The sequence below is a fragment of the Lynx canadensis genome, chromosome A1 (genome assembly GCF_007474595.2).
Source record: "Lynx canadensis isolate LIC74 chromosome A1, mLynCan4.pri.v2, whole genome shotgun sequence".
NCBI lineage: Eukaryota > Metazoa > Chordata > Mammalia > Carnivora > Felidae > Lynx > Lynx canadensis.
The window spans coordinates 10,436,098-10,724,455 of NC_044303.2; positions in this window are offsets into that span (position 1 = coordinate 10,436,098).

Sequence of the window (288,358 nt, forward strand, 5' to 3'; positions counted from 1 at the left end):
GCTCTCTCTTTAAAATAAAAAAAATTGATTTTAATTGAAAAACATAAGTGTCAATTTTAGAAAGGTGAAAATGGGGAGAGAGGAGAAGGAGAAAAGGAAAGATGGGAGGGAGGAAGAAAGGGAAGGATGGAAGGAAGAAGGAAGGGGAAAATAGCTTTAGTGTTTTAGGCTGTAATTACATTTCTTTATAAATCTTATTCTGGTACTGTTTTGAAGATATCCAAGGAAAATTTTCATAAGGTGAAGAGAGGGAAACAGGAGATGTTCTTCTGAAGGACAGAAAGCAAAGGGATATATCTAGAGTCCCACTCCTCTAGTAATTTCATAAATTTCATAAATTTCATAAATAGCAATTTAAGTCTCTTGTCCTCTCTTTTGTTTCACTCCAGTTTTTCTTGAATAATGGAAAAATAGGTACATAGAATAACTTTTTAATATCTTCTCAGATCTAACACAAAAGAAGTTTTTATTAATGCATTCAACTGAGTTCTAACTGAATAATTCAAACTCCATTTATCTCAGCAAACATTTACTAACTGGTGATACGGTTGCCTTGCAGGCAGAAACACCTAGACCAAAAAATTAGGTTCTGCAGTTTTTAAAAATAGGAGATTTGTACTCTAAGAATTGTGTGTCTGTGTGTGCTACAGTCAAAAGAGATGTGCCCTTGAATGGACTGTATGTGTGCTTCAATACAGTAGGCATAAAGAAAAAAAACTCACAAAACCCCCCAAATTTGGGGAAGACTGTAGATCCAAGAGTCATGGCCAAGCTGCTGGCAGCCAAAAGTGAATTAAGTAAATATAACAGATGAACTTCTTCTTTAGAGGCTATTTTCAGCAGCACCCTGTTTTATCTTAAATGAATCAGGCATGGAAAAAATGTAGAATAAATATTTCAACCCCAGAGGGTGAATGTGTTCTAGCTTCACAGCTTTTAGGGTGAGCAACACTGGACAGGATACATGCATTTCTGAGCCCCAGTTTCTGTGTTTGTTTAAAAAACAAAGCATGACTTCTTTATGAACATGAGTTTTGAAGTCAGACATATTCAGTCTGGTTCTGCCGTACACTAATGCTTTAAATATGGATACGTTACTTAACCTAAGCATTTTTATTTTTTAAATATTTATTTATTTATTTATTAATAATTTATTGTCAAAGTAGCTAGCATACAGTCTATATACAGTGTGCTCTTGGCTTCGGGAGTAGATTTCCATGATTCATCACTTACATACAACACCCAGTGTTCATCCAAACAAGTGCCCTTCTCAATGCCCATCACCCATCTTCCCTGCTGCCCAATGCCCCACCCCCATCAACCCTCAGTTTGTTCTCTGTATTTAAGAGTCTCTTATGATTTGCCTTCCTCTATGTTTGTAACTTCTTTTTCCTTCCCTTCCCCCATGGTCTTCTGTTAAGTTTCTCAAATTCCACATATGAGTGAAAACATACGACATCTGTCTTTCTGTGACTGACTTGTTTCACTTGGCATAATACTCTCCAGTTCCATCCATGTTGTTGCAAATGGCAGGATTTCATTCTTTTTCATCACCAAGTAGTATTCTATTGTATGTATTGTCTTGTATATATACATACACCACCTCTTTATCCATTCATCAGTTGATGGACATTTGGGCTCTTCCCGTAATTTGGCTATTGTTGATAGTTCTGCTATAAACATTGGGGTACATGTGCCCCTATGAATCAGCACTCCTGTATCCTTTGGGTAAATTCCTAGTAGTGCTACTGCTGGGTTGTAGAGGAAACAACAGATGTTGGTGAGGATGTGGAGAAATGGGAACCCTCTTGCACTGTTGGTGGGAATGCAAACTGGTGCAGCCGCTCTGGAAAACGGTGTGGAGGTTCCTCAGAAAATTAAAAATATTTGTGTGTTCTTTAACCCAAGCATTTGTAAATGTTTGGTTACGTTTTTGTTCCCAGCTGTGAAAAGAGAATTCCAAAAACACATACCTCATAGAGTTGTGAGACTGGAATACTTTAGTCCATTTAAAGCACTTAGGTTTAATGCCTGGACAAAGTGCCCCTAAGTGTTATGGTTATTATTACTTCAATTAAGCTTTTAGTGTATTGTCATAATGTCTAAAGATTGACTGTTGTTGTTGATGATGATGATGGTAATCACTCATCAAAGGTAACTGATGAAAAGAACCTGGGTAATTATTATCGAGGCTATTTTCCCCTACTCATTTATAAACTGTTGAAATCAAAGTGTCTTAACCAAGTATTCTCAAGGCTGTATATGCTGATGCACTTAAAGAAAAGAGGCAATTTATAGTGGGCCTCACTAGTGCTAGTTCTAGAAAACCTTGTTTTTATTTCTTTTCTTTTTTTTTAATTTTTTTAATGTGCTAGTTCTAGAAAACCTTGTTTTTATTTCTTTTCTTTTTTTTTTTAATTTTTTTAATGTTTATTTATTTTTGAGACAGGGAGAGACAGAGCATGAACGGGAGAGGGGCAAAGAGAGAGGGAGACACAGAATCTGAAACAGGATCCAGGCTCTGAGCCGTCAGCCCAGAGCCCGACGCGGGGCTCGAACTCACGGACCGTGAGATCATGACCTGAGCTGAAGTCAGATGCTTAACTGACTGAGCCACCTGGGTACCCCTTGTTTTTATTTCTTGAACACACAGAAGACTTAATCCCTAGCTACCTTGCTGTCAAGGGCGGGGGGGGGGGGTCATGTGACTTGTTCTATCCAATGACAAGTAAGTAGAAATGGGAAGTCACTACGGTTAGAGGTAGTGAAAAGCTCCTAGAGGTTTTCTGAGTCTCTCTTCCTCACATTGAGAGGGTAGAACCAGAGGGTTGCATGACTGAATCACTAGCGGTACAATAGCTGATCCAGGGAGTCAGCCAAATCCACGGTGGATTTTGTAGGAGAGAAAAATGTGTTTTGTGAAAGGCACTGAGATAATGGGATTGTTTGTTACAACTGCACAGCCTAAGCGATCCTCCTTATACACTGTTATAAAGCCTGAAGTTCCTCTTCATGCTGCAGACCTTAAATTCAGAATTAAGTAGTTATATAAGATGGAGAACACTCGATTAGTGGCACAGCTTGGACTAATCCTGTTTCCAGATTTCCTCCTAGGATATTGTTCTACTGATATTCTAAACTCTACACCTAATTTGCAGGACTACTGTAAAGAATAGATACAAGGTAAGGAAACTGCCTAGCACATGCCCTATCCCATATTGGGTAATTAAAACAATAACTAATGTTTAGATTCTTTATTTTTTTGAAACCAATTACTGTTGCTGTATACATCTGCTTGTGCCAAACTTGCTGATTAATGGCCTTTAATTCTGAATCGCTATTAAACTAGGAATTGATAATGTATCTCAATTTGGGCGCAATTACATTTCTACAGCTTAAACTGCTGGCACAGAATCTACACTTCACTCTATTTTCATCCATTTAATAAAAATGCCTATCCATTTTTCAAACAACGACAGGAAAGTCATTCACATTTTCTGCATCTGGAAACTTTGAGAATTTATAAAAGCTGAAGCCAAACTCCTGGGAATTATTTTGTCATCATCCTTTCTTGGTCCCAATTCCTCTATCCTGGCATCATCTCTAATCTTCCTTATCCTTACCTGTGTCCTCTATGTTGTTCCTCTTGTCTTTTGAAAGAAGTATTATCATAACATTGCAAAATTCTTTTTGGCAGACCTAAGATAACATTTGGCTCCAGTATAATTCAAGGACACCAGGAGGCATTTCAACTAGTAATACAAATACAGCGCCTTCAGTTTTTAGGGCCTTAGAACTCATCCAATTCAGAGAGTACTAGATTATCATCCAAACAAATGCCTTAAAATTGCCTGAGGTGCTTCTTGGGGCACCAGGGTGGCTCAGTTGGTTAAGTGTCCGACTTCAGCTCAGTTCATGATCTCACAGTTGGTGAGTCTGAGCCCCATGTCGGGTTCTGTGCTGACAGCATGGAGCCTGGAGCCTGCTTCAAGTTCTGTGCCTCCTTCTCTCTGCGCGCCACCCCCCTTCTCTCTCTCTCTTAAAAATAAACAAACGTTACAAAAACTTAAAAAATGGCCTGAGGTGCTTCTTAAACATGTTGATTCTTAACTGCGTCCTTAACCTACTGAATTGTAATTTCCAGTGGGGAAATTACAGGGGGTATAGTAAATTGTAATTTTTTTAAAGCATTATTTTCCTTACATCCTTCTATCTCTCCCACGTTATTTATCCAACCAGGTTATTCCAACCCCTGCAGTCCAATTGGGGAACTACTGATAAAGTTTCAGTTCCTATATGGCTCTGCAATCACCTTTACAAACCCCTCTGGCAGAATTTGCCCCTACTATTATACATATTGTCCCCAATTTGATACTATTACCCACTATATTAGCTATCTGCTTCTCTAGCCACAGCTTCATATTATCTCTAGAGATAATAAATGAGTGCTTTGTTTTTTGTTCCTAAAATGTTGAACTGGGAAGGGACACAATCTCTGACAGGATTGAGAATGAATGAATGAAAACACACACACACACACACACCATAGAGATCTCTTCAGGTTGTCATTATTAATGCTTACTGAGTAAATAATACTTTTTCTATAAACATATTTTTCATTTTTAATGGGCACTAAGTACTATTTTTGAAATTGACGGTAGTAGTGTTTTAAAATCAATGGTCAATGCTAAGGCATTTTGAATATTTTTATTCCATTTTTAAGACTGCAAGATCCCCCCAGAGCTGAATTATAGGCAGCTATTCCTTAGAAACTCAGCAGAAGCAAGGAGGCTAATGTGAAAATATGTCTTGGAGCCTTATTCATGCCTGCCCCAAACTGGAAACACACCAAATGTCATCAACAGAAGAATGAATACATAAATCGTGGTATATTCAAATACTGGAATATTACCAAGCCACGAAAAGGAACAAACTAATGATATGTGCAATGACATGAATGATTCTCAAATGAATTATGTTGAGGGACAGAGCCTGATTCCATTTTTATAACTTTAAGAAGCAGAATAATTTCTGGTGATAGAAGTCAATGGTTTTTTAGCAGGAGAAAGACTGATTACGTGGAATGATGGAAAAGTTCTGTGTGTTGATTGTGGGTGATACTTCCATGAGTATAAATATTTCTTAACACTCACTGAAATGAACATGAAAGATCTATGCACTGCATGCAAACTATACTTCAACAACAGCAACAACTACCGTGGAACATGCAAATTTGGAAAAACGTGCCTCAGAGATAGAAATGAAAAATAACATCATGGACATATGGAACTTTTGTCCCAATATACAATTTGAATGAGACAATATATAGGTTATAAAGACCTCACGTACCATCCTCTTGTCCTAGAAAGAAAGTGTAGGGTGGAGTGGAGGTACTGGTAGGCCTCCACTGATACTTGGCTACCACTAGAAATATTGGTAAGAACAGACTATGGAGCCTTCATAAATTTAACATTTACTTTGCTAAGTTAAGCAGCCCTAAGTGTACCAGAGTTCAATTCATGTACGGATATCATACTGAGAAGACATTCAGGAAACTGAGTCATGGGGAGGCAAGGTAGATGGAAGACAAAATATCTCAACTATAGCTATCTATACCTCCTTACCCACAGAAACTGGTTAGGCCTCAAGTCTCTTCTTGAGACTTGCATGGGTCTCAATTAATCCCTTACTGACTTTAGCTCAACATCTACATAAATATGAGGCAATATTTAGTATACTGATTATGCTGATAGTCTCAAATAATAATCTTCCTATATGTACACTCTTGTCCTGTAACTCTGTAGTCCTTTTCCACTCTGATATTGAGTTTAGCCATCTGATTCGCTTTCACTAACGAGTAGAAAACTTGATGCAAGCTGAGATTTGATAAGGTGTTTTCTTGTTTCTTCTTCCCTCTTGGACCCCTTATACTGCCATGAGACAAACTCAGGTGAAATTGTTGGAAAATGAGAGGTCATTTGAGGATAGCTGAGGTATCCTAGATAATAGTCAGTCAACTTCCAGGATCAGAGCCACCAAGCTGACCTGAAGTTGCCTGTAGATGCATAAGGGAGATGACTACAAACCAGAGGAAAGAAAGAAAGAAAGAAAGAAAGAAAGAAAGAAAGAAAGAAAGAACGAAAGAAAGAAAGAAAGAAAGAAAGAAAGAAGGAAAGAAAACCATCCAGTAGGGTCCAACCTAAATTGTTATTCCATAGAATGATAAACTAAATATGATTACTGTTTTAATTCAATATGTTTGAAGTCTCTTGTTATACAGTAATCACTAGCTGATACACAATACCAAAAAAAGCATTCACCTCTCTAAGGAAAAGAAGAGAAAAATCATGGTGTCACTAAAGAGATGCTGTGGTTCAAAGGAATTGCAAGGGATACCTCATTTTGAGATATAATTAACAAAAGGAAGGCAAAAATCTTAGAAAACATTTGAGTTATATTTTTCAGCATGATTTGAGAGAATTTTTCATCAATGAAGTTGAAACAATCATCCATAATTAAAGGATAATCCACAATTTAATAGGATATGGGAAATACAATTAACAAATGGAAAACTGATTTAGAACATGAATAATAGATTTGATACTGAAACGATTAAGCTTTTGAAAGAGAAATATCCTCCCAGAAACAAAATAAAGAAATATAAAAAAAGGCCTATTTTAAGATATCCAAACTACAGGATATAAGCATTCTAGAAGATGAAATGCAAGACAGAAATAATCATCAAATAAATAGAGGCAAGCTTTACAGATCTAAATAAATAAAATCTTCATCTAAAAATTGAGATTATACTTCCTGTTATGAGAAAAGCAACGATAAAAAGACATTTTGGTGGAATTTTCAAGGATTAAAGATCCTAAAAGCAATTAGGAAAACACGTTAAGATTACTTACAAAAAAAAAGCAAGTCAAGCTGGCCTCAGAGTGCTCCTCAAAAACAATAAATTCTGGAAACAATAGGGCAACACCCAGTTTCCAACAGAAGAAGATTGTATCCAAAGCCTACCAGTGAGGACCACAGAACACTGTCCTTGAATGTTCTGTGGCAGAAATTACAAGTTTAAAGAACCATTTAAAGAGCATGAAAATGAAAAAACAAAAGTGGCTGGAAAGGATTAGCGGGAAAATTTGAACTCGGTTGAAGATGTATAAGTAGGTGTAGCACTGGTTTTATTTTTTGTATACCCTTCCAGTTTTGTTTAGATAGAATTGACATATATCATTTTGTAAGTTTCTGACATACAAAGTAATAATTCAATATACACATACATCACAAAATGATGACCACAATAGGTTAGTGGAAACATCTGTCACCTCATACAGTTACCTTTTCTTTTTGTGCATGGTGAGAACTTTTAAGACTTATTCTCAGCAACTTTCAAGTAGGTAATACTGTACAGTTAACTTTATTTACCACGCTGTACATTACATCCCCAGAACTCATTCATCTTACAACTGGACATTTATCACCCTTGACTACTTTTCCCCATTTCTCCTGTCTCTACCCACCTCCCCACCAATTTACTATTTCTATGAATTCAGTCTCTTTAGGACCACATTTAAGTGAAATCGTGAAGTATTTGTCTCTCCCTGTCTGGCTTATTTCACTTAGCATAGCGCTCTCAAAGTTCATTCGTGTTGTAGTAAATGGCAGGATTTTCTTGTTCTTCATGACTGGATGTTCAGTCATGAACGTTATGCAGTATATAATATATATTTCACATTGTCTTCATCCATTCAACTGTCAGTCTTAGGTGTTTTTCACATCTTGGTTAATATAAATATGCTGTCATAAACATAGGGGTGAAGATAAATATCTAGAAGTGGAATTGCTGGATCATACAGTAGTTCGATTTTTAATTTATTGAGGAAATTCCGTATCGTTTTCCAGAGCAGCTGCACCAATTTACATTTCTACTGACAGTGATTAAGGGTTCCCTTTTCTCCATGTTGTCACCAACGTTTGCTATTTGATAATAGCCATTCTAACAGGTGTGAAGGGATATTTCACTGTGATTTTGATTTGCATTTATCTGATGATCAGTCGTGTTGAACACCTTTTCATGTACCTGTTGGCCATCTGTATGAAAATGTCTATTCAGTTCCTCTTCCCATTTTTAACTGGATTATTTGCCTTTTTTTTTTTTTTTTTTTTTTGGCTATTGAGTTGTAGGCATTATTTGTATATTTTGGGTATTTATCAGATATGTGGTTTGTGAATATTTTCTCCCATTTTATAGGCTGCTCTTTCAGCTTATTGTTTCCTTTTCTGTGAAAAAGCTCTTTAGCTTGACATAGTACCACTTGTTTATTTTACCTTTTGTTAACTGAGCTCTTGGTGTTTTATCCAGGAAATCATTGTCGAGACTAATGTGAAGGATCTTTTTATTTTTTCTGTTTTCTTCTAGTTTTATAGTGTCAGGTCTGCATTTAAGTCTTTAAACCATTTTGAGTTAATTTTTGTGAGTGGTGTAAGATAGGGGTCCAGTTTCATTCTTTTACATACGGATATCCAGGTTACCAACACCATTTACTGAAAAGCCTATCCTTTCTTGATTCCGTAGCACGTTTGTCAAAAATGAGTTGACTCTATATGTTGGGGTTTATGTGTGGGCTTTCTATTCTGTTCCATTGGTCTATGTGCCTGTTTTGTGTCAGTATTATACTGTTTTATTACCATAGCTTTATAATATAGTTTGAATAAGGAGTGTGATACCTTCAGCTTTGTTTCTCTTTCTCAAGACTGCTTTGGCTATTCAGGGTCTTTTGCAGTTCTATACAGATTTTAGGATACTTTTTTTTCTATTTATGTGAGAAATGTCACTGGAACTTTGATAGTGATTGCACTGAATCTGTAGGTCCATTTGGGTAGTATAAACATTTTTACAATATTAATTCTTCCAATCCGAGACCACAAGATATCTTTCTATTTACTTGTGTCTTTCATGAAGGTCTCAGTTTTCAGTATATAAGTCTTTCACTACCTTGTTTCAATCTCTTTCTAAATATTTTATTGTTTGGAAACAACCATAAATGGGATTACTTTCCTAATTTCTCTTTCAAATAGTTCATTGTTAGTGTATAGAAAGACATTAGCAATTGATTCACATGATTATGGAAGCTGAGCAGTGTCAAGACCTGCAATTAGCAAACTAGAGACTCAGGACAGTTGATGATATAATTCCAGCCCAGGCCTGAGAACCAAGAGAGCCAACAGGGTAAGTTCCAGCCAGAGTCTAAAGGCAAGAGGACCTGTGTGCCAGTATGAAGACAGTAAGGCAGAATGAGCAACTTCTCTCTTACCCAGCCTGTTGGTTCTTTTTTTTTTTTTTTTAAGTTTATTTACTTATTTTGAGAGGCGGGGGGAGGGAGGAAGGGAGAGAGAAACAGAGAAAGAATCCCAAGCAGGCTCCATGCTGTCAGTGCAGAGCCTGACCTGGAGCTGGATCACACAAACCAAGAGATTATGACCTGAGCTGAGACCAAGAGCCAGATGCTTAACCAACTGAGCCACCCAGGTGCCCGTTGGTCTGTTGGTTCTATCCAACCCTTTAAGAGATTGGATGAGGCCCACCTACACTGGGTAAAGCAATCTGCTTTGCTCTATCAATTCAATGTTAATCTCATCCAGAAACACCCATACAGATACATCCAGAATAACAGTAAACCAAAAACTGGGTGCCTCTTAGCCCAATAAAATTGACATGAAAAATGAACCATCACATGATTTTTCTCTTTAAGCTTGAAATCTAGTTCAGTATATGAATAACTGTCTTGATAACATTTACACTTAATGATAAGAAACTTAAAAGCAAGATGCCCATGTTCCAAATGCATGTCAAAAATAATCTTAAGCAGGGGCGCCTGGGTGGCGCAGTCGGTTAAGCGTCCGACTTCAGCCAGGTCACGATCTCGCGGTCCGTGAGTTCGAGCCCCGCGTCGGGCTCTGGGCTGATGGCTCGGAGCCTGGAGCCTGTTTCCGATTCTGTGTCTCCCTCTCTCTCTGCCCCTCCCCTGTTCATGCTCTGTCTCTCTCTGTCCCGAAAATAAATAAACGTTGGAAAAAAAAAAAAAAATTAAAAAAAAAAAATAATAATCTTAAGCAAAACATTCTACATAGCAAATCTGGAAAAGAAAAGAAGTATCAAATCAAGGAAAAAGAATCATAGCTAATAAGGGTATAGTTGTATATGTACATATAAGTAACCTCAAATCAATAGCTATTCAACTAGCAACTAATTAAGAGCTACATTGAAAAAGAGGTCATTTTCACAAAACAACCCCCGAACACTAAATTTCTAATACTAACTTAACAAGAACTCAATGGGCCTTAATGTTACTGAAAGATACTTAAGAAGACATACCATATTCTTGAGTGAGGAATTCTAATCACAAACCTAATAAAATCTGACATCTTAATTCCACAGTCCAAGAGGAAGGATAAACAAAGAAAAGTTATGAAATTTTGAAAGAGTAAAAGGACATTTATCCTAAAAGATATCAAACCTAGTATAAAGCTACATGCAACATATGCTATATGTTGGCTTACTCATTGCTAATTCAATTGTTTTTGTCATGTCTACTTTTACTTATAGAGGCTATAAAAGCAAACCAAGTGAACAAAAACTAAAACAAATCATAAAACTTTCTAGACTTTCTTGCAGCTAAAGATGACCCCAAAGCATAATTATTTCCTCATTCTTTTTTTTCCTTCTTCATGCAACTGAGTAGGGGCTAGAGTTGTAGTCGGTAGCCATTGTTAAGCTTGTTGAAACAAGAAGAGAGAACAATTCAGAGTTCCTTATGGTATCATAAGCAGCCAAATCATTCATGGGCTACCAATCCTTTGAGTTCTTATTGAATGAGAAAAAGAATTATTAAGCAGTGATTTTCATTACCATTGAATACTGTCAAAACTGATATGCTACAATAATTAAAATCATCTACTACTGACATAAGAAAAGACATAGAGATCTGTTGGGCAGAATTAAAATCTAGAAACATACCTTTTTATATATAATTAGGTTTTATAACCTAATATAATAATAAGTGAAATATCAAATTGCTCAGAGGGGGATGATGTACAAGAATAATTTCCTTTCAGTAAAAATAAATCTTTGTATAATATACATCATGTTACAGCTAGATCAAAGAAATCCACATAAACTAAAAAACTATTACAAAAATACATTTTTAAAACAAATACATTTTAAAAACAAAATATATTAAATTTTTTTTATCTGATCTTAGAGAAAGAACTTCCCAAATATAAAATTGGTGAAAGAATCCTAGCAAAAAAATGGATTTATTGTACATTTTGTATGCACACACATATGTAAGTTTAAAAGTCAAACAAGATATTAAGAAAACATATGCCTTGAATGTGATAAGCAAATGCTACTTTCCTTAATATATAAGGTTTACACATATAAAAAATACAAAATGTTTACACAGTAAGAAAAAATGAACAGAGGGCATTCCAGGACAATTCACAGAAGTAGAAATGCAAATGACCAATAAGCCTAAAGCTTGTTCAGTTTCACTAATCATCGAAGACATTCGAGATAAAACAAAATAATAAAGTACTCTGGGTTTAGATGATCAAAAAAATGCACCTAAAATAATCAGAAATCAGAATAAAAAATTACGAACAGATATGTTCATCTGATTGCCACCTCAGTTGGGTGATCTTTATTGGAGTAGTAGAAGTCGTATCTTGAACATAAATTTGAATTGCAAATTACTGCTTTTAATGCCTTAAAATTATTCTAGGTACATACTTCAAAACCAAAAGTTTTTTTTGTATGCAGAAGATTGCCTGTCATGCGCTTGGCTGGTCACACACCAGGCAGTGGCATTAAAGACTACAGACATTGATCTTGGTCTTAAAATTTTCAAAGCTAAGAGTGGTGGCATCACTAATTCAAGCGTGGTGAAGAGCTTTTACTCAGGCCTGAATATCTACATGTCAAAAGCTCTGGCTGAAAACCAAGAGGAACTATGTATTCCAGCTAAAGAATGGAAAACCAGGACTCCCTTTACAAAACCAAACAGGAAATATAGAAAGGTCCTGATATTTTTCAACATATCTCAAAGTTATATTTTCAGTTCTATAAGGGATAAAGAAGAAACGGTCACAGGCATGGATTGTGTATGAGAAGCAGCGTGTCACTATACTGCCCAGTGATAGCTATTGATGGCTCAAAGCAACTTATAACCATACTTAGACTAAAAGGCTTGGAAGAACGCATCATGTATTACTTAAAAAAACAATCTAGTTCAAATCTTGTGCACTTTTAAATGTGTACATTATTGTTCTCCCAGGAAAAATCTTATTAAACCAGTAACTTGTCTTAAAGGTGTCCAAGACCAAGGAGATAGGATACACACATTCAGAGATGGGTTCTTAGGAGGACATACAATAACATGTTAAATATAATTCTCTGAATTATGGAATAATGTCTACCTTATGCTTCCTTTTTTCCACTTTCTTCTCCTTCCCAATGTTTCATAATGTAAATTTTTCTTCTTATAAAACCAGGGTAAAGAAAAATATTTTTAAAGTAATTAAAGTCATCCTCAAACCATTTAACTTAGTCTAAGTACAGGAAAACTCCCAACTGACCTTTAATGCAGTTAGTACTTTGCTTTTATTTATTTTTCAACAATGAGTCTTTATCTCTGGTTTCTGTTTGTTGCTTTATAAATAGTAACTTCCCAACTCAAATCAAGTGCTTTACCTCTTTGCAATTTCTATAAATATTCCTTCACTGTAATCTCTTTATGTTGCCATTGATCATTTCTACTTTAGTCAAACTACCTTTTATCTTCTTTAAATCATAACCCCAAGCTACCAGTTTTTTTCATCAGTGTTTCCCTCGTTAGTAACATCCCTTCTTTAATTTACTTCTCCCTTCTTCATTTACACCAATGGGGATGATAGAGATAGTGATAGATACATGATAAGTTATGTATATGCATACAATGTCACCATGTATCACAATGTGGGGACTCAATTCTCATTACCTAACTTGGTGGGTCTGAGTTTAATTTAATTGGTATGGAATGGAACCTGGGCATCAGTGAAGGATTTTAGGTGATTCTGTTGTATCTAGAGATGAGAACCACTGAACTGATTAATCTCTATAAGAGTAACCTCCCTATCTTACAGCTATCCTCATCACCTTTCAGTCTATGTAGAAATCACTGGAGATGTCAAAATGCAGATTCTGACTCGTCAAGCTGGGGTCAGGCCTGAGATTCTGCATGTCTAACAATATTCCCGGTGATGCTGATGATGCTGGTACACAGACGTTTTGCAAGGATATAGAACATTCTATGGAAATGTAAAAAAAATGATATGAGAACAAGTGTGAACGGCCTGTAAAAGTTTTGGACAATGTAGAAATTATTCTACAACATGGAACTATTATTTATTCGTGGCAAATATTGTTGGATAATAGCTTATTTAGTCATTGGTTGGGTCAATCAAAAATATTGATTGAGAATCTACCTTGTGGTAGACACTGCCATCTCACATCTAATGTAATTATTTGGAAGATCTAAGCATTTAAAGTTTAAAGCATATCGATAATGCGCTCTAAAATTCAATTATGAATTATGACATGCATTGATTTGCCTATTATCTGTCTTTACTTATGTTTACTAAAGGCTTCTCTCATTGGCTTTTAATGGAGTTTAACGTAAGAGTGATTAGGAGTATTTCATGTTAATCCATTATCAGAAGTTAGTAGGCTTATCCATCCCAGAGTTGTCATCAATGTGCCTCAGCTCGATGCTTAAGCTTTCTAATTAGAAATTTACCTCTTTGGGGTGCCTGGGTGGCTCAGTCGGTTAAGTGTTGGACTTCAGCTCAGGTCATGATCTCATGGTTCGTGGGGGTAGAGCCGTGTGTCAGGCTCTGTGCTGGCAGCTTAGAGCCTGGAGCCTGCTTAGGATTCTGTGTCTCCCTCTCTCTCTCTCTCTCTGCCACTCCCTGGCTCACACTCTGTCTCTGTCTTTCAAAAATAAATAAAAATGTTAACAAAAAAAAATTTTTTTAAAGAAATTTACCTCCTTGTGTCTTAGTTCAGTTCTCTCAGAGGAGAATGTGGCTGATCCCACTATTTTTATTTTTATTTTTCTTTGAGCCAGGCTGCACCTGTTGTAGATGCTGGCCAGCCCATAGACATACCCTTGGGTCAGATTTCTAGCTCTTCCAAAAGTCAATCAGCTATGGTCATGGAGAGTGGGTCCAACCTGCTTACTCAGTGGGCCCATGGGTGGAGTACAAAAGGGTGGTAAGATTGCCAAAATAGTTGTAAAGTTTAAAAATTGTGTAGTTTCACAAAGATGTGCTGCTTCAACTACTTTCAGCTAGATACAAAGGGGACAAAACCAGAATCACCAAGGTTTTACTTATAAAACCTTGCACCAAAAAGTTTTGTATTAAAAAAGTGGTGATTCAAAAGCATTCCTTTTCTTTCTTTCTTAAGAGATTTTTCAAAAACTTTAGAACTAAGTAAGCGATTGCCCAAAGCCTTCAGGAATTCCAAAGTTTCTACTATTAGTCACATTCTATTTAATTATTTTAATTGATTCCAAAGTTTTGAGTAAAAATTAAATACAATAGTATAAATATACCCAATCAGAAAGTCTCCAACATATGAACCTGCTTAAATATAAACAAGACTAAGAGAAGGCATATTCTTAATTGAGAAATGCTCCTGAACTCAGTTTTATGACACAATTGAGAAAAGACCAACTTAAATATTTTCTTCTTAATAAGAAGATTTTATAAAGACTCATGCTGTAAACATTTGGAAAAGGAATTAAAGCAATTTTAAATTCAGTTTGGAAGCCCTTCTAACTCGGGAAGATCTACTTCTTAGACCAAAGTACCGAGCAACAGATCTTAAGGAACTTGGAAAAAGTCAGGAACAAGGAAATTAAAGGGAGATATATGGAAATGTAAAAAGATGTGTCCTTAGAATCATGGGATAATAGAATCTCAGTTTTGGGGAGAGATCTACTGTCTGTTTTTCCTTTACAACATCTTTGCCTGCCTCTCTCCCTCCCTTCCTAGGTTTCTTTTTCTTTTCTTCTTTCCTTCCTTCTCTTCTTTCTTTTTAAAACTATTGAGGATCACTTATTGTACTCTATAGAATCATAAAGTTGCATTGTACAGGTATAACAAGCATAAGATTCTGGGTTTTCCTCCCAAAATGGTTCTAAGAAATCAAAACTCAAACATGAAATAGGTTTTCACCTTGGCCATATATTTATCCATTGTGCCCTTTGTTTTGATTATTTTTTAAAAAAAAAAATTTTTAACGTTTATTTTTGAGACAGAGAGAGACAGAGCATGAACGGGGGAGGGTCAGAGAGAGAGGGAGACACAGAATCTGAACAGGCTCCAGGCTCTGAGCAGTCAGCACAGTGCCCAACATGGGGCTTGGACTCACGGACCGCGAGATCGTGACCTGGGCTGAAGTCGGCCGCTTAACCGACTGAGCGAGCCACCCAGGCGCCCCTTGATTGTTTACTTTAAAATGCAGTATGTAGGGGTGCCAGGGTGGCTCAGTCAGGTAAGCGTCCACTTCAGCTCAGGTCATGATCTCGCGGTTTTTGAGTTTGAGCCTGGCGTTGGACTCAGTGCTGACAGCTCAGAGCCTGGAACCTACTTCAGATTCTGGGTTTCCCTCTCTCTGCCCCTTCCCTGATCACACACTGTTTCTCTTTCTCAAAAATAAATGGACATTAAAGAAATTTAAAATTATAAAATAAAGTAAAATGCAGAAAGAGTTGAATCACTAAATTCTACACCTGAAACTAATATTATTCTGTATAACAAACTAGAATTTAAATAAAAACTTGAAAAAAAATGCAGTATGATTAGACATGAACAAGCTATATTTTGATAAATATTTGGAATGAGCATTTCCTTCCCTTTCAAAGTAGAAAGTACAATTGCAATGACTAAAAAATAAACATTCTTGTGTGGATTATTTATTGTTTGATTATCAATATGTGAGACCCACAGATTAGGTAGTGATTGCCATTCATGCCCTCCAAACTGCATATAGTTATTTTATTTGGCTTCTGAAGAAAATGAGGGGTTTTTTTTTTGTATAAATTATAGTCACAAAGTTAATAACAAAGTTATCTTCTAGAACTTCCTCAGATAGTGATCTTTACAAAACCCACTCCCACAGTATGCGAAACCTGTAAACTAAGAATCAGAAGTCACGTGTTGGAACACATTTATCTTAACTCCAGCTCTTTGGCGTCTACCATAATCTAATTCTCAACACCAAAGTCTCAGGTACAAAGGACGGATTTCTTAGAAATGGTAACTCTTCCAATTGTTGGAACTGTGAAGCTCCCACACATGTAAGTTTCTGTTTACTCTGCCTGATAATTGGTGGGTGCAGCGAGGTGGTATATTTCATACAGTCTTTGGTTTCCACATTGTATTGAGTCTGGTAGGAGAGATGATGGTATAGCTGATATGAGGCCACCCTAACTCTGTTGAATCTAAAGGCAGTGCTTTCTCTCCCCTCTCTCTCTGAAGAGAACTACTTAGGATGGAAATTATTAAAGAAAATTTGACAGAGCTTTCTCTTAAGGGCCTCAGGAATACAGGAAAACCACTTTGGCAGTAGAGGATGAATTGCGTTGGAATGTGGAAAGGACAGAGGTGGTTAGGAGTTGAAGGAATTCACTGTAGCAGGCAGGCATCAAGCTAGGGTGGGAGCTGGGCAATGAGATGAAAGAAAGGAAAGAGAAGTACATATGGCAGACAAGAAAAAGTGAAAAATAACTGAGTTTGGCAACTGCCTGCAGCTAGAGTTTCCAGAGAAGGGCTGATTCTGAATTTACCACGTGAATGATTGGGAGACAAAAATAGCTTTATCTTGGCTGTTTCTGGTTGGAGGAATAACAGGTTATTTTCACAATATGCTGGGTCTGAGCTGGTGAGGCATCCAAGTGATAATGCCTACTGGTTGTTTTTCTATTTTCAATTCCAAGACCATTGGTTTTCTTCTGCACTCATAAGTATGACTCATGAAGTCCTTATTTTTAGAAAGGGAGAAAGTTTAAGTGGTCATTTATAGGATTTAACAATCTAACATTATATGCTCAGAAATGACAGAAAAATAACCAAAAATATCTTTGAAAGGAAGAAAAATAAATCAGAGTCAATAACTTCACTTAAACATCCTTTATTTCTCGAGTCAAGGGTTTAATCAGAATTGATTTGATGTGCTTCGGTGGCTCAAAGCAACTATCTACCTACTATTAGCAAATACACAGAGGCACAAATTTTATTGATGGTGAGTTAACAGGTGTCATCTCCACAGGTAAAAAAGCAAATACGAATATAGGTAAATATGGTTTTGTTGTGGCTAAAGAGCCTGCAAAAATAAATTATTTACATAAAATTAAGTTAAAGCTTTAAAAAAATAACCTTTAAAATTTAAGCTGAGAATTCTTAATTCTTAGAGGTATAACTGAATAACTTTTATTTCAAAATGAATTGCAGTTTACAAGGCAAATTTAGTATCTGTTTTCTGATGCAAACTGCATCTCAAGTCTGTGAAGGAGGATTATCATATCCTCATGAGGGTTTCAGAACTAGTTGACAAGTCTAAAGTTGACCAAAAAACGGGATCTTCTATTTAGAGTTTCTGATTTCTAAATTCAATGTTCTTTTCATTAAAACTTACTGCATGGCAATAGTTTTAAACATATATTTGTGGGAGATGATATATCTTTCCTAACTTCTTAAAAAAATTTTTTTTAATGTTTGTTTATTTTTGAGAGAGAGAGAGACAGACAGACAGACAGAGACAGAGTGTGAGAGGGGCAGGGGCAGGGAGAGAGGGAGACGCAAAATCCAAAGCAGGCTCCAGGCTCTGAGCTGTCAGCACAGAGAGGGACGCTGGCCTCACAAACTGTGAGATCATGACCTGAGCCAAAGTTGGACACTTAACTGTCTGAGTCACCCAAGCGCCTTTCCTAACTTCTTTTAAACATTAAGAAAAGTCTGTCTGTTGAATGACTTAAACTTTTTGATTCACAATTTTAATGCTTTACCTATTAAAGTCCGCTGAGGAAAACAGAAACTGTATATGTTATTTTAACAAAGATAATTTAATATAGGGGAGTTGAGAGCAAAAAGTAATATAGAAATAACTGTGGGAAGCAACTACTATCCTGGGGCTAGGGGAATAAAGGGAAGTTGGAAGTTGGGGGGGGCATGCATGGAAATGGTAAATGGCTACTGAAGACTGAATTGTGTCGCCCCTCCCAACCCCTCCTAATTCATATGTTGAAGGCCTAATCCCCAATGCGATGGTTTGGAGGCCTTTGGAAATAATTAGAGTTGGATGGTTATGAGGGTGGAGTCCTTATGATGAGATTAGCATCCTTATAATAAAGGCACCAGATAGCTCTCTCTCTTTTTTTCTTGAAGTATAACTGACGTACAGTGTCCTGTCAGTTTCAGATGTACAATAGTTTCAACGATTCTATACATTACTATACTCAGTGCTCATTATAGTAAGTGTACTCCTAATTCCTTTTGTATATTTCATTCATCCCTCCACCCACAGAAAACTCTCTTTTTCTCTGCCTTGTGGGGATATGGCAAGAAGGTGGCTGTCTGCAAGCCAGGAAGAGAGCTCTGTCCAGAACCAGGAATGCTGGCACCCTGATCGTGGGCTTCCAGCCTCCGGAGCTGTGAGAATAAATTTCTGTTTTTTAAGCAACCCAATCTATGCTACTCTGGTATGGCAATCGGAATTCTAAGACAATGAGTAAGGGGACATTGACATGATATTGGCAATGTCGACTGAAGGTATTTGCAGAGAATAATTCTTTAGTTTAGATTAGTTTGTTTTATCCGATGCCACAAAAAGTCAACTTCATCTTTTGAGGGGTTTGAGATATTCTGAAAAACCGTTGTGCAGAATCCAGTGATATTAAGATAAGTCAGTGGTATACAAAGGGTGGGCTACTGGGATAGTAGCTCCCTGGCATAGGCAGTAAAGAGATAATTGATCCTAGATAACTAAAAACCAACAATAAAACTGATGAAAAGTCTGTCTGCTTTTATTATCACAACGCACTGGCAATTCTAAACACTGTCCGTGGTAAAATATTCTTCCTTCATGAGCCAGCCACTTTCTCTCCCCCACCCCATTCCCTGTTTGTGCCGCTAGAATAAACTGTTATACGTTCTAGGAAAATATATTTAGAGGACAAATTGTTTTAAAAGTCACTTTTCCCCACTGCTTTGGATTCTGCAAATGAATGAATGAATGGCTGCACCTAAATATATTAAATCACTTACCCAGGTAGCCCTTATATCAAATGTAGCCATACTGAAGAAAACTATTATGGTTACATGCCCGTGATCTTTCAGCATGAGCAGAGAGTCAGAGCTGAACGAACAAGAGAACAGTTTCTACAACTTCTGAGATAATAACCAGCTCTTGTGCCGGGTGAAGCCCCTACCTACTCTATTGTTGGAGAGAAATGGGTACGCAAATGCCAGTTAATTATAATTAATCAGTTGTAATTATCCACTAATGCCCTTCAAAATCCTTGTTATTGGGGTGACTGTACCACATGGTCATTCAGAGACCCAGGTTATTATTCAGGGCTTCCATTTTATTGCTTCACAACCTCCAAGGGTATTGAATTTATCAGTCTGGGAGAATTAGGGCACCGCCTTGTTTCTGTCTTAGCCCCTGGGATGTGGAAGGCAAGTGATGTGTGTTTTGAAAGCAAGTAACATGGATGAAGCATATACCATGTTCCTTCATATTCCACAACTTAAAACGTTCTCTAGGGGAACTGACCATAGTATAGTATCACAACACTAGTTTAAAAGAGCCTACACACCTATTCTGGGATCTGGCAAGTAAAAGACACAAATGTCATTTCCATTAAGCCCTGTCTACTCTTTATATCCTAATTGCCAAGGCTGAAAAAACTACCTGCTTAAACAATTTATCACTGAGAAACCAGCCCTACAGAACTTACTCACTTGCTACATCTAGCAGCAAGGGAAGCTGGGAAATGGAGTCTATACACAGATGATCACAGGCCCAGTTTAAATTAATTGAATTGCTATGGGAAAAAATTCTGGGGAACTGTTAGCAGTGTGCCATAAACAATATGCATTATCTCTCAGCTAAAAAGTTAAAAACAACTCAGTTCATAGTCCAGATTGCAGGTTTTAGTCCCAGCTTCCAGAGATGAAATTGACAGATTAGTAAACATGCATTCTCGCAGACATAATGATGTCAAAATGTTCTGATGAAATCAGTATCCATAGTTGCATTTTATTTCAGAACAACCTTTTTCTTGCTAGATAGGGAAAAGCTTATTTATGCTTCTCCGTGTAAGAACAAGGCCAGCAATTAAAATATAGCAACTTGCTTAACACTTAGAAAACCTTTATCTAAACAATATAAACTTAATTCATTTCAACCCTTACATTTTTTTGGAGGCATTTAACCCAAGGTCTACACAGATTAAAAAAAAATTTTGTTTTTTAGATGGAACAACACTGTATAAAAAACCAGGGACAAATGTTACTTAGTCCAATGTACAATGATCCACAGAATTACTGGGAAGCCACCATCTATCGTGATAGCCAGTATTTCCTTCATTAAGGTCAAATCAGTAATCAGTAACTCAACCTCAGCTTGCCTACTTTATCTTATAACTAGGAACACAGTAGTTCACTACTAGCCATGATACTGAATATATTGTAAGATTCAAGTTGTCAAAATTTTCTGCGGGGTAATTCTTAGTATTTTGGCATCACTCTGTTTTTCACTATATTACTGCCCAGCAGTGAAGCTGGTATTACAATTGTCTGCATAGGCTAGTTCATGGAAGAATAAAGAACTCATTTTTTCTTGGTAAGAGATGATTTAAACAATAGGATTACAACATTTACTTCTCCTTGAAAATGTTGATACAACATTTGCATAAAATGTAACAAAAACACACACTTTGAGTCTTATTACAAGATCTCTTACTACTATGCAGGGGTCCAGTTGACTGCTGTATAAAGAGTGATCAGTATGTTAAAGCATGGGTAGAAGAAATGCAGTCTGTGTATTATGTAACATTTGGAAGTAAAATAATTTATTTTGCATAAATGTCAAAACCTGATTTTTCTCATTAAAATACAGCTGCTTCCAGGATAAAAATTCATGTGTACATCTTGGACTTACAGAATCATAACGGTTAGAGGAAATCTTAGAGGGCATCCAGTTAAACATTTCCCTAAGGCATATGGTACTTCTTTATCATTCCTGACTAATTATCCTTCATTTATTTCTATTTGAATGCTTCTGGTGAGGCATATCCAGTTCCATCTCATCATTCCATTGATGGGCCGCTCTAAACTGTCTTTTAAAATATCTTTCTTATTCTCAACGGCCTTCTCTGAAACAGCAGAGCATAAATCTCTTCCCACTTCTATGTGATTATATATTAAATATTTAGGTGTTATTATGCTTGTACTGAGGCTTTTCTAGGCTAAATATTATCAAATGTTTCAGTAATCCTTGATTGAAATGGTTTCCTGTCCCATTACTATGCTGATGAACTTCCTCTGGACACACTTCTGCTTTTCAATGTCCTTCAGAAAATGGATACAAATGTGTTATGACTATTCCAGAGAACATAGTCCAGTAAATAACCTTGAATGAACTGGATATTATGCATTTGCTGATGAAAGGAATAGGACATTAGCTGTGTCACATGAAATTATCTTGTTTAATGGCCTAGGGAAGGCTTCTCAAACCCAAACATGGCTTTTCAAAGGGTCTATATTTCAATCACTAAAGACTTTATTTATTCTTTTGACCAAGAAAGATTTTTATTTATGTTAAAATGTTTAATCTTTTTCCTTCAAGACATTTATAGAGTCCTCTAGTAAAATATAAGTCAATTGGTATGGGTAATATCTTAAAATTTTTCAGCTGACACTTATTAATTTACAACTGGATTGAGACAAAGAGAGAAGAAAAGGGAGTAAGATAGCTCATAAAAATAAGAGATATCAATAATACCATTTCCATGAAGACACTAAGAAGGAACTGGGAAGATACCAAAGAATAAATTTGCCCACCACACAACGTTCATGGCTTTTAATGCATTGTTTTGTATTTTCTGACCCTTAGGTAATGTATGCACTTGTAAGTTACTTTATATCTCAAACTCAGAAGAAAACTACAAAGGGTCTAAAAAAGATAGCTGGAAAGAGCAAGATATAGTGAAAGCTACATAATCTGTGGCATCACATCTGAAATATAGACCTGCCTCTGCTACCATACATTTCCCCCTTTTTATTTTTTAAAGTGCCACACTTAGAGACGAGATGGCAGCCCAAGATAGTGGCATGGGAAGATCCTGAACTCATCTACGTCCACAGAAAAACTGAATCTACAGCTACATATGGAACGATTCCCTCTAGAGCAGACCTGAAAACTAGCTTAAACGCTAATGCTAACAGGGCCAGATCAAGATGGATAGGAGAGGCAAAGACAAGTTCTTGCCCAAAAACCGCTGGCATGACAACTACAATTGGGAGAGCTGACACAAATCTGGAACTCCTCCATAAACAGCAAGGGGTTTGTGCTTCACATCAGGCACCATAACCCTGTGACCTACACTGGAGAGATACACTGAAATGTCTGGCTTTAGAAACCAATGGGACTTATGTCCAAGAGATACACGAGGCTGTGGGGAACACAGATACTGCTCTTTTTTTTTTTTTAATTTTTTTTTTCAACGTTTATTTATTTTTGGGACAGAGAGAGACAGAGCATGAACGGGGGAGGGGCAGAGAGAGGGGAGACACAGAATCGGAAACAGGCTCCAGGCTCTGAGCCATCAGCCCAGAGCCCGACGCGGGGCTCGAACTCACGGACCGCGAGATCGTGACCTGGCTGAAGTCGGACGCTTAACCGACTGCACCACCCAGGCGCCCCCACAGATACTGCTCTTAAATGGCTCATGTACAGATTCGCTCACCCTGGGGGCCAGCACAAAAGCATCAGTGACAAATGCCTAGACTCTACGTGAAGTGGATTCATGTTTTAATCTGAAAGCATCTGCTGGAGAGATAGGGGACTGTTGGGACGCTCTTTGGGGATGAAGGTACAGGTGGGTGTCACTTTTGTGTCACTGCTGATACTGAGAGGTCTGTACAGTCCGCTCTCCTGCCACCTCACGAGAGCCAGTGGGTATGCCCTGGCCCAGTGCTCTTTCTCTCTCCCTTGCTAACACTGGCAGGTACACCCCGGTCTGACACTCCCCCACTGCTCCACTAAACCCAGCAGGCATGTCTTGGCCCTGTTCTCTCTCTCTGCCCTACTAAAACTGGCAGGTATGTCTTAGCCCTGCACTCTCTCGTGTCTTGCTGAAGCCAGGGGGTGTGCCCTAGCGCTGTGATCTCTGGGTGTCTTGCTAAAGCCAGCAGGTACATGAAGTCCACACAGGGATGCTCCTTGATTGTTTGGCTCTGGTGATCAAGGGGCATGCATTCCTGGGTCTCCTGGGACTGTAAGAACCAGAGAGAAAGCTCTCGCCAGGCTACCATCCCTGGGGCACTGCACAGACAGCAGACTCCCAGTCTTTCCACAAAAAAGGCCTATTTACCTGTCCTGAAGCTTCAACAGGCTTTAGGGGTACCACACATCTAGACGCTATGGAGGTATCCTCAAAAAACACAGGCCAGGGGTGACATGTTCGTGCTCAACCTCAGACTTACTACAGCGCAGCAGTACCTCCCAGAAAGGAGCTTATAAACTTGACTGAAGTCCCAGTTTTTACAAGTGTTGCCCAAGGTTCATCTCCAGACCACCTATTTGGAGATGTGCAGCATTTACAATTACAGTCCCATACAAATATAGTTATTTGCAAACTTTAAGGCCTGCTGCCTGAGGGACTGGCTTCCAATAAATGTGAAACAAGGGGCTGAATAAGATGCCTCCATTTGGAACACTGGCAGGTCTTGGCACACCCTCAACAACTAGAATCTATAAAGAAGAAATCAGGCTTCATAGACAATTACAAAGATTTTGGAGACAACAAAGAGTAAGGACAAGCTTAAATGATAAATTTTATCTCCTGTACATGGCTATTCCCTCAAGAACAGGAGGGGTAACTATTTTACCTACTACATAGAAGAAAACACAGAGAGTCAAGAAAAATAAGGAAACAGAGGAATATGTTTCAAAAATGTGAAGATAAAACATCAGAAAAAAAATCTTAATGAAATAGAGTAAATAATTTACCTGACAGAGATAAAATTAATGGTCATAAAGATGCTCCCTGAACTTTGGAGAAGAATGGATGAACACAGTGAGAATTCAACAAAGAAAATATTAGAAAGTACCAAACAGAAATCACAGAGATGAAGAATATAATAACTTAACTGAAAAATATACTAGAAGGGTTCATCAGCAGACTAGATGAAGCAAAACAAACGATCACCAAGCTAGACACAGGGCAATAGAACTTACTCGCCGAGTGGAGCAGCAAAAAGAAAAAAGAATTTTTAAAAAATGAAGATAGCTTAAAGCACCTATGGGAAAACATCAATGAATTAACATTTGCAAGATCTGTCATTAGGGTCCCAGAAAGAGAATAGAGAAAAAACGGGACAGAAAACTTATTTAAAGAAATAATAGCTAAAACATTCCCTAAGTTGGGGAAGGAAACAGACATCCAGATCCAAGAAGCCCAGAGAATTCAAAGTAAGATAAACTCCAAGTGATCTACACAAAGAGACATAATTAAAAAGTTATGGGGTGCCTGGGTAGCTCAGTCGGTTGAGTGTCTGACTTCAGCTCAGGTCATGATCTCATGGTTCGTGGGTTCAAGCCCCACATCAGTCTCTGTGCTGACTGCTCAGAGCCTGGTGCCTGCTTTGGATTCTGTCTCTCTCTCTCTGCCCCTCCCCTGCTCATGCTCTGTCTCTCAAAAATAAATAAACGTTAAAATTTTTTTCAAAAGTTAAGGGGTACCTGGGTGGTACAGTTGGTTAAGTGTCCAACTCTTGATCTCAGCTCAGGTCATGACATCACAGTTCATGAGTTTGACCCCTCATTGGGTTCTGCACTGATGGAGTGGAGTCAGCTTGGGATTTTCTCTCTCCCTCTTTCTCTGCCTCTCCCCTGCTTGTGGTCTCTCTCTCTCTGTCTCTCTGTGTCTCTCTCAAAATAAATAAGTAAACTTAAAAAAATTTAAGTTAAAAGTTAAATATGAAAAGCTTAAAAGCAGTAAGAGAAAAACAACTTGTTACATACAAGGAAACCTCCATAAGACTATCAGGTGATTTTTCAGTAGAAACTTATCAGGCCATATGGGAGTAGCATGATACACAGTGTTTAAAGGAAAAGCTCCCAACCAAGAATAGTCTACTCAGCAAGGTTATCATTCATAATTGAAGGAGAGTTAAAGAGTTTTCTGAAGAAGCAAAAGCTAAAGGAATTTATCACCACTAAACCCAGCCTTATAGGAAATGTTAAAGAGACTTCTTTATGCTCTAAAAAATGGGCACTAATTAGTAATAAGAAAACATATGAAAGTATAATTCTCACTGGTAAAGGTAAATATGTAGTAAAGGCAGTGGACTAACCATTTATAAAACTAGGATGACAGTTAAAAGGCAGAAGTATTAAAATAACTATACAATAATTAGTTAAGGGACATATAAAATAAAAAGATGTAAAATAGGGCACAAAATATAAAACATGGTGGGAAGAGTAAAAATGTAGTATTTTAGAATGCGCTCAAATTAAGTTGCTATCAACTTAAAATACACTATTATATATATACAGGTTCTTATATGTGACCCTCATAGTAACTACAGTGCAACAACCAATAGTAGACAAAGAAAAGATAATGAAAAAGAAATCTAAGCATAATACAAACGAGTGTCATCAAACCACAAGAGAAGAGAGCAAGAGAAGAAGGAACAGAAAGGAACTACAAAACAGCCAGAACACAATAGACAAAATAGCAGAAGTACTAACCTATGTAGAATTACTTTAAATGTAAATGAAATAATTCTTTAATCAAAAGACATAAAGCGGCTGAATGGATTTTAACAAGACCTATCAATATGCTGCCTACAAGAGACTCACTTCAGATGTAAAGATACACATGAACTGAAGACGAAGGGATGGAAAAAGCTGTTTCGTGCAAATGGAAACCAAAAGAAAGCTGGGACAGCTCTACTTACGTCAGAGGAAATAGACTTTAAAACTAAGACTATAGTAAGAGACAAATATAGGTGTTACATACTGATAAAAGGGTCAATCCAACAAGAGGATAAAACATTTGTAAATATGCACCCAACACAGAAGCGCCTAACTATAGAAAGCAAATATTAATAGAACTAAAAGAAGAAATTTATAGTAATACAATAACAGTAGGGGACTCTAATGACACACTTACATCAATAGATAGATAATCTAGTCAGAAAATCAATAAGGAAACACTGGCCTTAAAGGACACATTAGACCAGGTGGACTTAGGATAGATCACGTTAGGTCAAAAACAAGTCACAATAAACTCAAGTAGAATGAAATTGTATCAAGCATCTTTTGTGACCACAATGATATGAAACTGGAAATTAATTATAAGAAGAATATTGGAAAAAACACAAACATACAGAGACTAAATAATATGCCACTAAATAATCAATAGGTCAACAAAGAAATAAAAAAGGAAATAAAAATAATATTTTGAGACAAATGAAAATAGAAACACAACTTTCCAAAATCTATAAGAGGTAGCAAAAGCAGTTATAAGATGTAAATTCATAGTGATACAGGCCTACCATAAGAAATAAGAAAAATCTCAAATAAACAATCTAATGGCACATCTATAGGAACTAGGAAAAGAAGAACAAACTAAGTCAAGTCAGTAGAAGAGAGAAAATAGTAAAGATCAAGCAGAAATAAATGAAAATGATTAATAAAACAACAGAAAAGATCAATAAAACCAGGAGCTGGTTTTTTGAAAAGATAAACAAAATTGGTAAACTTTTAGCCACACTTACATGGAAAAAAGAGAGGAGTCAAATAAATAACATCAGAAATGAAAGAGGAGTAGTAGCAATCAACACCACAGAAATACAAAGAATTATGATACTGCAAAAAACTATATGCCAACAAACTGGACAACCTAGGAGAAATAAATTCTTAGAAACATAAAATCTTCTGAAATTGAGTCAAGAAGAAGTAGACAATCTGAACAAGTCAATTACTAGTAATGAAATTGAATCAAAGACTTAATATCTATTCTTCTCAAACTCTTCCAAAAAATATAAGAGAAATGAAAACTTGCAAATTAATTCTATGTGTCCAGCATTATTCTGATACAAAACCAGGCAAAGACACTACAGAAAAAAACATTTTTAAAGGAAAAGAAAAAAAATAAAACCATAGGCCAACATTCCTGATGAACATAAATGTAAAAATCCTCAACAAAATATTAGCAAACTGAATTCAACAATAAAAATAAAAAGATGATTCACTATAATCAAATGGGTTTTATCCCAGGGATGCAAGGGTGGTCCAATATCCATAAATCAATGAATGCCATACATCACATTGACAAAATGAAGGTTAAAAACCATATGATCATCTCAATAAATGCAGAGAAAACATTTGACAAGTTCATCTGTTGATGATTAAAACTCTCAACAAAGAGGGTTTAAAGGGAGAAAAGCTCAACGTAATAAAGGTCATATATGGCAAAACCCACAACTAATATCATGCTCCATGGTGAAAAACTGAAAACTTTTTTTCTAATGTCAAGAATAAGACAAGAAACATAATAGTAGAAGTCTAGCTGTATCAATCAGACAAGAAAAAGAAGTAGTAGTCATCCAAATCAAAAGAAAAAATAAAAATGTCACTATTAGCAGATGACATAATATTATATATAGAAAACCTTGAAGACTCCACCAAAAAACTAATAGAACTAATAAATGATTTCAGTCAATATAGTAAAGTAATACATAGAAATGTGTTATATTTCTATATAGTAATAATGAAGTAGCAGAAACATTAGGAAAACAATACCGTTTACTATTAGATCAAAAAGAATAAAATACCTAGGAATATATTTAATCTAGGAGATGAGAGACCTATACTCTGAAAACTATAAGACATTGATGAAAGAAATTGGAGATGACACAAACAAATGGAAATATCTATCATGCTTTTGGACTAATATTGTTACAATGTCAATACAACTCAAAGCAATCTACAGATTCAATGCAATGCCTATAAAAATCAACAATAGTATTTTTAACACGATTGGAACAAATAATCCTATAATTGGTATGGAACCACAAAAGACGCCAAATAGCCCAAGTGGCCTTAAGAAAGTAGAAAAAAGCTGGAAGTATCACAATCCCACATTTCAGATATACTACAAAGCCATAGTAATAAAAAGTGTATAGTACAAGCACAACCGTGGACATATAGATCAACAGAACAGAGATCCCAGTCATAGATCCATATGTATATGGTCAACTAATCTACAACAAAAGAGGCAAGATTATACAATGGGGAAAAGACAGTGTCTTTAATTTTCTTGGAAATACTGGGCAGCTACAATCAAAATAATGAAACTGGACTACTATCTTATACCATATACAAAAATAAATTTCAAATGAATTAAAGACTTCAGTGTAAAACTTAAAACTACAAAATCTAGAAGAAAACACAGGTAGGTAGGTTCTCTGTTGATATTAGCATTATTTAAGGTGAACAGTCTCTTCAGGCAATGACAACAAAAGCTAAAATAAACAAATGGGATTACATTAAAGTAGAAAACTTTGTCGTAGTGAAGGAAACAATCAACAAAACAAAAAGGCAACCTACGCAATGGAAGAAAATACCTGCAAATTACATATCCGATAGTGGATTAATATATAAAATATATGAAGAATAAATACAACTCAAAAGAAGAAAAACAAACAATCTGATTTAAAAATGGGTAGGATATCTGAATAGACATTTTTCCAACAAAGACACTCAAGATGGTCAATAAGTACATGAAAAGGTGCTCATAATCACTAATCATCAGGGAAATAAAAACCAAGATTAAAGTGAGATAATACCTCACACCTGTTAGAATGGCTATTATCAGAAAGACAAAAAAAAGAAATAACGAGTCTTGTGGAGCATAGGGAATGCTTGTGCATGGTAGGTGGGATGTAAATTCAGGCAGCCGCTATGGAAAACAGTATGGAGGGTCCTCAAAAAATTAAAAATAGAAATACCATATAATATAGTAATTCCACTTCTGGGTATTTATCTGAAAAAAAGCAAAAACACTAAGTGGACAAAATAGATGCATTTCTATATTCACTGCAGGATTATTTACAATATTCAAGATATTGGAGCTGGAAACAAGTGTCCATTGATGGACAAATGATTAAAGAAGGTGTGGGATGTACACACACACACACACACACACAAAATGGAATAGTACTCAGTTTTTAAAAAAACCAAAATGCTGCCATTTTTGATAACATGGATTTTGAAAGTATGCTAAGTTAAATAAGTCGAAGACAAATGTCATATGATTACACTTATATGTGAAATCTAAAAAACAAAACAAAGAACAAACAAAATGAAAAAAAGCAATACTCAGATATATTGTACAGAATAGTATTTTCCAGAGTGGAGAAGGGTTGGGAAGGTGGGTAAAATGGGTGGAGCCAAGAGGTATAAACTTTCCATTATAAAATAATAATTCATGAGGAGAGGAGATGGCGGCAGTGGAGTAGGAGGACCCTAGGCTTACCTTGTCCCACAAATACAAATAGATAATTATCATATCATCCTAAAACCCCCAGAAATCGACCTGAAGACTGGCAACACAAACTCTACAACTAAAGGTTGAGAAGAGGCCACATTGAAGAAGGTAGGAAATGTGGAGGCAAGGTTTGGGAGAGAAACAGATTGTGGCCATTGAGGTGGGGAGGTAACCATGGGTGAGGAAAAGGGCAAGAAACAGACTACCATATAGGGGAGCACACAGGGAAGAGGAATCCCCACAGAAACTGGCTTGGAAAGCAAGAGGGCCCATATTTCATTAGTTCTTGCAACCGGTGGGACTTAAAGCCTGGCATTTTAAAGGTCAGCATGCTTAGCTCTAAGACAGCTCGGAGGACATTGGGACTGCTCTTGGAGAAAAGGGAGGGCAAACAGCCTACAGACATACAGCATAGAAACAGCAATCTGAAGAGTACCTGGGGCACAGAGTGGGGAGGTTAGTTGCTCATTTCAGAGTACATCCCAGAGAGGCAGTGTTCACAGAGAGACCTCTCCAGGAATAAAGAACTGGCAGATGTCATTTCCCTCCCTTGCCCCTCAGCATAAGCACAGGGCCTCCTGCAAGAAGTAGCACAGCGTCAACACTCACTACTTAACTTTTTTACATCAAGCCCCAACCTTGCACACTGGAAGCACCACCTTCCCAGTCATGCTTGCTTCAGTTCCTGTGAGTCATGCCTTCTCTCCCAGAAAATCAGCCCAAATCCCTGCCAATACTGAATCTCTTGACCAGGGAGTTTTGAGAAGCCTTGGTTCTGGGGGCAGCAGTGACAGGTCTCATTTCATAAGCAGACCATAGCACAATTAGTTAAAACTTGCCACATTCAAGACAGGGGCCCCACAATTCCCACAACTGGCAAAGAGAGCCTCTGCAGATGGCTGGCCTGAAGGATAAAATGGCCAGGACACAATAACAGAGTGCAAGCAGCACACACTGGACACTCCTGGAAGCACCAGGCCTTGGGGAGCATGGGACACTACACCGAGGGCACTACAGGACATCTTCTTCATAAAGCCATAGCCATCAAGAACAGAAGATGTAGCTGGCTTTCCTAGCATACAGGAACATGCACAGAGACTTAGACAAAATGAGAAGACAGAGGAGTTTGTCCAAATGACAGAACAGGACAAGGCCATGACAGTGGTCTAAGAAAAACAGGTATAAGTAACATACCTGAAGGAGAATTTAAAGAAGTGATCATAAGGATACTCATTGGACTTGAGAAAAGAATAGGGGACATCAGTAAGATCATTAACACAGAGATAAGGAATAACATAGCAGAGATAAAGGGCTCAATAAACAAAATGAGAAACGCCTTTGATGGAATGAACAGTAGGCTGGAAGAAGCAGAGGAATGAATTAATGACCTAGAAGACAGCAATGGAAAGTAGTCAGGGTGAACAAAAGATGGAAAAAAATAATTATGCAAAACAAGAATAGACTTAGGAAACTCAGTGGCTCCAAATGTAATAACATTCATATTATAGCAGTCCCAGAAGAAAAAGAAGAGAGAAAAGGGGGCAGATAATTTATTTGAAGAAATAATAGCTGAAAATTTCCTTAATATGTGATAGGAAACATATCCAGATCCAGGAGTCACAGAGAATCCCCAGGAAAATCAACAGAAGCAGTTCCACACCAAGACATATTGTAACTAAAATGGCAAGATACAGTGGCAGAGAAAAAATATTAAAAGCAGCAAGAGAAAAAGAAGACAGTTATATACAAAAGAAATTCCGTAAAGCTATCAGTGAATTTTCAGCAGAAACTTTCCAACCCAGAAGCAGTGGCAGGATATATTCAAAGTGCTAAATGGGAAAAATCTGCAGCCAAAAATACTCTATCCAGTGAGGTTATCCTTCAGAATAGAAGATAAGAGTTTCCCAGACAAACAAAAACTAAAGCACTTCATGACCACTAAACAAGTCCTGCAAGAAATATTATAGGGGAATTTGAATACCAAGAAAAGACCAAAAATGACAGTATGAAGGTAGGAAACGTAAAAGCAGTAAAAATTAATATTTCAGTAAAAAATCAGTCAAGGAACTCCCAACATACAAGGCTGTAAAATTTGACACCATATACCTAAAATGTGGGGAGGATAAGGGTAAAGAATGGGTTGCAATTTAAGTGAACATCAACTTAATAGAGACTGCTATATGCAGAAGATGTTCTATACAAACCTAATGTTAACCACAAATCAAAAAACACTAATATATATGCAAAGAATGAAGAGAAAGAAATCCAACTATATCACTAAAGAAAACCAGGAAACCATGAAAGAGCAAAACAAGAAAGGATCAGAGACAATCTTTAGAAACAATCACAAAACTAATAATAAAATGTGAATAAATGCATGCCTGTCAATAATTACTTTCATTGTAAATGGACTGAAACACCAACCAAAAGACATAGGGTGACAGAATGGATCAAAAACAAGACTCATCTATTTGCTGCTTACAAGAGACACTTTTTAGACCTAGACAACCTGCAGATTGAAAGGGAGGGTACAGAGAAACATTTATCACGCAAATGGATGTCAAAGGAAAATCAAAGTAGCAATACTTATATCAGACAAAATAGACTTTAAGACAAAGACTGTAACAAGAGACAAAGAAGGGCATTAAATAATAATAAAGGGGACAATCCAAAAAGAACATAAAACAATTATAAGCATTTATGTACCCAACATGAAAGCACCAAGACACATAAAACAGTTAATAACAAACATAAGGGAACTAACCGATAGCAATACAATAAAATTACAACAAAAAAACAATACAATAATAATACAATAAAAAGTGGGATTTTAACACCCCACTTATATCAAAAGACAGATCATCTAAACAGAATATCAATAAGGAAACAGTGGCTTTGAATGACACACTTGACTAGGTGGATTTAACAGATATATTCAGAACATTCCATCCTAAAACAGCAGAGTACACATTCTTTTCAAGTATACATGGAACATTCTACAGAAGAGATCATGTGTTATCCCTCAAAACAATCTTTAACAAATTAAAGAAGACTGAAATATTACACACCTTTTCTGACCACGGTGCAGTGAAACTAGAAGCCATACACAAGAAAAAATCTGGAAAGACTACAAATAAATGGGAGTTAAATGCCATGCTACTAAACAATGAATGGGTCAAAAGGATAAATAAAAAACTACATGGAAACAAATGAAAATGAAATTACAACAACCCAAAACATATGGGATGAAGCAAAAGTGGTTCTAAGAGGGAAGTTCATAGCAATACAGGTCTACTTCAAGAAGCAAGAAAAATCTCTAACAACCTAACTTATGCCTAAAGAAGCTAGAAAAAGAACAAACAAAACTTAAAACCAACAGAAGGAAGGAAATAATAAAGTTTAGAGAAGTAAATGATACAGAAACTAAAAAAAATAATAGATCAATGAAACCAGGAACTGCTTCTTTGAAAAAAATCAATAAAATTGACAGCATCTAGCCAGACTTCTCAAGAAAAAAGGAAAATGGACCCAAATAAATAAAATCACAAATGAGAAAGGAGAAATAACAACAAATACCACATGAATACAAACAATTATAAAATAATATTATGAAAAACTGCATGCCAACAAATTGGGAAGTTTGGAAGAAATGGATAAATTCCTGTAAACATACAACATACAACCTACCAAAACTGAAACAGGAAGAAATAGAAAGTTTGAACAGAAAAATTACCAGCAAAGAAACAGAATCAGTAATCAAAAAACTCCTAACAAACACAAGTTTAGGAACAGATGACCGCATAGATGAATTATACCAAACATTTAAAGAAGAGTTAAAACCTCTTCTTCTCAAACTATCCAAAAAAATAGAAAAGGAAGGAAAACTTATAATTCATTCTATGAGGCCAGAACTACCCTGATACCAAAACCAGATAAAGATACCAGACCAAAAAAAAAGAGAACTACAGACCAATATCTCTGATGAACTCAGATGCAAAAATCCTTAACAAAATACTAGCAAAACGAAGCTAACAATATATTTAAAAAAATCATTCACCACGACCAAGTGGGATTTATTCCTGAGCTGCAAGTATGGCTGTGGCTCAATATCCACAAATCAATCAACATGATACATCACATAAATAAGAGAAAGGAGAAGAAACATATGATCATTTCAAGAGACACAGAAAAGCATTTGACAAGTTAAAACATCCATTCATGACAAAAGCCTTCAAAAAGTAGATTTACAGGGGATATGCCTCAATACAATAAAGACCATATATGAAAAACCCACAGCTACCATCATCCTTAATAAGGAAAAACTGAGAGCCTTTCCCCTAAGGGCAGGAACAATACAAAGATACCCACTCTCACCACTTTTATTCAACATAATACTGGAAGCCCTAACCATGACACTCAAATAAAAAGAAATAAAAGACATCCAAATCAGTAAGGAAGAAGTAAAAGTTTTGCTACTTGCAGATGACATGATAATATATATAGAAAATCTGAAAGATTCCACCCAAAAAACTGTTAGATCTGTTAGATGAATTCAGTAAAGTTGCAGGGTACAAAGTCAATCTACAAAAATATGTTACATTTCTATGCATCAATAATGAAACGGCAGAAAGAGAAATGAAGAAAACCCCAATACAATTGTAAATAATAAGATACCTGGAAATAAACCTAACCAAAGAGGTTAATGACCTGTACTCTGGAAACTATAAAATACTGATGAAAGAAATTGAAGATGACACAAATAGAAAGATTCCATTGTCATGGATTGGAAGAACAAATATTATTAAAATTTCTATACTACCCAAAGAAATCTACATATTTAATGCAATCCTTACCAAAATACCAATATCATTTTTCACAGAACTAGAGCAAACAGTTTGTTTGGAACTGGAAAACAAAATTGTTTGGAAAAAAATTTGTTTGGAAACACAAAAGACTCTGAATAGCCAAAGCAATCTTGAAAAAGAAAAGCAAAGCTGAAAACATCACCATCCTAGACTTCAAGTTATATTACAAAGCTGTAGTAATCAAAACAGTATGGTATGGCAAAAAAAAGGGACACATAAACCAATGGAACAGAATAGAAAACTCAGAAATAAACCCACAATTAAATGGTTTATTAATCTTCAACAAAGCAGGAAAGAAGATCCAATGGCAAAAGACAGTCTCTTCAAAAACGGTGCTGGGAAAGTCCTAGTCTCAGCAATCAGACAACGAAAAGAAATCCAAATCAGCAAGGAGGAAGTCAAACTTTTACTCTTTGCAGATGACACGTACTCTATGTGAAAAACCTGAAAGACTCCATCAAAAAACTGCTAGAACTGATACATGAATTCAGCAAAGTCACAGGATATAAAATCAATTTACAGTGACATTTCTATACACAAATAATAAAGCAACAGAAAGAGAAATCAAGGAATTGATCCCATTTATCCTTGTACCAAAAACCATAAAATACCTAAGAATAAACCTTACCAAAGATGTAAAAGATCCGTGTGCTGAAAACAATAGAAAGCTTATAAAGAAACTGAAGAAGACAGAAAGAAATGGAAAAACATTCCATGCTCATGGATTGGAAGAATATTGTTAAAATTTCCATACTACTCAAAGCAATCTACACATCTAATGCAATCCCCTTCAAAATAATACCAGCATTCTTCACAGAATGAGAACAAACAATTCTAAAATTTGTATGGAAAGACCCCCAATAGCCAAAGCAATCCTGAAAAAGAATACCAAAACTGGAGGCATCACAATTCCAGATTTAAGCTGTATTACAAAGCTGTAATCATCAAGACAGTATAGTACGGGCACAAAAACAGACACATAGATCAATGAAACAGAATAGAGAACCCAGAAATGGTCCCAAAATGTATGGCCAACTAATCCTTGACAAATCAGAGAAGATTATCCAATGGAAAAAAAGACAGTCTGTTCAGCAAATGGTGTTACAAAAACTGGACAGAGATATGCAGAAGAAAGAAGCTGGACCATTCTCTTACACCATACACAAAAATAAACTCAAGATGGATGAAAGACTTAAATGTAAGACAGGAAACCATCAAAATCCTAGAGGAGAAAACAGGCAGCAACCCCTTTGACCTCAGCTGCAGGAACTTCTTACCAGACATGTCTCTGGAGGCAAGGGAAGCAAAAGCAAAAATGAACTATTGGAACCTCACCAAGATAAAAAGCTCCTGGGGCACCTGGGTGGCTCAGTTGGTTAAGCATCCGACTTCAGCTCAGGTCATGATCTCACAGCTTATGAGTTTCAGCACTGCGTCAGGCTCTGTGCCGATAGCTCAGAGCCTGGAGCCTGGTTTGGATCTGTGTTTCCCTCTCTCTCTGCCCCTCCCCTGCTCACACTCTGCCTCTCTCCCTCAAAAATAAACATTTTTTTTAATTAAGAAAAAAAGATAAAAAGCACAGTGAAGGAAACAATAATCAAAGCTAAAAGGCAGCCTACCAAATGGAAGAAGATATCTGCAAATGACATGTCAGATAAAAGGTTAGTATCCAAAATCTGTAAAGAAATCATCAAACTCAACACCCAAAAAACAAATTATCCAGTAAATAAATGGGCAGAGGACATGAACAGACAGTTTTCCAAAGGCATCCAGATGGCCAATCAGAGAAAGTCAGATGATTTCACTCATATGTGGAATTTAGGAAACAAAACAGATGGGGGTGCTGGGTGGCTCAGTCGGTCAAGCATCCCACTTCAGCTCAGGTCATGATCTCAAAGCTCCTGGGTTTGAAACCTATGTTTGGCTCTGCTGACAGCTCAGAGTTCAGAGCCTGGAGACTGCTTCTGATTCTGTGTCTGCCTCTCTCTCTGCCCCTCCCCTGCTCACACTCTGTCTTTCTCTCTCAAAAATGAATAAGCTTAAAAAAATAAAAGAAGAAACAAAACAGATGAACATAGGGGAAGGGAAGGAAAAATAAAATAAAAACAGCAAAGCAGGCAAACCATAAGAAACTCTTAGATACAGAGAACAGACTAAGGTGGGTAGGGGGATGGGCTAAATGAGTGATGGGTACTAAGGAGGTCACTTGTTCGGATGAGCACTGGGTGTTCTGTATAAGTGATGGATCACTAAATTCTACTCCCAAAACTAGTATTATATTATATGGTAACTAACTTTGATTTAAATAAAATTTAAAAAAAAGAACTGATCCAACTCAACAGCCAAAAATCAAATAATCCAGTTAAAAAACGGGCAGAAGACATGAACAGACATGTCTCCAAAGAGGACACACAGATGACCAACAGATACATGAAAAGATGCTCATTATCACTTATCATTAGGGAAATGCAAATTAAATTACAATGAGATATCACCTCACACCTGTCAGAATGGCTAAAATCAACAACACAAGAAACAACGGGTGTTGGTGAGGCTGTGGAGAAAAAGGAAACCTCTTGCACTGTTGGTGGGAAGGCAAACTACTGCAGCCACTGTTGAAAACATTATGGAGGTTCCTCAAAAAGTTTAAAATACAACCACCTTGGGGTGCCTGGGTGGCTCAGTCAGTTGAGCAACCAACTCTTGATTTCAACTCAGGTCATGAGCCCAGGGTTATGGCATCAAGCCCCACATCAGACTCTGTGCTGAGTGTGGAGCCTGCTTTGAATTCTCCCTCTCCCTCTGCCCTGCTTGTGTGCATGTGCTCATCGGCATGCTGTCTTTCTCTCATATAAATAAAAAAAATCTGAAAACAAAAACAGAACTACCTTACGATTCAGCAATTGCACTACTGGGTATTTACCCAAAAAGTACAGAAACACTAATTCAAAGGGATGCGTGTGCTCCTAAATTTACAGCAGCTATTTATAATAGCCAAGATAAGGAAGCACCCCAAGTGTCCACTGACTGATGAATGGATAAAGAAGATACAGTGTGTATACACAATGGAGTTTTATTTAGCCATAAAAATAATGGAATCTTGTCATTTACGATGACATGGATGGTGTCAGAGAGTATAATGTTAAGTGAGATAAGTCAGTCAGAGAAAAACAAATACCATATGATTTCACTCATATATGTAATTTAAGAAACAAAACAAATGAGTAAAGGAAAAGAAAGAGAGACAAACTAAGAAATGGATTCTTAATACAGAGAACAAACTGATGGTTACCAGAAGGGAAGTAGGTGGGGGGATTGGTGAAATAGGTGATGAGGGTTAAGGAGTACCCTGTTTGTGGGGAACACTGGCTGATTAAAATAAAAACTTAAAAAAAAATTCCTGGGATGCAATGTATTGACTATAGTCAATAATACTATAGTGCATATTTGAAAGTTGCCAAGAGATTAAATCTTAAATAGTCTTCTCATCAGAAAAAAATTTATAACTTTGCAAGGTGACGGATGGTAATAGACTTACTGTGATCATTTCACAGTGTATACTAATACCAAATCATTATGCCATACACCCTAACCTAATACTATATGCCAATTATACCTCAATAAAAATTGTAAATAAGTAAAACAAGAAATAAACCAATTAGATAAGTTAAAATGAAAACACACATACCAAAACTTAAGGGACAAGTGAAAGTGGGACTAGTGGGAAAACGTATTTATAAACACCTACATTAAAAAACAAGAACGTTTCAAATAACCTAATTTTACAACTTAAGGAACTAGGGGGGAAAAACAACCCAAAGCTAGCAGAAGGCAGGAAATAATAAAGATCAGAACAGATGGAAATAAATAATAAATAAAAAGAGTAGAAAAAAAATTAAAATTGGTTTAAGTACATCAACAAAATTGACTAGCCTTTACTTAGACTAATAAAAATGGACAAAAATTTCAAGTTACTAAAATTAGAAATGAAAGTTTAGACATTACTATTGATACTGTAGAAATAAATTGGATTATAAAAGATCACTGGGAATAATTACATGCCAATAAGTCAGATCACCAAGAAGAAATGGAGAAATTCCTGGAAACACAAAACCTACTACGACTGCACAAGGAAATAGAAAATGTGAATAGATCTACAACCAGGAAGCAAATTGAATCAATAATTAAAAATCTCCCAAGGAAAGCTGTACGTCTGATGACTTCACTGATGAATTCTACCAAACATTTAAAGAAGAATTAATATCAATTCTACTCAAACTTTTCCCCCAAAATTGAAGAGGGCACACTTCTTAATTCAATCAATGAGACTTGCATTACACTGATACCAAAGCCAGATGAAGACACTACAAAAAACAAACAAAACTACACACCAATATCCCTTATGGATATTTACAGAAAAATAGCTATACAACTAACTAACAAGCTGAATTCAGCAGCATATTAAGATGATTATACACCATGACCAAGTTGGGTTTATTCCTGGAATGCAAGTATGGTTCAATAAAAGTCAATCGATGTAAAATGCCACATTAACAGAATAAAGGGAAAAAAAACCCAATATGATCATCTTAATTGATGCTGGAAAAGCATTTGACAAAATTCAACACTTTTTCATAATAAAAACACAAAAAATGAGGCATAGAAAAAAACTATCTTAACATAATAAAAGATATATATGAAAAACTCACAGTGAGCAATATAACCAATGGTGAATGACTGAAATCTTTTCCTCTAAGATCAGGAACAAGACAAGTATGCCTTCTTTAACCATATTATTCCACATAGTACTGGAATCTCTACCCAGAGAAAGGAGGCAAGAATAATTTTCTAATTTCCAAATTGGAAAGGAAGAATTAAATTTATATCTGTCCACAGATATGACCTTATATGTAGAAAACTCTAAAGATTCCACACAAAAAAAAACTGTTAGCATTAGTAAATGAATTTAATGAAGTAGCAGGATATAAAGCCAAAAGACAAAAATAGTTGCATTTCTATACACTATCAATGAACAATTTGAGATGGAAATTACAAAAACAGTCCCAGTCACCATAATATCACAAGGAATAAAATACTTTGGAATTAACTAAGGAGGCGAAAGACTTGTACAATGAAAACTTGCAAACATTCCTGGAAGAAATTAAAGAAGACATAAATACATGGAAACACTCCATGTTAATGGATTAGAAAACTTAAAGTTGTTAAAATGTTAATATTACTCAAGTGATCTACATATTCAATGTAATCCCTATCAAAATCCCAATGACTTTTTCATATTTTTTTTCAGAAATGGAAAAATGCAGCCTATAAGCCATATGAAATCTTGGAGATTTTGAGTAAAATAATCTTAAAAATGAACAAAACTGGAAGATGCATACTTATTGATTTCAAAGCTGAGTACAAATGATAGCAATCAAACCAAAATGGTAGTGGCATAGAGACAACTATAGACCAATGGAATAGAATAGACAGCCCAGAACTAAACCCTCATCCTATAGTCAAATGATTTTTGATGAGGGTGCCAAGACTGTTCAATGGGGAAAGAATAGTCCTTTCAACAAATGGTTCTGGGAAAACTAGATATCCTTATACAAAAGAATGAAGTTGGACCCTTACCTGATACTGTGTAGAAAACTTAACTCAAAGTAGATAAAAGACCTAAATGTAAGACCCAAAACAATAAACTCCTAGAAGAAGAGGAACTCTTGGACAAAGACTTTACCACATTGGATGTGGCAAATATTTCTTGGATATGACACCATAGTCACAGGTAACAAAACATAAAAATTGGACTTTATAAAATTTTTAAAAAATTGTGCATCAAAGACACTGTAACAGAGTATAATTCACAGAACAGGAAAAATATTTACAAGCCTTATATCTGGTAACAAGGATTAATATCTAGAATATGTAGAGAACTCCTAAAACTCAACAACAAAAACCAGACAATCCAGTTAAAAATTGGATAAGTACTGGAGTAAATACTTTTCTAAAAAAGATATACAGATAGCCAATAAACACATGAAAAGATGCTCATTATCACTAATCATTTGGGAAATCCAAATCGAAACCACAGTTAGATACTTCTCAGATCCATTAAAATGGCTACTATCAAAAGAACAAAACAATAAGTGTTGACTAAGATATAGAGAAATTGGAACCCTTTTATTCTACTGATAAGAATGTAAGATGGTATTGTTGCTATGGAAAACAGTATGGTAGTTGTCCCCAAAATTAAAAACAGAATTACTAAGTAAATGATCCAACAGTTCCACTTCTGGACTGCCAAAGAATTAAAGGCAGGGTCTCAAGTAGATATTTGTACACCCATGTTCACAGCAGCATTATTTACAATAGCTAAAATGTAGAAGCAACCCAAGAGTCTATCAATTGATAAATGGATAAGCCAACTGCAATATATATATACAATGGAATATTATTCAGCCTTAAAAAGGAAGACAATTCTGCAATATGATGTGATATGGGTGACTCTTGAGGACATCACGCTAAGAGAAAGAAGCCAGTCACAAAAAGACAAATACTATATGATGCCACTTATAGGAAGTACTTAAAGTAGTCAATATTATAGAGGCAGAAAGTAGAACAGTGTTTGTCTGGAGATGGGGGAATGGGAAGTTATTGTTTAATAATACAACATTTGTTTTTACAAGATTAAATGATTTATGGAGATGGATGCTACTGATGGTTGTATTACACCATGAATGCATTTAATAACATTTTACTGTACACTTATAAATGGTTAAGATGGTCAGTTTTATGCATTTTACCACAATAAAAAACTTGAAGAAAGGTATGACTTTAAGCTGCCATATTTGCAATAATTTTTACACAGTAACAGAAAACAAATAAAATGGCTAACTTCATTTTATTAGATGAATGAATTCTTGCTTACAGAGTTTAAATAACTTGTTCAAGTTTATATGGCTGTAACAGAGATGGCATTTAGACCCAGGCAGTCGGAGGAAGAGTCCAAGATTTTAACCACCATTATATGCTGTCTTTCAAAATCTGCTTTCAGTAGGAAAAAGAGACTAATTAATTTTCAAAGTTTAAAAGGTCATTACATTCAATAACACATCACCAGTAGGACATGATACTGAATAGATTTTGTTCCACCTTTAAGGTTTTGTATGCTTTTATTATAAAGGATAGGCTATTCAAATTTTGTAATATGAAGGGTTTTTTGTTTATTTTGTTGTGGTAGGACATTATTCGTAATAAGATCCAAGACTAAAAAAGTGCATTTGTTACTTAAAAATACTAGCAAGATGATGAAGCAAAAGCTGGTCTCAGTTGTAAGTGCCTGATGTCATAGAATGAAGTACCATCAATCACATATGGAATAATGCTCCTGTGGTGTTTACACATTAAGGAAGCATTTCCTGAAAGCCTACAATGGATCGCTGTTGCACATAGAATAAAATACAATTCCCTAGTCAGCTGCAACATGCATTTTCAGCTTTAACTATTTGTCTTCATAAGCCTTTTAACTACAAAATGGCTCCAAAATGCCTGGTGCTTTTCTGTGTCTGAACCTACCTTCACCCTACATCTAAATGAAATGATCTTCCTCTCCATCTTTGCCTCTAAAATTTTAACACATTCTTTAAAGTGGAGCTCAAATTCTACCTTGTTGGTACATTTCACTAAAAACCCCTGCTGGAAGCCATTTTTCTCTCCTTTATCTCTGTTGGTATTTACTGTTTGCATGAATTCACCATATATTTTAATGAATTATTAGTATTCAATTCAACTTCTTAAATATTTGTGGGATTTCTAGGTGCTTTGCCAGACTCCAGAGAGAAAAGTCAATAAGACACAGCCCCTGCCTTCAAAAGTTCCTTCTCAGTTGATTAATAGCTATTTAAATGACAAATACCTAAGATTCCAAAGTAAATTTTAAAAAGCAAAGTTGGGCTTTCCTATAAAAAAAAAACCTTCATAACTTAATGGGAAAAATAAACATTTATTTTAAAAACAAATGCCAATGTAGCTGGCAACCCAGAAACACCAGTAAGTGCAGAAAAGAAAAGCCCTGTCTAACCAAGCCAAACAACAACACAAAAAACAAAAAAAACAAAAACAAAAACAAAAAACAGGAAAAGGGAAAGCCTAGTAAGACTAAAAACTATTAGATATTAATTTCTCTACTCTAGCCAACTCCCACAGAAAATATGGCAGAGACCCACTCATCCTTGCCCACAAAGGCAGAGTGAGAAACTCAGACCTCCATCCTCGCCATGCTGTAATAAAGTACCCCCAAGACACTCACCATGGTGTGTTATGAAAGAAAACTAAGTATAAAGATGGGATTTTCATCCCCAGGATATTATGAAGGCCCACTCAGCCCCATGGTGTCACTGGGGAGACTGGAATTCTATTTTCTCAGAGAAGTAATGAAGTTCCTCTTCGCCCACACACAGGGATAATGTTGGAGGAGGCCTAGTAGAGAATGAGAGTGATCCCCAAAACTTATATTCCCCTGTGATATAATTAGAGGCCATGGGGGGAGCAGAAATGAGACACTCTTAACCTTCTCAGCCAGAGTGTTACCTGAGGATACTGTTCAGAGAGTAGAAGCTCCCACCCCTTGACTCCAGTAACTAGAAGACTCTCATCCCCTTGTTTGTCAATAGAAGCCCAGTGGGAAACCTACACTTCTACTCCAGCAGGCAGTAATGCAGCAGGATCACCTTTCCCCTCTTCTCTTGCTAATGTAGTATAGAGGGAGCCGGCTAAAATAGAAGGTTTTAATCCTTCTATTAATAGATATTTAATCCTAAAATATCCAAAATATCATAATACAATATTAAAATATCCTGATTTCAATGAAAACATCATGAGCTTGTCATACAAAAATCAGGAAATTTAAACTTGAATTAAGAAAACCAAAACCAAAAACACTCAACCAATACATGCAAACAAGATGACAGTAATGTCAGAATTATCTTCCAAAGATTTCTAAAGCTGTTATTACAATAATGCTTCAATGAGCAATTATGAGCATTCTTGGAAAAAAATGGAAAAATATAGAAAGTCTTACCAAAGAAATAGAAGATACTAAATATAACCAAATAAAAATTTAAAACTAAGAAAATATAAGTAAAGTAAAACACATAGTGGATGGGCTCCAAGGCCGAATAAACAGAATGAAAGAATCAGTGAATATAAAAATACAACAATATTAGAAATATCAGAAACTACCCAATGTTAATGACACAAATAAAATACACTTAAAAAAAAAAGATGAACAGAGCTTCAGACCTGTGGGATTATAGTGCAAGATCAAATATTTTTTGCCATAGGAGTCTCAGATGGAGCGAGGAAGACGGTGAAATTCAAAAAGTACTCAAAGAAACACTGGATGAAAACTTCCCGAATTGGCAAAAGATATAAAACTACAGATGCACGAAGCTAAGCAAATCCCCAGTAGGATATACCCAAAGAATCAGACCAGACCAAAACACATCACAGTCAATCTTGGGACAAAAATGACTTCTACCTCTATGGAAAAACTATTTGAATGGCTCCAAGTTCTCACTAAACATCATGGGGAACAGAAGGCAGTGACACACTTCCCAGGGACTGTAAGAAGAAATTCTCTTCTTCCAGAAAGGAAATGAGAATAGAAGAGATTAAGTTTTGGGGTGATGGGTGTTCTTAGGGTCCAGGGCCATTGGCCAAGAAAGAATTCTTAAAGATGTCTTTGGGGCAAAAATGGTGATTTTATTAAAGCACAGGACAGGATACAAGGGCAGGAAGAGCTGCAGTGGGGTTGTAAATAGTGACTGGTTACATACAATGGAATGGAAGGAGGTAAAGACAAAAGGGAAGCCTCCAGAGGGACTTTGATATGCTAAAGAGGACTCCTAAGATACCCGAGGCCTTGCTATTATCAAGCTAAGGTTGTTTTTCCTCTAGTAAGGCATTAACATTAACATTAGGAGATTCCTGGAGAAATGTTATTATACTCTTTATTTGCCTCAAGTAGTTGCCAACGAGCTGTGGGTTATAAAGAAATTTAATTTTACCTGCCATTTCCTACTTGCCTTTGTTCCCCATATCCCTATGGAGGGGTGATGGTGGGGCTCCAGGAAACTGAGTCTACAGGTTTCTGTAGATTAGGCTATTAATAAGATTGGCTTTTTCTTATAATTTACCAAAACATTTGTAAACTGATGGAGACTCATGCCCTGCATGACTGTGATCTCTATCAGTTAATCATTTGTTGTCTTTTCTTTCTTTGTCCTTGGGCATCCAGGAGTCCCTGAGGAATATCACACATATCTCACACTGGGAGGGTGGGGGGGGGGTTGTTAGCTTGTGTTTTACCCTCAGCCTTCCCCTTGATCCCTCATCAGAAGCACTCTTGCCATATCAGGAAGGATGAAAAAATAGTAGAAAGACTAAATATATGGGTAATTTTCCTACTGAGTTTTCAAAATGATATCTGATGGTTAAATCCAAAATTACAGTAATGTCTGGGTAGTTTTAAATGTATGTAGAGGAAATAGTTGAGACACATTATATAAATGGGAGTGGTTAAGACATGTAAAAAGAGAGAGGGATTCTAACTGGTAAATGTCAATACTAGCAGACCGTTGTTTTAATACTACCCAGCGTTTGTTTTAATCAGACATGGCAAGACACGTAGACACAAACATGACTGTCATGAAAGAGTAAGTTTTTATACTTACAGACTCCTAGAAACAGGATGCTTGGCACATCATGCAGGGCCACATGGGAAGCACCATGGTTGGTCAGGAGGCAGGGAAAATGTGGGCAAGAGTCTTTACTGTAGTTTCTGTGGGAAAAACAAAGGAAAGCAGTATAAAAAGGCAGGTATTGGCTACTTTGAATAATTTCAGGGAGCTCTAGGGTACAGGGGCTGTCTTGAGGTCTCTGGTATCTTAGGTTGGTTAGGACAGCCGGACAGTAGTTTGGGGGATAGAGGTATAAGAGCTAGATACAGGAGGTGATGGGCAGGGGCGGTTGGCACTGGATTAATTGGCTTGCATATGAAAGGCACATTTACAGGTAAATCGTTTACTTTCTCTAGGAATTATCAGCCCTGGAGGGGGCAGTTCTCCAGGATCTGCAAGACCCTAAGATGCCAAAGGATAAAGCACAGAAACTAGAAAACTAAAAAATATAGGTACTACAACCTCGGTTGAACATGTGTGTGTGTGTATATGTATGAATATATAACACATATATTGTGCATTACACTTGTTATGTATATATTGACGAGGGAGCATAAGGCAAGCTGACAGGCCACAAACATCCCCCTTCCAACCAGGTGGGATATATGTGATATTTCTCGGACACTCTTGGCTGCCCAAGAACAAAGGAAAGGGGTAAAGAAATGGGTAACTGATAGAGATCATAGTCCTGCAGGACCTAAGTCTCCATCACCCCTCCATAGTGATGTGGGAATCAAAGGCTGAAGGAAGTGGCAGATAGAACTAAATTTCCTTATAACCTGCAGTCCATTGACAAATACTTGAGGCTGGCAGAGTAAAATGTTTCTATAGGAACTCTACTGTCTTAATGTTAATGTTTTGCTAGAGGGAAAAACAACCTTAGCTTGACAATAGCTAGGCCTCCAGTATCCTGAGTCTTCTTTAGCATATGAAAAGCTCACTGGAAACTTCCCTTGGACTTTACCTCCCCCAACTCAGTAGTATATAACCAGTTTCTCCTCATGGCCCCAGGGCAGCTCTTCCTGCCCATGGGTCCTGTCTCCATGCTTCAATAAAATCACCTTTCTGCACCAATGACGTCTTCAAGAATTCTTTCTTGGTTGTCGGCTCTGGACTCCATGAACCTCACTATCACCCTCCCCTCCCCCCCCCGAAAAAACCCCTCATCATATATAATTGAATAATTACAGCAAGAACTATAAAAAAGACTGGTACAGAAAGATTTTCTCAAAATCACTATAAGATATAAAAATGTAATTTTAAAGTATTTTCAAGTTACCAAATGGAAGACAGGGAAAAAAAAAACAAAACAGAGAAATAAAAAATGGAGAGAACAAAAAGGAAAACAATACAAATGGGAAGAAACTTCCCTTTTCAGCTTCCATATGCAGAGTGCTTGGAAGTCATCATTTCTAGGCTTACAAACAACCAAAAACAGTCAGCAAACCAAATATCAAAGAACTGAGGTCACAGGGAAAACTGACACCTTAAAATCTGGAGAGATAGGCCAATCCAGAGTCACAGATAGGATTAGCTCAATAGGAGGTAGGTCCTTACGGTAGCAGAGACAGTATACTTGATAGACATAGACTTTAAGGCAACTGTTTAAAATGTACTCAGAGAGCTAAAGGAAGCCACAAAGAGCTAGTGGAATCCAGGGGAGATATGTACAAGTAAATAGAACATATCAATAAAGAGACAGAAATTATAAATAGGAACCAAACAAAAATTCTTGAACTGAAAAGTACAATTACTGATACGAAAAACTCACTAGCGGGTTTCAATAGCAGCTTTGAGCAGGCAGAAAAAATGCATCACCAAACTTGAAGATAAGTGCTTTTTAGATCTCCCAGCCTAGGAGAGTTCTGGCCCAAGATGGCAACTCAGAGAGATCCTGAACTCACCTCCTCCACAGATACAGCAATTTACAGAGAAATTCCTCCTGAAGAACTGAGGGCTGACTGAACAGCTTCTGCACAGCCAAAAAAAACCCAAAAAACAAAAAAACAAAACAAAACAAAAAACCAAACAACAACAACAACAACAACAAAAAACAAAGAGGAAGGCAAGAAAAATGGACACAGAAATAAAGGAAACCCTCACCCCAGATGCCGTGAACTACAGTGGAAGGGACAGTACTGAGGAGCCACGAGCAGATTTGTCTGCCCTGGACCCCAGTGGGGAAAGATAAAAAGCCTCAGTTAAAGAGAGCAACTAGAATATAGAGGAACTAGATCTAAACAGTGGAGGAGCTGCTAGAACTCTCTCCTGGTCAGAAGGGCTGGTGAACGCCATGATTTTTGTTCCTCCTCCACCTTGATGGCTTGGACTTCAACAGAATCTTATCACGCTACCTGGCTTACTGCCTCAGTGAGTCCCAGGTCTCTAGATTACACCAGCCCCAGCCATCCTACCGAGGCGGTCCCAGGGTGGTGCACACTGAGAAACCCATGGTCAGCACTCACTACAGCTCCAGCTGCCATACCAAATTGACACAATCCCAAAGCACCCTGGAACACTCCAGGCCTGCACTACTTTGGCTCCGGATGGCTTGCTACGGCACCCCTGGTGAAGGGCGCTCCAGGAACTCCCAGCTGATGCCTGCTTCTGCTGCAGCCACCCCACCATGGTGTCCCCTGTACAGAGCACCATGGGAAATTCAGGCCCATGCCTTCCTTGGCTCCAGACCCCCACCAGGGGACCTCCTGTGCTGAGCATGGTGGGACATTCAACTTGCACCCACTTCAGCTTCAGCTGTCCTGTCCTTCTCCCCTGTGTGGAAAGCCTCAGAACATTCCAACTTGCATCCACTTCAGCTTTAGCTGTCCTTCCAGAGCAGCCTCCGTGGAAAAAGCCCTGGGATTGCCCAAGCTAATGCCCCCTTCAGCTACAGCTGTCCTGCCAGGGTGTCCCCGGCTCAGAGCATCCCAGGACTCCCCAATCTGTGCCCTACCTTGGCTCCAGCTACCCTGCAAGGACACCCTCTGGGCAAAGAGTCCCAGATAACCCAGCTTACACCTTCTTCAGCTTCAGAAGCAGCAGTCCTACCAGGGTACTGTCTCCATGTAGAGCCCTGAAACCTGCTCTGCCCGTGTGCACCCACTTTGGCTGTCCTGTCAAGACACCCTCTGAATGGAGAGCCACAGGAATGCCCTGGCCAATGCACACTTCAGCTCCAGCTATCCCACCAAAATAGCTCCAGCACAGAGTGCCCCACAACCCATGCCAGCCACAGGTTCAGCCAGCCAGAGAAAGTCACCAGACACACACAGCCCACACAAGGGATGACCATACACAAGACCACTCCTTCAAGTTTAGGAAAAATAATTGTTCCACCTAATTTATCGAAATGAACACAGAAAGTCAAGTAAAAATGGGGAAAAGAGGAATATGCTCCAAATGAAAGAACAAAACAAAACTTCAGGAAAAAGAAAGTAAAACATAAGTGAATGGAGATACGCAATAGGCCCGATAAAGAGTTTAAGCAATTATTGTTCAGATGCTCACCAGAATGAAGAGAAGGGTGAAAGAACATACTGAGAACTTCAACAAAGAGATAGAAAATATAAACAAGAACCAGTCAGAGTAGAAGAATACAATAACTGAAACAAAAGATACATTAGAGGGAATCAACAGATTAATGGATGCAGAAGGACAGATCAGTGATCTGGAAGACAGGGTAATGGAAACACTCAAGCTGAAAAGCAAGAAGAAAAAGGAATTTAAAAAATTAGGATAGGTTAAAGGACCACTTGGACAACATCAAGCAAACAAACATTTGCATTATAGGGGTCCCAGAAGGATAAAAGAGAAAGAGGCAGACATTTATTTGAAGAAATAATAGCAGAAAGTTTCCTTCACCTAGGGAAGGAAGTAGATATCCAGATTCAGAATATAGAGAAAGTTCCAAACAAGATAAACCCAGTGAGGTCCACATCACAACACACAGTAATTAAAATGTCAAAGATTAGAGGTGAAGAGAGAATTTTAAAAGTAGCAAGACAGAAGCAAGAATTTACATACAAGGAAAATCCCACCAGCTACCAACTAATTGTTCAGCAGAAATTTGGAGGCCAGAAGGGAGTGGCATGATATATTCAAAGTGCTGAAGGGAAAAAAAAAAAAAATCTATAAGCCATGATTACTTTACCAGGCAAGGTTATCATTCAGGACTAAAGGAGAGATAAAAAGTTTACCAAACAAACAAAAGTTAAAGGAGTTTATCACTACTAAGCCAGTCTTACAAGAAATGTTGAATGGACGTCTTTAAGTGGAAAGGAAAAAGTCATAATTAGACATACAAAATTAAGAATGAAAAGAAGTAAATTACAACAACGATACATAAAATGTGGAAGGGAAGGTAAAACAGAGAATGTCTTCAAACTAAAATGACCATCAACTTAATATAGACTGCTATAGTCAGGATGTTATATATGATCCTCATGATAACCCCAAATGTAAGACCTGTAACAGATACACACACACACACACACACACACACACACACACACACCAAAATAAAAAATAAGACAAAATAAAGAAAAAGCCAAACAATAATATAGAAACTCACCAATCACAGTGAAAGAGCAAGAGAAGAATAAAGGAACAGAGATGAACTACAAAAACAATCAGAAACAATTAACAAGATGGCGATAAATAATACCTATCTATAAATGATGCCTATAAATAAATAATACCTACCAAAAATTACTTTAAATATAAATTGTCTAAATGCCCCAATCTAAAGACATAGGATGACAGAATAGATTAAAAAAAAAAAAAGACCCATCAGTATGCTGCCTACAAGAGTCTCACTTCAGACCTAAAGACACATACAGACTGAAAATGAAAGGATGGAAAAAGATATTCCATGAAAATGGAAGTGAAAAAAATCCAGCATAGCAATACTTATATCAGAAAAAAAAGACTTTAAAACAAAGACTGTAACAAGAGACAAAGAAGGGTATTACATAATTATAATGGGACCAATCCAACAAAAGGATTATAAATATCTATGCATCCAACATCAGAGCAATTAAATACAAAAACAAATATTAACAAATATAAAGGAAGAAAATGACCATAATATAATACATCCCACTTATAGCAATAGATAATCTAGGCAGAAAATCAATGAGGAGTGTTTGAATGATACATTTCACAGATGGAGATAACAGATATATACAGAACATTTCATACAAAAAGGACAGAATACAAACCCTTTTCAAGGGCACATAAAACATTCCCATGGGTAGAGCACATGTTAGAACACAAACAAATCTCAATACATTTAAGAAAACTGAATTATCAAGTATCTTTTCCAATGACAACGGTGTGAAACTAGAAATGAGTCATAAGATAAAAACCCACAAGTATGTGAAGTTTGAATAACATGTTACTAAATAACCAATGAGTCAGCAAAGATCTCAAAAAAGAAATTTAAAAAATACATTGAAACAAATGAAAATGAAAATAACTCTAAAATATTTGGGATGCAGCAAAAGCAGGTCTAAAAGAGAAATTCAGAGCAATACTGGCCTACCTCAAGAAACAAGAAAACTGAAATTAACAATCTAAACTTACACCTAAATGAACCATAAAAAGAAGAAAAAACAAAGCCCAACATGAGTGCAAGGAAGGAATAATAAAGAAATAAATGAAATGAATGAAATAGAGACTAAAAACAATGGAAAAGATCAATGAAACTAAGAGCTTGTTCTTTGAAAAAATAAGGAAAATTAATAAATCCTTAGCCAGATTCATTAAGAAAAAAGAGAACCCAAATAAACAAAATCAGAAACAAAAAAGAATAATTGAAATTACAGAAATACAAAAGACTATAAAAGAATAGTATGAAATATTATATACCAACAAATTGGAAGGCCGAGGAAATGGATAAATTCCTACAAACATATAATCGTCCAAAACTGAATCCAGAAGAAATAGAAAATCTGAACAGATCAATCACTAGTAACAAAATTGAAATGGTAATCAAAAAACTTCCAACACACAAAAGTCCAGAACCAGATCTATTCACAGGTGAATTCTACCAAACATTTAAGAAAGAGTTAATACCTATTCTTCTCAGAGAAGATTTAATATCTATTATAAAAAAATAGAAGAAGAAGAAAAGCTTGTAAATACATTCTGTGAGACCAGCATTACCTTGAAACCAAAACCAGACAAAGATATTACAAGAAAAGAAAACTACTGACAAATATCCCTTATGAATATAGACGCAAAAATCCTCAACAAAATATTAGGAACCCACATTCAGCAAAACATTGAAAGGATCATTCATCATCATCAAGCAGGATTTATTCTGGGGAAGCAAGGATGGTTCAATATTTGCAAATAATATGACACATCACATTAACGAAACAAATAATAAAAATCATATGATCATCCCAATAGGTGCAGAAAAGTCATTCAACAATATTCAATTAATGTTTATAATAAAATCTCTCAACAAAGTGAGTTTAGAGGGAACACACTTCAACCTAATGAAGATCCATATATGAAAAACTAACAGCTAACGTCATATTTCTAAAAAACAGAGAGCTTCTCCTCTAAGATCAGGAACAAGACAAGTATGTCAATTCTTGCCACTTTTATTCAATATAGTACTGGAAGTTCTAGCCACAGCACTCAGACAAGAAAAAAAAATAAAAACCATCCAGACTGGTAAGGAAGAAGTTAAACTGTCACTATTTGCAGATGACATGATACTATACACAAAAAATCCTAAAGACTCCATCAAAAGACCAGCAGAAATAATAAGTTAATTCAGCAGAGCTTCAGGATGCAAAATTAATACAAAGAAATCAGTTATGTTTCTATATACTAACAACAAAGTAACAGAAGGAGAAATTAAAATACCATTACAATTATACCAAAAAGAATAAAATACCTAGGAATAAACTTAACCAAGGAGGTGAAAGATCTGCATTATTTTTTTTAAGTTGATTTATTTTTATTTGGGGGGGGGGGCAGAGAGACAGAGAGAGAGAGGGAGAATCCCAAGCAGACTCCATGTTGATAACATGTTATCAACATGGAGCCTGATGAGGGAGGGGCCCACTTCCATGAACCATGACATCATGACCTGAACTGAAATCAAGAGTTGGATGCTTAACTGACTGAATCACCCAGTGCCCCCAAAGATCTGCATTCTGAAAACTATAAAACACTGATGCAAGAAATTGAAGAAGACACAAACAAATGGAAAGGTATTCCTTGCTCAGGGATTGGAAGAATTAATATTGTTAAAATGTCCATACTACCCAAAGTAATCTATAGATTCAATGTAAACCATATCAAAATACCAAAAACACTTTTCACAGAAATATAAACAACAATATTAAAATTTGTATGAAACCACAAAAGACCCTGAACACTCACAGCAATCTTGAGAAAGAAGAAAAGAACTAGAAGTATTACAATTCCAGATTGCAAGATACACTACAGTGTGGTACTGGTACAAAATAAACACATAGATCAATGGGAAAAAAAATAGAGTGCTTAGAAATAAACCCATGCATATATGGGCAGTTAATCTATGACAAAAGAGGCAAGGATATAAAATGGGAAAAAGACAGTTTCTTCAATAAACGGTGTTGGGAAAACTGGACAACTACATTCAGAAAATGAAACTGGACCACTTTCTCAGACTATATACAAAAATAAACTCAAAATGGATTAAAGACCTAAATGTGAGACCTGAAACTGTAAGAATTCTAGAAGAAAACATAGGCAGTATTTTTTTTTATTGTCGACTGTAGAAATATTTTTCTAGATGTCTCCTCAGGCAAGGGAAACAGAAAAAAATATTGGGACTGTATCAAAATAAAAACTTTTGCACAGTGATGGAAAATATCAACAAAATGAACAAACAATCTACAGAATAGAAGAACATATTTGCAAATGTTGTATTTGATAAGGGGTTAATGCCCAAAATATAAGACCTTACAGAGCTCAACATTACAAACAAACAAAAAAATCCCCAAACAATCCAATGAAAAAATGAGCAGAGTACCTAAATAAACATCTTCCCAAAGAAGACTTACAGATGGCCAACAGATACATGAAAAGATGCTCAACATCACTAATCATCAGGGAAATGCAAATAAAAACCACAACGAGATATCACTTTACACCTAGCAGAATGGCTAAAATAAAAAAGACAAGAAATAACAAGTGTTGGCAAGCACGTGGAGAAAAGGAACCCTTCTGCACTGTTGGTGGGAACGTAAATTGATGCAGCCAATGCGGAAATAGTACGGTGTTGCCTCAAAAGACTTAAAAACACTATATTATCCAGTAATTCCACTGCTGGAATTTACCCAAAGAAAACAAAAAGACTAATTTGGAAAGATATATGCACCCCAATGTTTCTCGTGGCATTATTTACAATATCTAAGACATGGAAGCAACCTAAGTGTCCATCGAGATAGATGAAGGTCAAGAAGAGGTAGTATGTATACACAGTGGAATACTACTTGGACATAAAAAACAATGAGAGCTTGCCATTTGTAATGGTGTAGATGGACCTAGAGGGTATTAAGTTAAGTGAAATAAGTCAGACAGTCAAAGACAACTATTATATTTTTAAAAATATTAAATAATGTTAATTATAAATTAAAATTTAATTTATATTAAATGATATATATAATTTATATATTAAATTATATTAAATATAAATTAACATAAATTAAATAAATATTAAATAATATTAAATAAGTATTATATTTAAATAAATACTACATGTGAAGTCTAAAAAGTAAAACAAATTAATAAACAAAAACCAAACTTACTTATTTTAAGTTTTCATAACAAGACTTTTAGGCATCTGGAAAATCTAATTACATTGAACATATGGTAGAGAAGTAAGATACTATACAAATTATATTTTCTGTGGCATGAAAGGATGGTTTCCATAAACAGTACAAGGAACTGACAAATTTACCTGAATTTCTTCACCCACAAATGAGTATGTTGCTGAAAGCTTAAAAGAAAGTCCCAGTGTGAGGAGCAGAAAAAGAAAAAGAATGCAGAAAAATGAACAAAACCCAACAGACCTTTGAGACACCATCAATTATACCAACATAGACAAAATAGAAGCTTGGGAGAGAGAAAAGACAGGAAAGGGGCAGAAAGGACATTTGAAGAAACATGGATTAAAATCTTCACAAATGTGATAAAAATATATGAATCTACGTATTCAAGAACCTGGACAAATTACAGAAGGATGAATGCAAAGACCACCACACTTAGACACACTATAATCAAATTGTTGAAAGACAAAGACAGAAAGACACTATTCCCAAACCATAGGACAGACTTCTCATAGGCAGAGTCTGTAGTCCTACAAACGTGTCATCAGAAACCATGGAGGCCAGAAGAGAATAACACGACATTGTTGAAGGGCCGAAGAAAAAAACCCAAAAAACAAACAACAGCAATAACAACAAAAAACAACAAAACTAAGAATCCTCTGTCAGAACCGTCTTTTAAAAAAGAAGGAGAAAATGAAGACATTCTTGGATAAACGAAAGCGGAGCGAATTCACTGCTCTTGGACAGGCCCGGCAAGAAATGCTGAAGGAAATCCTTCAGTAAAAATGAAAAGAACCAGATATAACTTGGAGCCTTGCAAAGAAATAAAGGAATCGAGTAAAGGTAACTACATAATTAAATATAAAAGCTAGCCATCTTGAATTTTCATTTTGTAACTACTTTTCTTAGTTAACCATATGATTTTTTTTTTTTAATTTTGAGAGAGAGGGTGCCAGCGGGGGAGAGGGGCAGAGAGAGAGAGAGAGAGAGAGACAGAGAGACAGAGAGAGACAGAGAGAGAGAGAGAGAGAATCTTAAACAATCTCCACACTCAAGCATGGAGCCTGTTGTGGGACTTGATCTCATGACCCTGAGATCATGATCTGAGCTACAAACCAAGAGTCAGTTGCTTAATTGTCTGTCAGTCACTTAATTGACTGAGCCACCCAGGCACCCCTCCATATGATTTTAAAAATAGATGTAAAACCAATCATTATGAAAGTGGGGCCTGAGCATCTGCCTTTCTATCAAGTTCCCAGGGGATGCTGAGGCTGCTGGTCTAGGGACCACACTTTGTGAACAGCTACTCTATGGGATGCTTCTTTGGCAGAATGGAAGTGGGTTCTGGTTCAGATCAGTGATTTGCCTTCCGACTCCAGAACTTGGTATCTGTGTAATTATAATCATCCCAGACACCCACCCTAGATGCAAACCTGGCAAAAACAACAACAACAACAACAACCAAAAATCAAACAGAAAAACATCACATTTCACCTTCAGTTTAGGATTGGCCACCATATATCTCTTATTTTCTGTTCTCAAATATTATTGCTAATTAATAACGTATGACTTATTAATACTCATTAACTGCAGTGCAGTTTGCATTGCAGTGCAGCATTTTTGTTTTCACTGCAAACAGTTCTTTTGACCCCCTTTAAATCCTTGTAATGCTACTCCCACCCAGTATCTTTACCAACGCACCCCTAAAGTACAAGGACTCCTGCAGCATCTGCTGCAAAGGAAGGAAAGCTTTCCTGCTCTTGCGAAACTATCCCTTTCCTGTAAAGCCTGCGGCTTCTGTCCTCCTCAGTGGCATTGAGGCCTCACAAACAGCACAACTGGGGCCGCTGTGTTACTTTGTAATAATTTATTGCAGCTTTTCTGGTCACTACACTTTTGCTAACTCCCCCACTCACTCTTGACACTTCCTTCCACCCACTCTCGTTAGTTTTTCCTCTCTTTCCTGAGAAATGGTAAGTCGTCTCAAGAAGATTTATTGGCCTGAACTCTGCATGTTGCAAGACCTGCCTCTGGAAATCGCAGAGCTGTAGCTTGCCGAGTGTTTTATTCAAGGAGAATATTCCTTTTGTTTGGTGAATACTTGGCTTGTATTAGGAGCAGATTGACTACAAAGTGACTTCAGGGCTATCCATCTACACTTGTGCGTGGCCAATTTCTGCCTTTAAATCTAATGATGTCTGCTACATATTGCATGGTCTAGCAAACAGGTAATATATACCACATATTGGCTATGTGCAAGCATCTGTGCTGAGTGCCTTACAAAGCCTACATACTTAATCCTAATAATTACCCTACCAGGTGGGTACTAATATCGTGTCTATTTTACGTATGAAGAAATTAAGGTGTAGAAAGATGAAGTAACCAAGGTCACACAACTAAACAGTAGAGAGAGGTTTAAAACCCCATGCCAACTTAAATACATTTTCCTGCAGAATACTCAATTGCTTCCCATTTATTTGCTGGCCTGTTTGTCACCAAATTCACACAGTCACTAACCACACACCGACTCCAAAGCCCAGAGTATGTTCAAGCTGTCTTCTCTTTCCGTTTTTATTTCTATGCCTATGTTTAGGGAAAGGACTTTTACATCCACCCAGTTGTGGATGGGGAACACGATTCGACACATTTTGGCTCTCCTGGGACCATTAAAATTCTATCCCCCTCCTTTCCCCCTGATTCTCTCTGGAGGTTTCATTTGGCCATGACAACAGAATTGCCAGTTTCAATTTTTCTGCCTTCAAAATTTCTTCCAGTCTCCATGGGCCAATGGCCTTTGATTTTCTACTCTTGGAAGTTTCTGTCAGACAAGGCTGTTTGCTGTTGCCTTTCTATAGGGGGAGGAGAGGAAATCCATCCTGATTGTTCAGAAGGGACTTTAATGAGTTTCAAATCCAAGTTGAAGTTATTCGTTTTTCCTTGGCAAAATTCCATGTTAGTGGGAGGCAGGTATAGGAGGAAGCAACCCAGGCCTCCCATTTTTCTTGTTTGTTCTGTTTCCCAGAGATCCAGTTTCATGTTTTGAAAACTTTAGCAGTAAAATCAAATTTACCAGGAAAGACAACACCCTGAAAACAAAAGAGGTGGGGTAAGCAGATAGCTTTCTTTGTGATGGGGTTTTACCAACTTTTCTTGATTATGTTTGATTTCAACTTTTAAAAGCCCCCATGGATTGCTGTGTTTATTTTCCAAGTTTCCATTTCTAACATATGACCCTCATTTGGGGGAAAAATAAGAATCATTTCTTGCTCCTTGGAGCAAACTCCTTTCTACTACGACAGAAGTGAGGAAAAAAAGGCCTGTGGTCATGATCAAAACTGAGAACATGCATAAAATAATGCTATCTGGTATTAGATTGTATTCCCCAAATTTTAAAAACTCTTTATTGTAGTATAATACACATAGAAAAAGGTACAAAATATGAACTCGTGTCTTAATGAAACATCTGTGTGCTCACCAAGAAAGAGAACAGCCAATCATCCTTAGGTCCCTCCCACTTGCCATCCTTCCCCTTGTTCCCAAAGGTAATCACTGTCCTGACTCTGCTGATATAATTCAGTTTTGTTTTCGAACTATATATACACTGAATCTTACAATATGCGTTTTTTTGCTGTCTGATTTCTTTCACTCAATGGCATGTTTGTGAGATATATCCATGTTGTATGTTGCAGTAATTCCTTCATTTTCAGTCCCGCATACAATTTTGTTGATGATTATGCATACTTTACTTATCCAACCTAACGTTGAACGATATTAGGGTTGTTTCCTGTTCAGGGCTCATACTACAATATTCTTATACATGTTCTTGGTGCATACATATGTGCATTACTGCAGGATATATACCACAAGTGGACTGGCTAGGTTAGAGAGAATCTGTGCATACAACTTTATTAAATAATACACAACTTTTCCAAAATGGCCAGACCAATTTATACTCCCACCGGTAGCAAAGGTTCCTGTTATTCTACTGATTTGCCAACACTTAGTATTTTTGTTCCCAGATGTTTTAAGGGATCCTTCCCTTTAATGCCAAACTAACATTTATTGAGGCTCCATTTTGTATAACTATAGGAAAACCAGTGTTTTTATCAGTTCTCCCCAATAATTTCAGAAACTCTCCAGAGAATGCTTACATGTCTTATAGATCTCTTATGGTTGTCAACTTGACCAGCATATATCTTCTTTTAGACCATTCCTTCACTCCCTGCACTTCTTGCCATCATACGTCCTCAAGGCCCTCTTGAGGAAATATAGTGAAAGACACTATTCCAGTGGGGAACTTGGTGAGGACCTTACAAGAAAGAGGTTTACGGCATAAGAAATGAGTGATGGATTCTAAAAGCTGTGATACTCATCCATATTAAAAAGTAACTGGAGTACAGGTGAGTGGAACCAATTTTAGGTTAACACTAGAGGTGTAAGAATCTTCCAGTTGATTTACCTGGGACCTCTGCCTTACACCACGATGCTTAGTTCCTTTGACTCACCTAGGCTTTCCTAGTTCTCCTGGTTGATGGGCAATTCCTTTTGTCAATGTTGCCATTAAATTTGGTTAAGAGGGACCCCAGTCTTGGGCCTGGTACTCCTGTTCTTGACTTCTTCAGGCTGTACTTCATCCCATAAGGCAAGGAGTACTCAGAGTCAAGGAAACACAGACTCCTTCTGCAACATGCTTCAGGTACATAGCACCTCAGAATCTCCCGTCCAAACAGCCCAAAGCCCACTTTAAAAAAATGGGTGTGCTTCATAACTGGGCCTGTCTCTCTGAGGCAGACATTACCTGGATGTAAAACCATAGGTCCAGACAGCTGAGGAATGGGTGACTACAAGGTGGGTGGATGATGTGAGGATACGAGAGCTGGGTTGACCCCAGGCATGTGTACAAGTCTCTTCATCCTTCTGAATTGAGCTGGGGGTTAGGGGAGAGAGGGAACTATTGGGAAGCAAGAGCTGGACCAGCTCTCTCTCTGCGCCACCGTATGGTAGTGTAGAGCTCTGAGGAGTTTGAGAATTTTGAATTCAAATCTAGCCTTCCAAGTTGTTAGGAAGGCACATTTGTCAACGTAGGAGAATAAAACATCTTTCATTTAATAGTTTGTTCAAGGATTTATTACAACCTTTAAGTATTTAGACACATGTGAGGGCCTACATTTGTACCCTGGTTCTGGGCCCTACAAATGTTAGTGAGGTCTTGCTTTGTATTTCAACCTCTATACCTCAGTTGCCTGCTCCAGCTTGATTCTGGCTTCCAGCTCCGGAATCCTGCACTTAATGCCTAGTTGATATTAATTCTTGGTAATGTCCTCAAGCCCCTCTACCACTGATTTTGCTTCTTAACTCTTTCTTACATGTATGGCGGCTGAAATTGTCACCCGGCACCTCAAGTTCTATGTGTTCTGCCATATATCTTGATTAATACTGAAGAATATCGTTTCTTTTTTCCCCCCTCCACCTAATCACCAAGAAAGTTTTTATGGGCTTTCTAATTAGTCAAAGAAACATCTACGAGATGAAGCATTGTAAGATCAAGAGCTATCCATCTCTTTAATGACCTGGATGGGCCAAGAGAAAACAAACCCCGTTATCAAGAGTCTTTCCCAGATAACACATCACAACAAATACTTTAAAGTTAAGTTTTCATTACTTGGTGCATCTGAAAGTTGGAGAAAATCCCTGGGTTGATTTGCAGGGAGACTGAAGCTTAAGGGAAAATGCTGAACATTACATAAAAGAAATTTGGGCTCAACAATCTAATCTCACCGCAAATAACTAATTGCCCACTAGCTCTGGGCACCTGAAATAATAGAAAATACTGAAGAAAGAATCAGAAAAATGATTTAACATATATATTAATTTTCTCCTTTAAAAGTTTGAAGGATTATTAAGATTAAGCTATTTTCGTGCTAATGGCAGGATTCATGTTCATGAGAGAACAGTGTTAAACATCTTGATGACTTTCTCCACTGAGGAAGAAGAAAGTGGTCTGAATAGGTTAGGGAAAAAAGTGGAAAGGTGGGTGTGGGATTTTTGAAGTTCCAGAAGCAGTCTGGGAAGGAAGAAATGGAAGCCAAGCTGGGGGGCAGATCAAGGACTGAGGATGAGTAGCAGTCAGCAAGAAATCCCCTGAGGTGGGAAGGGAGAGAATATCAGCAGTGCTGAGAGGGATCGGAGACTAAGATTTAACTGCAAATTTTCTCCCATGCTTTGCAATATTATTCTCCTGTTCGTCCCTCTAGAAACTTTTGAATAAAATATTTCTACAGGAAACTGTTTGGTATAAGTAATCTTTGTGGGAATCAAGAGTGAGAAACCATGCATCTTTATAATATAAGGCGAGAAGCAAATATCAATCATAAGAGAGAAACACGGGGCACCTGGGTGGCTCAGTCATTTAAGCCCTTGATTTCAGCTCAGGTCACGATCTCAGAGTTGGTGGGATTGAGCCCCAAGTCTGTCTCTGTGCTGGCAGGGTGGAGCCTGCTTGGGATTCTCTCTTTCTCTCTCTCTGTCCCTCTCCTGCTTGTGCATTCTCTCTTTCTCAAAATAAATAAATAAACCAAGAGAGAGGGGAGGGGGGACCACAAATGAAATGGAAAATTCTACAGAGGCAAGAAATAAGGTCTGACTTAGAGAAACATAATCTCCTTGAGAATCCCTGGAAACACTGGTGGCAATGCTCTGTTTCCCATCATTTGTGGGACAAGTGCCAAGCTATCTAAGTATACCTGCTGCAGGGAAGATGATTCTGCAAGGCTGGAGGATTTGGGGACATCACATGATGGTACCTAGGCCATTCTTACAAGTTCAAGCTGTCTATAATCTGCAGATTTTTATGGAGGCAGTACATATAGAATTAATTAGAAATTATTAATTATTGAGTAACGGATATGATGTATTTATATGGGCATTAGTCAAAAGGTGTGGTACATTTTCTCTCTTCTCAGCATCACACCTGTGCCGTGAGAAACACAAGAGACATGCCAGAGACTGTTCCTGCTGCACAGGAGGTAAAAAAAAATCATTAAGTCACAGGAAGCATTAAGAGGACTGGGCGCTCAGTCATGGGCTGTAAAGGTCATGGGAATTCAAAGAAAGAAAAGATCAGCTGAGATGCAAACATCCAGAGAGGATGAGCTGTAGCCGAGGGAGGGCTAGGCCCAAACAGGGGTATGGGGGAGAGGTGTGACCTTCTGGGTTGAGGAAAGAGCGTACACACACACACACACACACACACACACACACGAGCACAGATGCAGGAATTCAGAATGGCAAGAGTACCATATGCACTACAAAGCAAATGAGTTGACTTGAGTAGATGGTTCTTCCCCACGGGGGCAGTTCTGAGATGCTGTTGCTTGTGGGGAAAGAGAAGATACCAGAGAACTTTGAAAGACCAGGCTGGGGACAATGTATATTATTGAGCCACGTGAAGGAAATTTAATAGGTGGTATTTTATTTTGAGTGAACGCTATGCCCAACATGGACTTGAACTTAAGACCCCGAGATCAAGAGTCACAGGCTCTTCAAACTGAGCCAGCCAGGTGCCCCAATAAATGGTATTTTAGAAATATTTGCCTAACAGCAGGCTGTAGAACGGCCATATAAATGAGAAACCAGAGGCAGGAAGGAAACAGTGGCCCCAGTTAGACACGAGCAACGTGTGACCAGACCGGATTGTGGGATCACAGTGTAGTCAAAGAGTTTTGAGATCTTGAGATTTTTTTCCCATTTTCAACCTAACTCTATTTTAAAGCCCTCCCCACATAAAAACACACCATTTAATAGATCCAGCGCTAGTTTAAGCTGCTTTCAGTCTGACAGAAGTCTCCATCCAACTTTGTAATAGAAACCCCTTTAAAGAAATCCACTTCCCATTTTTGATAACTTTCAGGCTTTCTCATAAGCCTTAACAAGACAACCTATTTCCTACAGGACTCATGTATTATATACATTTTATAGGAAAAGCGAAGATTAAAATTCATTATTATTTTATCTTTGTGGCTTCTACAGTCAGAGTATATGAGATGATGACAAGGTATGATGTCAGGTGTCCTGATGAAAACAGACTCGTGATGGTGGCCGGACTGGTGACAGCTGTGGTGGGTTTGTGTGTTATCAAAGATTTGATGAATGAAGACAAAATGTATAACTAGTATTGTTTAAGTGATTGTGACATAATTTATACTCCAACTGCAAAACTCAAATAAACCAATAAATCCAGGCCAATGGCAAGGAAATCCCAGATGTTGGACCATTCTGCAAACCAAGTACATGGGCGTCAATGAATTTATGATCTCTCTCTCTCTCTCTCTCTGACTCCTTTCTGCCATTTCGGAGATTAGTTCCTCTCTTTAATTCTATCCCACAAAATGTGTAAGCTAAAACTGCCTTACAAACCTTCTTCATCATCAATCCTCAGATTAATTTCAGCATTTGAAAATGCTAAGATGCCAGAACTTAAAAAAAATACGACTTCGCTGTCTGTTTTATTAATCACTAGTATCTTTGTCTCCACAGATAAGTGCAACATTAATCAGAGATTCAGGGAAGCCTTTTCCATGTTGATTTAAGTGGGTTTCTGGGGTCACTTACAAAAAAGCATAAACCATTCGCTCATTATTCTGTATACACGGAGTTGCTAAAAGGTTATTTCTCATTTTCTGATCTTATCATTCAAGCTATAGTTTTAGTCCTTAATTAAAGAGGGATTAGGAAACATAGCAGCTTCTCATTTATAGGAAAAATAGGCTTTACTTATATTTACATGAAATTGTTTTAAAAATGCAAATAGTACAAGGCAAAGGAAAATTTGAAAATGTATCAAGTGTACCCAAGTCTCACAGAATATCTAACAAATAAATGAAGAAAAATTTCATGGAGATATTAGCTACAGACTTCTGTTTTAGGTTTAACAAAGCTAAGTCTCAGGATGCTAGCTTCTTCTCTTTGGCTGTCAAATCTGTAACTTGGGTGTCGCTGATGAATTACCTAAAGCAGCCGGGTCTCCAGCAGACACAGTTGCTGGAGTAAAGATAATTTAATAAGTACAACTCCATGAAAATTGTTAAGTATAAGCATTCATCACCAACTACTAGTAGAATTTCTATCTCATTTCTAATGAAGAGTACAGAGGGAGGATTGTTTATCTCTAGGAATACGTTTAATTAAAAGTTAATGGAAATAGTTTTCGGTTCTGCCTAGAAAAACTTTGATGACTTTTCATTTTGTCCAACTTCAGTTCCGGCACTATCTTTCTCATGAGCCTCACTGAGTCCTCCCTGGGAGGCTGTTCTATCCTGTCTTATGGTCTATAAACCCAAGCAGCTCAGAGAGTTGCCCGGAATCAGAGATGAGTGCCTTCCCCATGGTTTTGTGCAAGACCCTGAGACATGGCTTCTGCAGACTTTAAATCATTGTTCAGATCAATTAGGATTTCACAGTGTCGCTATCAGAGATGGTTCCCACACGTTTGTGTTCCTGGAAATACCTATCACAACACCTGTAGTTGGTCCTGAACAAATGCTTAGGGGGCAGAGTGGTCAATGCAGGCTTTTATGTGTATGTGGCTTCTGGTCTTTGGGGTTTTTTTGTTTGTTTTTGTTTAGTTTTGCTTTTTGATTTTCTCTACACATAGGAGAAAGGGATTGCAATAAGTGATTAGAATAATTTGATACACAATGACACATAAAATTACCTACTGGGTAAGCCTTCAACACCAAGGTCATCTTTGGTTATAGGGCAGAATCGTCAGGGATTTTGAAGGACTTTTAATCTTTGCCAAAGGCTCAAGTGATTCACAATTAGATTCTTGCTCTCTCCGTGTGATTTTAATCTTGACTTATTTGCCTACTTATGGGAAAAGAAAAACAAGCCCGGAAGCCCGGAAGACTGATAATACTTCAATTCTATCTTGATTAGATATGGCTCTGCTGCATGACGCTGGGTAAATTACTTGACTTCCCCATGGCCTGAGTTTCTCATTTGAAAATGGGGATGATAATATTACTTAAAGCAGAGGATACTGTGAGGATTGAAGTAGGTATGACAATACCTAGACAGTGTAGGGTACATAATAAATTGTATATAAGTATCAGCCATTTGGTATCAAGCTTTTGTAAATGTTTGTTTATTTCTGAGAGAGAGAGCAGGAGAGAGGCAGAGAGAGAAGGAGAGAGAATCCCAAGCAAGCTACGTGATGTCAGCATAGGGCCCGATGCAGGGCTCCATCTCATGAGCCATGAGATCATGACCTGAGCTGAAATCAAGAGTCAGATGCTCAATCAACTGAGCCACCCTGAAGACTCTATTGGGCTTTACAGTACGATGGATGCCGGGGAGAATAATTCACTTACCAAGTTATCCAGGAGAGGTAAATTCCAATAACACTTGTAAAAGAAAAAAATTTTTTTACAAATCTATAATTATTGAACTATTCTAAAATTTAGGGGGATTGGTGGTATATTGAACTGGAGAAAAAAAATTCCAGATAGAGTCGCTGTCGACAATGCCTTAGAACAGTGATTTTCAACCTTGGTTCATGTGAGAATCCCTTGGGGGAGCCTGTTAGCTGCATAACGGGGGCCCAGGCTTCTGCGTTTTTGAGAAAATCCCTGCTTGAGTCTGATGTAAAATGAAGACAGAAAGACACAGAATGAAAGGGGAGCCAAGACCTGGGTGTGGGGTGAAAATGGGAGTCAGATAAACTGCTCAGGCATTTGGAATCAGTGAATTTCACTCAGCATTACCAAGCCACAAACTAGAATAATCCATTCAACTCAGATGAATCCATCAACTTGTACTGTATGTTTCTGTTTGGAGTTCACATTTAAAAGGTGTTTATTTTCAAATCTACTATAATCTTTTGCCACAGGGTGAGGGGTTTCTATAAAGGAAAGCCCTAGGCAGGAACTCTTTCCTCACAACGAGTGTTACTTTCAAGACTACTAACACATCCCATTTTCTTATGGTTAGATGCCATAGAGAAATACACACACACACACACACACACACACACACACACACGCATACATTCTGAGCCTTTTGGCAGTAGATGTTTCAAAATACTGGGGAAAAAAATCAAAATAAGCCTGAGATTTAGTCTATCCCCCGACCCCACCCTTCTCTTTTGTTCAACCACTTTGGTAGGATGAGGCAGAGACAAAACAAGAAAAATATTTAACTTGGTGAGTGAGTAAATTCAAACCTTCACAAAGTTTGAAAGCCTGGACCAGATTTCTGAACTTTTACAAGTGAAACTGTGAGATTAAAATAACTTGTCTCCTTTCTTGGGATCAGGCCCCAGCCCAAAGGCAAAGTGAGTTTTCCTGAAAACGTGATCAAAATCAGTTACTTCATAAGGCCAGCCTTTGAAAATTGTGGAGAAAACCTGACACCAGGCATATTCACTTTCTATTTATTTGAAAGAGCGGGTCAGAATACGGGAAGACTTGAAAGTGGGGATCTTGTTATCTTTTGAAATTTGGTCTTATCAAACTCCCAGAATGGAGCTACTTCCTAAGACTCTATGTTCTCTATTTTAGCTCAACTTATTCACGTCTCTAACCAAGTAAGCCAAGACAGCAGTCCCCCCTTATCCACAGGGGATGCATTTCAAGAACCCCCACCCCAGCCCATAGATGCCTGAAACCATGGATAGGACCAAACCCTACATATATTATGTTTTTTCCTATATATATATATATATATATATATATATATACACCTACGATAAAATTTAATTTATATATTAGGCACAGTAAGAGATGAACAATAATAACTAATAATAAAATGGAACAATTATACTGTCACAACAGTTATGTGAATATGGTCTCTCTCTCTCAAAGTATCGAACTGCACTGTCTCACCCTTGTTCTTGGGATGATATGGGATGATAAAATGCCTACGTGATGACAGGAAGTGAGATGCATGACAGAGGCACTGTGACTTAGTGTTAGGCTGCTACTGACCTTCTGAGGACATGTCAGGAATAGGATGATGCTTCTAGACTGTAAGTGACCACAGATGGGTAACTGAAACTACAGAAAGCAAAACCACAGATAAGGGAGGACTACTGTACCATATTTTTAACATGCTTTTATTTCCTCTCCAATTTGTGATAGGATTTTGAATTCTTATATCTATTAAGTTGCACTGGAAATTTAATTATTATTTTAAATTCATATGTGTTGGACTATTCCTGGACTACTTATTTTGTGACATTGATTTATATCCTTATTTTTGCATTAGTATCAAGCCTGGTAATTGTATTTCTAAGGTGTATTTTAGTATGTGACAAGATGACTTCCTAACCTCCCTCTTCCTTTTCAGAATATACTTGGCTATTTTACCTATTTCCTAACCTAGTATTACTTAAAATGATCAACAGTGTTTAAAAACTTGTTAAGACGCCTCCCACAAGAGACTTATAAATTATTTTAAGAACAATGAACGTTTTCATTATTACACCTGCCAATCAGAAAACAGGGTGCACTTCTGCAGTTTTTAGTTGCTTATACCTTCAGTAAGGTTTACTTTTCTTATTGTTTACATTTCTGGCTGTTTGGTGATTTTTGGTGCCATGGTAAAAGGCCTTTTCTAATTAGTTATTGTTGGCATAAATGCATTTCCTCTTTATGCAACTATATATTGTTTTAATGTTTATTTTTGAGAGAAAGAGAGAGTGAGAGCAGGGGAAGGGCAGCAGAGAGAGAGGGAGACACTGAATCGGAAGCAGGTTTCAGGCTCTGAGCTGTCAGCACAGAGCCCAATGTGGGGCTTGAACCCAGAAACTGGGAGATTGTGGCCTCAGCTGAAGTCAGATGCTTAATCCACTGAGCCATCCACGTGTCCCCAACCATATGGTTTGAGAATAACTGAAAAGTTTCTCTTTCAATAAATGTATCTCTTATTTCTGTTCTGCCTCTTGCATCACCTAAAACCTCTGGAACATGTTGGATAATAAGACTCTAGCATGCGTCTTGGTTTTATTCTGAGTTTCACTGGAACAACTTCTAGCATTTCAACTCTGATGTTGCCTATGGTTTTAAAGTAGATATTATTTATATTTTCTTGCATAAAACTATCTTGGACAGTCAGCCTCCAAGATTTCCCAAATGATTCTTGCCTACTGGTATTCACACCTCTGTGTAGTCTCCTCCCATTGTGAAGAAGACTGACACACATAACGAACAGGGATATGATGGAAATGGTGTTTTGGGACTTTGGGGTTCGTAAAAGGCACGGGACTTCTGCCTGGTTACTGGGGCTTCTTCCCTGAGGACTCACTCTGAGGGAAGCCAGCTGCCGTGCTGTGAGGATACCTATAGTGGTGAGAAGCTGAGGCCTCCTGTGAACAGGCAGCACTAACCTGCGAGGCATGTGAGTAAGCCACCATAGAAGCAGATACTCTGGCCCCAATCTAGCCTTCAGATGACAGCAGCCCTGGCTGATACCTGGAATGCAGCCTCATGAAAGACCCAGAGCCAGAATCCTCCAACTAAGTCACTCCTGAATTCCTGACCTGCAAAAACTTTGTGAGATAATAAGTGCTTATTGTTTTAAACTGCTAGTTTGGGGGTAACTTGTTATGTAGCAATAGATGGCTAACACACTTCCAAAATTAACTTTAGAAGAAGTGATGCCAGTAATGATAATAATTCTATTAAATGCCTTTTCAGTATCAACTGAGATGATTCATTTTTGTTTGATCTATCAAAGCGATGTTTTATTTCATTAGCTTGCCTAATATTAATCCATTCTTTTCTTTCTAGATAAGATCTTCTTAATTGTGGCAGATTATGTTAGTATACTCTCTAATTTCTTTTCTTTTTTTTAATTTTTATTTATTTTTGAGAGAGAGACAAAGCCTGAGCAGGGGAGGGGCAGAGAGAGGGGGGAGACACAGAATCTGAAGCAGGCTCTAGGCTCTGACCTGTGAGCACAGAGCCTGACGTGGGGCTCGAACCCACAAACAGTGAGATCATGGCCTGAGCCGAAGTCGGTCGCTTAACCTACTCAGCCACCCCGGCGCCCCTCTAATTTTATTTTCCAGTGGTTTATTTAGAATTTTCTGTATGAATTTTCTAAATGAGATTGGCCTATACCTTTCCTTCTACTAAAATAGAGGTTATCCTACTTTTTATGAAATCATTTGGTATTTTTTTTTCTATACCAAGTTATAATTTAAAGGGAATCATCTGTATTTTGAAAGGAAAACCTCACAGTCCAGGACCCTTGGTTGTGTTTTCTTTGATAACTTGTTCAAACCCCTTCTTAGTTATGGGTCTGTCAAGCTTTTCTACTTGAATCGACCTTTAAAGTTCAAGGGGCGCCTGGGTGGCGCAGTCGGTTAAGCGTCCGACTTCAGCCAGGTCACGATCTCATGGTCCGGGAGTTCGAGCCCCGCGTCAGGCTCTGGGCTGATGGCTCTGAGCCTGGAGCCTGTTTCCGATTCTGTGTCTCCCTCTCTCTCTGCCCCTCCCCCGTTCATGCTCTGTCTCTCTCTGTCCCAAAAATAAATAAACGTTGAAAAAAAAAAATTAAAGTTCAGGTGTTACAGAAAATATTAACTAACCCACTCTGGTTATTAGCCTATATATTTGCTGTTGGCATTAATTTCTTATGGTTTAAAAAAAATCTGCCTGAAATAAAAAAAAAAATGTAAAGAAACTGAACCCACGAGCAGAATTAAACACCCAATGGGAGGGTATGTCCTCTATAGTAGAAACTTCTTACAGTGTGTCCTCCATAGTAGAAACTAGCCTGGAGAATGATTTAACTCTTTTACCCAAGTGGAAATGTATCCAACATACAGGTGAAAGGTGCAGACGGAAGTGGATCAACAGAATCCAGGGAAAGCTGGGAAGCTCAATTAAGGAGAAAGCATGCTTATAAGTCCCGCATGCCACTCCCCAAAGGAACAAGGTTTTGCTATTGACAGTTGAAGTAACTTACAAGACACATTAGGCCACTGAGAGAAGTGCCTGAATAGGTAGCTAGCATACCTACCACTATGAGGTACCAAATTAGAAGTGGAAAATATTCTGGTTACATCCCCTTTCAGGAATAGCGATATTTACCCCATTCCTGTCCTGTCAGCATTCTGCTCACTGCTCAATCCTGGCTACAGCTTACATCATGTTCATTATTCTCCCTATCTTCGTTGAACGGAAATAAAGGTTTCACCCTCGCCTGTGAGTTTAGAGCTATTCCCTTTCTGAGTGGCTTGAATCGACTGAACTTTGCCACTTGCTCAGCACTTGGAGCTCTGTTGAGAAAGGTTTTTTGACAGCTAGCACAATTATCCTCTCTTTTATAACATCCTGACAATTCTATCAAAGGAAAAGCTCACTTCAAACATAAGTTCCCTGCCACATACACACACACACACACACACACACACACACACACAGGCTTGTTCAACAGGCACTTGGTGAAGACTTATGCTCCTTTGCTTTGTTTCATGTCATGTCAAATGAATTTACACACGGAATACACACTCCAGAAATATTCCAATCCTGTAGTTCCACTTATGTTGGCTTCTGCAACAACTCCTTCCCCACCAAAAAAAAAAAAAAAAAAAAAGACATCACCTTCCCCTGTGGCTTCAGTGGACTGGCTGGCCGTGACCACTGGTGATCGAAGCTTCTCTAGTCCTCAGCCGTGACAGCATTTGGACTCTTTTTGGTCTCGTCTTTGAAAGCTTTCTTGTTTCACTAGCTTGTCAGTGATACATCCTCCTATGCTTTGCTCACAGCTGCAGTGGAAATGTAACACTACTCTTCCCCTTGGCTAAGTGTTTTCCTAAGGGCACGGGCAATAAGGCTCTCCTTTGCTCCTAAGGCTCAATACCATCGAGAAGTCACTGTTTTACCTTTCAAGACCAAGGGATGGTTACAAAAATTAGAAACTTAGGGGTCTTGTGATAACCACAATAAATGCCTATTAGTTTCTTAAGCCTCCCACCATCCCCTAAGAACTTGAAATGCTGGCACTCAGCGCTAGATCTTTGCTATGGCTCTTTAAGAATTTCCTTAAAGATTCTGGGTCTGTTTCCTCACCATCTCTTATCACTCAGCTTGGTTGGAATTCTTTTTGAGGAACTACCCGTTTTAAACCGCCTGCTGCTGCAAACCCATATTAAATCGTCTCTCTGTAGAAATAACTTTTCTCCTCTTCCAGGTACAAATAATGTGCCTGAGTTTTGGCTATTATCATTCTTTAATGAAAACGTCCTTGTGATTGAGATTTTTAAAGTATTCTCCATGTAACAATGAAGCAAGTCCAGGAGGAATGTGGTATATCTGAAAGAACAAAGAACATGGACTTTGACCTCCTGACCAGGCAAGTGTCCTGGGGGAGTTTATATCCTCTCTCGAATCCTGCATTTCCAGGACCGTAAAATGGGATGATGATAATACCTACCTCATTAAAAAAAATACAAAATGGTTCACTCAAAAGTGTTTTATAAAATGTGAAACATCAGAGCTTGTTAATGACTTTTATGTAGCTTCTGTTCTTGCAGAGGAATATGGAAACATAACGTGTTTTGTTTGTTTGTTTGTTTTTTGCCACGTTCAGGGATTCTGCTCCTTGGAGAGAGACTAGGAAGGCTTATGTCAGGCTACCAGTCCACTGGTATAACAGATCAGCTTGTGTTATTACTTTTTCTTTAGCGTGAACCTATAGTCTTGCCCAGGGCATAGATAATTTAGCCACGGAATGTCTGCTTATTAATGCTTCATCATCTCTCCGTTCGTTATGTTCTCAAACTCATCTCTAACTCTGTTTGCTTTGTAACTGGGTTCTGCTATTTTTTTTATTAAGGTTGCTAGAAATTTAATTTAAAAGTATTAAAAAATAATCAGCTTTAGAGTCCATGTATTTTATTATTTTCAGTTTTCTAGTTTTTCAGCTTTAAATTTTAATTTATTTTCCTGGTTTTGTTTTGTTCGGTTTGGTTTGAATTTACATCCAAGTTAGTTAACATGTTGTGTAATAATGATTTCAGGAATAGAAGTTAGTGTTTTATCACCTACATACAACACCCATTGCTCATCCCAACAAGTGTCTTCCTTAATGCCCCTTGCCTATTTAGCCTGTCCCCCACCCAAACACCCTCCAGCAACTCTGTTTGTTTTCTGTATTTAAGAGTCTCTTAGGGTTTGTCTCCCTCCCTGTTTTTATATTATTTTTGCTTCCCTTCATTTATGTTGATATTTTGTATCTTAAATTCCACCTATGAGTGAAGTCATATGATATTTGTCTTTCTCTGACTGATTTCACTTAGCGTAATACGCTCCAGTTCCAGCCACGTTGTTGCACATGGCAAGATTTCATTCTTTTTCATCTCTGAGTAGTATTTCATTGTATATATGAACAACAACTTTATCCATTCATCAGTTGATGGACATTTCAGCTCCTTCCATATTTTGGCTATTGTTGATAGTCTTGCTATAAACATTGGGGTGCATGTGCCCCTTCAAAACAGCACTCTGGTATCCTTTGGATAAATACCTAGTAGTGCAATTGCTGGGTCGTAGGGTAGTTCTATTTTTAACTTTTTGAGGAAACTCCATACTGTTTACCAGAGTGGTTGCAACAGTTTGCATTCCAAACAGCAGTGCAAAAGGGTTCTTTTTTCTCCACATCCTTGCCAACATCTGCTGTTGCCTGAGTTGTTTATTTTAGCCATTCTGACGCGTGTGAGGTGGTATCTCATTGTGGTTTTAATTTGTATTTCCCTGATGATGAGTGATGGTGAGCATGTTTTCATGTGTCTGTTAGCCATCTGGATGTCTTTTTTGGAGAAGTGTCTATTCATGTCTTTTGCCCATTTCTTCACTGGATTATTTGTTTTTTTGGGTGTTGAGTTTGCTAAGTTCTTTATAGATTTTGGATACTAACCTTTTATCGGATAGGTCATTTGCAAATATATTCTCCCATTCTGTTGATTGCCTTTTAGTTTTGCTGATCGTTTCATTTGCCGTGCAGATTTTTATCTTGATGAGGTTCCAATAGCTTTTGTTTCCCTTACCTCTGGACGCATGTCAGTTAAGAGTTGCTGTGGCCAAGGTCAAAGAGGTTGTTGCCTGTTTTCTCCTCTAGGATTTTGATGGCCTCCTGTCTTATGTTTAGGTCTTTCAACCATTTTGAGTTTACTTTTGTGTATGGTATAAGAAAGTGGTCCAAGTTCACTCTTCTGCATGTCACTGTCCAGGTTTCCCAACAGCATCTGCTGAACACATTGTCTTTTTTTCCATTGGATATTCTTTCCTGCTTTGTCAAAAATTAGTTGGCCATACGTTTGTGGATCCATTTCTAGGTTCTCTATTCTGTTCCATTGATCTGTGTGTCTGTTTTTGTGCCAGTACCATCCTGTCTTAATGATTACAGCTTTGTAACACAGATTGAAGTCTGGAATTGTGATGCCTCCAGCTTTGGTTTTCTTTTTCAGGATTGTTTTGGCTATTCAGGGTCTTTTCTGGTGCCATACAAATTTTAGAATTGTTTGTTCTAGCTTTGTGAGGAATGCTGGTATTATTTTGATAGGAATTGCACTGACTATGTAGATTGCTTTGGGTAGTATCGACATTTTAAGAATATTTATTCTTCTAAACCATGAGCATGGAATGTTTTTCCATTTTTTTGTGTCTTCTTCAATTTCTTTCATAAGCTTTCTATAGTTTTTAGTGTATAGATTTTTCACCTCATTGGTTAGGTTTATTCCTAGGTACTTTGTGGTTTTTGGTGCAATTATAAATGGGAACAATTCCTTGATTTCTCTTTCTATTGCTTCATTACTGGGGTATAGAAATGCAACCAATTTCTGTACATTGATTTTATGTAACTTTAATTAATTCATGGATCAATTCTAGCAGTTTGTGTGTGTGTGTGTGTGTGTGTGTGTGTGTGTGTGTAATCTTTTGGGTTTTCCACATAGACTATCGTGTCATCTGCAGAGTGAAAGTTTGACTTCCTCCTTGTCGATTTGGATGCCTTTTATTTTTGTGTTGTCTAATTTCTGAGGCTAGCACTTCCAACACAATGTGGAAAATAGTGGTGAAAGTGGATATTCTTGTGTTCCTGACCTTAGGGAAAGCTCTCAGTTTTTCCCCACTGAGGATGATATTAGTGGTGGGTCTTTCATATATGACTTTTATGATCTTGAGGTGTGATCATTCTATCCCTACTTTCTTGAGGGTTTTTATCAAGAAAGAATCCTATATTTTGTCAAATGCTTTCTCTGTATCCATTAATCATGTGGTTCTTATCCTTTCTTTTATTAATGTGATGTATCACACTGATTGATTTATGGATAGTAAACCAGCCCTGCATCCCAAGAATAAATCCCACTTGATTGTGGTGAATAATTCTTTAATGTATTGTTGGAGCTTGTTTGCTAGTATCTTGTTGAGAATTTTTGCGTCCATATTCATCAGGGAACTTTGTAGTTATCCTTTTTAGTGGGGTCTTTGGCTTTGGAATCAAGGTAATGCTGGCCTCATAGAATGAGTTTGGAAGTTTTCCTTCCATTTTTATTTTTTATATCAGTTTCAAAATAACAGGTGTTAACTCTTCTTTAAATGTTTGGTAGAATTCCCCTGGAAAGCCATCTGGCCCCAAACTCTTATTTGTTGGGAGATTTTTGATTACCGATTCAATTTCTTTATGGTAATGGGGTCTCTTCAAATTTTCTATTTCTTCCCGTTTCAGTTTTGGTAGTTTGTATGTTTCTAGGAATTTGTCATTTCTTCCAGATTGCCCAATTTATTGGCATTTAATTGCTCATAATTGCTCATAATATTCTCTTATTATTGCTTGTATTTCTGCAGTGTTGGTTGTGATCTCTCCTCTTTTATTCTTGATTCTATTTATTTGGGTCTTTTCTTTTTTCTTTTTGATCTGGTTAAGGGTTTGTCAATTTTGTTAATTCTTTCAAAGAACCAGCTCCTGGTTTCATTGATCTGTTCTACTGGTTTTTGTTGTTGTTGTTGTTTGTTTGTTCTCATTTGGTACATTTAATACCCGCTCTAATCTTTATTATTTCCCATCTTCTGCTGTTTTGGGGCTTTCTTTGCTGTTCTTTTTCCAGCTCTTTAAGGTGTAAGATTAGGTTGTGTATTTGACACCTTTCTTCCTTCTTTAGGAAGGCCTAGATTGCTACATACTTCCCTCTTATGACCACCTTTGCTGCATCCCAGAGGTTTTGGGCTGTTGTGTTTTCATTTTCATTGGCTTCCATGTACTTTTTAATTTTCTCTTTAATTTCTGGTTAACCCATTCATTCTTTAGTGGGATGTTCTTTAATCTCGAAGTATTCATGGTCTTTCCAAATTTTTTCTTGTGGTTGATTTCGAGTTTCACAGCCTTGTGGTCTGAAAATATGAAAGGTCTGATCTTGATCTTTTTGTACTGGTTAAGGGCTGATTTGTGTCCCAGTATGTGATCTATACTGGAGAATGTTCCATGTGCACTTGAGAAGAATGTGTATTCTGCTGCTTTAGGATAAAATGTTCTGAATATATCTGTTAAATCCATCTGGTCTAGTATGTCATTCAAAGTCATTGTTTCTTTGCTGATTTTCTGCTTAGATGATCTGTACGTTGCTGTACATGGGGTGTTGAAGTCCCATACTTTTATGGTATTATTATCAATCAGTTTCTTTATGTTTGTGATCAATTTATATATTAATTATTAATTAATTTATTATATATGCTTCACATTGGGGGCATAAATATTTACAACTGTTAGATCTTCTTGGTGGATAGACCCCTTAATTATGATATAATTCCCTTCTTCATTTCTTGTTACAGTCTTTGTTTTAAAAGCTAGTGTGTCTGATAAAGTAGGGCTACACCAGCTTTCTTCATTAGCATGACAGATGGTTCTCCATCCCCTTACTTTCAATCTGTAGGTGTCTTTAGATCTAAAATGGGTCTCTTGTAAGCAGCATATAGATGGGTCTTGTTTTCTTATCCATTCTGATACCCTATGTCTTTTGATTGGAGAATTTAGTCCATTGACATTTAGAGTGAGTACTGAAAGATGTGAATTTTGTGCCATTGTGTTACCTGTAGAGTTGGAATTTCTGGGGATGTTCTCTGGTCCTTTCTCATCTTTGTTGCTTTTGGTCTTTTTTTGTTTTGTTTCAGCTTTTCTCCACTTAAAGAGTCCTCCTTAAAATTTCTTGCAGGGCTGGTTTAGTGGTCAAAACTCCTTCAGTTTTTGTTTGTCTGGGAACTATCTCTCCTATTTTGAATGACAGCATTGCTGGATAAAGAATGCTTGGCTGTACATTTTTCTGATTCAGGGCATTGAATATATCCTACCACTCCTTTCTGGCCTGCCAAGTGTCTGTGGATAGGTCTGCTGCATACCTGATCTGTATTCTCTCATAAGTTAAAACCTTTCTGCCCTTGCTGCTTTCACAATTCTCTCCCTGTCTGTGTATTTTGTGAATTTGACTATAATATGCCATGGTGATGTTCGGTTTTTATTGCATCTATTAACAACAAAGTTGTTCTCTGTGCTTCTTGGATTTGGGGATTTTGATATCTGTGTCCTTCCCCAGATTAGGAAAGTTTTCCACTAGAATTTTCTCACATAAACCTTTTTCTCTCTCTTCATCTTCTAAGACTCCTATGATTTGGATGTTATTCCTTTTTAATAAGTCAATGAGTTCTCTAAGTCTTCTGTCATGCTCTTTTGCCTTAGTTTCCCTCTCTTTTTCTGCATCATTTTTCTCCATAATTTTGTCTTCTATATCATCGATTTACTACGCTGCTTTGTCCATCCTTGCTGCCACAACATCCATTTGAGATTGCATCTCAGTTATAGCATTTTTAATTTCATCCTGACTAGATTTTACTTCTTTTATCTCCACAGAAATGGATTCTATGCTTTTTTTCAACCCCAGCTACTATTCTTATTATTGTGATTCTAAATTCTAGTTCAGACATCTTGCTTATATCTGTGTTAAGACCCTGGCTCTCATTGCTTCCTGTTCTTTCTTTTGGGGTGAATTCCTTCATTTTGTCATTTTGGAGGATGAAAAAATTAATAAACTAAAAATTAAAGTTAAAAAAATAAAAACACAAAAAAATCAAACAAAGGTAGCTGGACCCTAGGTGTGTTTGGCCTGCTTGTTGAAAGAAGCTTTATAGAATAGAGAAAAAAGGGAAAGAAAAGAGAGAAAAGAAAAAAAGAACTAAAAAATTAAAAAATTAAGAAATATGTATAGAATAGAATAAAATAAAGTGAAATAGAATAAAAATTTACAAAAAAATTTAAAAACAGTAAAAAGTTAAAAAAAATAAAAATAAAAATTTCTCTTTCTGTACGCAATACAAAGAAAAGAAAGGATGGGAAAAAAAGAAAAAACAATTTAAACAAAGACAGAAGCAAAAAAAAAAAAAAAGAATAAGTAAACCAGCACACAGAATGAAACCTGAATGAAGTTACATCCAGTTTCCCCTAGAATTCAAACTATGAAGCATTCAATAGTCCATACACTAAGTAGGCAGAGAGACTTGTACTGGTCTTCTAGGGGATGTGGTTGCAGGCGCAGTTGGGTGGGGCTTGGTGTAATGCCTCCATTCTCCACTAGGTGGCACTAGGTGGCCCTGCTTACTGGGGTGGATTGGTGTGGCACACGTGTGTGTGTCCATGTATGCATACTGCAGGAAAGGTGGAAAAGGCTTCACCCAGCTTCCTAATCTCTGGCACAGGAACTCTGTGCTCTCACTGACCCACAATCAAGCACCCCTCCTTTGTCTCAGGCTTCTGTCCAGTCCCGGCCTCTACCCTGTCCGTGTCCAAGCTGTCAACCAGCCAGGCGGCACCTCCCTCTGGAGTTTTATCTCAGATGGGGCTGTGTTTCAAAACCCCTCACTTCAGAGAACCCTGTGGCTTAGACCCATGCCAACTCCCTGGGGAAGGGTCTCACTGAGAAGTGGCTGGGTGCCGGCTTGCCCCAGAAAATGTTCACGCGATCATGCAGTGGCAGAGGTTCAGAAATTACAGCAAATCACAACACAGAGCCGGTGCCAGGTTTCACTGCACGCTGGCATCTTTGTCCCAATACCAGCAAATGTGGCTGCTCTCGGGGGTCTGCTTGCACCTTTGCCTGTGGGGAGGCCATATGACCTCTACCAAATGCTCTCCAAGCAGGGAATTGCTTCTCCCCATGTGGCACACGGACCCCTCATACCCCGCTGCCTGCTCCTGATTCACCCTTTTTCCTCACCAGAGCACCGCCACGCACTGAGCTCCAGCATTTCTGACTCTGTGCTCTACCGTTTATAGAATCCTGGAGGTATTGAAACCCTCTCCTTTCTTCCCATCAACGGATTTGGGAAACAGATTTCTTGTTCAGTTCCCTGTGAGTGTTTTCACTCTTTTTCTTTCTCTCCAGCTCCTTTCAGGGAGTGTTTTTCCTGCACTCTCCCAGTGCACCGTACCCCTTCTCCCTTTCTCTGTCCTCTCTCTGCAAAAACAGCTCCCTACCCTCCATGGCTTTTCTCTCTCCCGGTTCATCTCTCTGCACCATGTACCTGCTGAGTTCTGTGGCTCAAGTTATGCAGATTGTTGTGTTAATCCTCAGATCGATTTCCTGGCTGGGTGTGCAAAAATAGTTCGGGGCCGATCTAGCTGCATTTCAGGGACGAGACCAGCTGAGAACTTCGGTGCTGCTCTGCCATCTTGCCTAACCTCCTTTTGTTTTCGTCTTTTCCTTGAGCTGAATGTTTAATTCATTTTCCTGGAAACTCATATAGTCTTTCCCAAACTAATAATCTTAAATTCGCAATATACATAGGACATTTATATTTGCTAATAGTTGTTATTTCCTGATAGAGACATAAGACATTACACAACAAGTAACACCTCTATTGTCTTATGAGAAATTTACATCTACAATGATCTCCAGCAAGGTCATTCCCTGTGCCGTGCTTTTCTTAGTTTTTCTAGGAGAAAGGGAAAATAGAATATCTTGATAAACCACACCTCTCATCACTTTCCTTCTTTCTGTGTTAAGTTCATTTTTCACTGTTGAATTTCATTTGCTAGCTCATCAATGCCACTTAAAATGGCAAAGCAAGTTCAAATACACATTGCCATTAAAAAAGGAAAAAGGTGGTAATTCTCATTGCTTCTTAGAGGGAAAATGTGATGGCAGCCTGCTGTTAGTAAATTTGGGTTAAATTTACAATGACTTTTTTTATCTCCAGATGAAAATGTTAATTTACTTGGGTGAATTTGTACCAATACCTCTTAACTAAAAAGACGTGAAATATGCTTCCTTCTATCAACTATACCATCATAAAAAAGCTCTTCCCCTCCATTAATTCAAAAAGATGTATGCACCCTTATGTGTATTGTAGCATTTTTTACAAGAACCAAGATATGGAAGCAGTCCAAGTGTTCATCGATAGCTGAAGAGATAAAGAAGTAATATATATATATATATATATATATATATATATATACAATCGAATATTACTTAGTCATTAAAAGAATGAAATCTTGCCATTCACAACAACATAGATGTACCTAGAGGGCATTATGCTTAAGTGAAATAAGTCAGACAAAGATAAATACTTATGATTTCACTTATATGTGAAATCTAAAAACAACAAACCAAATGAACAAAAAACCCATAAAAAAGACTTACAAACACAGAGGACAAAACTGGGGGTTGCCAGAGAAGAAGGGGGTAAGGATGGGGGGAATAGGCAAAATAGGTGAAGGGGATTAAGAGGTACTAACTTCTAGTTATAAAATAAACGAGTAATGAGGATGAAAAATATAGTCAATTAAAAAGGATTAAAAAAAATACCTCTGCTCCTCAAGGCAACAGGAATTTGAATTTCTGGCTGTGTTGCTTTGCCATTAGCATGTCATTTAATGACATCACAACATGCCTTTAGTTGCAACACAAACAGAACTTGCCCCATGTCTTATACCCTTGATCCCTCTTGCTAAGACAGCTTCTAGATGTTAAGCTACACACAGAAACACAAAAGAAATGAGACAGCATTCTGCCCTAGTTTACCCAACATCCCACCACATGAGACACTCTGGGATAATTTTATGGCTAGTGCATTTTCTAATATTTTTAAAGTTGCCTCCCCTATCAGCTACTCTAGATTCTGAACCCACAAAGTATTGAGATGCAGAATTCAAAGATGCCTGGTTTGTAAAGGAGGGAAACCGCAAAGCAGAGGACCTCTCAATAAGTTCTTTCCATACTTACTGCTGACCTGCTGAGACACTGTTTGCATGCTCAAATAGCTGTTATTTTTAGAACTTGGACTACTATAAAAATTTTTGCCCTCTGGGCAGCATTCTGCATTTGCATGACGAGTGGTTGGTTCCTCTCCTCCAAGGAGAACTTTCTACAGCTTATTCCCCAGGAGCACTACTTCTGGGGTGACTTTTGAGGGCCCTAAACAGGCCCTCCAAACCTAAAATGTGTCTCCCACTGACCTGAAAATATGCCTGTGGGCTTGAACTGAACGAGGGACTTTTGGTAGCTGAAAACAGTAACAAATTAGTTAGCTAGAATTAGCTAGCTGGAATCGATTTATCACTCCTTGCTCCCTGGCAGAGGAAATGAGACCCAGAATAGAAATATTTCCAGGGCAGAAGATTGGAGCTGTCTGGAGCTGGGAGCAACTTGAGGTCAGGCCTGAAAGCTGATTAACTATTGAGTTACTAAGCAAGTGCTGCCCATCCATTGAGTGCCAGGCACTGGGCTGGGTGATGGTGTTACAAGGTGAAAGGCCATCAGGGGCCACCACGGTAGATTTGGGTGATGGAGGCAGATGACAGGGTCGGCCAGCCACTCTGAAAAGTGTGTGAATTGAGGAGGGTATCCTGTGTTTGTGTCTGTGGGTACACGGCCAGGCAGGCCTTGAACAATCACCTCTTCCAATCAGCACATGGTTTCTGGCTATTGAACCACCAGCACTCTCCCCAGCGGTCCCTCTCTGTACTTGGCTAGCTCACTCCCCCTTAACCAGAAATATCTACTGTGGCATATCTGAAATGTGGCATTTCTTCCATAGTTCTGGGTTATTGACAGGAATGTCAGCTTGAAACCAATCTCTCAGTTACGCTTTCTAGACAGCTCACCAGAGAACAGTACTCATTCTCCCCTAACCTTCAGAAAACAAAGCATTATGATTTCACCTCGTTTACAAGTAAATTCTAATGAAGCACCTGATGTAAATGCAAAGTACCTAAAATGTACTCCATGCTTTGAAATTAATTCCAAAGCAAACTGGCATTTATCTTTGATTTAGAAAGGGGGGAAGTCACTTTCCATTTTGTTCTTTAAAATTTATGTAATGATTACAGAGGAAAAATGAGAGGACACGAAGTACAGAAAACGAATTACCATCCAGTGCAGCACAGTTCCTTTTCCAGAAAGTCAAATGTCATTTGCCTTTGAGCTGATGAGCCTCCTTTGGGATCCTTATAAAGACTTGTTTCCCCTTTCTTCCTCTTGTATTGTCCAAATTAAATTTTCATCATTTAAGGAAATCTAGTTGTTTTCCTTTTATTCAGGCTATGCTGTAATAGTAATCAGAGTCTCTGAGAAATAAGTAGGTCACATGAATTTATTTCAAAGTAGGATTTGGTGCTCAGAGAGAATCATTATGGAAATTATCAGGGAAACACAATTCAGGCATTGATAATGGTGGTAAAAACCAGATACTGCCTAAAGCAGAACATGAGCCATTGGGTTTAGAAATTCGCAGGCCATTGATGACTTAGTCCTAATTGTAACACAAGTATTTATTTCTGAGCTTTCAGTAAACTTTACACCAATTTTAATTACCTTCTGATCGCAACTGGTATTTTAAAAAAATGGGTACAGAAGGGGCTTGGCTCATCGTATGCTAGGGCTGTGAGGGATAAGACTCACTGAAGTTCAGTGTCTGTCCTCATCTCATTTAAAATTCACTTTCTAGCCTGGCCTACAATATGCGATAATGGATAATATATGTCTCCCAAGACAGAGTTTTTATTTACCAGTGGCTAAGGTGTATCGTAGAGAAACAGGTCTGGACACTAGTTAAAGCTGGTAAAGACGGATTTTATTCAGTATTATTACCGTAAGGGAGAGAGGCTACCATAAAACTGAGCTCAACTCCAAACGCGGCAAAAACATCTGGGAATTTATAGCCAACTAGCAGAGTGAGAGGGGGCAGTAGGTAGAAAATTACTATGAGAGCCATCAAGAGTAAAGGGATTCCTGCTAAATGGATCTAACAGAATTCTTGCTAAAGGCAGGCCAAGGATTTAGACATCATGAGTGGGGATGAGGAATTTGATCAGATACCAAAAATGGAGGGACTCTCCCTAAACCAACCTTGCAAGATTCTTGCTAAAACCAGGCTTGGTAGGCCAAGAACAGAGCACAAGGATGAGGCCTAGTTGAAAAAAGGGCTCAGAGGAGCTTGTCTAAAGTTTGATCAAGGTGAGTCTTTGTTAGGCGGCAAATACATAGCATCCCATTAGCCCAATCTAACCAATCGATAGTGGTTGGCCCCACCTCTTTAGAAGCATGTTGACTTTTTCTCTGGGTTTGGAGTCAATTAGAGGTTCCCAGGCCTAGTGCAGCAGGGAGGATGCATCTCAAACACATCACGTGGCTGTGTTTCTGCTTCAGAAGAACACGAATCCCTTCATTCTGCTCAAAGGCTGGTTCTTCTAGTCCAGTGGCTCTCAAACTTGAGTGAATATCAGAATCACAGCCATCCATCTTTCTCAAAATACAACCACCCCAACACAGTAACTTCCAGATGACAGAAAGCAGATGTGTATGGGCACAGGCATTGTGAGGATGGGGTAAGTAACCGGTAAGAGCAGACTCTGCCAAGAAACCACCCACCCCCTTCACTGTACGGAAATCAATGAGTGAAGCAGGAAATCTCTATGGAGCTGAGTTGAGAACATGCACCACTTCTTCAAGTATCTTGGAGAAGCGAGGCAGACCTTTTAAAATTAGAAAATAAATAATACAATACGTGCCAGATCAAAGCAGATGTTTTTGTCACATGTTTCTTGCACGGAGTCAGTTGGCTCTACTGGCCTGTCCTCCAGAACATCAGTTCTCTTAAAAAGGAGAGGGGTTTAGGGCCAGAGCTCTGTGACTGCTCAAATGGGAATGTTCCTGACCTTTTCCCTTACATGCACCCTTCAAGACTAGTGACTTGAAATGCCAATTGTCAGTGACTAGTCACAGAAATAACATGAGGACAGATTCAAGCTGTCTCAGTCAATCCCTCTGCCACGTTTGAGGATTTAATTTTACTTGGTTTTTGATTTTTTTCTAAAGTTTATTAACTTATTTCGGGAGAGAGTGTGAGTGAGAGGGGGGTAGAAAGAGAGGGAGAGAGAAAATCCCAAGCAGGCTCTGTGCTGTCAGCACAGAGCCCAGTGAGGGGCTCAGTCCCATGAACGTGAGATCGTGACCGGAGCTGAAACCAAGAGTCAGATGCTCAGCTGACTGAGGCACCCAGGTGTCCCCATTTGTGAGATTTTACAGCTCATTTTGTTAAAACTTGTTGTATTTTCTATCTTAGGGTAGATATTGAACTTACTGGTCTTAGGTAAAAATGCTTGCATTCTTACCATTACATTTGATTATTAGGTATTCAAATTCTCATCCTAGAGCAATTTCTACTTTATTTAGTAACTAGATGTGAAGACTAGATTTCACTTCATAACCTAAATGTTCATTGATTCATCCAACAAATCGTTTTATGAACTCTCTATGTTCCTGGTGCAGGGGTTTAGTCTCAGGAAAGAAAAAGTCCCTGTGTTCACGGAAGACAGAATGACAGGAAGTGATAAATGTTGTAAAGAAGGAAGTGAGGTAAAGGCTGAAGAACAACAGAAGAGGTGATGTTTGAACAGATACCCGAACGATGTGAGAGAAAGATTCATGTGAAGAGTCCAGGCAGACACAAGCCACTTCCTTTGCTCCCTTTCCTTGCTTGAAGGTAAATTTTATCCAGTCTACATTCGATTCAGTCCCAAGCATTCAACGGTACCAGCCTAGAGTTTCTGACCCCACATCCCACTTCTCAATGCCTCACCTCTGTCTTCTGTCTTCCACAGAGGTGGCACATGGGAATTTCTTGGTAATGGGGTACAGCCCCCTCTTGGATGGCCAGGCTCCACTCAATTTACCATTCTAGTCTTTTTCTCACTTTGCATTTTAACAGATGCTTCCCTATTTTATCCAGAATTTCTAGATAATTTGTATAGTGAGTTCTTTAAACAGTCCATGATATGACTAGAAAAGGGATTCTGTCTTATTTAATCTTAACAACAGCCCTGTGGAACATATATGTTCTCCCTATTTTACAGATGAAGTAACTGAAGCTTGGAATTGAAGTAAGAGCTTGCTCAAGGTCGTACAGCTAGTAAGGGCTACAGTGAAACTACACCCAAATCAGAGAGACTCAGAAGACTGCCTTCATCCTCATCAAACTATATTACCTTTCTACATAACTACTAAATTTGGTCTCTTCACAAAGACAATTTCATGGGATTCTATGGGGATTTTACTTGCTTTGCACCACACTGTGATCCAGGAGTAGAGAAGGAGATTGTCTCGGCAGAATGAAAAGCAAAATCCTGGGAGTTACCCCTCTTTGATTTCCTCATCTTCTAAATGAAAAACACTCTTCATTGCATACTCGGAGTAAGAAAATCAACTAACCTAATTGTATATATTAAAACTTCACTCTAGAGCTCCATTAAGCCCAACACAGGCATTCATTACATTTGCCTAAGGACTTGAATTTATAAAAAGTTTTTAGTTTTCAGTACATGAAGCCAGAAATAAGTCTAGCAAAACTGGCATTCTCTAAGGAGTTAGAGCCTACCTGCTTTCTCTCGTCTGGCTCCTGGAACCTTGACTGCAATAGTTGAGATGACTCTACCTAGCCCAGGTATCGATCCACAAATACTTGCACGTTGTGGGGATTGGCTGAGGGGGTGCATGGGGAGAGTAATACCTTCATGGGATTTCCTGAAGACAACCAAAGGATTGATACTGAATGTGTCATACTATGGCATGAGAACTGTACAGTTTGCTCTCTAGTTAACCTGCACGTAGTTGTACTCTACAAAGCACACAGGATATAAGGTGGAGACCAGGAGCTGCACGATGAGGTGAAATGAACAGGGATTGGAGTTTATGGCCTAGATTTGGATTTGACCTTCACTTCTTACTAGCTCTGTGATCTTGAGCAAATCTCTGAAGTCCTCATAGCCTCAATTCATGTCTAAAATGAAGACAGTCTGGATTTCTTAAGAGAGAATTATGGCAAACCTTGCTTTTGTCTGCCATCTTCCTCCCTATAAAAGTTGTATGTATCAGGCTCTTTCTTCCTGACCAACTGTAATGTTTTCTGTAAGAAGGCTAAGCTCCGATGCATAATATATTTAGATAGTAACAGGATTAATGAGCAGTTGCAACTTGGGATCACACGTGAGTTTTTTTCCCAGCGATCTTTACCAACTGTGTTCTGTTGAAAATCCTCTCCCACTGATACACTGCCTCAAGGGCATCTCTTCCAGATTTGATGACTTTTCAGCACTACTCCTTTGTTCAAACAGTCTCATTCTGGATTCCATTGTGAGTTAGCTCTTTTCAAATTTTATTCTCACATGCTCTCAGGGTCAGCTTCACAGGCATGTGACCCCTGCACTCATACAGGGCCCTTCTCCTGTCGCTATCTTGAAATTCCTCATACTTTTGAACAAGGGGCCCAGTATTTTCATTTTGCATTGGGCCCAGAAATTATATCACCGGTCCTGCATGTTCTCTTCAAGCTCTATTCAAGCTATTCGAGTTCTATTCAAGTTCTATTCAAGCTCTTCTCTATTGAAGTTCTATTCAAGCTCTTCTCCTCCCCCTAGTGCTGGGTAGACTTGGGCCTCTGGGGGTCTTAAGATGGGGGACTCTGTGTGTCCTCTCTCACCATTCTCTCTCTCCCTTCTCTGCCCTTACTCCTCTGGTGTTGAACCACGGAGGAGAGTGAGGAGCACAACAATCTCCTCAAATGATTGTCTGTATCGAGGTTATGGTCCCCTCTCTTGTGAGAATCAACTTGAACTGCCCCTGTCTTCTTGATGTGGCTGAGGGGGGGGCGGGTGGAGGTGGCCCCTCCGGACAGTGTTGAGGAGCCTGGCTCAGTCCCATCTGTTCCCGAGGCCCACTGCCCTTCTGGCTCCCTTGGCCCTTGCCTGGCTCTCCTACGCAGCACTCTGATGCTCACACTTTGGGTGATGTGTGCAGTCTAATTCCTAGTATCTAGCTCCTCTGAATTGTACCCTATAGGGTTTAATGCCTTCCTTCCTAGTGCATCGGGATCTCAGCTAAAATTCTTGCACTAGCTCATAGCTTACTGCCAAACGAGTGACCACTGGGCTAGCAGAGACCACAGACCAAGTCGCTAAGTGTTCATGTGCTTTCTTTTCCTGCTCTCTGCTTCCCGCTGCCTGATGTCAGGCTTGATGGATGAGCAGACCCAGATCCCCTCTGAGGCAGCAGGGGCAGCCAGCCCAGCCCCCCTCACTGGCCTTAACTCCACACTCAAGGGCTAAATTGTGCTGTGGGTCCAAATGAGTTTAATTGCCTGATAACCTTGGTAGCTTTATGTTTTATTTATTTTTGAAAGACAAAGAAAGGCAGAAATGGGGGGGGGGGCGGCAGAGAGAAAGGGAGACACAGAATCTGAAGCAGGCTCCAGGCTCTGAGCTGTCAGCACAGAGCCCAATGCAGGGCTCGAACTCACGAGCCCAGAGATCATGATCTGAGCCAAAGTCGATGCCCAACAGACTAAGCCACCCAGGTGCCCCTAACCTTGGTAGCTTTAAATAAAAGTGAAAGCAACCCAGAATTCAAACCATCTTAGAGCACTCTGACCCTTGTACTGACATTACTTAGACAAAGTAAACTTGAGTCTGTGAAACCATTATGTACATTAGGTTATAGGTATTTATACCAAGTATTTATCAGGTATTTCATACCAAGCCCCTCTGTTTAAATTGCTGGGGAAACATTACAGCAAGAGTAACTGTAAGAAAAGCCTTGTTCTGGTCCAGAAGTTTGGTTTAAACTCCTCTGCTGCTTGGTTTCCCAGCCCTACTGACATTCCTGGTGCAACCTGCTCTTTCTGTCCTCTGGAGGCTGAGGCTTATACTGAGATCCTTACCATTATCTGATGAAAGGCTCATGCCTTTTCTAAGCACTTAAGCCAAAACTCACTGAAAGCACTGAGTCTGTCTCTCTCTCTCTCTTTCTTTTAAATATATGCAATTTTCTATTCATGCTTGCATGAAATAGACTTTCAAGGATACTATATGTTGTCATGTAAGGGGCCAGTTTCTAGCCTCAAATAAAATGTGGCACTTGGTCATTAGTACAGTAAGGGAACTGGGCTGGTTCCGCATCCATTCTTTCTCGTGAGCCCTTCTCCAGAGAACCAAGCACCACAGTAAATTTGGTGCGCATTCTTCTAGTACATGTGTGTGTTCAAGTATGGTATTGTTTTGTGTCCTTTCAAAACATGTATCAATATTATAAGACTTTACATATGAGTCTATCATTTCCTGTTTTCATTTATCATTTTGTTTTCCAGGTTTACCTGTGTTGACTCATATATTAAGTAAGGACTACATTATGATTTTGTGAACTCTATATGCCATGATTTTGATTTGCCTCCCTTCATTCTGTCTTTTGTTAGAGTATTTCATCTTTATTCTCTTTTTATTCGTCACTGACTTGGAAATAATACATTTTATTTCTACTATATTAGTGATTACCCTTTACGTTTAACACACATATTTTGCAAATGTCTGATGATGATCAACACCTCAACCCACATCCTGAACTGTAGAATATTTTAACTCCAATCCTCCCCATCTTCCAGGTTTTGTTTTTCACATGTATCTGGTTTTAACCTTCAAAATCATAGTAATTATTAGTATTGGGGTGCCTGAGTGGCTCAGTCGGTTAAGCATCTGACTCTTGGTTTCGGCTCAGGTCATGATATTGTGATTCGTGAGTTCGAGCCCCATGTCCGGCTCTTTGCTGTTAGCACAGAGCCTGCTAGGGATTCTCTTTCCCTCTCTCTGCCCCTCCCTGGCTTGCTCTCTCTCTCAAAATAAACAAACAAAACTTTAAAAAATTATTAGTATTATTAGTCAAAATTTACTTTGAATTATCAATAAATTTATCTTTTTTTCCAATACATTTTTTCTTCACGTCCTTGCTAATTCAGTATTCTTCTACATATAGGTCAAGCATTTTTAGTAAGCATCTGTGAGTAGTAAACTCTCTTAATCTTTTTATCTTCCAAAATACCTTTGTCTTTATTGTTGAATGATATTTAGTTGCTTATAGAATTTTGGGCAGTCATTTTTCACCAGCGTTGTGAAATATTATTTTACTTTTCTGATAACCATGTGCTACTTTTAACAAATTACTATTTGAAACATCAATTGATGCTTCTTGAAGTTGTTTTCTCTCTTTATAATTGCATTGGTGATTCTGTCTTTGTCTTTCATGTTTTATAGTTATTGACCTGACCAAGGCCTCTTTTTTTTTTTTTTTTCAGTTCAGGAAAAATTTCGTCCATTATCCTTCAAATATAACTTTATCCCGTTCTCTGCATTCTCCCCTCCCAAAAATCTTCCAAAATATATGCTAGAGCTTTTCATTTTTAGCGCCATGTGTTCTTAATTCACTTTCTTTTTATCCTCTATGCTGCCTTTTAGTTGCTATATTTATGCTGCACAAATTTACTATTTTTCACGCTCTACATCGATTTTTCTGTTCTTTGGGCTTTTGAGTTGCAACGGCTATATTAATTTCCAGATTATCTTTTTCGTTCTGCCAAAGGTTTGCTATTTTTTCACTGTCAATATCTTATATGTCATTCTTTCTTAAAACATTTCAGACATGCTTATTTCAAATTCTCTTTGGTATGGTTCTATCCTCTTCAGTTCTTGGGAAGGCACATCTCCCAGCAACGTCTACTCTCCCGATTCTTTGTTTTATCATGTAACTTTGAACATTTTTATTAGTATTATTTCTTACCGTGAGCACTTTTCATTGGATTGTTTTTCCTTGGAGCCTCCTGTTTCCTGGTTGCCGCCTCCTTACAGAGTGGTTGGTGTTCCCCCGTGCTGGGAGCCGAGGGGTTCCTCCTGTGCCGGGTCTCTTTCATGTTAAGTTCTTACTTGGTGTCTCTCCACCATGGAGGATCATGAACTTAGACTTCACACGTATGCATGGTGCAGGAGCAGGGTTCAGATGTCTCACGAACGGCTCTTTCTCTCCCATCCACCAGAGGGGCAGGCCAACTTCCTTTGGCTTTCTCACTGGAGGTGCCTTTCATGGATCCCGTCTTCAGGCACACACACTGGCGGCAAAACTAGGTCCCCACGTCTGGTCCCACACCCAGAACTAGTTCCTGGTAGCAATCTGGCCTCAGCTTTCCCTCACATTCCTGACCTGGACTTTTCTGCTCATTTCTTGGTTTTGAGCTGAAGTATATACTAAACACTTAGAAAAATTATATTCAGCATTTCTACATGCCAGAGGTTAAAGAGGTTTTTCTCTCTTCCGCAGTTTAGTCCACTTCACTGACCTCAAAGACAAGAAGTTCGTCATCAACATCATCCCTAATGAGGTTTGCTTCATTTAATTAATATAAGGTGGAAAACTCCTGCCAGTGGCTATAAGTAAGCTACACATGACTTTTCCTTCCATTTGATTGTCTCTGCTGCTTTCTCGCGTTTGCATTCTGCCCACATCACCTCAACGGAGGGCCTTTTCTTTCGGTGGGGAGAATGATTTTCATTTTCAACGTGGGCTGGAAAGGATTCCCCACGGGGTCAAATACATTATCTTCCCTATTTAATATGCACATCTTTTCTGGGGACAGCAGTGCAGAGTATTTAACCTTGAGTTCTTTCACATCTAGTATTGGGTAGATGACACTTTCACCTACATTATCTCATTTGACCCTCTTAAAATCCAGCATAGCTATTACTATCTTAATCATATATCTGGGAACACTGGGATTCAGGGGATAATTAACTTATCTAAGGTTAGTAACTAGTGAAGCTTCCCTTCCTCCATCGTGAAGGAACCCTACCAGGAAACATGGGCCACTTGGAGGCCCTTTCCTCTCCTACTATGGTATCTTTAGGGCTGCTCTCCATCCAAGAACCTATACTTACAAACCCACTCAAAGAATCCCCTGTCTGATCTTGCCTTCGGTTTTGTGTTTCAGAAGCAACGCCAGAATTCTTTGGAGATAATTATGATAATGGATACAAAAATGATTCTGAGAAATGCATTCATTGCTCTCTGAAAATATGTGTGCTGCAGTCCTAAGCTTCTTAAATTTATTATCTGAAATTTCGAATTTTGGCAGTCTGCTATAAAATTCTAGAAACTGGCTTCGTAGATTCAATATATTTACATGAAGATGTATCAGTTTGATAATTATGTATCATGAAATGTTACATATCTTAATCCCCAGACATTCAGTTGGTATACTGATGTAAAAGTCATAAAATTCTGAAACTTGCTTTGGCTCTAATCTTTATAATGAAAATTAAAAAAAAAAAAGCACTAATGTTCTGCACCTCAAGGCCCTCAGTTTGCCCTGTCATCTTTGTTCCTCCTACCCCTGCAGTAAATGATCCCCTCAAATCACCCAATGATATGTGCTTTCTCCCTATCTTATTTACCTTGTGGAGTTAATGACAAAGGAGATTTGGGCAGTTTGGAGGGGTCAACTCTCCATTTCCTTTTGGTGCCTTCAAGGTGCCTGGTGAGACTACGCCTCTGTTTTCTCCTGCCTTACCTTCTACACAGAAAAGCACATCACCCTCCCTGCATTTGTCCTGTGGCTTCAATATATGAAAACTGATCAAAAGTAGAAATCGCAGCTTTTCATAACATGTAGCAGCAGGGGTTTTATACTTAAAGGAGACAGAAGAAAAGAGAACAGAAACACACAAACTGACAGCTAAACCCACAGGGTCTAGAAAACTTCAAGGTTTCATCTCTAGAATCTTTTAAAAAGAGAAAGCCCACGCCCTGAAGGTTTTCACCTCTGGGTATTAACGTACAAAGATATTCCTGACACCGCAGACGGGTCTGATGTTTCACAGTTATGGGCAGGTTTCCTCAAGTCGTGTTTTGCCTAATACTCTGTTCGATATCATCCTTTACATCGGTGATTTCAGCCAGTGCTGCACTTTAACATCTTCCAGATCTTGAAATAACTCATTGCTATAACTGAATGCTTGTGTCCAAATTCACTTACGAATTTCTCCCATGTGATGGCATTTGGAGGTGGGGACCTTTGAGACATGATTGCGGTATGATGGTGAAGATCTCATGGATGGGATTAGTGCCCTTAAAAAAAGAAGCCCTGTAGAACTCCCTTGCCCCTTCCGAGAAAACACGGTGTCCATGAACCAGGAAGTAGGTTTTCACCAGTTCCTCAGTAGACACCAAAACCGCTGGCACCTTGATCAGGCCTTTCCCAGCCTCCAAAACTGGGAGAGAGAAATTTCTATCATTTATAAGCCACCCGGTCTATGGTATTTTTGTTATGGCAGCACGAATGGACTAAGACACTCATCCTGCTACTCTGGGGAATTCTAATCCTACCGCAGCTAAAACTTCACCTCACCTAAAACCACTGACTAGGTGGAGAAAGGAAATAGATGATGATCCTTAATTATTGCCTTGATACAGATGCTCAGTAACATCTACCCACTCAGTGTCCTGTAAAATGTTTTTAGGGTGGAAGGATATTTGAGAGCTATGTTTATTCTGGTTCATAAGGGTGAGTGTGTGTGTGTGTGTGTGTGTGTGTGTGTGTGTGTATTTTGCTGTACTTCCTAACACCTTCTGAAAACTCCTTTCATTTTGTCAGTTTCAGAATCTCTGCTCTCAAGAAAGGAAATTTGAGACACCTGATTTTTGTTCTGCACATATTGTCTTCCTGTTAATCTCTGGTGCCTCTTGCTCTAAGTACTTACTAAAAACATCATGTAACGTGTTTGGAAGAAGAATGTCAAAATCCGTACAGTGTTGCTGAGAGAATAAAAAAAAAAATTCTCCAGAGAAAACATCTGACATACACAAAAAATATCTTAAACCCCCATTCACAACAAGAAAAATAATCCCTTGAAAGAAAGCTAGGAAACCACTGAAAAATAAACAGTATTTTGGACGCTGCCCAAGACAAAGTGAATCATAGTGATTTACTGTAAAGGCATTTTATAGTTCTACATTCAAATGGAAGAAAGGACCAGGTGGGGAGTGTTTCTGATTTTTACAAATTAGCCAGGACATTCAGGAAGCAGTGGCTTATTCTGATTTTCTAGTTGCCTTTTTAAGTGTTTTTTAATGGATTCTCAATACTTTGCATGACTTCTGGCACTCCCATCCAGAGAGGATACACAGCATATAGGGGAGAATTCAAGCACCATATGGATAAATATCTGGCTTCAGGTCAGTGAGTCAGTGGCAGGGCCAGATCCTAAGTCTACAAACTTTAAATTATCATGGTTTGATTGATTTCCAACCAGAGAGTTGAGCTTTGCGATTTCCAGAGACAGACTATCGATGCGCTAACCAATACCTCAATAATTAATCATGAAATAATTATTAAGGGAGCACTTTTATTTTGCACTGTTTGGGAGCAAGTGGGAGTAACCTTGATCTGTCTTTGTATAGCTAGTGCTAATCTGATTGGGAAGATGCACTGTTGAGTATGTATTAGACACTAAGCAATAAGCAAGCTGTGAAAGTCAGTGTTATCAGCATAATTAATGTTTTACAGGTGTAACTTTCTTTCAGGTTCTCAGATGTGGAAGATCTGGGAAAACAAACTAGTTAGGAAGGCTTCCAGCACAAATGAGATTAAATGAGCCAGCGGGAAGTGCAGATGCCTTATTGGCAAAGAACAAGTAAGAGACGCTGTGGCAAGATTTATGGCATGTGGCAGCAAAACACAGGGAAGAAAGGCCTACTTAGGGGAAGCAAGATGGGTGGAGACGTGTACGGCCATCCTACACCTCCATCTTCACAGACCGCACAAATGTCCACACATCCTAAACTTCAGCCACTTTTGACCACATGCCATTAACTGTATCCATGTATTTATTTATCTTTTCATTGAGTCACCCAAGGAATGTTTATGGAATGCTCACCTTATGCTAATATTGTACCAGTGACTTGAGGGTCCAAGGGTGAGTAGGGGATCATTATAACACGTTGGTTACAAATATGGTTTTGTAGTCAAATAGACTTGGTTAAGGTCTGGCTCTGCTAACGATAACCTGAACAACTTATTTACCCTCTCAAAGAATTTGTTGTGTTGTCACCAAATAAGAATACCTCATGGGGTTGTTATAGTCAGTATGCTTCTGCCTAGCCTTCATTCTTTCTTATCAATTTCCTTTATAGACTCTGGACCAAGAAGCTGACATAGAAGCTTCTGAATTTCCCTCTTCCCCCAAATCTACTGAAATGTGCACCTAAGATGGAACAGTTCCCTCTGAGAGAAATCCAGAAAACAGTTGAGGGGTCCTTACACATCAGGCAAATGAAAAAATACCATATGAAACTAGTATGGCTGAGACACATCCTTGCCGTCAACTGTATCCGTGGCACAGCGCTACACAGTCGGAAGAGAAGTCTAAACCTCAGCTTCTCTCTGAGGCACAAAGGGTTTGTACTGCACATCAATTGCCCCAACTTTTAAGGCTCTCATCCAAGAGATGGACCCCCTGGACACCTAGCTCCAAAAGCCAATGGGGCTTGTGTTTAGGAGTCCCACAGGACTATAGCAAACAAGGAAGCAGTTCTTAATGAGTGCATGAGCACTCACTGTAGCTATCCTCCCAGAGCTTAGTACAGAGGAAAGAGGCAGAAAAGCCCATCTCCCCAGTCTTTTCCTAGAGGAGTTTTCACCCATTACAAGATACCACCCAAGGTTGATTTTCTAATCAGCACTCACGTGTCTGCTGGCTAACATCCTCCCTGGATCCCAACATTGCTGGTGGGTACCTCCCCCACCGTCTCCCTCTGGCTCACTCCAATAATATAACCAGATCACCAGCCACTCTCTAGAATGAGCTTGTCTACACATCTGATATGCCAGCTTTTGCAGATGCCACTGAGGGACAGGCCCCTGGAATGCCTAGCTCTCTGATAGCCAAATGGGGCATGCATTCATGAGTTCCCTAGGACTAGAGCAAACAAAGAAACAGTTATTAATGAGTGCACGTGCGAGCACTTGCCATAGCTATTTTCCCAGGACTCAGAGCAGAAAAAGTGGGCAAAAACACTTGCCTCCCTATTCCTTGCGGGAAGGAGTTTAATGGCATACCTTCCCAGCTGCTGCTTGAAGGTCTGGCTTCTAATCAGCCTGCATCTTGGTGCTGACCGTGATCCTCCATTTTGGGGTACTGGTAGGTCTTGGTACACCCTAGGAACTGGGAGCTGGTAAAACAGCAGCTTGGACAATCACAAAGACTTGAGAGGCAACAAAACTCAGGCTGGGCTGGTTGACAAGATTCATCTCCTATGCGAGACCTCTCTGTCAAGACTGAGAGGTGGCTGTTGTATTTAATGTATAAAAACCAATACAGAGATAAAGGAAAATAAAGAATGTTCCAAGCAAAAGAAAAAAGGAAGCCTCCAGAAATTGATCTTAACGAAAGGGAGGTAAGTGATTTACTCGATAGAGACTGTTCAAGAGAACAGTCATAAAGACGCTGATTGAGGTCAGAAGGACAACGCATGAACAAAGCAAGAAATTCAACAAAGAGATAAAAACATAAAAAAGTACAAAATAGAAACCATAGAGCAGAAGAATATAATGACTGAACTGAAAAATCCACTCAAGTGGTTCAAACACTGACTATCAGATCAAATGAAAGAAAGAATGCATCCAATTAGAGAAAAAAAAAAAGAATGAAAACAGGAAGACAGCTTAAGGGACTTATGGAACCATCAAGGAGACCAAAATACATATTATAGGGGTCCCAGAAGTAGAAGAGAGATATTATTATTATTCAAAATATTTTTTAAAAAAGTAACGTGTGAAAAATTCTCTAACCTGATGGAAAAAAAAATCCAGACCCAGAAAGTATGAAACAAGAGGAACCAAAAACACATACAGACACACATTATAATTAAATTGTCAAAAGTTAAAGATTAAGAGATAATCCTAAAAGAAGCAAGAGGAAAGCAATGTGGTATGTATAAAAGAACCTTATACTATCAGCAGATTTTTCAGAAGAAACTTTTTAGGCTGGAAGGAGTATCATGATATATTCAAAGTACTAAAAGAAAAAACTGCCAACCAGGATCCTCTATCTGGAAAACGTGCCCTTCAGAATTGAAGGAGACATAGAATTTCTCAAACAAAAGCTCAAGGATTTCATCACCACCAGATTGGTCTTATAAGAAATGTGAAAGAGAGTTCTTCAAGCTAAAAGAAAAGATGCTAATTAGTAACATGAGAACATATGAAAGTATTTAACTCACTGGTAAAGATAAATATTTAGTTAAAATCAAAATATTCTAACATTTTTATGGTGGTAGGAAAATCACTTATAACTCTAGTATAAAGGTTAAGAGACAAAAGTATTATAAATAAGTATAACTACAATAATCTGCTAATAGATACACAATATAAAAATATGTAAATTGTGGGGCCCCTGGGTGGCTCAGTTGGTTAAGCATCTGACTCTTGATTTTGGCTCAGGTCATGATCTTGCAGTTTGTGAGATCAAGCCCCCATCAGGCTCTGCTCTAACAGTGCAGAGCCTGTTTGGGATTCCTGCTTTTTCTCTCTCTCGACCCCTTCCCTGCTCACACACGCTCTCCTCCCACCATCTCTCTCAATATAAATTTTTAAAATGTGTAAACTGTAACATCAAAAAACAAAACATACAATGTGGAAGGTAATGTAAACATGAAGAACTTTGTATGTATTCAGAGTTGTCATTAGCTTAAAATAGATGGTTATAACTAGAAGGTGTTTTATGTAAACCTACTAGGAATCAAAAGTAAAAACTTACCGTAGACACACAAGAGATAAAAAGAAAGGAATCTATGCATACCAATACAGAAAACCACCAATGTTCTGTATTGAGAAGAGAATGAGAGAGGAAGAAAGGGACAAATGAATTACATAACAGTCAAAAAACATTTAACAAAGTAGCAATAGTAACTCCATATCTATAAATAATTACTCTAAATGTAAATATATTAAATTCTCCAAAGACAGTCATTATATAATGAAAAAGTTCATATATGTGTATGTATATATTTACAAATGTCATCTCTTGATATATATATCTTGACATATATCTTGATATATCTTGATATATCTTGATATATCTATATCTATATCTATATCTATATCTATATCTATATATATAAAAGAAGATGACATTTGTAAATAGTTACACATCCAAGAGTGAGGACCTAAAAATATAAAACAAATACTGGCAGACCTGAAGGGAGAAATAGACAGCAATACAATAAAAGTAGGGAAATTTATTTTATTTATTTTTTATATATATATGAAATTTATTGACAAATTGGTTTCCATACAACACCCAGTGCTCATCCCAAAAGGTGCCCTCCTCAATACCCATCACCCACCCTCCCCTCCCTCCCACCCCCCATCAACCCTCAGTTTGTTCTCAGTTTTTAACAGTCTCTTATGCTTTGGCTCTCTCCCACTCTAACCTCTTTTTTTTTTTTTTCCCTTCCCCTCCCCCATGGGTTCCTGTTAAGTTTCTCAGGATCCACATAAGAGTGAAACCATATGGTATCTGTCTTTCTCTGTATGGCTTATTTCACTTAGCATTACACTCTCCAGTTCCATCCACGTTGCTACAAAAGGCCATATTTCATTTTTTCTCATTGCCACGTAGTATTCCATTGTGTATATAAACCACAATTTCTTTATCCATTCATCAGTTGATGGACATTTAGGCTCTTTCCATAATTTGGCTATTGTTGAGAGTGCTGCTATGAACATTGGGGTACAAGTGCCCCTATGCATCAGTACTCCTGTATCCCTTGGATAAATTCCTAGCAGTGCTATTGCTGGTCTATTTTTAATTTTCTGAGGAACCTCCACACTGCTTTCCAGAGCGGCTGCACCAATTTGCATTCCCACCAACAGTGCAAGAGGGTTCAAAAGTAGGGAAATTTAATACCCCACTTTCATCATTGGATAGATCATCCAGATAGAAAGTCAGTAAGAAAACATTGGACCTAAACCACGTCTTAGACCATATGGACCTGACAGATATATATAGAAATATTCTACGTGGGGGAAAGCTTTAAAGCTTGCCTCCAATGAGTCAACGGTTACTTAATGAGCATCTACTATATTCCAGGTGTTGTACAATTAGATAGTGGCATATGTCATCCTCCTTCTCCGCCCCCTCACCTACCAACACTTAGTGAATAGATTCTGTGCATGACACACTTTTAAAATATTCCATTTTGGAGGATGATGGGACTGTTCTATATATTGATTGTGTTGGCTGTTATGGTTGACCAGACTGGGGTGGATAGAGAGAGGCTAGCCATGTAAGGCCTGTGCTGACCAGTGCCTCCAGTTTCCCTTGAATAAATGGAGGCATCCAGGAGCACACTCCTGTCATTTTCATCCTGATCACTTGGCCTTTGGAGCTTCTCCAGTGACTTACTTGAGTTGTTTGGAAATCATAACAGTCTCCTCTCATCTTCATGAAGACCCAAATTTGGAAACAACAGATAACTTAAAAATGTGTCCAAAAGAAGAAGAAGAAGTAGAAGAAGAAGAAGAAGAAGAAGAAGAAGATGATTCTGTGTAATAGCAACAGAATACACATTCTGTTCAAAGGTACATAGAACATTCTCTGGGAAAGATCATATGTTACATTATAAAACAAGTGTTAATGAATTAAAGAACACTACAATCATTTCAATAACCTTTTCTGCCCACAGTGGTATGAAAGTGGAAATAAGTAACAGGTGGAAAACTAGAAAATTCACAAGTATGTGGAGGTGAAACCACATGATTTTGAATAATTGAAGAGTCAAAAAGAAATTAAAATTTGAAATAAAAAATATCTTGAGCAAAGGAAAATGGAAACAGAGAATAATAAAATGTATAGAATGCAGCAAAAGCAATTCTAAGAGGAAAGTTTATAGCAATAAACACTTATGTTAGGGAAAAAAAAGAAATATCTCAAGTAAACAACCTAATATTATACCTCAAGTGATTAGAAAAAGAGGAACAAACTGTTACCAAGTTAGTAGAAATGAAAATGGTCACAGTGGAAATAAATGAACTGGAGACTAAAAAGGCAATAGAAAAGATAAACAAAACTAAAAGCTGGTTTTCCTAAAGATAAAAAGAAAGCTGACAAATTTTTAGCTAGACTAACAAAAAAGAGAAGACTCAAATATATAAAATCAGAAATAAAAGTAAGACATTATAACTGATAGCACAGAAATGCTAAGAATCATAAGAAACTATTAGGAACAACTCATATCAACAAATTAGATAGCCTAGAAGAAATGGATAAATTCCTAGAAACATATAACCTACTAATCATGAGGAAACAGGAGATCCAAACAGATTCATTACTAGTAAGGAGATTGAATCAGTAATCAAATATTTTCCAATAACTACAAAAAAGCCCAGTACCAGACGGCTTACTGGTATATCAAACATTTAAGGAATATTTAATACCAATTCTTCTCAAACTCTTCTAAAAGTTAGAAGAGGAGAGAATACTTACAGACTCATTTTATGAGGCCAGCATTACCCTGACACCGAAGCCAGACTAGGACACTACAAGAAAACAAAATTATAGGCCAGTATCTCTGATAAACATAGATGCAAAATCTTCAACAAATATTAGCAAAGTGAACTCAACAATAAATTTAAGGAAAAAAATCATACACCATGATCAAGTGGGATTTATTCCAGGGATATAAGGACGGCTCAGCATCCATAAATATGTCAATGTGTCAAACTACATTACCAAAATAAAGCATAAAAATGATATGGTCACCTCAATAGATACAGTAAAAGCATTGGACAAAATTTAACATCTTTCTACGATCAAAACTCTCAACAAGTTATTTACAGAAGAAATGTACTTCAACATTATAAAACGTATCTATGACAAGCCCAGAGCCAATATCGTACCTAACAGTGAAAAGCTGAAAGTTTTCGTTTTAATCAGAAACAGGACAAACCCTAAAGATTTCACCAAAAAAAAAAAAAAAAAAAAAAAAAACCCGTTGGAAAAAATAAGTGAATTTCTAAAGTTGCAGGATACAAAACCGACATTTTCTATACATTAACAATGAACTATTAGAAAGAAAAATGAAGAAAACAATTCTATTTACAACAGCATCAAGAACAAAATGTTTAGGAATCAATTTCACCAAAGAAGTGAAAGATCTAGACCCTGAAAACTATGGAACACTGGTAAAAGAACCTGAAGACGACAGAAGTAAACAGAGGTATTTGATGTTCATGGATTTGGAGAATTAGTATTGCTAAGATGTCCATTCTCCTCAACGTAACCTTCAGATTCAACACAATCCCTGTCAAAATTCCAACTGAATATTTCACAGAAACAGAGAAGACAATCCTAATATTTGTACGGTGCTACAAATAACCTTGAATAGTCAAAGCAAACTTACGAAAGAAGAACAAACCTGGAGGCATCACACTGATTTCAAACATTACAAAACTCTAGTAATCAAAGACAGTACGGTCTTGGCATTAAAACAGACACATGAGGCGCCTGGGTGGCGCAGTCGCTTAAGCGTCCGACTTCAGCCAGGTCACGATCTCGCGGTCCGGGAGTTCGAGCCCCGCGTCGGGCTCTGGGCTGATGGCTCGGAGCCTGGAGCCTGTTTCCGGTTCTGTGTCTCCCTCTCTCTCTGCCCCTCCCCCGTTCATGCTCTGTCTCTCTCTGTCCCAAAAATAAATAAAAAACGTTGAAAAAAAATTAAAAAAAAAAAAATAAAACAGACACATACGTCCATGGAACAGAACAGAAATGGTCAATTCATATTGGACAAAGGAAACAACAATGTATAATGAGGAAGTGATAGGGTCTTTAATAAGTGGTGATGGAAAACTGGATATCCACATGGAGAATAAAGACCCCTATTTTACACCACACACAAAAGCCACCTCAATATGGATTAAAAACTTGAACACAAGACATGAAACCATGCAACTCCTTGAAGACAACATTAGGGTAAGTTCTTTGACATTGGTCTTGGCAATAATTCTTTGATTTCAGACCTAGCAAAGGCAACAGAAGCAAAAATAAACAAGTGGGACTATATCAAACAAAAAAACTTCTGCAAAGCAAAGGCAACTAACAAAATAAAAATGCAGACTATGAAGTGGGAGAAAATATTTTCAAATTTAATAAGGTGTTAATACCCAAACTACAGAAGGGAAAAAATACACTCAATGGCAAAAAAATCAAATAATTCAATTAACAGTTTTCCAAAGGCATACAAAAGGCAAACAGGTACATGAAAATGTACTCAATATCACTCATCATCAGAGAAATGCAAATCAAAGCCACAAGAGATATCACCTCACACCTGTCACAATGTCTATTATCAAAAAATGTCAGAAAGGATATGGAGCAAAGGGAACCTAGGTATACTATTTTATGTAAACAATGTAAATTGGTACAACCACTGTGACAAATTTTTTAGTCACTAACTCGGGAAATTAAAAATAGAACTACCATATGGTCCAGCAATCCCACTTCTGGGTATATACTTTTAAAAAGGAAGTCACTGTCTTGAAGAGATATATACACTCCCATGTTCATTGCAGCAATATTTACAATAGCCAAGACACGGAAACCCTAAAGTGCCTGTCAATGGCTCAACGCAAAAAGAAAATGTTATCTATCTATCCATCCATCCATCCACACATACACACACACGGAGTTGGATATTATTCAGCCTTTAAAAAGAAGGAAACAATGCCATTTGCAAGAACCTGGATGGTCTTAGAGGGCATTATGCTAAGTGAAATATAAGCAGAAAGAGAAAGACAAATACTGCATCGTACCACTTATATGTAGAATCTAAGAACAAACACAGAGCTCCTAGTAATGGAGCATAGAAAGGTGGTTGCCAGAGTCTTGGGGGGGGGGGGGCAGGGGAAATAGAAAGAGGTCAGTAAAGGGGCCCTGGGTGGCTCAGTCGGTTAAGCATCCGACTTCAGCTCAGGTCACTATCTCGCGGTCCGTGAGTTCGAGCCCCGCGTCAGGCTCTGGGCTGATGGCTCGGAGCCTGGAGCCTGTTTCCGATGCTGTGTCTCCCTCTCTCTCTGCCCCTCCCCCGTTCATGCTCTGTTTCTCTCTGTCCCCCCAAAAAAAAAAATAAATAAAAAACATTGAAAAAAAAATAGTCGCATCCTCTGCTCCTACTGTTCTGTCTGTTCAGTGAGTGATACAGGATGGTAAATGGAGACATGGAGTGATCAAGTGCTAATCAAGTAGGGGATGCTCTGGGCGCACAGAGGGAAAGGGACTCAACACAGGAGAAGGACTCAGGGAACACATCGTGGAGAAGAGACACCTAAGAGACACCTATATTTCAACCTAAGTTGAAATATAGAGGATGAACCAGAGAGGGAGCCAGGCAGGAAGGAGTACTGGGGTAGCCAGGGGTCAGTAAGAGTTATTTGAAGCAAGGGAACAATGTATACAAAGATCCCGAGGGAAACAAAGTGAAGTATTTTTATGGAACTGAAACACATTGGTCTGGATAATGCTGGAGAAGTAACAAGAGAACACACAGAGCTTCATAAACCAGGTTAAGTTTCCACTCTGTCCTAAGAGCAAGGAAGAATTGTTGAAGTATTTAAAGCATGAAAATGACACGATCATGGTCATAAGCTTTAGAAACATCTTCCTTTTCTTTTTTTAAATTCTTTAATGTTTATTTATATTTTAGAGAGAGAAAGAGAGCGCACTCGAGAGGGGAGGGGAAGAGAGACCCAGACAGAACCTGAAGTAGGCTCCAGGCTCCAAGCTGCAAGCTGATGGCACAGAGCCCAATGCAGGGCTTGAACTCATGCGCAGTGAGATCATGACCTGAGCTGAAGTAGGGCACCTAACTGACTGAGGCACCCGGTGCTTAGAAACATCTTCCTTTTTTTTTTTTTTAAATTTTTTTAATGTTTACTTATTTTTGAGAAACAGAGAGACAGCATAAGAGGGGGACAGGCAGAGAGAGAAAGAGAGAGAGGGAGACACAGAATCCAAAGCAGGCTCCAGGCTCTGAGCTGTCAGCACAGAGCCCGGCACGGGGCTCGAACTCACGGAGTGTGAGATCGTGACCTGAGCTGAAGTCGGCCGCCTAAGCGACCGAGCCACCCAGGAGCCCCTGGAAACATCTTTCTGACGTGGAAGAAATGAAGCTCGGATTAGAGCTGCCAAAATCAGCCATAACACTGGCTGCACAGATCTCTGATACACACACTGACATCCATATATAGAAAGAGACAGACTAGGTATTCAAACAACGAATTCAAATTCAAAAAGAATTTGCTCAGCATTAATAGGCCGACATTAACCACAGGAAAAATCAGGTTTTTTTTTTATAACTTGAGTGGAAAAATATAATATTCTACAACAAATGTTAGAAAAGAAATGGCTAGACTCTTTAACATATAGGTTCCTGTTCCACAAAGGTAATAGCCAGGGGAAGATGCTATATTATCTGTAATCTTTAGAATTTGGCCCCCCTTGGCTGGCCTCCGGCAGCACTTCCAACTCGTGCTCTCCTGGTGGCAGGAACGTGAACATCCCTTAACTTCTCTCTTCATTGCTCCAAGAAGAGCAATGTCAACACGGCATTATCAACTCTTCATATACTTATGCCCACAACATTACTTCCCCCTTTGAGGCCTCATGTCTTAGACAGTTGTAACTTACTGCTTCAAGACCAGGGTGAGTCAAAGTGTAAGGAAGGCCCTCTTCGATTCGATTCCATGTTTGCTACTGTACAGAGAATCAACGGAAGGCAGGCAAAACTGAGGGACGGGGACCCCAGTTTCGAGATGATGGTAATCTGAACTTGAAGAGCGGGAATAGGAATGGATTTGAGAAACACTAGGAATGGAGTCAGTGGAACATGGTGGTTTATCGGGAAAGGGTACGAGGAAAAACTGAGGAAGAGTGAAACCAGGGACAACACCCAGGTGTCTGTCTCGGGTGACGGTGGGCGATGCTGACATTTTATGAAAGAAACACAGGTAGACGAACAGACATAGTGGAGGATGGAATCCTGTCTGAACGTGCTGCACATGAATGCCCGTTACCATGTGCCAAATGCTCCCATTTCTCTCTCTGTAGAGCCCTCCCCTGCTTCATGATGCAGGAGTGGCCACATGGACCTTACAGGCATAAAGTTCAAGACTCAGACGTCTTCCCAGCAAGTCTGGATCCCAGAAAGAAAATGATACAGAACCACAGCTTACGCAAGATGAATGCGTAGTGTGGGTAAAAAATAGCTTTTGTTTAAAAAAAAAAATTGAAAGCCATTGAGGTCATTTGTTTCCTTATGATAACCTAGTCTGTACTTATTGTTACACCGTCTCAGTGGCCTTTGCGTATAGAGCACCCACTCTGAGAAAGGACATCAGGGTAGAAGATGCAGATCTAGGAAACTTCAGTAGTTAGAGAGTGATCACATTCACTAGAGACACTGAGCTTTGCTAGAGAGATTACATTTAGAGCAGTAAGAGCGTATAAGTGAAAAGATAAGACCAAGGAATTTGGTGCATACGTAACTGAAGAGCCCAAAGGCGAAACCACAGGACAAGGAGACCATCCAGAAACTAGCAAGAGCAGAAAGCCACTACCACTTTTTGGCTTAGAAAGACCAAGAGAGTTCATTGCCAGTGTCCCTGGCAGAAGCTGGAACCATGGTGGGCAAGAACTAAAGGCGACAGAGCTGCTATGGGAGATGCCACCACCACAGAGACACCAGAGAGGAGAATGAAGACCTGGTTCTCCCTTCTTCAAACCCTCCAGACTCCCCCAAGTGCTTCCCAGACTGTCTGTAGAAGCCAGCCTCCCTCTGATACAAAAACCACCTGGATTTCAGACTAAGTCTACCCTCTGCCGTTGTGCAGCAGCAACCTGATTCCCCTTGAAAAATGAGATTTACCAGAGCCAGTAAAGCAACCTCCCCACTGTCTACTGGTTCAAAAGCATGAGGAGCCCAAGTAGCCAAGTAACAGTCCTAATTCCAATTTACTGGTAGCGCTGTTGCTTTTCCTTGGAGAAACATTCCTCACTTGGTTGCAGGAATAGAAAGCAAAAATTCAGACTGTGCTATGAGGTATAATAGTAAGAGTGGCCATGACCAGTTCCACTGCTTAGATCCAGGACCTATACGTTGTGACTGTGGGAGAAACAGCATCATACACTGGTTTCTGGCTCAAGGCATAGACTGGAGCCACAGGTGAGCTTTCACTGGCTCTGGGTTGATATAACCCTTAGGGACATAAAATATCACTGTCATGTTTAGTGTGTAGGCACAGAAAGATCTAGGTTTAGGTACCAATTCTGCCACGTACTGAGATCTCACACACCTTACGCAACTCTTCTGAGATGTATTTTACTCATGCGTTAACTGAGAATTTATAAATGCCAACAGGATATTGCTTGGATAAATACACGGAAGGTGAAAATATCCAGGAACATGACAAGTCATGAGGTAGAGAGAATGACTTCAAGCCAGGTGCTCAGTGAACAAATGACAGGATGGCAGTAGAAGAGGTGGAGGAAAGTATAGGAAAAGGGCATGAGACTCGGAGAATCACGGACATTACTTCTGTGTCTTTCCTAATGTTTTCAGTTGGAATTCCTTAGCCTGCAGCCTCCTTCATATATAGAAACCCTGTTCCTCTTTCAAAGATCAGCTATGAAGTTCTGCTCAATGAAGTTCTCCATGAAGTTCTGCTCAATGGGAAACACCACGAACAACTCAAACCGTATTTATTGAGGACTTGCCATGAGCAGACTCCTGTGCTAAAAAATATAATGAGGCCAAGCTATCAAGTGACAAGAAGACACAGAGGAAACAAGTGCCCAGTGCTTGCTAAGTGACAGAAGTCAGCCTGAAAAGGCTACGTACTGTACAATTCCAACTACGTGACTTTCTGGAAAAGGCAAAACCGTGGCAACAGCGAAAATGTGGTTTCCAGGGATTAGGAAGGGAAGAAGGGGTGACAAGGTGGAACACAGAGAATTTTTAAGCCATGAAACTATTCTGTATAATAATACAAAGGTGGATACAAGCCCTTATACATTTATCAAGATCTATAGAACTGCGCAAAGGGTAAACCTTAATATAAATGATTGGTCTTCATTAATAACAATGTCCCTGTGTTGGCTCATCAGTTGTAACAAGAGGCTGACACCAATGCAAGGTGTTAACAATAGGAGAAAGTGGTGATGGGGGAAGGGTACATTGCAGTTCTCTGAACTTTCTGCTAAATTTTCCTATCAGCCTGAACCTGCTCTAAAAAACCAAGTCCATTAATTCAAAAAGTATAAAATGGGGTCTGCACCCTACTGCTCTAAAATTGAAAACTGAGGAGAGATGCTGTCCACAAAATAATTTGCATGAGAGTGCGCACTATATTAACGCACAGACAATAATTATAAAAATTCAGGTGGGAAAGTACTCTAAGGACTGAGGCGTTGCCTTGATGGAAGGGGGGAGCTTGGACAAGAAAGGAATTTGGGGGCATATTGAACTATTTGGAATTAGAAGTGCCAAAAATGATATGTTTGAAGCCTCTTGATGACTGTAGTTTGCTTTCGTTTACATGTAATTAGAGTTTTTAATTACCTAGCCTTGGGAAAGGGGAGAGAAATGAATGTCAAATTTGGTTTTGAACTGCAGGTAATAACCTTGTACTTGTTATCACTAAGCTATTTGCAAGGATAATTTACTTCTTAGAGCTACCTGACTTTGTCTCCCTGAGAAGCTGAAATAGTCAGGTGGGCCCCTAAATCTATTGTAATATCCTCAGGGAAATGACCCTGCTTTTGCTGTCAGGGGTGGTGGGTGCATGGAGGGTGGGTAGCAACATTGAAAACACGGAGTCCTGGCCAAGAGTGGGACTACAAGGCGTATGTCCTTGGTTGCTCAAACAATGTTTGACACTGGTTCTCCCTGGAACAACTATTCGCTCAAGGCCCAGAATCAGCTAAAACCAGGTCTCAGAAGGTTCATTTATATTTTATTCATCACTGTAATGATTTGTTAAAGCTGCCATAACAAAGGACAACAGAGGAGGCAGCTTAAACAACGGAAATTTATTTTTTCATAGTTATGGAGGCTGGAAGCCCAAGATCAAGGTGCTGGCAGAGTTGTTTTTGTCTAAGCTGCTCTCCTTGGCTTGGAGATGGATGGCCATCTCTTTCCAGTGTCTTTAAATGATCTTCCCTTTGTGTGTCTGTGTACTAATTTATAAGGACACCTGTCATGCTGGATAAAGACTCACCCTAAATGCCCATTTTATTTTCATTATTTTTTAAAATATTTATTTTGGGAGAGCACAGTGGGGGAGGGGCAGGGGATCTGAGGCGGGCTGTGTGCTGACAGGCTGACACCAGTGAGCCTAATGTGGGGCTCAAACTCACAAACTGTGAGATCATGACCTGAGCAGAAGTCAGAGGCTCAACCAAACGAGCCACCCAGATGCCCATTTTAACTGAAGTATTTCTTCAAAGAGCCTATGTCCAAACACAGTCACATTCTGAAGTATTGATGATGAGAACTTTCACATACATATTTCAGCCCATAATAATCACCAACCATGTGTATTCTGAGACAAATGCTGCCCTCAAGAACCTTATGTTCTGGGACTAAGGGTAGAAAATTATGAGATGATCAGTTATTGCTGTTACTTAACAACAATCAAAATAATAATAGTTAATTATTGAACACTTAGTGTTGGCTAGGCACTAGGCTAAGTGCTTTAAGTAGACTGGTGATGTCTGACTTGAGAGCCCCTTACAACCTTCTTTTTTTTTTACATCACCAATAAATCAACATTCCTCCTTTTTCGAGGATTAGGTACTTCACAGGGAGATATCTATCCATGGGTCTCTTGTGTTTCTGCAGATCTTGTGAGCAGGGGCATCGACTGACTTTGTTCTGAACTATCTTTTCAAGGATGTTCATAGAGATAAGTGCCTTGAAAGACAGTGATGGTATCTTCCTCAGGAGTAAGAGCTGGCATAATTATTTCCCCATTATAAAAGTTTTGTGTTCCTTAAACTTCGGGATCCTCTTTTGTAACGCAACCTACTTTGACTACTGATGTAACCTGGCCTCTGTGTGTTGCCTGTAGGACTTGGAGTTCTAGAACTGTTACTTATACTGCTGTGACTAATCAAGTCCTTTGTCTCTGACCTAGGAGTCTTGTGTCTTCTACCAGCATCTTGGAAATGGTAGCAAGCTAACATGTGAGGTTACAGGTAGGGAAAAGTCTCCTAACCTTCACAGTTCTTGATTCTCATTTAGTCTGGCCATGTGAGTAGATTGGGGATAGTGGGGATAAGTCATTTCCACTGAATAGTTAACATTTACTAGGTCAGTTTCAAGGGAACAGAAGTTTCATGTCCACATGTGAAGGAAATCAGGCTGGAACAGAAGTGGTCATGAGTCAGGCTGTAGGAATCAGATTCCCTGCAGAATAGTTGGATGTCTCTGGCAATTAAGAGGGAGTCATGGGAAGATTCAGAGCGGGTGAGGGTGAATGGGACGATGAGGGAGAAAGACAAACAGGTGAATTATTTTAGACTGATTGCATGGTGAAAAGCTTAAAGTACAGGAGGAATGGCTAAGAGAGGTTTTTCTATGCACAAAGTGATAAGAAATTAGACTACAAAGAGGAAAAGAAATTTTAAACACAAAGAGAAAAGGGCTGACGGCAAAAGAATGAACGTTTATTGAGCCTCTGTGTTCCTAAGTTGACAAGGAGTATAAGATAGTGACTTACTGACTGACTAGAAGTGGGAGGTTCCCAGTCATAGGCAAGGTAGCCCGGACGGAGGCAGTGGGCGTTGAGGCACGAGCAGAAATGGGCTTCGCACAGGCAGCACATAAGCTGCTGCCTCATTAAGTCTCTCAATGTGAAGTCATGGCGAGAAGCAAATCTTAAGTGACCAATATGGCAGACTGAGGCAAACCAGAGTGAATGATGGAAAAGTCACCGGTAGAGTGGGTACCAGATGTGCTACGAGGTAAATAAGGAATGCAATCTAGTAGGTCTTACTTTCCTTGCGGGATCTTATACCATATTTTATTCCACTTTTTATTTAGTTCCGTCCAGCTTTTTATTGTGGGCAGCTCAAGTCTCTTCCAGGCAATTTTGTTTGTGTTCATGGGACAGTTCTTCTCTGGCCTTCGTCAGGCCTCCCTAGACTAGCTTAGATGCTACATATTCATTGCCCTTTGTATTTGGGGTCAGATTCAAGCTGGAGTCCTCTTGGTTCAAAGAACACTGATTCCATACTTTCCTTGGTAACATCTTCATTATAATTTCCAGAAAATTACAGAGAAGAGGAAGCTGAAAGAAAGATAGGGGGAAAAAGTTTGAGGATGACATCAAAGTCTTATATTTAACTGATGAGATTGTTAGTGGCAGAATATGGACTTAGAATAGGGGCCGGTTTGCGGGGAGGAAGAGGTGGAATTTAGGGCCGCACATCTTCCATTCTACATTTTCCTCTTTCATACTTTCATACCTGCCCATATTATTGCCACTACCAAAACCTCTTATTCTCTTGCTGTGTTTGTTAAGTGGCCAGGAGTAGTGTCAAAGAATGAACAACGTTCTGAGTTGTGCTTTAGATTTTCAAACCATCAGAAGCACCTTCAGTTTACTTGATCATAATCAACAGCAGCAGGAAGAAAACAGATAAGCTATTCCAAACCTCAGAATTTAGACTGACTTTTTTATAGTGGATAGGGAATAGAAGGCCTGAATTATGGACTAAAAATGCTTTATTTTTTTAAAATGTTTTAATGTTTATTCTTTGAGAGAGAGAGCATGAGCAGGGGAGGGGCAGAGAGAGAGAGAGGGAGACACAGAATCCAAAGCAGGCTCCAGGCTCTGAGCCATCAGCACAGAGCCTGATGTGGGGCTCGAACTCACAAACTGCGAGATCACGATCTGAGCCGAAGTCGGACGCTTAACCGACTGAGCCACCCAGGCGCCCCAAGACTGAAAATACTTTAAAAAACATAGCAAGTTTATTCTAAATCAGATACGTTTGGTGTGGTTAGCAATAAATACAATTAATGCACTCTCTCTATCTCCTACATGCTTTCCACCTTTTGCAAAGACCTAACCTTTTTCTCCCAAAAAAGCTGTCCACACAAACATAAAGTTTTACACTTTCAGACAACGTCTTGTCATACAGCTATGTGACATGATGAGTCTTTATCTGTTTTCCCTGAATGGAAAGAAAGCAGACACTTAGGACAGACTAGCACAAATGTTTTGAAGACTGTTTCTTCAGCTGATTCATTATCTCACGAGAGCTCTTTGTTGATTTACTAGACCCTAAATTCAGCTGTCTAATCAGTACACAGAAGGATTTATAACACAGCACCCCAAAAATAGAGTACTTTCAAATTTAAAGAGACTGCTCCTTATTTGTTCCTACTAAAATATGATTCTCTTCTTAAAGTGATACTCATGTCCCTCATTTTATAGTTTCCTTTTTTTAAGGAGGAGGCTTACATTTTTTGTTTCCACATTATTTTGAGAGTTACACCTTCTATAATCTGTATGTCACAGATTCAAAGCTTTAAGCCAATAGTGTTTATGTTACCAAAGATGCCAATTACAGAGAGTTATGACTAAAAGAGACCCATGGCCACCATACAATTATCTGAAGCATATATTATGTATATTATGGTAAGTACAACAAAGATAAGAAAGTACAAATAACAGATGAAGCCATAAAGGTTATGTTAAAAAAAAAAAAAAAAAACCTTAAAGAATCTAAATTGAGTTTCATGGCTTAAAATTAAGGAGGCCAGGGGCAAAGGAGAGACCTGGAGAAAATCTAGAATCTCATCCTTCTGCCAACAAGTTGGTAAAGCATATAGAGGAGTGCCTGTAGGTTTTTTTTAATCAACAGACTTTATTTTAAGAGAAGTTTTAGGTTTACAAAAGAATTGAGTAGAAAGTACAGAGTTCCCATATTCCTGTCACAACTGATGAGCCACTATTAACATATTAAGGCTCACAGCATACATTGGGATGTACTCTTTGTGATGCACATTCTAGGAGTTTGGACACATGCACAGCGATGTACACCTACCATTAGAAAGTCACACATAATAGTTTCACTGTCCTAAAAACCCTTTGGGTTCCACTCGTTCATCCCTTTCTCCCTGCACCTCCCTCCCAAACCCATGGCAACCACTGACCTTTTACAGTTTTATATTTTCAATAATGTCATACAGCTGGAATCATAGAGGATGTAGCCTTTACAACTAGCTTCTTTTACTTAGCAATATACATTTAAGATTCTTCCATATCTTTTCATGTCTTGATAACTCATTTCTTTTCAGTGCCAAATAATATTCCATTGCCTGGAGGAACCACACTTTATTCACTTATACACTACGAACATCTTGATTGCGCCCATATTTGGGCAATTATGAACAGAGCTTCTATAAATATCTGTGTGTGGGGTTTTGTGTGGACGTAAGTTTTCCTCTCCTTTGGGTAAATTCCAAGGAGTATGATTTCTGAGTGATATGTTAAGAGGACACAGTGTATTTGGTTTTGTAAGGAACTGCCCAACTCTCTTCCAAAGTGACTATACCCTTGTGAATTCTTACTAGCAATGGATGAGAGTTCCCGTTGCTTTACAACATTGTAAATATTTGAGGTTGGCTATTCTAGGTCTCCTGCTTCTCCACATAACCTTTAGAATCAGTTCGTTGATATCCACAAAATAACTTGCTGGAAGTTTGATTGGGATTGCACTGGATCTATAAATCAAATTGGGAAGGACTGACATCATAACAATAGTAAGTCTTCTGTGGAATGTCACTCCCTTTATTTAGTTCAACTGTTGATGCTTAAAGTGTCTATTCATCCCTCTGTAGACTTAACCCTATGCAAAATTAAAAAGAAATGGGAAGTTTTATGTACACTCTGGAGAGGCAACCATGACAAGCTTCGCAGTGAGTGGGGTTATCAGGACAAAGGGGTATAAAGTGCAGAAGAAGAGGCAAACGAAAGACACAAGAGCATTTCCTTAGATGGTAGAAAAATGGATCTGTAAAAATCCATCTGTCCTGCATTCTTTAACTGGTAAACACGGAGCACTTACAATGTCCTATAAACTTTTAGAAGGGGCTCAGGGACAGGGCGGGGGCTGCCTTATAGAAGTACATTCAACAGTCAATAAAGCATGGGGACTCAGAAAAAAAGTGATTATTCATAGAGTCAGAGTTATATCTTTGTATTTGCTACATATTTCTATTCACTGTCATTTTCTTTTTTTTTAAGTTTTTTTTTGAAAGAGAGAGACACAGAGAGACAGAGAGAGTGCGAGCAGGAGAGGGGCAGAGAGAGAGATATATATAGAGAATCCCAAGCAGGCTCTGTACTGTCAGCGTGGGGCCCAAGGTGGAGCTTGATCTCACGAAGCATGAAATTGTGACCTGAGCTGAAATCAAGAGTTGGACGCTTACCTGTTTAACCAAAGAAGCCACCCAGGCACCCTCATTGTCATTGTTTTGCTTTTGTTTGTCTTTGTATTCCATTCTTTTTCTGCCTTCTCTCATTTTAATTGCAAATTTTATATGCTTCTATTTTCTCTCTTCTCCTAGATCAATTTAGAACAATAAAACTAAAAGGTTTTATTTTACCTTCATATATACCTTCCCTAATGCTATTCCTTTCTTTATGTATATCTAAGTTTCTGACATATACAATTTTACTTCTTTCTGAAGAACTTCTTTTAACATTTCTAGCAAGGTTTACTGGCATCTGAAGTTTTGTTTGACTGAGAATGTCTTTATTTCTCCTTCACTTTTGAAGGATAATTTCACAGGATTCAAAATTCTAGGTTGATGGATTTTTTTTTCTTTCAACACTTGCAATATTTCACTCCATCCTCTTCTTGCTTGCATGCATTCTGAAGATCAGTCTAACGTCATTCTTATCATTGCTCTACAGGTAAGGCGTTTTTTCCTATAACTTTTGTCAAGATTTTCTCTTTGTGTCTGGTCTTCTGTTGCTTGAATATAGCATGCCTATGTATGGTCCTGTACAATGTTCTCTGAGATTCCCAAGTCTGTGATTTCATGCCTGTCATTAATTTTGGAAAATTATCAGCCACTATTACTTCACACATTTCCTTTGCTCCTTTCTCTTTCCTTCTGGTATTTCTTGTGTGTGTGTGTGTGTGTGTGTGTGTGTGTGTGTGTGTGTGTGTGTTAAACCTTTTGTGATTGTCCCACAGTTTTTGAACATTCTGGTTTGTCCCTTTCTCTCCTTTGTCCTCTTTGCATTTCAGTTAGGAAGTTTCCGCTGACATTTCTTCAAGCTTACTGACTCTTTCCCTGGCCATGTCTATTCTACTGATGGGACCATCAAAGGCATTCTTCATTTTCATTACAGTGTTTTTGATTTCTAGCAGTTGCTTTTGTTTGGTTCTTAGAGATTTACATCTCCCTGCTCACGTCACCCATTTGTGCTTGCATTTTGTCTAATTTTTCCATTAGAGTCCTTAGTATATTTCTCATAGTTGTTTCAAATTCTTGATTTGATACTTCTAACATCTCTGGTATATCTGAGTGTAGCTCTGGTACTTGCTATCCCTCTTCCAAGTTGTTGGGTTTTTTGTTTTTGTCTTTTAGGATGCCTTGAAATTTTTTTACTGACAAGCTGAACATGACATACTGCATAGAAAGAACTGAGGTAAACCAGCCTTTACCACAGTAGGAGTTGAGCTGTGTTTACTGTCATTACATAGGCGCACTATAGGCCAAATTTCCCTCTGGTGCCCTTGTTTTCATCTTTCCTGTTGCCTTTTGGTTTCCGTAGAGATTTCTTAAAATTTTTTTTTTCAACGTTTATTTATTTTTGACAGAGAGAGACAGAGCACGAACGGGGGAGGGGCAGAGAGAGAGGGAGACACAGAATCGGAAACAGGCTCCAGGCTCTGAGCCATCAGCCCAGAGCCCGACGCGGGGCTCGAACTCCCGGACCGCGAGATCGTGACCTGGCTGAAGTCGGACGCTCAACCGACTGCGCCACCCAGGCGCCCCCAGAGATTTCTTCTTGAATACGATGAGGCATGCAGTCCTTTCCACTGTAATCTTCTGTTATACAGGAGCCCTACTGATGTAATAGTATTAACGTGTATGTGTGTGTGTGAGTGGGGGTTGGTTCTATACTCTTACACTTAGGTTTCAGTTTTTTAGTAAGGCTGTGCCCTGGGCTGAGGCCTTTACAAGTGCTTCTCACTAACCACACTCCCTTGGGTGAGATAAGAGCACTAGAGGATATAAGAGTTGGATATTTCCCTCCTACAGACAATTGGATATTTACCTTTCCATAGACTGGTTATGCTCTGATAAAACAGTGTCCTTTGAGGACAGGCCCTTTCAAGAAATGGATTCTCAGGGCACCTGGGTAACTCAGTTGGTTAAGCATCCGACTCTTCATCTTGGCTCAGGTCATGATCTCACGGCTCGTGAATCTGAGCTCCTCATGGGGCTCTGTGCTGGCAGCGTGGAGCCTGCTTGGGATTCCCTGTCTCCCTCTCTTTCTATGCCCCTCCCCATGTCGCTAAATAAATAAATAAATAAACTTCTTTTAAAGAAAAAATAGAAAAAAATTATCTGTGTGTATTTCCAAGTAGTTACCCTACCAGAAGCATGGGGAGATTTTTCTATAATCTTTACTGTGAGAATATGGTAGGCCTCCCGGAGGTAAAATTCACAAATGTATGGACCTTCCTAAGTCTAGGCCCCTGGAGTTTTTAACTCTCAATCCTTTCCCCTCTGAGCCTCCGGCAACTCATCAGTTAAAGGTTAAATTTTCCCACCCTAATATTGGCTCCAGTGGTGGTTTCTGCTCCTGGGCTTGTATATAAGTTGTGATTCTACACATCAGTCTCTCTGTTCCTCCAATTTTGAGAGTAATGGTTTGCCCTGTAACCTCAATTCTCTAGTGGATCTAAGAAAACTTCTTGATTTTCGGTTTCTTTAGGTGTGTGTGTGTGTGTGTGTGTGTGTGTGTGTGTGTGTGTGTTTGTGTGCACACGCACGCGAGCATGCATGTATGTGATGAGACTCAACTGACAGTTTCTGAGTTCTTTACTACTAGCAACCAGAAGTGCATCCATCCACTTGTTTTTGAAGTATTACTTCTGAAAAGATCACCTAAAGGAAGTCACTGAATGAAGACACATCAACGTTGCAAATAACCTGTCATTCATTTTAAATTCAACATTTGTGTTTTTTGCAGGTGGCAACTATGAGGAATATTTAATTTTTTTCTTCTTTGTAGTGTTTTTCTTTGAGCAACAGTGAAACCAACTCACATTTGGCTAGTTATGTCGGGAGACCTGAATTACCACACCAATACCAAATTTCTAAATACTCCAAGAATGCTTTAATGCCCCTTATATGCTGCAAATATGGGATTATGTCACTATTTTGTTTCTCACTGCACTTAAACTTCAAATTCCTTACCATGCTTATGAGGCCCTATATTATGTGGCTCTTTCCTATTCTTCACCGTCCCCTCCCATACACAGTACCACTATCATCTTTGTTCCTTCTGCTCCAAACAAGCCAAACTCATTCTTACCTTAAGACTTTTGCGCTTATCATCTCTGCCTGGAATACTCACACTCCGGACTTGGCATGACTGGTGTGTAACATCTCGTAACTCCTGTGTTGAGTCGATCGCCTCCCAGGGAATGCTTCCCTGTCTGTCCTATCTGAAATACTCAGTTTTAGCATTGTTTCCCACTTCCCTTCCAGGTAGGCTCTACCTGTTAGTCTGCTTTATTTTCATCATAGGCTCATAAGACTATTGAGTATTTATTTATTAATACCCTTGTCAGTTTTGTTTGTTTGTTTGTTTGTTTTTTGCTTCACCAATACACTGCAAAGACCATACGCAGCCTGAGCTCTCTTCCTTCTAATCTAACTCTGAACTTCCACCATGTCCCTCTCCTCCATTGGCAGGCTTCGTATCCAGATACAGAGATAGAGAATACCAAAGTTATCTAATCCTCCTTTCCTCCAAAATACTTCCCATTGCCCAGTGCGGCCAAATCAGGAGCAAATACATTGAACACTGAGTTAGAGAATGTTCCTCCTCTTTGCTCAAGGGGGATAGAATAGCTGAACACTGTGGCAGCAGTTGCCTTCTCAATATCCATCCTCTATTCTTCCCTTCCAAGATAACTCCACTTTGTTCAGGGAGATTATGTGTCCATCACTGGATGATGGATAACGATTGCTCTAAGGCCAGTGTGACAATTCTATTTTCCACTTCTCCAGTCTCCTTTGTAGCCCAAGGTTATTATGACAGAGTTCTATCCAAGGAAGTCTATACAGAAGTCTGCTGGTGTTTCTGGGATGGCATTTGCATTGTTTACAGTGAAAAGAGTCAGCAGCATTATTTTTTGGTTGGTTTTTTTTTTTTTTTTCCTATATTCCCTCTTCTGCCTTGCTGGAGCTGTAGCGGGTATTTAAATATCACCAAGGTAACAAGCCCGAGGTCAGAAGCTCCCACACCTAGGGGGATGAATATACAGGTGGAAAGAGCCTGAGGCTCTGCTGTTGTCACTCAACAGCTGAACACAAGCCAACACCACTTACCCGCAGACCCGTCATGTTATTATACACGTAAGGTATTCTTTTGCTTTTAGCTCCACATATTCATATCCATACCGGAGCTAATAGTATACGATTCTTGGAAGCAAGTTACTGCAAGTTGGCTACGAGCCATAAAACATGACAAATGACTGAATAGAGGAGATAGAGAAGTGGTGGGTGAGAATCCAAGCATTCGATGTTACAAAGCAGTGATCCTCACCGTGCAGCGGCAAAAACATCTGGCCGAATGGTCACCTGCTGAATCTTGGTGCATAGCTCTTTGCAATCTAGATTCAAAGTGTTAGGGCAAGCGATAGGAACATGGAAGGTGGTATATAGCACTTTCTCTAATTTCTAAAATCACCTAGCCCATTTATTCTAATTCAATTCATCAGGCATAAGATTATATAAATTATAAATTACAAAATTAATTATTGCTGGATCAGAGCATTATTTTCCATGTAAATTCTAAAGTTTAACTTAGAAATCAGCTTATAAAGTAAGAAACTGCCTCCAGGAATGGCTTAGATCAGCAAGTTCGTGTTTTTAGTTATTAAGTAAGCAGGTAATTACTTATCTGATTATTGGCATCCAATAAGCATGTTGATACTAAATTGCTACCAAAGATAGGACAAGCAAAGATATTAACTTGAGTGGTTTATCAGTATTTTAGAAATAGGCGTCTTGGGAAAGAGTAATTTGTCTTTTTGGTACTCTGAGACCCATGAATGTGTCAAAAGATCCAAAGTGTTTCACTTGCTTGCTCTTTGTTAATAGCCACTTCTCAAAAATATAGTTCTCAGGAGAGGGAGAGAAGACAGTTTCAATCTATAACAATTTCCTTTACCTCTGATATGTGGAGTACAGGCTAGGGGACTCCCAGCAACATGAGGCAGTTGGGTTCCTTCAGTGACCCACAGCAGAAGGACTGGAGAAATAGTGTACAGAGCACAACACAGGGGAACTGGGAGCTTTTCCCCAGAAGACCTACATAGGCATGTCCACAGATAAATAAAACCAAATGCCCTGAGGCTCACCAGTCTAAGAGGAACCTGAACACACAACCTGAACTCCAAAAGTCAACACATCAGAAGAAACTCTCCAAATTTGTTGTTTCTACCTGGTTGCTCTTAAGTAAGACAATTCAGTCTGTCCACGTTGTCCTTGTATTTGAACAAGGCTCTAACACACTGGGCACTTATTACAATGGATAGGGTTAAAAGGCTACTGTGCTCTTTGCTCTCCTCTTTTATTTTTTAATGGAGCAGGGATTTGAATCACGGGATAGGAGAAAGGTCAGAGACAGCCCTCAGGTAAGTCAAGGAAAGAAGTAATTCTGAACCAAAGCTGCTCACGATTGCATACTTTTTATTTCAGTACATTTTCCAGAACATTGCATCAGTTACTGCCAAAGGATATTTTTCTTTTGACCCTTCTAACAACTTTATCTGTCCCTTATCCATCTTAGCCATTAGCTAAGCCGAAACTCTCAGAATGAAACAGAAGTCCTTGACCATGGGATGGGCCTTTTCTGGCCAGGAAGTAACTTGTATGTACTTCAGACCAGGCTGGCTGTAGAAACAGAATTAAGACCGACGGATGGTGCCAAGCAGGTGATACAGGCTGAGAGTTCCACTTCACACAGATTCTGGTGGTCAATGGCACTAACGTTCATCAGTGTGAATCCTGTTATATCACTGATCCCCTCAGAGTCAAGAAAGCACTTAAGATGAGCGAGGAATACTGGATAAGACTCATGGAATCATTTTTAAAAGGAGGTGATTATGAGCACACTGTAGTACCTATTCAAGAAAAAGAATATCTGAGTGGCCTGTGAACTGGAATTTAAATGGAGTCTGAGTTTTCCATAAAGTCAAGAGTTAGAAAATAGAAAAACAATGTGAATGAGATTTATATTAAGACATTACCATGTGGGGTTATTTCCTTTATTTTTCCTTTGTCCTCTCAATTTCTAAAGAGTTGACTCTGAGCTTATGGTTTCATTCAGGTGGTGGGGTCGGTTGGAGAATTAGGATTGCCTGACACACAGGTCCTCTCTTGGTTGTACTTCCAAAAGCCTATACCCAAAAGGAGGAGAGGATTCATGCGTATAGGGGAAGAAACATTTTAGAGAAGTAGAAGTGACTGTGGGGATCCCAACCCCAAACCTGACAGATTCTCCACAAACTGAGGAAAAGAGAGATAGACGTCTGAGTGTCCACAGAACAGAGGTGCTCTGGACTCTGCTTCTCAGTAACTTCTCTAGAAAGATGCCTCCACTCTGGAGGGAATGCTGCATGGCATGCCTAGGAAAATGGACCAGATAGCCAAGGAAGTGCGGAAGTAGTGGAAGGACACTGCCATCAGAAGCAAGAGAATCTGAGAGCCAATGACCAATGACCGAGGTGTCCCTTGCCCCCAGGGCTTTGGAGCTGCATTAGAATCTTCTGCAATGGCAGGACCTCAGAGGAGAGAAGGAAACATTGGAAATGCCTTTAATTAAGGGATGAAAAGTTGAGTTGCATGAAAGGAAAATTTTGAAGTTATATTTCTCTCATTTCTAAGTTTTTCACTGAGTTTTATACCCACCGGACTATTCCTTCCCAGTCAATCTCTGCAATCCCTGACCCCCACCGTAAAGTAACCACTATTTTGGTTGCTCTTCCAGACTTTCATACTAAATGGCATCACACACTTGTTCTCTTTAATGTCTGGCATCTTCTTCAGCATAATGTTTTCAAGTCTCAATTATGTTGTTATATGTTTAGAACATAGTGGTTTTTATTGCTAAGTAAAATTCCATTGGACTAATAAATAATTTGTCCATTCTGCTGATGACTGTTTGGGTTGTTTCCTGTTTTTGGTTTTAAAATGACTACAAAGATTTGTGTACATGTCTTTAGTTAAAAAAAAATACAATTCTAAATACGTCATGTATCAAAAAGAAACCACAAAGAATGATGATGAAAAAAAACTTAAAATTGAATTACATTGAAAGCATTACATAAAACTTGAGGGAATGCAATAAAAACAGTGCTTTGAAGAAAACTGATAGCCTTATATGCTATAATTTGTCATTTTTAGCCATAAAGAAGTCCATAGCCTAAAAACTTAATGATTAATGATTTATTCCCAACCATGAAGGAGTAACAAGGAACTTATCTTTCTGCTGTAAACAACCATAAACCTGTACAAAATATATGGAGTAACTATTTTCAGGCTACGGACAACAGGCAGCACCAAGTTATAAACTTTCAGAAAAAGAAACACACAACGCTCAACATTCATCCTGACTTTCCATCTGGGACACTTTTCAAACTGCAGCATAGAGAAGTGGTGCCCAAGCAGAATGTAGGGGATGGCAGAAAACGCAGAGATGGGAATTCAGTGCTGTGGAGGTACTGGGTGCAAGGCCAGGGAAGGTGGGGACTGCACTAATAAAGAACTTCAGAAAACTGCACCGAACCCCACCTTGAGATCTAGAGCAATACTAAGCAGAGTAAAGGCTCAGTGAGGCTCTGAGAGGCATGGTGGAGAATGGAGAATGGGCACCGAGTGGAGGGTGGAGGTTCTGCGGTGAAACAATGCTGGGAGATGTCTGAATGCTGAGTTGGTCCTTTTACACAGACAGTATTTGTCAGGATTCTCCTACATATTTACCAATTTATTGTCTACCATTCTGTCTTGCATCCCCAACTGTCCTTCCAGAATCATTTTCATTCTTTTTGAAGCCAATAATTAAAAGTTCTTTTGAAAGAAGTCTCTTGGGAGTAGACACTCCCGTTTTCTAAATTTATAAATATTTCATTTTACTTTGATCCCTGAATAACAGTTTTGTGGAGTGCTCAACTCCAGGTTGAATCATTTCCTCTTCATATTTTGTAATTATTATTCCATTGGATTTTAAGTTCCATTTCTGCTGTGGAGAAGCCTGACCCCATTTACCATAGTCTGACTTCCTTTGTAGCCATTTGTAAGATCTTCCTTTACCTTTAGTATGTAGTTCCTCTGCATGTTTCTAGGCATAACCTTCTTTTCAGCGTCCTGTTTGAGATAAACTGTACTTCCTGGGTCCTCCAGGAAGTAGAAAAATTTTCTGTTATTATCATTTAAAACATTTCCCCTCCTCAATTTCTCTCTTTTATCTTCCTGAGACACCAATCATTCATATGTTAGGTCTTTTCATTCAACCCGCCTTGTCTCTCAACCTCTCTTTCATACTTTCTTTCTTAATACCTCTCTTAGATAAATATTGGGTAAGTTCTTTAGATATAACTTCTCTTTAGCTGTATATGATCTATTGGACTCATCCATTGTTTTTTTTTTTTAATTTTTGTTAACATTTATTTATTTTTAAGAGACAGAGAGAGACAGAGCATTAGCGGGGTTGGGGCAGAGAGAGAGGGAGACACAGAATCTGAAGCAGGCTCCAGGCTCTGAGCTGTCAGCACAGAGCCCGATGTGGGGCTGGAACTCACGAACTGTGAGATCATGACCTGAGCTGAAGTAGGATACCCAACCAACTGAGCCACCCAGGGGCCCCTCATCCATTGTTTTTTTAACATTAACAATAATATTTTCCATGTCCAGAAATTCTGCTTCATTTTTTTTTAAGGTTCTCTATGAATTCCTGATATGTCATTATTATAATTGTGTCCTTAAAATGTTTATATAACTATTCTGCATTCTGTATCTGATTGCTCTAGTATCTACGGATTTAAGACCCTAAATTGGCTCTGTCATTCCACTCATAGTTTGTCTTTTCAATAATGTGGCAATTACTGTTTTTATAAGATCATGCTTACTTACAGTTCTCTATGTCTATGTGGAGAAACTTTATTCATACAGGAGGCTATTTCTTCTTCTGAAAATAGTTCCTTGCCCTCTGGCTCCCCACTGTACCATTTCTCCAATTGGGAGAAGACACAGTAATTCTTCTTCCAGCCGACCCACTGAGATTCATTCAACAAATTTTTATGAGCACCTCATTACATGCCTGCCACAATTCTAGGTGCTTGGGATATTACATAAGGAAAATACGGTAGGCCAAATTTTAAGAAGTGCTTTGGGGAAAACTAAAGCAGTTTTAGAGAATTGGAAACATTTATGCTGCTTGGGAAGACGTTTTGCAATTCTGAATAGGGTGGCGGGAGAAGCCTTCACTGAGAAATGACATTTGCGCAAAAGTGTCCATGAGATGCGGGAGGCAAGACATATGGATCACTGAGGGACGAGCATTCTGGGTGGGAGCAGCAGCAGATGCTAAGACGTATGCCTGTTATGTTGGAAGAACTACAAAGAGATCAACACGGCTGAAAAGGAGAGAGCGAGGGGGAGAGCAGTGGGCGATGAGGTCGAAGAGGAAGGAATATCAAATCCGTAGGGCCTGGAAGGCCACTGTAAAAATTCAGCCTTTTATTTGCATAAGATGGGAAGGCCTTGGTGGTTTTGAGCGGGACAGTGACATGATCTGTCTTGGGATCTATCAGGGTCACTCTGGGCTCTGTGTTAAGAATAAATCATAGGAAGGGAAAAGAGGTGGTGCAGGCAGATCAGTTACAAGGTCACTGTGATCATCCAGGTGAGAGGACAGAGGGGTTGACCAGTGTGTCAGCAGGGAAGTTCACCAGAAGCAATCAGATTCCCAATATAGTCCGAAGGCTGAGCCAACGAGATTTGCTGATGGATTAGACATGAAATGGGAAAGGAAGAGAGGGTCTGAAGGCAGCTCTGAGAGCCCAAACGACTGGCAGGTTGGGGTTAACATTTCTTGAGAAGGCAAAGGCTGCCAGAGGAGCAGCTATTGTAGGGGAGAAGGAGGAAAGATACATTTTGGACATGGTAAGTTGAGATATTTATTAGACACCCAAATGGAGACGTCAAGTAATTAGTCAGCTATATGAATTCGAAGTTCAGGGAGAAGTCTGAGCTGGAGATATGAACTGGGAATCTTCAGCATATAATAATGCTTAAACCCATGGGGCTAGATGGGTCATCCTGAGACTGAATGCAGTTGGGGGGCAGGGGGGAAGGAGATGTAAGGACTAAACTTGTTCATACCCCAATATTAAAAAGTTGAGGGAAAGAGCAGGTAAAGAAGACTGAGACTCAGCAGCCATAACAGTAAAAGGAAAGCCAGGGGAAGCACAGGAAGTGGTTCAAACAGGAAAAGAGTAATCAGCTTCTTCAAATGCGGCTGCGTGGTCAAAGGTGATGAAGTCTGAGATTTAACCTCACTGAAGCGGGTTCAAGAGGGAATGGGAAAAGAAGAACTGGACAGCAAGTTGGGGTGATTTTAAAAACTTCCTATGCTGGAAAACGGAGCTGGAAAAATGAAGTGGTCGGGTAGGAAAGGTGGGGCCAAGAGAGAGTTTTTACTTTTTAACAATTGCATTTTGTGCACTGATGAGAATGGTCCAGTAAAGAAGGAGAGGCAAGAGAGAGAAGGGGAATTTCTGAAGTGATGTCGTTGGGTAGGAGAGAAGAGATTGGCTCTTGTGCAGAGGGAAGAGCCACAGCTAGGAATGTAATAAGAGGGAGGGTAGGGCATATAGGTGCAGGTATTGGTATATGCAGGCATGAAAACCTGTGGAAGTCTTCCTCTGATTTATCAGTAAAGCAGCCTCAGGAAGATAAACCACTTCCTTTTCCCGAGTCTTTGTGAAAGCAGTAAGGGAAGGGGCTGAAGAGTTGTGAGCTGCCTGCTGGAGTGTTGAAGAGCTGCCCCGACACCCACAAAGAGCTTCTCAGCAAAGGCTGATAGAAGCATTGAATTAAAGCATTTGAGGCATTCTCCATCCAATTCTTAGCTGATCACCAAGCTACCTGAACAGAGACTTCAGTGGTCGCACATGACTAGTTTAAAGAATTAGTCCAGAAAGGTCATAAACAAATTGCAACAACAACAAAAGCAGCCCCTGTAAGGGAGGAAATCTCATTTCCCAAATTGTCACATTAGATTACTGACAATGCCCAGTTTTCAACAAAAAATTATCAGACACGCAAAGAAATGTAGGGAAGTAATGCACGTACAGAGAACAACAACAACAAAAAGCTGCCAATAAAAGCTGCCCCCGGGGAAGCCAGTATTAGAATTACCAGAAAAAACAAAAAAGTTAAATCAGCTATTTTAAGCATGTTCAAAGGATTAAAGAAAACCATGTTCAAAGAATGTAAGTGATGTTTGCCAAATAGTGAATATTAATAAAAAAAATAGAAATTTTAAAACAGAACCAAAGAGAAGTTTTGGAGTTTGAAGTAAAAAATTCACTAGAGGGGCTCAATAGCCAACTGAAATAGAAGAAAATAATCATAGAGCTTGAAGATAAATCAACTTAAATTATCCAGTCAGGGGAATAGAATGAAGAAAAGAATGAAGAAAAATAAACAGAGCCTCAGAGACCTGTGGGACATTATAAACCATACGCGCATATGCATAATGGGAGTTCCAGAAGAGAGGAAAAAGAGAAAGGGACAGAAAGTATATTTGGAGAAATAATGGCTGAATGCTAGATTACCCCAAGGTCTATCTTATTTTTTACTTTATCTTCTCGGAAATTTATATTCTTACCTTAAAGGACCATTACAAGTTGCAGAGACCTTATCTGATTCCTACCTTTTGGCTGCCAGCTTCACCAGTCAAAAATAAAACAGAACAAAACAAAAGGGAAAAGAAAGCAGGCTTTGGAGTATGTTCTAATTTGAATTCCAGCTCTATCATTTATTTAGGTGACCTAGGGCATTACTTGTCTTCTTCAGGCCTCGGTTTCTTCAATTACTAAAATGCAGATAATAGTACCTTCTTCACAGGATTGTTGTAAGCTTAGAAATTATATAAAGTATCTGGCCCTTAGTAAATATTAATAACTTTTTCCCCCTGCCCGTTTCTTGTGGTTAGCTTATCAACCTAAGAGAGTGGTTTCAAAAAAGTGGCAAATCTCTTCAGAGTGAATTAAACTTTTTCAATTGGACTTAATATCTAAAAATCTATCCTTATCTGGTGGAGTTACAGGGAGAAACCCCAAAGCACTACATCTGTAGATCCCAGAGCCAGAGGTAGATGCAGAGCTGAGAGCTAAGTAGAGCTAAGTAGAGGCTGAGACTAATAATTAAGAGAGCAGCTAGAATGATCCACTAAAATTGAAAGAGCTCAGAGCAGAAACGCCACCATGATGATAAAAGCAATAACTGTGGTTTGAGAGTGAAAGGGAAGTGATCCAGGGCAAAGACTTACAAGAGGTGATGTTGACTTTTTCCTTTTTTTAAGTGCTAGGGACAGACACGAATTTACTGACCTGACAAAAGCAAGCTCTGCATTTTTTTTTTTTCAATTAGGACTTAACTCTAAGATTTCCAGAATCCTCCATAGAATAGGTATTACCTGTTCTCCAAGGCTTACACCATCACTCTTCATTCTGGCTTTGTATTCTACCTACATCCATAAGGCCAGCGCTTCACCCTCATTACAAAGGTCTGATGCCAAGGTTAAAGTCTTAGTCACTGAGAACACACCTCATGTTATGTCACAGCCAGGCTGTAGGAGGCCTGAAGCCAAAGACCGCATTCCCTATTTCCCATCTTCTCCTGGCCTTGCCTAGTAACTCGCCTATGTAGCCAACTCTAAGGTCAATCCCAAGTGATTCAGTATGGCTCTTCCTTGACTTGTGATGGGGTCACATCCCAATAAGCCCATTATAAATTGAAAATAGTCTAAGTCAAAAACACATTTAATCCTCCTAACCTGGCTTAACCTAGCCTACCTTAAACATGCTCAGAACACTTACATTAGTCTACAGCAGGCAAAATCATCTAACACAAAATCTATTTTATAATGAAGTATTGAATAGCTCACGTCATTTACTGAATATTGTACTGAAGGTGAAAATCACAGTGGCTGTCTGGGTACCAAGTGGCTGTCAGTGTTTGGTTGTGGACCTTCATGATGATGGTCTGACTGTTTGCTAAGGCTGTCCCTGCCTAGCATCATGAGTGCCGTACCACATATCAGTAGCCTGGGAAAAGACCAGAATTAAGAATGCAAGGTATGGTTTTTACTGAACGTGTATCACTTCTGCACCACTGTAAAGTTGAAAAACCGTAGGTCAAATCATTGTTAAGTCAGAGACTCTATGTGCCAGAAACCTCGATCTCATGCCCAAGAACAAATCTTGTTGCCTACAGATCCGGTGTTCTGCCGTATCAGAGATGAAATTGGGGTGTCTTTGAAGTTGACAATCAGAGTGTGTCATTAATCCCCACTCATCCAGACCGTATACCTGGGCCTCTGATTCTTTGCTCTACAACTCATATTAGTTCCATATAGGCTCTTCTCCACAGGTCATCTCTCCTTTCCTGATATTCTCCCCATTTTCTAGTGACATTTCTGTTGAGAATAAACACACCGTGCATAGGTTGCTTGTCCGCCTATTGGCAATGCCTAAATTGTGAACTGCCCCACAGCCAAATGCCCATCTAATCTAAGCCAGGGTTTGCCATAATGTGGTAACACTGAATATGGCCTCCACAGTGTCCCTTTCTGTTTTATATCTGGGTTTCCACCTCTTGCCCATGCAGCCCATGTGCTTTAGGAGAAGCTGACTCAGCTGCCCCCGTTCTAGGGCTCAGATCACTAAGGCAACATTTCTCAACCCTCACTGCACATTAGAGTCACCTTCGAAGACTTTTAAAAACTACCTATTGCCTGGAATCCTTGAAAAGAGTGTCTAACTTAATTGGTCTGGAGTGGGACTCAGGTGAGGCATTAGCATTTTTAAAGTTTCTCAGATGATTTTCGTAGGCATCTGTTATGAATTGAATTGTATCTGCTTAAAGTTTATTTGTTGGAGTCTTAACTCCTAGTACCTCATAATGTTACCCTATTTGGAAATAGGGTCATTGCAGATGTAATTAATTAAGATGATATTCATACCAGAATATGGTGGCCCCTTATCCAATATGACTGGCTTCCTTACATAAAGGGGAAATTTGGACCATGACACATATATAGAAATAATGCCACGTGAATATGAAATCAGAGATCAGGGGGATTAGGCAGAAGCCAAGGAACATCAAAGATGACCAGAAACCACCAGAAGCTAGGGGAGACACCTGGAACATATTTCTCCAGAAAGAACCTACCTCATTGTTGATACTTTGACCTTGGACATCTAGCCTACAGGACTGTGAGACAATAAGTTATTGTTGTGAGTGCCACCTAGTTTGCCATACTTTGTCACTGCAGCCCTCACAAATTAATACAGCAATCAAGACTGAAAACCACGGGTAGAACAGAGGATTCAGGCACCCAGGTCTAAACCAAACAACACATGATACTCCCCAGGCCACAGGGGCCACTCCAAAGTTACACCAATGAGATGTGAGGATAGATATGTCAAAGACTTCTGTACAAGATGTTCTATTTATAGTCTACTATATATTATTCCAGGACTTGTCATCTATATAACTTATACTATCTTTATCTAATTCATTCTCTTTCTCTCCTTTTTCTCTTATGGAGTCATATATATATATATATATATATATATATATATATATATACACACATATATATAGATCTGTATATATATATATATATATACACACATATATATAGATCTGTATATATATATATATATGTATGTATGTGTGTGTGTGTGTGTATATATATATATATATATATATATATATATATATAAAACCTCAGTTTCACCAGTGTTTTTCAGTCTTGATTGCTGTATTAGTTTGTGAGGGCTGCAGTGACAAATACACACACACACCTGTATATATATTACATGTATTTGTAAATAAATATGTACAAAATACATATGTATAAAATACATATATTTCTTTATAGTTCTAAATAGTTCAGCTTTGTTCACTTAATAGCATTTTGAATGCCTGTCCACACAGATATCCTTAATTTTTAATTGTTTCATAATTTTTCAAATTATAAATTAATAATTAGCTTTACTAGCCTCAATTGATGGTCATTAAGCTTATTGCTATATTTTTGCTGCCATGATTCCTTTGCACATATCGTGGCGTACTGTTGAGAATAAATATCAAGGATTGATTCCTAGTGGTGGTGTGACTGCCATAGCTGAATGTCAACCCAAAGCCCATTCTCCCTTTCTTCTTTGCTAACCAAACCCAAATTTTGTGCTAGGTGACAAAGCGCCCTGCTTCCAACGCTCAGCTTCCTGAACTCCTTTGCACTTGGGTGGCAAGTGAAAAGTGACCAAGGAGACAAAGTCAATGATATATAAGTGGATGTGGCAGATTTTCCTTTCTGTCAAAGCTTACTGTAGGGTGCAGGCCCAGCTGGACATCTTCCTTTTGTCCTTTGACCTTTAAACCTTACTCTGGAATGTGTCTGATATAGAGACACGTATATCGGAATCATGAGAATGCAAGTCACATGCCAAGAACAGATTAATGCCTTATTCCACACTCTTCCTTAGGACAAAAATACGCTCTATTTAGTTAAGTCACTAATCGGATTTGGTTGCATGCAGCTAAATAAATCCTGATGGATACAAATGGAAATTCTAGGTCAAATGGTACATCCATTTTAGAGATGTGGCCAAAATGTCTTCCAAAGTGTTACCATGCTCCCTAGCATTACACATAGGACTTCTAGGCTTAACACACAAAGGCCAGCTTTTACAGCTGAGTAAATTTTACCAGCCCCTGCCATTAGTGGGTCTAACTTTCTTCCCCAGGACCAATGTCTTGTGGGGCTATTGATCCAGGAAACACTATGCCTGTGCTTGCTAAAGTTATAACATGAAGCAATTGTCACAGCAGAATCTGTCAATTAATAAATGCTTAAATTATGTTTCCATCTACATTCTTGATCTCATTGGCAAAAATGGTGGCTTTGCAGTTTTGGTATAAAGTGCACAGTGTTTAAAAATAAAATGTACTTATGGAAGTACAAAAATGTTTTCATTCACTAATGACTAGAATCAAGGCGAGGGATTTTACATAAATCTGTATGATGAGGTTGGATAAACATAATTCTTTCTTTTTCTTAATGATCTTTCCAGTTCTGTTAATGACAACATCAGGGGAAAGCTCTGGGACCAGTCTGCTGAGCTACAATGGCCGGGACCATTGTGTCAAAAGAGGACTGGAAGATCAAGATGTGAGACTGAGTAGGGCTTCTCAAGTGTCTAGTACATACAAATCCCGTGAAGAAATTGTTAAAATGCAGGTTCTGATTCAGTAGAAATGGTTTGGGGTCTGAAATTCTGCATTTCTAACAGGTTCCCAAGGAGTACTTGAACCACAGCTAGGATCTTGAAATAAAAGGCAAGGATGTGATGCTCCCCCATCAGAGGTATAAGGTGGGCATAATTATCATAATAAGCAGCAAGTTCAGAACAGCAGCCAGGGAGCTGGTATAACATGGCATCCCTAGGAACAAAGCAGATGGGTAGCCAACAACATATTGCTCCATCTATACCACCAAAAGAAATCAAGGATGGATAATCGGAAGGCTGAGGGCAGTTGTCCCAAATAAAACTTTGCAACTTTCTAGACCTAAGCCATTTTTCAGACCTGGGACTCACTGACCTAGAAGTGAGGCCTGAGAGGAAGGAACCAGCACCACTATGAGTGATAACTCCCCCAGTCCTTTCCCAAAGGGCTGCAGCCATTTCCTTGGGTTATCATGTAGTGTAGAAGGGGCAGTGACACTAGATACTGAAGAACTAGGTATTTGAGTACTGTTGGACCCAAGATTTGAGTTGCTATTGATACCCAGGAACCAATATCATGAGTAAGCCTGGGTAGAAGCCTCTGGAAATGCCCCTCCTCCAGCCATGAAAGTAAGTCACAGGAGAAATGGCTGGAATCAGTGCAACCCTTAAAGACCTAAAGAATGCAGACCTGGTGGTTTCCTTCATTTCTCATTTCATTTCCGTCATGTCTCTAAGTCACAAGACTGGCCCCAACAAAAGTCTGACAGATCCTGGAGAGTGACATGGACTACTGCCAACCCAAGGAAGTTTGTAGGTTTAACTGCAGCTGCTGCACTAGATATACCTGGGGATACTGCTCTGAACCATTAAACAAGTGGCCACATGGCTGCCATCTCTGAGTGTGGCTCAGAAGAGAAAGTAACTCTGCAGCAGATCCAGGATGCTGTGGAAGTAGTTTGTCACTTGGGCCATACATTCAGGCAAACACTAGAATAACAGACGAATCTGTGGAGGCAAAAGATATCACATGGGACTTAGGGCAAGCCCTGTGGGAGAATCACACTGTTGACCTGACATTTCTGAAGATATTTGTTGCAGAATATTTACACCAATTGAAACATAGATCTTGACATGCTTCTGGGCCTTGAAAAAGACACAGTACTTGGTGCCCATCATCAACTGACTACACAGCTAGAGCTGCCCATCATGAGCTGGGTTCTGTCAGACCCACCAAATCAGAAGGTACAGTGGGTCCAGGAACAATACACTATAAAATAGCAGTGAGATGTCCAGGATCAGGCATGAGCAGAGCCAGAGGACAAAAGTAGACTAGAAGAGCAGGTGACCCAAACTTGTGTGTCATCCACCACTGTTATACTGGTACCTCTGACTCAGCCGATACCTCTGACTGCATGGGCTGGGGGCAGGGTATCCCTGTAACCCACTAACAAAGGATCAAGAAAACCCAGCTTGGTTAATGGGTAGGTTGGTGCAGTACATGGGTACAAGATACAAATGGGCTTCTGTTGTACTGGCATCCCTCTCAGGAGTGGCCTAAATGATAGCATGAGAAGAAATTCTTCCAATAGGCTTTCAGGGATACAAACAGTGCATCTGGTCATTTACTGTGTGTAGAAAGAAATGTAGCCTAAAGAAAGAGTAAGTACAGGATCACGAACAGTAGCAAATGGCCCGGTTGGTTGGTCAGGGGCTTAAAAGGAAAAGCATCAGAAGATCTGGGATAAGAAGATCTTGGGAAAAGCAAGTGGATGGACCTATGCGAATGGACACCAAGTGTAAAGACCTTTGCATTTCGGGTTAATGCCCTTCAGACAGTATCTAGTCAGAACAGGCATGTGACACCAAAGCAAGCAGAATGACTCAGCTACTTGACATGAGTCGTCTGTGTCATTTTTTACTCCAGTGTTGTAGGATGGAGTGGCTCCAGTGGGGGAGAAGGATGCTATTTTTTTAAAGTAATCTCTATGCCCAATGTGGGGCTTGAATGTATGACCTTGAGATCAAATGTCACATGCACGCTCTACCAACTGAGCCAACCAGGCACCCCAGGAGATGGATGCTATGCATAAGTCCAAAAACATAGCCTTCCACAACGTAAGTCTGACATAGCTCCTGTCACCACTGTATATCCAACCCACCTACAACAGGGACCAACAATGAGCCTGAAATAAGACATTATCCATCCAAAAGTCTAACCAGCCACTTAGTGGTAAGTTGGCTACCCTGGATCCCTATTACCTTTGAAGGAGTAGTGTTATGGGTTAAGTTGAGTCCCTTGAAAGATATGTTGATGTCCTAATGACTGGTACCTGTGCAACCTTCTTTGGAAATAGGGTTTTGAAATGTAACCAAGTTAAGGTGAGGTTGTTAGAGTGGGCTGTAATCCAGGTATCCTTATAAGAAGAGAAAAAACAAAGACATAGATACACAGGACAAACACCACATGAAGATTGAGGTATAGACTGCAGTTATGCAGCTGTAAGACAGGGAACATCGAGGACTGATGGAAACCACCAGAAGGCAGCAAGAAGCACGGCATTCTCCCCAGAGTCTGAGTGGAAGCATGGCCCTGCTGACACCGTGATTTTGGACTTCTAGCCACCGTGAGAGAATACATTTCTATTATTTTAAGCTATCCAGTTTGTGATACTTTTTACAGAGGCCCTAGGAAACCAATACAGGTAGTACTTCATAGTGACTGACAGTGACACATATTCCAAGTCTGGATTTGCCTTCCTGGCTCACCAGCCTCAGCCAACATCATTATTTAGGGGCTTAGAGTATTTTATACACTGACATAAATATCACACATGACATCACATGGACACCACAAGGGATACAGTTCCTGGCAAATGAGTTCTAGCAGTGGGCATGTGACCAGAGAATTCACACGTCCTTTCACATACCATACTGTCTGGAGGATGCCAGCCTGAAAGGGTGATAGAAACTTCCTGAAGGTGCAGCTGAAGAGCCAGCCTTAAAGAATACCTTGTGTGGGCGGTGTGCTGTCTTTCAGGAGGCATGAACATGCTAAATCATGCTGTGACAATATATGGTACTGTTTCTGCAATAGATAAATACATGGGCCTGGGAACCAAAATATAGAAGTAGAAACTGTCCTATTATCATCATTCAATGTCCCACCTGGGAATTTGTTCTCCCTATCCCCACAACTTTAGGCTTTACAGATCTAGAAGTTCTGGTTCCTAGAAGGGGAATGCTTCCACAAGGGGACAAAGAAAACATCCAACTTAGCATTGAGTAGGGCTGCTGCTGAGTCACTTAGGCTTTTTATACCAAAAGACCAGCAAGCAAAGGAGGAGGAGTAATCATAAAGGCAAGAGTAATCAATGTGGTCATTAGAGGGAGAGAGAGGTCTCATTACACACTGGTTGCAAAGAAAATATCTTTGACACTTAGGTGACCACTGCAGTAGCTCCTTGTATTCTTCTGTTCAGTTTTGACAGTAAATGAACGAGGACAATAACCATTAGAAGTACAAGGTGACCAAGAGCTTAGACACCTCTGCATGAGGTTCTGGGCCACCTTACCGTGTAAGTTACCTACAACAGCAGAGATCCTAGTCAAGGGAAAGAGGAATCTGGAATAAGTAGAGAAGGGTGATGATTAGCACCAATTGTGGTCCTGAGGTCAGTTTTAGCAAAGGGGGCTATACTTCATCCCAATAAACATCCTCTTGAAAATTTTCCCAATAAAACAGACTACCTGAACCCTGAGGGAGCTATTCCTAAATGCACTGAACTTATCACATGAAGCAAATAGATCCAAGCAGTGCAAGGACTAGACTCTAATAGTCCTTCCTCTGGTGCATCACCCAGATCCAGATACATTACTCTCTTGGAACTCCTCCTGGTTGAATGTAGCTGCTTCATAAAATATCATTGTCTGTTCCTAGAGGTAGCCAATATCCAGTTGTTGAGGATGCCCAATGTCCAGCCTCCCTTGATTTGATTTTGGAATGGCTAAAGCTGCTACTACAGTTGTATTTCAGTGCAAATTCTGCTGTTCAATCCTCCTTCTCTTGTTCCTTCCTCAGTGTTTTTCCATAGAATACCCTCTAATAAATCCCTGAAGTCAGATCTCAGAGCCCCAGGTAGGCTTCCAAGAGAAACACCCCCTCCCTATGATAGCAGTGGTCTTAGGTCATAGATACACAATCAGCTGACAGAACAAAGAATAATCTGAGACTCTTAGACCATGGACCATGGCTAGCAATGCAGACATAGCATTGAAAGGTAGGTAGACTTCTGGGATAGATAGTTTAAATTAGACCTAAGGGATAGCATCTAAATATCAGATTCCATACCTAAACTCAGCTTGGGAGCAGTCTCTCCAATATTCTCTTATGGGAAAGAAGAAGAGTGGTAGAAATAATACCCATTTGGGAGTTTCCAAAGATGACACAACATTTGATCTGACAGAACATCTGCCCAAGAGAGTGAGGCAAACCTAGTAATACAGGAGTCTGAACAGTATATGAAATGCAGCTCTTTGAATTGGGATGCTGAGAACAAGGACACTAGATAACTCTTTGTCAAATCCTGAAGTACTAGGCTTTTGCAATGTGAGATAGAATTTTCCTCTAAAGCTAGAAGGTGCTTATAAAATATGTGCTTCAACTTCAGAGGTCATGGAGCATTGCAAGGTGAGGCGGGCTGTTCAATTGCACAAATGTGGCTGTCATCTTTGACTCCAGTTGTAGCCATTAAACATAAAAGGAGAATCTGGAATCGCACCTAGGGAGCTGTTAGATATGAGTGAATACACACAGACCCCTGGGGCTTGGCCATAGATCTCAGGGCAGAGCTTGCTTGACCTTAACTTAGTTTTAAGAAGCCTTTTTTTTTCTTTTTGTAGGAAAGATAATGGTAAACTTGTAGCCTTTGCTCCTCAGATTAAGAGAGATTTCTTTAAATGTCTATGCAATTGGTTGCTGAAAAGGGCTGAGCCTTCCTGAGGCAGAGGAAGGCATGTTAAACATGGCAAAAAAAAAAAAAAAAAAAATGAGCTCAGGAACATAGGCTGCAACAGCTTTCCCAAAACCAAGCAAGAAACATGAGAGAGAAAACTATTGGTTTAGTCTCTGTATCCATTAAGGTCCAGTCAGAAAAATAGATAAATAGATATCACATAAAAGGGTTTGGTTTTATAAATATCATGGGACTGGAAAAGCAAAAATTATGCCGTGCTCCCTTGGATATTAATAACTACAGGAGTCCATACCAATGTCAGTTGAGGAAACTTAAATGGAGAACAGGGGTTACCAGAACCTAGGAGTCCAAGATGGGGCTGCTTAGGACTGGTGTTCAGACCTGTTGTGGTAAGGTTCACACAACCGGTACCCAGCCTGAGGAAGGATGCTCTGTAACTGATGCCCAAAGAACCTAGGGTTCTCAAAGATACAGAGAACACATTGGTGGTTGCCTGAGGTTGGGGTGGAAAGTGGGCAAAATGGGTGAAAAGGATAAAAAAGATACAAATTTCCAGTTACAAAATAAACAAGTCATGGGGACACAATGTATTGAATGGCGACTATAGTTGCTAATACTGTATTGCATATTTGAAAGTACCTAGGAGAGTGGATCTTAAAAATTCTCATCACAAGAAAAAAAAATCTGTGATTATATATGGTGAAGGATGTTAAACTGGACTTACTGTTGTAATCATTTGGCAATAGATACAAGTATTGCATCATTACACGTACACCTGAAACTAATGATATCAATTATAGCTCAATTTAAACACAGAAAAAGAAGGTGAGTTTAAGAACCAAGTGTCTGTTTCAACTGGAACGAAGCTGACAGAAACTAGAAAATGTAGAAATGAAACTTCCTCTCTTTTTGCCTCTGAGTCTTCCTGGAGTGGCCCTCAATGGCAGAATCTAATAGGAACTAGCAAACAAGGCCATTTGGGAAGTATAATTCAGTGTTCCAATCCCAACAATCACAGAGAGGGTGTGGAGCTCAGAGGGAGTGGGTATATAAACAGCCCTGTCTTGTAAGTAGAACTCTGGCAAGGCTGTAGAGACAGTCCAAGTGAGGCTTCAGATGACTGCAGCCCTAATCAAGACTGACTGTAACCACATCTCAGCTAGTGAGAGCTGTTGAGTCCAGTTACCTGACAGAAATAGGAGAGGAATGGATGCAAAAATCCTCAGTCAGATACTAGCCAACCAGATTCAACGATACATTAAAAGAATTATTCACCATGCCAAAGTGGGATTTATACCTGGGATGCAGGGCTGGTTCAATATCCACAAATCAATCAGTGTGATACATCACATCAATAAAAGAAAGGACAAGAACCACTTGATCCTCTCAATACATGCAGAGAAAGCATTTGACAAAATACAGCATCCTTTCTTGATAAGACCCTCAAGAAAGTAGGGATAGAAGGATCATACCTCAAGATCATAAAAGCCATATATGAATGCCCCAATGCTAATATCATCCTCAATGGGGAAAAACTGAGAGCTTTTCCCCTAAGGTCAGGAAGAAGACAGGAATGTCCACTCTCACCACAGTTACTCAACATAGTACTGGAAGTCCTAGCCTCAGCAATCAGACATTCAAAGAAATACAAGGCATCCAAAATGGCAAGAAGGAAGTCAAACATTCACTCTTCGCAGAAGACATGATACTCTATGTGGAAAACCCTAAAGATTCCACCAAAAAACTGCTAGAACTGATCCATGGATTCGGCAACGTCACAGGATATAAAATCAATGCACAGAAATCGGTTGCATTTCTATACACCAATAACGAAGCAATAGAGAAATCAAGGAATTGAACACATTTACAATTGCATCAAAACCCATAAAATACCTAGAAATAAACCTAATAAAGAGGGGGAAAACATCTATATACTGAAAACTATAGAAAGCTTATGAAAGAAATTGAAGAAGACACACAAAAAAGGAAAAATATTCCATGCTTATGGATTGGAAGAACAAATATTGTTAAAATGTTGACACTACTTAAAGCAATCTACATATTCAATGCAATCACTATCAAAAAAACACCATCATTCTTCATAGAACTGGAACAAACAACCCTAAAATTTGTATGGCACCAGAAAAAAACCCGAATAGCCAAAGTAATCCTGAAAAAGAACATCAAAGCTGGAGGCATCACAATCCCAGACTTCAAGATGTATTACAAAGCTATAATCATCAAGACAGTTTGGTACTGGCACAAAAACAGACACTTAGATCAATGGAACCCAATAAAGAACCCAGAAATGGACCCACAAATGTACGGCAAACTAATCTTTGACAAAGCAGGCAAGAATATCCAATGGAATAAAGACAGTCTCTTGAGCAAATGGTGTTGGGAAAACTGGACAGCGACATGCAGAAGAATGAACCTGGACTTCTTTCTTACACCATACACAAAAATAAACTCAAAATAGATGTAAGGCTTAAACATAAGACAGGAAGCCATCAAAATCCTAAAGGAGAGAATCAGGCGAAACCCTCTTTGACCTTGGCCACAGCAACTTCTTACTCAACACATCTCCTGAGGCAAGCAAAAATGAATTCCTGGAACCTCATCAAGATAAAAAACTTTTGCACAGTGAATGAAACAATCAGCAAAACTGAAAGGCAAGCGACAGAACAGGAGAATATATTTGTAAATGACCTATCAGATAAAGGGTTAGTATCTAAACTCTATAAAGAACTTATACCCAAACTCAACACCCCAAAAACAAATAATCCAGTGAAGAAATGGGCAAAAGACATGAATAGACACTTCTCCAAAGAAGACATCCAGATGGCTAAAAGACACATGAAAACATGCTCACATCACTCATCACCGGGAAATAGAAATTAAAACCACAATGATATACCACCTCACACCAGTCAGAATGGCTAAAATGAACAACTCAGGAAACAACAGATGTTGGTGAGGATGCAGAGAAAGAGGCTCTCTTTTACACTACTGGTGGGAATGCAAAGTGGTGCAGCCACTCTGGAAAACAGTATGGAGGTTCCTCAAAAAGTTAAAAATAGAACTACCCTACAACCCAACAATTGCACTATTAGGTGTTTATCCAAGGGATACAGGTGTGCTGTTTCTAAGGAGCACATGTACCCCAATATTTATAGCAGCTCTATCAACAACAGCCAAAGTATAGAAAGAGCCCAAATGTCCACCGACAGATGAATGGATAAAGAAGATGTAGTATATACAATGGAGTATTACTCAGCAATCAAAAAGAATGAAATCTTGTCATTTGCCACAATGTGGATGAACTAGAGGGTATTATGCTAAGCAAAATTAGTCAGAGAAAGACAAATATATTACCTCACTCATATGTGGAATTTAAGACACAAAACAGATGAACATAAAGGAAGGGAAGCAAAAATAAGATAAAAATAGAGTGTGGTACAAAACATAAGAGACTCTTAAATAGAGAACAAACTGAGGGTTGCTGGAGAGGTTGTGGGTGGGAGGATGAGCTAAATGGGTAAGGGGTACTTAGGAAGACACTTGTTGGGATGAGTACTGGGTGTTATACACAGGGGATGAATCACTGGAATCTACTCGTGAAATCATTATTGCACTATATGCTAACTTGGATGTAAATTTTAAAAAATAATTAACTAATTTTAAAAAAATGACAGAAAATAATAAATTGTTGCCTTAAGCCATTAGGGTCTGGGATTATTTGTTACTTATAAATGGATAACTGATAGACCCAAGAATGAAGGCAAATCCTTCCCAGGGAACAGCACTAGACCCTAATCAAGAAGGACCTCCCATTTTCCTGCTTTTGAATGGGAGTGTCTATTGCATGTCTATTTTATACTGAGGCAGGTATGTTGTCTCTTTAGCTTTCAGGTCTTCAAAGCAAAAGGGAATATATTCGAGGAACTTTACCTGAAAACTCTCATCTGCATCTAGACCTGACTCAGAAAATGAGATCCTGGACTCTAAGCCAATGCCATAATGCAACAAGAGTCTGAGGGCTCTTATGGTTGGAATCTACTGTATTTGTGGCCCGGGGGCAGGTTGTGTGGCACATTAATGATGGCTGCACATTCTTAACTCTCTTCCTGTAGAAAAATGAGATTTGTTTCCCCACTCTTAGAATTAGGGCTGGTCTGTGACTACTTTTACCAACGGGAGTACGGCAGAGTGATGACCATTCTGGGCCTGACCTCAAAGAGGATCAGCTGTTTCTGCCTGGCCTCCCAGAGCCCTGCCCTAGACCTGACCTGTAAGAAGTACATCACCCATGTGGAGAGGTCATGAGACCACAAGAGGAGGGAAACAGCCCAGCTGAGTTCAGCCCTCCAGGTGGCCATCAAGGCCACCAGGCATTTTAAGAGTTCAGGTGAATCCTTCAGACCAGACCAGCCACCAGTTAACTACCATAGAGTTACCCCTGTAGATGTAACATGGAGCAGAAGATTGTCCCAGCCCAGCTTCGCCCAAGAGATCCATCCAATAGTAAGATATAAAATAGTTGTTTTAAGCCACAAATTTGGAGAGAAGTTTTTGCTGTAACAATAGATACCCCAAATGATTTACATTTGTTCTATTTTTGCTAGCTTCCACTTTATGGCCCTCCCACACCCCCAGAGGGTGAAATTCTGCTTACCCTGGACTTCTTAAATCTCTCCTCAGATGATTTAATACTTTCAACGGTAACCTCTCTTTTTTACTGCACACAAACAGCATTAAGAAGACCCTAGGTGGATCCCTACTCAATATTCTCTCCCGACTTCTACCATCCTGGCCATACTAGTTTTTCCCAAAGGCTAAAGAATTTAACTTGGCTGCCTGATTGAAAATACATTATGGTAAACTAGCATTTTTCATTTAAAAGGCAAGAACACACACTGTAAACAAAGAATTATTTCACTCCAAAGAATGCTCTTCTAAGTTGGCCATGTGGCCAAAGACTTTTTTCTTCCTGTGGAATCACTGTGGCTTGGTGTGACACGGAATGATTATATTTAGAAAGCACTTACTTTAGACAAGTTTGTCAAATTTGTTCAGTTGTGTACCATATGCTTTTCATTTTGCAATAATCTATTATGAGATTTCTATGTTCCCTGATTTTCTAGGTAGTCTTTCCTGAATGACAGCATGTTAAAAATTGCAGGAACTATCTTTACTGACTTATAAAGGTTTTTGACTTGTTTTAAATATTGGCCTCCTGGTGTTTCTTTCTTTCTTTTTTTACATTTTTTAATGTTTATTTTTGAAGGAGAGACAGAGTGTGAGCAAGGAGGAGCAGAGAGAAAGGGAGACATAGAATCCAAAGCAGGCTCCAGGCTCTGAGCTGTCAGCACAGAACCTGATGTGGGGCTCAAACTCACAAACTGTGAGATCATGACCTGAGCCGAAGTCAGACGCTTAACCGATTGAGCCACCTAGGTGCCCTGGCCTCCTGGTATTTCTTAGTCTTTCCCTGGGACACCTGGTGGCTCAGTCGGTTAAGCGTCTGACTCTTGATTTCAGCTCAGGTCATGATCTTGAGGTTCCTGGGACCAAGCACAGAGCCTGCTTGGAATTCTCTTTCTCTCCCTCTCTCTTTGCCCCTTCCCCATTTGTTCCCTCTCCCACCTCTTTCTCTCAGAATAAATAAACTTAATAAAAAAAAACTTTTCCTGTATATATTATTACCAATATGTATATTGGCTTTTCCTTCAGAATTGTGTCCTTATATTTTTAGGCTCCACCTATTATTAAAAGCATTAAATACATATTTGTGAGTAAATTCCCAGGCTTCTCCCATCTATACTGAATCCTCAGCTTTTTTAATAGGATTTACTGGTGACTCAGATGCAGCTGGGCCAGGACAAACTTGGAAGAGAAGGAACGGCCTTATTCCTACTTTTATATTTCTACTAGGGGTTTGACATAAGAGTTCTGGTTTGGGGAGAGAAGGTTTAGGAGTAAGGACAGGCTAAACAGAGAGCCCTCTGGCCAGCCAACCAGACAGCAGGATCTGATTTATAAAATTAGTGCTACTAATAAGGATCTGAAAATGCCCTTAATAATGTAGTACTTCTCAACACAATGTGCACAGTGGAATCACCAGGGAAAGTTTTAAAGGTCTCAATACCTAGGGTATACCCAAGACCCACTAAATCAGAATCCCCAAGTAGGATATCAGTATTTTTTAAGTGTCCTCAGGAAATTTTAATAAGCAGTCAAAATTGAGAACTACCTGAATGTCAATCTTAAGGAACTAAAACATCTGCCCTCAATTTTGGGAATTGGCAGCAAAAATGACTTGGCACTCAAGAGTGCATAGTATGAACTGACTTCTGAAGAACACAGATATTAATATGAACAATGACCAAAAGGACAAAGTGGCTAGTGTGCTTGGGTGGGGGGGGGGGGCGACATCTCAGATGGCCCTGTGGCTCCAGGAATTATCACAGAATTTAATGACTTGAAGGGATCCGTAGGCTTTAATGCTGTAACTGGCTGTTTTTACAGATAAGAAAAACAAACGAAGTAAGTGGTTCAGGCAGGATGAGGACCTGGGTCTCTTTATTCTTAGGCCAGTGACTTTTCCACTGGCCTCAGTTCATAGCAGCTCAGCGCTCACTTTGGGAGCTTATGGAGGTCACATGTTCCCTAAACCCAGAATGACTAGATTTAATTTGCCTAACTCACTCCCAGAGAAAAAATTTGATACAGAGATAATATGTGTCAGTATTTCATTCACATCTCTAGGTTTTTTTTTTCCAGGTAGAAAGTACTTACTTCTTTGCTAATGATGAATACTCCCTCTGTCCTTAGTTTGTATCCATTCCAGAGTATCAAGAACTAGATTATATCTCATTTGGCCATTGAAATCATCCATTACAATTTAGGAGTGATTTCCCTTTTTCCTCATCTTTTATAAAATATACATCTCTCGGGGTGCCTGGGTGGCTCAGTAGGTTAAGTGTCTGACTCTTGATTTCAGCCCAGGTCATGATCTCGTGGTTCATGGAACCGAGCACAGAGGCTGCTTGGGATTCTCTCTCCCCCTCTCTCTGTCCCTCCTGTGCTTGAGCATGTGCACTCTCTCTCCTTATCTCAAAACAGATAAACTTAAAAATATATATATACATCTTTCACTTTTTTGAACTTCATCATTTGCTTCCCCACAATACCTATTTGTCCACATGTATACATACTTTTTCTTCCAATAAATTATTAGTATCTCAAAATCTCACATCAAGTTGTTACTCAATGTAGGCTTCCATATTTGTTGGATTCTAACGTTCAATCCATTTTATACTTCCACTGTCATATTTTGTTGCAATGCGAGGGAAGAGAAAGATTTTACATTTATATAACAAACAAAACTTGATCTCTAACTTAATGGATTTTTCACTGCCTTCTGAACCAACTGGGGTGTTTCAGCTTCTTTTAAAAAGTATAGGTTTCAAGAGGGCTCTCATATTAAGCTGCTGTCCGTGATGAGATGGCTCTGTCATCCTAATCGTTCACTGGCCACCCAAAATCTTTCTACCTGACATCTTTCCTCCTTGAAAAACCACCTGGATATCACTATCATGTCAACTATAGTGAAGCATTGTCTCAGCAATTTGTTTCTACTGTATAGCTTTGTGTACTGTTCTGGGGGGCTATGGATAAAGTGACCATATTTCCCCAGTGAAAAGTCAGCCCAGGTTAACGGAAGACTAGCATGTTGGTACTTAGGGCTGCCATAGGAAATCACATAGGGGTGATTTCCCTTTTTCCTCATCTCTTATAAAATATAAATCTCTCAGGGTGCCTGTGTGGCTCAGTAGGTTAAGTGTCTGACTCTTGATTTCAGCCCAGGTCATGAAATCATGGGATTTCTTTCCCACACCCCCAGTCCCTCAAGAGGATTAAAAATAACATGATATCTCATAAACACACTTACCATCGTAATCCCTGAGACCCATATACCAGTTGAAAGACCAAACCCTATGGCTCAAAATACCTCTTTTGAAATGTGTTTTTCTTGTCAAAATTTATCTTGAAAAGGAATACTTCCTTAATTTCAGTTTCTTAAATTATCCTAGTTGCTTTAGAGTCTATTAATAATCTTCAATTTCATAACTCCAAATTTTAGACTGAGCGGAAGTGAATTCTTTTAAAACAAATATTAATCATAATATCAATATTATATATGTTATATATTTTTATGTATATACTAAGTTGTGAAAAATAAAAATGAGCCACCATGTTCATTAACCTTCAGGCAGTGTTGTGCTATTAAAGCTTTAATGACTGGCTTGCCAAATAAAAGTCCTGATTTGTAGAATCTGCCAGTTTCTCTGGTGCAAATACTCCTGTTTGATTTCAAATAACCATTGACGTCACTAAACACAGAGTTGGGAAAAGATGTGTAGAATTGATAATTGTGTGCCAGCTGAGGTAAATCACTGCACATCCACATCTAATTTTTTCCTACATCTTCCTATTAGAGAGATTTTTCTTCATTATGTGGTTATCAAATCAGTAGCAAATAATTTTAGAGATCAGTGTGGCTATTTGGAGTCCTTTGTGGTTCCATATGAATTTTGGAATTGATGTTTCAATTTCTGTAAAACAAAATGTCATTGGGATTTTAATGAGGATCATGATAAATCTAGATTGTTTTGGGTAATATGGACATTTTAACAATATTGTCTTTCAATCCATGAACGTGGGGATATCTTCCCATTTGTTTGTATTTTCTTTAATTTCCCTCATCAGTGTTTTATACTTTTCAGTGTATAAACCTTTACCTCCTTAGTTAAGTATATTCCTAAGTATTTTATTCTTTTTGATGCCACTGTAAATGAGAGTGTTTTCCTAATTTCCTTTTCAGGCAGGTTGTTGTTAGCAGACAGAAACATAACTAATTTCTGTAGGTTGATTTTTTATCCTGCAATTTTACTGAGTTTGTTTACTTTAAGTTGTTTTGTGGAATCTTTAGAGTTTTTTACATATGAGATTATGTCATCTGTAAACAGGGACAAGTTTTCTCACCTAATTGCTCTGGCTAGGATTTCTAGTTCTGTGTTAAATAAAAGTGTGTGGCATCATTCCTTCATTCATGATATTAGAGGAAAAGCTTTCATATGGAACAACCAAACAGTCTTGAGAAAAAGAAAAAAGCTGGAAGCATCGCACCTCCTGATTTCAAACTATGTTACAAGGCTACAGCAATACAAACAGTATGGCATAAAGACAGACAGACCAGTGGAACAGAATACAAAGCCAGAAATAAATCTACATGTATCCGGTCAACTGATCTTCAACAAGGGTGCCAAGACTACACAATGAGGAAAGGATAGTTACTTCAACAAATTGTACTGGGAAAACTGGATACCCACATGCAGAAGAATAAAACCAGACCCTTATCTTATATCATATACAAAAACCAACTGAAAATGGAGTAAATACTTAAACCTAAGACCTGAACCCATAAAACTCCTAGAAGAAAACGAGGGTAAAAGCTTCAGTCTTGGCAATGATTTCATGGATATGACACCAAAAGCACAGGTAACAAAAATACAAATAGACAAGTAGGACTACAGCAAAGGAAACAATAGCATGAAAAGGCAATCTACATTCCATAGAAAGGAAGAAAACATTTGCCAACTATGTATCTGATGAAGGATTAATCTCTACACTATATCATGAACTCCTATAACCCAATAGCAAAATAACCAATGACCCAATTAAAAAAAGGGCTAAGGACTTGACTGACACTTGTCCAAAGATCTATAAATGGCCAAAAAAGTATTCTGGCCAAGTATTCTTGGCCAAAAGTAAATGGCCAAGATGTGGAAACAACTTAAATGTCCATCAATGGATGAATTGATTAAAAAATGTGACATACACACACATATACACACACACATAAGGGCTGAATGAAATATTATTCAGCCCTTAAAAGGAAGGAAATCCTTCAATATGTGACAACATGAATGAAATTTGAGGTCATTATGCTAAGTGAAATAAGATACTCACAGAAGGAACATGGCATGATTCCACCTATATGATGTATCTAATATAGTCAAACTCATAGGAACAGAGAGTAAAATGGTGAATGCTAAGGGCTGGGGAAAGGCAGGGAGGGGGATTGCTAATCAATGTGTATAAAACGTTAGTTACGTAAGATGAATAAATTCCAGGGAACTTCCATATAACACTGTGCCTACATTTAATGGCATCATAAACTTAAAAATCTGTTAAGGTGGTAGATCTCATGTTAAATATTCTTAACACAACTATAATAATTAAAAAGAGAAAGAAAATAGATTTAGGTCATATAGTTTTGTTCTGGCTCCATATTTACAAATCGTGAAACTTGAGCCAATTTCTTAGTTTCTTAAAGACTCCCTTTCCCTAAGAGGATGCTATGAAGATTAAATAAAATTAGATTATCTTTTAATAGTACTTAAGCAATACGTAAAAAATAATAAGAAACTCGGGAATGAACTGGTAGAAAAAGAATCCAAATATGGTTAAAACCAAAATTATTCTTTGAAACAAATAGGTCTTTTTTTGCTTTAAAATAAGTTTTTGGAATTGCTCTCTATATAGAATTTCTTTTTCCATCCTATGGGTTTAGTTTTTCTCATTCAGTTTTTTTGTATTCATAAAGTTAAAGAACCTCACAAGTAGTGTTGTATAGGTGGGTATTTGGACTGGGGGACTCACCTAATTGTTTTTCTGGTGTCAAGAATAGACACCAGAATTGTTTTTCTGGTGACAAGAGTGGGCCCCTTAGGGGAATCAATCATCACAAAACTTATTTCTGTTGGAGTGTGCAACATGTTAACCCTCACCCTTCTATTTTTGACCCTACAAGTATTCTCTTCTTACTTTCCCTTGTCCAGTCATAGATTTAAAAATCTACTTTTATAATTTTTGTTTGAAAAATAAAATATGTACATAAGGTATGATATGGACTTGGATATGATTTGGTGCTCAAGAAAAGAGAAATATTTTTCCTCTTTTCCTCTACAGAAAATTTCAGTATCTCAGATTCAAATATTTGCTCTTGCACATAGAACTTTCCCAGTTACAAGGGTCAGAAACTCAATCCGAAATGGCTTAAATCCAAAATGGCACCGTTGGCTCACATCACTAGGAAATCTGTTCTGTGACTTAAGGAACAGCTTGATGGACGTGTTCAAAAGATGCCGTTGAGACATGGCCTCCCTGCCTCGCTGCCTCCCCCCACCACACACACTTTCCTCTCTCTCTCTCTCTCTCTCTCTCTTTCTCTCTCTCTCTCTCTCTGTCTCCATTTCTCAGCTCTATTTGCCTCTGCTTGTCTTCACCCAAGTGGAAGCCAGGCTTCTTGACTGTGTAAAAAAAAAAAAAAAAGTCATGGCAGCTCAATAGTCTTTGGAGGTAATAATCTCAGAAAACAAGAGAGATCCCCCATCCAAGCACCTTAATCAATCCCAGAATTAGCCCTATTGGATCAGACATCCAGCCACCCCTACGGGGGAAATCACTATGTCCATGGAGATAGAGTATTCTATTGACCAGTCTGAGTCACGTGTGTATGCTGACCTGGGCATAGGAAGGTAGGACCCCTTTACAGAGCCCTCTAGAGTCACCTGGAATAAAGAAACGGCAGCTCTCCCTATTCAACAAGAGCAAGGATAACAAAAAGAAAGGCATGATATGCACCGGAGTCACCTAGCCTAGGTACTCTGCAACCTGGTGGTCATCTAGTCCATGCTCAAACATATCCAGAGTTAAAGAACTCTGTTATGTGCTACTGATACTACTACTTATACAAATATTAATGGCAATCATTTACTGAATCTTTAGAAGCTGGCCGGCGTTGGGTGGACATAGTCCTACAGCAGGAACTCCACATGGCATCCTCAAGCTATTGTGCCCAAAGCCAGCAGCTCCCACTACCACCTGCCTCAGAAGAATGGGGGTTCTGGACAGAGCCTGTTTCTCACCTGGCTCACTTCCAAAAGAATCCCTGCACAAGGAACCTGATTGTTAGACCCAGTTCCAATGTTCACGTCCTAGTGGCAAGACAGCCTGGGCTTCTGAGTTTGGATGTGTGCACTAGACAACAAAACAAAAACGATGGGAACCAGGAATGACAAGCATCCACTTGTCCTTCTAAGATCTGTATACATTCTTCTTACATGCTTAAACTTTCAAACGTCAACAGTCAGTCCTCCTTAACATCATGAAAGTGAACAAATCAAAATTCGCTCATCCTGTTTCCAAAAGGAAATGATCCAAGAGTCTCTCACTGCATCCAGCTCCAAATTTAGGAATTCTGGGCCAAATCCATTTCTCACCCAGTTTTCTCACAACTCCATACTGGTACTCTGAAGCCTGTGAACTAAGTTTGTAAAGTTCACCACCATAACACATCCTATATATATCAGCAAAATGGAAGAGGCAAAAATAAAGACATTATCATTATATGATACAAGAAGGGAATATGGCCTATGTCATCATCCTCATTTCAGCAACTGGTTGCTAACAAGTAGTTTTATCACTTTACCAGCTCTTTCTACCGTGGCCAGGCCCCAACCTGTCTGTTGGGAGTTCTTTGCCTAGTGGATGGCTCCAAACCTTATTCCTGAAGCATCTAGATCCTTGGCAGTCTCCCTTCTGTATGAGATGCCACATTTTCTTTGCAAAAATTGGGGTATTTCTCTATCTCTGTTAACTAACTAGATAAATCCGTAATCTATAAACCTATAAACAAAAAATAACAAAGTGGAACAGGACAATAATTACTCTACACCCAGCCTACATCAGATGAAATCAGAAGATCTGACTGAGGGCAAAAGTTCAAGTCACAGAAGGAAGATACGGTTACCTGGGCCTGTTTTTGGTTTCTCATTCATCTGGTTTCTTGGAGTCCTCCAGCCATCTCTTCATCTTAGTCAATTATTAACACATAAACTATTTACATGTTTATATCTCTTTGAGACAAATCAATTTTGGGGGGTAAATTTCTTTTTGGAAGTAAATTTGTACAAACCCCTGAATACCACAAAACAAAATAAAAGTTTTTGGGTCATCTTTCTACCTTTATTATGTGCTTAAACTAAGTTTTCCAAAAATCTGCTAAGGGAGAAATTACTATCTGGGAACTTCTTGAAGGCTGCGTCTATTCCACCTTTACCTGCGTCCACAGACCCAATCAGGAACAATTTGGTCACAAAAGTATACTTCTTATCAATAGAGGATGAAGGTATCAATTATATATCATCAAATATATACTCACATGTATACTATCATACAACAAAAATATTAAATATATATGTGCTATGAGAAACCTCAGAATAAAAAAGAAATGGACGTGCATGTGATAATCTAACCAGACTCATTTCGTAACCATTGAAACCATTTTACTATTTTGACCGGGTGCAGTGAATTTCAACAGAACCAAAAATATAGGAATGTGGTGCTAGTTAATTCCAACTTAAAGGTTGACTCTATTTTATAACTCTGCTATCTAGGAAATCTGTATGCTTCAACAATTATTTTCAGAAAAAGGAAATGTGAGTGCGGTATTATAACTGAAAATTGAAAGTAATGTAGATTCGCAATCCCTCTTCTGATGCCCTTGGAGTCATAGGCGCTTCAGTATTCAGAATTCTGCCGCATGGCTCTAAGGCAGCATCAGTAATTAAATACGCTAACATTTCTGTATAGCAGTGTATGAATATTTACATAAAGCATCATGAATGAAGACTTACTGTAGCCTCATGTCAAGTAAGGTCAAGTGTTGCGGCCAAGTGAGTTCAGGTCAGATAAGGTTTTGCAGTCAAATGAATTACACAAAAGATTTTCAATTTTCAGAGCCTATTTTACATTCTGGAAATGTAGGCAAGAGACCGAGAACCTATACTGAAAGGAGGAACTTTGTTTTTAAAGAGTTTTACATTGCTGTTGAGTGATTTTCTTTAGGGCTTTATACCGTATCTAAAATGATTGTAAAATGCTGTAATTAACTTTCATTACCAAAACAAAAACCCAAACCCCTCAATCTTTATATCATCCATCCCATACAAATAATAATGTATTGAAAATTAGAGGGAACTATAGATGCTGTCCATTTTCATCATGTCAAAATCAGTAAAACACCAATGTTCTTTTGAGATTTTGAGTGTTTACAATACGAAAGGAGATCTGACTACATAAAAGTATGAAACTATGTATGATTGGATGTGTTCTGGTGATAGCCAAGAGGGGGACAGCTGTAAAGTAAATCTTTCCCTCTCTAATTCTTTCCCATAGATTAAGAAATTGTTTTCCAGTGGCAGAAAATTAAAAGATTCTAACAATTCATTGCTAATATTTGTAATTTCATTTAATTAGTTCCTTTGCACCCCCCATTCCAGATAATTACATACTTACTACCTCATTCATACCCCTTTTCATTCTGAAATAACTAGAAAAAGGCTCCTGCCTTTCCCCCCACTTTGAATTTTTTTTTTCAATGTTTATTTATTTTTGGGACAGAGCCTTTCCCCCCACTTTGAAGCAATAAGCTTGACTGTCAGAAAGGTCCCATGCAGGAAGTTAAACACATCAATCAATTTCATCGCTAACGACTAAAAGATCTAGATAAATCTCCCAATGATATTTTCCTTTCAGTGTAACTCAGCTCTTACACTGGGGAACTTTATAAAATACATATAAAGCAAAAAGTACACTGCTCCACAGTGAAACTTTGGCAACTGTTTCTAAGCTACTGCCGAAGTGATGGCCACTTCGGGCATTTTTCCGAACCTCCAATATTTTGCCAATACATCAGCATGACACTGAGTTAGAAAGTGAGGTCTAGAGTAGTTGTCTGATATTTCCTTTGAGAGAAAAATGTTTAAACCCCAAACTGAAAACTTGGAACGTGATTTTTGGAAAGCAAATATGTCAGTGCAGGAGACTTTAAAATATTTAAACCTCTCAGCTGGAAATGAGAAATGGGGAAAAAATCGACAAAGATGGGGAGACAAATATAGCGAGATGTTCAGCATTATTTACAGTAGCAAATAAGAGTAAAAAGTCTAAACATATAACATAAGGAGAAGGCTTCTAAGATCATTGTATTCATCCCATGGAATATAACCATCAAAGCCACCTACAAAAAATAATATGAAAAAAAAAATGCTCATAATGTTAAGAAGAAAAAAAAAGGATTCAAAATCTATAATCAAGTATCATCTTGGTCATCAAATTTTCCCTCACTACTGAACCATTCCCAAGAGCAAACACACTTGGTCTGCTACTGACCAACTTGGAAAAAAAATCCCTTAACCCAAATAGCTATCTTGAGCCCATAAGTCATTTCTCTGCTCCCCTTTACAATAAATTTTCTTGGAAGATACATATACTTGTGGAGGGCCTGGGTGGCTCAGTCAGTTGAGAGTCCTACTCTTGATGCTTGAGCATCTGACTCTTGATTTCAGCTCAGGTTGTGATCCCAGGGTCATGGAATTGAGCCCCACATCAAACGCTGTGCTGAGCATGGAGCCTGCTTAAGATTCTCCCTCTCCTCTGCCCCTCTCCCCCTGCCATTCACATTTATCCCTCCCTCCCTCCCTCCCTCTCTCTCTCAAAAAAAAGATGTCTATACTTGTCTCTCCAACCTATTCCAGTCAGGATTTTGCCCTTGCCATTCCACAAATCCATGGCCTCAATGTTGTCAAATCCACGGATCAACTCTCACTCCTCTCACACCAGCAATATCTGATACAAGTGATAACTTTCTTCTTGACTTCTAGAGCACTCCTCTATCTCAATTCTCCTTTTTTATTTTACTGGCCAACCTGTCTCACTCCTCTTTGCTATATTCTATTCACTCTCTTGCCATCTAAACACTTGAGGGTCTCAGGGATCAGCCCAAAGACATTCCTTCAAATACATTCTACATAGTTTAAAATCACCTGGTCTCATGACTTTAAATATCATCTATGTGGGTGATGGGCATTGAGGAAGGCACCTGTTGGGATGAGCACTGGGTATTGTATGGAAAACAATTTGACAATAAATTTCATATTAAAAAATAAAAAATAAATAAAAAATAAAAAAAAATATGTATGTGATGACATATGACATCGCTCTCACCAATCTGTGTGATATCTCTACACATAGCTTCTACTGCCCTCAATTAACTCCAAATCTCCCATAGTATTCCCACCTCAACAAATGATTTCTAATTGTGTGGGCCAACAATTTTGAATAATTTCCTGCCTCCTCTCTTTCTTGTACCCTGTATCTACTCCATCAGCAGAGGTGTTTGAGGTTGCCTTCAAAAAAAAAACCCAATAATCTTCCCACTCTCCTCACCTGCACCACTGCCTCCCAGGTCCAAGCCCATCCCTGCTGCATCTCACCTATTGTTTACAATAGCCTCCAACTGGGCTTGTCCCTCCCACCCCCACTTCCCATTGAGCTCTCTCCTGTGGTCCTGTCTCAGAGAAGCCACCACCATCTTTGTAAAAGGTTAAGTCAAATCACGTCTTCTCTCCTCTGCTCCCTTAGAAATCTATCCATCGGTGCCTGATATTGGGGATCAACACTTGGCATTGATTCTAAACCTGTCCAGTACACAGAGCTTAAAACTGCCTTGCAGTTATGTTCTAGACAACATTAGATTCTGCCAATTATGATGAACACAGAAATGATACGGGGGCTATCTAACCACCGCCTTAACTGCTGCTACTGTCAAGCACCATTGTGAATGGTGAGGGTGTTTTTTGTCTTGTTTTGTTTTCTGCAGCAGCATCTCACTGTCCAGAAACCACCTTGGATGTAAACAGGCAGTTGCCGAAGCAGCAGCTTTCTGATCCCTGACCAAAGTGCCAACTGTATGCTCGAGAGCAGATGCTGTGTGGGCCCCTGTCTCTACCTTCCTGATCCTGGCAGAAGAGTAGCTTCCATGGCATATTCTTGGGGGGGAGTTTTCTGAAAGTCATTCCCAGAGGTCCACTGAGAACCCATTTCTCTAGCCCTTCCAAAGATGTCGTAAGCACCAAACTCATTGTATTACATCCTTTTCTCCTTCAGTTAGCCAGAGAGGTTTCCATTCTCCGATACTTATGAACACACCATCACATGAGAAGCAATTCCTAAGTCCTATTCTCACCCAGGAAACCCTGTATGTTCTGGTGCCCTGATGCCTCTCTAGTCTAAAACCTTTCACTTTCCTTCTTTCTCATTCTGCTCCAGAACACAGGCAGAAAAATAAGCATACTATTAAAAGAAAATATATAAAAAAAATAAAGGTACAGCTGCTCACCTGCATTCTCAGTCAGTGAGTGCTATCGCAGACAAATATATTTGCATTGCCCAGAACAATAACGTGAAATACTAAATAGAACAGCATTCTTTATCCATTGTTGCTCCTAAAAAAAGACTCTGAAAGCTTGCCTCTTCTTGGTGATTCTTTGGATTTATTCTAGCTTCTTTGAGTCCCTTTTTACCTGCTTAGTCCGATCAGCATGGAAGTCAGGAGTATCATTTCCTTGGTAAGAACACTCTGCTTACATGGCATCCATTTTTTTGTTTTTTATCTTTCCTTCTATGGCATATTCATGTTATTTTAAATAAAAAGTAAAAACAAAAAAAAACCCTTTTATTTCACATGAATTGTTATTAAGGCTTGCATTCCTCATTGCACATTTATGTTGTTATTTATATTTAGAAGAATTTTACATTTGAGTTTGTACAATTTCAACTCACTGGCTGGTGACCTCCAAAGGGCTAGTCTTATGTAGACCCTATGAATTCCGAACCTGTCATCTGGGTATTTACCTATGAATTTTACCATAAGTCAGCCAATCTGCTATTCTCTTAGGGCTAAATTCCACAGCCAAAAATCTGCAAATATGCCCAACTAAATATACTGAGATCTGACACGATGGACATTTTAAAAAGCTACATTCATTTATTCTCTTTTAGTTATTGAATTAACAGTGAACTCTAGTACCCTGAATCACAAACTATATTTATTAATTTATTTTTAATTCATATTTAATTTCCAAGAAAGAATACATGTATTTATGCTTCAGTGACCTTTTAGATATCAGGGTATTATCAAACCTATGGAAAAACACTTTCAATTGGTTTGAATTAGTGGATGATTCTGAGTCGTGTTCCTCACTCAAAAATAGATGGCTGGCTTTGTTCTCAATGAAGTTCAAATTTAAGAGTTAGAATTGAAATAGATGCTAGAAATATCTGTATTGCTAGATAGTTGTGTCTTGAGGGATAGGATTTCCTGATTAGGAAAAGGACTGAAATGAAAAGCTTGTTTGATAGGCCTCAGGGACCTATTACCCTTGAGCTCATTGACTCTTGGAAGGAGAACACTTCCTGGAAGGATGTGGTGTGTGGAGTTCTTAAAGTAGGAGTCCCCCAGCAAGCAGGGGAAGGAAGAGATCACTTCTAGCTTTGGGGATTCTGCCATAGTGCTGGTGGAGGCAAAATTACTTTTTGCAGAAAGCTATAAACTCAGTAAATAAAGTTTTTCAATAAACCCGGTAAGTGAAAATTTTCAAGTGACCTAGAAATAATTTTACTGGGGAAAAAAAGGGGCTATATTTCAGCTTTAAATAACTGTCAAAACAAATATGATTGACTATTTTATAATTTTTCCATTGATTCCATATTGATTTGGTAATATTCCTCATGAGCACAGGTGCAAAAATTCTAAACAAAATGTTGGAAAAACAAATTCAACAATGTGTTATAAGAATAACATGTCATGACCAAGCAATGTTTATCCTAAGAATAGAGGGTCATATTTGAGAGCAACAATAGTAACGACTGAATTGTAAGGTTTACATGGGATAATAGACTTACAGCATTTAACCTAGTATTTGAGCCTAATATACTCTCAATAAATATTAGGTATGACAACTCCCAAGGCCTAACTTTCTTTTCATGCTTGGAAGCACCAGAAATTAGATCATTTTCTGAGAATGAGGAGGCCAATACTTGAGATGATAATGTTTTAGATTAGCCATGGAGGGGCATGAGCTAAAGCAATAACTGTGATGCAACAGAAGGATAGACGATGAAAGCCAGGGGCCTGCCTGACATGGGAATCCAAGGACTGTCACAGCACCAATGTTCACGGTTTTGCCATAACTTTTGGGAATGCTGGGTTATTTGAATGTGAAATGGTGAAAGGTAGATTTTAAATCCAGGGTTAGATCTTGGCCACTGAGTGTATCAAAGGATAGTGATGAAGGGAATTGAGAATGCTCATGAGGAAGTAAATTGGACAGATGGTGCCCTGAAAACCTGAGCTGGTAAGATAAAGAAGGGAAGACATGAGGGCTGATGGACTAGAGGAATGTGGAGGGATCAAGGAATTGTAACCTCTGTGACAGTGGAAGAGTAGTTACAAAAGAAATAATAAAACAAGAAGAAAGGTGGAGGCTGTGGCCATAAAAAGATTGTGGCAGAAATTGCCTTGTAACACCTCATCTCCCCCTTCAGTAAGGGCTCTCTTTTAGGCCTGGCACATTGTCACTCATATAAAGTCTACATTTCCCAGACTCCAGCTTAGGCTGAGTTCTAGCCAGTGAGGTACAAGCAGAAAGATTGGAACTTCTGGAAAGTCCCCTGGAAAGCAGTGAGGTGAACTCTTTCTCTCTTCCACCTTTTACCTCCTTCCTTCCCCTTGGAATGCAGACATCGTTACTTCGGTACAAGAGGCCATCATGGCCCTGAGGCCATGTTTTATTTTGTATTTTATGTGAGGGAGATATAAAACCTTATGTGGTTTAAGTTTTTACTTTGAGATTTCTTGTTATTCATAGCTGAACCTAAATGTAATGCATGCAATGGAATACCAAGCTTAAAGATTTCTCAAGTAAATCACCATCAGGATGTCCAGGCTGTAGCCATGAAAATTATAAGAAGTGTAAGCATATCTGACTATTGACAAGTTTTAAATAATATTACACCAAAATCCACGCTTCTGTAAGCTTTCATCAGTTGTCTTAGTGTTTCCCTAACATAACATACCAAATAAAATGGATTTATTGTTTTCCCCTCATGACACTTGAAGGAGGAGGTTGTGGTCCCAAGCCATCTTCTTTATAGGCTGCACATCTCCAGGTTTGTCAAGCTCTCTTTGTGTGCCAAAGCTTTGTCCTTCTGTACCCTCCCAGATACTTTCCTCTGAACATGGTCCAGTACGTCTATTTCTTTCTTTCTTTTTTTAAATTTTTTAATGTTCATGTATTTTTGAGAGAGAGAGAGATAGAGACAGAGAGAGGCAGAGTGTGAACGGAGGAGGAGCAGAAAGAGAGGGAGACACAGAATCCAAAGCAGGCTCCAGGCTCTGAGCTGTCAGCACAGAGTCCCACATGGGGCTCTAACTCACAAACTGTGAGACCATGACCTGAGCTGAGGTCAGGTGCTTAACCTACTGAACCACCCACGTGACCCTGTCCATTTCTTTCTTTCTTTTTTTTTTAAGTGCAAAGTCAACCTGAACAAGGGGCACAGGTGTGGGTCTGAGCAGGCTATTACCCACCTCATTCCAGATGACACATTTCTGTTACCACATTGCCTTTTTCAGCAGAGACATCACATTTCCCATTCATATGAAACTGCTTTAACTAGAATGCATGCCTTATAAAAGGCAATAGCAACCCAAGTTGCTATTACAACCACATCTTGCCCAATCTCTACTTGTGTAGTTGATATTTCTCAAATGCAGGTGCACAGCCTTACATAGCCAGCTCTGTTAAATTTCATCTTGTAAGATGTGATTCACTGCTTCAGCCCATGGAGACTTCTAGGAATCCAATTCTGCCACCCACTGAATTCCCCATCGTTAAGCCTTGTGTTATACACCATTTTGAGAAGCCTACTCTCTGATCTAAACATAAATATAAATCTTTGATCAAAATGTTGAACAAGTCCATTTGTTCTTGGGCAAGGACCTTCCTCCAAGATGCCATTCATCAATCTATTCATCAGAGTTTGGAAAGTATAATTTGCAACAAGTGATTGTTCTCATGATTGCATTCAGGATTTCTTAGCCCAAGGAAAGGAAAACTTAAGAAAAATTCCTAAAATAATTCATTTGGCCACTCAAGGATTTCTGGAGTTGGTGGGCATTACGGACTGTTTAAGTCTCTCCAAAAGTCATAGGTTGAAGCCCTAACCTGAAATGTGACAGTATGAGAAGGAAGGGCTTCTTAGAAAGTAATAGACTTAGATTAGTCATGAGGGTGGAGCCCTAGGACAGGGTTGGTGCCCTTATAAAAAGAGGAGGAGCCCAGCTTCCTCTCTTTGCCATGTGAGGATATAGCAAAAGGGAAGCTGTTTGGAAGTCAGAAAGAAGGCTCCCACCCAGAATCAAATCTCCTGGCTCCTTGACCTTGGACTTCCCAGCCTCCAGAACTGTGAGAAATAAATATCTGTTGTTTAAGACACTCAGTCTCTAGTATTTGTAATAGCAGCCTTAGTTGCTACTGGCAGCTGTTATATGACCATGGATTTCCAACCAGTGTCTTTCTCAAGGTGCCTATAGTTTACTATTATCCAAGCTACGGCGTGTCAAGCTTAAGCTGGATCACTTTTCCTTATGGCAATGACATACGTGTTAAATCAGAGATAAAATTGCATGCCCAAATCCTGCAAGAGGCCACTGGAATATGTGCCTGTATGAGGAGGTAGTCACAAATGCTTAGTCTATTTTAAGGCCTTACTGGGAACTGCGCTGGTGATCACATGAATGTGCCCAAAATTTTTGCCTCTCCATTTATAAGCCACATGGATTTGGATTCTTGTTCCTACTCTGTGTTTCTGCCAAGCCAGAGAACCTCACTGAACCATATTGTAAAAGGTATGGAATTTCAATTTCATTAGGGTCTGTGGGGGAAAAGTGTTTGAAATTTCCCCAAATCACCATAAGCTTTTAGAATGCCTTTTTCCCTTTTTGTTGGAGAGACCAGATGTCAATTTTTGTTCCCCAAATATTCATGATATATTCATAAAGAACAGTCGCCTTTTCAAAGGCACTTATTCTACTAAAGAAATCTTTTCCTTTAAAATATTAAAACTGTTAGACTCTCTCATTTTCCACATCGGTACAGCAGGAAACAATTTTATTTCCATACGCTGAGGGCATGAACTCAGGGTAATTCCAAATTGTGTATGTGATACCAATAGCAGGGTGGTGATCTTACCTACTTCATTGACTCTTAGGGGCATCCCGACAAAAGGAGAGGCATGGGTGGACTGAAATCTTAGAGTGTGAGGAGAACCCATATTGGTCTGTGCTCTTGCAAAACAGTTGAGATTCTCAGGCATCCAGAAACTCATCCTCTGATGGTATTCCTACACTGGGGCCCTTTGGTGAGGTGGCAAAGTGATTCCGAAGAAGAGGAAATCTTCCAATCCAGGATTCCCTGTGGAGACTCAACGTGGTCCCAGTTATGATCCAGGGCCAAAGCTAGGCTAGGAGGCCAGACTAGTAGTCTGTGGCTTCCTTTCATGTAACTCTCTGCTATAATTTCATGTGGAGATCTTCTCATCTCTTGTGTCTCATGTGGTCTCCCAAGGAAGACCAGCTATGGCTGTTCTTTGGGTGGTACTTCCCAGTCATGTTTGCATTTTTAATTCTTGTTAAACTGTCGTTATGTATCAGGCACACAGAATTAGAAACATAATCATATTTAACAAAAGCCCTCTGAGATAGCTATGATATATTATTATTCACATGACATGGATGCAGGATATTAAGGTCATATCGGTTAATCAATCTTCTTAAGATCACACAACTAGAAGCACATGAACCAGGATCTGGACCCAGGTCTCCCTGACCCCAAACTGTGGTTTATTTCACTATACATGTTGCTTCCACTTGCACGGAGCAGCAGGATTCTTCCATTTCAGTTTTGTTCATGGAATCTGAGGGGTCAGAGCAACCTTGAGAAGGAGACAGACAACCTAAAATATCTGGCCCTGCCTAGCACTTCTTTCCGACTCATGTATGCTTGCTTCTGAATCCACTCATGTAATTCAACTACTTCAAGGCCTATAATTTCTGAGCTTTGATCCTGACCTGACCCGGGGTGGGGGGCGGGGGGGGGGGTGATCCTGCTCACGGGAAGACTATTTGCTCCACTTCAAGGTAAACATCATCAATTTTTTTCTGGTATATATACCACTTGTAGTTATGTGTGGCCTCTGGCTTGGTCACCAATGTGCTGGTCACAGGTAAGTGGCCCCACTCCCTTAGAGAATGCCAAAACCAAGGGTAATCAGGATCAATGTGCAACGTGGGTAGAATGTTGAAATAGAGGCATTATATTAATTCACATATTTTTCATGGCATATCTGTATCTTGTTCTGAAGAACAAGGAGTTCTTTCTGACATAACCAGACAGACAGGCATTAATTATTGCAGTTGGACTCCAGCAATAAAAACAGCAAAACCAAATGATGAAAAAGATAGCAGTTCCAAGAGGCTCAGCTAAGCCAAAGGGTTCTACCCACCAACGAGACAAGTTTAAAAGCAGCCTGCCTGCCTTATAGTGGTTTTGCTGTTTCTGTCAAATTTTCTTTGGCCTAGAATCACATTTTTCTGTCATTGCCAAAATCCATTTTAAATACTAACCTAAGTAATTAGGGATTCTCAAAAAGTTCCCTAATAGATGAATACCAGAAGTTTCATGGAAGAAGATGTTGTTATTGGTTGCATTCAAATGCTTTCCAAATTCAAAGTGGGGAATGTAAAAAGAAAACCTATGATGAGTTTTAAATTTGAATCCTACAGAGCAGCTCTAACACAATAATTAGCCTATTTCCATATCCTGATTGAAAATCTAAATAAATTCAAATTTAGGAGGAGCATGAGTTTGCTAGGGCTGCTGTCACAAAGTACTACAAATTTAGTAACTTGAACAGAAATTTGCTGTCTCACAGATCTGTAGGCTAGAAATCTGAAATCAAGGTGTCAGGAGGGTTCCTTCTGAGGGCTGTGAAGGAGGGATCTGTTACAGGGCTCCCTCTTTGGCTTGTAGGTGGTCTTCTCTTCCTTAAGTCTTCATGTAACCTTCCCTCTTTGCATATCTTTGTGCCCCCAAATCCCCCTTTTTAGGGCACTAATCATATTGGACTAGAGTTCATCCTAATGACTTCACTTTGATTACCTCTGTAAAGACTCTATCTCCAAATAATGTCACATTCTGAGGTTAACTGGAGGTAAAAACTTCAACATATGAATTTGGTGGAGGGGGGGTGGGATACACAATTTAATCCATAACAACCTTGTAATTTCTACCTCTACATTTGAGTTATAATTCCTGTGTGCTTTTGTTAATGTGATTTATCTTCCTTTTACATAATTAGATTCATGAGAGATTCATCTTTTTTTCCTAAGAAATCTTGGATTAATCAAGTCTACTGTTTTCACAGTTATTTCTACATTCATTTTATTATTGATTTTTTTTCATGATCTTCTTACTAATTTGTTTTCATCATGATTATAATAAAAACTTGCAAGGCTGTGAATTTACTTCTGATTACAGTTCAGGCAATAACTACATGATTAAAACATGAGCTTAGGAATCAGATAACCTGGGTTTGAATTTTAACTCTGCCACTCATCTCATAGGTGAGATTAAATAAGACGTTTGAGGAGTTTCTGGTACATGATTAGTATGAAATAATTAATTTACCTGGAGTAGGAAGGTGACAGTGGTAATAGAATTAGCTGTATAATCTTCAGCATATTATTTAGCCTCCCTGCAGCTGAAAGTTTTCTCACATGTAAAATATAGATATTAAAATTTATCAGAAGCTTTTGTGAAGATTAAACGATACATTTCATGTAGATTCATCCAACATGCATTGACTGAGTACCTACTATATGCCAAGCACTACTCCAGGTATGTGAGATAGGTTAGAAAACAAAACAGAAAAGATTGGTGCTCATGCTAAGCTTACATTTTTAACATTAAAGTGAACATTAAAAATGATGAATGAAGAAATCATATAGCATGTGAAAAGGTGATACAGGCTATGTAAAAAAAAAACAAAAACAAAAACAGAATAAGGTAAGAGGAATCAGGAGTGATTGGTGGGAGAGGGGATTGTGATTTTAAATAGGGTAGTCGGAGAAGGTTTCCCCGAAAGAGGACACAAGGTCAAGGTGGGCAAAGCGGAGGCTGTGAAAACTGGAAGTGTGCAAGAACAAAATGTTTGGTTGACAACCCTCCTCTACCCTTCATGCTTGCCTTCTGCACACCCCCTTGGCAGCTCTAACAAACAGGAAGTATTTGGTTAAACTGCAGGGTCTGGCAAAACCACAGCGGTTTTTGTATGGCCCACAAGCTGTGAACAGTTTTCACAGATGAACTTTTCCAATCTATCTGATGAGAGGGAACACTAACTTTGTACCCCAACTGGGTGAATTAATATTCCAAAACGGGAAGAATTTACTCCCCACAGTAGGCCTGTATTAGACTCGTACTCAATTTTTTTATTATTCTACTTTGAATGTCATCAGTTTTTTAAAAATGGGGGCAATGTGTTTTCCCTCCTGTTCTAGGAGTACCGATACGATATTTTTGATTTGGCCTCTTGGCTCAAAGGGCCAAAAATATTTACTATCTGGTCCTTCACAGAGAAAAAGCTGATCTACTCCTGAGTTAAAGCAGTCAGCTGTCCCAACTTCTCACCTCATAATACTCTTTATCCCTGTACTAACCCTAAGAACCATTCCTTCCTTGCAGTGATAAGAAGTGATAAGAAGTGCAAAGAATCTGCCAGCAGGGGTCTATTTACACTCACCAGCAAATAGGCCCCTGGGAAAACAAGGAGCTGCTATACCCCTGAGATTCCCCAGATCAGACTTAACTTACCATTATTACATTTTGACTCCACCTAGAGTCCCGTCCATCACTCCCCTCTGGGCAGTCTCCACTGGTGCATTCAGCACCATGGCTGGCTTCCAAGCCTTCAGGAGGCTGATTCATCCTCCTACATGTATTACTGCATGATGATAATTCAGACAGTAGCTTGGTGTCCCAAGTTACTTTGCCTGGCAGCTGGGCAGTCTTTCCTTAATAGGTCTAACGCCAGTTAGTTTACATTGATGCTGTATTAATTAATTTTCTAAGATCCAAATTACGTTAAGAGTCACATTATTGAGCTTCCTTTAGATCTTGCATATTAAGTTGATTAAACTGACCTCATGCTTTTTCACTATCTACTATTAAGTTATATTCACATATAACTTAATTTCCTCCCCAGTGATCTATTTTCCAACACATCTATGCTCATCATAGCATCTTGCATTCAAGTCCCAGTAAGTAGAATTGTAATACGTGAAGATTGGAGAGATACAAGTCTTCCAGGCAGAGTGTCACGTGCACAAATGAACAGAGCTATGAGAGTATGTGTTGTGTTGCCTGGAATACAGTATAAGTTTTGATTGGTGACTGAAGCATCAGCTACCAGTTGAAGAACGGTCTATAAGATGTGGCTGAGATGATGAATAATGTTATCCTAAGGAGTCTGGATTTTCTTTTGATTGCTACGGGAAAACACTGACAATTTTAATCAGGTTTATCTCTTAAAATATTTAACAACCAAATGGAGAATGGATTACAGAAGGGTACAAATACTAGAGCAAAGGTGAAGACATAAGTTGGAGTCCAGAATGTGTTGAAGTAATCCTGACTAAAAATAGTGAGGGTGTGACCTAAGGCAACAGTGGGGAGGGGACGGATTAAAGATAAAACCTTATTATCAAGACAGTAAAAAGGCAACCTATAGAGTGAAAGAAAATATTTGCCAGCTTTATGTCTGATAAGGTTAGAGTGCCCAGGATATATAAGGCACTTCTATAACCCAAACACCAAAAGATAAACAACCCAATTAAAAAGTAGGCAAAAACTCTGAACGAACATTTCTCCAGAGAAGATACACAAAGGACCAACAAGCACATTAAAAGACACTCAATATCATTAATCACTAAGGAAATGAAAATCAAATCCACAATGTGATACCCACTGCACATGTACTAAAATGTCTACAATTAAAGAGCAACAACAACAAATATTGGCAAGGATATCGAAAAACTGGGACACTTATACATTGCTAGTAGAAATCTACGATGGTGCAGCCACTGTAGGAAACAGTTTGGTGTGTTTTCAAACACTTAAACGTGGAATTACCATATGACCCAGGAACTCAACTCCTAAGTATATACCCCAAAGGATGGAAAATAGGGATTTAAACAGCTATTCGTGCATCAGTGTTAATTACAGCATTAGTCATCCTCAGCTGGGAACATCAGCATCAGGTGATTCAAATTTTTGCCACCCTGAACATGTCCACCTATGGCCACAAGCATTGATTCCGGGGTTACAAATAAGTTTGAATGAGTAGGCAAATTCGCAAAAAGAAAATTTGCGAATAATGAGGATCAACTGTACATACAGTGGAGTATTATCAAGCCATAAAAGGAATATATTTCTGATACACTCTATAATAAAAATGAACCTTGAAAACATGATGCCAAGTGAAAGGAACCAGGCACAAAAGGATAAATAGTGTATAATTCCATTTATGTGGAATATCTCTAATAGGAACATTTATAAAGACAAGAAGTAGATTTGAGGTACCAGGGTGTGGGGAGACGGGGGTAGTTGTTGCTTAATGGGTACAGAGTTTCTATTTGGGCTAATGAAAAAGTTTTGTAAATAGTTAGTGATGATGATAGCACCACACTGTAAATGTAATTAAATGCCATTGAATTGTATGCTTAAAAACAGTTACAATAGCCAAGTTTGGTTTATATGTGTTTTACCAAAATTTAAGCAAAATTTAAAAGATTCATTAGGGAAGGCAGTAGTCAGTTGCCTTTGAGGGGCCAAAGGAGGACAAGGGGTTCATACGGACAAGCCTTTAGCTCTCAGCGGAAATAAGTAGTGATATTCAAATAACATTAATTCCTATGTTTTGGCTCCCTCCCTCTCCAAAAAACTAAGAACAAACTGAGGGTTTATGGGGGGTGGGAGGGAGGGGTGGGTGGGTGGGTGACGGGTATTGAGGAGGGCACCTGTTGGGATGAGCACGGGGCATTGTATGGAAACCAATTTGACAATAAATTTCATATTAAAAAAATACAAGATTAAAAAATTGTTCCCAACAAAAAAATAACATTAATTCATCACTATCATTATAATTATTACCTTCTTACCTGACTTCAGAGCTCATTACTCTTAACACTATGATGCCATAACATACAACAGGCACTTGCTAATATCACTGTGAAGGGCCTTAACTGTGTCTGAATCATGGAGAGGATGCAACAAATGACAGTGAATTCTTTACACAAAGGAGCCAGGACACAGATTAAGGTGGAAAAATCTGAGATTTTACAGCCTGCCGAGTGAGGTATTAATAAAGCTGAGTAAGCAACTTGCCTCTATCAACTAATGCTGCCAGTTTCTTGCCTTTCCACACATGATTCCCTCCATGAAATTCTCCTCACTTTTATATTGATTCAGTCCCCTGCATGGTTTCTAACTCCTTTCTGTTGCTTTCTCAAGGGGGTGGGGGGGAGAAAATCAATTCAGAGTGGCTGGAAGACATTCAGCTTTATCTAAAAGTGATCGATGGCCATAAATTTCATTTTTGTTATTCTCTTGTTCCAAGAGGCTGAGTTTCAAGAAAGCTTTGCAGAAAACAAACAGATGGTGAAGAGAAACATAAGGTAATAGTTCCCTCAGGGGGAGGACACGCTCAGGAGAACTCTGTAGATCAGTCAAGGGTACGTTCACGATGCAACTGGGGGAAGTAAACTCTGCATGAGCAAGGAAAAAGATTAACAAGGAAGCTGAGGAAAGTAGACTTTTGACCACCGTTCATGTAATATGCATATTTAAAAGCTGAGAATCAGTTATGAGTGTTCAGTGAAAACAATCATGTGTGTTAAATGTTGGATGGCCTGGTAACTGCCTTGCAATCTTACGAGATGGGTACTCCGATTCTTATTATTTTTAAATGTTTATTTATTTTGGGAAAGAGTGCATGCTCAAGCAGAAGTGGGCTAGGGGCCGAGAGAGGGAGAAAGAGAGAATTCCAAGCAGGCTCCATGCTGTCAGCTCAGAGCCCAATGCAGGACTCGATTTCACGAACTGTGAGATCATGACCTGAGCTGAAATCAAGAGTCAGAGGCTTAGCTGACTGAACCACCCAGGTGCCCCATCTGATTATCATTTTTATATTACCAAAGAGAGACAATAGGATATCTTGGAGGAGAAGATCAGAAACATGATATATCTCGAGTTTCTTATAGATTTTCCCTTCTTTCACACATCCCAAGAAATGTATACTTTGCCATTAGCTGCTGAATCCTTTGAATTTTATGTCATATGATGAAAAAAGTGATACATTTAGGTATTGAAATAAAATTCTTTAGTTTTCAATCCAAAGGGGAGAAAATAACAATCTTAGGCAAGTTAGAATGAGAACTTCTCACTGGAAAATTGGGTGTCATATATGTCACACGATACCCGTTTGATTTAAACCCTTCGCTGGTGGCAGGGCTGGCCCTGTCCACCGCTGCTCACGAGCTGTACATCAGAGAGTGTTCATTTCTGCCATGTGACATCTCAGAACCCTGTTGTACATCCAGAAATGCAGATTTCTTCTTGTACTTGTTACAAAGTCAGACCTTGGGAAGTGCATCAACGGAAATTGTTGGGGTGGAGTGTAATTCACCCTTAGATGGATGGGCTTCACTACTTCAGGGTCCCGTGAACAGGCACGGATGCACATGAACAAGGTCTGGTTTGCTCTTTGGTGGCTTTGAAGGGTGAGGAACTTTCCTGAGGGAGAGATAGATTATCTATTGAGCCTCTGGGTGCTCTGTGTGTGAGCATTAGTGTGTGTGGCCAAAATCCTTCCCAATTGCTGTCTGTAAAATATTCCTAAAGCATATAAGCATCATAGCTCACATTTATTGAGCACTGATGAGTACCAGGCACTGTTTTAGGTGCTTTTACACTGTTTCAGGCACCATTTCATCCTCACAGTAAAACTATGAGGTTACTATTACTAGCCTCTTTTTACAAAGGAGGAAACTGGGGCTTGGACCAGGAACTGGGCATAGAAAAGAATAACGTTGGGCATCATCTTTGAGCACACAGGGAGTTTACATTTAAAGTATTCTTGCAACATACAGAAATTAATGTCTTCTCAAGCATTCAATCACTCCAAGAGAATCAAATGTGCAAGGAAACATGGAAACCAATTAGCATGACCATAAAAGTCATTTTCATTAGGGTAAAGGGGCCACATGCAAACATGTTTGGAAATAGTGCAGCTCATTCCACAGCCATATTCTTTCCCGCTTTCCTTTTCCCAGTCTAACTTCACTTTTGTATTTTTGATTACATACTATTTGTGCCATGGGAATCTCAGGCCATAAAATGAAATAATATCAGTTTTCCATCAAGAGAATAAAAAAATGTTACTAATTTCTCAATAGTCACATTTACTTCTTACAAAATTATTCAATAATAAATTTAAGCCAAATACATTGAAGAAAAAAAAAGAGGTAGAGAGTTTCACTTGAATGATATTTTAGTAGTGGTATAAATATCTTTGAGGCAGTATAAGCCCACTACCCCTCCCCCATCCACTACATGCTCCCATATGAGGATAGGGATAGGCAAATGTCACCAGAACAAATTCTGGGGACAAGACTGGAGTGGTAGACCAGCCATGGCTTGGGTAGGTACTATAAGTGGCAATTTCAATCCATCTTCTTCTCTCCATCCCATGGTAGAACATTACTTTGTGACCTCCAGTGAACCATGCCTCCTGGTATTCACAGCCTATGTAGTCCTCTATGGGCTTAGCTATATAACTAGTTTGGGCCACCAGGACAGTAGGAAGTGTGAGATTTGATAAGCGCTTGCACATTAAGACTTGAACTTTTGGTACATTCCTTTCTGAAACTCAACCACCAGGCTGAGGAAGCCCAAGAAGTCATATGGAGACAATCATGTGGAGGAAAACTTAGACCTCTGGTTGAAAACTCCAACTGGTTGAAAACCCCCAGCCTGTGGCCTGAACCAATTGCCACCCATGGGAGTGAGGTCATCTGGACCTTCCAGCCATTGCCAGGCTACAGTCAACACTGCATCCTACAGAAGAACCAGTCAACCACAGAACCACAAGAAATAACAAGTCATTAGGTTTTTTTACACCAGTGATTTTGCTAGTGTAAACCATCATTGATTCCCTTCTGGATTACTGTTATAACATTGGAAAGAGACTCCTTATACCCAGCCCTCTCCAATGTGTACTCCAAACTCTAACCAGAAGGATCCTTCTAAAAACCATCAATGGCTCCCCAGGGTCTTTAAAATGGTCTAGTCTATAACATGGAAAAATGGAACAATGAAGATAATTATAATATGATCCTTACTTATATATCTAATTTAGTCTATCACTCCACTCCAACTCTCACACGTTATACCCAAAGTGAACTGTGGGCCCTATAGCATGAATCAGACTCCCTGGTACAATCCTCCCCATGTCCACCTGATCATGCTAACTCCGCTTTGCACTTCAGGATCTCCCCAGGATTCTTTAGCACTTTGCTTACCTCCATCATAGCACTTACCTACTACACTGCAACAGTCTCCTTTCTTACATCTCTCTTTTTTAGACTATAGACTATTTGAGGACATGGAATAACTATTTGCTATGGTCTGAATGTTTGTGTCATCCCAATATTCTTACGCTGAAATATTAATGCCCAACGTGATGTTATTAGGAGGTGGGGCCTTTGGACTCTGCCCTCATGAATCAGATTAGTGTTCTTACAAAAGAGACACCAAAAAGCTCCCCAGCCCCCCTTCCGCCATGTGAAGACCCAGCTAGAAGGCATTGGCTGTCAACAAGGAAGAAGGCCTGCAACAGAATGTGACCATCCTGATGCCCTGATCTCAGGCTTCTGGCTTCCAAAACTGTTAGAAATAAATTTCTGTTGTTTATAAGCTACCCAGTCTCTGGTGTTTTGTTATAGCAGCCCAAACAGTCTACGACAATATTTCACTTCTGTATCCAGCTCTGGCTACAGAGGTTGTTACATTTTAGGTGCTCAGCATGTATTTGCTCAATGAATACTATTTACTCTACTCTGCCATCATTCCAAGGTGACACTTGTTTATTTCTCCCAGGCTAATCTTCATTCCCACATCAGGAAAAGATGGGGAACATATTTCTTCCAGAAGACTGATTTAATCAAGGTAAAACCTTATATTCTGGAATTATGTCAAACAGTTTCCAGAAGTTCAGTCCAAGGCAAATTTCAAAGAGGAAAGCCAAGACCCAAATGTGGGACTTTGTTTGAGACAAAAGTTTACACCTTGACTCACTTCTGCAAACTCTACTGCAGAGGACTCATTTCATATTTGACTTCCTCTGAGACCCCATCTCTTGATCACATAGGTTAGATGTTGTATGTAAGTGATGAACCATAGGAATCTACCCCCAAACCAAGAGCACACTTTACATACTGTATGTTCACCAATTTGACAATAAATTATATTTAAAAACAAAAACAAAAATAAATAAATAAATAAATAAATAAATAAATAAATAAAATTGGGGGGGGGAGGCTTTTCTCCATGTTGTAGTACTCTGTTTGCTTAGCATTGTATAGTAATTTTCTATCTGCCTTTATTCCTTCTTAGACTTGGGCTCCTTGAATGAAAGAGATATCTTACTCATATCTCAGGTTTCTAGCACAATACTGGCACATAATGGATTTTCAAGAAGTATTTGTTATATGAATGAATGAGTGACCCAGAGAATGAGACCCAGTGAAAGCAGGTTGAGATCAAATGGGGTTGGGGAGGGAGCAGAGTTACCCTGAACATAGGCTGATATATCTGCAGCTGCCTTTCAGGGTTCCTTGCAGATCAGCCCCACTCAAGGGTCAGGGGTGAGATGAGCAACTCATTCCTGGTTTGGGAACCCCTGGTTCTCCCAGTGGAATTTCCTGATGTGATCTTGTGATTTCCAAATCCATTTTAGCTTTAGAAGTTTTATAGTAAAACTCCATATGTAAAGTGGGTGAAAGCAGAGCTCTTCTGGTTGAAGTAGTTGGTGAGACCCAGACTCCCACACCCTGGCCCCCGTTCCCCTTCTAGCTCACTTATTTCTCCCCCTACCGCCTCAGCAGCCCATAAAGGTGCTTCACAGAAACCTAGTTTGAGGACCACCTTCTAAAGCCTTCTTAAGATGTGAGTCAAGCTGCCGTGACTACTCTTCTGGTCCTTTTTTCTTTTCCTAATGGTGGCAAACACCGGAAATGATGGTAGGCATGCAGCCTATAGCAGGTAATCTAATGCCTTCGCTGTGCACCTTATATAAAGTTATCCACCTCATCCTCATCCTTGCCTCATTTTATGTTCTCTAGCCTACCTTTCTCTCAAGCCATTACTGTGGCCACTAGCTTCATGCAAGGGTAGCCAGTCAGCCTCTTCCCAGCTCTGCTGCATAGCTCTTGCTTTCTGCCCCAAGACTTCTCTCCTATCTCTGCCTGTTGGAGCCCACTCAGCCACACTGGCACATGCTCCAACCTGAAACCAAATGAGACAGTCCTAAACCCATGGGGAATAGGAGCTATGGATAAATACTGCCATCTTCTGTGATGTGGGTGGACAACTGCAAGGCACATTCAATACATCTCCTCAGAGGATCCCTAAGGGGGCCGAGTCTCAGTTGACTGCAGCAGCCATGCACTCTAAGATGGGTTTTTCTTCCTTTACTGCTTCGTTCTTCCCCGTTGCCTCAGTGTGGTACCTTGGGATCTACCCAAGATAAACTATTTACACTGAAACCGTAGTCCTGGGAGTCAACCAAGTTAAGACACCTCCTTACCTACTTTATTTTTCTTCTTGGCATTACCATCCCTGATGCATTTTATATTTATTTATTTGTCTCCCTCCTCTAAAATATAAACTGCACAAGTGCCGAGACTCTTTCTTTCAATGGTATATTACCAATGATTTGAGTAATGCCTTAGTACCTAGTAGGCACTCAGTAAATATTTTTTTAATTAATCTGTTGAGTCTGTGGCTATATATTTTTGACTCCCTCGTTGCCAGGATGGATTTGAATTGTACACGTTCATCAGTAGACACATGTACCTTTTTAGGGGGACTGGAGTTCAGTGTGGATAGGATACAAGGTTTCCACTCTACCATAAGAATATATGATCTTTTGTAGACTGAGAGGCCCTTCTCACAGCAGGCAGCAGGAGACAAAGTAACCATGCACATCAGAGTTCAGATACAACTGCCCTGCGTTATATTATGCCCAATTCAACTGGTGCCACAAGAGAGTAGATGGGGTCATCTGTACTAAATTATATTTGAGCCCTGGGAAGGAATGCCTTTTAGCAGTGAGAAGGCATGGCGCATGCCAAGTTGGGCTTCCAGCCTCTTTTGTTGAAAGAGAAACAGGGCAGAGCTAACCATGGCCATATTGGAATTGGTTTCTATAGGCATGAGGTGAAACAAGGAATTCTCTCCTGATAATGGCTGATACCACAGGGCCAGATTAGTTTAGAATAATAATAGGGACTTTACATCTTGACTGCCAAGAAGACTAGGGATGAGCTCCAAATCAGGAAGGCCAAAGAGGTAAGAACTAAGAAGCTGCCACCACGTGAAAACACATCAGAATCAAACAGGTGGCGGGAAACCACCAGCAAAACAATAAGACAACCTACTGAGTGAGAGAAGATATTTGCAAGTAATATATCTGATAAAGGGTTAATATCTAAAATATATAAATAACTTATATAACCAAACAAAACCCAAACCAACACCAAAATATAACCAACACACCCAAAATTAATAATCCAATTAAAAAAACGACAGCAGACAAGAATAGACATTTTTCCAAAGAAGACACACAGATGGCCAACAGACACATGAAAAGATGCTTAACATCATTAATCCTCAGGAAATGCAAATCAAAACTACAGTGAGATATGACCTTACACCTGTCAGAATGACTAGTATCAAAAAGACAAGGAATCACAAGTGTTGGCGAGGATGTGAAGCGTGGCTTCAGTACAGGTGTGGGTCAGCTGCCATCAGAGATCTGGCTTAAATACAGAATGAAGAACACAATCGGGCTCATGGTCTCAGAAGTATAAGATTTTGGAACCAACAGGGCGAATTATTTGGAAGTGGAGAATGTGTAGTTCTATAATTGTAATAGTTCACTCTTGGTAAAATATTTCATTAAATGCTCTGAAGGCTTATCTCTGTTAATGGCATGGTAAAGCCCCTGTTTAGAGAGACCTTGAAGCTAGTAACCATACTGACACTTCATGATTAGGGGCTATTAGAATCCCTTAAAGAGGTGTGTCCCAAAATTGTCTGGAAAACTTATTGGAAATGCAAATCCCAGGATCTTATCCAAAGAGTTTGGGAGTGAATAGGGAATCTGCACTTTAATCCAATACCCCAGGCAATGTTGACATAGGCCATTCAAGATCATACTTGAGAAACATAAACTTAATAATAGGATTTTCTGGCACAATAGTTTTTTTTTTTTAATTCCTTGGCATTTTTGAAGGCATACACTTATACATAATTCCATACCCCTCTATCCCCAAACTCAACCACCTTTATCATGATGCTGGAGTAGCATGGTTTTACATTATACGCCTTTCTTGCTGAAAATCTCACTTTTATTCTGGAATACAGCATGGAAGAGGGAATTAATTTCATTCCTGTTTTTACCAACTGAGAAAGAAACACATGACACTGTAGCTATCTGAAATCTTTCTAGGAAAGGTATGGAGAACACACACACACACACACACACACACACACACACACACACACACAGATTAAAAATATTCTAAAGGATCTTTTCAGAAGGTTTCTATACTTTTAATCCAGGTAATTCCATAAAGACAAGGAGGACTTTTGTGAGTCAAACTCATGTCATCATGGGCAGCTAGATGCAAAGAGGTCAACAGAGAAGGCAAAATTAAGAAGCTCAATGCAGGGGCGCCTGGGTGGCGCAGTCGGTTAAGCGTCCGACTTCAGCCAGGTCACGATCTCGCGGTCCGTGAGTTCGAGCCCCGCGTCAGGCTCTGGGCTGATGGCTCAGAGCCTGGAGCCTGTTTCCCATTCTGTGTCTCCCTCTCTCTCTGCCCCTCCCCCGTTCATGCTCTGTCTCTCTCTGTCCCAAAAATAAATAAACGTTTGAAAAAAAAAAATTAAAAAGAAGCTCAATGCAGAAAACTGTACCAAAAGAAAAAAGTGCAAAAGAAAAAGGAGGCTAGAGGTTAAAGGAGGTAGAGAGGGCTACATCACTGTCACAAAGAGAAAAACCTGAGGCCCATGTGCCACTTGCAGCCAGCATTTCAAGGTGAAAGATACAGGCTGGTTGCTTGGCAACTGCATGTTCTTCCTTCCACATACCCTTCAAGTGGCACGTGTTCTTTTGTGAGCTCCTTTCCCATTCTTTCTCCCACCTACCAGACCAACCATTTAGAAATCTGTGCTCCACAGAAACCCTAATAATATTAGGGCAAAAATCACAACTTTTAGTCCTGGGAAATAAGAGTAGAATTCTTTGTTCACTTATGTAAGGACATCTACAATAGAATCCATTCTGAAAACGAGTATTCAGTTCTGGCCACCACAGTTTGTTTAAGAGGAACAGTGACAAAAGAGGAAGGTGAGGAGTTCTTAAAAATATTTTAAATGTAATAAACGTCTGAGAAAGCAAATATGACAAAGGTCAGAAAATATGTATATATGTACATATGCACATTTAATCTGTTTAAAATTTTTATTAAGACATGCAATATTTTAAGCATTCTATTAGGCATATCTTTTCACATTTTAAAATAGTTGATATAATTTAAACAACAGCAACTCATATTCAAAGGTAGGATAGCATCAATATCATTGAAGCCTTTATGTGCCTCTTCTGAGTCACATTTCACTCTCTAATATCCTGGGGTAGCTATTACCTTTATTTTTATATTTATCATTCTATTTTTTACTATCATTTATGCTTTTGAGATTTTGTAAGTCTCAATATAATAAGAAGTTCCTTCAACTTATTATTTGAGAGAGTCTTGGCTCTTCTTAGACTTTGCTTTTTCACACATAATTAAGAATCAACTTATCCAAATTCTCAAAAAAAAAAATTGGTGGGATTTTTATTGGAACCTTTTTTGAATCTATAGGTCTATTTGAATGAAAAGTGTTATCATTGTGGTATGAAATATTCCTATGCATGAACATAATATATTTATTAATTTATTTAGATCTTTTTATTATCTGTTAATAAAGTTCTATAAGTGGTCTTACACATTTTTATAAGGTTTATTTTAGAATGACTATTATGGACTGTAATAAATTATGTACTTTTAAAATGCTATTTTCTGTCTCTACTGTATAGAAATGTAATTTTTGGCATATTGACATATATCTAGAAACCTTGCTAAAACCTCCTTTTAAATCTAATAATTTATTTGAAAATCATTATGGATTTTCTATGTAGACAATCATAACTTCTACAAATAATGACATTTCCATTTCTTCTTTCCAACCCTTATTACCTCAATTTCTTCTCATCTTGAATTCATTGGTTGGGACCATAATTCAATATTGAAAAGAAAATAATAAATATCCTTGAATTTTCATAATTATAAATGAAATTGTTTCTAAAATGTCAGCAGTAACAATAATGTTAGTGATTATTTTGGAGGATATTCTACAGATGTAACAAGTTCTTTTCTATTGCTAGTTTGCTAAGACTTGGGCTGAATTTTACTGAACGTTTTTACACCTCTATGGGGATGACTATACGGTTCTTGTGTATGAATATATTAATAAACTGAATTACATGAGATTTTCTACTTACAAATCAACATTGCAATTCCTAAAATAAACCTAAAATAATGTATTTTTATATATGTGTGTATACACACACATACACACACACATATACGTATATATGGCTAGATTTGATTTGATTTACCAATACATTTCAAGTTTTTTTTTTTTAATCACCATTTATGAGTGAGATTTGTCTTCCATATTCCTAGTGTGGAATTTATAAAAACTTTTTACTAGCTTTATAAAATGTATTAGGAAGAATTGTGTGCAACTGGAAGGATCTCGTCCTTGAATGTGTGGTATAACTTCCTTGTAAAGGCAGATGACTTTGTGTCAGACCGTGTATTCTCTGCTTTAGGCAATCTATCTCATCTGATCCTCACAGCATGAAGAAATAGAGACCCAAAGAAGTTAAGCAACTGGCCACCATCCCCCAGCTATTAAGTATCTGAGGGGAATGTGGTCTTAGACCACCTGACTCCAAAGACAACATCCCTAACCATTAGATACACAAGTGTTTTAAAATGACCACAGAGGAACGTATGGGAAGTGGGGGGAGAGAAGAGGGGGAAGCAAACCATGAGAGTCTTGATGATAGACAACAAACTGAGGGTTGATTGAGGGAGATGGGTGGGAGACAAGCTTGATGGGTGATGGGCATTAAGGAGGGCACTTGTCATGATGAGCCCTGGGTGTTATATATAAGGGATGAATCACTGACTTCTACTCCTGAAACCAATATTTCACTGTATATTAACTAAAATTTAAATTAAAAGAAATAAAATAAATAAAATACCCACAGGACTGGCAATGTGCAGACTGATTTAGAGGCCACCAAGAATGACTGCTGATTGGAAGGTTCTCTTACGAATGACTCACATGAAATATGGAATGAGAAACAGACTTTTTAATTAGTGAAACCTGGACCCTGGCTACTCAACTGAAACCTTTCAAATGTAATTTGTCTTGTGTCAAAATACCCTCTGATTTATATTGACATATGTATAGCAGGACTTTACATTTCAGAGCCAACAGCTTCAAGAGCCCTTAAAGGCATGGCAGGCATAACTTCCTTGTGGTTTTGGGGTTGTTGTGTGAGGCTGAGGGGCATGTTTTATGCTGATAGGCCTCTACAACATGGGACTTCCCATTATAAAGGTTTCCCTTTAGAGTTAGTTAATTGTGCTTTAGATTTCAAAGTAGGGCTGAGGGGGTTTCACTGAAGACTTTTTTTCCAATATAAACAGCACAACTTCCCAGACTTCTTGGCGTGGTTCAGCTGTGATTGTTGTTGTTTTGACTAGGCATATAAATATACCATTTAAGGGAAACTAGATCAAAACATCCAGCAGATCACTTGGGAGACCATAACAGACAGAGGTTTGTCTCTGCTCAAGGTAAGGACAGACACTCAGAGTACAATCAGATGGTTATGCCCAGAGGTTGCTCATGTGGGGTCTTTACAGGATGGGAGGGAGGCTAAGTCTTTGGCTTGAATTATCTGTGTAGCTCAAGTCCCTTACATTGCTTTTGGAGCATTATTGAAGAGCACAGCGCCTGAGGAGAGGAGGACCCTAGGATCATTCTGTCTATACTCCTTCTGTAGATATGCAAAAGCAAAGGGCAAGGGGTAAAGTCATTCCCATTGTTATGGAAGCTCTTTTTGCCCTTTCACATATTAAATCTATCCAACTCAAATCATGTATAATTTCATACAAAATAAGCAGAAATCTAGGATTAAAACTGAAATAAAGTATCCAGTGGCTGATAACCAGCAACAATTTAATTCTTTGTATCCATCTGAATTAGCCATCATCTCTCATCATTGCCAGAAGATAATAAAGCAAGCCTCTCTCTCAGACACTTGAATAAGAACATATAAGGAAAAGACGAGTAGTGAAAGTGAAAGGGTTCTATTCAAAGCCCCCTCCTCAGCCAAGCTTACAGATAAAACTCACAGGTACCTGTGCTTGGCCCTAATTCTTTGTTTTTCTAGGTCATGGTGCCCCTCATTCTCAGACAATAGTCCACAACTACAAAACATATTCTTCTCTAGCCTGACCACAACCCTCATCCTGGACAAGTCCTGGACAGAGCTCCTTAGAAACCTGTCACCTCCTGCTCTACCTGGCCAAGAGTCAGCCCCCTGCCCACACCCACCATTGGCACAGCTACAACACTTTCATATCCTTACCAAACCAGACCAATCCAAACCCACCAAACAAACAAACAAACAAACAAACAAAAAACCCAAAAAACGTAAAAGGCACAGCCCAAAAGAAGCTCAGGGCCAACATCTCTCTTGATGTCTGACCCCTCTTCTCCCTCGGACACTGAATAAACTCTGTCTTGCTTGTTGCTCTACTCTTTGTGCAATTCTATGCCCTCTGTATCACTGGCCACCCAAGCATTTTTGGTGGCCTGTATGGGGACTGGGCATTGCCCATTGACTTGACTCCATCTCAACCAGATCTCCTTGTCAACTAATCTCAAGTCAAATTTTCATTTTTGGGAGGGCTTTTTGAGATCTTGAGCACTGGATACAATCACCACGTTGGCTGATTCCCCACCCCAAGGTTCAAGCCACAGTAGGGGGCTCAGTCAATAATCAACATATTCACCATTAGAGGGATGCCTCTTCTGGGTCTTTCCAAAGTTTGGGATGCTCAATTCCTTCCCTCATACTGACCCTTAAGACTGGGGGATGCCCCTTTCTCTCAGGCTCGGCAATGGTCAAGGTTTCATATTCTTTTCAGGACTCTGGGTCAAGATGTCTCCCTTCATGGTTTTTCCCTTTGTTCCCAGTCCTCAAAATCTCCCTTCTCCTTTTCCTAGATTTCCAGATGGACAATACCTTGTCCACTCCTCCCAAGGACTGCCCTCTGGGATGCCTCTTTAAAAATCTCAAAAACTGGGGCGCCTGGGTGGCACAGTCGGTTAAGCGTCCGACTTCAGCCAGGTCACGATCTCGCGGTCTGTGAGTTCGAGCCCCGCGTTGGGCTCTGGGCTGATGGCTCAGAGCCTGGAGCCTGTTTCAGATTCTGTGTCTCCCTCTCTCTGACCCTCCCCCGTTCATGCTCTGTCTCTGTCTGTCCCAAAAATAAAAAATAAAACGAAAAAAAAAATCTCAAAAACTTCCAACTGGAACAAGATATTCAGCCCAAAGATCTTATTTTCTACTGTAATACAGCCTGGCCCCAATATAAATTAGATGGTCAGGAGGTCTGGCCAGAAACTCAAAACAGTGAGTTTGTATTGTCATCACCTGGGTAAATGGTCCAGGGTTCCTTATGTGAAAGCTTTTTTTGAACTTACTCATCATCCTGACCTTTGTGCTGTTTGCCATATTCTCCTTCTATCTCACCAAAGTACCCCTCTCCCTCTCTCCAATTCTCACAACTCAGACTTCAACACTCCCAACCAATCTCCATGTCTGCCTTTCCACTCACCCACAGTCAATCCTCTCTTGGCACCTCTATGCTCCTCCGCAGACTCATTGGCACACCTTTCCCCCTTCAACACTTGCCTCCATGTCCCAATGCTTCTCCAGCCCACACTCATTCTGGCCACTCTTATCAACTTGCTGATGCTCCCACCACCTCTTCAGGAGGTGTCTGGAACAGACAGCATTAATCAGGTCCATGTTCCCTTCTCCATGCCAGATATTTCTCCTATAGAATCTAAGCTTGGCTCTTTCTCAACAGATCTCTCCAGATTCACTAAAGAATTTGAATACCTCGCCCTTTCCTGTGACTTATCATGGAAGGACCTGTATGTTATTCTCTCCACCTATACCACCCCAAAGGACAAAAACCGAATTTGGTCCAAGGCTACTGAACATGCTGATGATTTGAGCCACAGAAAGCCTGCACAATATGCTCCTGGCATTGCAGTGGTTCCCTTAGTTGAGCCCAACTGAAATTACCAACCCTCCTCTGGAGACAAGGTGAAACATGACCACATGGTCACCTGCCTTATAGAAGGCATGAAACAGGCAGCTTCTAAACAGATCAATTATGAAAGGTTAAGGGAAATCACTCAGAGATCAGACCAAAACCCTGCCCTTTTCCTCACTCAGGCTTCTTCAAAAATTCACCACCTTGATCCTAACTCTCACAAAATAAAATTGATCCTGGCTATACATTTCATCTCCCAGTAAGCCCCAGATATCAGAAAGAAACTTCAAAAAGTAGATAAAGGCCCTCAAACCCCTCAATCCGAACTACTGACCTGGCCTTCAAGGCCTTTAGTAACAGAGAGGAGGAAATCAAAGAGGAAAGGAGACAAAGAAATAAAAAAACAATCTCAGGCTTATCAGCTCCTGGCTAATGGGAGCTATTGTGGAGAAGTCTTAACCTGCTGGCATGACCCAAACATTCCACAAGCCCCCTCCTGGAGCTTGTTACACCTGTGGTAAGCCTGGCCACTGGTCTAAACAATGTCCCAATAAAAAACTGCCACCCAAAACCCCTTGCCCCACCTATAAACAAGGTTGGCCACTGAAAAAGTAACTACCCCATCCTCAAATTAGGTGGCGGAGACCCCACCTCCCAAAACCTGTCTTTGGGGGCCCAAGTAGGGGATATAAGCCATAACTCTGGTGGTAGATCTCTTGGGACTTCTTTAGGACATGGGCTGACACATCTCAGGATCAGCAACGGCTCCTGAACATGTCTTCCTCACAGCTGAGCCCAGGATGACTCTCTCTGTTGAAGGTAAGAACATATCATTTCTTACAGACATGGGAGCAACTCCCCACTGCTCTCCCCAGATTTTTTTTTTTTTTAATTTTTTTTTCAATGTTTTTATTTATTTTTGGGACAGAGAGAGACAGAGCATGAACGGGGGAGGGGCAGAGTGAGAGGGAGACACAGAATCGGAAACAGGCTCCAGGCTCCGAGCCATCAGCCCAGAGCCCGACGCGGGGCTCGAACTCACGGACCGCGAGATCGTGACCTGGCTGAAGTCGGACGCTTAACCGACTGCGCCACCCAGGCGCCCCTCTCCCCAGATTTTTAGCGACACTCTTTTCCCTCCCCCGTCTCTGTCATTGGGTCAATGGCTTTCTTTCTCATCCTTCAGCTACCTCATTCTTGTCTTGTGCTCTGGGAGATAAATTCTTTAGCCATTCCTTTTTTGTTCTGCCATGCTGTCCTGTCCCCCTTCTAGGACAAGACATCATGATGAAAATAGCGACTCGCCTTCAATGGCACCCCATACACCCACAATCCCAATTCTTGGGACTCCTTACTAAATACCCTGCTCTCACTTTACTCTCTCCAGTTATGACTTTGGTTCCCTCATCTGTATAGGGAACCTCTAAACCAGTTAAGGCTACTCACCTTACCTCCATTACCATAACCTCAAGGATCCTACTTTTTTCCTCTCAAAACCCCAATATCCTCTCAAATCTGAGGACTTGTAAGGCTTACAACCCTCATTCCCAAATTTCTTTCCTCAAATATATTAAAACCTACTAACTCTCCTTACAGTACTTCAATCCTTACAGTCAAAAAGCCAGATGATTCTTACAGAATAAATAGTTCAGTATCTCAGAATTATCAATGAGGCAGTTGACTGCATCCACCCCGTCATCCCCAATCCATATACCCTTCTCTCCACCATTACATCTTCCATTATGTACTTCACTGTCTTAGATCTTAGAGATGCAGGTTTCAGTATTCCCATCTCCCCAGAATCCCTGGACCTTTCTGCCTTAACTTGGACTGACCCTGACACCTGACATTCCAAATAGTTACCATGGTGGACAATTCTCCCCCAGGGTTTTAGGGATAGCCCCCACTTCTTTGGACAAACTCTGGCATCAGATTTCTCTAACCTCTCCCTCCCAAAGAGTACTCTTATCCAATATGTGGACGATCTTCTTCTCTGCAACTCTTCTTTGACCACTTCTATTTCTGACAACATCACTCCCCTTACTTTCCTGAACAACAAAGGTTAAAGTTTCCTTCTCCAAAGCCCAACTTAATCAACTATCTGTCACATACCTAGGATTTTTGCTTAGAACAGGACACAAGGCCATTATCTCCCAATGAAAACAACTCACTTCTAATTTATAGCCCCCATCATTCAAACAAAAACAAAAACAAAAACAAAAAAACAAAACCCAACTTCGTGCCTTCTTAGGTCTCACAGTATGCTTTAGGATTTGGATTCCCAACTATGGTCTTATAGCCAAACCTCTCTCTATAGTTTGGTCCTGAACATGAACTTCTAGAATCACATTCCCTTTCCTCACAGCCTTTCACACTTCAAAACAGGTCTTCCTTCAAGCCCCAGCCCTGGCCTTTATTAACCTTCAAAAGAATTTTCTCCTGTACACAACAGAGAGGGGAGGAATAGCTCTAGGACTATTGGGACAGAAATATGAACCAGACTTGGGACACCTGGGTGGCTCAGTTGGTTTAACGTTCAACTTCAGCTCAGGTCACCATCTCAAAGTTCGTGAGTTTGAGCCCCACGTTCGATTCTCTGCTGTCAGTGCAGGGCCTGCTTTGGATCCTCTGCCTCCCTCTCTCTCTGCCTCTCCTCCACTCACACTCTCACTCTCTCTCAAAAGTAAATAAACATTAAAAAAATATATATGGGCTAGGGTGGCCTGGGTGGCTCAGTCAGTTAAGCATCCTACTTTTGGTTTAGGCTCAGGTCATGATCTTGTGGCTTTGTGGGTTCAAGCCCCACATCAGGCTCTGCACTGACAGTATGGAGCCTGCTTGGGATTCTCTCTCTCTCTCTCTCTCTCTCTCTCTCTCTCCTCTCTACCCCTCCCCCACTTGCACTGTATCTCTCTCAAAATAAATAAATAAACTTAAATATATATATGGACAAGACTTGAAAGCAGTAGCTTTTTTCTCAAAACAATTAGACAACACAGCCAATGGATGGCCTCCATGCCTCTGAGACTTAGAAGCCATGGCCCTATTAACTCAGGAGGTTAACAAACTCACATATGGACAACACACAGACATCTTTTCCCCTCACCAGGTTGTAGACATCCTAAACAACAATGCCTATTACTTTCTCACAAGTTGCTGAATCACACAATACCAAACACTTCTGGGGGACTCTGACATCACCATTCAAAAATCTACTACCTTAAATCCTGCCACTTTCCTCCCCACAACACAGCCAGGAGAACATTCATGCCCAGAGATCTTAGAATACTCCCAAGCAATCCAAACAGATCTGACAGACCTTCCCCCTTCAGACCCAGAATATTTATGGTTTATAGATGGAAGTTTAATATCAAATAGAAAAATAAAGGCAAGATATGCAATTACCACAACCACACAAGTCATAGACAGTTCACCCCCTACTACTAGGGACATTGGCACAAAAAGGAGAGCTCATCACTCTCACCAGAGCTCGTACCTTAGGCAAAGATAAAAGCCTCAAAATTTACACTGACTCAAAGTACACTTTCCCCATCCTGCAATTACCCCCAGATACTCAGACAACGAAAGCACAACATCCATAAAAAAGGGGGCCAGCATGAAAGGACCCTGGATAATATTTCAGGGAAGACTCATGCTTCCTATAAAACAAAAGGAGGTAATCCTCAATAACATTCATAACTCTTTACATGTAGGACCAAGGCCCCTTTACACACTCTTAAGATGTCTCCTCTGGTGCAAAGACTTACAAACCAGGCTTACCAATATCACCAGGAATTGCCCCATATGACAGTCAGTAGACCTAAAAGGACGCCTTAGACCACTGCCCTCCATCCTGACCCACCAATTTCGTTGACACTTACTCAGACAAGATTGGCAGTTAGGCTTCACTTACATGCCCAAGCACAAGGAATACAAATACCTACTAAAACTCACTCTTTCTCAAGCTGGCTTGAAGCCTTCCCCACCATTACAGAAAAAGCCTCAGAAGTAACTCGGGTCCTTCTTTAGGAGATCATTCCCATTTTGGGTTCCCCACCTCCTTACAAAGTGATAGGTATCTTAGTCCCTAGGAATCGTTTACAAACTCCACTCAGCTTATCACCCTCAACACTCTGGAAAAACTAGACAAAGTTCATTCAACTCTTAAACAACAACTCACTAAGTTATCCATAGAGCTTAAAATGGGCTGGCCACTCCTCCTTCCTTATGCACTTCTAAAGATATGAGCTACTCCTAAAGTGCCCCTCTTTCTGAGCCCTTTCAAGCTCATGTATGGCATGAGCTACACCCTGACTTAAAAACAGAGCCCCCTCCCTTGGAAGACTATCTCCCCACAGTAGAAATTACTTGAAAAATACTCAGGGAATATGCAGATCAACACCTCCCAAATCCCTCACCAACCTTCAAACCAAGCAAACATTAGAACCAAGCAACTGGTCCTTTTAAAGGAACTCCCAGGTCAAATAAAACCACTTCAACCACAATGGAAGATAACCCTTTCAAATAATCTTTCAAATAATGGGTTATCCCCATTGCAGTCAAACTCCTCAGATTCCTTCCTGGATTTACCTCTCAAGACTCAAGCTAACAACCCCACCACCAAAAGAAGACTGCCCACCTGCTGAGCCCCTACAATACACCTCTCAGCCTGCCAGTGACCTCAAACTGCTCTTCAAAAAGGTAAAAGCCCCTCCATGCCCACACAGGCAAGAAACCTCTTTGCCTCCATCCTAGCTGACCTCCAACATTATCCACCTGATCCCTGTAAGGACTTCACCTCTGGAAAGGTATAATCCTTTATTCGTACTCTGGTCTGGAACAAGCTCCTACAGGGAGATTTCATGGGATACTCCTTTGATGAAATCTGTCAGTACCTTCAATAAGTCCTAATAACCCTGATTCACCCTCTGCTCTGGGAAGTCCTCATTCTTGGGATATTGATTATAATCCTTGATCAATGAATGAGAAATTGTCTACTCCCACCAGGATGGAATCACTTTCTCTGCAGATCGCTTTTTCTGGGGCTCCCCCCATACTCTCTATGGCTACTATGAGGGTCCCAAACACTCTGGGGGCACTCACCCTCAATTCCACTCTACACTCTTCTCAAGCACTTCACCATCCTTACTTCCAGTCCACCAAGGCAGCCATCTAAACTCTTAACAACAAAAATACAACAGACAAAAACCGTTTGATACGTGCCCCCACCTCCTCAACCAAGGGACTGATTCCCATCACCAGCAACTTAACTGACTGGTACCTGCTCAATACTACCTTCCACGTCCAACACATTTCAAAGGATGAACACCTTGACTTCCATATTAATGCCCAAATTATCACTCAATTCGATAAATTCCTTCTTATATCCAGACCAATTCTGTCAGGGATAAAGCCAACACAAACATCACCTATCTGTGTTAATGCTTCACAGTCTGACCTACAGATGGTCTTCCAAAATGTCTTTAACGATTCCCTAATCTTTCCACTAACCCCTCCACACGACAAGCAAGGACTCCCTCAAACAGACAGGTGGGCACTGATTTTTACCTTCACAAACCCAACAACATAACCATACCCACAAGACCCAACACCAAAGCTACCTGGACACTCTCTTCCACTAGTGATACAACAGACTGCCCAGGCCTGAATAATTCTTGCCCCTACAACAACTCCAACTTCTTCTTCCAACCCAAAAATACACAAAACTGTCAATCCTATAAAATCCCTGATGGCACTGACTAGAGATGGGACCACACCTAGGGGCATATTAATTTTCCTACCAAATCATATTCAACACCCATAAAGCTGGTCTACATCACTCCGCTGACAGTGACCATGGTAGGGGAGATTTATCCCATATATGCCCCCCAAAATAAAAGAATTGGACAACTCACCATATAGCCCTGCATGGAGCCTGAGCCTCGCACCTGTTTTCTCTGCATCACCTGGGTCTTTCTCTGGAAGGGATACTGCACCCCCATATAGCTAATTCCTGGCCTACACTTTCCCAACTCACCAGTCCTCAGACCCTGGCACAGACTGTAACAGACACTCAAGTGAAAACCCAGTCCCTTCTATCCTGTCCTTGAAGAGCTGAGCTGGTGTCTATCCTCTTCCTCCTTGCGATCTTTACGGGAGCTGAGATGGGCACAGGAGGAATAGCTCATTCTATCCATACATGGGAACTCTCTCTTTCCTTGACTCAGCAAGTAAGCCACTTGGCTTCCACACTCCAAGCTGTGCAGAGACAGACTGATTCATTCCCTGGCAGGAGTGGTTCTTCAAAAATCCTCAGGCTTTAGACCTATTGACTGCTAATCAGGGGCTGGTGGGGAGGACGGGGAGGGGCCTTACCACAGGAAGAATGTTGCTTCTATGTAAATGAGTCAGGTCAGGTTTTAGCCTTGATAAAATTATCAACTCAGCTAAAGACAATCAGGAACAATATAAAAACTTGGGGGCTGACTGGTTCTCCTAGAAACTAGATATCTGGTTTGGCTCACTCCTTTCCTGGGAACTTTCTTAGTTATTGGAATAGTCCCTATTTTGGGGCCATGTATTTTAAAATATCTAATCTCCTTCATCCAGGACTGAATATCAACCCTTGGTAGCTCTCTAAGGTCTCAACAAGCTCACACTTAAGCCCTTGCTTTCAAACAATCCACCACTAATATCTCCCTCACTCTTGTCTCTCAGGCAGCTGGGTAAGGAGGGCTCTTCGCCCCACCTCAGCAGGAAGCAGTTACATAAGAATGACCTTCTCCCATATTCCCCAATCAACGATAATTTCAAATAAAGAGAGGAGAGAGAAACCAATATTGTGCTGTAGGCTAACTACTGAAATCTAAATTTAAAAAAAGAGAGAAAGAGGAGGGAATGAAAGGGTTGTATTCAAAGCCCCCTCACCAGCCAAGCTTACAGACAAAACTCACAGGTGTCTGTGCTTGGCCCTAACTCTTTGATTTTCTAAGTCATGGTGTCCCTCATTCTCAGAAAATAGTCCACAACTCAAAACATACTCTTCTCTAGCCTGACCACAACCCACGTCCCAGATGAGCCCTGGACAGAGCCCCTCAAGAAACCTGCCACCTTCTGTTCTATCTGGCCAAGAGTCAGCCCCTCCCCACACCTCCAATGAGAAATACAGCTACAGCCCTCTCACATCCTTACTAAAAACAAAAACAAAAACAAAAAACCCAGAACAAAACAAACCTTAAAATGGCCAGCCCAACGGAAGCTCAGGGCCAAAATCTCTCTTCTTTTTTAATTTTTTTTATAATGTTTGTTTATTTTTGAGAGAGAGACAGAAAGAGAGCATGAGTGGAAGAGGGGCAGAGAGAGAGGGGGACACAGAATCTGAAGCAGGCTCCAGGCTCTGAGCTGTCAGCACAGAGCCAGACGTGGGGCTCGAACTCACAAACCATGAGATCACAACCTGAGCTGAAATACGACATCTAATCAAATGAGCCACCCCCACGCCCCCCAAAATCTCTCTTAATGTCTGGCCCCTCTCCTTTGGACAGTGAATTAACTCTGTCCTGCTTGTTGCTCTACTCTGTAATTCTTTGCTGCCTGTGTCACTGGCCACCCTAACCTTTAATCCTCTGCTCTAGTTTAGAAGAATAGTTGAAAACATGTTCTATTAACGCAAGTCATGTGGGAAAGATACAGCTAATTGAACAGAAACTATGCATTTAATTTAAATATATCTGGGAGTTTTTCTTGTAGATCAAATTACATACATGTGGTCTGTTTTTTCTTTTTTCATTGAACACTTAATATTTGACAAAGTTCTTCTATTCACTTTCCTACTTAGCTAGAACTCATCAGGTTCAGATTCTTCATCTAACTATGGTTCATGTACTTGTGTCATCCTCTAACAAGTAAAGGGCACATTATTGTTGTGGTATTTTGGATACAGTATTTGTGTTTATCTAAATTGATTGATTAAATAAAGGAGCAGTTGCCAAGGATCTCAATGATGCTGAGTTGCATCATTGGGACCTGAGAATCTTAAGAATTGATTCAGTTTTGAAAATCAGGGTGAACTAAGTTCAGAGACTGCTGTTCAGATCAATGGTTCCCTGGTTTGGGCTTCAGAGCTACATAATTAAAACAAATATAGGGGGAGAGACTTCTAGGATAAACATGGCTGGATTAGTATCTTTTCTCCTCCTGGAAGTCACATGAAGACCCACAAGGAGAAAGGGAGGGAAACACAAACTTTGTTTTGAGGAAAACTAGGATACAGTTATTATCCATACCTCAAAATATATGGAGGGATGCCAAAATGAGCTCAGACTAGGCAAAACCACTAGAAGTTCAGAGAAAACCATAGAGATGGCTAGATGTCTCAGTTCCAAGAAAAATATACTTCCTTAAGATAAGAAGTCTCACTGTAATGTGCAAACCAGTATAGATTGTTTTTATTAGTGGGAGTAAGAACTGGGGTTAGCAGGAATGCTTGAACAAGTCTCTCTGGACACAGTTTGGCTCAGAGAAGGAAAGAATGAAAGACCAAAAAATAACATGGAGGAACCATTTTAGCATAAAGCAATTTGTGTGGTAGAGAAGGAGAAAGCATTTAGGATGTGAAGCCTGGAAGCCTTGTGTCTGAGAAAAATATATTTGGGTGAGTTACAAGAAAAAGTCACTGGAAAAGCATTGAATCAAAGTGTATATAAAATAAAAAATATGGGGAAAAAGAGAATATAAGACAAACAAAAATACACACTAAAAGGGCTCCTAAGTGGCTCAGTTAAGCGTCCGATTCTCGGTTTTGGCTCAGGTCATGATCTTGTGGTTCATGGGATCAAGCCCTACATTGAGGCTCTGCACTGACAGCTTGGGATTCTCTCTCTCCCACTCTCTCTGTTCTTCCCCGCCCTCACACTCTCTCTCTCAAAATAAATAAACTTAAAAAAATATATTCATTAAAAAATGTGGACACTCAGCAAATAAAAAACTCACTCAAATATTTCGCTATTAATTTAAAAGAACGTACAGTAGTGTGTCAGTGAAGAAAAACCACAATGAAGAAATATAGAAATTAAAAGAAAGGAGACTAAGACAACAGGGCATAAAATTAAAGTACCAGAACTCAAGAAATAAATAGGAAAAAAATGAAAAGTGTCACAGAAATAAAAATGGAATTAGAATTACTAGAAGAGAGAAGTGATATTGAAAAAGGCACTAGTGACACAAAGAATATGTGAAAAGTCAACAATGTAATATGGAAATAAATAAGAAAGATTATACATACAGACACCATAATAGGGAAAGAAGACAGACAAAGGTGATCCAATTTACTCATAATTAGAGTGCCTAAGGAAGAACAAATATTTAAAGGTATATATCAAGAAAAATAAATCGTGAAATAAAAGGAAACTTGAAATATGTATTATGGTTATATTTCAATATATATAATATATATATAATTCAATATATATATATATATAAATACATATATATATAAAGGGCACACTGTGTGTTGGAAAAATTGCCTTTCAACATTCTACATTGAGACACAAAATAAAGCAAACAGACCTTACAGAGTAAAAGACTCTAAACTCTAAAAAAAGAAAATATAATATTAAATACACTGGCAACTAAGATAAAATCATACTCTAACAGCAACAAATAAAAAGAAGCACAATTGTACGCAAGATACGGGTCTGCAAGGTTGGAAATAAAACAGATGAGTAAAGGAGAACTGGACAAATATAAGTGCAAGGTCAATCAAAAAACCAGGTTTACAACCTCAGGAGCAAACAAGGTAAAATTCACGTTTAAAAGAAAGAATTAAACATGACAAAGAAGAGAACTCTGTAATGCTAATGAAGACACATAATTACAAATACACACATATCAAATAATAAAGGTATGATATTCATAATCAGAAAATCAAGAAGAGTGAGACCAGCAACCCAACAGAAAAATGGGCAAGTATACAAAGCATGGTTACAGAAAAAACTACAAACGACTCTTCAGCATATGAGAATATGTATACCCTCGTTCATAATAATATCAATGCAACTTAAAACTGTACAGGTAAACCACTTTTTTTTTCCTAGTAGGTTGGTTATAATCCATAAGACTCTGGATTGTGGCGCTGTTTGTGAGGCTGTGGGAAAATAGGTACTTTCATACATTGCTGGTGAAAGTGGAAATGGGTATAACCCTCCCAATTCATTGCCCTGTGGAGGGCAAAGTGACAGCATCATTAAAACTACCTTGTATTCATCCTCAGACCTACAAATTCAGCTTCAGGGAAACTGCCCTGTAGATATACTTGCACGGGTGTGAAATGATAAATATGTCCAGTTATTCACTGTGGCATTGTTTATAGTAGCAGAAGATTGGAAATGGTCTTATATCCATTAACAGAAGAGTGGTTAAATAAATAATAGCTTATTCCTCCTTTGAATTCAATGCTACTATTAAGAAAGAATGCTGCTTCAGAGTCTTTGTCTCCCTCTCTCTCTCTGCCCCTCCCCCACTCACAGTCTGTATTTCTCTCTGTCCTTCTCAAAATAAACAAATACTAAAAAATTAAAAAGAAAAAGGGGGGGCATCTGTGGCTCTTTTGGTTAAGCATCTGACTTCAGCTCAGCTCATGATCTCGCAGTTCATGGGTTCGAGCCCCGCTTCTGTCTCTGTGCTGACAGCTCAGAGCCTGGAGCCTGCTTCAGATTCTGTGTCTCCCCTTCTCTCTGCCCCTCCCCCACTCACATTCTGTCTCTGTCTCTCTGTCCTTCTCAAGAATAAATAAACATCTATTTAAAAAAAAGTGAAAAATACTTCTACATGCCAAAAAAAAAAAAAAGCTTCTTTGTGCTGATACCAAAAAATAATTGTAGGATAATATGTGTAAATGAATAGAACAAGGGTAGAACAGTAAAATATCATCTTTTGCATAAAGATGTTGGGAGAGGGGTAAAAATATATATATATACATGCATAAAAAAACTACAAAAATACTAATATGCTAGTGACAGAGGTAGGTGGGGTGCCAGGGAGACCATTCACTTTTTCCCGTAGTTTTTTATTGTTTAACCATGTGAATTTTATTATCTATATAAAAATTAATTTGCAGTATGATAAAAACAAGGAAGAGATTGTAATAGCCCTGCCATGTTTATATTTTTCCAAGTAAGGACATTAAAAAAAAACAAAACAGGTGCACCTGGGTGGCTCAGTCGGTTGGGCAGCCGACTACAGCTCAGGTCATGATCTCATGGTCCGTGAGCTCCAGCCCTGCATCGGGCTCTGTGCTGACAGCTCAGAGCCTGGAGCCTGCTTTGGATTCTGTGTCTTCCTCTCTCTCTGCCCCTTCCCTGCTTGCTCACTCTCTCTCTCTCTCTCTCTCTCTCTCTCTCAAAAATAATAAACATTAAAAAACAAAACAAAGCAAAACCTGCCATCTACTGTAACTGTTACATCATGAAACAAAGGGCATCTTGAAACAAACAGAAAGCAATGAACAATTATCATTTTCAAAGAAAGTCTAGTAGCTCTGGGAGAAAATGGCGGCGTAGGAGTCTGGGCTCACCACGTCCTGCTGATCGCTTAGATTCCACCCACATCTGCCTAAATAACCCAGAAAACCGCCGGAAGACTAGCAGAACAGTCTCTCTGGAGCCAAGCATAGACAAGAGGCCCACGGAAGAAGGTAGGAAGGGCGGAGAGGCGGTGCACGCTACACGGACTGGCGGGAAGCAGCCGGGCGGTGGAGGGGCAGCCAGCCCACCCGACAAGGCAGAGCCTCCGATTCTGGCTGGCAAAAGTGGAGGGGCCAGACTCTGTGAGTTCTGACAGCCAGCAGGACTTAACATCTGGAATGTTAAAAGTCGACAGCTCTGCTCTGGAGGGGAGTGGGAGGGCTAGAGGACACTGGGGCAGGAGAGGTGTTGAGCCCCGGAAGACAGACCTCAGCTCAGAGGGGAACAAAGGCACTGGCCAGCGCCATCTCCCTCGCCCATCCCCCAAGCGAAACCCCAAAGGGAACCAGTTCACCGAAATCGCTGGCACTGCGCAAACACCCAGTACTGTCCTTCTGTGGATCCATCCCTCCGACGGGTCGGCCTCCCTCCCGGTGCCACAGGGCCCCTCCCACAGGGGACCACCTATGGCAAAGTGAGCTGAGCCTGCCCCTCCTGCTCCTCTGCACCTTGCGGATCCACCCAGGCTAATATGCCAGATCCCATCAAAGCGGCATCACAAGCCTGGCAGGGTGCAAGTAGCCCAGACAGGGGCCACACCACTCCACAGTGATTCCTGCCCCTGGGAGAGGGGAAGATAAGGTACACACCAGTCTGACTGTCGCCCCAGTGGTGGGCTGGGGACAGACATCAGCTCTGACTGTGGCCCCGCCCAACAACACAAGTTACTTCAGACAGCACAGGGGAAGTGCCCCCCCAATCAGCGCCACCCCAGGGACTATCCAAAATGACGAAACAGAAGAATTCTCCTCAAAAGAAACTCCAGGAAGTAGCGACAGCTAACGAATTGATCAAAAATGATTTAAGCAATACAACAGAACATGAATTTAGAATAATAGTCATAAAATTAATGGCTGGGCTTGAAAAAAGTATACAGGACAGCAGAGAATCTATTGCTACAGAGATCAAGGGACTAAGAAATAGTCATGAGGAGCTAAAACATGCTATAAATGAGGCGCAAAATAAAATGGAGGCAACAACAGCCCAGATTGAAGAGGCAGAGGAGAGAATAGGTGAATTAGAAGATAAAATTATGGAAAAAGAGTAAGCTGAGAAAAAGAGAGATAAAAAAATTCAGGAGTATGAGGGGAGAATTAGAGAACTAAGTGATGCGATGAAACACAATAATATCTGTATAATAGGGATTCCAGAGGAGGAAGAGAGAGAGAAAGGGGCTGAAGGTGTACCTGAAGAAATCATAGCTGAGAACTTCCCTGATCTAGGGAAGGAAAAAGGCATTGAAATCCAAGAGGCACAGAGAACTCCCTTCAGGTAACTTGAATCGATCTTCTGCACAACATATAGTGAAACTGGCAAAATAAAAGGATAAAGAGAAAATTCTGAAAGCAGCTAAGGATAAACATGCTCTAACATATAAAGGGAGACCGATAAGACTAGTGACGGATCTCTCTACTGAAACTTGGCAGGACAGAAAGGAATGGCAGGAAATCTTCAATGTGATGAACAGAAAAAATATGCAGCCGAGAATCCTTTATCCAGCAAGTCTGTCATTTAGAATAGAAGGAGAGATAAAGGTCTTCCCAAACAAACAAAAACTGAAGGAATTCATTACCGCTAAACCAGCCCTACAATAGATCCTAAGGGGGATCCTGTGAGGCAAAATACCAGAGACATCGCTACAAGCATGAAACCTACAGACGTCAAAATGACTCTAAACCCATAACTTTCTATAATAACACTGAATGTAAATGGACTAAATGCGCCAACCAAAAGACATAGGGTATCAGAATGGATAAAAAAACAAGACCCATCTATTTGCTGTCTACAAGAGACTCATTTTAGACCTGAGGACACTTTCAGATTGAAAGTGAGGGGATGGAGAACTATTTAGCATGCTACTGGAAGTCAAAAGAAAGCTGGAGTAGCCATACTTATAGCAGACAAACTAGACTTTAAATTAAAGGTTGTAACAAGAGATGAAAAAGGGCATTATATAATAATTACAGGGTCTATCCATCAGGAAGAGCTAACAATTATAAATGTCTATGTGCCGAATACAGGAGCCCCCAAATATATAAAAAGATTAATCACAAACATAAGCAACCTTATTGATAAGAATGTGGTAATTGCAGGGGACTTTAATACTCCACTTACAGTAATGGACAGATCATCTAGACACAGGATCAATAAAGAAACAAGGGCCCTGAATGATACATTGGATCAGATGGACTTGACTGATATACTTAGAACTCTGCATCCCAAAGCAATAGAATATACTTTCTTCTCGAGTGCACATGGAACATTCTCCAAGATAAATCACATACTGGGTCACAAAACAGCCCTTCATAAGTATAAAAGAATTGAGATCATACTATGCACACTTTCAGACCACAATGCTATGAAGCTTGAAATCAACCACAGGAAAAAGTCTGGAAAACCTCCAAAAGCATGGAGGTCAAAGAACACACTCCTAAAGAATGAATGGGTCAACCAGGCAATTAGAGAAGAAATTAAAAAATATATGGAAACAAATGAAAATGAAAATACAACAATCCAAATGCTTTGGGATGCAGTGAAGGCAGTCCTGAGAGGAAAATACATTGCAATCCAGGCCTATCTCAAGAAACAAGAAAAATCCCAAATACAAAATCTAACAGCACACCTAAAGGAAATAGAAGCAGAACAGCAAAGACAGCCTAAACCCAGCAGAAGAGGAGAAATAATAAAGATCAGAGAAGAAATAAACAATATAGAATCTAAAAAAAAAAAACAAAAAACTGTAGAGCAGATCAATGAAACCAAGAGTTGGTTTTTTGAAAAAATAAACAAAATTGATAAACCTCTAGCCAGGCTTCTCAAAAAGAAAAGGGAGATGATAGATAAAATAGATACATTTTATAAATAGATAAAATCAGGAATGAAAATGGAATTATTACAACCAATCCCTCAGAAATACAAGCAATTATCAGGGAATACTATGAAAAATTATATGCCAACAAACTGGACAACCTGGAAGAAATGGACAAATTCCTAACCACCCACACACTTCCAAAACTCAAACAGGAAGAAATAGAAAACTTGAACAGACCCATAACCAGTGAAGAAATTGAATCGGTTATCAAAAATCTCCCAACAGATAAGAGTCCAGGACCAGATGGCTTCCCAGGGGAATTCTACCAGACATTTAAAGCAGAGATAATACCTATCCTTCTCAAGCTGTTCCAAAAAATAGAAAGGGAAGGAAAACTTCCAGACTCATTCTGTGAAGCCAGCATTCCTTTGATTCCTAAACCAGACAGAGACCCAGCAAAGAAAGAACTACAGGCCAATATCCCTGATGAATATGGATGCAAAAATTCTCAATAAGATACTAGCAAATCAAATTCAACAGCATATAAAAAGAATTATTCACCATGATCAAGTGGAATTAATTCCTGGGCTGCAGGGCTGGTTCCAACATTCGCAAATCAATCAATGTGATACATCACATTAATAAAAAAAAAGATAAGAACCATATGATCCTGTCAGTTGATGCAGAAAAAGCGTTTGACAAAATTCAACATCCTTTCTTAAGAAAAACCCTCAAGAAAGTTGGGATAGAAGGAACATACTTAAACATCATCAAAGCCATTTATGAAAAGCCCACAGCTAATATCATCCTCAATGGGGAAAAACTGAGAGCTTTCCCCCTGAGATCAGGAACACGACAGGGATGTCCACTCTCACCGCTGTTGTTTAACATAGTGTTGGAAGTTCTAGCATCAGCAATCAGACAACAAAAGGAAATCAAAGGCATCAAAATTGGCAAAGATGAAGTCAAGCTTTCACTTTTTGCAGATGACATGATATGATACATGGAAAACCCAATAGACTCCACCAAAAGTCTTCTAGAACTGATACATGAATTCAGCAAAGTCGCAGGATACAAAATCCATGTACAGAAATCAGTTGCATTCTTATACACTAAGAATGAAGCAACAGAAAGACAAATAAAGAAACTGATCCCATTCACGATTGCACCAAGAAGCATAAAATACCTAGGAATAAACCTAACCAAAGATGTAGAAGATCTGTATGCTGAAAACTATAGAAAACTTATGAAGGAAATTGAAGAAGATATAAAGAAATGGAAAAACATTCCATGCTCATGGATTGGAAGAATAAATATTGTTAAAATGTCAATACTACCCAAAGCTATCTACACATTCAATGCAATCCCAATTAAAATTGCACCAGTATTCTTCTCAAGGCTAGAACAAGCAATCCTAAAATTTATAAGGAACCACAAAAGACCCCGAATAGCCAAAGTAATTTTGAAGAAGACCAAAGCAGGAGGCATCACAATCCCAGACTTTAGCCTCTACTACAAAGCTGTAATCATCAAGACAGCATGGTATTGGCACAAAAACAGACACATAGACCAATGGAATGGAATAGAAATCCCAGAATTAGACCCACAAAAGTATGTCCAACTCATCTTTGACAAAGCAGGAAAGAATATCCAATGGAAAAAAGACAGTCTCTTTAACAAATGATGCTGAGAGAACTGTACAGCAACATGCAGAAGGTTGAAACTAGACCACTTTCTCACACCATTCACAAAAATAAACTCAAAATGGATGAAGGACCTGAATATGAGACAGGAAACCATCAAAACCCTAGAGGAGAAAGCAGGCAAAAACCTCTTTGACCTCAGCTGCAGCAAATTCTTCCTTGACACATCTCCAAAGGCAAGGGAATTAAAAGTAAAAATGAATTATTGGGACCTCATCAAGATAAAAAGCTTCTGCACTGCAAAGGAAACAATCAACAAAACTAAAAGGCAACCGATGGATTGGGAAAAGATATTTGCAAATGACATATCGGACAAAGGGCTAGTATCCAAAATCTATAAAGAGCTCTCCAAACTCCACACCCGTAAAACAATCCAGTGAAGAAATGGGCAGAAAACATGAATAGACACTTCTCTAAAGAAGACATCCATATGGCCAACAGGCACATGAAAAGATGCTCAACGTCGCTCCTCATCAGGGAAATACAAATCAAAACCATACTCAGATATCATCTCACACCAGTCAGAGTGGCCAAAATGAACAAATCAGGAGACTATAGATGCTGGAGAAATGGGAACCCTCTTGCACTGTTGGTGGGAATGCAAACTGATGCAGCTGCTCTGGAAAACAGTGTGGAGGTTCCTCAGAAAATTAAAAATAGACCTACCCTATGACCCAGCAATAGCACTGCTAGGAATTTACCCAAGGGATACAGGAGTACTGATGCATAGGGGCACTTGTACCCCAATGTTTATAGCAGCACTCTCAACAATAGCCAAATTATGGAAAGAGCCTAAATGTCCATCAACTGATGAATGGATAAAGAAACTGTGGTTTATATACACAATGGACTACTACGTGGCAATGAGAAAGAATGAAATATGGCCTTTTTGTAGCAACGTGGATGGAACTGGAGAGTGTTATGCTAAGTGAAATAAGTCACACAGAGAAAGACAGATACCTTATGTTTTCACTCTTATGTGGATCCTGAAAAACTTAACAGAAGGCCACGAGGGAGGGGAAGGAAAAAAAACAGGTTAGAGAGGGAGGGAGCCAAAACATAAGAGACCCTTAAAAACTGAGAACAAACTGAGGGTTGATGGGGGGTGGGAGGGAGGGGAGGGTGGATGATGGGTACCTGTTGGGATGAGCACTGGGTGTTGTATGGAAACCAATTTGACAATAAATTTCATATTTTAAAAATAAAAATAAATAAATAAACAAATAAATAAATAATAAAATTTTAAAAATTAAAATTAAAATTAAAAAAAAAGAAAGTCTTGTAAATTGATACAAAGTTTTGCTCCTTTGCTCACCTTGCTACAGACCAGTAAACACCATATCACTCCCTGGCACTGACAGTGAAGAAGCTGTGGAAACCGTTAGTTTATTACCTTCAAAGGGACCAATAGTCATAGTGTTAGGGGCGCTGTGGGGAAAGGAGACATGCCACAGCATAAAGGCAGTGAAAGGAAAAAAAAAACAATCCATTTCACAGTTATGTCCCTAAGAAGTTGAGATTTCTCAACTTGTTAAAAAAAGAAACATACATGATACAATAATTAAGAATATGGTATAACAGGATGTTGTCATCAGCTCCCAAAGTTGTCCAATCTTTTTCCCATTCTTTTGTCCTTCTTTCCTAAGAAGTGCTACCACCAAGCCTTTCTACTCAAAAATGAAGATAACAATACTTTTGTTGCAGGGCTATTTTAAGTGTTCAATAGAATAATGTAAATGTTCAATAACGGAAGGTGTTATACTATCTTCCCGTTGGAAACATGTTTTTCTATATCGCTTTACTGTTTTCTTACATGCTACCATTTCAAGAAAATGTGTGCACAATTTAAATAGGGGAAATTGAAATCATAGTCTTAAGCGCTCTGGAATAGTGGTTTTCAAAATTATTTTAGCCCTGGAACAAATTGTACAAAAGAAGTCTTACATCCCATAATAAAACTGGTGAAAAGAAAATCTGCTCTGAAAATGAAGGCAGTTATCTTCAATATTCTAATTAGAGTTGAAGGTGAATGTATCTGCTCTCAGAAAGGGGAGCAGAACAGAAGTTTGGTGGAAAGGAAATCTACTACGGATGATCAAAGAATAGTCTAGCAAAAATCCCACTGTGTCTTCCTTTGTCTCATAGTTTTTTTCTGTAAGTTCCTTTGAAAATAATACAGTACCTCAAATACACTCAAACAATACCTCAAATTTACATTTACAAAATCTTTAAAAATTCTGCAGAGCACATGTACTATTTTATCTTGCCATCAAAACTGCCCCATGTACCAAACAGAAAAGCTATTTTCTCCTCCTCCTCCTCTTCCTCCTTCTTCTTCCTCTTCTTTTTCTCTTCCCTCTCTTCCTCATTATATTATCATCATCATCATTATTCCCATATTAAAGATTAGGTAATATAGCCACAATTCAATTGGGGTATTTTTAGAAATACTTGCACAAATAATTATCCAAATAGTAAACTGCATTCATACTTGATTTCATAAAACTGTTTTATGGAATTATTTAATTCACAATAAATTAGTGAATTTATTCAAGTTTAAATCAACTGAATAAAAGAGGGGAAATTAGGATATTAGATTACATAAGATTTTTAAAACTATTTCTTTCACCCAACCCAGAACTGATTGTTTTGCAAAATCGTTTGCTTTGCATACAGAATTTATCCTATGAAACTTGCCTAATATACCCTCAGGAGCTATTTAGTTCTCTTCTCTGACATGTACTGTATGGTGTTTTATTTTACTTTAGACTCAGATAAAACCAAAATCACCCCCGGGGCTGTGTTTCCTCTTCCTCTGTGCTCCACAGGAAGCCTAGCTAGAGGGAAGTAAGTGTTGATTAAGAAGTGTTGATTGCAACTAAGGAGCTAATTATTTCTATGCAAACTCCTTAAATAAAAGGATTTCAGTTCATGCTAGGAGGATGAGGAGAACCTGAGCCTCCTAGAATCCAGAGAATTTAGAAAATGCATTTTGTACAAGTAACAGGAAAATGGGCAGGAGAAAGTTGTCTTTAAAAAGCAGTGGCTTGTGGGCACCTAGGTGGTTCAGTGCATTAAATATCTGGCTTTTGATCTCAGCTCAGGTCTTGATCTCAGGGTCATGACGCTGGGATCTGCAAGGGGAGTGCAGCCTACTTAAAACAAACAAACAAACAAAGTTGTGACTTGGGGCACCTGACTGGCTTAGTCAACGGAGCATGCAACTCTTGATCTCAGGGTTGTCAATTCAGGCCCTGCGTTGGGGGTAGAGTTTACTTAATTAAAGTAGTGACTTTAAAATAGTTTGTCTGGGGATCTAATCCATTCTGCATATTCCAAATGAGGCAATTTCTAGATTGGCCACATGATGAGTTCTGAGGACCCAATTCACTAGCAAAACATCCATAACTGGTAAAATCTGCATAAAAATAATGATTTATAGTCTCTGAAAATTGTCCTAAGGTCATGCAGTAGATAAGGAAAGATTCATTCAAGAAAGTCTATCACATCTTGGCAAGAAGGTAAGAAGTCTGTGGCATTTGAGTTGTGCCTGCTCCTTCCCTCTTCCCCCACAGCTCAGTGTGATGGAAACTCTGAGTAGGTGTGGCCAAGAAGAAAGGACTCCCTCCCCACCAACCACCAGTTAGGAGGCAGCTATATCTCCAGGAGAAGCAGACCCCTAGCACTTCTCATCATTCCCCAGTTTCATGTTGCTGGGGCCAAACTCCAAGTGATCAGGAGCTCCCTTCATCCACCCAGTCCCCGCATGTAGGACGGAGACTCCACCCCAGGTGTGTTAGGTTGAAAATACTGGGACCCCAGATGTCTGGCCCCATCCTCCTCAGACAGTGGAGGTTCTGTGCTGGCAAGGAAAGGTCAGGAGACCAGAGCCTGTGGCCCCTGTTTAGCGTGATTCTCATAAAGCAGGGGTGTCGTTCCAAGGGAAACAGGATGCTGCCTTTGAGCCCAGCTCTGGAGCAGTGGCTCAGAGATTCTGCCTGGGGGAGAGACAAATCGTAAGAATAGGAAACTCCAAAGCTCTCCATAAGGAACTTCTTTATTTGGAAGAAGTGTAAGGAAGTGCAAGCCTAAGGGTGTTTTCAGAAACAGTGGAGATTTTGATGACAAGCACTTAAAAGAAAGCTTGTAGGTCCCCAAGAATGAGGAGTTAAACCCTAGAGGCTTGCTTGTTTACCAGACAGAACCACAGAAAGAGGTAGTTAAGAAAATCTCTCCTGGGGTCAGAATAAACCTCAAAGGCTAGACTCAAAAACTCTGCAAAGAGGCTCAAATTCAATTGGATGAGATGTTGGAACACCTTATGTTGTAGGGCACTATTAGAAACAAGAGGGCAATCATCTGGCAGTCAGTGGAGCCTGACATCTGTCGTGATACTAGTAGATTCAGGCAGCCTCTGGAAAAGCCTCAAAGAAAAATGCAATAAAAAGGCCCTGCTAAAATCATTGCCAACCTAGGGTGACAGGGCACGTGCCTACAGCTGTGCCTTCTGAGGAATGACATCAGAGCCTTCATAACTATTAAGGAAATCAAGAAAATAGCGCAGCCCAGTCATCAAACAAATTAACAAGCAAACTATAAACCTTTAGTAGGGACAGAAGTATCTAGCATTGCTACATTACTACTGCCACTTATTTGGGTACAGTTGGCATACAATGTTATAGTTATATTAGTTTCAGGCATACAACATAGGGATAATTATATTATTTCAAATGCTAATTTTCAACAGAAAAGATGAAATATGCAAAGAAAGAAGTATAACCAATGCACAGGATAAAAAGCACACGCAACAGCTCTCTGTCAGAAGGCATGGATGTCAAATTTAATAAAGACTTCAAAGTAACTATTATAAATATGTTAAAAGAACTAAAATAAACCATGCTTAAAGATGAAAGGAAAGGTATGGGTCACCAAAACTGTGAGGAAGGTCATTTCTGACCTTTCCCTCCTCATAAACACAACTAACAATTATTCACAGACAAGACATCACTGAGAGAACCCTAGAGACAAGAGAGTCCACATTGGGAGCATAAGGGATCAGCCACATGGTGCCAGCACTGCCTTTCCCCCCCCCCCCAGGCTGGCACAGAACCAAGAAGTCTCCCCTGAGACTATAGTTCCTCCAGCGAGAAAAGAGAACCTGGGAGCCAGCTCCCCCAGGGTTGTGGCTCACTTTTTGGGAGCTCCCACTCCAGTGTTGCCCCATGGGGATTGCAGGGGAATCTGTGGGGTTTGACCACCAAGCATCTGATTGTGACAGAGAAGGATGAGAGGTTTGCAACAACCAGCACTTGGATCTTGGCAGACCAAATTCCTACCTATAGCCCTCAGCTGGTAGTCCCTCTTGGTGGATTTGCTCACCTGCAGAGCCAAGATAGTCACACAGTCTGACCAGGCAACTCAGCAAGGCACAGGTCTATCTGAAACAAGCTGTCAAATGAAAAGCCTTACCAGCCCTGAAGGCTGGCCTGCCCCTGCCCAGGCAGGAGATCTGAGAGCATAGCACATTGCTGAATGTAGCTCCCAGGCTGGCCTGACCAGAAAGGCCGGCCGGAACACCTAGAAGCTGTGTAGCCTTGCAATGTTTGAAAAGAGAATGTGGCAGGTAATGCTTATTGTCTTCAGAGCAAAGCCAGTGGCACCATTTGAAGAGGAAACTTGAGATACCAGTAGGCTTATGTCAAGACCGTAAACAAAGAACCTTTCTAGGCTTAGAGTCTGTTCTCCCACGCTGCTCAGACAAGGGAGCAGTAGCCTTGCACACTACTGAGTGCAACTCCTGGTCCTGCCTGACTAGAAAAGCCTGGAAGCTGTATGGTCCAGCTACACTCAAGCAGAGAATCTGGCAAGCACAGTTGATTACTGCGGAGCAAAGCCAGTGGCACTGTTCAGCCAGGGAACCTGAGGAGCTGGTTGTCTTGAGTCAAGACCACAAAAAGCCTTGCTGGTCTTGGGGTTCTGCTTTGCCAAGGCTGGGAAACTAATCCATAGCCCTGCTCAGAGTGCATACAGCCTTCAGCGTGCCTGGCCACAACATCAAACCAAAGCACACAGGAAGCTGTGTAGCCCATCCAATAACCTGTAGACAGTGGCACTTTAACAGAGAGAGCAGAGCTTGTGGCTCTCCCCATATGGAGGGGAAAATTGGCGGCCCTGTCTGGCCAGAGGGAATTCAGTGCACAGTCTTGCCTGATTTGGTTTCCCAAAATCAGCTGTGCAGGCCCTGGGCCCCATTCTGCTGCGTCATCAGGGCATGAAAATGAACTCATAGTTCCTCCTACTACGAGTATAATACTCAGTCCCAACCATCTTGTAAGCCTGAATCAAGAACCCAGGCAAGTGCAAAGCCCATCCTATAGCTTTGCTTGGGCAAGAAACCCAAGTAGCTATACTTGTATCACTGATTGGACTTTAAAAATGGCAAAGACACAACAATTGTAAAAATCCACCCCACATGAAAACACCAAAATATATAAAGTAAAAGCTAATAGAGATAAAAGAAGAAATAAAGAACAATATGACAACAATTAAGGACTTTAGTACCCTATTTTGAACAATGAATAGATCATCCAGAATCAATGGTAAATAGTGGATATAAACAACACTATAGACCAAAAGGGCCTAATAGACATATATAGAATATTTTATTCAACAACAGAATATACATTCTTCTCAAGTGCACATGAGATACTTTCTAGGATAGACCATACATTATGACACAAAACAAGTCTTAGCAAATTCAAGATTGAAAGGATTTCAAGTCTCTTCTCTGATCACAATGGTGTGAAAGTAGAAATGAATAAAAGAAATAAAGCTGGGAAATTCATGAATACATGGAAATTAAGCAGTCTACTGATCAACCAGTGGATCAAAGAAGAAATCAAAGGGGAAATAAAAAAGTATTTTGGGGACAAACAACAGCAAAAAGACAACAAACCAAAACTTAAGGCAATGTAGCAAAAGCAGTTCTAAGAGGGAAGTTGATAGAAATAAATGCCCCCATTAATAAACAAGAAAGATCTCAAATAAGCAACCTAAGACTACACCTCAAGGAACTAGAAAAAGAAGAAAAAAACTGAGGCCAAAGTTAGCAGAAATAAGGAAATAAATATTAGAACAGAAAATGAATGAATAAATGAGATGAAGAGCAGAAAAACAATAGGAAAGGTTAACAAAACTGAGTTGGTTCTTTGAAACGATAAACAAAACTGACAAACCTTTGGCTAGACTAACCAAGAGGGGGGAAAAATGAAAAGATTCAAACCAACAAAATTATAAAGGAAAAAAAGGACATTACAAACAACAACACAGAAATACAAAGGATTATAATAGGCTATTTTGAACAACTATACACCAACAAACTGGACAACCTAGAAGATGTGGAACAATTTTCAGAAACACATAACCTACCAGGACTTAATCAGGAAGAAATAGAAAATATGAACAGACCAATTGTTAGTAAAGGGACTAGATCAGTAATTTAAAACCTTCTAATGAAGAAAAGCCTAAGACTAGATGGCTTCACTGATAAATGTTACCAAACATTTAAAGAAGACAATATCAATCCTTCTCAAGCTCTTCCAAAAAAAGTTGGAAAGGATGGAATACTCTAAAACTCATTCTACAGCCTTACCCAAATACTAAAGTCAGAAAAGGACATTGTAAGAAAACAAAACTATACAGGCCAATATTCATGAAGATTATAAATGCAAAAATATGCAAATAAATATTAGCAAATCAAATCCAGCAGCACATTAAAAACATCATTCACTATGATCAAGTGAGATTTATCTCTGGAATGCAAGGTTATTTCAACATATGGCAATCAATAAGTGCAATATATTACTTTAATAGGATGCAAAAAATCATATCTCAATAGACACATAAAAAGCATTTGCCAAAATTCAACAACGATTTATGATAAAACTCTTTAAAAAGTATTGAAAGAATGTACATCAACAGAGTGAAGGACATGTAAGATAAACCCACAACTAACATCACACTCAATGGTGAAAGGTTGAAAGCTTTACCTTTAAGATCAGGAACAAGACAAGAGTGCTCACTCTCACCACTCTTATTCAACATAGTGCTGGAACCTCTCTCCAGAGCAATCAGATATGAAAAAGAAATAAAAGGCATCCAAATCACAAAGGAAGAAGTAAAATAGTCTCTATTTGAAGCTGACAAGATTGTATAGTAGGGAAAATTTTTACCAGTCCACCAAAAAACTATTACATCCACTCCATAAATTCAGCAAAGCTGCAGGACACAAAATTAACATGCAAAAATCAGTGGCATTTCTACAAACTAACAACAAATCATCTGAAAAAGGAATAGATAAAAACCATCCCACTTACAATAGCAGCAAAGCTAAAGTATAAAATAGTTAAAGAGTACAGGGCACCTGGGTGGCTCAGTTGGTTAAGCGTCAGACTTCAGCTTAGGTCATGATCTTATCATTCGTGAGTTCAGGCCCCACACTGGGCTATGTGCTGACAGCTCAGAGGCTGGAGTCTGCTTCGGATTCTGTGTCTCCCTCTCTCTCTGCCCCTCCCCCACTCGTGCTCTGTCTCTGTCTCTCTCAAAAATAAAAAAAAAAAAACCATTAAATTCTTTTAAATACTTAAGAATAAACCTAACTAAGGAAGTGAAAAATCTCTATACCAAAAATTACAAGACATTCATGAAAGAAATAGAAAACACAAGGAAATTAATGATATCCTATGTTTACAGATTGAAAGAATATTGTTAAAATGCTCATGCAACCCCAAACCATGTATAGATTCAATGCACTCCTGTTAAGATTCCAATGGCATTTTTTTAAGAATGAATGGAGAGAATTATAAAAAACAATCCTAAGATTTATACAAAACCATAAAAGACCCTGAATAGCTAAAAAATCCTGAGAAAGATGAGCAAAGCAAAAGGCATCAAACCTCCTGACTTCAAACTATATTATAAAACTGTAGTAATCAAAATAGCATAGTACTGGCATAAAACCAGATACATAAACCAATGAAACAGAATTGAGATCCCAGAAATAAACCCACGCACAGACAGTCAACTAATGTTTGACAAGAGTCAAGGATACTCAATGGAAAAAAGACAGTTTCTTCAATAAATGGTGCTGAGAAAATATTCACATGTAAAAGAATGAAACCACACTCTTGTCTTCCACCACTCACAAAAATTAACTCAAAATGTATGAAAGCTTTCAATGCAAGACCAGAAAACATAAATCTAGTAGAAGAAAACATAGGAGAAAAGCTCCTTGACATGCGTCTTGCCAATGGTTTTTGGATATGAAATCCAAAGCACAAGCAACAAAATAAAAAATAAATAAGCAGGGCTCCCTCAAACTAAAAAGCTACCGTCCATCAATATACATAATCGGCAAAATTAAAAGACAACCTATGGAATGGGAAAAATATTTGCAACCCATATATCTGGTAAGAGGTTAATGTCCAAAATATACACAGAACTCACACAACTCAATAGGAAAAAAGAAAAGAGAAAAAGAGGAAAAAAAAGATAAAATGGGCAAAGGAGCTGAATAGACATTTTCTTCCAAGAAGAAAAATGGCCACAGGTACATTACAAGATGCTCGATATGTTTCATCATAAGAGGAATGTAAATCAAAACCACAATAAGCTAGAACTTCACACCTGTTAGAATGGCCATCACCAAAAAGTCAACAGATAACACCTGCTGGCAGGGGATATGGAAAACAGGAAACCCGTGTGCACCATCACGGGAACTGAAAATTGCTGCAGCCACTGTGGAAAACAGTACGGATTTCCCTCAAAATATTAAAAATAGAACTACCATATGATTCAGCAATTCTACTTCTGGAATGTATCTGAAGCAAACAAAAACACTATGTTGAAGAGATACATGCACCCCCATGTTCACTGTGGTATTATTTACAATAGCCAAGACATGAATAGGTGAATGAACGGTTAAAGAAGTTGTGGTATATATACAATGGAATATTATTCAGCTATTTTTTTCAAAAAAAGGAAATCCTGCCATTTGCAACAACATGGATGATCCTTGGGTGGATTAAACTGGACAGAGAAAGGCAAACATGTATGATCTCGTATGTAGAATCTAAAACAAACAAACAAAAAGAAATTCATAGGAAGAGATCACATCTGTGTTAGCAGAGGTGGGGGCATAGAGGGAGAGAAAATTAAAGGAAGGCACAAGTTCCAGTCATAAGATAAATAAGTGCTGGGATGTAGTGTACGTGATGACTATAACTTATGCCGCTGGCTAGTGTATTTGAAAGTTAGGACAGTAAATTCCAGAGTCCTCATCACAAGGGGAAGAAAAACATGTTTCTCCCTTTGTCTTTTTTTTTATATCTATGTGAGATGATGGATGTTAACTAAGCTTATTGTGGTAATCATTTCGCAACACATGTATGTCAAGTCATTTTGCTGTATGCCTTCAACTCATACAGTGCTCTATGTCTTCCTAAAACTGGAAAAATATTTTACAAAACGGAAAGAAAAGTAAAAGTAAAATGCTTCATCAAATACAGACTATCAAAAAGAGATAGAAATTCATTTCAAAATGGAAATTCAAGAACTGAAGTGTACAATACTGAAAACTTTTACTAAAGAGACTCAGCAGAAGATTGGAACTTACAGAAGAAAGAATCAGCAAGCTTGGAGATAGACTGATATATTATGCAAGCCAGAGAACAGAAAGAATAAAGAATGAAGAAAAATGAGTAGCTTAGAAGAAATGTGCAGCGCAATTATGGAAGCCAACATATATGGAATGAGAGTACCGGGAAAAGAAATAGAAGAACTAGAAAAAATTTGAAGATCTAATAGCTAAAAACCCCCAAATTAATTAAAATATACTTATTATATATCAGTGTGTTATAATAATATAATATATAATACATATAATAATATAATTGTATGTTACATAGAAATATATATAATGTGTACAGTATATATATTAATCTACACATCTGAGAAGCTCACAAAGGAAAGACAAAGAAGAGAAAATTGTAAAAGCAGGAAGAGAAAAACAGCATATCATGCGCCAATGAACCCCAACAGATTAATAGCTGATTTCTCATCAGATATAATAGTGGCCAGAAGGCAGTGCAATGACATACTATTCAAAGTGCTGGGATGGAAAAAAAAAAATCCTTGGCAACCAAAAATATTATTTCCAGAAAGAGAATTCTCAAAAATTAAAGTAAAATAAAGGCAATCCTACCTAAACAAACACAGAGAATGTGTTGCTGTCATATCCTCTTTGAAAGATATATTAAAGGAAGGTTATCAGGCTGAATGTCATCCCAGACAGTAATTTGAATCTAGACACAAAAAAGTGATGAGCACCAGTAAGTATGTAAGCCAGTGTAAATGCACATTTCTTCCCCTTTCTTCTTTTAACTGATTTTAAAAATATTATATAGAGTAATATGTACATATTTGTATTGTTAGGACTATACATATATAAATGTAATATTTTTGACAATAATTGCACGAAAGGATTGGCTGGAAACAAAGATGTGTCGAAATTAGAAAATGACATCACGTGGCAACTTGACTCCACAGGAACAAATGAAGAGAACCAGAAACGGTTAATAAGACAGTTAATATAACCACTCCATAAATATACACTTGTTCTCCTTGCTTCTTTCAGCTTCTTTAAGAGACATCAACTATATAAAGTTTACATTTACGATTACAACAATGTGTAGCTGGGCTTGTAACATACAGACGTAGTATGTATAAAAATAACACAAAAGGAGAAAGAGGAAGTTCGTGTAAGAGTAGCATTCCTATATTACACCGGAATAAAGTCAGCATATATCTGAAATAGATTCTGATAATAGGCATATGAAAAAAATAATGACATAGATGATCTCGGCTGACATCCCTTGCAAAGATCAACAATTAGATAGCTATCCATGAACAAAAACACAACTGGGAGAGCTCTGGAGTCCACTTATGAAATTTCAACAAAACAGTGGGACAAAAAAATCTAAGAATAACTGCACTAGAAGAGAAGAAAGGCAGCTTCATTTTGCCTGCATCATCCCATGCCCTAAGCCAGCACTGTTCAGCATCGAGAGGAAACTTCCCAGCTAGAAAAAGTTCCCCTCAGCAGCAAAGGAAGAACAGGACGACTGACCAGCTTACCCAGCCGTTGGGCACCACACCAAGGTTCTACTTCAGTTTTGTCCCACCCCGACTGGCAAAGCGGAGATGTCTAGAGATGGTTAGGAACAAGGGAGAAAAGCAGGGGCTGCCAAGAGCAGGCAGGAGTGGGAGTAATCATGGTTCACCTGCTCTGCAACAAACCCAGCAGATTTCGCCACTGAAGAAACCAAAAACCAGCATAGCTGCCGAAACCCCCCTGCAGATGTCACCAGCTTTGGTCCCACAAATATTTATGCTCCCTGATGTTAGCACCTGAGTCCCTCCCTGTTCCCTCCCACTCTTGACCCTACTAAAGCCTGGAAACTGCACCAGCAGCCAGCCTAGGCCTCTGTGGCTCTGAGTGCAAGATACAGCCTAGACCCCTGGCTGACCCCCTCCATCCTCTATGTGCGTTAGGCCTAACCCTGAAGCTGTGCAGTTGCATGCCGCTGGCCTGATGCCTAGCGCCAACCTCCACCACAGTCTGTAGGCCCAAGGGGAGACTGTGCAGCCTCAAGAGAGCAAGCCAACACCCAAGGCACCCGCAGTTCCTCGGGGGCTCAGACTAGGCCCTGTTTTCTGTTACTGACCCACATCACCACAAGTACCTGCAGATAGCCTCTAGCTATGCACCTGCATGTCCCTGGCCTGACCGCTGTCACTGGACTCCACTGCAGTGTGCACACCTAGAGAGAGACTCTGCAGCCAAGGGAAATCATGCTGACAGCTAGGGCCTTGCAGCCGCTAGTGAGTCCGAGTTGACCTGGCCATTGTTGCTTGTCCTGGCCCCTACCACTATGTGTATATATGCATTTGGCCCTTGCCACTACACGGGGGCAGCCAGCCCCTGTAGCCATGTGGGTGCCCTACACCATTGACTGCTGCCTGCCCTGTTCCCTACCCACTGACCTGGAGGCACTGCTGAGGATCCCAACAATCCTTGCAACAACGGAGGACCCTCTAAAGTCCCCACTAAGGACCACATAGTTGTCAATTCTGTGCAACCCAGCAGCCTGAGCTGAATAGACATCACACTCACCCCCTCCGGACCTGGTGTCACCACAAACCCCAGCACTCGATGCCCTGGACCACCAGACCTGAGGTCACAACACTCCTAGTCTGCCCCCACCCACAGGTGAAAGTCTTCACTTACTGAAGTCAGTCCATAAAGTCAGAAAGAGATGCCTGCGTCTTCAAATGTGCAGACGTCCGTGCAAGGCTACAGGGATCACGAAGAATCAGGGAAACATGATCCCACCAAAGGAATACAGCAAACCTCCAGTGACTTGCCCCAGAGAAGTGAAGATCCTGGAATTGCCTGACAGATATAATAATCATTGTAAAAATGCTCAGAGAGCTATAAAAGAACACAGATGAACATCTTAATAATACAAGGAAAACAATGTAAGAACAAAATAGGAACTTCAACAAAGACTAAGAAACATAGAAAAGAACAAAACAGACATTTTGGAGATGAAGAATACAGGGATAGAACTGAAGAATTCAATAGTGAGTTTCAACAGCAGACTGAGTGAAGCAGAGGAAAGAAACAGCTAGAGGATAGATGGCCTGAAATTATCCAATCAGAGGAGCAAAACAAAAGAATGAAAAGGAATATAGAAAGCCTACAGAATTTATGGGACATCAGTGACATAAATAATGAATAGGTCATTGGAGTCTCAGAAGGAGAAGAGAGAGAGAAAGGGGTAGAAAGGTTATTAAAGAAATAGGGGCTGAGAAATTCCCAAACCTGTGGAGAGATATGTTCACCCAAGTTCATGAAGCTAATAAGCTAAAATTTCAACCCCAAATGATCTTCTCCAAAACACTAATAAATCCAACATCAAAGTAAAATAATTTTAAAAGCAGTAAGAGAGGGGTGCCTGGGTGGCTCAGTTGGTCTTCAGCTCAGGTCATGATCTCACAGCTTGTGAGTTGGAGCCCTGCATGTGGCTCTGTGCTGGCAGCTCAGAGCCTGGAGCCTGCTTCAGGTTCTGTGTCTCCCTCTCTCTCTCTGCCTCCCCTGCTCACAGTCTGTCTCTCTATCTCTCTCAAAAATAAAAATAAAATAAAAACAAGAAGGAAGGAAGGAAGGAAGGAAGGAAGGAAGGAAGGAAAGAAAGAAAGAAAGAAAGAAGCAAGAGAAAGAAAATTTCTCTCATAAAAGTGAGCCCCTAGATGGCTATCATCAGACTACTCAGCAGAGACTTTCCAGGGCAGGAGAGAATGGGATGATATACTCCAAGGACTGAAAGAAAGTGCCAACCAAGAATATTTTACGCAGCAAAGTTGTCCTTCAGAAATAAGGTGATATGAAAACCTTCCCTAACAGAGAAAAGCTAAGGGAGTTCAGCACCACTAGACCTGCCTTATGAGAAATGCAAAGAGGAGCTCTTCCAGTTGAAGTGAAAGAATGATAATTAGTAACATGGAAACATACAAAAATATACAGCGGACTGGTAAAGGCAAATATATAGGATTCAGAATATTCTAATACTGCAATATGGTGATGTGTTACCACTTAACCCTAACATAAATGTTAAGGGACAGAAGTATTAAAAATTCCTACAGCTACAATAATTTGTTAATAAATACATAATATAAAAATACATAGGGGTGCCTGGGTGGCTCAGTCAGTTAAGCATCCGACTTCAGTTCAGGTCATGATCTCACAGTTCATGGGTTCGAGCCCCTTGTCAGACTCTGTGCTGACAGTTCAGAGCCTGGAGCCTGCTTCAGATTCTATGTCTCCCTCTCTCTCTGCCCCTCCCCTGCTCACACTCTGTCTCTCAAAAATAAACATTAAAAAATTTTTTTAAACGTAAATTAAAACATAAAAGTGAAGTTAAATTGTTACAAGTAAAACACACTTATATAGAGAGAGACATATATACATATATAAGTGTGTGTATATATATATATACACACACACACATATACACATGCACATATATATGTGTGTAGTATGTATACACGTGTGTATACATATATACAGTTTTATGTAAGTCTCATGCTAACCACAGAGCAAAACCTACAGTAGATTCATAAAAGATAAAGAGCATGGAATCAAAGCACACCACTATGTAAAATCATCAATTCACAAAGTAAGGCAGCAAGAGAAGAAGAATAGGGAACCATAACATAGCCAGAAAACACTAAAGCAGTATTAGTAAGTTCTTACCTATTAATATTTACTCTAAATGTAAATAGATTGAATTTTCCAATCAATAAATACAATGGAGTTAGATGGATGAGAAGAGAAGAGAAGAGAAGAGAAGAGAAGAGAAGAGAAGAGAAGAGAAGAGAAGAGAAGAGGCACTTGGATAGCTCAGTCAGTTGAGTGTCCAACTCTTGATTTCAGCTCAGGTCATGGTCCAATGGTAGTGGAATCAAGCCCCCCATGGGGCTGCACACTGAGCACAGAGTCTGCTTAAGACTCTCTCTCTCTCCCTCTGCCCTCTCTCTCTTCTCTCAACTTGCGCTCTCTCTTTCTCAGGAGGAGGAGGAGGAGGAGGAGGAATTGAGACCTACCTGTAGGCTTCCTAGGAGAGACTCACTTCAGGTTTAAGGACACACATAGGCTCAAAGTAAAGAGATGGAAGATGATATTCTATGCAAGTGCAAACCAAAAGAGAAAAGGGTTATCTATACTTGCATCAGACAAAATAGATTCTAAGCCAATGGTAACAAGAGACAGAGAAGATCATTATATGATGATAAAGTGGGACTACCAGAAAACTTAAAAGCTTCTGTAGAGAAAAGGAATCTATCAACAAAATGAAAAGGCAACCTATGGCATGAAAGAACATGTGCATATATAAGGGTTAATATCCAAAATACATAAGGAACTCATACAATTCAATACCAAGCAATCCAGTTTAAAAGTGGCCAAAGGACCAAAGAAGACATTTTCCCAAAGAATACATACAAATGGCCAACAAGTACATAGAAAGGTGCTCAACATCACTAATAATCAGGAAAATGCATATCAAAACTACAATGGGATATCACCTCACACCTATTAGAATGATTATCATCAAAAAGACAAGAGATAACAAGCATTGGTGAGGAAGTGAAGAAAAGGGAACTTTAGTGCACCATAGGTAGGAATGTAGATTGGTGTAGCTACTATGGAAAACAGTACAGAGGTTCCTTAAAAAATTAAAAATAGAAATACCATCTGTTCCAACAATCTCACTTCTGGGTATGAATCCAAAAGAAATGAAATTACTATCTTGAAGATATATCTGCACTCCTATGTTCATTGCAGCATTAGTCATAAGCATGAAGAAACGGAAACAATCTGAGTGTCGGTGGATGGATAAAGAAGATGTGGGTGGGGCGCCTGGGTGGCTCAGTCGGTTCAGCCGCCGACTTCGGCTCAGGTCATGAGTTCGAGCCCGGCGTCGGGCTCTGTGCTGACAGCTCAGAGCCTGGAGCCCATTTCACATTCTGTGTCTCCCTCTCTCTCTCTGCCCCTTCCCTGTTCATGCTCTGTCTCTCCCTGTCTCAAAAATAAATAAAACGTTAAAAAAAATTAAAAAAAAAAAGATGCGGCATATGAGAAAGAAGGAAAGCCTTCCATTTGCTTTCCTTCCAATGAACTTTGACAGCATTATGTTAAGTGACTTAAGTTGGACAGAGAAAGACAAATACTGTGTCATCTCACTTATATATAGAATATCAAAAATCAAACTTATAGAAACAGATGAGTGATTTGTGGTGAGGAAAGGAATGGAGGGTGGGGGAATTCAGTGAAGATAGTTCAAAGGGTACAAATACCCAGTTTTAAGATGAAAAATTTCTGGGAATGTAGGTGACTAGTTACCAATACTGTATTGTATATTTGAAAGTTGCTAAGAAAGTAAATTTTAAAAGTTCTTACCACACACACACACAAAATGTGTAACTATGTGAGGTGATGGGTGCGTTAGCTAACATTATGGTAATTACTTTGCAATATATACACATGTAAAATCCCTACTTATATAACATACACTTACACAATGTTATATGTCAATTATATGTCGATAAAGTAGGGGAAAAAAAGGAGGGATCACTTCCCAACTTATTCTATGAGCCAGTGTTATCTTGATACTATAACTAGAGCAAGACATTCATATGAAAACTACAGGCCAGTATATGTTATGAATATAGATGAAGAAAAATCCTTTAAGTACTAGAAAGCTGAATTCAGTAATATATAAAAGGACTGCACACCATGATCAAATGGGATTTATCCCAAGAGTGCGAGGTTTGGTTAGCATACGAAAATCAATTATTGTAATAGCTCACATCAATAGAATAAAGGACACAAACCACATAATCAACTCAATAGATGCAGAAATCCACTTGTCAAAATTCAACATTCTTTCATGATAAAAACACTCAACTAGAAGGAATAGAAGGGATCTTCTTAAACTTGATGAAAGGCATCTATAAAAATCCCCACTGCTAACATCATGCTTAATGGTGAGACTGAACAGTTTTCCTTTAAGATCAGGAACAAGACAAGGATGTCCCATGTTGCCACCGTCTTCAGTACTGTTCCAAAAATTCTAGCCAATGCAGTTAGTGAAGAAAATGAAATAAAAGGCATCCATACTTGAAAGGAAGATATAAATCTATATTTATTTATAAATGACAACATGTTATAGATGGAAATTCATAAAGAATTCGCTAAAAATTAGGTAAGCAAGTTCAGCAACATTAAATGATACAAACATCAACATATAGATTAAAAAATCCATTTCATTTCCATACACTCACAAAGGATAATCAAAAAATGAAATTAAGAAGGCAAATCCCTTTATAATAGCATCAAAAGAATAAAATACTTAATAAATATAATAAAAATAGTACGAAACATAAACTCTGATGGGCTGCGGACCTAAATGAGCATGAGTGAGATAGTTGTTGCACAGAGTTAACACAATTCAAGAATGTCCATGTTAAACCACAAGGGAACCCTCTGTTCCTTATGAAAAAAGAGGTCCCATCTCAACACTATTTCTGGCTCCTTAACCTACTAGCTGTTTGATTTTAGAAAAGTTTTATTACCTTCTGTGCTGTCACTTCGTTATCTGCAAAACTGCTATAATAAGAGTGAACACATCAAAGACCGTTGTGTAAAAAAGAGTGCGCTTTGCTTGTATTAAGGGCTTTCTCTGTGTTCATTGTTATTATGCCTCAAGTCGAGAGAGTAGCCTTCCCCAATGTACCACTTCACAAGTTAGTTTTTTTATACCATTGATATCCAAATATAATTTCTAGGTTGCTTCTACCTCTGATTCTGTATAGTCTATTCTCAGTACAGGAGCCAGAGTTAACCTTTTAAAAACATAGATCAGAGCATCTTAGTTCTCTGCTCAACCCCGCAGCAGCTTCCCACTACGCTCAGAGTAAATACCAGAGTCTTCAAAGGCTTACAAACACCCACAGAAACAGTCCATCATCTCCTCCCTGACCTCACCCTCCAACCTTCTGCTCCTCACTCACCCTGCTCCACCACACTTACCTCCTTACCGTGCTTTGCCTACACCAGCATGGGTACAATTAATAGCCTTGCACCAGCTGCCCTCTCTGCCCTGGACATCCTCCTGGCCAACTCTTCTCACCTTCACTATCTGCTCAAATCCCGCCCCCCTCCATTTCACAGAAGTCTCATCCTGACCAACGGCAGCCCCCACCCTCCCCAGCACTCCTGGTCCTTTTTACCCCACTTCACCTTTTCCTTTCTCGTAGTATGGATCACCATCTAACAAACCGTATGTAGTAGACAAGGAGCAGCACAGCCCAGGTCCCTCCACCAGGACTGAAACGTTTTTTCTCCCAGCTGCTGGGAGTGTGGCCTGCTGAGAGCCTCTCCAGAAATTGCATTTGCTGATGAGAGCTGCCTGGACCAGAGTGATGCACCTTGCATTCAGTAATCGGTCAGAGTGTCCATTCAACAGTCTGAGTCCCCTTGCCCAACGCGGGACACTCTGAAGGGTAACTGGAGCTTCAGAGCTCTCCACAGGGTAGGCTGAGGCTTTGCTGTATCCACTTCACAGTCTGAATTATCCGTGGGCCCATTCCTGTTGCCTCACTTCCCCATAGGCTTGATCCTGAGAGCACAGATCTCCAGTGCACTGATCTCTGTTTCAATCTTCAACACCCTGTTTTACTTCCTAGTTACGCTTAGTACCATATCCCAAGCACCTTAACGGTGCCTGGCACACACTGAACACTCAAATATTTCTCAAATGAATGCTGCAATAGATATTTTCATCTGGTCAAGAAAATTCTGAAATCTTGAAAAATAGATAAAAATCCCCTTTAGTTTTATAGAAATAAAATTTTATTCACTGAAATAAGTTGTCTGATATTAACCGAAACAGAGGTAGGAATATATATATATAGACTTCTAGACCTTATTTTAAGTTCAGTTTATGGAAAGAAAAATATATCTTTTTTTTGTTAATATGCTGATACCAACAGCTTTCTTCTTTCAAAGTGATCCCACACATCTATTTTCCCACATATATAAAAAAAATTCTGTTAAAACTCTATTACATATGTCTTTTACTTGGAGCATAATGTTAACAGTTTTATTCTTTATAATCTTTAAAATTATCCGCATGATCTCTAAGTGTCTTCACATGCTTTGAAAATATTTCCTATTTGGACTGATTTCCCAGCTATACAACGTCTTTGAATTTTTTCTCTCTTTTCTTTTTACCAGTCCTCTTAAAATACGGGCATGAAATTTGACACGATACTGCAATCAGAGGTAAGCAACACTGAAAATATGTTCCTGGAATTCTAAAATATCTACAAAAGGTTAATATAATTCCTAATTGAAGACACATGTTAGGAGTTAAATTTTGATTTTCACTAACATTACACTCATGAAGGATGACTTTGTATTAGACCACCTTCTGAGAAGAGCTAGAAAAGATCTTAGCCTTTTGAATTTTTAAACACATAAATATATATATATACATGTAAATTACTATATATTGATATGTTATATATTTGTGATTAATGTATATTAGTCATCAGTATATGTATTCTTTTATACACTATATATATTCTGCATTGTATACAAATTCTATTTATATATGTATACAAATTATTATATAATAATGTTATATGATGAATATATATTAGTCATTGTATATATATTCTATTATGCTACTATATATAGCCTACATTGTATATATATTCTAAAATCTATTTTTTTTTCAGGAGGCTAAGATCCCAGAAAGAACGGAGCCCCCAGAGAAAACGGAAACACCTACAGAAGAACCTCATACTCAACCATTTTTCTCACAACGCTCTTGCAAATCACAACTTGCATGAAACTGAGAGACTGAGCTCAGCAGAAGGCAACAGTTTGGCAGCTGGGGGACAGAACAGAACTTTCAGCAATCATATGGTGCTGATTTTAAAATCTGTATTTAGGGCGACCACAGCTGCCAAGTTTGAGGGGGCCAAGATTCCAAAGAGAATGAAGAATGTTAAGGTGAGTTTGATCTCCTGAAGCAAATTTCCTATAAATTCATGGGGTCCAGAGGTTGAAAAACCAGAAAAAGACAGTGGAAAGCTGAACAGGGCGTTGGCAGTCTGGCAGCACTGGGAAATCGAAAAATTAGATATTGGAACCCACCAAGAAGGAGGAGCCCTGGTAATGCACCTCAGACTTCCGAGACTGCAGAAGGGCTATTTCCCAGAGAAAGGGCAAATGTGAAAAGAAAAACTCCTCTCGACACTTAACTGTAGCTTTACATCAACTCAGCAGGGTAGTCTGCCGTAACTAAATGCCTGTCAGAAACAAAAGTAAACTCTGAAGAATATAACACCATGCAAAGCCTCAAATTACTTTGATGATGCTTTAGATTCAATCAACATTCTTTACATTCAATAAATTACCGTGCATGCTGGAAGGCAGAAATAAAGGAGCAAAATCTAAAGGAAAAAAAAAATATGGACAACAGAATAGACCCAAAGGTAATCAGGATAATGAAGCACTGTAATGTGGACTTGAAAATAACTGTGAATATGTTCAAGAAAATTGATAACAAGATGGAAAATTTCTTCAGAGAATAGAAATATTTAATAAAAATCGATGGTAAATTCTAGACTTGAAACAGTCAACAAACTAATTTGAAAGCAGATTTGACAGAGCAGAAGAGAGGCTTAGTTCACTGGAACATATCCAAACCTAAGCATGGTGAGATGAGAATAGAACCTAAGAAGTAAATGGGACATGGTAGAAAAATGTAACATGAATCAAATTCCCAAAAATAGAGGATAAAGAGAATAGGGAAAGAGGCAATGTTCAAAGGCATTATGATTTAGAATTTTACAAAAGTGATAAAGGTATAAAGTGACTTATTGAAGAACAGCACTGAATTGTGAGCAGAAAAAAAAAATCAAATAAATGCGTATCTATCTGTCAAAAATTTTAAATGTACCTTCTCTTTCATTCAGCAATTTCACTTCTCAGAAGTATCCTAAAGATATAATTGCAGTTTAGAGACAGAATACGTGAAGGAAGATACTCATTGCCACATTGTTAATTTTTTAAGTGTTTATTTATTTATTTTGAGAGAGAGAGAGAGAGAGGGAGGGAGAGAGTGAGGGAGCAAAGGAGGTGCAGAGAGAAGGATAGAGAGAGAATCCCAGTGAGGCTGCACACTACCAGCACATGTTGAAGAACAGTATATCTCTTGGCAAAAAAAAAAAAAAAAAAAAAAAAAAATTCTTGTATGATTGAAATATCTTTTGAAGGATACACAAATCACAATTATTTCCTCCAAGGTAGGTAATTGGGTGATAGGGTCATTCTTTTTACACATCATTACAAGCCTTTAAGTTTTGTAGCTATATTTGTATTATTCATTCATTAAAATTCTACAAAAAAGAACAATTATCATGTAAAGAGATTTCAAATAAGTAAATAAGCAAGCCAGCAGTCAGCCAAAGTATTTTTATGTTTATACCCCAAGAATTTGAGATTCTCTACCTAACAACTGATAAATAAGTGTGAAAGTGGTGAGCAAGACCTCATGATGTTAGGTCTTAAAAATCGTGTTGAGGTTGCCGAAATTGACTCTGTGTACATTGAATGACTTTACATTGAGAAGAGAATTTTCACTTTGGTAAAGAATGAATTAGATCAGAAAAATGTGGAAGGGAATCAATTAGAGGTTGTTGCAATAACCCAGGTTTGCATTAGGCTCTGACAATAGAAGATGGGACAGATAAACTGATGAGTTTAACTTTTATGTTTTATGTAATTCTGTGAGCCAGTGTGTGAGTGTCAAAAATAGCAAATTATCTGGATCATATATCATACTTTTTGGCAAAACCACATCTCTATGTTCCTAACAATCATTTTATCTCATGACAGACAAGCCAGTCATATTTCAGAAAGCATTTTTTCCCTTTCAGCTTATTATAATCTGTGTTGCTGATTATTATGATAGTTTCCCAGAATCACCTTACATTTACAATATAATTTGAAAGACTAAATGCTCTCATATTTGTCCAAGAAATATGTAAGTAATATGATTCTATGGATGCTGCTTATCTCCTAGGAAACCACCATAGTCAAGGGAAATATTGACTGAGATAAATGCTATCTTAGAAGGTTAAAGTCACTGAAATGAGATAAAACAATATTTTCATAAATCAATACTCTTCGTACTCAGAGCTTCTCAAGGATATAGTGCCTGTTAGGCCTTGCGTGGCTTTAAAAGTAAATATCTTGATTTTCATTTTCCCCATTCTTTGGGCTCTACCTGTGTAGTCTCTTGGTTCTCAAAAAAAAGAAAAGCTTTATTGAAGAATTAAAAGTTCTTAAAAGAAAACCTTTGAAAGCCACATTTGCCTTCATTTAAAAAAAAGGCAAAGGCTAACATATATTGAAGACAAATATCCCCTAGTGATGTGACCATGTGACAGAGGAATATGTTGAAGTATCTCCTCACAGTATTTTTTAAATGTTCTAGGAAGAAATATACTTGCTTTTCAAGTGGTATTACCAAGATTAGGATAAGAAATATCTCCACATTTACATGAAGCTGAACAGGAAGTTCTATCTCTATCAAATCGCAGACAATGCCTTAATCAGAACCACAGCAAAGAGAAGTGACAGAAAACTAAGAAACAGAATATGTTGACTTATTTCTATCAGATTAACCTAACTTGGTAGGGGTTTTTTTTTGGTAAATGTTTTGTGTGTGGTTTTCTTCTGAAAGATAAAAATGACATTTCCTTTATTTTTTGTTTTTTAGAATTCATATTAGTTTACATTAGCTACTATCACAAATAAGTCTTAAAATATCTTTTGGCCTAGTATGGAAGAAATTCACTTATAAGAATTTCCAAAATGAAATGTTATTCTTCTCCAAGCATTGATTTAGGGACCTGGGATCCTTTTATCTACTTCTGTGCTCATATTTAACACACAGATTCCAGGATTGCTGTGCTTACCTGCATCAAAGAGGTTGACAGGAAAAGAACATAGAGGAATATGAATACACACACACACACACACACACACACACACTCAATTAATGTAGTGTATCACGTTTATTGATTTGAATATGTTGAAATATCCTTGTTTCCAAGGGATAAATTTCACTTGATCTTGGTGAATGATCCTTTTAATGTGTTGCTGCTGAAGTGTGTTTGTATGTTGTTGGGAAGTTTTATATCTATATTTATCTGAAACATTTGGCTGTAGTTTTTTTTTTTTTTTTTTTTTTTTTTGAGTGTCCTTATCTAACTTTGGTATCAGGGTAATCTGCCTCACAAAATATGCTTGAGAGTAGTCCCTTCTCTTAAATATCTTGGAAGGGTTTGAGAAGGATTGGCCTTAATTCTTCTTTAAATGTTTATTAGAATTCACCAGTGAAACCATGTGGTTCTGGGCTTTTCTTTGGTAGGAGGTTTAGTCATAAGCAGTCTGTTTGGAATTTCTACTTCATGAATTAGTCTTGCTAAGGTGTATATTTATAGAAATTTATCCATTTCTTCTAGGTTATTCAACTTATTGGCATATATAGGCCCATAATAATCTCTGATGATACTATGTATTTCTGTGAAGTCTGTTATAACATCTCATCTTTCATTTACAATTTTGGGTTCTTTTTCTTTTGTTTTTGGTTAGTCTAGCTATTAATTTATCTTTTCAAAAACCAACTGTTTGTTTGTTTTTTCTATTGTCTTTCTAGTCTCTATTTCTTCTGTAATTTTTATTATTTCCCTTCTCTTGCTAACTTGGGCTTAGTCTTTTTCCAGTTCCATGGGATGTAAAGTTATGTTATTTATTTGAGATCTTTTTTTCCTAATGTAGGTGTTTATCACTAAAACTTCTCTCTTAGAACTACTTTTGTCATATCCTATTAATTTTTTGTCTGTTATTTTCATTTTTGTCTCAAAATATTTTTTTATTTCTTTTGTGTTTCACCCATTGGTATGTCCAGGAGTATGTTTAATTTCCACAGATTTGTCATTTTTTCCATTTTCCTCCTGCTAGTAATAGCTGGTTTCATATCATTGTGGCCAGAAGAGATACTAGATATGATTTCAATCTTCTTAAATTTGCTTAGGCTTGCATTGTGTCCCTACATATGACACATCCTAGAGAATGATCAATGTGTGCTTGAGAAGAATGCATATTCTGATACTGTTAAATGGAATGTTCTGTATATGTCTATTAGGTTCATTTGGTCTATAGTGTTATTCAGCTCCATTATTTCCTTATTAATTTTCTCTCTGGTTGATCTATCCAATGTTGAAAGTGGAATACTGAAGTACCCTATTATTATATTGCTGCCTATTTCTCCTTTCAGTTCTATTTATATTTGTTTTAAATATGTGTTTTAATATTGGGTGCATATATATTTACAATCATTATAGCTTCTTAATGAATCGACCCCTTTATCACTGTATAGTGTCTGTCTCTTGTGACAGATAATGACTTAAAGTCTACTTTAATGTAAGTATGGCTTATCTTTTGGTTACCATTAACATGGAATATCTTTTTCATCCCTATACTTTCAATCCATGTGTGTCCTTAAGGCTAAATTGAGTCCTGTGTTCAGTACATCACCAGATCTTGTTTTACTATCCATTCAATCATTTTGTGACTTTGATCAGAAAACTTAGTCCACTTGCATTTAAAACAATTATTGATTGGTAAGGACTCAGTACTGCCATTTAGTTCATTGTTTTCTGCTTTTTTGTTTCATTTTATTTTATTTTTAGTTCTTTTGCTTCTTTCTCTCCTCTATTTTCCTTTGAGGTCTATTTTTAAAGCAATGTGCTTTAATTGCTTTCTCCTCATCTTTTGTGTAACTGTCATAGTTTTTTTCTTTGTGGTTACCATGTGTTTCCATAAAATATCTTGTAGATATAAGTCTCTTTTAAGCTGATAACAGCTTACCTTCAATCACATATAAAAACTTGACATTTTTACTTCTCTCTACACATTTTATGCTATTATGTCATACTTTACATCATTTTATTGTGCATCCTTTACAAATTATTTTAGCTATAGTTATTTTATTTTATTTGTTTAACTTTTATACTAGAGATAAAAGTGACTTACATACCACCATTATGGTATTAGGGTATTCTGAATTTGGCTATATATTTTTATTTATCAATGAGATTTATACTTTTGCATGTTTTCATGTTGCTTCCTAGTGTTCCTTTATTTCAACTTGAAGAACAACCCTTAGCAATTTTTTTTTTTTTTTGGTAAGGCAGGTATTGTGGTGATGAATTCCTTTAGCTTTTGTTTATCTGGGAATATCTTTATTTGTCCCTTTTTTTCTGAAGGACAGTTTTGCTGGGCATAGAAATTTTGGTGGCAGTTTTTTATCCTTTAGCAGGATGAATATCTCATCCCATTCCCTACTGTCCTGCAAGTTTTCAGCAAAGTGATCTGTTAGCCTTGGGGGTGGGGGACTTCCTTTGTATATGGTGACTAATTTTTCTCTTGCTGCTTTTAAAAATCTCTCCTTGTCTTTGACTTTTAATTTTTTTTTAATTATAAAATGCCTCAGAGTAATCTTCTTTGGGTTGATCTAAAGTCCTTTGAGTTTCCTAGATATTAATATCCTGGATGTCCTTATCTCTAGCAAGATATGGGAAGTTTTCAGCTATTATATCTTTAAATAATCTTTCTTTTCCTTTCTCTCTCTCTATTCTCCTTCTGATATCTCATTATGGGAAAGTTTATTCACTTGATAACTCATAATTCACACAAGCTTTCTTCATTTTTTTTCATTCTCTTTTCTTTTTGTCCTCTAACTGGAAAATTTCAAATGCTGTTTTGAGTTCACTGATTCTTTCTCTTCATGATCAAGTCTGTTATTGAAGCTCGCTACTGAATTTTTCAGTTCTATCATTGTATTCACCAGCTCTAGGATTTCTGTTTGATTCATTTTTATGGTTTCTATTTCTTTATTAAATTCATTTTGATCATGAATTGATTTTCTTATTTTGTTTAGTTGTCTACCTCTATTCTCTTGTATTTCATTTAGTTTCTTTAAGATGATTATTTTGAATTCTTTGTCAGGCAAATAGTAAATCTCCATTTCTTTGAAGTTGGTTACACATCCTTTCTTAATTTCCTTTGGTGGTGTCATATTTGTCTGATTCTTCATGATTCATATAGCCTTATGCTGGTGTCTGTGCATTTGAGAGAAAATTCCTCTTCCAATCTTTACAGACTGGTTTCAGTAGATAAAGACTTTTTTCCTGTTTGTTCCCAGGGTTATGGGATTACCTCTGGCATTGCAGTTATGTTGGGTTGGATCTGGTTATGAGGCTGTTACTGGGTCTTCAGTAGAGTCTGTAGTTAGCAGCTTTGTTACTAGGGGCTTAGGTGGTCATGGACCCTGTCTGGTCTCTGGGTGGACAGACTGACTCCAGCAGCTTGCTTAATGGGGTGGTACTGGGACAAGGGTCCATCTCAGGATCCACAGTTGAATCTTCAGACAGCCTACTATCAGGTACATGGCAGGTATGGCTCCTGCCAGATCACTGGAAGGGCAGTTGCCTAGTAACCAAGTTGCCTAGCAGCCAGATGGATCCTTGGGTGGGCAAGACTGATCCTGGACCACGGCTGAGAGAGGCCAGAATCAAGCTCCAAATCAGTTTCAGGTTCCCAGTCAATCTTCAAGATTGAGGTCCACAAACCTGTCTGTGGACACACATCTGGGCCTGCCTTGCACCTTGTCCCCAGGTGGGATAGACTGGTCCCTGACCATTACTGGAGGGTCTAGAGCTAAGTAAAGAGCCCTTTTAAGATCTCCTGAGGCACAGGTGTGAGTGTCTCCTGTGTGGTTCCTGTGCCAGAAAATCTTCTTCTGGACTGTAGCTGGGAAAGCCTGGAACCAACTATAGTCCCTTTCAGGACCTCCAATTATGCAGATAGGGTGTCTCCCACTCATAACCTGGGCCATCAGGGAACCGTGGACTGTGTTTGAGAGGGGCTGGAACCAAATACAAGGCACTTTCAGGATCTCCAAGAACACAGGAATGTTTCCTACTAGGTCCCAGGGCTGGCAAGTCAGTTGGTAGATTACAGCTGTAGTATGGTTGAAGCCAAGTACAGGACCCTTCAGGATATTCATGGGTGCAGCCAGGAGTACCTCCTGCTGGGTCCCTGTGGTTGAGAGGCACTGGAGTCCAATACAGGGCCCTTTCAAAAATCTCTGGGGTTGCAGATGAGAATGTTTCCGCTGAGACCCTGGATCCTCAGGACTGCTAGAAGACTGTGGCTGTGAGGGAGTTGGAGCTGCATATAGGGCCCTCTCAGGATCTCTAGAGATATAGATGGGAGTGTGTCCTTCAGGGTCCCTGTTCCAGCAAGACTATGGAGTGTGGCTTGGTTGGGCTGGAGCCAAGTTACAGGCTCTTTTAGAATCTACAGTCTGACTGAATTTGGTCTTGACTAGGTCCAAAAGGGGCTAATGCTGATTCATGGCTACATATAGGTTCATAGTCAAGACTAAGGTCTATATGTCTTTTCCTCAACACACAGCTAGGTATGACTCTTCCCTAGTTCCTTGGCATATGGCACTGGTCTCAGACCCAAAGCCAAATAGAGCTATAGCAAAAACCACAAAGGACCAAAGAACGTCACCACAAACATGAAATCTACAGAATGGCACTAAATTCATATCTTTCAATAATCACTTTGAATGTAAATGGACTAAATGCCCCAATCAAAAGACGTAAGGTATCAGAATATATATTAAAAAAAGCATGATCCATCTATATGCTGCCTATAAGAGACTCATTTTAGACCTGAGGACACCTGTAGATTGAAAGTGAAGGGGATGGAGAACTGTCCATCATGCTAATGGATGTCAAAAGAAAGCCTAAGTAGCCATACTTATATCAGACAAACTAGATTTGAAACCAAAGACTGTAACAAGAGACAAAGGGTATTATATCATAATTAAGGAGTCTATCCATCAAGAACTAATAATTATAAACATTTATGCCTCCAAAGTGGAAACACCCAAATATATAACTCAATCACAAACATAAGCAAACTTACTGATAATAATACTGTAATTGTAGGAGACTTTAATTCTCTGCTTACAGGAATGGACAGATCATCTAGGCAGAAAATCAACAAGGAAACAATGGCTCTGAATGACACACTGGACCAGGTGGACTTAACAGCTAAGTTCAGAACATTTTATCCTAAAGCAGTGGATACACACTCTTCTCAAATGCACGTGGGACAGTCTCCAAAATAAATCACATACTGGGTCACAAAACATCCCTCAACATGTACAAAAATATTGAGATCATACCATGCATGTTTTCAGATCACATTATGAAACTTGAAATCAACCACAAGAAAAAATTCGGAAAGCCCTCAAATAATGGAGGCTAAAGAATATCTTAACGAATAAATGGGTTAACCAGGAAAATGAAGCAATTAAAAAATATATGGAAGCAAATAAAAATGAAAACACAACAGTCCAAACCCTTTGAGATGCAGCAAAGGCAGTCCTAAGAGGAAAATACATTGCAATTCAGGCCTATCTCAAACAGCAGGAAAGGTCCTAAATATAAAACCTAACCTTATACCTAAAAGAGATATAAAAGGAGCAGCAAATAAAGCACAAACTCAGCAGAAGAAAGGAAGTAATAACTAGAGCAGAAACAAACATATTGAATACAAGAAAAAATAAAAATAAAAGAATAGAACAGATCAATGAAACTGAGAGCTGGTCTTTTGAAAGATTAAACAAAGTTTTTAACCCCCTAGCCAGACTTCTCAAAAACAAAAGACAGAGGACCCAAATAGATAAAATCACAAATGAAAGGTGAGACATCACAACCAACACCACAGAAATACAAACAATTATAAGAGAATACTATGAAAAATTATATGCCAACAAACCAGGAAATCTGGAAGAAATGGACCAATTCCTAGAAACTCAAACACTAACATAATTGAAACAGGAAGAAATAGAAAATTTGAACAGGCCCATAACCAGCAAAGAAATTGAATCAGTTATGAAAAACCTCCCAACAAACAAGAGTCCTAGGCCAGATGACTTCCCAGGGGAATTCTACCAAGCATTTAAAGAAGACTTGATACCTATTCTTCTCAAACTATTCCAAACAGTACAAATGGAAGGAAAGCTTGCAAACTCATTCTCTGAAGCCACATTACCTTGATTCGAAAACCAGACAAAGACCGGGCTATAAAAGAGAATTATAGGTCAATATCCCCAATGAAACTGAATGCAAAAATTCTCAACAAACTAGCCAACCAGATTCAATGATACATTAAACGAATTATTAACCACAATCAAGTGGGATTTATTCCTGGACTGCAGGGGTGCTTCAATATAGACAAATCAATCAGCATGATACATCACATTAATAAAAGAAAGGATAAGAACCACATGATCCTCTCAATAGATGCAGAAAAGGCATTTGACAAAATCCACCATCCTTTATTGATAAAAACCCTCAAGTATGTAGGGATAGAAAGAACATAAAAGCCAAATAAGGAAGACCCACAGATAATATTATCCTCAATGGGGAAAAGCTGAGAGCTTTCCCCCTAAGGTCAGGAACATGATAGGGATGTCCATTCTCACCACTATTGTTTAACATAGTGTTAGAAGTCCTAGCGTCTGCAATCAGACAACAAAAAGAAATAAAAGATATCTAAATTGGCAAAGAAGAAGTCAAACTTTAATTCTTCACAGACAACATGATACTCTACATGGAAAGCCTGAAAGACTCTACCAAAAAACTGCTAGAGCTGAACCATGAATTCAGCAAAGTTGGAGGATATAAAATCAATGTACAGTAATTGGTTGCATTTATATACATCAATAATGAAGCAACAGAAAGAGATATCAAGGAATCAAGCCTATTTACAAGTGCACCCAAAACGATAAAATACCTAGGAATAAACATAGCAAAGAGGTAAAAGATCTGTATGCTGAAAACTATAGAAAGCTTATGAAAGAAACTGAAGACGACACAAAGAAATGGAAAAACATTCTGTGCTCATGGATTGAAAGAATAAATATTGTTAAAATGTTAATACTACCCAAATCAATCTACACATTCAGGGCAATCCCTACCAAAATAACACCAGCATTCTTCATAGAGCTAGTAAAAACAATCCTAAACTCTGTATGGAATCACAAAAGACCCTGAATAGCCAAAGTCATGTTGAAAAAGAAAGCCAAAGTTGGAGGTATCACAATCCTGGACTTCAATCTGTATTACAAAGCTATAATCATCAAGACAGTATGGTATCGGCACAAAAACAAACATGTAGATCAATGGAATACAGAACCCAGAAATGGACCCACAAATATATGACCAACTAATCTTCAACAAAGCAGGAAAGAATATCCAATGGGAAAAAAGACAGTCTCTTTAGCACATAGCACTGGGAGAACAGTACAGCAATATGCAGAAGAATGAAACTGGACCACTTTCTTCCACTATACACTAAAATAAATTCAAAATGGATGAAAGACCTCAATGTGATGCAGGAAACCATTAAAATCCTAGAAGAGAAAACAGGCAGCAACCTCTTTGACATAGGTCGCAGAAACTTCGTATTTGACATGTCTCTAGAGGCAAGGGAAATAAAAGTAAAAATGAACTCATGAGACCTCATCAAGATAAAAAGCTTCTGCACAGCAAAGGGAACAATCAACAAAACTAAAAGGCAACTGATGGAATGAGAGAAGATATTTACATATGACATATTAGATATAGGGTTAGTATGAAAAATCTATAAAGAACTTACCAAACTCAACACCCCAAAAACAAATAATTCAGTGAAGAAATGGGCAGAAGACATGAACAAACACTTTTCCAAAGAAGACATCCAGATGGCCAACTGACACATGGAAAGATGCTCACCATCACTCATCATCAGGGAAATACAAATCAAAACCATAATGAGATACCACCTCACACCTGTCAGAATGGCTAAAATTAACAATTCAGGGAACAACAGATGTTGGTGAGGATGCAGAGAAAGAGGAACGCTTTTGCTCTTTGGTGGGGATGAAAACTGGTGTAGCCACTCTGGAAAACAGTATGGAGGTTCCTCAAAAAATTAAAAATAGAACTACCATATGACCCAGAATTTTCACTACGAGGCATTTATTCAAAGGATACAGGAATGCTGATTCAAAGGGGCACATGCACCCCAATGTTTACAGCAGGACTATCAATAAGAGGCAAATAATGGAAAGAATTCAAATGTCCACTGACTGATAAATGGATAAAGAAGATGTGGTATATATACGATGGAATACCACTCAGCAATGAAAAAGAATGAAATCTTGCCATTTGCAACATTGTGGATGGAAATGGAAAGTATTATGCTAAGAGAAACAAGTCAGAGAAAGACAGGAATCATGTGATTTCACTCATATGTGGAATTTGAGAAACTCAACAGATGAACATAGGGGAAGGGAAAGAAAAATAAGATAAAAACAGAGAGGGACGCAAACCATAAAAGACTCTTAAATAGAGAGAACAAACTGAAGGTTGCTGGTGGGGGATTGTGGGAAATGGTTAAATGGGTGACAGGCATTAAGGAGGGTACTTTTTGGGATGAGTAATGGGTGTCTTATGTGAGAGATGAATCACTGGATTCTACTCCCGAAGTCAAGACTACATTGTATGTTAACTAACTTGAATATAAATAAAAAGAAAAAAATAAAAAGCCAGGGAGAGGTGAAACATAATCAAGAATAGAAAAGCAAGTATGTCATGAAATACAGTATTACGTACTTCAACAAATCAAGTTTGATGAGTAATTGTCATAATTGGTAACTTTATGCCAGTATATGTTAAGAATATCAGATCATAATGCTAATGTTGAGTGTGTTTTCTCAGTAAAGAATGTTGAACGGGCCAAAAGACCAAATAATTTTTATTTACACAGTGTAACAGTTAATGTTACAATGTAAATGGAACGTTAACGGCAAGGAGTTTTATAATCAAATTCTGTAAAACAAGAAACTGTTAAGGAGAGTTAAATCAGGGTGCTATAATTAAAGAAAGAAGTATAGAATTCAGATATGTGTAATTTATTTCAAATGAACAATAACTTTCCAGTATTAGTTGTCCCGAGTAATATTTTTCTTTGTCTCAATATACATACACATAGGCAATGAAAAATAACACAAGTTTAACTGAACATCCTATATTTTTATTTGTTAAATTTAGCAATCCTACCTAACAACAAGTATTTACTCCCACAATTTATCTTTATCTCTCTATGGATTCACCAGTGTTTATGTTGTCAAACCTCCAACAGCTATGATGGTATACTAAAAGCAAGTGCTGGGAACCAAACTATTTGGGCTCAAATCCTGATTCTTCAGATGTCTCAACTTTCTCATTACTTAACCTCCCACATTCTCCATCCCTAAGGTACAGATGAAAATAGTACCCACCTCAAGAGGATTGACGGATAAGTTAACACTTGGAACGTTGTTGTTCACAGTATGGACCACACAAAGCTTATTACTTACTATTTTCAGTCTAGAGTCAAGGTTGTAAGTCCTGCAAATACAGAGATTCGCTTATCTGTCTTTTGCATCTTCCTCAATACTATGCATATGGTAGTAGGTAATCAAGAATATTCTCTGAAGGAATCAATGAAAAAAGATAGCACAATTACGTGTGGCCCTAGTATTCTCTTCTTGATGAATTCATAAAACAGCCTAGATGGAATTCATGGAAGAGCCTTGCAAGGAGTATTGTCAGTGTCAGGAAACCTCCAGTTAAAAGAAAAAAGTATATGATGTATGGGTCCTTAGAAGAGTACTATGTAAATAAGGGTACCTGAAGTTAATTTGCATCCAGGAATCACTAAGTGCTATTTTAAGTGAATACAAGAAACAATCAGGAATGAGGGAAACCACTTGAAAGAGCTTCCAGAGTTTTTCAAGGTTCAGCCAAATGCAAAAAGTTTAACCAGTTAGTTAAATAGTTAAAGTTTAACTATTAAACAAAGGTTAACTCCCCAGGCTCATCGCTCTAGTTTACAAAGAAGTCCTTGTTTTCAGTCCTTAGAATCCAAATTGACTGAAAGGGGACAGAGAGGCAGAGAAATTTCTTGATTCACTGGAAGAATGGCCTGGTGCAGAGGTTCTCAAACTTTTCACGCTTTAGAATCACCTTAAAGGTTTGTTAAAACACCGATTTCTTAGGTCTCACTCCCGGCTTTTGGTTCACTGCGTCTGGGATAGGGCTTGAGAATTTGCCTTTCTAACAAGTTCCCAGGTGATGCCCGTGCTGCTGGCCAAAGAACCACACTCCTGGAGGAAGAAGAATGGGAGGTACAGAATCCCTGAAACAGTTTGCCTTTCCTCTTAGCTATCCATTCCCAATTTAGAGTCCTAAGGAAAAGCTGCCCATTAATGACTATTCTACTATTTGAGGAAAGCTGTTCAAGCTTTTAAATGAGATCTCCCCACAAGTAAAGTAGGGGACTTCACACGGGTGGAAAAATTCTATGGGAAGCAGGATTTTAAGTTAAAATCACCTGTAAATGGAGAGATGCAATTTAAACTTAAGGCACCATATGTAGTAAATTGAGAACTGAAACATGACCTGTCTGGCTTTGCCAAGCCAAAATGACTCCTGGTTTTCCCTCCCTAACCATGAAGTAGTGAGCACAACAGCTGGAACCATTCATTCTCTGTCAAGAAGCTGCTCTGACAACCCAGATGGGGAGGCTTCAGCCAGGCCCAACCCTATACCTCAACCTCCTAAAAGTGTGCCCCTCCCATGCCCTCTGCCCCCCCCCCTTTGCCTCCAAATCCAACCCATCTTTCAGTGCTTCAACTCAGTCCTTGCCCTTTCTTTTTTATTGAAAGCCAAGAGCAATGAGAATCTAGACTAAGTATGTCAGCATTTAAAGTGCATGCTTTTTTGAAAGTATTCTCTGTTGTATATTTTTGTAATCCATATTACACCAAACACAATGTTCTTTTAGCACGTAACATCTCCATCTTTTTAATTCTTAGTAAATTCAAAACCTACTGCTCTTACACAAGCATACTGTTGTGTTTTTCTAAAAATCATCCAGGTGCCTATGTCTGACTGACAGATAGATAGATAGATAGATAGATAGATAGATAGATAGATAGATAGATATTCTGCTGAGAAATGAAACTTCTTGTACCTACATAGCTTAACCAACAGAACTGAGAACTGCAAGACTTGTGTTAGGTTAACCTGTGCTGGTTACATCCTTTTAGCTCTTTGTTCCAGGAAATTCTTTCCCAGGAAGATAAAGCTATAAAATAATAATTAACATGATTCTTCCATTCAACAAACCCCTGAAAACCAATTTGTCCTTGGCAAATTTCACTTGTCAAATAAAATTTAAGGCCCCTCCCATTGCCATTTACACCAATCTCTAACTATTTATTAGGTCTTCAACTCTGCCCAATCCCAGTCATTGTCCCACTATGAACGACTCACCCTAAACCACGGAGCTCAGACCCCCAATCTAATCTTCCCCTCACTTCTCCCTTCTGATAGGGATATCAGGTTAGTCTTCTTTCTTACTGCAATTGGTCTAATAAATGCACCTTAGTGAGAGCAACAGATCTCTCAGGAGTCAAACACGGATACTATCCATATACCATATATACTATCCAGAAGACTCATGTTATTTACAAACTAAGAGATCACTATTTTCCTCAACACATAATCTGTCTTCTCTCCTTGTATGAAAACAGAATTTTAGATGACCGAGTTAATAGCCCCACAATGAGTGTCATCCAGTGGTCTTCAAAAAGTTTACAAGAATTTTAATTTTTTTTTTCAACGTTTATTTATTTTTGGAACAGAGAGAGACAGAGCATGAACGGGGGAGGGGCAGAGAGAGAGGGAGACACAGAATCGGAAACAGGCTCCAGGCTCCGAGCCATCAGCCCAGAGCCTAACGCAGGGCTCGAACTCACGGACCGCGAGATCGTGACCTGGCTGAAGTCAGACGCTTAACCGACTGCGCCACCCAGGCGCCCCGAGAATTTTATAAAACTACGTATACTTTCACAAAATTTTAAATTGATATCTGGAATTTTCACAAGTTGCAAAGAATATAATGTCTGGCATCTTTTAAATGTTTATGTTTTAAAATTAAACTATCACATCACTGAAAAGTCCTCTCCTACATGTATCCTATGGAAGAAAACACTATATAGCCATGTGATATCATTTTCCATTAAAAAATACATATACAATCTTTACAGAAACGTTGTATTGTTCTTTTTACTCTTGAACTAGTATTTCCTTCCATTTTCCTCACATACTTTTATCTTAATGTAATTTATTTTGTAACTGAAAAATTTTTTATTAGTTACCCTAATAAAACTTCTCTGCAATGAAAAACAGTATAAATACATTATTTTTTAAGTTTATTTACTTATTTTTGAGAGAGAGAGGGAGAGAGAGAATCCCAAGCAGGCTCCATGCTATCAGCACAGAGCCCAACATGAGGCTCAGTCTCATGAACCATGAGATCCTGACCTGAGCTGAAATCAAGAGTCGGATGCTTAAGTGACTGGGCATCCCAGGCGCCCCTAAATACAATATTTTTAAAAGTTAAATTTCTTATGATCAAAAGGATATATACATGTTTATGAGGTTACTGTAACAAAAATAAATGGTTCATTAAAACAACATAATGGGGGAAGGGAAGGAGAAAAACAGTTTCAAACAGAGAGGGAGGCAAACCCATAGGAGAATCGTAAATACAGAGAACAAACTGAGGATTGATGAGGGTGGGAGAGGGGAAAATGGGTGATGGGCATTGAGGAGGACACTTGTTAGGATGAGCATTGGGTGTTGTATATAAAGGATGAATCACGGAAATCTACCCCCAAAACCAAGAGCACACTGTATACACTGTATGTTAGCTAACTTGACAATAAATTATATTTAAAAATAAATAAATACAATAAAATGACAAAAAAATGATGCCGGGAAAATTGTATACCCAAATTAAAAAAACAAAAAAACCTTGGATCTGTATCTTGCACCATATAGAGAAATTGACACAAAATGGGTCATAGACCTAAATGTGAAATCTAAAACTGAAAATTTCTGGAAAATGCATAGGAGAAAATCTTTGCAACTTGAGGTTAGGCAAAGATTTCCAAGAACAATAAAAGCACAATCCATTAAATTTCATTGGACATTCTGCAAGTTAAAAACTTGTGTTCCTCAAAAGATACATTACAAATGAAAAGATGTGCAACCATAACTAGATAAATTGTTGAAGAGCACAGATTTGATAATGTACATAAGTACTGATATCCAGAACAAAGAACTCTCAAAAATTAACAGTAAGAAAACCCAGAAAAAATGGGAAAATGATCCAACCATTTCACCCAAGATATACAAATGGCAAGTGAACACATGAAAAGATGCTCAACACCATCATCCATTAGGTAAATGCAAATTAAAGCTGCAATGAGATAACATTACACATCTATTAGAATGGCCAAAGCTAAAAAGATTAGACACACCAACTAAGGTGTTCAAGAGACTGGAGCTCTCATCAACATCAGATAAAAAACAGGTTGCCAATTTCTTTGAAATGTAAATGCATATCTACTATATGACATAGGCATTCCAGTCCTAGGCTTTTACTCAAGAGTAATAAAAATATCCGTCCATTCAACAACTTGCACTTGAATGTTTATGGCTTCATATGTAATAGGCACTGGAAAAAGTTCAAGTGTCTTTCAACAGGTGAATAGACAAACTGTGATATATCCACACAGTGGAATACTGCTCTGCCATATGAATAAATTAATGCTTGATCTACATTACAACATGGATGAATCTAAACAAAGAAGCCGGACCAAAAAAAAGAGTACATACTTTATTATTGCATTTACATAAAGTTCTAAAAGATGTAAAGGAACCCTTAGTTTAGTAAGTAGGTTATTGGTGGCCTGAAGATGGGGAAAAAGGATGGGAGGATTTGAAAAGTTTATAAGAAAACTTTTAGGGGTAATGGATATGTTCGTTATCTTAATCAGGTCATGTTTTCATGTGTGTATTCATGTCAAAACTTATCAAATTATATGTTTGTGTCATTTATTGTGTGCCAATTATACTTCAATAAAACTTTTTATAAAATTTTAAAAAATCAAATATATTATTTATTTTGACAATTATTAACTGAAATGTAAACTTTTATTGTAAATTAATCTTTAAATAGTTGGGCCCTCTGTTTTTAATTAATTTGTGCATCCATACACTATTATAATCCTGGAATGATACTGAGTTTAATATCAATTATATTTCTATTTTTCATGTTCTATAGATGTAAGCTCCAAGAAACCCTGTTACTTACTTACTTGCACACCTACATAGGAGTAGAAGGTGGTTTTGTTTTTCAGTAGCCATAACAATTCTTTGAATTCCCTCAAAAAATATGCCAAAATTCATACAGTGACAAAGCATCAAATACTACTTTTTTAAGAGTGGCAGAATGTTGATAATTTTTTTTTGAATGTTGATAAATTTTGAAACTGTATGATATGTGTGTGAGAATTCATTATAAAGGTCTCACAACCTTTGTGTATGACTGAAAATCGCCATAAAATTATGTTTTAAAAATTACTTTTATAATCTATCAGTTGATAACTTCATTAGGTTTCCCTTAAATTTTGCTGAAAATGAAGGATTAGAAACCTATGACTTGCAAAGTGATTCATTACTTAGTCATTAGATCATTTATTTTCCCAAGACAAAAATCAATATTTTCAATTATCATATCATTTGGCATTCTTACAATTTTTTACACATCAGGGCAATGTATCATGTTAAGATTTGGGCAGATGAAAGTTACGTGTTTCTTTTGTAAATCTAGAGAAGGTCAATTGTGAAAGGAACATAGAAAAGAGCTTCCCCTCACCACAGGGTTGTTCCAGGCAGAATTTTAGGGAACAACATGAAGAAAATTGAAGGTCTTGTCAATTTTCCTTAAAGCTCTCCCTTCCAGAAACGACTTTAAGTAGCCCTGAGGTTTTGTATAATAACTTGAAAGCTGGTGGTCTAAGCCACTTTTCTCTCCCCATCACTTCCTACCACCTATACATATTTGTTTGTATCTGCCTAGCAGTTTTGCTTTTGTAACTAGAGGGGGACTGGTAGGTGTTATTTGAGTGGAAGGCCTGGTATCTATCCAAAACCAGCAACCTCAACTAGGTGTGAGCCCTTTTGGTGGAAGAGATAAGGGATAGAAACTTTTCATTCTACTTGGTGAAATTCCAGTTAATGGGTGAGCAAAGAAGTGTAGAAGCTAATGGGCTATAGTTTATTAAGGCTTTGTGAGACCCTGGGTACCAACAGAGCTTGTAGCTGCTGATAGGAAAATAGATCAGAGAAAAAGAGTTGGAACCCATGTCTAGAGTGGGTAGCTTTGGGAGCAACTAGACATGACATCATTAGCAGGAACACTGTAAGTTTTAACCTGAGTAATAAGAGAGGGCATAGAGAGTAACACCATTAAAATTTTATCATTTGGCTAATTTTACTTCACTTTGTAACCACAGGTCATTGATGCCTGGAATTAGAATTATTCTAAGAAAATGAGTTTTATCAAAAGTGGTAATATGTTGCAGTGTTCTATAAAAACTTAAGATTCCCCAGAAGGCTCAGCACCATCACAGGAAGGCATCTACCCCTCCCTCAATAAGGGCAATTCCAATTTTATTAGTTTTCTATATTGGGACTTTACATAAAATTTTATTTGAAAGAAAGCTTAGTTCTAGTTCTACCTCTATTTAGTTTATAGGAAAGTCCATGAATTTTGGAGTTAAGATTTGCATGTCTAACCTTGGAGAATTTACCTAAACTTTTTTGAGTTATCTATACAACTCTTGGTTATCTATACAATGGGAAAATTATATATTCCATGTAGTGTTATTATCCATAACTATTTTGTAAAATTTAATAAATCTTAAGAGCAGCATATTTAAAATGTTCCCCATTAGGTATGGGTTAGAAGTTGTGCAACCATACGTATTTGGGTTACACAATTAAGTAAATGCATTGTCGGTAAAAAGAATTCTGTTTCTCACTATCAGAAAAAAGTTACAAAGCCTGTAGAGGTATCAGTATCAACACACAGTTTAATAGATTATTGATAAGGAGATGGATGGATGGGTGGATGGATGGATGGAAGGAAAGTTAGACAGATAGACTGTATCTAATCCTAACATTGGTTAGTATTCATGCATTTATTCCACTGCTTTATCTGCCGAGACAGTCAAGAAGCAGTGATACCCCAGGAGCACTGAGCACATCTTGGGCCCAGGTCTTGATTCCTAAATATAATTCTTCAATAAAAAGAACTGGGGTGCCTTGGGTAGGTGGTTAATTCCAGGGCTGGGGCAGGGAAAATACATGAGGAGCTTGGAGAATTTTGTGGTGCCAGACAGTAAGAAATTACTAAGAGAAGAAGATTTATGTAGGATGGTGGGGCATGTCAAAAGAATATAGAGGCCAACATGAAAGAGCCTCCTCAATGGCCAAAGCTGGAAAATTTTGAGGAATAAAATAAATAATGATGGTACTGGATTAAAGCCCAAAGAATAAAATAAATATCCATGAATCCAAATAAGCAGACATAAATAATTGAATAAATAAAGGGGGGAGAAAAGACAACTATTCCTTAGAGGCATTCCAATTACTAAATGTAGAAGGAATGATGAAATGAGAAAATCATCATTAGAACACCATAGAAGTAATTACTGTAGGTAAGACCCACTAACAGATGTTGAATGTTTCAGAAGAACATTCAAGATGGTAAATGTTTCAGGAGAAACAGGCTATTTGTGTAGTCTCAGAGAATCTCCTCTCTGAGTACATGGAAATACATGGAAGCCAATGAAAATGATAAAATGACAGCCAAAACCTCTGGAATGAAGCAAAAGTGGTCATAAGAGAGAAGTATATAGCAATCCAGGCCTTCCTAAAGAAGGAAGAAAGGTCTCAGATACACAGTGTAACCTTACACCTTAAAGAGCTAGAAAAAGAACAGGAAATAAAACCCCAAACCAGCAACCAGGAAACCTGCAAACTGGGAAATAATAAAGATTAGAGCAGAAATCAATGCTATCAAAAAACAAAACACAAACAAACAAACAATAAACAGTGTAACAAATAAATGAAACCAGGAGCTGGTTCTTTGAAAGAATTAACAAAATCAACAAACCCCTAGCCAGTTTGATCAAAAAGAAAAAGGACCCAAATAAATAAAATCAAGAATCAAAGAGGAGAGATTACAAGCAACACTACAAAAATACAAACAATAATAAGAGAATATTATGAGCAATTATATGCCAATAAATTGGGCAATCTGGAAGATACGGACAAATTCTAGACACATGTAGACTACTAAAACTGAAACAGGAAGAAGTAGAAAATTTGAACAGACACATAACCAGTAAAGAAATTGAATTAGCGATCAAAAATCTCCCAAAAAACAAGAGTCCAGGGCTGGATGGCTTTCCAGAGGAATTCTACCAAACATTTAAAGAAGAGTTAACACCTATCCTCTTAAAGCTGTTCCAAAAAATGGAAGAGAGAACTTCCACACTCATTTTATGAGGCCAGCATGACCTTGATTCCAAAAACAGACAAAGACCCCACTAAAAAGGAGAACTACAGGACAATTTCCCTGATGAACATGGATGAGAAAGTCTCAACAAGATACTAGCCAACCAGATCCAGCAATACATTAAAAGAATTACTCACCATGGTCAAGTGGGATTTCTTTCTGGGATGCAGGGCTGGTTCACTATCTGCAAATCAATCAATGTGACACACCACATTAATAGAAGAAGAACCACATGGTCCTCTCAAGACATGCAGAGCCATTTGGCAAAACATAGTATCCTTCTTGATAAAAACCCTCAAAAAAGTAGGGATAGAAGGCACATACCTCAGGATCATAAAGGCCAAATATGAAAGACCCACAGATAATATCCGCAATGGGAAAAAACAGAGCTTTCCCCCTAAGGTCAGGAACACGACAGGGGTGTTCACTCTCGCCACTGTTATTCAACATAGCATTGGAAGTCCTAGCTTCAGCAATCAAACAACACAAAGAAATAAAAGGCATCCATATTGGCAAGGAAAACTCAAACTTTCACTCTTCGCAGATGATGTGATACTCCAAGTGGAAAACCCGAAAGATTCCACCAAAAAACTGCTAGAACTGATCCATGGATTCAGCAAAGTCGCAGGATATAAAATCAATGCACAAAAATTGGTTGCACTTCTATACACCAATAATGAAGCAACAGCAATAGAAATCAAGGAATCGATCCCATTTACAATTGCACCAAAAACCGTAAAATACCTAGGAATAAACCTAACAAAGAAGTGAAAAATCTATATACTGAAAACTATAGAAAGCATATGAAAGAAATTGAAGGAGACACACAAAAAAGGAAAAATATTCCATGCTCCTGGAAGAACAAATATTGTTAAAATGTTACTACCCAAAGCAATCCACATAGTTGATGCGATCCCTATCAAAATTATACCACCATTCTTCACAGAACTAGAACAATCCTAAAATTTGTATGGAGCCAGAAAAGACCCCGAATAGCCAAAGCAACCCTGGAAAAGAAAACCATAGGTAGAGGCGTCATAATTCTGGATTTTAAGGTGTATTACAAAGCTGTAATCATCAAGGCAGTATGGTACTGGCACAAAAACAGACACTTAGATCAATGGAACCTAATAAAGAATCCAGAAATGGACCCACAAATGTATGACCAACCAGTTTTGACAATGCAGGAAAGAATATCCAATGGAAAAAAGACAGTCTCTTCAGCAAATGGTGTTGGGAAACCTGGACAGTGACATGCAGAAGAATGAACCTGGACAACTTTCTTGCACCATATACAAAAATAAACTCAAAATTGATGAAAGACCTAAACATAAGATAGGAAGCCATCAAAATCCTAGAGAGAAAGCAGGCAAAAACCTCTTTGGCCATGGCTGCAGCAACTTCTTACTCAACACGTCTCCAGAGGCAAGGGAAACAAAAGCAAAACTGAATTATTGGGAGCTCATCAAGATGAAAAGATTCTGCACAGCTAAGGAAACAATCAACAAAACTAAAAGGTAACTGATTGAATGGGAGAAGATATTTGCAAACTCAACACTCAAAAAGCAAATAATCCAGTGAAGAAATGGGCAAAAGATATGAATGCTTTTTCAAATAAAATATCCAGATGGCTAACAGACACATGAAAAGATGCTCAACATCACTCATCATCAGGGAAATACAAATCAAAACCACAATGAGATACCACCTCACACCTGTCAGAATGGCTAAAATTAACAACTCAAGAAACAACACATGTTGGAGAGCATGTAGAGAAAGAGGACCCCTTTTGCACTATTGGTGGGAATGCAAATAGAACTACCCTATGACCCAGCATTTGCACTATTAGGTATTTATCCAAAGGATACAGGAGTGCTGATTCAAAGGGGCACATGCACCCAAACGTTTATAGCAGCACTATCAACAATAGCCAAATTATGGAAAGAGCCCAAATGTCCATCAACAGATGAATGGATAAAGATGTGGTGCATATATATATAGTGAGGATATATAATGATGAGGATTACTCAGCGATCAAAAAGAATGAAATCTTGCCATGTGGAACAATGTGGATGAAATTAGAGAGTATTATGATAAACGAAATAAGTCAGAGAAAGACAAATACCATACGACTTTACTCATATGAGGAACTTAAGATACAAAAGAGATGAACATAAAGGAAGGGAAGCAAAAGTAACATAAAAACAGGGAGGGGGACAAAAACATAACAGACTCTTAAACACAGAGGACAAACTAAGGGTTCCTAGAGGGGTTGTGGGTACAGGGATGGGCTACACGGGCAAAGGGCATTAAGAAAAACACTTGTTGGGATGAGAACTGGGTGTTTAATGTAAGGGATGAATCAGTGGATTCTATTCCTGAAATCCTTTTTCCACTATATGCTAACTTGGATATAAATTTAAAAAATACATAAATAAAAATAAATAAATACATAAATAAAAAAATAAATGCAGATTCCATAATAATAATAAAAAAGAAATTACCTGTCTTGGGGAGCTTGGGTGGCTTACGTGGTTAAGCGTCCAACTTTGGCTCGGGTCATGATCTCATGTTTTGTGAGTTCGAGCCCCACATCAGGCTCTGTGATGACAGCTGGGAGCCAGGAGCCTGCTTCAGATTCTGTGTCTCCTTCTGTCTCTGCCCCTCCCCCACTCACACTATAGCGCGCGCTCTCTCTCTCTCTCTCTCTCTCCCTCAAAAATAAATAAGGCTTAAAAAGTGTTTTTTCAAGTAATTTAATCAACAAATGGTCCTCGGACAATTGGGTATCTACGTGCAAAATAAAGAATTTGGGCCTCAGGGTGCCTGGGTAGCTCAGCTGGTTAAGCATCTGACTTTGGCTTGGGTCATGATCTCATGTCTCATGGGTTTGAGCCCAGTGTTGGACTCTGTGCTGACAGCTCAGAGCCTGGAGCCTGCTTTGGATTGCCCTTCCCCCACTCATACTCTGTCTCCCTCTCTCTCAAAAATAAATAAACATTTAAAAATTAAAAAAAAGAAGAATTGGGGCCTCTACCTCATACTATATACATAAATTAACTCAAAATAGGTCAACACCTAAATAAAACAACGAAAACCATAAAAATCTTAGAAGGAATCATATGGTAAGTCTTCATGACCTTGAATGTGGCAATGGGTTTTTAGACATGAATTTAGTGTCTAAGCCATCCGCTAGAAGTTTTAAGCCTTCAATAGACTCTAGAATTGCAAAATAGTTACATAAATCAGATGATACCGGTGCAATTGTTGTCTAGGTGGGGAGATGTATTCCTAGTGCTTTCTACTCTACCCTCTTCCCAGAATCCTTATTCAGGGTGACTATACTTAAAAAAAAAAAAAAAAAAAAAAAAAAAAAACAGAAAATAATAAGTGTTGGGAAGATGTTGAAAAACTGGAACCCTCACACATTGCTGGTGAGAATATAAAATCGTGCAACCACTATGGAAAACTGAGGGTTCCTCAAAATGCTGAATATAGCATTGTCCTATGTCACGGCAATTCCTCCCCTAGGTAAGTACTTAAGAGAATTGAAAACAGGTACTTGGGCAAATACACAAATGTTAACAGTAGCACTATTCACAATAGTCAAAGGTGGAAACAACCCAAATATCTACTAACGGATGGATGATAAGCAAACTGTAGTATATACATATGATGGGATCTTATTCAGCCATAAAAGGAAGTAAACTAATGATGGATGCTACAATGTGAATTAACACTGAAAAAAAAAATACACCAGGTTAAAGAAGACAGAAAGAAAAGGTCACATATTGTCGAATTCCACTTTTATGAAATACTTAAAATATGTAAGTCTATGGAGACAGGAAGCACATAGGTGGTTTCTAGGGAGGAGAGGAGGGGAAATGGGTAATGATTGCCTTGCAGGTATGAGGTTTTAGTATAGGGTGATAAGAATATTTTGAAACTTGATAGATGTGGTAGTTGCACAATGTTGCAAATGTACATGTCACTGAATTATTCACTTTAAAGTGGTTAATTTTGTGTTATGTAAATGTCACCTCAATTTTAAAAAGTGGGCGGTCTGATCTGCTGTAGAACCATTGTCCTAGCAGTCAAACACCCTGATTAATAACTGAACATATTGTTGGTTCTCCTAATTTGAGAGAAAGACTTTCTTGTAGATTATCTGAAGGATATTCGGTTAAGCACTTTATCTATCATGGCCAACAACGTATCTCAGAATACTTTAAATGGAAAGGACTTAAAGTGAGAGTCCTGCAGAGCAGAGTTCTCAGGCTGCAGGGGAAGCTCCTTTCCCTTTTCTTCTTGCTTCCATTAAGTGTCTACTCAGCACCGGGGCTGCACCCCAAAGTGCATTGATGCAATGGGTGTCCACAGCCCAGCAAACAGCAAACCGAGACTCAGCTCCGTTTGTTACCATTCCTGGTTCATTTTACTGTCTCCGTGACAAACCTAATCACCAAACAGGTAACAGAAAGAATGATCGGTATTTGGCTAACCAGAAGTGAAGTCTGGAAGTAAAGTGAGAACTCCTGGCCTACGTTCTTGCGCTAATTAACGCACAAGGAAAATGCCCTCACGTAAGAACTAATAAACTCTGTTAACTGATCGTTTTTGCCAGAACTGGCACAGATCATGGCCCTTAGACATTATCATGTCTCCTCAATCTGGGTTGTGCGGAGCGTCAAAATAGGCTGCAGCACTTGGCTTCCCCACACTGATCAGATAAGACCTTCGACTGAACTCCTCATGCTCTGATGCCAGACAGGGCATTAAACAGAGGCTCTAAAATACATACATTGACATCAGTCCTGGAAAAATCATTCCTCATATCTCACCATGTGCCTCACTATAAACCTGGTCTACAATCCCTCCAAGTGCAGAGCAGAGTAACTGATGAGAAGAATGAGTCTCTGGAACACATGGTACTGAGGACTATGAACCAACAGGTGGGCTGACCGTTGTGGACGTGCCCACATGTTCAGAAGAACAAAGCCAATGAGTCATCATCTTTGATGGTCCCATACGCCAAATGTCTGATAGGGCACGCGTCTTCCAGCCAGCACATGGTGCGGAGCTGAAATGATTCAAACTAACGGTAAAAACTACTCCCATTATTTTCTAAATATATCATAAGCCTGGAAACATTGTTCTTTTATATCTCTTCTCTTGGGCATCAGCTTTCCTTGACACCTAAAAGAAGTGGACATATCCCACCCCAACTTTCAGCTGCTTATTTCAGATCAGAATAGAATGGGAATGTGTCTTCTCATCATCCCCAGTCTCAAAGCACATGCTCCAGAAAGAGGGCTTCTGTGCCCCCCTCTACGACACAGACAGGACAGAGAGCCTTGATGAGAGAATTAGCATACAAACGAAATGATCTGCAGATGCCGTGATGAAGTGGCTCAGAGCAAAGAGGGAAATTGCTTAGGGTTTTAGAGACCTGCTTAGCCTCCAAGCTCTCTCCGTCTGAATGGGAGACCTTCCCCTTTGCACCAATTCCTTGCTGTCCGCAAACCTGAGCTTCACTAAGCTGCATGACTAGATGAGAGCTAAGAGGGCAGACTGGGTCGAAGGTCTCTGAATTGACAATAACTGTGAGTATCTCAGATTTGTACTGAACTCACCAACCTGTAAAGCATCACTGTTATGTTTAAATTTGATACGGAAATACAACTCCAGTGAAAAGCCTTTACCTCCCTGGAGGCTCTGACCTGAGTCTTGCTTCAGACTCTGATCTGGAGAATGGGAGCATCTCCCCCAGAGAAACCTTTTTCCCGGCCCCAGGGAAGATGAACACTTCTTTCCATTCTCCAAAGGTCCTTGCTTCACTACAAGTTTCCAGGAGTCCATTAACCATTTATTTTTATCAATACATCAAGTAAAATGATTTCTGAGCAGTGACTGAGACTATATAACCACACTGCAGTAAGAGATATTTCGATCAGAAAGAATGAAATTAAACACCATTAAAATTTCATGTTTTTTAATGTGCAAAATGCACCTAAAAGGGAAATAATATGATTCCAAGCACATTAGGCAAGTATCATAAAAATAATCCTAAATACTATTGAAAATAGCCAGGTTGGGATAAAATGAATAGAGAAGGGGTTCCCAAGAAAGCCAAAGGGCATTCGCTGATCTGCAATGGAAATTTTAAGATTGGTGAATCTTTTTATAAGAAAACAGATTTAGAAAGATGAAGTGAATGCCTGATATCAGCTATATCTCATAGGTGTATAATCTCATCCTACATAATAATCTAGAAAGCTGATGCATTTTCACATTTGCCTTCTTGCATATTCCCCAAGAGAACCTACTGTATGAATGACAAGCATTTTATAGGTTTTATGTTCTTGCCTAGTCCAAACCTGTTAAGTAGCTACTGGTATTCCTATTTCATAAATGATCTTGAGCAAAGTTATCTGCTTTCTTAGCTATTAGTGGGGAAGCTAATAGTCTGACCCAGATCTACTCCCTGAACCCCATGTTCTTTCTAACCAGCAAGTTGCAATTAACTCCTTCGTGTCCAGAGACTGACGTCCAAGTTGACTAGGAATCTTGGGTTTGCAATCACATGTGACCGACCCATTTCACCTTCAGACGATGGAATGAAAATTGTGGCCAAATGCACCCTAAGTGTCCTCTAACTTTCTTCCTGGTTAAATAAATAGGGCACTCCAGAAGCAGAATTTGCTAAGAACCACAGACACACAGCTATCAATCCAGCCTCCCTGAATTTAAAGAGTATATGGTCTAGTCAATCATTCTACAACTATTTATGGTGGGGAACTGGTGACACAAAGAGTTCCCTGAGGGAGCCAGAGAGGGAGTCAGCCTTCAGACCCTACAGCTGGAAGAGATTTGAGGGATGATTCGGCCGTTAGAGTTGTTCTCTGATGACGCCATGAGGGATTCTGGCCCGTTCATTCCACCACATTCCACTTTCACTCTCAGAGATGTTTTTAATATTTATTCCTAAAGTTAACACACAGTCCCAAAAGTCATCGTCTTTTGTAAAATGCACACTCTTCAGAGAATGTTCATTTCCTGGTATCTAAGAGAAATATTTATGTTCCCAAGGAGGTACAAATATAACTTCTGGAAACATTTTCAGAAGAATTTAAACACTGGAAACAATACAAATATCTGCCAATAAAACTGTTACATGAATTATTAAATGGCCAAGTTATGGAATATTATTTATTAGCTTAAAAGAATGAGGTGGATCTGTATAGCTATTCAGAAAGATTTCCAAAATACATAAACAAAATGTGAGTTATAATATGTATACACACACACACCATACGATCCCCTATACACAAACCAACACAAAAATGGAGCCTATATATCTGTGTGTGTGTACATCTAGTATGTCAACATTGAAAGTGATCTAAAGTGATGCACACCAGACTGTTACGACTAATTATTTATAAAGAAGGTAGTGGGAATGATGGGGTGGGGGTGGGGGGGGAGATAATTTCACTCTTTAACTTCTGATTATCTATTTATTAGACTTTTTAAAAGATGTTTATTTATTTAGTTTTGAGAGAGAGAGACAGAGAATCCCAAGCAGGCTCTGCCCCATCAGCACAGAGCTTGATGTGAGGCTTGAACTCATGAACCATGAGATCATGGCCTGGGCTAAAATCAAGAATCAGATGTTTAACTGAGCCACCCAGGTGCCCCTTATATGACTTTTTAAAATAATATGAATATATTAATATATTTACTGTATGCACTTGTTCAGAACAGTCTGTTTTTGTTTCTGTTTTTTTTTTTTTTTTACCCAAGTGTTACCTTTTTAAAATGCAAGGAATTATTGAAGGAAAAAAGACATAGTAGATCTAGATGCCAGATGAGTGTTCCAATTACCACTATGTAACTCTAGGTGAGTGATACACACACACACACACACACACACACACACACACGGAAGTGAGTCTCTTAAAGGTTATTAAATGTGTTCATGAGCAACAGAACGAGATCAAATTAAATGCACTCTTCACTGTAAGTAAAGGTATAGAAGTATCAAAGGAGAAGAAAGGGAAAGTAATATATAACATAAAAATCTAGTGGCTTTGTGGATTTTCCTCCATGTTATTTTAGCCTTGTTGCATGAAGTGAAACATACACTTAGAAGCAGCTGCGTCCTCAGTATGAGTCTGGTGCTAGCCCAAACCCAGAAGCAGACCTTGAATTCAAGTCAGTATCCCCTGGGCTCCAAATTGCTATGGCAGCAATAGCTCTTGGCCTTTTTACTTAAGAATATCGTGTAAATGATGGGGCACCCGGGTGGCGCAGTCAGTTGAGCGGCGACTTCAGCCCAGGTCATGATCTCACAGTCTGTGAGTCCGAGCCCCGTGCCGGGCTCTGTGCTGACAGCTCAGAGCCTGGAGCCTGCTTCAGATTTTGTGTCTGCCCCTCCCCTGTCCCTGCTCATGCTCTGTCTCTCTCTGTCTCAAAAATAAATAAAAACATTTAAAAAATTAAAAAAAAAAGAATATCATGTCAATGAAACAATGCACTGAAGGCACAAAAATGCCTTGAGTTAAATTAATTTTGGAAACCATACAGTAATGATAACATCAAGACCTACCTCTTGTTGAGAGCCATCCATGTGCTGGGTCTGAACTGATGTGTTTGACATAAGTCAACTAATTTCGTCCTCATGACACCCCTGTGAAGGCAATTGCCCCTGTTTTATTGAATCAGCAATCCAAGAGGCTAGAACTTGAAGGGATCTGAGATATGGAAGTTAAATTGCTTCTTTTAAAAAGAATCTAGTACATATAGGAAAACAAGCCCTAGAGAGATTGAGTGATTTGTCCTAAGCTAGATGGAAACAGAACGCAGGCCATTGGAGCCTTAACTCTTTCATTCCATGGTAGCACCTCATGGAATAGTGGACACTCTGTCCTCTACTCCTCTCTCACAGAGTTGAGTCAGGCACCATGATAAAATCTATTTTTCTTTGAAAAGGTCAGCTAGAACAGGAATACAGATATTGCAGATAAAACGAAGCCAAACCTTCATCAGTAAACACAACTCCTCCATCATCATTTAGTTGATCACGATTCTGTAGCTGCCCCAGAGCACACAACTCATCCGCTTTTCCACCAACTACTTCTTTCACGAAATGAAATTAATTTCGTGCACCCTGAAACGTCTTTGATGTTCCCAAGTCACGCTGATGATTTATTCTTATGAAGACATATACTACCTTACCAAAATATTAACTTGCTTCAAAGAAATATGGATGTGTTGCATCAGATTGTATATCTATTAATTAGAAGGTTTCCACCTAAGCAATCAGCGATGAGGTTTTCTCATTACTGTCATCACCACTGCATGTGCCAGCTGAGCATGTATCCTGAATCCACTCAGCACTGTGCCAGCACTGATGTCTGCGTTAGTCATTAGGGCAGTGTGGTGAATATGAGTTTGGGTCATGACTGTTAGGGGTTAGTTTATGATGAGGTGAAAAAAGATGGGAATGGAGAAGTGAGAAACACGGTGTGCTAACAAGATAGCTGTGTCAGGCAGGGTAAAAACTACATTTTGGCAGAACAGGAATTAGAGTCACTGGGGAAAAAGTTGTGAAAAACACAACATGTAAAATGGGTATAAGAAAGGAATGTTAAACTACACCCAGACAACAGCTAAAAGCCTCCTACAAAGTGCATCTGGTGAAGACTCTCCTGTCACAGTCACCAAACACTGGCTGCCAAAGTTTGTCCCCTCCCTGCTACATTTCATCTTATACCCTGGATGGGGCCACTATACTTCTCGCACTGCCCTGCTGCCCACACATGCCCCAGAAAGGACTCCATATAGCTCCTCTTTATTGGAACCCAAGCTCCCAATTTTCAGTCTAGAAAGTTGCTTCTGATTAGTAGTGTCTGGATCATATGTCCTCTCCCTAGCAGCAAGAGTCGGGGACATCAAGGACCCGACGCTTTAGCTTCTATAGTGGGAAGCAGGCTTTTCTTCTGGGCACTGGAGAATTCTGGACATTTCCCAAATGTGGGAAGGGAGTATAGATGCTGGATATCAAAAAAGGCGGATGCTACATATCCATGTAGTAGTCTCTTTGGATGCTCAACGTAATAGAGAGATTTATTTTGAAGGAAAATAAGGAAGCAAGAAATGCTTCTGTTTCAATCATGTAACTATATTCCCTACCACTAAAAATGAGCTTACCCTCATCTCCAAAGTAGGACAACCTAAAGTATAGTTAATAAATTTAGCTCCAAAACCTGGAACTCTGGATGATGTCCATTTTCCTACTAACTTTGTCATGCTACTATCTCAATATCTTATAACCTATGGGTTAAACCACAGAGTTAAAATCATCAGCACATCCTTTTATAAAATAGTAGAACAGGAATAGAAATAAGGTATGTGATTCAAATACATGAAAACATATGTGTTTCAACAAGAAAAAAATTATGTAGATGCTCTAATCCTCATTTCTGCACTACTCACAGGTCATATTTTTTTTAATGACTCCTCTATTTTACCAATTCTATTTCTTCCATTGTGCTTAACCAACATGTCAACTACTTGGGATTCTTTATTATGTATGATGACCTCATTATGGAAGGAATCAGAGCCATGGGTAACCTCGATTGGGTTATCAAAAATTCATTAATTTTTCCTACTTGACTTGGTCAAGTAGGAGGTAACATAGTAGATCACCTGAGGTTCCATTCAAACTCCTCTCTATATCATTAAGAGTATCAACCTATTTCCTCTTGGAAATCATAATCAGTCACCTCAACCAACACCAAAATCCTCATCTCTTTTTTGTTGTCCATTTGTTAATCAGCAAGAAAAACCTGAAATGATCAGATGACAGCCTCAATTTCCATTTCAATGGAACTATTGTGTTCCCTCGTGGAAATATCCTTAAAACCAAAGAGAATAAGGCTGTTGAACCCAAGTAAAGCCCTTATCTCTGTAATAATGTCCTCTTTGTTCAGGAACCCATTGAAAAAGTACTGGAAAGAGTAGAGAATATAGTTAATTGACATTCACAAAGCCAGACATTTTGCCTATTTGATTATGAGCATCCTCCAAATTCTTACACTTTGACCCTTTTCAAAAACTCCATAATTCTTCTCCAAGAATTAGGAGTTCAATCGTCTTCCATGTTCCTAACTCTTAAGAGGACCATTAGGAATAATCAATGATTGATTGTAGATTGTTAACTACTCTTTCCTTCCAGGCAAAATACTTTAATGATTATACGCTGGGAGAATTTTCACTTTTTATTTTGCTTAGGTGTCACCCCAACTGAGTCTGTAATTCTACGGAAGCCAGTTTCTGGAGTTCATATATCATGCAGGTTCTTCTACAATTAAGACTAAATTTCTTTTCTCTTCAGTTAACTGGTTAAAGAGAATTCTCAATGAGGCTAAAAGAGTGAATTGAAGCAGAAGTACAGGTTCCTTTTTGGGATTCTGTGAGGAGAGTCATTGTACCTGTTTGTAATGTCATTATGGGGTTCTCAATAATATTTGGTCTTCTCTTTGCTCAAGATACTCAGGGCTTTTGAAATGACATAGGTATGTGTGGGAATCTAGTGAAATGCTGGGACTATCACAGTGGTTTAAGCCAGGTCTCTGGGCACCAGATCAGGTGGTGTTTGAAGTGTACAAATCCTTTTTTTCAGTCCTATTCTCATTGGTTCCAGAGCTCCAGATCCCTGAAGGGCCACTATAACAAACTAACATGTTTGAGCTACCACATTAAATCAAATCTAAAATAACATTCTGTTCTCTTAAGTCTATCTCTAAATACATTTACAACATATTCCTCACACTTTAGCCTGTGTATAGGTATATAAGTCTTCTCCTCCTGGAGGGCACTTTGTGATGAGCACTGGGTGTTGTACATAAGTGATGAATCACTATATTCTAAACCTGAAACTAATATTTCACTATATGTTAACTAACTGGAATTTAAACAAAACCCTGGAAAAAATGTCTTCTCCTGGGTTAGATTTTGTAATAGACTCTCTATGCTATGCTGACATATACCTCTAGGTTATTGGTATGGAAGTAAGAGCATGATACACAGTGACTTTGCATTTCAGGGTATCATTACTCTTCAAAAAGGTAGATACAGCTTTAATAGATGGGGGAAAGGATGGATTCTTGGCTGATAAAGAAGGATCAGCAGATGTTGAGTCAATGCAAGTCTCATGACCCCTCCATTACTTTTTGTTCCAGGGCTTGTCCTCACTCTGAATCAACGCTTTGACTCTTACGTAAGTGACCTGGTAAGGCTGAAAACTTAACAGCTTTGTAATACTGTATCTGGATCCAAGTCTATAGATTTTATTTATTGATTTCAGCCCAATGGCAATAAGACTTGAGAGGGTTTTTGTTGTTGCTGTTTTTGTTTTGTTTTTAGCACAGTGATAGGAAGGCTCTGGTTTTAAATTAAAGGTAGATGAGCATTGAGAAAACGTCTACCATTCTCTTTCCTAACCTCTTGGGAGGTGAAATAGAACCCTGACCCACAGTTTGCAGAAACCAATCCAGGAAATCAAACCACAACTTCTGTAGTGATCAGCCCAAAGCAGCCTGGACTTGATTAATAACTGATACCTTCCCTAATACTTGCCCATCACCCTCAATTGGTACTTTATTCCATGTACATACTGGTGATGTTTTTGTTTGGGTGGGGGGGCCATTTCTGGACTTTTCTTTATTAAGTTTTACTATTTTAATTCCAATACTATTGATATTTTAGTTAGTTTCTTGGTCATTGAGTGTGTAATCATCAAATTCCCATCTCCAAATATTGACTGGATTTTCACTGCCTTCAGCCCCAACCAGGTCAGATGATCTTGGATTGCCTGATTATCTTTAAAGTCTATTTGCCTGCAACCCTTGCTGTGCTTGTCAAGTTTCTGTCTCCAGCAGATTCTAGAAGAAAAGAAAATGAGAAGAGAGAAGAGAAAAAAAAATAAAAAATGAAAATAAAAAAAGAGAAGAGAGAAGAGAAATTGCAAAGAAGATAGCGAATAGTTTTGAACCAGCCAGAAAAGCAGGCTTGGAAAATGGGCAGAAATGGGAAAGATTAAGAGCAAACAACATCACACTCCCTATTCCTCCCATCTTCTCCCAAGAAAACATTGCTCAGTGAGGACACCGTTCCCGCCACTACTGTCACTATCAGCAACGGACATAAGATGCCATAGTTATCATTGCCTCCAGCGATTGTTGAAACCCAATTTTGTTGTGACTGCTGCTGTTACCTATTCCCCAGTAGGACTCTCTGTAGCCCCCCACCTCTTCATCTGCCTACCTCTTGATTTAAGCTCTATAGCTGATGTTTCTGATTGGTGAATCAGTACTCTTCACATGCTTATGCTCCAAGAGAAAAGAAAACCCATAGCTGGAATTTTCAACTTCCACAGGGTTAGAGTATATTTGTTTTCCACATAGACTTACAAGGTAGGAAATTTTCAAACATAAGAGTTCAAACGCCAGATAGATGAAAAATGATGGTAAACGTCTATTATGGGGGGAGGGCAGGGGTGCAGTCACTTGATTTCTTCAAAATCAAGGGGTGTTGGGGAAACCAAGGACCACATGAACCAGACTGAGAACCAAGTCCCATCAATATCCAGTAACATGAGACTCTATACACCAGCTAATGTTACCCTGAGGAAAAGAAAGAAATCGATGTATAATTATTATTTTTAAAACAGTATTTTTACTGTATCATGGTTATGATTTAAATGACATTATTCAGAGTTTTCCCACATTGTTCATCATTTGGTGACAAAAATGGAAAATTCTGATCCTTTTGCTTTTTTTTTTTAATTTTTCAGTCTGGAAGAGGGCTATACACTTGATTTCAACTGATTGATCTGGTATTTCTCTTCCCGTGTCTTTTTGCTCGTTTCCTCTATGTTATTTCTGCAAGTAGGGCCTATTTTTAAAATTCATTGTTTCCACATTTTTTAAAAAACGTCATACTATTTCTGTTTTAAGATTGATAAAAGTCAATTTTCTCCTAAGGTGTACAATTACCATTGCATCTGAGTCAGAGGACCTGCCTTCCATTTGTCTCACTGACAATGCTCCTCATGAAAAAATCTTCCTCAGACATTTCTAATTCAGAACAAAGGACATTTAGGGAACGACTTACTCAAAGTATATTCCTCATTCAGAGAAAAAAATACATCAATTTCCTAGTTTCACATCTCTGATATTTCCAGGTTTTCCTTCAGTGCCATAAGGCTTGCTCTTACAACTCTCTGTATGTACATCCTATTTCTTCATTATAGTATCTTGCATTTATATAATGTTCCACATCATCGCAGCAGCACATATAAAGAAGCAGGCATTCAATGAGATTAAACAACTTGCCCTAAACCTTACAAACAGCATATGGCAGAGTCCAGATTCAAGTACATATGGCAGAATCAAGATTCAAGATTCCACATCTCTGTGCTTCCTAGTCTACACAAGCTTGACATATGCACCTGCTCAGTAGATGTTGTTGGATGCAAGAGGAACTTGATAAGTAGAATCAAAATGCATCAAATTATTTTGTGTTCTCTATATAGCCTCTGGTTATTTGAGTCTGGGGAACTGAAATCCACTGATTCACATTTTGCTATTGATGCTGACGAAATGCTAAACATCCAGATTTCCTGAAAATTCAAATTCACTGACAGCCCAGGTAATTTTTATCATCCAGAGAAGTTTCAGAAACACTATCTTTAGCCAACCAACTACCAGGAAAACATGAAGGTTTGGTCTAATGAGACCAACGAGTCTAATGAGAATAGGGTTGGATGTCATGAGAGACCCAGTGCATATTTTGAGCCATATCATCTGGGTCCTGATGCAAAGTGAAAATGTCAGTCAACTAGTGGGAAGATCTTTCCCTTTTATAGCAATGGCTTCTATCTTTGCTGATTTGTAAAACTCCAAAAAAGAAACTGGATGATTCTTCCTCCATTTCATCCGTATTTGTTGGTCTTCTAGAGACATGGCCTAAGTCATATAAAACTTGATTGCATCTGCAAAAATCTCTGTATCTACATAAGATGACAATTGGAGATCCTGGGTGGACATGAACTTGGGAAGCCTAGTACAGAAGTTAAGTAATACTTGTTCAGAGAAGGCATAAAATGTTCAGATCTCATGCTGTGGACTGTGCTGAGAAGCACATGCAGGAAATTTCTTTGTAGGATGATCCCTCCCTCAGTGTTTGAGTTACAAACTGGTATCGTTCACTCCAGAGAAAGTAAGCGACTCTTCGCACACAATTCTTTTGTGTTCCTCCTTCCTGATTACCACTTTTCCTGATCAAGTATTTCTACAGTCTAGTTAACTAGATGCACACTTACAGTTTTAACAATTTTCCCTACCCCAACCTTCGTACTTCTTTATCCTCTTGGAAGCAGTGCATTTTGTCAGATAGACTAGCATTCCGGAAATCCAGTAAGACTTCTCATTTGTCAAGGATTGGTAATGAATACAATTCCTGGGGAGCCCCTCCCCGGGACTTTCGCTAAACGAATTCAACTTGAAAGATAAATCCCCCTCTATCGCTTCTTTCCCAAAGATACTATTCATATGATAGCTGGTTTAAATGAGTGCACAGGCGTAGTCAGAGGAAGAAAAAGACAAAGTTGTCTGAAGAGGGGCATATTGCTTTGTTTCGTTGGCGATCAGAAAGTGTGGGGTGTGTGTGTGTGTGCACGTGCACACGTGTGTGCATGCACATGTGCTTGAGGCCAGGTCACGTTCACTCCCAAGATTCAGGCATGTCTGAGCTTCTCTCACAGGACAGGGGAAGGTGGCTTCTGAAAATGCTTCTGTCAGAATGACTGAGGATTCTCCTGAGAAAACAGGCCAAGCCCAGTCAGATGAGCCTTCAGTATTGGGGACAAAAGGGGATTCAGAGGGTAAGATCTGCCCCGCCACTGGTCTGGGCTCTTCTCTGAATCATGTGATGGAGGCAAAGAGTAGTGAGAAGGTTATGTATAAAAATAAAAAATAAAAAATAAAAAAACGTTTCCCTAAAGCCCCCTTATCTTAATCAGTTTGAGCTACTATAACAGTATACCAGAGACTGGTGTTATACAGAACACAATTTTTTTTCTCACAGTTCCAGGGACCGGAAGTCCTAGACCAGAGTGCCAGGATGGTCAGGTTCTAGCGAGCACTCCCTCCTCTGCGTTGCAGACTGCTATTCTCTACACATTTCACATCCTCACCGGGGCTGAGGGGAAGAGGGCGAGACAGCTCTCTGGGGTCTTATAAGGGCACTAATCCCATGCATGAGGGCTTTACCCTCACGACCGAATCACCTCACTTTCAGATGCCATCATATCGGGATGAGGCTTCAACCAATGAACGGGAGGACACAAAGATTCAGTCCATAGCACCTTGTAAGGTACGAGATCGTACACACAGCGCTGGTTTGGAGGCGCCTTAGTAAAGCAGAAAGCAGTAAAGGAAAAGAGGCCTTTGTCTCCACTTCTCAGGCTCAGGGACCTCAGCACCTGCGAGAAACTACTGGGCCTGGTGGGCTCCAGAGGGGTCGGGAAGACGCAGTGGGATCCAGCAGACCCCAAAGCAGCAGTGACACCCAGAAGAGGTAGCAACAGCATACGACAACAACGTTGCAGTGGCTGGTAGAAATCTAGCCGAGTGGCTAGAACTAGCAGGCATCTTGCGGCATGTTATCAGACAGGCCGCTATACTTGGACTGCCAGCTTATGTGAGATTATTTCTAGAGATCTACCAAAATACGTGTGTATGTATTTGTCTCACTTATTCGTGTGTTTAATTACTTGTCTCCCGTGGATCAGTTAGAAAAGCATTCGGTAGCAAGAAAACCTAATTGCCCAAATGTCTGGCACATGGTTTCTATAACAAGCCATCCTTAAATGAGTGCTAGCTAACAAGTGCTACTCCGAATCTGATTTGTGGACAAGCGCCTGCTGTTACAAGTCCACGATAAAATAATCACACGAATCGAGAGCGTGTAGATGCTTTGATGGCATGCGGACAGTATGGTAACGTTAAAGCACAAGATCGATGGACTTGTCTCACCGAACGGGGTGAAGACCAAAATTATTCAACCTCAAAGGATTAGGAAAAAATTGGCCAAAAAATTGGTCATTGTCCCGACCACAGGACATTAATTGGAGGAATGTGATTCAAGGTTCATTTTGTGGCTCAGAGCTCTTTCCGGCCTTCTCCTCTGCTATCCACTGATTTTGACTGTGTCCTGCTTATCCCGAGAGTCACAAAATGACTTCTGTAGCTCCAAGTATCACATCCTCACACCAAAATCCCCACAAAGGAAAGAAGGGCTGGACATAGAGGGCCTATGTCCTAAGGCCCTCTTTTTTCATTTAGGAAGAAAATCCTCCCGGAATACTTCTGGAAAACATCTTGTATTGCTTAGCTACAGAGTACACTGGGATACTGAGCTTCTAGCAAAGAGAAGTGGGATTACAATGATTGTGTTAGGCTAATTATAACATAGCCCCTGAATCTGACCAAGGGTCTGCCCTTCCCTGAGATCAAAAGACTTCCTCCTACTACCTGAACTAATTAAGGTGCTATGTGAGAGCATATTCAATGGTTGTTGAATGGCAACAAACAATTTCTGGGAACCTCCATTAAGATATGGGCTCCATGAGGGGTGCCTGGGTGGCTCAGTCTGTTAAGTGACTGACTCCAGCCCAAGGCATGATCTTGTGGTCTGTGAGTTCAAGCCCTGCATCAGGCTGTGTGCTGAGAGCTCAGAGTCTGGAGCCTGCTTCACATTCTGTGTCTCCCTTTCTCTCTGCCTGCCTCTCTCTCTCTCTCTCTCTCTCTCTCAAAAATGAATAAACATAAAAACAAATTTAGGAAGAAGATACAGGCTCCATGAAAATAAGCACTGCTAATCCCCAGTGCTCAGCATATGCCTGGTATATACCAGGTTTTCATGACAACTAAATATAATGGTGGACTAGTATTTAGCCTATCTGAATGATCAGTCTTTATAATATCAAGCATCCAAGTATTTGGGAGCATCTTATCCCTCCATCTCACTTCATCTCCCTTTCTTCCCATCTCCTTGTCCTAGATCTTAATATAGGTACCATATTCTCTCTGTTCCAGTCAAGATTCTTGGATGCAATGACCATAGGCTCTGAGTCATAGCCCAGAAAGTGCTTCTACTTCTCGCTAAAACCACATCTCTCCATATTCTTAAACTCTGAAAATGAATTTGTTCCATTTTAACACTCACCGAAAATCAAAATGCCCAGTTGTATTCAGCTCTGACATGTAAAAAGTTTGCAAGTTATCACTCTTGTCCTTACAACAAGAAAAGGCCGGACAAGTAAAAACCAGTGTCTTTTCTTAGACCTACCAGGGAACTGAGGCCACAGGGCAATCTGCCACTCTAAAATCTAGAAAGTCAGGTGAATCCAGCAGTCAAAGCCAAGAACTGCTTATGTGGAGAAGCTACTAGAGTCATACTAGTGGGAACACTTAAGTGGACATTTTGATGAACTGCTGGAGACTGAGGGTGCAGTAACATGAGAATTTCCTTGATACTGTGGTCTTGGGAGGGAGCACACTTTGGGCTTTATCTCCATCAGTCCTACCAAGTTGTCCATGAGTTAAAGAGCTGATAAAAGATTCCCTCTCAGGGGCACCTGGGTGGCTCCGTTAGTTGAGCATCTGACTTGATCTCAGCTCAGAGCATGATCTCAGGGTTTGTGGGTTCGAGCTCCCTGTCAGGCTCTGTGCTGACAGTGTGGAGCCATTTGGGATTCTCTCTCTCTCTCTCTCTCTCTCTCTCTCTCTGTCCCTCCCCTGATCATGCTCTATCTCAAAATAAATAAATAAGGTTTAAAAAAATTTTAAAGATTCCTTCCCAGCTCTGGCATGAAAGATGAGGAATAATGCTTATGAAAGAGGCCCAGCCTTCTGCCTAACAAAGGCCTTCTCTCCAGGGGGAAAGACTTTACCAGAGACTTGTCCTACATGTGTGGGAGATGGTCCTCTGAATCTTATCCTCTTCTAGCCTCTTTGTCTTACCTACGGGGCCTGGGGAAGGAAACTATAAGAAACTCTTGTGGTCATAGGCTATAGACACAGGCCCAATAAAAATACTGAGATTTAACTGGAAGATTCTAGAATGCTCCTTCTCTCACATCCCTGTTCCACCACATGAACAGGGCTCTAGTATAATAAGAGTGAATTAGAGTGAAAAAGTTGCAGAACACACACTCTTTCAGGGAAGTATTTACAGAATCCCAAAGTCAAGAATGGAGACAGAAAAATAAGGACATTAAAAGAACTCGAAACTTCTGGAACCCACAACTACAGCAAACATTAAACACAGCCCAGCTCCTAGCCAGTTTAACATAAACCTCACGCTAAAGGCTGTTTACCTCATTTCCTATTACCTGATACATAATATGTAGATTGCAACAAAAAATTACAAGCCAGGCCAAAAGGTGTGAAAAAACATTTTGAAGAGACAAAGCAAGTATCAGAACCAAACTCAGAAATGTCACAGATGTTAGAATTATAAAATCATTTCAAGTAAGTCTAACTAATATGTTAAGGTCTGGGATGGCAAAATTAGATAATATGCAAAAGGAGATGGATGATGTAAGCAGAAAGAAACTCTAAGAAAGAAGTGAGAATAAGTCCTAGCAATCAAAAACACTAATGGAAAGGAAGATTGCCTTGGATGAGCTCCATAGTAAACTGCACACACCTGAGGAAAGAATCAATGAGTTTGTATAGGGGTCAATATAAATTTCCTAAAATGAAAATCTAAAAGAAAATAATAGTAAGAAGAACAATAACAAAAAGTGTATACGATGGGAATACCAGATGGAGACTAAGGAAGAAAGGGAACAATCCCTATCAGAATACCAAGACCATTTTTTCACAGAACTAAAACAAATAATCCTAAAATTTGTATGGCACCACGGTAGACGTCTAATAGCCAAAGAAATCTTGAAAAAGAAGAACAAAGCTGGAGGTTGTCACCGTCCTAGATTGCAAGATATACTACACAGCTGTAACAGTATGGTACTGGCACAAAAACAGACACACAGATCAATGGAACTAAATGGAGAGCCCAGAAATAAATTCACACTTATGTGGTCAATTAATCTACAATGAAGGAGGCAAGAATATACAACGGGGAGGGGCGCCTGGGTGGCTCAGTCAGCTGAGTGCCCGACTCTTGATATCAGCTCAGGTCATGATCTCACGGGTTGGTGGGATCAAACCCTGAGTTGGGTTCTGTGCTGACAGTGGGGAGACTACTTGGAATTCTCTCTCTACCTCTCTTTCTGCTCCTCCTCTGTTCATACACTTGCACTCTCTTTTTCTCTCTCTAAATAAACATCTTAAAAAATGAACAGGGAAAAGATGGTCTCTTCAATAAATGGTGTTAGGAAAACTGGATAGTTACATGCAAAAGAATGAAATGGGACCACTTGCTTACGCCATATACAAAAATAAACTCGAAATGGACTAAAAACCTAAAGATAAGACCTGAAACCATGAAACTTCTCAAAGAAAATATGGTAGTAAACTCTTGGACATCAGCCTTAGCAATATTTTTCTGGATCATCTCCTTAGGCAAGAAAAATGAAAGCAAAAAAGGAACTATTGGGAGTACACCAAGGTAAAAAAGAGTTTGCAGTGAAGGAAACTATCAACAAAATACAAGGCAATCTATTGAATGGGAAAGATATTTTCAAATGATATATTCAATAAAGATTTAATATCCAAAACAAATGGAGAACTAATACAACTCCATACCAAAAAAAAAAAAAAAATCTGATTTTTAAAAATGGTCAGGGGACCTAAATAGACAATTTTTCAAAGAAGACACAGAGATGACCAACAAACATATGAAATGATGCTTAACATCATTAATCCACAGGGAAATGCAAATCACAGCCACAATGAGATATCACCTCACATCTGTCAGAATAGCTTGTATAAAACACACACACATGCGCACACACACACGCGCACACACACACACACAAGGAATATGGTGTTAGCAAGCATGTGGAAAGAAGGGAACCCTCACGCACTGTTGGTAGAAATGTAAATTGGTGCAGCCACTATGGACGACAGTATGGAGGTTCCTCAAAAAGTTAAAAATAGAAATATCCTATGAGCCAGTAGATCCACTTCCGGGTATTTACCGAAAGAAAACGACAATACTAATTGGAGAAGATACGTGCATTATCCCTATGTTTATTGCAGCATTATTCACAACAGCCAAGATACAGAAGCAACCCAAGTGTCTGTCAATAGATGAATGGATAAAGAAGAAGTGGTACACACACACACACAGGAATATTACTTAGCCATAAAAAAGAATGAGATCATGCCATTACACCAACATGGATGGACTTAGAGGGTGTTACAGTAAATCAAGGAAGTCAGGCAGAAAAAGACAAATACCACGGGATTTCAGTTATATATGGGCTATAAAACAAATGATCAAAACAGAAAAAAAACACAGAATATACTGGTGGTTGCCAAAGGGGAGGGGACAGGGTCATGAGTGAAATAGGTGAAGAGAGTTAAAAGGCACAAAATTCCAATTATAAAATAAATAAGTCGCACAGATGAAAGGCAGAGCATCAGGAATATAGTTCATAATACTGTAATAATTTTGTATGGTGACAGAGGATACACTTACCATGGTAAGCATTTCATAATATATATATATGACTCAATCAGTATGTGGTACCCCTGAAGCTAATATAATATTGTACGGTCAACCATGCTTCAACTGACAAAAAGAGAACAAAAACATACTTAAAGAAATAAGAGTTGAGAACCACTCAAAATTTATGACAAGCAGTAAACCACAGATTCAGGACGCTCAGAGTAATCACACACACACACACACACACACACACACACACCAAAAAGCCCTACACTTAGATATATCATATTCAGACTGCAGAAAACCAAAGTCGAAGAGACAACTTTGCAAGGGCCCACAAGCTGGTGGGGGTCCGGATCAGCACCCCTTACCTGCAGAGAAGCAGTGACAGGAGGTACAGCGGCTTTCTGCTGGAAACCCGGCAAGCATTTCTCTCTCTTTCCCCCCCGGGAAGATGACTGCCTTCTGGAAGAGGCCAGCCTGGTCTGGGTGGGTGGAGCGCAGGGTTTCCCAGGAAGGCAAACCCCGCACAGCTGGAGCCGGCAGGTTGCCAGGTTGCCCTCTGCGGCTTCCGGTGTGTGTGGGGGGGGAGTAAATTTGGAAGGGCAGGGAGAGAATGGATAGCTCAGAGGACCGGAGGATCAGGCCCAAGGTGCCGCAGCTGCAGCCACTCTTCCGGGAGGAAGCCTGATCTCCCAGGTCCTTGAGGTCCTACGGGGCTGCAGGCGAGACCGGGGATGACATGCATCTGGGTGCCTTGAGTGTTGGAGGTCCCCGGCCTCACACTCTTGCACAAGGACTTTGGCCTAGGCCACCTAGCAAGCAAACCCCAGTCCTTGCCAAAGGCTCATCTGTCGCCGCCCACAGGGCGCCTCACCCCTCAGGCCTGGCCAGGTGCAGAGGAACCCACTCTAGCTCAGGTGGTGCCCGAGTTCCCAAGGCTGGTCCGAGGATGCAAACTGAGCATGCTCAGGCAACAAATCCGTCGCCTTCTTGGAGGCCTGAGGCCCCAGGGCAGCCACACGGTCCTCCAGTGGGGAACCCCGGGGCCTCAATGTGACCTGCCAAGGTCCAAGCTGTACCAATCCAAACCTACTGTTCCATTGCACAGCCTCGGCTGCAAGGTGTCCCAGGAGACTTATAATGTGACATCCTGGATGGGATCCGGCAACAGAAATGACATTAGAAAAAAAAAAAAACAACTCAGTTTTTTTTTTCCTGAACTCTGTTCAGGAATGTAATTAATAACAGTGTATTAATATTGATTCATTAACTGTGACAGATATACCACACGAATGTAAGATGTTAATAATAAAGGAAACTGGGTCTGGGATATATGGGAACTCTCTGTATATGTATATATATATATATTTTTTTTTAAAGGGCATTTATTTATTTATTTTTGAGAGAGAGAGAGAGAGAGAGAGAGAAAACACGAATGAGTGAGCAATGGGCAGAGAGAGGAGAGAGAGAGAGAGAGAGAGAGTGTGCGCAAAGTGGGGCTCAAAGTCAGGAATCGTGAGATCGTGACCTGAGCAGAAGTTGGATGCTTAACCAACTGAGTCACCCAGGTGCCCCTCTCTGAATAATTTTTGCAGTAATTCTGTAAATCTAAAACTGTTTGAAAATATAAAATTAATCTAAAAATCTCTCATTGATATTTAAATGAGCTGCAAATGTAATGGATAACCAAAAATCACATTAGTAACAGATTTTTCTTATACAGATATCAAACTTTGTCTAAGCTTTTTTTAATGATTGATTTTTAGTGTGGATTTCACATGCGCTTTAACACATGGCTTAAACATGTGGGTTTTCAGGGCTGTGTCATTCGTAGGTGTCCCATACCTGTGTCAGCAGGAAACTTCTCTGTGACAGCCACCATTAGCATGCCTGTTCTCCCCTTACAGAGGGTTCTGGAGGCTTGAATATTGATCAATTACAATATTGATCAAGTAATATTGAATATTAATCACAATTACTTTGTGATTCTTTAACTCCTAATTCCTTATGAAACTTCTAGATTCTCCTTACTGTATGATAAATGGCTTGGCTCTTAGATATTACATGTCTTTCTCTTGTTTTCCTTTTTAAAAATATTAAGTCAATAAAGAACTATCTTTCATTTCTTACCTGCTATTGGAAAAATGACAATTCAACCAACTTTTGGTTACAGTATCTTACTGCTATAAATTCCCTCATTTCTTCCCTCTGTCACCCATTTTCAGATATTTGAGACAACGATGCCTGCTTAGAGAATGACAATATATTGGAATCACCTGAAAAGCAACACACGTTAAACTCTATTAAATCACCATTTCAAATCCCCCTGATGAAAATTAAAATATTTGGATAATCTTCAAAATATCTAATTTGAACAATGTCAGGCATCAAAAATGTTTAGGCACAATTTACCCAGCACCAGTGCAAAGTGATAAGGATTTCTGGGTTATGTAAATCAACACAGGGATAATAGTTACTAATTCTCAACATAGAGATAGCCACAGATGCGGTTTCATGTCATAGAACTTGCAGCTTCTTGTCAAATGGTACCAACAAGTGGTCTATGTTGTTTGATCACTGAAAATTTCCAAGTCTCCATTTAGATTCCCCAGCGGTGCCTGCTGTTGCAATCTTTCTCATTAACTTCCCTGATCAAAACCATACACCCGATAGCCCTTCCAGAGATCATTTGACAAACTGATCTATTCTGTTTTGCCATGACTCATTGCAGAGACATTTTCATTTTAATGACAACTTTTGGAAATATTCCAGAGGAATGAGTCTAAGGGCAGGAAATCCAGGAAGATTGTCTGGGGAGATGTTCTGGAGCAGGGTGACCTTTTAGAACATTTCAACACTTCTATCCTGCCCTGTCTTGACTTGGGGTTGACAGATTGTGATATATATACATCTTATCTTCCTTTCTTATGGTGATTTCATTGTCTTTATATGTCTTTCATATGTCTTCATTGCCTTTAACTGAAGGAAGATGAAAATGTGAATTCTTGTGATTACAGAGCCAGGGACAAATGGTCTCGATCAACACTATCCAATCTAAATATAAGCTTTAAATGAAATTTAAAACTTCCTAGGAGTCACATTAAAAAATTTAAAACAAAAGAGGTGAAATTAATTTTAATAATATGCCTTACTCAACCCAATATATCCAAAATATTATTATTTCAACATGTAATAAATATTTAAAAATTATTGTTATTTTAGTTTTCCTATTGTCTTTGAAATCTATGTGTGTGTTATGCATACAGCACATCCTGATTTGGACTAGCCATATTTCAAATGCTAAATAACCATGTATGCCTGGCGACTACCACCTTGGACATTGCGATATAGATAAGTGGTAATTAAGAGGAGGGAGCTTAGGGGCACCTGGGAGGCTCAGTCGGTTGAGGGTCTGACTTCAGGTTATGACTTCAGGCTCAGGTTATGGTCCCACAGTTCATGGGTTCGAGTCCCACTTCGGGCTCTGTGCTGACAGCTTGCTCAGAGCCTGGAGCCTGCTTTGTATTCTGTGTCTCCTTCTCTCTCTGCCCCTCCCCTGCTCATGCTCTGCCTCTCAAAAATAAATAAATGTAAAAAAATTAAAAAAAAAAAAAAAAAAAAGAGGAGGCAGCTTGGCTTCAGATGGTTTGAGAGTTGGAGCCAGCATAATACAATGAGAAAAACTCCAGTATCCCTGATTAAGTAAGAATCCTTAGAAAAATTGCCTTAAATGTCTCTAAGTCTCTTTGCATGTTTGTCAAGTAGAGACAATATTATTCCGTGGGGTTAGAGATCAGATTTTTTTAATGTTTATTTTTGAGAGAGTGCAAGCAGGGGAAGGGCAGAGAAAGGGGGTTGATCCAAAGCGGGTTCTGTGCAAACAGTGGCCAGCCCCACGCAGGGCTCAAACTCACAAACTGTGAGATCACGACCTGAGCCAAAGTCAGACGCTGAACCAACTGAGCCACCCAGCTGCCCCCTGGGATTATAGATAAGGTTAATTAAGATGAGGTGGGTAAATCTTTGGCCACACTGTAGGTATTCATCAGATCTCACCTTGAATCCTTTAGAGGGAATATATCCTGTGAATTTATTAATTCAACAATATATACTTATTAATTGGCTGCTGTTACACATCAGTGAATAAAACAATCACACCTAGAAAGTGGAGGAAAACTGACAATAAAGAAATGAAGCATGTTGTCGTATGTTGGAAATGCCAAGTGCTATAGGAAAAATAAAACCAAGCAAAGTAAGAGAAACCGGGTATAGAGAGGATCCGGCATACTTTTAAGTAAAGTGGTCAGACTAATTGAGGAGAACACATTTGGGCAAAGCCTTAAAGGGTGTGGCAGAGGTGACCATTAGATTTCTGAAGGACTAGCATGCAGGCAGGGTGTCAAGCTGGGACAAACACCCTGAGGTAGGTTATGTCTCGTGTGTTTGAGGAACAACAGAGAGAACAGTATGGCTGGAGAGCTGGGAGTGAGGGTAGAGTGATGGGAGATGAAGTCAGAAAGGCCCCGATGGGGTGGGTCCTTGTAAGCCATTGGTAGAATTCAGGTGTTCACTTGGACTTGAGACAGAAGTTGCTGCAAGATTTCAAGCAGGGACGAACATGTTCTTACTTCTGCTTTAAAAGCATCATGCTGACATCTGGGTTGAGAGCAGGCTGTAGGTGGTGAGGTTGAGGGCAAGAGACCCTAGGAGTAAGAGGAAAAACAGAGAAAGGTCGGAGCTACTGCGATAATGGTGGAGAGATGGTGCTGGCTTGGACCAGGAGGTAGAGTGAAAGTGTTGAGAAGTGATGAATCTCTAGATCTGTACCGAAGGCAGAAACAACACTACTTCCCAATCAGATGAGTGTGGAAGAGGGAGAAGGATCAAGGACGAAACCAGCACTTGTAAAATAAGAAGCTATGTGTCTATCATTAACTTAAATGAGAGGACTGAAGATGGAACAGATTGGGGGAACAGCAGGAGTTGCATTTTTGACATAGTGAGTCTGAGATGTGCCCCTATTCCCGTGTGGCTCCCAGAACAAAAGCCACAGGTAAGAATTTGTAAGGTATCACTCTGGGGGAACCACTATGCCACTGAAAGGAAAGCACCGGGGGGTCCAGTAGGGCGAGTCTCCCATCAAAATGTCCACTCACTTCACTGAGAAGCTCCCCAATACAAAGGCATCTGTCAGTTTTGAAGCACTTTTTCTTTCCATTTTAACAACTTTGAAATTTAGATGCATCTTAGAAGAGTACGCATTGTACAATCACTATTGGCCATGGGACAGTCATGAGGTGGACGTCACTTCCTGTGCATGTGCAAAGCAAATTTTTTTGCCCTGATAACAGGACTAACTCCATATCTGCAACACCTCATTGCATATTGATGTAACTAAAAATTATGACCTACTTATAATGTGAGAGCTGAATCCTTGTGCTTTGTTAAAGTTGAAAGTCGGTAACAATATCCAATACCAAAAACCATCAAAAAGCAGTAGAAACTATTTTCATCATAAACCATGTGGAATCATATATTTTTCTATAGAGTTTCTATAAATAAAAATAGGTTATAAAAAAATAGGATGTGATATCACACGGTAACATGCTAATGCTCTGAGTCTTTCCAGAGACCTGTTCTTCCAAAAACCATCTTCCACACCACCACTAGAAGAATTTCCTGAATTCCTTACATTTTGAGTATTTCCAGAGATCTGCTTTGAAAATTTTGTCGCGAAGTTTTCACATCTTTTGAGAAACGCAGCAAAGCCAGTATGCAAAGCACGGGGCTGTCATGGGAACTAGAGCCTCAAAGAAAAAGAGAAACTCCGAGAATCCAGGACACCCAACAGGAAGTGAACAAATATGCCGCTAGATTCCCTCTGGGAAGCAGGTGGGCCAGACAGTACTATAATTATTCCTGACATGAAGAAAGATGCCATTAGGTGTACCAGCTGAGGGGTTCTTGCCAACTTCCGATGGCTGTTGGTAGCCCTGTGTGCACACAGCCCGTGTGGATTCCTCTGGGTCTAAGTAGAGTTGACCATCCATCTGCAAGTAACCAAACTCGTTGTTCGTTGTTCACAGCTCAGATGGAGCTGTGTCCAGGGCAGGGATTCATATGTGTTTTTTTTGTTTTGTTTTGTTTTTTTTTTTAATACCCAGAATAAGACAAGGTGGGGAAGATAGGTTTCTAGTCCTATTGTTCTATAGATCGGAAAACTGTGCTAGTTCACAATGAGACATACTCTTTTCAAAAGGAGAAATTGGACGCTAACGTAGCCCAAGAAGTCGATCCCATGTTAAATCAAGGGAAGGACGTGCATTTAAAGTAAAAGCATAATCTAAGTTCAGTGATGAAAATAAAAAGTTCAAGCTGCTGATGTCATTAAAGAGGAAAATGTGTACATAAAGAGGCAAATTAAAAAAGAGAGACAAATGTGTTTTTGTTTCATCAATTATCCCAAAAGGCAAGATGATCTGGAAAGCAAACCTTAAAAGATGTCATCAGTTATGTGTCCCTCAGGAAAGAATGCACAGGGATGACTGTTTCCAACTCCGTAATATCTTTTCCATAAGAATAACAACGCAACCACAAATCTTTAGCATATGCATAAATGAATAAATAAAGGAATGGGTAAATACAGAACTACTCAATAAAGCAGGAGAAGTTAGAAAAATGAGAAAATATGAGGAAAAACTCAAGGGCATACTGTGTTGATACAGTAGCGGGGAAAAAACAAAAACAAAAACAAAAACAAACTAAATCCCCTGGTCTCAGAAGACTATATCTTACAGGATCAGGGGAAAAACAAACCCCAAAGCAGCAAACCAAAAGCCCAGAGCTTCTAGACCATGTTAATAGCAAAGATGATTTGACATTTTTGTTTTGTTTTGTTTGTTCTCTTTTTGACAGAAATGGGATGCATATTATTACTGCCGGTGTCCCTCCGGTTGAGGAAACTTCATAAACGAACATTCTTTCTTATAGAACCAATCAATTTGGGGTTGTGTAAGAATTTACCGCCAAATGTCATCCTTTAAATAGCAAACCATTCTGGAGTCTTTTTTTTTTTTTAACCTAGCTATCCCCCCAAGTGGGAAATAATCGAATTGGGGGAAATGGCTGAAAAACAAGAGGCTTCTCTACCACTTTGGAGGGGGTGAAAAATGTAAGGCTGAGTTCATTTTTCAGCCTGTGAAAAGAGCTGACTGCAATGACCACGTTCCAGAGTGTCACCTAGTGGCCTTGGGGGACGGGCTCCAGAACTGAGGCAAATACTGGAAAGATGTTCAGTTGGCTTCGGAAGCCTGCCATTCTGGAAAGCAGCCGTCCCTTCCGGCTGGGGGAGGGGTGGAACAGGATTAATAGCTAACCTCAGAGCTCTGTGGTGAGGCCCAAACTCTCAAACTGCTCCTACACCATGTGTTTCCCAGGAGTGACCTCCCTTATTTTTGTAAGTCTAAAACCAAAGCTTTGCAATCGGGTTTCCACGTATCTGATGTGAAACTCCTCAGTCTGGTATCTTTGAGATTTCTGAGAACCAGACAGAGAAGATATCAGACAAATAAATATGTGGTTTTACGCAGGCATCATTTCCAAGTTGGACGGAAAAGACGTACACGAATAGCCTCATTCTCACGTCACACTCTCACTGTGTCTCCTATATTGGTCTGCCATTTGATTGCAAGGTCACGGGCCTCACGGACACGAAAATGCCATTTACCTCAGAAACACCGTCCTTTGTTTCCAGGATCGTTGCAACTGACTTACCGGCCTGCAGCCTAGACCCCTCAGAATTTAAGCCCTCACTGCCACTTGACCATCTCCTAAAGCATAAAAAAGTGATTGTGTTGTTCCCTTCCTTAAATTCTTTATGGAATTCTCTTTGCCCTCCACACAAAGTTCAAGTTCCTTAAGCGACACGCAGGGGCCCTCAAGACTCAACCCTGGTCAGCTCCCAGGTAGAATCAACCATTCTTACTTGCCTTCCAAGTTCTGCCAGACAGATCACTACCGGGCACGCCTGGGCCCCGACTCAGGTTTCTTCCGCTGCTGTAACACAATTCTCCACCCCCCCTTTACCTGTGCCATTCCTGATCCTCCTTCGTCCTTCTCCAACCTCAAGCTTAGGTTAGGGGCCTCTCCCCTCACTCCCCTGGAGTGTTCTGTACGATCCATGTTGTAGTAGTTATACCCTGTTTGACCATTACTCCTCCAGTAAATTATTAAGCTGGAGTGCCTTATATCTCTATATCCCAGTGCCTGGAAAAGTGCCAGAGACATAGTTAATCTTGGGAAAATTTAAATGAAAGGAGCCATGAATAATTAAATCAGTGGTCTGTTTTCTGTCTCCTAGCACACCCAGACAATCAACTTAGTTCTAAATATACATGCGACATAGTGCTTAGTGGGACTTACCTGTGGCTGTTAAACCATAGAACCAGACAAAGATGAAGGTCACATTAAAGACAGCCCATAGCAACAGAAGCCAGAAATTCCCACTGCAGGTCCTATGACAACTACCTACGCCCAGCACCACCCCTTAAGTCTCCTCTGAGAAGAGGTCTCCTGGGAGAGGGGAGGGAAGTGGACATCATGAGCCTTATGGAGACTGTGATGTTCATGTGGGATTTATTCCCCATTCCCTCCAAAATCAAGTGAAGGAGGAGAGTCCAAGAGACCTATGTGCGTCTACGGAAAGTGCCAGCAAGAAAGGAAGCTTGACTCTCATTCAGCTGGGTACTGGCTGAGTGGGGTGAAGGAAGCCTTGGGAAAGCCTGGAGTGTCCTCTGGGGTAGGGATGTAAAAAACATGGAAACTTGTGTTTGCTACTCAGATGGCTATTCTTAAAACACAGGCTTGATGGTGAAGCCCATATTAGTAGGCAAAAAAGGGCTACAGCATAATGTGCCTGGAAAGAAAAGGACAGGAAAGGACACCCTCACTCCAGTTTGTCACATCCTTTGGCCCCGTGAAAGAGCCTGGAATAGGGGACAAGCTGCAGGAAGCCTGGAGTGGCCAGGATGACCACCAGGCCAGGAGAAAAATGCCCTGCTGGGCAGGATAATTGAATATCTCTGTCTAAAGGGATCCTCAGTAACAGAGAGAGCAGAGAGATACTCACATTATGTGCTCTGTCTATAGAGACCACCGTATCAGCAGAGGATAAGCAACAGTAGACAGAACCTGGGTCAGGCGAGCAACACTCCCCACCACATGTATACAACCAGTGACATGCGATGTTCCTTGCCTTCTCCATGTTTCCCTCCTGCCTCCCTCCAAGTTAGAAGGAGCTAGGCCTGAGAGAAACCATTTGCACAGGTAGACCGAGCTTCCCCACTAGCTCTTTCAATTCTAAGCAGACAGGTTCATGGTTCAAGCCTGTCCTGGGATGTCGGAGCCAGAAGAGGCTCACTTTCCCTCACTCTTTTGGAAAAGCCCCATGTCTCAAAGGCCTGACATGACAGGTTACTTCTCACTCATGCTATATTTCCAAAGCGCAGCGGCAGAGGGCTGAGCTGAGGGATGCTTCACCTGGACATGGGCTTCCTCCGCCAGCATAGGAAGGAAGGGCACGCAGAAAATGATACACCTCTGCCAAGATGTGGTATATGTCATATTTGCTTGAATTTTGTTCGCCAAACACAAGTCATATGGCCACCATAACTTGAAAGGCTGTGGGGAGTGCTTGCCTGCCATTTTCTCATTTAAAGGACTAGAAGATTCTTAAAGGGTCCTAATAATTTACCACATTGGGAATGGAGGAAAAGACCATCAAGATGAAACTCAAATTCAATTTAAGCTCGAAATATTGAACTAGAGTAGGTTATAATGACTGAAAGTGATCGGAATGATCTAGAATCTGCCAGAGGTACAGTCAAGGGATCCCAACAGATGACTCAGAAGAGCATACCTGGAAGTCATGTTTGGAGAAGAAAAGTGTTTCACACTTAGACCCTCTCGGCAGAGGCGCTTCTTTAAATGGGCTACATATATATTCTCACCTTCTGTCCAGAAGAATGTTCTAGAACAAAACTCTACAGAAATGCTGAATAAATTCCACCTCAAATGCTTTGTTTGACAGTTTCTTCCTCTGCCTAATGTTTATCCTGCTTATACCTGACCAGGCCTGTTGGGGTTAAGGAATATGTGACAGCAGTATAGAAAAAAGTTGAGAGGAGACATTTAATTCCGAAATTTCTTCTGAAGAAAAGGATCTTCCGGTAAAAAGATTATATTGACGTGTGGAAGAATTATTTAAAAATCAGCCTTGAAGTCCTAAATCAGGACATCAAAATTCTCAAATATTTAAGGAAATTATCTCACTTTAGAAAATTCCTACTTGGAATTATTTTCACTACATTGAGAACACAAAATTCATTTCAATTCCTTTGAGTTTCAGTTGAAGAAAGTCATGTATTGTGATAAATTAATTCAAATATGGACTCCTTCCAAATCATGAAGAAATTCGTAGCTTAGATGTTATTTCACTTTTCCCAGTGAAAAACACCACCTGATTCTTGGAGAGGCTCCCAACGCCAACCTTGATAGATATTGGTGATTTCCATTTGCTGAAATTGTTTGCTTTTGCTTTATTTCCTATAAAATACTGGCAAGGAAAGAATTTTTAGTGTCATGGATGATTTAAGGAAATAATAATTTGATACATTTAGTGTTGAATTAATGAGTAATTTTTATTTTCACTTGTTCAGAGTAAAGAAGGGAGATTAAAAAAAGTTGTCTAATAAAATGTGATATACAGTTTTATTTTAGATCTTACAGCAAATGTTTGGAGGCCGTAAATTTTTACCTTGCATGTCTAGTATTTTTGTTGAACTACTAACGGCTCTATTAGCAGATGGAAACTTTCAGTTTGTCAAACCTGTGAATCTACAGAGAATTTTTCATATTTATATGAAACAGAAACACAGCGGGCTTTGTGACTATCTTGAGTGGACTCTATAAATATATTCATGGAAGATAAACTCTGGTTCATACCGGATGGTACGTCTGCCATTAATGTCTGAATTTTCCTACTTGTAGCCTTCTAAAGATATTTTATTGTGTCTGAAGAAAACCTCATATTTCGTACAACTCCCAAGATAACTAACTTCGGGAAAGATCCAGAGGGTGGGGTGAAAATATGCTTTCCATTATATCTGTTGCAATATGGAGAATAAATTACACACATGTATACCTCATTTTATTGTGTTTTGCTGTATCGTACCTTTAAAAAAAAACAGAGCAGATATTCTTGCTGTTGTTGTTGTTGTTTTCTTGGCAAATTGAAGGTTTGTCGCAACCGTGCACTGAGCAAGTCTATCCGCGCCATTTTCTAACACATATGCTCGCTTCTTGTCTGTGTGTTATGTTTTGTTGCTTGTCACAATATTTCAACCTTTTTCATTATTACTGGATTTGTGATGATCTGTGATCAGTGATCTTTGATGTTACCATCGCGATTGTTTTGGGTGCCCCAAACCGCACCCCCGTAAGATGGTAAACTTGACTGATCAAGTTGTGTGTGTTCAGACTGCTATATCCGCCAGCCATTCCCCGTCCCTCTGCCTCTCCTCGGGCCTCCCTGTTCCCAAAGACGCGGTAATATTGAAATTAGGCCAATTAGTCAGTGGCCTACAGTGGCCTCTAAGTGTTAAAGCGAAAGGAAGAGTCGCATATGTTTCACTTTAAATGAAAAACTGGAAATGAGCAAGCCTAGCGAAGAAAGCGTGTCAAAAGTAAAGGCAGGCCGAAAGCTAGGCCTCTCGTGCCAAGGAGCCAAGTTGTGAATGCGAAAGACAAGTTCTTCAGGGCAATTAAAAGCGCTACTCCGGGGAACACATCAATGATGAGAAAGTGAAACAGCCTTACTGGCGATTCACAGAAAGCTTGAGAGGCCTGGACAGAAGATCAAACCAGCCACGACATTCCCTTAAGCCAAAGCCTAATCCAGAGCAAGGCCTTAACTCTCCCCAATTCTGTGAAGTCTGGGAGAGGTAAGGAAGCTGCAGAAGAGAAGTTTGAAGCTGGCACAGGTAGGTTCATAAGGTTTAAGGAAAGAAGCCGTCTCCATAACATACAGGTACAAGGTGAAGCAGCAGGTGTTAAGCAGGAGCTGCAGCAAGTTCTCTAGAAGGTCTCACTGACATAATTCATGAACAGATTTTCAGTGTAAATGAAATAGGCTTCTATTGGAAGAAGATGCCACTAAGGACTTCCATAGCTAGGGAGGAGTGAGTACAGGTAAAACACTTATAACGATGCCTGGCGAATAAGAACCGGTCATTTTTATCGTTGTCACTGTTTTTCTCCCTTTCCTCTCACTAGTTTCCTCTTACTCTTTCCCTGTGCCTCCTGCTTGGTACAGTACTTGATACACAGATGATAAAAAATGTCTCGTTACATGAAAATGCGGTAGTATTTCGGAAGAGAAAAAAGCCGTGAGACTGGGGGAAGGTCCAGGAAGTTTTATGGAGGAGGTGGGGCTTGTTTTGGGTTTATAGGCGGATAAAACCTAAATATGTAATAGAAAACACATTACTATTTTTATAGGTGAAAAAAGAGAGATTATGTATTATACACATACTCCTGGGTTATACATTACAGATTTATTCTTAGATTTAACAAATCCTACATTACTATAATTTCTTCCATTTCTAGATAATTAGTGGCAAAAATCTGTTCAAAATACATTACAAAATGTAGCTTTATCTCGCACTTGTATCTCTTATGCTTGCCGTAAATTCCAGCTTACATAATCCAAAATCAAACTGAATTCGTGTTCATTACGAGACATGGAGAAAAATCAAACCGAATGGCCTTAGGGATACTGTTCAGCTGTGTTATAAGAAATGACCCACAATAATGTCACAGAGAACTTTTATTTATCTAAATTTTATTTTTGCTAAGTGAGTCCAATTACAACTCTGTTTCTCTTTGTAGCTTGGGACTTTCTTCTTTATGGGCTCCAGGCAAAACCTCTGTTTGATCTGCCGGGAGTGAAACTCCTTCCCCAGCTGTCAAAGATACACTTGACTTATTAGTATATTTTTCACTTATCTTCACTACCAGCCCTAGAGTATCTTGATTTCTTTGTTCTCCAAATGTCTGCCATTGCCAGTGGGGCTACTTTAAGCATATTGTAGCATAATTAACATTGAATGTTCTTCAGAAAGTAAAGAGAGTATTTGTTTCTTTTTTTAACTCTGCAGTTGTAGCCCTTCCCACAGTATGTTACCACATCCAAAGGAAAGTCAAAAAGTACAGGCGCTGGCTGAACATTTGATACCCTTATGATGCTGGTGTCCAGACCCTCCAGTCGTTTCAACACATCACCTGAAATTCGCACCATCACACGTGACCCCTTGCTTTTCTTTGTTATTGTCCTCTGAGGAACCCACCCCACTCCCCCTATTTCAGGAAGGGATGACTTTATCAACTAAGCTTTCTTTACTTCCCCACCACTACTCCTGTCCTCATTCTTAACAACTTCAGCATCCGTGTAGACAACTGATTCAGCACCCTGATCCCTCAAATCCTTGGGCTCTCTGCTTCCAAAGATCTGTTACTTCCTCCAACTCAGCAGCTATCCTGGAATCTTTAAAACGCGCTCTCCCTGAGAACTACACCTCTTCCTTCCAGCTCACCTACCCCTAGTGCTACTCCAGAAATCCCGACCTACCGAAGCGTCCACCTGACCATTTCCTACTGCCACTCTTCCCGTTGTGCTTGTGTCCCTTCTTGCTCAGCATAAATTCCACAGCCCACGATTCTAAACTTAACCCCCTCATCCCTCCCTTTCTCATCTAATTGGCCTTGGAAAGCTGAAACTCTATGCCAGCCCTGTTACCCACCCACAAGCCCCACTAACCACCTGCTCCCTGCCTGCACTCAAGAAGCTCCACGATGCCACAGCAAATACACAATCAAGCCGACGCACTTCTCCTCAAGATCAAAGTGACAATCTCAAATGAGCACATTTTTAATGTGTGCTTGTCCACTCTCCAAAAAGGTAATTTGCTATCTGCTTTCTGTTCAACTCTGCCCAACACACACACACACACACACACACACGCACACACCAGTCTCTCTTCTGATCTCTCTTCTGAAAGCAAAGCAGTCTTTCACCAGGGATCTGGTTTCATATGTTACTAAAAGAAACAGACACAATCAGATAGGTACAGAATTTGATTCACTTTACCTGGACTAACCTAGGTTAAGAACTTTGCTGTTGGGTATAACGACGGATCAAGACAGATATGTGTTGTTGTTGTTTTTTTTAAGGATAATTACATTTTTGTTCAGTTGAGTTTGTGGATTGAGAACATTATATCTTCAATAAAAGCAGGTCACTTCACTTGTTGTGATGAGCACTGGGTGTGAATCACTAAAACTTGTTGTGATGAGCACTGATGAATCACTAAATTCTACACCTGAAGCTAATATTACACCGTATGTTAACCAACTGGAATTTATTATGGTTTTTCTTCATAGATATTCGTCTTTACTTTTTTGTTATACCTTTTCAAAACAGAGCCATTCAACAGTAGTTAGAATGGCCATCTCCCAACATTTAAAAAAAAAAAAAAAAAAAACCCTGCACCTCCCAATGGGTGAACAAAGTAGAGTAGTAACCTCGAGTTGAGCTGAGTAAGCCGCCGTGGAGCCTTAAGTGGTGAGGTTTTCCAATTTCAGAGTGATGTGTCTTCAACTTGTATCATCATGTCAGTGGAAAAAACGTAATTTAATTTTGGTGAAATGAGATTCATCTTCCGACAGGATTAACGGCATTCACTGAATGCCATATTCTTCTTTTGGGAACCGTGAAGGAAATGAATGGTAGCTAGAAGATCAACGGTATTCCAACTCCAGCTGCAGATAGAATGAAGATATTCCAGGACAAAAACATCTACATTTTGATTTAAAAAGCTAACAGCAGTTTGAAGTCGGCCACTTAATCACAGACCAACCACACCACAAACTTTTCAAACGGCAAACATGCAAAAAACTTCAGTGTTAACAAACATATTTAACTGAAATTTAAATTAAAATTTGGAGGAAACAAAAGCAGGCCACTTAAGAGAATCTTTTAAATCTTCATCAAAACATATTTTTGAGGGGCGTCTGGGTGACTCAGTCATTTAGGCATCCGACTCTTGATTTCGGTCGTCTCAGATCACGATCTCACGGTTCCTGAGTTTGAGCCCCACCCTGGCTCCATGCTGACCATGCAGAACCTGCTTGGGATTCTCTCTCCCTCTGTCTCTCCCCTGCTTGTGCACTCACTCTCTCTCTCTTTCTCTCTCTCTCAAAATAAATAAACTTTAAAAAATGTATAAATAAATTTTTAATAAGACATATGTTAATTACAGAAAACTGATAGTAAACAGGAAAACAGTAGCAAAGAGGAAAATAAAAGATGCCCCCCAAAAGTGCTGTTGACCTTACGGACTGGTTTACCTATTACCATCTTTGTGCTGAAATCGATGACACACTTAAATCTTCAATATTTCTCAATAGTATTGAAGACTCTTGGTACCCGTAAATTTCAGTGGCTACACAATATTTCTTTCATGAATGTACTATAATTTGTTTAACTCTGCCCGTGTTGTTGAATGTTTTGATTGCTTCCAATCTTTGTTATTATGAATTATGTCATGCCGAGTACGTGCTAAAGCTTTTCCTGCATTTCTGCATTTTTCCATGCGAAATATTCTTAGAAATTGACTAAGAAAAGATAGGATTTTAAAGACTCCCAATACATAGTACCAAATTGTTTTCTGAAAATATTAGACCAATACTCCCATCTGCAGTTGATTAAAGTTCATTTTTCATAGCACCCTAACCAGAATTACATATCTCTTATAATTCTTTCTGCTTATTTAATTAATTTTTCGGGTCTTGTTTTTGTATTTTAACTTCTTTATTAGTTCAGTTGAACATTTTTTAAATATGTTTACTGGCCATTTATAATTCTTCTCTTACGAGCTAAGTTAGAATCCACCAGCGTCACAGTGCAGAACTGAATGTTAGCAAAATAATAAGAAGATGCACACAGTTCACTCATTTATCAGTTTGAGCTGTTGCAATAACTCTTATATAAGACTTTGTCAAATTCAGGTTTTAAAAAACAAAACCAAAACCGAAACATATAAGGAAGAGCTATATTTACTCAACATTAATTGATAAGCCTTTATGTGCCATTACTGGGCTATAAATGATATACAAAGATAAATTACACCTATATTTTGCCCTCAAGATGCTTATAAGTTCAGTCACGGGTGGTATGAAACAGAGTGTTATCTGCTAGAGAGCTGGAAACTCAAAGTTTACTGTGCACTCATAGGAAAGGATCCGACTTCTTCCCGTGAAGCAGAGAAGTCTAAGAAGGGCAAGAGATTTTTGAGAGGCATCCTAAGGATGGGAAGGAGTCCAGCAGGCAGAAAAGGGACAGCCGTGCCAGATAAAGAGGTCTCGTTCAGCAAGATTCCAGTTATTAAGAGACCTGTCTTACTATGACAAGGTGAGATTCTCGGTGGGATTGGAGAGATAAGGCGTATTAGGAAATTGTGAGAGGGGCGCCTGGGTGGCTCAGGCGGTTAAGCGTCCAGCTTCAGCTCAGGTCATGATCTCACAGTTCCTGAGTTCGAGCCCTGCATCGGGCTCTCTGCTGTCGGCGCAGAGCCTGCTTTCGATCCTCTGACTCCCTCTCTCTCTGCCCCTCACCCATTCGCACGTTCTCTCTCTCTCTCTCTCTCAAAAATGAATAAATGTTAAAAAAAAATTGTGAGAGGGGCGCCTGGGTGGCGCAGTCGGTTAAGCGTCCGACTTCAGGCAGGTCACGATCTCGCGGTCCGTGAGTTCGAGCCCCGCATCAGGCTCTGGGCTGATGGCTCGGAGCCTGGAGCCTGTTTCCGATTCTGTGTCTCCCTCTCTCTCTGCCCCTCCCCCGTTCATGCTCTGTCTCTCTCTGTCCCAAAAATAAATAAAAAACGTTGAAAAAAAAATTAAAAAAAATAAAAAATTGTGAGAGCCAGGAGTGGTTAGTCTGAGGCCAAACTATGAAGAAATTTATATGTATTAAAGAAGAATTTGAACTCCTTCTATTTTTGGTGTGAAGTCAGCATTTTTTTAAAGCAGTACTACTAACCTCATTTTCAGATGCAGAATTGGAGGTGGAGAGATGTGTGGTGATTTGCCACATGATGCTGTTAGGAAGTGACAGACTTTTGAGCCCATTTCGTGTGACTCCTGAAACAGGGCTTTTCCACACAAGGCTGTTCTGCTTCCCAAGACTCTGCTCATCCTCACCATGGCCACACAGAGCATGCCCTGCGAACCGTGTTGAGTAATAAAGACTGCAGGGGAGGAGCCAGTTCTGCTCTGCCTGCCCCTATCACACACCCGTGCCTAATACACATACACCCCCACCTCGCCCCACCCCCATACACCCCTTTCATCCCATGCCCCCCAAGAGAAAAAAAGGTACCGGTCTACCTGGCAAAGGAGAGCGCTGTGGAGGGCGATGCAGCGGGCACTGGCATCTCAACATACTTTGTTTTAGGCTCAGAACCGAGGAGTATATCTAGTGCCAATAAAAATGTCAACCACGCCGCTCTTCACCTTCCCACAGGCTGGTGCGGCCTCAGAAAGCAAGGGTTACCAAAGTATTTTTTTTCTTCACGCTCACCTTGGTAAAAGCACATTCCTGATCAGATAATTAGGCTCTGTAAAAGTGAATGCGAGAAAGAAAAATGCTTTTTTTCCTTGGTCTTCGGGGGAACCATTCTGTCCCTCATTAAAGATCCACTGTTAAAAAAAAAAAAAAAAAGACCCAGGATCTAGAAAGCCAAATCCCGTCTTCTGACACCATCCACGTAAACAAGTTTTCACTTCTGTCTTACTGATCTCTTCTTCCCTTTTAATGTCCCTGGTCTCCAAAATTAAAGAAAACCTAAAAATACCAGCTTGTTCTTAAGACCTATTGTTCTCTTCCCTGCACTTCGAAGTCACTGGAGACATTTTGCAGATTCGTTCAGTTTCTATGAATCGTTACCATATGAATCAGTAGAAGCAAAGAGCTGAAGAGCTTGATGTGGAAGAAGTTTGCTGTATTTTGGCAGATGCTCTGCTGGATAGCAGCTAATAAAGTGCAAAGCCAGCTGGTGAGCCCTCCGCCCAGATGCTTCCCGATGGGTGGGAGGTGACCTCTCCAGAATACACTGGAATTCGTTAACCACCATTTGGAGATGGTGTTAAGAATCCTCCCATGATCTGGTGCACATGAAACCTTCTGATTTTTCTGCAGCCTACTTATCCCTCCATGGATGCACATTTAACCCTTTGACAGAAATCCAACGCCGGTCGTAGAGATCAATGGCATAGAATTTCTTCACTTTCACCACGCTCTTGACCTGACAAACCCCTTTATTTTGAATTGATTTATTTTATATTTATAAAATACATTTAAATATTTGCATTTATTTTATTTTTATTTGTTTTGACTCCCCATTTACTCTTTATAACCTGTCTTTGTATGTCATTCTTGAGTCATGGTTTTCTACAGAGAGGATTTCCCCCTTTCCTCCAACAGTCGCTACTGCATGCATAAGGAGGAGACGTGAGAAATGCTGGCAGATGTCTGGATATTTATTATTAATTTGTATTAGCTACGTGGCTGCTCAGGTTTTTTAAGGAAATACAAAGTATACAACTTTGAATGCATCTACTGAAAATCTACCGCTTTTCATCTGAAATATATTAACCAGCAAGATAAAGTAACTTCCTCAAAGACACAGGTAAGGATTTGAGTTTGGTCGAATATGTTTCTAGAACCAGATGATTCTCAGATTACTCAGAATAAGAGTCAAAACTAATGAACACCTGTCTAATATTTTAAGCAGATGTTTGTTTTATCTAGAATTCAGAAGTTGACTATCTATGGTATTTTTTATGGGTGAAGATAAGATATTGACTACCGAGATAAACCATAGATAAATAAACACAGTTATGCAAAATTTCTTCTGATATAAATAAAATGAGATTTGAGTTTCTGCTTTGTAGCCCGAAGCCATATATGTAATAACCTTTTGAAAGATTTATCGATCCTTCTGGGAAAAAGTAATTTTCCCCAGAAACTAAGAAATAGTATCTTTTGTTTATTGTGGAGAGAGCATCTGTTAATTACGATTTTTCTCTTAATTCAGAAATCTTTAAATGAACAAAAAGAGGGCATTTACCAATAAGAGAAACATTAAGGCAGTAGATAAATGAGCAAAGAACCTGACCAGAAAACATGTAAAGGAGAAAATATGGCCAGAGAAATGGGAAGGAAAAAATAATGGTTGAAAGTTATTGACATAATTATTCAAGGAGAAAACTGCAATTTTTTTAGCAAAACACTGATGGGCCACTTTGGGTTGTGAAAGACAGTTGTAGGCCAATGCCAAGTGGAATCGAGAGGGGGGCTAGAGGCAACAAAGGGACATAGGACTGAGAGCACAGGGCTGGAAGGAGAGAAGGGGGGTTGATGAGGTGTGGTCTGGAAGAGGTTGCCTGGAAGACGCAGGAAGCTGGGATCTGGAAGGAAAGGCATCGGTGAGCTTCCAGAAACAGGAACAGCTGTGTCCTTTTACAAATGGAGATGTCCACTATTCAATTGTCAGGGTTTTGCCATGCTAAGAAGTTTTGTTTACTTGCAAACTCCACCCCTCCTTTGCTGTCCCCGGTATGAGGAGCCTTTGAGGGAAATGAAGAAGGGACGGTGTGATCATGGAAGGTAAGAAATGGGGGGCGGGGGAGACTGATAATTCTGTCCATTCAGGAAATTGACACAAGAAGTGCCTGGAAGAAAAATAAGACCCTCAGATCTCCAGACCTGTCCCAGCAGACAGTGGGTTTCTACCACCCAAGGGAATTGAAACTATTTTATTTTAAAAATAATGAGAACAAGGTGAAACTAGCAAACAGGAGAACTTGCTAACACTCCTGCAGCTAATGTGACCCCTTCTTTCTCAAAAGAATAAAAGACACACAAATTAAAATAAGCAGCAGGTACCGTTTTAGCTACCAAATTAGGGAGGAAGAATGGTAATGATGAGCTCGTCTTGCCATTTTGTACCTTCATTTATCATTGATAGCACTGTAAATTGGATCGACCCTTTGGAAAGGCAAGTTAGCAATTATACATCAAGAGACTTCAATATGTCGATATGCGTGGGCCAGTAATCACACTGCGGGACCAGATTTTAAGATTATCCAAATACAAAAATGGCATCATTGTTTTAAACAAGTTAATCATCGGAAATGATATATTTTAAGGTAACTGTTGGATCCACCTGAACTGCCTGCTTCTCTGCCAAGCCCCACTAAAATTGCCAAAGGGGCATTTTATTTCCTCAAAGAGAAAACCCTGTGTCAGTTCTGAAAACTAGGAACATTATTATAAGGCGGGAAATAATGCTGAATAATTTCCAGACCGTAGAGTGGTAGCCAGAATGGACTGCTCGCATTTGGACATAAGCAAAGGAGGAAACCCACCTAGGAAATGAGTGGACAAGGGTCCCTCAGAGAACCTCAAAGGCCAAGGAAGCCCAGGCCATCAGTTACCCGGTGAAGTGCGGAGGTGACAGAAGGATACAGTGAAGACCAGCCCAACTGCACCAGTTTCCTGCCTCCGAGTCCTGGTACCACCTCTGCCCCGTTCTTCGCGGATACAGTCAGCAGCATCCTCCTGATGGTGGCAGTCGCTTAACGAGAGGAAATGAGGGTCCTACCCAACTCACGTGGGGTCTGCTCTACCCCGTGGGGGTGTGGTGTCAACCCGCCCCTGTGCCCCGCAGGGACGTTCTGCCCCAGGGCAGCTTCGATACCCCCTCCCCTCTGTTCCTCCTCCCGCTCCACGCACACCTTCTGCAGGCCAGCAGGTCAAGTCAGACCCCATTCCTGGACCTGACAGCCCCCCAGGCCGGGAGCGGCCCTTTCACAGCTGTGCCTGCCAACGACCTATCCGTCCAGGACACTTCAGCCGCTCAATGGTTTCCTGTAGCTCATTTTACAGTAAGGTGTAAAAAAGAGGGGAATGGCGAGGAGGAACCCAAAGTGCAGGTGTAATCAGGAGTGTGGGGTGAATCGGCCAGTAGACAAAAAATGGGCCCATTGCACAGAGGAGCAGGGGAGAGGGGAGCACGTGCACAGGGGAGCAGGACCCTCTAGGACTTAACTTCTATCTCTCCGGAGTTGTGAAATTGCCCAGCCAATCAAGTGCACAGGTCCCCGCAAAGTTCAACAACCTGTGAGTCTTCTAGGCCGGGAATCTGAGAAGGTGTTTTGCAAAATATTTCTGCAGATATTTTGAGGGTCAGAAGGTCTCTGTCTCAACAACTCAGCTCCTCCCAGGTGTGCGACGACCGGGGCAGCTCCCCCAGGGCTCCCTGCTCAGAAGGACCCTGTGCTTGGGATTTAATGCTCTGAGCTCCCAGTCTCGACATTTTTCATGATTTTATCTTTGAGTTTGTGTTTCATAAATGAAGTCCCAGGAGCACGTGCTGAGGACGTGGGACTTGCTCATGCGAAATATCACCTCTTGCAGGCTCCCAGCCTCCTCCTGTTCCTTTCAGGCCAAATAAGGAAAATGGCATATGATTCCAAGCTGGAAATTGACCGTAAGTGTTTCTAGCCATTTCCTCCCCCTCCACTCCATTTGCTTCTACTTATTTTCCTTTCCTGGCAGCAGACTATAATTCTCATCTTAATCCCATCCGACCTATGTTCTATCTGCTGTAATTTTTTTCAAGTTTGGTTTTCAACTTTGATTTGTGTGTGCTGAGTGTATATACACGAGCGTTTGTAACAACATCGACGTAAATTTTTAGAGGATTACTTTCATAGATGTTTTCCTTGTGTCTTATGTCATCACTTTTAACTAAGAAGATCATCCCAGGCTTTCTAGTCTGTTCTACATGCAATCCCCCTCTTCTCTCACCAGCAGCAAATGGGTTTCGAGCCCATGGGACACGGGTGAAGAGAGGCTCCAAGTAATCGGGCCAACCTGGCTTCACAGTGGATTAGCTGTCGGGTCTTCAACGAGTTAGTATTTAACCCCTTGAATTCTGTCACCTTTGTAAAATATGGATAATAATCGTGCCTATTTCATAGCATTATTGTGAAGATGAGATACACAATGTACAGAAAGTGGTTGGCATAATGCTGAACGCATCCTAAGTGCTCAACAAGGGTTGGAGCATCATCATCATCATTAGCCTTCTTTAAAATGGATTTCAAGGGGCGTCTGGGTGGCTCAGTTGGTTAAGCGTCTGGCTTTAGCTCAGGTCATGATCTCATGGTCCGTGAGTTCAAGCCCCGCGTCAGGCTCTGTGCTGACAGCTCAGAGCCTGGAGCCTGCTTCAGATTCTGTGTCTCCCTCTCTCTCTGCCCCTCTCCCGTTCATGCTCTGTCTCTCTCTGTCTCAAAAATAAATAAACATTAAAAAAAAACTTTAAAATGGATTTCGAAACTTGGTAGTTCGCTTCATAAATCATCTTTTGCAAGTAACTTTTGCTACTTAGTTTTTCAATAATTCACAATCCATTTGTAAATTTCCAAACATTTATTGGGATTTTTTTTTATCGTAAATGTGTTTACCCTCTGAAATAATAGGATCATCATCCTTAAATAAATCAGTATTTCTATCTGAGGACACTACAGGTCTCTCTGTTTATTCAATTTCTTCCATCTGTTGGGAAAGTTTTGTCATTTTCTTTATATTGGGTCCTAGACTGTATGCAGGATGGACATTTATCAAAGAGAAGCCCATTGTCCATGTGAGGGGCAAGATTTAGCATCATGCCAGGTTCAGAGGAAAGACGTCACCATGAGGACCCATTTAGAGGGTCCAGGGTATGCAAACTCTGAGAAATGTTCATAACTACAGACTAAATGTTTGTGTGCCTCTGACATGTGACAATACAAGGAGAAGATGGCCATCTAAAAACCAGGTGGCAGGCTCTCATCAGACATCTTGATCTTGAACTTCCCAGCTTCCTGAACTGTGAGGAACAAATGCTGTTGTTTAAGCCACCCAGTCTGTGGTGTTCTGTTATGGCAGCCCAAGCAGGCTAAGACACTTGTTTTGCTTCTTTTTGAAGTTTCCCTGTTCTCCCAGCCTTCTGTGCCTTCCCGTCAGATGTTAGCTGGGTCTGCAATTGTGCCTGAGCCCGTGTGGGGGCAGCACAGCCCCGCCCAGCCTGGAGAAGCCTCCTGAGGAGGCTGTGGAAGACTGTTGCCAGGCAGGCCCAGACATAGGTCATCGATTGGGTGCCTATCAGGATGGATTTCTGGAAATGTAAATACAGAAGCCTTCACCCTCCTACCCTGCCTCTCAATTCAGTTGCGGATGTCATAGACAGGAGTAGAGACCCCTGACAGACACCAGAGACATTTTAAGTTAAAGGCAACACTTTTGGCCATGGGTTCTGTCCTTCTCTTTGCTTCTCTCCCTTTATGAATGGCCCGAGGCGTGGAAGGTGTCCCACTGGTTTCATTCAGGAGATCTGAGGGTTGGGTAGTACCCCACAAGAGAGAAAAATTGAAACTGGCTATTTGCTTGCTCTGAGCCCAAGGGGGAGCAGAAGGAATGGGGCAGAGAATCTGCTTCCATTCTGTATTGTAGAGGCTCTCTGGAGAGAAAAATGAGGGTCCCCAGTGCAGGCACTCAACTGACTTTTTGACAAATTGAGACGAAGCAATCTTGTCATGGTTTAGAAATGGCTCACTCCTGCGTGCTTCAGGATGAGAAGAACACTGGTGCTGGGGCCAGGACCAAGGTTTAAGTTGGTGAAGCTTCTTCCCCTTCTCTGACTTCCTGACTACACCTTTGAGATCTGGAGGTCTCAGATTTTATCCAATTCTCAACAGGACTCATGGAGACACTTTTAAGGCTAAGCCAGGTCTACGCCACTCGTTCACCTCAGATTTACGGTCGAGGTTGTGGTTCACATATTTGAGTCAAGAGCTCTCCCCCTGGGGATGTTGCCACACACATCCCATTGTGAATTTTGTACACATCCACTCACTGCTCTGCTCTCCTGCCTTCACAGTGGGAACTGCTGCCTTGGCAAGGAGAAGTCCCAGGTAGCTCCCTGTCCAAGCCCAGCTTGCCGTTCCCCACCATGTGTCTCCTCAGGGGCAAGCAATGTGCTGAAGGGCAGAATCTACAGCTCACTTGCTGCAGTGGGTACTAGGTCAGTGACCAAGGCTGCAAAGTGCCCTCCCCAGCCATCCAATAGGTCAGCAAGGGGGGATTCCCAATCTGATATCTGCTGGTTCTTTCCTCTATATCCTCCCAAGTGTGGGCCTGTGCATAAACTTAGGATCTGTAGCTGAACGTAGAAGCATCAAGGAATATCAAGCACCAAAGAGTGGAAGATGTAATCCAGGGTAGGGAGAAGGCGTCCCCTTGTCTAACAAACTGAAGCCCGATTTCTAGGGCTTTCTTATCATGAAATGACTACATGAATATATCCTTCCAAAACAAATATCCACATTAATACAGAACCTGGGAAAAGGATCTTCTTCCACATTCTTTAGGGCCCCCTGGTACTATTGCAGGCCTTGTGGCCCTGTTCTGAATGGCTAACTTGACTTCACACTGCTAATTAATGTAGTCAATGCAGAGCCTGCCGCAATTCTTGGGGAATGTGAACTGCAAGGTCTGACATAGATTGTTGGCCAGGCCAATGCCCTAGAGTCTAGTTGATGTCCAAGGACGTGAAAAGGGCATGTCTCCCTTAACCACTCTTCTGGCCAAGGGAAACCCCTTTTGGTGTTTGGGTGAACACCCTTTTGGGTGTCTCCCAGACAGCAGAGCTCCCCTTGGCAAAAGTGAAATCACTCTTGTGAAGGGGGACAGAGCAGAGTAAGTGCTCACTGAACCAGGCCCCACACATATACCACAAATGTTGACGCTGCAAAGGGGAAGGGTGGCTGTTTCAAAAAATGGTACCAAGTCAAATGAACATTATACAGGCAAATAAATGAATTTTAACCTTTGCCTCCTACCACACTCAAAAATCCATTCCAAATTGATTGCATATCTCAGTGTAAAAGATTTTAAGAAAACACGGGAGTATGTCTTCATGACCTTGGAGTAGGCATAGATTTCATAAATAGTATGCAGAAATTGCTAACCATAAAAGAAAGAAAAATAAACTACACTGAAGTTAAGAACTCCAATGTGTCTAAGAATATCATTGTGGGAGCAGGGAGGTCATGCCACAGACTGCTAGAGGATGTATAAAGTGCTTAGTCTAGAAAGGAGACTATTCGGAGAATATTAAAAGTACCTGCAGATAGCAAGAAGTCTATCCGTTTCTTACTATCACTGTGACAAATTGCTAAACTTAGCGGCTTAACACAAATGTATATATTATCTTATAATTCTGGAGGTTAGAAGTCCTAAGTCAGTTTTTCTGGGTTAAACTCAAGGTGTTAGCAGGCCTGTGTTCCTTTGGAGGATCTAGAGGAGAATTCATTTCCTTACTTTTTCCAGCTTCCAAAGGCCACCTGCATTCCTTGGCTCGTGGGCCCATTCCTCCATCTGCAAAGCCAGCAGGGTAGCCTCTAACCTCTGCTTCTACTGTTAGATCTTCTTTTTCTAACTTTGATCCTCCTGCCTTGCTCTTATCAGCACTCGTGTGATTATATTGGGCCCAACTGGATAACCCAGGATAATCTTCCCATCTCAAGAACTTTAACTTAATCACATCTGCAAAGTTTCTTTCCCAATGAAAGGTAGCATACTCACAGCTTCTGGGGATTAAGGCATGGGCATCTCTAGGAGCCATTAGTCAGTTTACCATAAGAGAATATACGCCAGAGGAGAGGTCAACAGGAGAGCTGGGTGGGTTACAGGAGAGGATATCCAAATGGCTATTAAGCAAAGGAAGAAGTTATCAAGGAGGTACAGATTGAAGAGTTCACCAGGCACCAAGACTGCCCCACAACCATAACAGCTAAAATCAAACAGAGAGATGACATTAGGTATTGGTGAGAATGTAGAGCAGCTAGAGCAGTGGCACTGTTGGGAGTCAAAGGATCGGAACTATCAATAAGGAGAACCCTTTGTCACCATCTACTGGATTCAGACATGCACATAACCTGTGGCTCAGTAATTCCACTCCTAAGTATATACACAACTAACTGTATACATATGTTTGCTAAAAGACACATCCACTGGTATTCATGGAACCACTATTTGCAATGGCCACAGAGATGTCCATCTGTGATGGGTGATGGATGGCTTTTGATAGTGTCTTATGGTGAAAAACAATGAAGAATAAAGTTTACTTACATTCCTCAGCACGGATAAATTTTAGAGATGTGATGTTGAGTGAGGAAAGCTGTTCCCAAGGAAATATGTCCATCATTCCATGTGTATGGAAGAAAAGAAGAGGCAAAACTAATGTATGGTTTTGGAAGTCAGGGTGGTGGTTGCCCTAAGTGGCGAACCATGATAGGAGGGAGACGCAGGACAGGGAGGTCTCTGGTGCAGTGTTCTGTTTCATAATCCCTGCACAGATCACATGAGTGTATCCACTATAAGAAAATATATTCAGCTGTGCGATTATAGTTTGCATACTTTTTTACATGTTATACTTTAATAATAATATTTACAAAAATAAAATAAAATAAAATAAAACCAACTTTGGGAGAGTTTTTCTTTCCTGCTTCTCCACTGCAACATGCATAGTTACAAGCCCTTGCCCTCTGACTACAAAGGTCTGGAGGAGTTGAACAGCTGTCTTCTGTCTTCCCAACTTCCAATCAAAGATCCCCAAGCACTCAGGGCTTCCAAATTATTGTATCTGGCTTTTACTTAATCAATAAATTAGTGGGAGGGGAAGCCAAAGCTCTAAATGGTGCATTAGACCTGAGATAATGACTGGTCCAATCCAGGAAAATCTGCAGCTGCCTTTCTGTTTTCAGACTCCCCCATTTGTAAACAGATTCAATTCTGTTCCTAAGGAGTGATATTGTGACCTATCATATACCTCAGGCAATCCAAATTACATGCCTGGGTTTCATCATTAGCCTGGACTTCCATAGTTCCAAGTCATCCAGATGTTTTCCCATATTTTGGATTAAAAAATGTAATATTGTCTACATACATAATCATAATGGATTCCATTTCCAGCAAAAAATTATGGACCAGCCCCTGCAAGGTGGTTAGAGCTTTGCTTATCCAGAAAGGCAAATGTCTTAAAGTCATAAAATCCCTCTGGATCAACCAAATCATCTTGGCCCTGTTTTCTGGACTTACTTCTACTTTCCAGAATCCTTTCTTCAATTCTATACCTTTGATCCCCTTACTGGACCCTGATGGTCCTTCCAGATAATAAGTTCTAAATATGGAGAAGCCGTATGGTTTATTAACAGCATATGTTCCCTGTTGTCGTCACTTACACATTGGCTGCTTTGAGCACCCAAGCCACTAGCAAAGTGCCCAAACTCTCCAACTAGAGATGTCATTCTCAAATACCAGCATGCCAACTTTTTCTCTTAATATTCTACAGAGTTCTTCATTTGCTCATGACATCACTTAGTCCCTCCACAAGTAATTTCTTGAGAGTCTACTGCAGCCCAGCATGTTGTAGGCCCTGGGGACAGGTAATGAGGTAAATAGTCACAGACTTGGCCTTGTGACAGAGAGAGGAGACAGACAACGAAAAGATAAATACATGATATGATTGCAGGTGGAGGCAAGGCTAGGAAGAGGTAAAGCAGAGTGAGGGGAGGTGGCAGGGTGGAGTTTGATATTTTGGGCAACCTAGTCAGAAGGGCCTCTCTGAGCATGGACCTGAGTGAGGAGCTTCAGTGTCCAGAATCTGGGGAAGGAGCATTCAGGTAGAGGAAGAGGTGGAAAGTCTGAGGAAGGAGGAAGTTTGACATACCCAGATTTGCCTCCCGGTATCTGGCCTATTAGTCACCAGTGGGTTCCAAGTTTTACCCTCTAAAACAACATATAGCCACATGCCCTTTATCCTCTTCTTGGCAATTTGCTCTCCAAAGTGGGTTTTTTCTTTTAACCTGAAGTTACCGTTTCCAGAACCAGGTCATCTGAGGAGTGTGGCCGGAAATGCCAGCAAAGATCCCTTCATCGGTGCCTACCGAGCCTTCCTTTGATGGCAGGATTTAACCCTCAGCACAGGGGGTTGTATAAATCCATTCTTTGGAGAGCCACTAATAATAACAAGCTCTTTCTGGATTGCGGCTTTGGGCGCCTAATGCCCATGCCTCAAAAGCCAGGAACATGTAACAGGATGGAACAGAGACCCCAGCCTGAAATTGGATTCTGGTCTACCTATGTCAAACAACTTGACCTCTTGTTGCCTCCGTTTCTTTATCTAGAAAAAGGGAATAGTGATAGAAACCCCCTCTTAGGATTGTTGTAAGTAATGCAAATGCTTAAAATTATGCCTGGCACAAAAGAAGAGCTTCATAAGTGTTAGTTTTTGTTGTAACTATCACCCCCTGTCCTAACCATATTCTGCAGTGCTTCTAGACACATCTTTTCAAAATAAGCTGTATGATTATCAAGCTCATTATAAAAAGTGGGAAAATACAGAAACGTGTAAGAGAATTAAAATAGTCGATAATTTCATCACCCATTGGGATTATAATTTCAGTTCTTTCCAGTTTTTTTCTTCCTTGTACATATCCATGCTGTAATTTTATTTTAAAAAATTTAGATCATACTGCCTAAATGTATTTACCTTTCTTGTTCCACTTACCACGAACCATGAGTATTTTCCAGACCCTTAAGTATTCTTTTTTGACACAATTTTTAATAGTTGCATAACATCCCTTCCTACATATTCATAATAGTATTTACTTCATGGGGTTGTTGTGAGGACTAATGATACATACAAACAAGAGTAGTAAAATGTGGTTAGAACAGCACCATTTTCATATAAAAAGAGCTAAAATAAATATTAGCTAAAAATAATAATGGTAATGATGCTGAAACCACATTTGGGGGTGAATTAACGTATTTCTGGTTATAACCAGACATTTTCTGCTTGAGCAGGACAGACAACACCCCTCGTCACTTGGTGTCTATTTGTACACAGCATTTTGGTTGTGTGAGTGGACAGCACGGAGACGCTTAGTTTGAGCAGGAACTTGAGGGGAGGAAGGCGTAAGGGGAGGAAGGGTGGCAAGGTGTCTATTGCTATAGAGCCTCATGAATTGAGTTTGAGCCTCTGAAATTAGAAGAAAGAGCTGCATAACCATTTCCATGAGAGACGGCATGAGGGTCCCAGCAGTGTGAAGCCACCAGCTGATTGTATGCTTTCCACTGTAAGAGGCTCTGAGGACAGACACAGTTACTTGGAAAATAGGTGTCCACGTGTGGCATATGGTTCTGGGGAGTTGTCTTCTCCTGACCTCCCTGTGGAGCCCAGCTCTGCTCAGAGTCCCTAATGTTCATGACATCTGGAGCCTCCTCAGAGGGCAGCCTCCCTAGCAAACCATTGGTGTCCTCACATTGGCTTCTTAGCTGCGGCTACCTTGAGAATTCCAAATGACTTCTCAGGTAATTGAAGTTAAAAGCAGGGGAGCCAGAGGAAAAGGAAGCAAGGATATATTACTTCTGGAACAAATGTAGGGCACTCAGGAGAGGAAGACCATCTAGAACCATTTTAAATATTGCCTAAGAGGACAGCCAGGAAGAATGAGCCATCCAATTCTCAGCAGCCAGTGGAGAAACCCCAAGTGGCCAGTCAGAGGAGACTGCACAGTTATTATGGGAAAGTGTTGCTGATGGGGACCTCTGAAAGTCACCAAAGAGTCACCTTTGCTCACTTGCCACCCACCACACCCAGAGAATCAGTTTTAAAATCGACCAAAGAGAGAGCCAAATCTTAATTGAATGAATACAAATCAAGTAAGAGCTTTCCTACTTCTCACCTTTCTTCCATGGGCTCCACTTAGACCCTGGATGGAGTAGAGAGAACACCAAGGACCAGGCAACTGTGCAAAGAGACAGAGACATTCTAGATAATGGAAAAGAGAAGAGGTTGATGATGTCCGTGGTGTTGAATACACAAGTGGCATGGCATTCTCTCTTTGCAACTGTTACGGGCTGAATTGTTTCTCCCGTTCCAAAAACATTCACATATTCAAGTCCTAGCCCCCTAGTGCCTCATAATGCGGCAGTTCTTGGAGACAGGGTCTACAAAGAGATAATTAAGATTAAATGAAATCATTAGAATGGGCTCTAATCCAATATGACCGGTATTCTTTTAAGAAGAGGAAATTTGGACATAGATATGTACAGAGGGAAGATCATGTGAGGCCACAGGGAAAAGATGGCCATCTATAAGCCAAGAAAGAAGGTCTCAGAAGAAACCAACCCTGTTGCCACCTTGATCTCGGACTTCCACATTCCAGAATTGTGAGAAAATAAATCTCTGGATTTTGAGCCACCCAGTCTGTGGTGTTTTTTATGGCAGCCTTAGCAAACTGATTCAGCTGCCCGGGATCACTTAGATTTGGGAAAATGATTTATGCCTTTGAGGAACTACTTTGTAAACCTATCTTAATATCCTACAATGTTCTGGAACTGAATTTGTAAATAAGTCTTCTAATGTTGGCTGCATTTCCCCCCCGAAGTCAATCGAAAAATCTTCAATCAAAGGGTTTTAACAAATGAAGTGCCCAAAATACCAGCTTTTGGAGATTCTAGTGAATTGCATTTATTGAAAACAAAGTTTCTGGATTTTCCTTTATCAAAGCCAAGGAAAAGTGAACATATTAAAGAAGAGCCTCGATCATGCACAAGATTTAATTTTGAAAGTTTATAACCCAGTTTTGGAACATCTTGACTTATGGGCAGAATCTTTTAATGGAGCTCTTTTATATTTTAATTGGATAACATTTATGTACTATATCAGGATTAAATGAAATTGAGGAGGAGTATAATTTTTCTGCCCTAAAAACAATTAGCAAAACAATAAGAATCCTAGAGACAATTTGCTTAATAAGCTTTGTCTTGTAAAAATATATGATAAAGAAATATAGCTCAATGGAGACCAAAGAATAATACCTATGAGAACATTTGGGCTGAACTGTACATTGCAACATTAAAAATAATAAGTCTGAATCGAATATACCCTTCATTTGGCAAAATTTTCTCTGAGCTTGCCGCTTAGCGTGTTTCCTTTGTCCTTCCTTCCCCTACTCCTACCCTTAGGTTGTTACCAACAAATTCACCAATTTTAAAGCCTGAAACCAAGTTTGGGATCCTGCTTCTAAATGAGCTATTTGGTTTCCCAGAAAGGTGTATAAGGGTAACTGTGAAAAACACACAGCGTTTTCCTTCACTCTCAAACTCACAATACTCCTGATACCAGATGTGTTTTTCTCCCCATATCTACCAATTCTCCCACACCAACTGGGTATCATACAATTCAATTTAAAAAAATCATTTCTGACTCTAACTGGAGTTAACCTAGATCCCACAAGTTAAGGGCTTAATCCCACCAGACTGATCCCTACCTCAGATGCCAATCACCAGTACTAGGTCCCTAGGTTACTCACAATTTCTGTTCAACTTGGCTACAGATGAGAGCATCCCATGACCCTCTCCTCAGGTTCAATAATTTGCTAAAGCAGCTCATAGAACGCAGGAAAACAGTTCACTTGTTATTGCCAACTTACTACAAAGGCTATTTTAGCAGATAAAATTGAACAGTAAGATGGAAGGGATACGTAGGGTGAGGTCTGGAACGGTTCCAAACACAGGAGCTTCTGTTCTGGTAGAATTGGAGTATGCCACGCTCCCAGCATGTGAATGTATTCACCAACAGGGAAGTCTCTCTGAACCCTACACTTTAGGGACTTTTACAAAACCGTCATCATGTAGGAATGATCAAGTATTAACTCAATTTCCAGCCCCTCTTCCTTCCCCAGAGAACAGAAGGACAGACCAAAAAGTCCAAGCTCCTAATCATAGCTTGGTCTGTTTAGTGACCAACCCCCCTCCAGGACCCACTGAAAACCACTTTATTAGAACAAAAGACACTCCTACCAACTGGGGAAATTACAAGTTTGGGGAGCTCTGTGTCAAGAACCCGAGGCAGAGACCAACATATATTTATTTCTTGTTATTTCACAAAAGGTTTGTCCCAATCTCATTTTCACTAGTGCCTGCCTGTTATAAGCTGCATATGTCTCCAAAATTCATATGGTAAAGTCCTAACCCTCAGTACCTCAGGATATTATAGTATTTGAAGGTAGGGTCTTGAAAGAGGTAGTGAAGTTAAAATGAGGACATTCTAGTAGGCCTTAATACAATATGATTGGTGTCCTTAAAAAGAGGCTATGAGAACATAGACACACAGAGGGAAGACCAGGTGAAGACACAGGGAGAAGACATCCATGTACAAGCTAAGGAGAGAAGCCTCAGAAGTAACCAATGCTGCCCACACCTTGATGTCATATTTCTAAACTCCAGAACTGTGAGAAAATAAATGTCTGTGGTTTAAGTCGCCCTGTCTGTGGCACTTTGTTATGGCCGCCCTGACGAACTAACACACTACCATTGTGTCTCAAATAGTTTTGTTACCTGCCGCTGGCTTTAAACCCAAAGTCGGTGACTCTACAGGCATTTAGTTGGTAGGATATTTTATTATATTGTGCTTGGGACCAAGTCGAGCAGGTACAAAGAACTTCCCTGAAAGCTACATGTGGTGTCCTTCCTCTAACAAGAGATGTCTGCCTTCTGCTCACACCCAGATCAGTTGATTGCTCTCGAGCCGATGTCCTTACTAAGAACATCGCACCAAGCTCCTAGGTGTTGTTGGTGTTTTTATATAACTTGTTTAGTTACCTGGCAGATGAAACCAAAGACCCTCTCTCTTTCCTCACAAGCACATAACACTTCGCTTGGAAGTGTCTTCATTGTCGCCTCTTTAAATTTTTCTTGCTCCCTGTATGTGTCCTGTGGGGGTAAAAATCCTGTTTGTTTATTTGTTTGTTTATTTTTATGGTGAGCTATGATTTAAAGAAGGATCCTCTACCTCTGCTTCCCCTGTCTGTCTGGAAACTCCCAAAGGTTTTCTCCTGGCTATTCTCCTAGCTGCCCTGTCCTCAAATGTCACACTGGGCCAGACTGGGCCCCATTCCTCCTTTCAGGACCAGCACACCCCCTTGGCCCTCACACTGGTCTGGGCCTGGTTCTGCCCCTTGTCCTGGGCTCTGGATTTCGCCTGTGTCCCACAGTGTTTCCTCTGTTCCCCACGCTGGAGCTGTTGCTTCTGCAAGGTTTCCTGAGAAGCCCATTGCTCTGTGCCCCACCAGTGAATCTCAGACAAGGGGATCACTGGCAAGTGAGGGAGAGAGTCTTCTCTTGACTTTGCTTCTCTAGTTATTAGGCGGTCTACTGGCACTCCCGGCTTGCTAATGCTTCTCTGATCTTCATTTGGGCACTGCTGATCTCCACATGTTCACTGAGTATGTGAGCAGGTGGTTTTTTGCCTCTCTGCCCATCAGATGTTGAGAACAGGAAGGCTCCCTTACCTCCACACACCTCTGCCTCTTAAACCAGTCTGCAGGCCATTTTTTCCTTATCACAGACCCCAGGGATTTGTTCCAATTGCTTCCCTCTTTCCAGACATCCTGATTTTCACTCTTTACCCCTCCTCAGGACCAACCTATAAGGTAGAATTCATATTTCGTGATTCCTCCTTCTCACGTTGTTCCTTTATATACTTTTCCCATTCATCCTCCCATTTCAAAGAACTCTTGTTTCACACTTATTTTACAACTAATCACACAGGAAAATGAAGACTTTGGGGAAGAATGCAATTAATTACAAGAAATGCCACATACACATAAGATTTCTTGCCCTTATGTGTCCCTCCCCAAGAACCCCATGTCGAGTGGTATTAGGGAAGATCTATATGGCCTCTGCCCCAGTGAGCCTATCAGCAATCTTCGGTACATTCCTGCTGTAGAATGAAGATGGGGGTAATCACATCTGTTCCACATGACACTGAGGGATGCTAGATGAATCAAAGGAGAATATGTATTTGAAATTGATTTGTAAACTATAACCATAAAAAGTTCTATTCGGATATTTTGGATATTTGGTTTCCAAAACAGGGCTTACCCACGGGGAGAAAAATGTGTTGACATTCCTTGTCCACATGATTTTGGCAGTCATTTTCCTCATTAAGAATGATGAAGTTGGCTTTCTGCCTCAACTTGAATTGCAGTGGGTTTGGGAAGCGTTCTGTTTCCCAGGGCATGTGTGGTCTAGGTCGTTTCAACCACAGAAGTGTTAGGTTTCATTTTGGCCAAGCTGGCAGACCAAACAGAAGTCAGTCCTTTCCCACTGCAACAGGGAAATAATCATAAAACGTGTATCTTTAAAATGGGTCAAGTGCATTGGACAAGGAACTGAGAATGGGCAGTGGTGAAATGACCTTGAACAAGCCATCTGAACTCTATCAGCCCTAATTTCTCGCCCATAAAAAACTCAGTGAATCATACCAACCCTGCCTATTTCAGAGTTGTAATAAAGATTAAACGAAGGCTGCAAA